The sequence below is a fragment of the Sesamum indicum genome, linkage group LG3, assembly GCF_026168435.1.
Source record: "Sesamum indicum cultivar Baizhima isolate 11 linkage group LG3, ASM2616843v1, whole genome shotgun sequence".
Classification (NCBI taxonomy): Eukaryota; Viridiplantae; Streptophyta; class Magnoliopsida; order Lamiales; family Pedaliaceae; genus Sesamum; species Sesamum indicum.
The window spans coordinates 1,464,798-1,734,816 of record NC_142659.1 but is presented as its reverse complement, the minus strand read 5'-3'; the positions used below and the strand labels follow the sequence as shown (position 1 = coordinate 1,734,816).

The following is a 270,019-nucleotide window of genomic DNA, read 5'->3' as shown; positions in this document are numbered from 1 at the left end:
AATATTATAAACAAAATAAAATCTTAGATAGGAAAACGAGAGAAAAATAAAATAAAAGAGTGAATTTTGTCTGTATTCTTTATATAGGGTTAATTTATATTAAATTTTTACTACAATAAATATTATTATATTATCAAATAAAGTACTAATAATATTATTTTTATTAAATATAAGCTAACTATATGTGTATTGTTCAATGATTTAAAAACCACTTTTCTCTTGTATTTTTTAGTAAGGTGCGTATATTTATTTAATTTATATGGTAAAAATAGTGGAAATATTTATTTATTGCGCCAAGCATTTTTATTTTTAAATTAAATGTCTTGATAACATAAGATTGTAAAAAAGAAAATAGTATACAAATTTTACTATTAGATCGCACGCGAGGTTAATATCATCATATCAGCAAAATGAATTTAATTAAGGTAAATAGCATAATTTTTATTATATTTGCTGCAGAAACTGCAAAAAAAATTCCAAAATTAATTGCTAATTTCTGCATAATAAATTTGCGGGAAAAGTATTATTTTAGTCCGTTAAATATGCCTAATTTTAATTTTAATCCGATAACTATGTCCATTTTTGTTTAGGTCTAGTAATTTACGAAATTGTTTACTTTTAGTCCTCTAGCAGATTTTCGGACAATTTTACCCCTATGTAACTTTTGAAAGGTAGTTTTAGTCCATATGCACTTATAGAGATAAAATTATCCGAAAAATTGCAAAAGGATTAAAAGTAAGCAATTTCTTAAGTTATTAGATCTAAACAAAAATGAACATAGTTATTAGACTAAAATTAAAATTAGGCAATGTTAGCGGACTAAAATAATATTTTTTCCTAAATCTCCTGCTGAATTATTATTATCATTATTATTATTATTATTATTATTATTATTTATTTTTTTGTGGTTTGGAAAAGAATCTTGCACGTGCATTGAGATGGTAGTAATGTACTTTCACCCTCCTCTTTATTTTATTTTATTTATTTGACATTTAATGAGTGAAGATCTACTTTGAAGTTAAGGTGGAGCAAACTCAATGTACCATAAATTTACAAAATTATAATATAAGGATAATTGGATTGTATTTTTGTGAAAATCAGTATAATTTCACATAAATTTCATGTAATTTAGAAATTATACATAATACACATGACCTTTATCTCCATCAAATAAGTAGATTTCTTCGTTAGTAAAAATTATTGAATTTAACAAAAGAATTGAATGAGAATCCATATTTATTCTCATTTGACTTATTGCATGTCCAACAAATTTTTTCTGATCGAAATAAAGGTAAAGATATACCTCACATGCATTAGCGTGTAAAGATGTATAAGGGTAATTTGATTAACTGAACAAGATTTGTGTAAGTTGCAATAAGTCAACAATAAATCAATTTGGGGTAAACATGAATTTCATTCATTCTCTTTTTAATATTAGTAAATTCTGATGAATTTTGACTAATCGGGAATTCTGTTTGTTTTAGATGAAAACAAAAATCGGAAGTACAAGATGTAATTATTCAGATACAGGAGGTTTACGTGTAATTACACCAGCTTCAGGAGCGGTGTAATTATTCCTATTATATATGATATTTGAAAAAAATATATTAAGCACAATATTTTTTTTTTAATCATGATAACATTATAAATGAATATAAATACAGAATATTAAAAACTAATATATCACAAAAAGATTAGGCTTTGGTAAATACTATATTCTAAATGAAATTACATTTATAGGGTATGAGATATATTTGAATAAAGAAAAATAAGTGTATTTTGTTATCTATATAATGCAGATCAAGGCTTATTTATTTTTTTATTACAAAAAAATTATAATAAAATATTATTTTGTAAAAATACATAATAATTTTATTACAATGTCTATGAGTTGAGGATTTTTTCTTTTTAAATACCCGAGTCGTGTACAACATCTACGACTTACTACAGATTAAGTTAGTTTTTTTCTAAGATCCTCCGACTTAATTAATAGTATCATATTAATAAAAGATTGATATAAAATATATATTTAAATTATAAAATCTAATTAAATTAAATTTGCACGTAATTCATGCTTGAATGTGACATAAGAATAAGGAATAATTACACCAATCTCTCCTAAATTTTGACGTAATTATACATATATATCTCATTTGGTTAGAAAAATGTATATCTAGTATCACGATGTTTGTTTCTTTCTAACAAATAAATCCATTCATCAGTTAAATTCACCAAATTACTTATATTAGTAAAAAATTAAAAATAAAAATCCAAGTGTCGGTTATACATTTATAGAATATACATTTATAGATAAATCCATATAATGGACTATATTTAATATACATTTATAGATATATAGTGTCGGTTATTTGCTTATTGAGTTATAAGCTCATTCATCTGTTAATATTTTGAGGTATATATCTTTACCCATCGAATGCCAGGTCCAAACTTTACATTTCAATTAGACCGGGCCAGTATGCAGTTCTTCCCTTATCCATTAATAAAAATAGAAGTCATATTTTGTGGATGAGATGATAAATTCGCTAGTGGTGATATGGGATTATGTATATATAGATATACTCTGAAGGGACTGAATTATATGAACAATTACATGTATAAATATGATTTATTTTAAGTATGATTTTTAGGCGAGTTATAAGGAGTGTTTGTGAAAACTTCTACTTTGAGAAAAGTTATTTTCGTAGAAAAAATTGAAAGTTGTAGCAAAATCAGAAGTTGATAATGTTTGTAAAAAGAGTAAAAAGCAAACAAAATCTAAATTGAATAGCGTTTTGAAAAAAATTACTTTTAAAATAGACTTAATTGATTAAAGACCACTGTCCCCATTTGTTAAAAAGATATTATTTTTTGTTTATATTTGCACACAATAATAACTAGTTTTTCATAAAAAATAATAAATTTTATTTCGATTAATATATTTTATATTTAATTTTTCTAAAATATTAATAGAAAAAATAAATGTTTAATTTAATAATGCTCCCACTACTTAAGTGATATAATTATTGAGTCTTTTTAGCAAATAAAGAATTGAGTCTTTTAAATTTTTTGATACCATAAATGCTCATTATTTACATTTGAAAATAACTCTTCAATACCATAAAAAATAAGTATTTTTAATAAAAGCTTATGTTCCACGACAAACCTAATTAAACAAATTATATAATTTATGGATTAATTTTTCTTAAAAATATTATCAACCTAATTACGGGCTGAATCTCGTGTTTGTATTTTTAATTAAAGATTAGGTTGGTAAGTAATGTGGATGCAGCAGATTAATAAGTATCATATGTCTAGTACAGTAAAACCTCTATAAATTAATAACCTTGGGACCATGAAATTTTATTAATTTAGAGAGATATTAATTTATCGATAAATAATTAAAAGAGAGACTTTTTAAATTCAGCAAATTTAGTACATATGTATTGAAAATAAATGAATTCATATATGTTTCATTGATTATATTCACGTATCAATCATTTCTTTGTAACTGATTAAATATATTCATATATAATATCAATTCATTGTATACAATTAACTATTATATTTATAGACACATGTTCAATTCATTAAAATTACTTAAATATACATGTTTACATTAATTCGTTGCACTTAAATAACTATTATAGTCAATTAAATATATTCATGCATGATGAATGAAACATATACTAGCTATATAAATCTTAATATGAAAATAAAATAAATTCATAACACGCAACCATGTCTTCTCATCTAAAAGGCATCGCAAAATCATCCATGAATGATCAAATGCGTAAAGCATTACAGATTTCATATTTTAGCAAATTACCATAATATTTATAATTGTAATATTCATGAATTATTAATTTGGAGTTTTAATGGGACCTAATATTTATAAAGGAATTTTTCGAAAAATTATTATCTTATTATCTTATCGAATTTGATGATGTTTTACAAAGGCCCAAGTCGGGACCACAAGATTTTATTATTTTAGAGAGTTTATTAATTTATAAAGATTTTACTGTACTTCTAAATCATGTGGGCAGGTAGTTAATTATTTAATGTCAAACAACCACATACTGATTGAGATAAAAGGAAGAAATCCGGACACATCCATCACCAAACCCACTGCACATCCACTCAACAAATTTGATCACAAATAAAGTTGAAAAAGAAAGACAACTTTTATTACCAAAGAGCTACTTAGCCTTTAATTGAACTTAGAATCCAGCTTGACGCCATCATTAACAGGTGATTTTTTTGAAACTGTAAATTTCTTTTATAGTTTGTTGAAGAAATTTTTTGAGCAAGTTTTGTTGATTTTCTTTTGGTTGTGCTTTGGCTTTGATCGGATTTTGTTATTGTTCTTGGGAGTATCTATGTTTTTTTACGTAGTCCTTTTGATTTAGAGATGATCTTTATGAGGGGAGTTTTCCTCTCTCATTATAGAAACAAATAGATCCTTCTGAGCCGCTTCCACTCTGTCTACATCTCTAGTTTAATTTATTGTGTATGCATGTAAAACTGCATCTTGTATTGTCTACCTGATTTTGCGTTTAGCTTTTCTAAATGTGTTTATCGATCAAGCTCAGATTTTTTTTGGCTGAGCTCAACTCGTTTGTACCCCTATTTTTAATGCATGTGGGCAAAGCGGTCATTGACCAATTAAATTTTTTATTCAAATACTACCTAGTTTACCTTTTATCTACTTTCGTCTTTTTTACAATTCCGCATTTAACTACATAAAAATTAAGTTAATTGACAGTTGTTTTATGGATTTAATAGAATTTACTCCAATGTGATATTGCAGAGGAATAAATGTGGAAAAATAGCAATTCACCTTCTTTTCAATATTCTCACCGTCCAATTCGGAGTGCTGATAAAAAAATTATATTCTCAAAGATGCGGGGGGGAAATTATAGCCTACACCTAGTTCAATCAAATCTAAATCAATCATTTGACATGTGCAATACACTTTTTATGTAATTGATGTACAGTTTAAGAAAAGTGACCAATCACGTAGCAAATATGATATATCTATTTTGTGATTGATTTGGTTCGACCAAACCTGATTCACACAAGAATTTTTCAAATGCAGATCGACATACCTAGAAACACGCCCGTCCCCATGGGAGCTTTGATGCTTTAAATTTCACGAGGACCTCAAAATAAAATAGGGAGTTCTTGAGAGAGTACAAGAAGAAAAGAGAGATCAAAGGCTGTTTTCTTACACAATTCATGGCTATTTTCAAAGTACTGATGTTCCCATGGCTAGCTCATGGACATGTCTACCCATATCTTGCACTAGCCCAAAGGCTCTCCAAAACAAACAAATTCCACATATACTTCTGCTCGACATCTGTCAATCTTGAATCAATCAGAAATAGTCTCAACCAACACTCGCCATCATCATGGGATCATCTCTCAATTGAACTGATTGAACTCCGCCTGCCACCCCACCCTCAACTCCCCCCACACTACCACACCACCAAGAACATACCCCTTACCCTCATCCCTACCCTCATACACGCCTTTCAGCTCTCCGCCCCCAATTTTTCCGACATAATTACTCGTCTCAACCCCGACCTGCTTATCTACGACATGTTTCAGCCCTGGTCGGCAAAGCTCGCGTCGTCCCAAGGCATCCCCGCTGTCCATTTCAATGTAGGGGGCTCGACTGCGCTTTCGTTTCTCCACCATCTGCACACGCACAAGAGTGCTGTTACTTTCCCTGTTCCGGCAATATACCTGCATGATTACGAGAGACAGAACCAGATGGCTGAGGAGGAGCTGGTAAAAGTTCAAGAAGACGATGAGGGGTTGTTTTTTGGTGTCTTCAAACTGTCTTGCGACATTGTCTTGATAAATAGCTGCTGCATGTGGATTGAGGGGATGTACATTGACTACCTCTCCACATTGAGCCAGAGGAGAATTGTGCCTGTTGGTCCACTTGTTCAGGAAAATGCAGCTGATGAAACTGATTCGTGGATCATGAATTGGCTGAGTAAGAAACGCGAATCTTCAACTCTTTACATCTCATTTGGCAGTGAAACCTACTTCTCCAGGGAGCAGATACAAGAGATAGCAAAAGGGTTGGAGCTGTGCAAAGTTAACTTCATATGGGTGGCTAGATCACCTGTTGGAAGTGATCATATTAATGTCGAAGAAGCATTGCCTGAAGGGTTCATCGATCTGGTGAAAGAGAGAGGTATATTGGTGCAAAAATGGGCACCACAAGCTGCAATCTTGGCAAGTCCAGCAGTGGGCGGATTCATGAGCCATTGCGGTTGGAACGCTATAAAGGAGAGCATATATTTTGGAGTTCCGGTGGTGGCGCTGCCATTGAAATTCGAGCAGCCGCTGAATTCTAGGCTGGTTGTGGAGGCTGCATTTGGGGTGGAGGTGGCGAGGGATGAGAAGGGGAAGTTTGACGGAGAAGCGGTGGGAAGAGCTATAGATGAGGTGATGTTAGGAGAGAGTGGAGAAAGGCTTAGGAGAAGAGTCAGAGAGATGAGTGAGAAGACCAAAGTGGAGGAAGAAGAAACGTTTTGTGGAGTAGTAGAGGAGTTGACAAAAATTTGTGTGAAGAAATCAGCTTCTTCTTGAGTACTCACAAGAAGCAAAAACTCTCTCTCTCTCTCTCTCTCTCAATAAAAGATGAAATCATTATCCTTATGATGATTTAAATGTAAGTCTGTTTTGGTTTTATTTTCTTTTATTTCAGATTTTTGTAATTTATATTATTAGAATAATTTTTTCTGTCCAACAATAATTTTTAAGAGTATTGTTCTCATTTTAATTGGGTGTTCCGCATGTTAGTGTTTGGTCTTTTTCGTCATTGGTGTACTAGATTTCATTTTATCAAAAAGTGGTATTTTCATTCTTTAGAATTCATTGTTCTGGACTAGTTTTTGCTTTTGTTTTGCATGCATGATTCATTCGCCGTTTTAAGAGAGCAATTGTTTTGAAATGGTTCTCTAGAAAGGATTTTAATGAATTGTAAATCAAAGGTTGGAATTTGGAACGATTTTTGAGATGGGATGATGCTCATCCTTTTTAGGAAAGTCCGAAAAAATTTGTACGGGTAAAAATATATTCTTTACAGATTTATCGTGGAGTTTCGATGGTTACATACGCATCACAAAAGTTGTTTGATTTACAAATATGAGTACAATTAAATTTGCACCAAAATTTGTATCAAAATTTGGGACAACTTTGAGTTATAATTTTGCACGGAACTTTATGACGAAACTTTCTAGAACTTTTGTGATGGAAACAACCAAAAGGTGGAACAAAATTTTAGACGTCTTTTCTAACAACATATTTTGGAACAAGTTTTGGATCAATTTTAGTGTCGCATTTTATGGCGGTTTTTTGTTTGATTTTTGAAAAAAGAAGGTGACAAATGAGGCAGAAATGATACAAGTGGACAATGAGGCAGAAATTATTTTACCCCCAATTACTGTAAGTATTACTTTATATCTTTTTGCAACTTTCTTTACAATTTATTGACATTTGTCCCTGTTCATGCAGAGCCTTGTCACCTCACAATCTGCAAAAAATGAGATTACTACACTCCAAGTGCCCAATCTAATTCCAGTTTCCAACTCTCCCCAGTACACTAAGGGACCTTCAATGTACACTCAACTGCATAGTGTTGGACAACTCAGGAGTGCAACATCAAGGGTAAATATTAGAGCCCCACCTCCTATGCTTGGTAGTGAATACAGTGTCACCCAACATTCTGTCCAAGAACATTTTTCAGTTATCATGCAAGGGGGAAAGAAATTGATCACACTGTCAAACTTGCAGAGATTAAGCTCAAAAGGGCTTCCAGGAAGCAGTAGCAACAACTCTGTAGAAAAATAGACATAATTTGTACTTTTGACTTGTTTGGCATTTTGGCTTATTTGTAAGGTAGACATGCAGTTTTTGCCATGGTTTCATACCTTTTGCTTTTGATTGGCAGGGTTTGATAGTTTTTGTGAGCCCTTTAGATTGCCAAAGTTTGGCAAACTTATTCAAACATCATATTTTGACGTGATCACGTTAATATAATCATCTATTACTACTTATTTTATATTTTTACTGTTGTTTTTAATATAATATATTACTTAATGTTTATAGCTTATTATATTCGCAAGTTATAACTTAAGACAATTTAAACATATAAACATAAAGGAACAAACAAATGCATTACTAGTCCATAAAAATAAAATTCATAATCCTTACTAATCTAAGTTTTACATAGCAAAACACCATCAATTACATAGCAAAACACCATCAACAGATAAATCCATTTCCTTACACAAATTACTCCATTTATGCACGACTTCCTAGCATCCAAATAAAAATAAAAAAAAACCATGAAAAGGCAAGCAACTTGAAGTAAAATTTCATCTTCTTTCATCTTTATCTTCTCCATTTCTAGCTAATTCATCTTCCTCACCAACCCAGGAATTACAGATCTTGCTCTTGAGCACATTGGATGATTTCCCACTGGAAGAATCTACATCCATTATTCTACATTTTTCACCAAAAAAAAATAAAAATTAGAGAGTACGAAAAATAGAAAAAAAGAAAGGAAAAACGAACTGCTCTCTACATACCTTGTAGTCGTAGCATGAATGGAATCGTCTACCTGGATTTTGGTCGGTCCAAGATGTGCGAACGTAAACTGGCTTACCACAATAACAATGTGTCCAACTGGGCATGGAAGACATCATGCAATCTTCGCATAGTCGGGCTCGGAGCAGGGGAAAATGGTGGAGGGTTGGGGTCGGTCGTCTTCTTCAGCTTCAGGAATGGGATGTGGAGTGTTGGGGGTTAGGGATTTTTGTCCGAGAGAAGAATGCTTTGGTCGATTTGAGAGGGAAGAGATTTCGTCTTCTTTTATTTTGGGTTTTACTTTTTGTTTTCATTTTTCTTTTGTGTTTTTTAGCTTAGTTGGCGATAATTCATTAACCCCCTTCACATCAGCAAAACCCCCAAATTGGAACCGTAATTTGTGTCCAGGTAAGCAGTTTCCAGCGCATTTGAAAACTCTGGTTGCAGAAGTCCTTCAATAGCCAAAAAAAATTTAATTATGGGATGCTATTTGCTACACCCTTAACTACGGTCCCCGATATGCTACCCCCCTAATATACGGGACAGTAAATGCAATTTAGCCAGTTACAATATCTATTACAAAATCCACTATTATTTTTTAAGAAAAAACTATCTTATTTTTATTATAAAAATTATTATAAATTTATTTAATTTAAATTAATTAATTTTTAAATTTTAATTTTGATATTTAAAGTTAACACTTCTTATTATAATAATTTATTAAAATGCTAATTTATAAATTAGTACTTTTACAGTTCTATAAACTGAAATATTAAATAAATTGAAATGCAATTAAATATTAAAAGAACAATTAATAACATAACATATATTAATCAAAAAGAGTATGAAAATACAAATGTTTAGAAAAAAAAAAAACAAAAAGCCTAATCTAAAAATTGACCTCCTCGTCGGGTCGGGTTATCTGCTGAAGGTTGGGAACCATCATGAAAGGGAGTGGATCAACCCAAGAACGCGGCGGAAGCACGATAAGGCAAAAAAAAGAATTAAATAGTGTTCCCTAGGTGTACACTTGAACATTCCCGGGCAATAGTGTATAAATGCAGAAATAATGCAATTAAAGTTCCATGTTATAGTCTATGGAGAAAATGAGAAGCAACATTTAAAATTACCCTTGTCGTTTTCTTTAATCGGCTATACTCATTAATTGCAATTTACAACGTATGTCCACGCAAGACTCCAGTACAGGAGCCCTCCAATATTGTCCACACCACACCGGGAATATGGAATTTGTCCTCATGCTAACTAGAAATAAAAATCTGGAAAGACGGTTTGAAAACTACACTATTGCTTAGTGTATTTTTCTAGTTTTCGATCTACCTAGTTATTGACTTGGTTCCAAACCAAGAAGAATATGAGAAATGGAGATGGATGATGGACAAATTTTGCTGCACTCTTGGGAGAGAAAAATGGCTAGGTTAAGAGTTTTTGAGTGTTGGAAGAGTTGGATTGAAGTTGGGAGCAAAAGGGGGAAGACCTAGTCAACTACATCACTTTCGTATTTCCATAAACTCTTGCTCTCACCTCAAACTCGAAAAGTAAACACTTAAATTAACCTAAGCAACTGATTTTTCTTCTCCATACAAGGCAGGTCGACTTAGACAAGGTCAACATGGTCTAGGCTTGGTGCATCTGGATCGGCTCAATTAATTTGTCCCAACAAATTAAATTGAATCCAATAACTAATTCTGTTGGGTTAGTTACTTAATCTAATTAAATAAAATATCCAACAAAGAAAGCCCAAATAAATATTTAATTCAATTAAATATTCCCAAGTCCAAAACGCACTTAATTAATTAAATGAATCGAATCCATTTAATTAATTAAGTCTGATCAAACATAATTAATGAATCCAATTCACTAATTAGACAAGTTCCTCTACTATTAATTAATGAATCTAATCTACTATTAATTAACCCAAGCCTCTTAAATTAATTCAATTAATTTAAAGGTCAAATTCAAAATTCAATTAATCTAATTAATTAAATTTTGGATCATCCATCTCAAGGATAACACCATATAAATGATCCAATCATTTATTTTCTCCAAAGATTTCAATTTCATCCAATTAAATTAATTCTCTTCTTTCGGAATTAATTCTAATTAATTACATCACTTTGCAGTGCTTTGTGTGTAGCTCTTTAAGTTCACCCTCAACTAGAACTTGGGCGTGTGTGACCAACACAATTAATTCTTTTATGATGAAACATTGTGGTATCCCACTTGAAATCTTTCAAATCCACAACATTCACCATTAAGATTAAAAAACGTACCTACATATTGAGGACTTACTCATTATTCACATGAACCCAAAACGTACCTACAATTGTCTACTGCCTCCTTGATGCATTCAGATATCCGTTATGTCATGCGCAAAGCATACACAACATTAGGTGTAATGCACCAAATAATATTTCCATACTACCTACGACAAAGATATAGGGAATCTCAAACATCTAAGCTTTCTCATTGCTCGACCTTGTTTGAATCTTAAACAACTTAACCCTTTTATTTAGGAATCCAATTCCTTTCATGGAGAACTGCGTGAATAATGCTCATGTCTAGTGTTGCCTAACATCCTAACCTCATTCTAAATGAGTAAGACGTCCTGAAGGTATATCTCTTATCTTTTTTCAATGCTTTTGGCCTATTGTTGGTAGTGATGTGGTTGCTTGTGTTTTAGAATTTTTGAATCATAATAAGGCACCAGCATCTTTTAATTCAACTCATATAGTTCTCATTCAAAAATGTGACAAACCGGAGACAGTAAGTCAATTCCCACCTATTATTGCATTTGAAATGTAATCCATAAGATAGCTTCCAAAGTCATCGCTAACCGCTTGAAACACCTTCTTCATGATCTTGTCTCTGAGTCCCAGTCGGCCTTTATCCCTGGTAGACTTATCATAGACAATGTCCTCCTCGCCTATGAGATTAACCATTTCCTAGCACATAAACGTTGGGGTAAGGAGGGATATATAACTTTGAAGCTAGGCATCAGTAAGACGTACGATTGGGTGGAGTGATTTTTTCTTGAGAGAGTTTTGAGTAGGTTAGGCTTCCACGAGAAATTTGTCTCTTTAATCTTGTCATGTGTCTCGACCGTCTTGTTCTCCTTTATGCTTAATGGTTCTAACTTTGAATTCCCTTATCTCTTTCTTTTTTGTGCAGAGGTGTTCAGTCATCCAGTTCAGGTTGAGGAGTCGATAGGTGTGTTGCAAGGGGTGGCGATTAGCAAGAACGACCCACGGGTTTCTCACTTACTGTTTGTTGATGATACATTAATATTCGCCCAAGCAACAGAGGATAAGATACTGTGCATTAAAGGTTTGCTCCAACGTTTTGAGGAGGTGTTTGGGTTGGCGATGAACTGGCAAAAGTCGGCAACGATTTTTAGCAAGAATGAGGACCATGTTGCTAGGAGGAGCTAGGCCGTGTTCTAGGAGTTACGGTGGTTGATAAACATTATAAATATTTAGGGCTTTCCACGGTGATTGGCGTTCTAAGAAAGCGGTCTTTGAGAATATCAAAGTGTGTGTATTGAATAAAATGCAACAATGGAGTGTTAAGTTTCTCTCCCAGGCTGGACGCTCGGTCCTGCTGAAAGCAATGATCCAAGCTATCCCTTCTTATGTAATGAGTGTTTTTTGTCTTCTCGATATGTTGATTCGTGAACTCGAGAGTTTGATGGCTGATTTTTTTTGGAACCATGGTGAGCCAAATAGATCCATGGGGTGGCATGGGAGCAAGTTTGTCATACTAAGAAGGAGGGGGTCTCGACTTTAAAAATCTTAAAGCATTCAATCGAACCACGCTAGCTAAAAAAGAAAAAAAAAATCAAATGATTACAAACCATATGTATTCAATTAGACCTGTCAATGGGGGGATTATTCAGACCCAGATCCATTATAATAGTCAATATCCCAGACTCCGACCCATTAGTTTTATAATAGACTTAAACCCGGATCCATACTTAATACTATCTAAATTGGTATAGGTCTAGATCCTAAAATACCCACGGGTATGGGGTATTGAATGGGTAAAATCTAATACTCTAAAAAAATTCATAACTATCTGGTTAACTTAAAATCATTGAATTTGTAAATTTGTTATAAATATCGACTAGATTTATTTGTCATCTAAAATTCTTAATTCTGCATTTAGTTTACTAAAGTTTTTTTTACGTATTGATATTCTGAGAAGAAAATGTCAGAGTTTTTTACATCTTTATTTTCATAGTAACAACTCCGAATTAAATTTTTGATAAAATTAATTTAAACGAAAAATGATAAGTCAAGCTCCACTGAAACTAAAAAATTTGAGTGGAATTTGAATTGTAAAAACTCAGGAAATGAAAGTTGAATGCAATTTCAAATCAAATAAAAATCATTCTAAAGTTGAAATTTGAATTTCATATTTTTTCCCTATAGGTTCTTTATTTTTCATTCCTATCATGATTTAGGTCGATTGTTTAATTGATTAGTAATGATCCACTATTTGAATAAAGTCAATATTATTAATTTGAATAAAGTCAAAGTAATTTATTTGCACTTGTTAAAAATTTAAATAGCTTTAAATTTATCTATCCCAAGTTTATAAAATATTTTTAAAATAATTTAGTAATGTATTTTGGTGATATCATTATAAAGAAACATGTATAATTATTTCATTTATTTTAATATGTGAAGACCCATATCAAACCTAATCATTTTGGGTATAGAATGCAAAGACCCAACAGATATTCTACGACTGGGGTTCGAATAAAACATATAGGCAATAACTATGGGTATTTAACGGGTTCCAATTTGGATAGAATAATACACACTCATTGATAGGTCTAATTATTCAATTATATTTTGTGAAAATTTTTATATAATAAAAATTAATATTCGTACAAATTATTAAATGTCTCGGGTGGGCCTAACAGACATGGGCCAAGTCGTACAAGGCTTTGGCGAACGGCCCAAGTGATGTTCTTTTCTCTGTCATGAGAAAAGCACATTAGATCTAGAAGGTGTTCAGCTAAGTTTATAAGCTCCTCAAAACATTTTATAAGATGTTACAGAACTTATAGACTCTAATAAAGTGTTTGACGATTCTTTTAAAAAGCTTATAAAATTTCAAAATAAGATATTTTGGATCTTATAAGTTTTTTAAAAAAAAGTTTACTTTCTTAACTTTTTATAAGATCTTGTATATACAAAATTAATGTATCAATAGGACATAAATATCCTCATTTATACAATTAAGCACACACCCACACTCGTTCTTCTCACCCCCCCTCTCTCTCTCTCTCACACACACACACTCTTTCTCTCCGTAGGATTTAAAAAATATTTTTTACTATTTAATTTTTTTAATATTTGAAAAAGAAAAAATACTTTATTATTTAAAAATAAATTATTGTAGTTAATATTATATTTATTGAAAAATATAAATCCAAGATATTATAAATAATACGACTAGAAATAATCATTGCATTAACAAAGAAACTATCAATTATGTATTTATATTAATATTCGACTAACAAGAATGTGTATATATATATTATTTTTGTTAAACGTTTAGGTAATAATTCATCATATTTTTTACTATTAAATTTTTATTTAAAATTAAACTAATGTGTGCTATTTATAAAAGCGCTTTAAAATTTTTTAAAACAAAACATATCAAGAAATAACAACCTATTTGATTGTAATGGTATCATGTCCATTTTAGTTATTTTATCAATAAAAGACCTTATTATGTCAAACACCCTAACATCTGTAAGATGTTTTCACATCTTATAAGCTTTAACATCCTATCTTATCTAAACATTTTAGGATCGTATTTTAGAATAAGATTCAGTATCTTATAAGCTGTTAAAACATCTTATAAGATGTAGGAGTTTATAAAATATTTTAAAAAATTTAGCCAAACACCAGCTAGATGTGTTTGAATGAGATGGGACATTATTTTGAGTATGCGATTGATTGTGAAATAAATTTTAAAATATTTTTAGCCCGTTTTTAGCCTGTTTTAAAATATCTAATGAAATGAGCTCGTTTTTAGCCCGACATTAAAATTAAAATGTATTTTTAACTTTTAAAATATTTAAAAAATATTTATAATTATATCAAATTTTAAAAAAATAGCTTTAATTTGTCCTTTTTATTAAATTTTGAAGTCTCCAAAAAGGAAAACAAAAAGCTGAAGAAGCGGAGAAGTCAAACTATCATGACTAAGAGTAAATGCATCATGTTGACATTTAAGTGAAGACGTACTCGAAAGCCATGCAGAAGAAGGATGGTGATTGGTGAGGGGCCTGCCTATTTTTCATTTTTTTATTTATAAAAATTATAGAAAATCAAGAAAAAAAATGAATTTTCTCTCTTTTTTTTTAATATATTTTTATAAATTTATATGCAATGGATTTTTGAACTATAAGGATGACAACGAGTCGGACCTGATATAAAATCAATTATTAATTCCTAATAATTTATTTCTCGTCGAGACAAATTCATTTCTTGAGAGATCAATTTTATTTTTTTTGGAAATAAATTACAATAATTCTTGAACTTTTCTTGCTTGGAGAAGTTTGTGACAAAGTCTTTCATGTACGATAATTTTATCAATAAATTTTTCATTTATATTTTTTGAAATTTATAAGAATTACAAATATGTGCGCAATTGAAACATTATAAATTATATTTAATGGTATAAAAATTCGAGGAAGTATTTTCGACGAATGAGAAAAATACGGGTAGTTTTTACAATAATTTTTAACGATTAATCAACCGAGATTTCAGATTATATATAGGATAAGTTATATTTAATGGTATATACAAATATACACTTACATTTACACACTCATAATACATAAAAAGCATTTAATTAATAGCTCATATTTTTTTCATCTAATGATTTTTTTTAATTAAAGGATAAATTATAATCACTTTTCGTGAGGTCTGAAATAATTACAAATTCCTTATTATTATTTGAAAAAAATTATAAATATTTTTTAATTTTTATGTTGAATTTCCGAAAATACCTTTTTATTATGAATATATTTGTATATACATTTTTTTATAATTTTAAAAATATATTTTATGAACTAATATTTTATGAATTATTTATGTTACGCACTCTTAGATTCTATTTATATTTTTAAAAAATATGTAAAAAAAATTAATAAAAGTAAAGTAATAATTTCCATCTTATTGTCTATAACTACATAATTTTTTTTTTAATTTAAGTAGTATTTATAATTCTTTAAATAATAAAAAAATACTTATAATTATGTAAAATATAAAAAAAATAATTATTTAATAATAATAAGAACAAACTTCAAGATGCCCCCAACCAACACAGTCTACTTGCATTAAACAATACATTCATGAAGAGCAATTAATATATCTCTGACTCAATTAAAGTAATGCAGGTTATAAATAATAGCTAGGCCTTGCATGAACCTATCTCTATACCACTCAACCTGTCCAAAAAAGTTCAAAAAAAAAAAAAAAAAAAAAAAAACCCTATCTACAACTCTAATAAGATAGAAAAGATTTGTGATCCCTTGTTCTAGTCGTTAAAGTTAAGATTTTATGAATAAATTTAAAATTACAAATTTGAGTTCGATCAGATATACTAGAAGAAAATTTACTATTAATTATAATTTTATTAGTTATGAATTAAAATCGTAGTAAATAATTATTATTAATTATGATTAATAAAAATTAATGTAAAAATTTAGATTTTTATTAGGTATGAGTCATTACGAATGCTTTTGCTATGACTTTTAGTCGTAACAAATATTTTAGCTATACCAACAACCGTTGTATGACTGTGATCAATAACTATTTACTATGGGGCAATTAACCATGATTAAATATTAATTTCATCTAGTGACGTGTTTTATGTAAGCTTATTATAATTTATTTTATTATTTTTGATGTATTAATTAAATTAATATCTAATTAATTTTAATAAAATATTGATGTAATTATGTATTTACTATTTAAATAAAAAGAAAAGAAAAGATTTAACATTCATTTACCATTATTACCACAAACCGGTTCCCCAATTCAACCACGTTGCTACTTTCTTGCATTTGGGGTCTATTTTTTTCAAACTCAGATGATTTTTTCTAACCTTGTGTTTGGTCCTTATCCATTTACTACACTCAACTAAGAACATTCATTTGCATGTAAAAGTTAAGACAATGATCATTGTATCCATACTTATCCAAATCCGATGATCTTTTACACAATTCTCTTTCCAAAAAAAAAAAGAATAAAAGAAAAAATTAGTGGCTCTCATGACTAATTGATTCTGGATAATTCACACCCATGATTTACATCATGTATGGTGTGTGGAGTTTACTATAAATTTTGAATTATAAATCAGTTCTGTTTGTCATATTGTTGTCATTATATTATAACAAATCTCTGTTTTCTGATAACTAATGTTGTTTTTGAGACATAGAATCGTTGTTTCAAGAAGGGCTTGCTTTAGAAACGGATTGGGATTGTGTTCATTCTAATTTTAAACCTATTATCTTGTAATAACCTACACGTTAGAAAAACTCTCAATGATGTTCAATGTCAGCTGATTGTAGATGATTCACATCATATATGGTACGTGGGTTCACAACGAATCCTGCACTAAAAACAGTGTAGATCACCCGATCATGTCCATCCTATTGTAATTGTTATGTTATCAAGAATCTTCATTTTCTAATAACTAAAATCATGTTTGGAATATAGATTATTGTTTTTTTTTTTAAAAAAAAATAAAAGCATGTTTTTTAAACCTAAACTGTATATTTTTATCAGAAAAATTTTAGTGACACTCGAGATTGATCAATTTCGAACGATCCACATAATAAACGTGGAGTTCACGGTGAACTAAATCATAAATAACATGGACCACCTGAGCCTGTCCGTTCTACTCTAGCCCTTATAAGATTCATTGTTTTTTAATAACTATAATCGTATTTGGAACATAGAAAAAACGTTTTTTAAAAGGGACTTGTGTTATATTCAAAAATGGGATTTCCCATTATTCGACTAAAAACATGATACGAGATAAGCAATATTGGAAATCTCCTCCTTTTAACTATTTATTCTACATTGCACAATCTTTGTTGAGTCCAAACTCTAATGTGTTTGTGTGTGTGTGTGTGTGTGTGAGAGAGAGAGAGAGAAATGGACATTTCACCATTATTGTCACTGCAAACACACCTAATTAATAAGGGTCATGACAGGTTCTCCATGATCAATGTTTTATTAGCTGTCTGGAGTAGATAAGACTTCTCCAAATCTTAATGCAAATGATATCTGCAGCTTTTCCATCACCACGAAATGACAAGAATGCCCCCGGACATTCCGATAAGGGGGCGTTGAGATGTCCCGAAAGGGTATTTTGATCCATTCACACCGGAATTCAGGTTGGGAAATGCAACTCTCTCACATGGGAAGTAATTAGTTTCATGTGATCACATGCTTAGGAGTTCTCGCATGTTATTATGATCTCTGTTTAGATGAAGAGGGTCAGAAGACTAACACCTCTCTCTCTCTTCTTTCTCTGTCTGTCTGACTAATCCTTGTCTAATAATTCATTTGCCAGTAAGCAAGAACCATTAATTACTCCTTAATTAAGTGTTTTTTTCAAGACAATTATAACAGTTGAAATAACTTAAACTAAATTCCACTGAGACACTGCTCAGAAATTGCATCGTTGTTCGAGTTTGTCCGAACGCCAAGTCATTTCCAGAGTTGCTGATTTATAGTTGTTACTCTTTACTTCTACATGGGGTGAATAGCAATTTATCCTCCTATGATGTTGAAAATGAGCACATTACCCTTCTATGAAAAAAATATAGTAATTTATCCCCTTATACTTTTTAAAATGAAGCAATTTACCTCCTTATATAGGGAGGTAAATTACTTCATTTTAAAAATCATAGTGGGGTAAATTATTGTATTTTAAAAAATATAGGAAGGTAAATTGCTATTTATTTTTTCATAAGGGGGTAATTTGCTCATTTGCAATATCACAATGGAGTTGCTTGTATTTTTTCCCTTCTACATGTCTTTTTTTTTTTTTTTGAATAATTGCATTGCTCTCTTATACGGGTAGTTTATATTGTTTGAAAAATTATATATTTCAATCAATTTGTCTTTATTTAATAGATGGATTTTTTTGTTTATCAATATTTTATCGAATTTATTAATATTAGCCAAAATAAGAATCAAAATTTATATTTAACACTGACTGAATATTTACCATATTTATCAAATTCACAAAACTTGCTAACATGAGTGGATTGACTAAATTCGATAAATTCTGATTAATAGATAAATCTATTTGTTAGACAAAACAAACAATAGGGATATTAAATATAATTTTCGAACACAGGGAATTTATGCGTGACTATTTATGGCTGAATTTTTTACAACAAATTCATACTCAAGAACACAAAAGCTCGTTTCACAATAAAGGGCTATTTGCAATAACTTTTGTGGTGTGCATAAATTGTAGCGAAAGTAGTTAGTTAAACGATACGTAGTAAAAGTTGGGAGTGTTTGGAAAAAAATAAAAAAAAAGTCGTAGATGAACTTTGTAATTTCACCGATAAACTACAGAAATTGGTAGGCTGTTGCTTATAACTTTTAATTTAAATCAACTTAATCTAAGCAATTCAAAAGCAAAAATCGTAACACCAAATCATTAATTTGAACTTATTTTCGGCAATAAACTGATAAATACTTATTTTTTCAACATTTGTAAACACTTCTTCGATACTAATAAAAACAAGTATTTTTAATGAAAGCTTATGTTTACAGACTGATGCAATCAAACGAAATATATAATTTTAAGAATTAATTTTTTCTTAAAAATTGTCGGCTTAATTAACGGCTAATTCGCAAGTTTAGAATATTAATTAAAATTTTAAGTTGGTAATTAATGTGGATGCTCATGCAATCTTACACATAATTGGTTCATATACACTGCTGCAGCTGAAGTACATTAATAATTACTTCTAAATCAATGTGGGCACCTAATTAATTAATTAATTTGACTTGATAAAACTGTAGGGCTTTAATCGCTTTATTGTCATGCACGCTTTTTCTTAATTCAATTACACACGCTTTTCAAAATATCCTGTATATCTTCCAAAACAAAAAAGTAATGCAAGAAATCAACTTTGGGCAGAAAGTCTATCTCATGGTCCTCTATTCTACTCATTAATCATTAAATCAACTTGAATAGACCTAGCTATGTTGCCTTGTCTCTACCATATATATATAAATTAATATTTTTATATATGTGTATATTAAATTATATTAACACCAAATGAGATAAAATTTAAATACACAAATATTGTATATTTTTTATAAAATTATAATTACTTCGTTCGATGATGTAATTGTAATTATAAGTACGTAGCGTCAGTAGTAAAACCTTACAGACACCCTATGAAGACTTTACATTAACACATTTTTAAGGGAGTACTGTAATTTTACAAAAGACGGAGAGTATTTAGATTTTTAAATCTAACCTTAAGGGGTATCGATGTAATTTAACAACCTCATCGACCTTTTCACTTCAAAAGTGCCTGCTTATAAACTGCTAAGTGTCGTGGGTTCGAACCCCACCAATGTGTTGGATATTTTTACTTTAATAGTAGGTATAGTTCTACTTTGATAGTAGGTGATGATTAACTATAATTATCTTATATTTATGAATAGTATATGGTTGTTATTGGTAATTGTTAGATATTGGTATTTAATATTTATGGTTCTAATAATAGTTATCGCTTTCATTTCAAAAGAATAAACTGCTAAATGCACACAAGTTTTAACTTATTTTATTTGTTTGGTACAAAAAAATATTTAGGTGGTTTTGATTTATATAATCACGACAGGTAAAATATGACTCACGATCGTAAATCGTTTACATGAATATTTTTAGATTACTTACCGACGGACCGCACATCGACAAAGAAATTGAATTCATAATCATCAATCTGACTATAAATAATCTTATTTTACCAATTGAATCAACAAGCGTCGTAAGTTATAACTTAATAAGGGGGTATTTGCAAGAACTTAAAATAAGTATTTATCAGCTTATTATAGTTAAAAAAACTTAACATAGTGTTTTTTGTTTTATAATTTTTGCTTTGAAATTGCATAAGTTAAGTTGATTTAAATAAAAAGCTATAGATAGTCCCCTACCAATTTTCGTATCTTACTAGTAAACTTATAAATACTAAGCTGTTTTTCCAAACACTCAAATTTCAAAAACAAATTTTCACTTTTAGCTTTCGTTTTCAAACACTCCTAATATTTGATACTGCTTAATTTACAATTTATTTTCACCATAAAAACAGAAATTATTACAAAACGTGAAAAATTATTACCCAAACCAAGTGTGGCCAAACCAAACCAATCACAGAGCAAATGAGGTATACTTATCATAGAATTTATCACTTTTTCTGAATTATATACCAATCGCACCACAAATATATTACAGTTACCATATAATTAATTCAGATCTAATCACACCTGATCTAAATTAAAATTTCCCAACAAAACACCCCTTAAAACTCATTCAAAATCACTCTCATTTTTCATAGTAAAAAGAATAGGAAGTGAAACTACTACTCCATGGCCCAATGGAACTCCACAAGGCCACAAAATTAGAGTACGTTGAGAGCTTTTTGTCATTTAGCTCCCAAGGTGTCCATGTGCTGTCCCCAAGCTCCATAAACAACCTTAGCTCATTTGTTCCTGCTTCTCCAGACCACTCCCTTTTAATATTCTCACCGTCCAAACATTTACTACACCACACCCTATTGCTCAAACATAAACTAACTTAGGCTGCCCAAAACCTCACATCAACAACCATCATCATATCCCACAAACTTTTGTCCTAACCACATTTTACTGTCCTCGAGACAGCAATTAGTGTAATACACTTATCGTATAATTAATGATCGATTCCAAACGTTCAAGAGTTAAAAAAATCATCTCCTCTTTATAAGTCCATGCACACATCCCCTCTAAACACAAAACAGAAAGAGAAACACCATGGTCTCCCTAGAACCCATCCAATCTACATCAAAATGCGTCGTCGACCCCATCTCTAGCCCCCGTATATCTTTCTCCGCCGAGTTTCTCGACGAGAACAACTTCATCTCCATATGCCCGAACCGTCATCAGGAGAACGAGCAAGAGACCGGTAGCGAACGTGCTGCAAGAAATGCGGCGGAGTTCGAGTTTCTTTCCGGAAACTTGACCAACATGATAACCGCAGACGAACTGTTCTGTGAAGGGAAGCTGCTGCCCTTTTGGCAAATGCACTATGCGGAGAAACTCAACAAGATTAGCCTCAAAACGGAGGATCACGGCGGAGAGGGTCGGGAGAAAACCGAGCAGAAGAATAAGGAGGAAAGCAGAATAAGCTGGTTTCTTGATGATGATCCGTCCCCTAGACCACCTAAGTGCACTGTTTTATGGAAAGAATTGTTGAGGTTGAAGAAACAACGTGCTTCGACGTTGTCTCCATCTTCTTCTTCGTCATCATCGTCCTCGTCTGGAAGATCGATAGCCGAAATCCCGGCAGGAGATCATGAGAGGAAAGAAGGGGTGCAGGGAAGTCGAGAGAAAGCTGTGAAGAGAGTGAAGAAGGGATTGGAGAGAACAAGATCAGCTACTATAAGGATAAGGCCTATGATCAATGTGCCTATTTGCACGCAGGGGAGAAACAGTGCTCTCCCACCACTGTTTTCGTTGAGGAAAGGAAGATTAGAGAGCTGATCAGATTGATGAAGAACAGTGAGAGAGGTGATGATGATTATAATAATGTAGAAATTGATGTTTGGTTTTTGTTTGTACTGATTTTCATGCTTTTGTTTGGCGTTTTGGTTTAGATTATATGTTACATGATAGATCTGCTGATGAGTTTCTATGTAGATTCTGACTTCATTGTTTCTGTTCAATGCTATCAAACTTGTCTCCTGTACTTTCACTGCTTAGAAGAAATTGTCTCTGTAGTTTCACTGCTTAGAATAAATATGATTTTTCTTTTTTGAAAAAAATAAAATTTTAGTTTTGTAATTTAGGAGGGCGACTTTTTTTGTCATACACGAATTGATTTTGTAATTTAGTTTTGTAATTTCAAAATTTTGGCAATTTTACACTATTAAATTACAATTTTAGTCCTGAAACTTAGAAAAATAATTTTTTGTCCTGCACGAATTGATTTACAGGATTAAAATTGTAAATTAATTGGATCATGTGCAAGTCACATTCAATTTAACTAAGAATACTAAAATTTTAAAGTTGTAGGAGTAAATTGTAAAATGTAATTTGTGTCCGACAAAAAATGTCACCCCATCCCCACCCCCCACCTAATTACGACTGAACAACGGCGCTATTAATCATTGTTTCTGGAGACGAGAGCAAAATATTAGTTGTATTAAAAGATTGATTCAAATATTTTTGTCACATCTAAAATCATTGCAAACGTTAGACCTACTATAGTCAAAATTTAAATTTTCACATTAATTTTGGTCAACATAATAAATAGTATTAATTTATTATAATTTTTAAATTATAATTATTTATAATATAGAAAAAAATATTTTTCTTTTAAAAATTCTATATGATGATTCTTGTTATGTGGTTAAGCTTTTCAGGCAGAGATTAGGAAACATGATCCACATAATATGGAACCAATCGTCAATTTGTTTTTGGTGCCTAACACACCCACATCCTTGCTCTAATCATTGTTTTATTTAACTTTATATATATATATATATATATATAAATGATAATTATCAATTCAAATATTTTAAATTTTATTTAACTATAATACTTGATGCAATGTCAATTTAGATTCGAAAATTTAGAGTTTGAGGTTTACACATATTACAAAAGAACTCATCGATCAATTATAAAAATTTTCGTAGCACGTTCTAAATTTATATTTTATATTACATAATCGAGGACGAATTTGAAATGTAAAACATAACTTCAGGGATAATAATATAATTTTTTCAAACTTTATGTGTGTGTGTGTGCGCGCACGCACGTGTTACATGTCTTTACGAGGGCCAATAGTTACAGGTTTAATAAATAAGAACGGGTTATTTCTAGTTATACAGTTGTGAGTTTGATTTTCTCTGTTAAAATAAGAATTGTGTTGGCGAGTAATTTATAAACACGGTTATAATTGATTTGTATACGATTCTTGGGGGTATGTTTTGACCGATGGTGCTGATCGGAGCCGAAACCATCCAAATTTAAAAAAAAAAAAAAAAAGGGTTGCCTTTAGGAGGACTTGGGAACAAAAGCTGTACTCTATTTATGGTGCTACTACCTCTCCAAAAGCGTACTTTAATGCAACATGAGGAGAACATAAATGAGGCTTACTCAAAATGCATGAACAACACTTCCATACACATCTAAATTTAATGTTAGTTGGTATTGATTTCATTTCATGTCACTCTAAATTAAGTTTCCACAATTTCTTGTTGAAATCTTTAGAGGACCCTCATAACTTGTGAAAGATAAATTCAAGATTTTGATATTTTCACCGATGGCTGCAGCCGAGGAAATTCTTACCCAAATTAGATCTGATTGAGCTAAATAAATCATATAGCAAGTGTGATACGTTTATCATGTAATTGATTATTTTCTTGAACTGTACTACCAATACCCATGACAAGTTTATTGTACTTAACATATAATTGATTTAAATCTGACCAAACCCAATTTGAATTAAAAAATTTCTGCTCGACATGATATTTTAATCGGATGTTTTTAAAAATCGAACTTTATTACTAAAGCGTCCTGGCTATATGTAGTTGATGGATTATTGGGCATTAGAAGTTGGGTGTTTTTCTGTGTCTGATTTTTACACAAATTTGTCAATGACAACTAAGTGACAATTTTTAATTTTTATTCAATATCCGTTTTTAGCAAAAAAATATAATCGTGTAGCTGTTATTTATGAGTAACAATATTTAATATTTTAGATAATCATATCGGTTAATTGAATGGAAAAAAAATAACCACTCTTGCACGTTAAGCCAATCGGGTCGGGCAAATTATGTGACGGGGCAAGTCCTGGGTTTTGTAAAGAGAAAACGAGGTGGGTCTCGAGTCCAGCAAAACCCACCCGAACCCGTTTCATTGATATCCCTACACAAATTTGACAATCCGTTTTACTATTTATTAACACAATTTTTCCTTTCTTAAATATCCATACGACGCCTTTCCTTCAAAGGGCATGCAAATGTTGGATTCAAACATCGACAGGCTGTTAAGGAATCGACAGTTCGACACACATAACATTTCCAGCTGGTCTAGTGCATGTTGTTTGTCTACCTTGCAACTTCAAGAGTAACTGTATGGAAACAACGGAACGATAGAAAGACAAATATAGATGATCACAGAAGAACAGAACAAGAACTGAGAAAAAACGGTGTAAGAACCATTACCAAGAGATACAAGGAGAGTTATTCAGTAATCAGACGGGAAGTTTACAGGCTAACTGTGCAAAAATAATACAGAAAAAGAATGTTATAAAAATGCTGCGAACTGTCGAAAGAACAAACAGCCCTTTGGTACAAAAAAACAATGATGTACACTTGAACTAAGGATCAATCATGTTCATTTTCTGACTGGCAGTGATTTAGAATGAATCGAATACCGGTTCTCATGAAAATAGTGGAAAAGTGGTTAAGTGGGCGAACCGTAAACCTGAATTCCTATACCTCAGACAACTATAACTGAACAACTTGATCAACCCTTCTGCTCGATCTTGCAAGAACTTTTAGCAGACCAAAGAATGGTGGATCGGACAACCTTATGGCTGTTAAGGATGCAAGAATGGATTGCCAGGAGTATACCTAAGAAGAGAAAGATTTCAAGTCAATTAATCGTGAAAACTCGGCAGAAAGGAAAAAGTGTATTTATTCAACAGAATGTCACCTGAGTGTCAATCCAGGTTTTTGAGCAAGGTTGCTTGGTACTTGACCAGTTAGATTGTTGTTCTGAAGAAAGCTGAGGGGGGAATAAAAAGCAGTATATATTTATCAGTCATAAAATAAACATGCAGTTGTCTGGAAATAAATCCGCTCCATATTTTTAAGTGAGGTAAGTGAGCATCGAATTTATTGGATGTTTCATGCTTCATTGATTCAACTTCGTGCTAATATTTGAACTCAAATTGGATGTTCTAACGTGTTATTGCACTGCATCGAAGGATGACCACTCGAGAATGTATTCAAATGTTATGAAGAAAGATCAAGCCCAAAAACGAGCAAGTTGGATAGAAGAATATGGATTTGAGGGAAGGATTCATGGAAGGAATTCAAAGAATTCAAAAAGATTTGTTATTAGGGACTTGAAATCCATACGTTCACATCCGTCAAGCCAAATACAATATAAGAAAATTCTCAAAGGGACTTAAGCATAATGTGAGCTCTTTGATAAAGCGATAAAAATGGCTTGAGTCGTAACTTACAGTTCTCGTAAGTTCCTTAAGTTTCCCAATGATGGATGAATCGTTCCACCAAGCTGATTGTTTTCCAAATGCCTGGAATGGAAAATTTAGTGCATTAAGAAAAGCGTATCATTATTGGACGGAAACTTAGTCAATTAGTTCCATGTAAGCATTGACCGAAAAACATCGATCTTATATTAGTCGATATATAGACATAACCCGAGATCCTTATCACATAGATAGTCACTGTAAACAGTAAATTACTATAACGTAAATCACAAAGATATAATGAATAATAACAGCATTAATTCTGTCACTCACAAAATTTCCAATCCCTTCAATGAACTGAGGTCTGGAATAGTTCCCATCAAGCTATTATTTCCGAGCAAGCTGTGAATAACGAAAAGCCATCAATGGAAAGGCTGCATATATGAAATTACAAGACTTGCAGATTTTACATTCTCTCACATGCTATTTAGTGCCGTCATCCTGGAAATACTTGGTGAAATTGATCCTGAAAGGCCGATGCTCGTCAGGTTTCTGAGGATAACAGGGAAAAAATCGAGTAAGCTTGTCAAATCAGTTCACTTGGAATGATGAAATGGCTTTTTGAATAGTGGCGTAGGTCTCGAGCAGAAAAATAGAGTAGCATATTGAAAGATCCTACTCACAATGTGATTATTCGAATCCGGGGTCCTTCGGAACAAGTAACCCCAGTCCATGAATATCCACTGGGTAAACATGGATCACCATGCCAATCAGCTGGAGGATTCTGAAAGCTTTTGCGCAAATTTATCATTGCAATTACTGCAGGAAAAAGAACGTAAAAATCAACACTCAAGACAATCTGTGGTTAAGTTCTACGCCTCAAGGACGGAAAAAAAGATCAATCAATTTTTGTTGAGTGCGTCTCATATTGATCATTGATCAGAGAATGGCTCTTGTTACTAAATGGTTCAACAAACGGTGGCAATTTAATTGTGATATTTGGTTGAAATTCATTAGTAACCAATTATATACAACATTAGGAGCAGATCATACCATCACGTGGGAGAGTTTTCCCTCCAGTGGGAAGCATATGGAAAACCTCTCCAGCATTGATCAGAGGACCGACAGTTGATCCAGGAGAAGGAGCCAAGGTTAAGTTCGTAATGCCAGAAAGAGGCCATGGATTTGCAAACACAACAACACCAGCTGGAATCACACTCAAGTTATTGTAATATGCAACACCATTTATGGTTATGTCAATTGTTCTAGAGCTCCCTGAAGCAGTTTGATCGTCCGCAAAGTATAGAGCAATAGAATAATTGTCACTTGCAACAGGACCCGGTGGCCAAAATAATGTTAGAGGCTCAGGCTGACTTTTTGCTAACCGTGTTTGGAACACTTTTGGAGGGGGCAGGTTCCAGATACCGGAAACAGCAAGATTTGGTAAACTTGATTGGGGAAATGCATCTTCTCCAAATGGTGACCAGTAGCGATAGAACTGATCATCGGGATATCTGGTGATTTCATATGCTTTTAGTTAGCTAAAAAACATAAAACCAAAGAGTTGCCTAGTGCCGAATCTTGCATCAGTGAAAAACCATCCTTGTAAGAAGAGGCGACAGCAGAGATATCATGCAACAAATAATCAGAACAAGTATCATAGAACAAATAATCACTACATTAGGGAATAATCAGAAACAAAATGGCTGCCTGGCATAAACTTTTGCTTGGACATTGCAGTTGATGCTTCAATTATGATTCTTAATCAATTGAAAAAAACGAAAAGACAAATTGGACAAAAAGAACACAGAATTCGATGAACATTTAGTTAAACAATGGTTTAAAACAAAGCTATACTCTTTCTAAAAATTACTTTAGCTTTTGTACTTTGAAGTCATCAGATAACAATTTATCTAAATTAGACAATCCAGAGCAACAAGATTAAAGAGACTCACGCTATCACTGGTCCATCATACCCAAAGCTGTGCCTTGCCACCAAACTCAAAGAATAAGCTTTAAAATCTGTGGAATTGTACAACTGATCCCACAAAAGCACAACCTCAAGAGCTGAAATAAAAGGGTCAGAATCGGTATAAGTATTCGCAGCCAAACACACACTCAAATTCTTCCCTGTGGGCATAAACACCCCTTCGTAATAACTCGAATCCCCTCTTAAATAATCATCAGTTGTATTCACCACACTCCACAGTGTCCCATCAACTATCTGATCAAAAACAGGGGGATTAACGTTCCCATTAACTCCCCCATAGTAATATGTTGCCCTGATTAGGTATTTCCTCGTCCGATCAACCGGAATTTCATAGCAGAACTTCTTGAAAGCATTGTTCTGTAGAGGAAAAGTACGCACAGTGGCCAGAGTTGGGACCAGAACTGGTGCTGTAATATTCTTGGAAGTTCCTGCGGATATGTAATCGTTGTCTGGGAGCCATTCCAAGTCGTTGAAGGTGGACTTAACATTAGCTCCACAATCAATAAATACATCTACAAAATTACCAGAGGAAAAAGACCATAGATTTAAACTTTTATCACTACTAAAGGGCCCCAATCAGCAAAAATACCTGAAAAAACCCTAGGAAAGCACTAAAGATTGGAATTTTAACAGTTAAAAGCGCAAGCCCAGATTAAATTTCGGCAAAATTTCACAAGGGTTGTCTCTAAAATGAATCAAAAAGCCAAAAAACAGATGACTGAATCAACTTTTTCTCTTTTCCCTCTTTTCTTAACTTACCTCTGAAGAGCTGAGATAAGGCAACTGGGAGCAGGAGAAATGACAAGAAGAGGAAGGGGGTGATCATCATGGTGGATAATCGCAAGCGAGATAGACATGAGAGAGAAAGAGAGCGAGAGAGAGAGAGAGAGAAGAAGGGAGTTTGATGGAGTTGAAGATAGGGAGTTGAAAGGGTCAGCTGTTGGATGAATTCTGCAAGAAAGAGATGAAGTTGTTGAAGAGGAAAGAATAAAGAATCAATCAACAGATATTTGATTAACGCGGGAAGAATTAGAAAAAAAGAAAAGAAAAGCTTGGAAATGGTGAAGTGGTCAGAGCAGCAGATTGTCTGCTACTTGTTATGTGCGTGTCATTTCATGGATTTGGTGATTGAACTTTCAACGTGCCTGCATTTACGCTTTCTTTGTGTCGTGGAAGGTAACACTAACAACTGCAATGACAAAATTCTCCACAAATGTAGAAATTTAGATGCTTTTACTTAAAAGAATATTTTTTTATATTTCAAAATTTTATAACAATATTATAATTTTTTTGAAAAATAGGAAGTGTTTCTTCAGATTATGATGATTTATAATTTAATAAATGAAAGTTTTAGAGATAATATTTCTTAAATATTTTTACAAATAAGTTATAGTTGTTAAGACAATAACAATTTTTTTAATTAAATATAGATTTTCACTGTGGTTAATTAATATAGTTTATGCATACCAAATTTTTTGCCACACCACAAGGTCGATGAATTTTTAAAATAAATTCTAAAATCAATGAGGACTAACCCTGCAAAACAAATATTAGCTTAAGCAGTAACATTTTTACTGAAAATGAATGAAGAGAACTTGAATTAAAGTAAAAATAATGGTGTAGAATAATAATAAAGTGTATATATTCGGGTGTAGTGTAAAATATAGACTTAGAACAGCCTAAAAATCAAGAGAGATGAGAGAATAAATGAGGGTTGAGAGTTAAGAATGATATTACCAAATAATTGCACAGAGCAGGATAATACAAGGTTAGCACTCCAATGTTTGAGTCAGTAATATTTTTACTGAAAAAAAATTGAGAGAACTTGAATTAAAGTAAGAATAATGGTGTAGAATAATAATAAATTGTATATATTCGTGTGGAGTGAAAATATAGGCTCAGAACAACCTAAAAATCAAGAGAGAAATGAGAGTTTGCGAGTGAAGAATGAGGTTACCATATAACTACACAGAGCAGGATAATGGAGTTGTTGTAGAGATTCTTATGCCATTTGAAAACCCTTTGAGTTGTCTATTATCCAGAAAAATCGTTTATGATTTGGACTTAATTTGACTGAGATACATTAGGTGCACTGAATTTTGCCATGTCTGTCTGAAAATCTGGGAATTGGTTGCCGTGGATTCCCAACTCATTTGTCATCGATTTATATGGAACCACCTGGGGATATTTTGTGTTGATCTGTCTTAATATATTGGCAAGCTATATGATGTACCATCCAGTTGTATGATGACAGGTCCGACTGAATTATGTTAATTTTTTGAATCTGTCAGTTCAGTACAGTAGGAGGCAAGCTTGTAGACATCTCTTCCTTGCTAATGGGCTAGCTGGGCTTACCTGTTTCTATTTGTGGGGTGGATTTAATAATTTTAGGGCGCATCAAGGATTAAAAATAAAAATTATGGCAAATACTGGCAGCCTAGCTTGTATCCCCCTTCGTGCCTCTCACTCGAGGACTCTCTTTGGGGTTTTGCTCTTTGGTTGGGAGAGAAGCACCTTCCCCTAAACTATGTCAGCCCCCCTTACGCCTTTTCGGCTTTCTGAAAGCTAACTAGGACACGACTAAGGCACTTCCCTTTTTTTTGATAGACGCCTTGCTGATTGTTTGTTTCATTCCTCTTGTAATCTAAGCAGTGCAATTATCGTTGCTTTTGCAAAAAAATTAAAATATTTGCTACAATTAAAAACTATACGTGGAAAATATTTTGTCCATAGATAAAAATCATAGCAAATATTGATTAATCGTAGTCAAAACTTAAATTTTCACATCAATTTTATTTAATTGTAGTAGGTAATATTAATTTACTACAGTTTTTAAGTGTAGTGATTTATAGTGTAGGAAATAATTTTTCTTTTTCTTGTAGTGAACTAAATAGAAAGTTCAAAAATTTTATAAGTTTATAAAATTTTGTTGAATTTTTTTATGCATAAATGATCTAGTTAAAAGAAAAAGAATTCTAAAATTGAATATCAATTTAAATAAAATAGCTTTTAACGTAAGAAGTTTGTTTTTTTTGTTTTTTTTTTTTTTCTAAAGGAGGATCAAAGCTAATTACTCAAATCTCTCCTTGTTTTGTAAAAAGTTTAAAATTCGTCCAAAAGTAGGGTAAATTAAATGGTTGTTTTTTCTTTTCTTTTTGGAAATAAAAAGTAATGCATTTTTTGTTTTTTTTTTTGGAAAAGCTATTTCCTAGATTTTAGAATTTTGAAATATGAGGTTCTTTTTTTTGGGGGGGGGGGGGTTTGTAATTTTCTCGAACATGATTACTTATATAATATTATAAACTCAGATACTTTTTTATTATAATGTACTGCTTAAGAAAGGTTTATTTATGTATTTTTCATTACTATTAATTGTTACAAAATAAATGCTTTATTTCAGATCAACTTTAAAGTAAAAACAGCTGAGAAAATTGAGTTATACTTTATTATTCTTATCTCGATTGAATGAGGTAAAAATTGAGTTGCTAGCTTATGAAATAATAAATTGTGGTCAAGTTAAATAAATCAAACTCAAACAAACTTTTATCAATTCATCTTAGCCGAATACCAATATAGCTTAATTTATTTTTCAACGCTGTTTACGAAACCAAAGGAGGGAGAGTTAGTTGGCCATGCTTCACATGACCTATTTTTCACGAGGATCGGATTTTTTATTACAATTTCTGTTTCATCTTTTACTCCATTCAACATACACATGCCACGTGTATAAAACCGACATTATATGTTTTAAATAGGAATTTTTTTATATGTATGACGTGTGTGTTGTAGATAGAATAAAAGATATAACGGGATCTGTAATAGAAAAATTCATTTAGCTTTCTCATGGCCCATGTTCTCTCGGAACAGGAATAGGTTCTCGCCTAGGCCTGTCAATGGGTAGGGTCTTACCATATCCAGATCCAAATCCAAAAGAATCCAAACAAATTAACTCAGACCCGAATCATACCCAATCCCTTTTACCCCACTCAAGACCCTAGCAGACCTAGTGTTTGCGTTCAGTAAGACCCATATTCAATTTTTTTCTTTATTTTTTTCCCACCCATTTTTTCTACAAATCATACAAATTAAATTAATATTTTTATTTTTTATTTTTACCTATAATTTAAGGAGTGTTAAATTCAATTAACCGAACCGGATCAAATTGAATTTTTGATTAATTGAAAGTTCGGTAAAATCGCTTTCTTAAGGCTTAAAACTACTAGTCATTAAGACTACTATGAAAGAGAAGTAAGGAAGTCCTTTTCTTGACTTGGCCTGTGTGCACCTACCCCCTTTTTAAAGAACTTTATTTCAATCTCAACAAAGAAATGAAAGCATAACTCTTTGCTTCTTGTCCTTTTACTCTTTTAGCCTACCTTGTGGAGGTCCTCTCGGGTGTCTACGACAGATTCTAATTAGTCTCGTGATGAAGAAAATTTTCGATCGTCCACTAAGAAAGGTATCGTCATGACAACTCAATATGCCGATAAACTACTCGGGGCTCCCCATGGTTTAGTAAAAGGGACGGGAGATTTTCTCTTCATCCGGGGGTTCATTTCATTTATTATGAACTCAAAAGTGTATAGCTTATTAGTGAGGTCTTAAAAACGTCATACAATGAATCATCGGCCATTCCATTTTTGCTTTCAGCAAGTAGGCGATGCGAATCTATGCTTTCTATGTTTCAATTGCAATTGCTTGGATGCGTTTAAACTCGAGATGACTTGCAGAAAAAATGCTTTCTAGGGTTGCCTTGTGTCTCCGAAGAAATGGTCCACGCCATCTGAAAACTAATCAGTTCAGTTCAATTATGACTGAATATTTTTTCTGTCGGTATAAGAAAAAAAATCTATCAATTAATTAATTTAATAGTTTTTAATTTTTATATTTTAGGTTTAAAATAAGTAGAAATTAAATTATATTATTATAATATAATATATATTTATAAATTATAAGTGTAATTCTTAGACATATTAATATATTTTATAAAACTATAATATATTATATAAATATATTTTTTAATTTTAGTTATTCAGTCGGTATGGCTAACCGACCTAACCAAACTGTACAGACCGATTGCACTGATTGTTTTAAAAAATTGTTACCAAAAACCAAATCGAACTTTTTGTTCGATTTTTGGTACGAACCAAAATTCGGTTTGGCCGGTTAACCGAATTTTTAACACCCTTAATGATTTATCAATAAATTCAGAATTATTGAGCTTAATTTACAAATAATTCTTTTTTTATAGAATTTTTTAAATAATATATCGTTTATTATACCGTTTACAAAATAATTATATGAAAATATTACACGATAAATAATGTTATAATGTCTTAAACTATTTGTTCAATTAAATAGCAAAGAAAATAAATATATTTCTTAGGTTTAAATTGGGTACATAGACAGATGGGTATTGATGGATAGAGATTCAACCCAAATCCAATATATATGTTTTTAATGGGTTTTGATAGTCTTACCCTATCAATTGACACTCCTATTCTGGCCAACTTGTCTTGAAGTTGATGATTGCTTTTCAAGTAAAAAATTAGTTATTCAAGTTGGTTATCATTATTTTTCTTTTTTCTTTTTTTGTGTGTTATAAAATACACAAATAGAAGTGACGTTATACAAATTTATTAGAGAGGATTACGTCTGTATCACGTGTATTAATCAAAATTTTTATAATTGATCTACTCTCATAAAATACTAAGTTCTAACCACATAGGAATTAACAAACAGATCAGAACAAATGTCTAACCTGATTACAGATCTTGATAATAATTTGAACAATGTTCCATTGTGACCACTAATCCACAACAATTGGTATATGTGAGGTTTTTTAGGGTTTTTATTTTGATGAGTTGGGCTTTAGCCTTTGTTCTTCATCTCCTTGGGCCTCCTAACTATTTCCTTCATTTGGGATTTAGGCCCAAGTGATCACCAGGCTTTCCAGCCCATTCTACATGCTGGACTTAACCACTAACTTTGGGCCCACACTAGAAATATTATTCTTTATAATAATTAATTATTGTAGGTAAAAAAAAATAAAAAATTATTAACTAACTATCGCCGTGCAATAGCTATTAGCCGTTATTGCTGCAAGTGAGTTCAAAATATTAACCATATAAATATTTTGACTATTGCTAAAATCATGCAGATATTTATGGTCAAAACTTAATTTTTCTTGTATCAATTTTATTTAACTATAATGGATAGTATTAATTTATTTCATCATCTACCTAAAATGCCATATAATTTTAGTTGGACTTAATCAATATTAACTGGGTGATGAATTGGGAATACTTATTGATATTGAAATTTGGGTAAATTTTAGAATTTTCTCCTAAAATTTGACATAATTATGAATATTTTTTATTTAAAAAATTATAAATATTTTCCTAAAATGAAAAATAATTATGTAAATATTACTAGTTTACCCTTGCTCTTTTTCTTTTTTTCCAAAAAATAAAATATTTGAAAAGCTTTAGAAAAATCTAATGGTGAATAAGGTAAATAATCCATAAAACATATTGGTCTATAAAAATATTCTAAAAAAATCTAAAAAACATATAAAGTTACAATTCGTTCACCATAAAAATTGGTTATAAATTTAAGAGAGGCTAACGAAATGGACTCGTTAAATAAAAAACTAAAATTAGGAGAATATATATAATTTTTTAAATAATAAAAAAAATTATAATTATACTAAACCTCATGTGAGAGGTGACAACAATTTACCCTTGACGAGCTATCTATACAAATGAGAGGGTTTATATAAACCTCTATTTGAATTGGTCGTAGGCGCAGAAGATAGATGTTTTTGCCCATCCATGCTCTTGGTTGCGGTGTCAATCTTGACGGGTTTTTCACTGAAATTTTCCATGCAGCTTTGTTAGTTGTAGTTTTGCAATTTAGTCTTATTTGAGGTGAGAGCGAAAAAGTTAAAACCCTGTCAATACGTGAGACTATATTTGTGTTTTTATTTTTAGTTTTCGATTTTCAGTTTTTGACGAAAAATATGCGATTTTAATTTTGTATAAGTTTTTCATGTGAATTGAGAATGTGTTTGAATTAGCTTGTATTGTATGTTGAAATGTGGTGTCAAGAATTTATGATTTTTCCATTCACCTCGTCTGATTCTTTTAGAATTTTTTGTTTAATTTCTTTTAAACAAAAGAAAAAAAATACTACTAGAAAAATTCATTTTATTCGGACGATAAATGTTAGTCGGAAAAACTGTAATATTCGGATGAATCTGTAATAAAAAATTCATTTTTGCCATTTATGTTGGGAAAAAAGGATCGTTCGAAGGACCATTCAAACTAGAACCTAAAAACTAGGGAAAAGTATTATTTTTAGTTTCTAAGTATGCCTAGTTTTAATTTTAGTCCGATAATTATGTCCATTTTTGTTTAAGTCCAGTAATTTACGAAATTGCTTACTTTTAGTCATCTGGCAGATTTTCGGACAATTTTACCCCTATGAGTGCATATTGACTAAAATATGCCTTTCAAAAGTTGCATAGGGGTAAAATTGTCCGAAAATCTACCAGAGGACTAAAAGTAAGCAATTTGGTAAGTTACTGGACCTAAACAAAAATGGACATAGTTATCGGATTAAAATTAAAAATTAAAATTACTTGGCGGATTAAAATAATAATTTTTCCTAAAAACTATCCATTCCAAACCATTTGGAATTTAGTCCAAATAATTTTGTGGTGATTGATTTTCAGATGGAACCACTTCGGTCAAAAACTTCGAAGGTCTTTTGGACGACATAATTTCTATTTCGATTCGTGTTATGAGGATCCAAATTTCTAATGGTTGTGTCCGAAAGACAAACCCAAGATTTCAATTGGTAATTTATGACGACTTAAAGTTGTCATCTTGAAATCCATATGAAAACATTTTTCAAACTAAACCCTTTTTAAATTTAAGCATCTACTGAAAAATATATTGACACATTTGGGATAGATTTTGGGACGAATTAACTTGTCAAAAAATTCATCCCAAACACGAGAACTGAAAAACATAGTGGGAATTTAATTTCAAATTAAAATCAAAGATATCATTCCAAATTATGTTTTGAAATCCTTCTGATAATTTTTTTTTTAAAAACTAAATAGTTTTCAAATTGATATTTTTAACCATCCGCCAAAAGATATATGGGTTAAATTCATTTTGACCCCCTGTGATATAACAAAATATTAAAAACCTCCTTATGAAATTTTTAATATCAAAAGTCATCCCTATGTTACCAATAAATAATCACACCGCCCCCTGGTCAATTTGAATCTATTTTTTTAGAAACAATGACTAAAATATCCTTCTAGTCAAACCGGTCAACTAGGCTTATTAATATATAATTATTTTAATTTATAATTTTTAACATATATTTATAATACATATAATTATAATTTATAAAAAAAATAAAAAATAATAATTATACCCCATCCCCCCACCCCTCAACCCCCAACCCCCAACCCCCACCGGGCCCACCCCCACCTCCATCTTCTTCCCCACCCATCTTCTTCCTCCCTCCCCCACCCCTTCCACCTCCAAACCCCCCCTCCCCCCCCCTCCCCCCTCCCCTGTCCTCCCGCCACACCTCCCCCCTCCCCCGCCGCACATTTGGGCGACACCGGCGCCCAGAAATGGAGGGCGACGCCGTCGCCCTTGCTGCGTTGGGCGACGGCCGTCGCCCATGGTGAGGAGGGCGTCGGCCGTCGCCCATGGTGAGGAGGGCGCCAACCCTCCTCTTTGTCGCCGCCGCTGCTTTTTTTTTTTAAATTATATATAAAATTAATTTTAATTTAATTATAATAATATTTTATTTTATAAATAATTAAGTAATTATTATATAAAAGAATATTTTATTATTAATAGAAATATATCATATTTTAATTAAATAATTATTATATAAAAGAATATTTAATTCTTAAATATATATATATATATATATATAATATTATATGTTAAATGTGAGAGAAGGGCAAAAATATAAAAAAAAAAGGTATTTTTATAGAAAAATCGCAGTCAAAGCGCGTGTGGCCCAAGTTTTGTACGGAGGGGATTTTTGAACTTTATTTTATATCATAGGGGGGTATTTGATACTTTAATTTTCATAAGGGGGTTTTTGAACATTCCTATTATCACAGGGGGGGTCTCTGGATTTTTCCCAAAGATATATTCACAATTTTGTGTTGGATTTTGAAACAAATTTGTAAAACATCCGTAAAAAGCTTTTTAGATTGGCGTTAGATTAAAAAAATTAGCGCAAAATTTAAATTTAAATTAAAATCAAAGATATCGTTTGGCTCAGTTTGGTTCGGGTTAACTATATAAAAAATTAAAATTGAATTGGATAATAGAAATCTAAAAGAAAATAACCAACATCGAACCACATCTTCGATTTAGTAGGTTTCAATCTGTTAATCGAAAATTGCACACCTTAGTAGATTGAATGCTAAATAATAATCTAAAGCATTTGAAAAAAATAGACATATTTGTTTGGTTCAAATTGGGTACATAGACCTATAGGTATTGATAGGTAGATATCCAACCCAAATTCATCTATATGTTATTAATGAGTCTAGGTTTGGGCATGGGTCTAAAAATATTTATTGGGTCTAAGTATGAGTCTCTAAATTATGTTATTGGTCTGAGTAGGGTTTTATCCTATTCATTAACACCTCTAGACCAGTGGTGTAGTACATGCACCCCTCGCATTTGGGCATGATTTTAATAATAATAATAATATATATACATTATTTCTAAATATATTACTTAAAAAAAAATATATATTTACATACTTCATCTTCTTCACCACTTTCATGAGACTGCCGCCACCCACTTCTCCTTCACCTCATAACAGGGGGGCTCAAAGTGAAGAATATGCCAAAAAATATATGAAGGTGCGAATGTGTGTCCCTCTGATCTGATTGTGTCCTTATGATGATGTGAATAAATGTTAATGTGTGTATGTATGAACAAATGAATGTCTTTCTCCCATTGGGGAGAGCTTTATTTATAGGCGACTACAAAATTGTTGGAAAAAATCAAAAATTTGGGGGAGCATGTTGAATCTCCCTTAGATCTGGTGTAAAGTCCCCAACGGTTGGCTGATCCCCTTCGGGTTTGAGTGTATTTGGAGGATCCCTTAGATCTGGGGGACTGTTGGAGTATGTTGTGTATTTGCTGGGGATAAGAATGTTGCCTTCTCGAATTTTCAAGGAGGTGTTTGAGGAGCCCTCTCCTAGTTGGACTCCATATCTATTAGGGTTCATAGTGCTAGAGCTGCTGGTCCTTATCAGATATGTGAGAGGGACCTCCAGAGGTCCTGCTTGGTTGCCACCTAGGTCCCCCATGAGCACCATGGAGGACCTTTGAGTTTGCCCGGGGGATTTCAAGATCTTAAAGCTCCATCTGGGCTTGAGTGGCCTTCTTAGATTAGGGCCCTCTCGGATTTGGGCTGGTTGAACTTTTATTTTTTGGGGGACATCTGTCTATCCCTTTGGGCCTCTTGGACCTTTTCCCAAACTAGGCCCCTTGGGAGGCACCATGGGCCTTACAATTTTTTTTTTTCTTTAGGCTGCTTGGACCTTTTTGGGCTAGCCTATTTTTATGAACATCATTATCCCCCTACTCTAATAAGTGGAGATTTCAGCACTTATTAGATTAGACGTCTTTAGAGGTGAGGCTTGAAGAGGGAGCCATTTTCTTTTTTTTTTTTCCCGAAATCCAACATAGAATGTTAGTGGGAAGAGGCTTGCATCGTGCCTGCACGGAGCAGGGCTTTTAGCTAGGTGCCTCCACATAGAAGGGCTTTTGTACCTCCATGGATGATAGCTTATTCGACGGTGCCTACTTGGAACATGACTTAAGGACTTTGCTGAAGGAAGAATAAGGTGTCCGTTGGAGCAAGTTTTAGATGTATCTGCAGAGGAGGGTTTAGATGCCTGCACAGAACAGAGCTTACAAGTCCTCCAGAGGAGGGCTGGGGTGCCTCCACAAGGAAGGGCTTCTGAGCCTGTGTAGAAGACATGTCTTCTTATGAGAGAATGAGGCAAGCTTTACTATGAGAAGTTTGAGAAAGATGCTTGCCTAAGGGCAGGGCTTATTCTAAGAAGGCTGAGAAGGTGCCTGCCTAGGGGCAGGACTTATTCTATGAATGCTGAGAAGGTGCCTGCTTAGGGGCAGGGGCTTGTTCTGAGGAGGCTGAGAAGGTACCTGCCTGGGGCTATGGCTTTATTATGAGAAAGCGTCCAGGTGGAGTAGGGCCTCGTCTTCCTGTTCCATTTATTTTCACCAAGGATTTTATTGTTTTACTCCCTAGCCTCCTTCAAGATAATGTATTGTTCAACTCGTGCTAGGAGATTGTAAAAATTAGAAAGGGGTTTCTTAGTTAAGGACTCGAAGAAATCCCTATCTAATAATTTCTGCGTAAAATCACAAATTAGTGTATTAAATGTAGCAGTTGGGACCTTTAGGGCCACTAAGTTAAACGTTTAAGATACTCCCTCAGTGATTCTTCTCCTCTCTACTGTAGGGAAAAAAGACGCATGATTGTCTTTTAATGTCGTTTATTAGCAAATTGACAGAGAAAGAGAGAGCGAAATTCTCTGAACCATCGGATTAACCTTGAAGGCAATTGGTTGAATCACTGTTGGGTCAACCATGTGAAGGTGGTTACAAACACATATAATAGGAGGGTCTACACTTTTGATCCCCAAATTGGATTTTTTCAATACATTTAGTCTCAAGAGCCACTTTTTTTTTCCTAAAAAAAAACAGATATCTCTAGGGCACGAGATTTTGCGGTCAACTTTTTTTTTTTTTTGTTTTTTGTTTTTTTATGAAAGTTGGTTTGTGGGACCAAATGTGTCGAAAATTCCAATTATGTGCCAATTTAAATTTGTGTAAATCGAAAGATGAAAATATTGATCTCTTTATCATGTGAGACTAAAAATACAATTTTGTTGATATACGTAGACACCAACTACCAGCAGTAAGGTTGGAAATCTGAAGTATGTCTCTCCAAAAAGTCCTCACAAGCCAGTCATGTGCTCATTTCCGTCAAATCTAACAGCCTAACTGATCGTAGTATCAATTATATATATAACAATCTTAAAAAAAATTATACTTGTAGTCTCGTATGATTATTGTGTCAATACTTTTAGTTCTCAATTTTGGAAAATTTTTAAAATGATCCCAAAATTAGAAAAACTTGACACATTTAGTCCTATTTTTATGGGACTTTTTAAAATAGCCTCAGAATTGAAAAAACTCGACATATTTAGTCCCATAAATTTTGTAAAGTAGAGGACTAAATATGTCGATTTTTTTTAATTTTGGAACCATTTTGAAAATCCCTTAAAGAAGAGGAATCGAATTTTTCTAATTTTTGGATTGTTTTAAAAAAAATTCCATAAAGTAAAGAATTAAAAGTGTTGAATTTTGAATCTTATAGGATTAAAAGTATAATTTTTCCTAAAAATTAGGGACCAAATTCGAGGATAAAAAAGTTCAGGCACTCAAATCAAATAAGTGGAGAATTTTAGGAATGGAAGATATAATTTTCCCCTATTGTTACCTTTTCTGAACATAAAAAACCCTTCCTTTAACCACTTCCAAACGCATAGATTACAGAGAGCAACACGGGTTTTATTCTAAGCAGACGTGTTAGAAATGTTAAATATAAATTTTATTTTATTTTGATGGCTAAAACTTTAAACTTTGATGACCACTGAAAGATTTTCAGTGGATATGATTAGATTAAACAAATCATTCACCCAATTAAACGTGTTAATCACATCCCAGGAAAGAATAAAAAACTCAAGAAAGGGAAAAAAAAGATACCAACCTAATATAATACTAATCATATTTAAAGAACAAGTTGGAAATTAGGTGATTGAAATGGAATTTTAAGATATTGGGTTAGTTTTGAAAAGGGTGAATAGCAATTTATCCTCCTGCGATATTGAAAATAAATAAATTATTCTTTATGAAAAATAATAGCAATTTATTTCCTTGTGTTTTAAAAAATGAAGCAATTTACCTCCATAATTGCTTCATTTTTTAAAACAGGGGGTAAATTGCTATATTTTAAAAAATACAGGGGAATAAAATTGCTATATTTTTTTTCTTTATTTTCACATGTTTTGTCTGAAGGAATATTTTTGAAAAGTCGATATGTATATAATTTTTTTTTTAAAAAAATAACTCAATAGTTATGAAAAAAAAAACAACATGTAACTAATTAGTAAGTAAAATTCTCGTTGTCAATTTACATTATTTAATGAAGTTAAATGTAATTTATATATATAGAGAGAGGGGGGCTGGACGGAGGGGGAGGGGGAGAGGGGCAGCGGGGGCTAATGAGGTGAGCGCCACTGCAAAAAAAATGAGAAATTTGTAATGGCTGGACGGAGGGGAGTGTTTTCTTTTTTCCCTTTTTTTTTTAACTTTATATGATTTAATATTTTTTAATAAAAATATATTTATTGTTATAAAAAATAAATATTATTTGTATAAATGTATAATATTATATATATTCATATACATAATGATACTTTATTCTTAAAAATCATAAAGAATCGCAAGAATGACATGTGAATTACACCATCATTTATAATAGAGTATTTTACTTCATTTTGAAAAGGTAGTTTGCTATTTTTTCTCACAGGGGTAGTATGCATACATCGCATATCACAGTGGGGCATTTTGCATTTTTTTTTCGTATTTAATACAAGAATTTACTTGCTAACGAATTTAGTAATGAAAATTTATTTACTAACAAGTTTAGTAACTAATTCTTTAAAAAATATATTAAATATTGTTGATTAGGAATAAAATATTTACCTGCTAATTAGCTCGACGCTGATTTCAGCATTAAATTTTCTATAGCTATTGAACCATTTTTTTATAGTTGTGGCTCAAATGAATTTTTCGTCCTATATCATCTGCATTTTTGATGTTTTAATCCTTTATCTTTTTAGAGTAGAAATAGGTCCTGCAACTTTATAAAGTTTTGCGATGTTGATCCTTTAGTCGTCAAAGTTTGCAAATATTGTTGAAAAAAAGGACATGCCTCACACCGTGCTTTTTATAATGTAGGGCTTTTGTTCACATTGGTCAATTTCCACCAGCATATAACCAAATCTTTTGTCGTATTTTTTGCATTTCGACGTTTTAGTCATTTATCTTTTTAGGATAGAATATACGTGCGAAGCACATGACTTTTTCTTGTAACATTTGCAGACTCCAGCAATTAAAGGAGCAAAATCACAAAAAAATTAAAAGTTATATGACCTTTTTGCTATCTCAGGAAAATAAATGATAAAAAAGTTAAGATGCAAAAGATACACGAAGAAAAATACATTTATTTGTAGATTGCTTCAAAATTTATGTTGAAAATATTTAGAGGGTGTTCGGCTAAGTTTATAAGCTGTTTAAAACATTTTATAAGATATTTGAGAGTTTATAATATACTACAATGTATTTGGTAAATATTTTAAGAAAAAGTCTTATACGGCCTAAAGCCAAATATTATAAGCTTAATTATAAGCTCTTTAAGAAAATATAAAATTTAATATTTTATAAGTTTTAAAATTTTATTTTATCCAAACGTTTAATAAATTTATTTTTAAAATAAAATTTTATAAGATATATGAGCTTATAAAATTATTTAAATAAGCTTTCCAAACACCTTCTTAATATAATCTGAATAATTAAAAATCTGATTTATTTTAATTATTAAATTTAGTATGCAATGAATTCATTGCGTGTAATATTTTTCATCTTCATACCCTTTAATCTATTCAAATTTATTTTATTAACATGCAATGGATTTTACATCTTTCTCTAGATAAGCATGGATCTGTCAGATGTTACCACTAATCCATAAAGATGGGGCCTACAACTAGGTCTTTTAACAACTATTTTCAGTTCATCCTCATTTCATTGTGATGATTTCCATTTCGATGATTATCAATACTTACAAATTATTCATTTTTATATAAAAAAAGTTACTATTAACTATAATATTAATCGTTATGACTAATTTAAAATTATCATAACTAATTATTATTAATCACGATTAAATAAAATTGATATAAAAACTCTATCATTAAAAAGTTATTTGCCACAATTAAAAGTCATGGTAAAGACATTTGCCATGAATTTTAGCCATGGCGATTTTAGCTACCTTGAGAAAAGCTGCAGTTAACAACCATTGTATGATTTTGATCAATAACTATTTGTTACAACTTTATTATTAGGGTAAAATACAATGACAAATTACAACTACACCTCCTAAAATTATAGTTGTAATTACAACTACACTCCCTACTCAAATGCAAAACTTATAAAAATACCCTTTGAAAAATATTACACTAGTACTTCTCAGGGGGTGTAGCTGTATATTTGTAAAACGCAAGGATATTTGTGTATCTTGACCTAATATGAGGAGATGTCAATATAATTTATCCTTATTATTAATCATGATAATTAACAATAGTTAAATATTATAATCCTTGTTGTGATTAACATAACTTTTACATTAACAAAAGAAAAAGAAGAGACTAATAGGGACCCGTTCCTCGGGCTTTTTCCCAGCAGACGTACTCAGGAGGTACCCATTTTGGATGAGCCTTCCTATCTCATTTTTTCAAGTGCCGACATTCTTTAGTAGTATGACTGTAATCGTTATGGAATCAGCAAAACTTGTCGAACTTGGGATGCTGAGGTTGCTCTCTCCACGATCGGGGGCGAGTGAGCAAGCCTTTTCCTTCAACCACCATGAGGGCCTGAGTAATAAGCACTGTGACAGGAGTATAAACAGTGTGGATCTTGTGGAAGGGTGCCTTCTTGTCCCGAAATTCGGTCTGCTGTTTCTTGAAGGGGGCTTCCTCCTTGCCTCTTTCCTCTTTTCTCCTCGACTTTCCTTCTTGGCAGCTTGGGCGTCTTCCATGTTAATGTACTTGGCTGTGCGAGCTAAGAGAGCATCGAAATTTGAAATGGGGTTCTTGGTCTGGAACTTGAAGAAGTCCCCATCCAGGAGGCCCTGCGAGAAGGCACTGCCTTCACTTATTATGTGGCGGAGGGTACCTCCAAGGCTGCAGTGTTGAACATTTGCAGGTACTTTCTCAATGGCTTGTTATCCCTTTGTTGAACGGGGAAGAGGCTGAGCTCTATTTTTCAAAGTTTTCAGCTACTAGCGAACTGGTGCAGTAACGAAGATCTAAATTCTTGAAGTACCCTATCGCTCCAGGGGGCAGTTGGTTAAGCCATTGCTGTGCGGCCCTAGCGAAGGTAGTCACGAAAACCCGACCCTTGTTCCCATCCGTATACCAACGCAGCAAAGTTGCGTTCTCAAAGCATGAAAGGTGCTCTTTGGGATCAGTCAACCCATCGTACTCAACAATAGCAGGGGTACAAAAATTTGCAGGGAGCTCGTCCACTATTACAACACCCTGTTGTTCTTTTCCTGGAATTCCTGCTATCTGGTGCTATATGTCTTGGTGGCCTTTTTGAACGCACTCTAGTCGAGCCAACCACTATTGGGGAACCTCTAGGGGAGTTGCTGGAGGGAGCCCTTGTCAAAACGACTCCTTTTGGAGGGCTTCGTTCTAATCCTACCTGTAGGGTACCTGCTTCTAGCTAGGGGCTGAGCGAGTAGGTACCAGTATTGCTATCTGTTCCCGAATGGCCGCTGCAACCACTTGTTGGATTGCACCAGTAAGGCCGAGGAAAGTTCGCCTAACGTAGTATCCGAGGAGGTGCTTCGCCTTGGAGGATCAGCCAATGGTGCTATCACTCTTGGCGACAACATTGGAGTTAGGAAGGCTGGGGTAGACCCTCCTACTAGTGCTAGGGAGGCCCCTGCAACAACCTGCAGAGGCTGATTGCTGTTGGTGCCTCCATGGTCTTCTGCTCGTTAGCAGGATTGTTGGGGGTCTCCATGGTGTCTCACGCCTTTAACTCAAATTTTTCATAAACGACGCCAATTGATGCGTGCTGTTTTAGCACAAGTCCAGCGAACTCCGACTTAGGCGTTGGGCCTAGATTGCTTAAAGCAGAATTCAGAAGAAAGAGACATGCAAAATAAAATGTTACCACTCCGACGCCCAAGTTAGTCCTAGATTTGAAGAATAATAATTCGAAATAATGAAAGCTGTTAAAAAAATGAGATGTAATGATAGAGAAATAGAAATGAATAGGCTATGTTAATGCGGTTGAAGCGTGGCAGAGTAGCTACCAAATTTCCGTAGGAAGAAGATATTCCTCCGCCTGGGGATGAATCCATTATTTATAGAAGAGTGTTCTCCTTTGCCACGGAATTAGTAGTGTTCCGTATTCCTGTGGGAAATGGATAGAATTAGTTAGGATAAAGCTTGATCAAATCCCATTTGTTTGAGATCGTGTTGTTAAGGTTATTATTTGAGTGATAATGTTGTTAAAACCCTGCACAGGGGGTGGAGTATTGGGCTCTTTAACTTGTTCTTGGGCCGTAATTCATTGGGCCACACCCATCCTTACTATTAAAGTAGAATTTTAATTACTATTAAAATAAAAATATCCCCCACATTAGTGAGGTTCAAACCCACAATTTTAAAATTCAGCATCCAACATGAAACATGTGGTTGGTCTTAAAATACCGATTTGCTTGTTGAGACCTAATTCTATCTTCATAGATTTCTCAACATATTTTCTTACAAAGTTTTGTTCTAGCATCTATAACTGCTTTCTGTTTAGGGGGACAACTTGGCAAATAGACATCCACAGGAATTAGTTTATTGACTCCCCTAATAGTACTATAAGAATCAGTACTGAACATTCCTCCTGTAATTGTACAGGCTCCCATAGTAATAACATATTTTGGTTCGGGCATTTGTTCATATAATCTCACTAAGGATGGGGTCATTTTCATTGCAACTGTTCCAGCTGTTAAAATTAAATTTGCTTATCTAGGACTCGATCTTGGTACTAGTCCATAACGATCAAAGTCAAATCGTGATCCTATTATTGCAGCAAATTCAATAAAACAACTGGTATCATAGAGAAGCGGCCATAAACTAAAGATTCTTGACCAATTTGAAAGATCATTTAATGTAGTTGAGATAACAAAATTTTTGGTTGTTTGATCAGGTAAAAAACTGAATGAAAATCATAACTTTTTCAATCTTTTTTCCCCGTTTCTTTTTATTGTTTGAAATGTAGGAGCTAAGACCATTCCAATGCTCCCTTCCGCCATGCATAAACTAAACCAACAATTGAGATAAGTACGAAATTAAAGCTTCTATAACTACAGAATCATCCAATACATCGAAACTCATTGCCCATGGATAAAGAAAAACCTTTTCAATATCAAAAACAACAAAAACTAGAGCAAATATTTAATAATGGATTCTAAATTGTAACCAAGCATGCCCATTGGTTCTATACCCGATTCATAACTAGAAAGTTTCCCGGCCCTTTCCTAATCCGAGCTAAAATCCCGGAAATAAAAAAATATCAAAATAGGAATAAGACTTGATAATATTAGAAATTCCCAAAAAATATCATATTTGTAAAGTAAAAACATAGACGCACTCCTATGAACGTGGAAAATCTACCAATTTGGTCTATTCGAATTGAAGTTGTAAAATCATCCATAACTGTTTAGTCAAAACAAGAATTCATTTTGACTAAACCATCTAGTTTCCATTGATTATTATGGGGCACATATCATTTCAAGATTTATCAACTGACCTGACTCGGATATTAATTCCACTCTAGTTAATTTTTGAATTTTGATTTTGTGTAATTTCTTTAGTTAGTATAACTCTATATGTTACGGTAGATTAATTTTCTTGTTTTCACTTAGGTTCTTGCTAAAGAAAGCAACTTGGAAATAAAATAGAATTCTTATTTTGTGTTTAAGAATTTTGAATTCTTTGGATTGTTTGATTTTTTTTTTAATAAAAAGAAATGGATACTTGAAGGTTTCGCCAATTGAATTAGGTCCCATCGATACTAATGAGTTCGAAAAACACACGAGCCCAGTGGATATGGACTATGTTCAAAGTTTGGGACGAAACAAATACAAATCCTGAAAGGGGGACCTGCAGAAAAAACGTTAGCACTCCAACGCCCAAGTTAGTATTAAATTTGAGATGTAATAAAGTCAAAAAGTAAATAAATATAATTAAAATCGAGATATGATGGATTAAGTCGATAAAAAATGCAAGAACATATGACAATGTGTTTGTAGAGTGCTTAGAGAATGTTTAAAAAGTGAGAAAGATGATTTATAGAGTAAAAGAAGTGCGAGGGACGAAACAGGATGTTCAGAGTGAGAAATATATCAAGAAGGTCTTAGAAAGTGCCCTCGGTATGGAAGAGTAAACCTATATTTATAGGGGATGCCCTCTTTCGATAGGGCTTTGCACGTTCCTCCTTTTTTGGGAAATGTGGATGAAAGCCTTTTGGATAAGCCATAATTTGTTCTTATCTTCTGTTAATATTGTGGTTGAATGCTTATCTCCAAATTGGGAGGACTCTTCATCAGCAAGGATTCCTAACCGCTAGGGAGTCCAAGCTACCAAAGAGTCTAGGGCTTCAGGGGCACCTTCCTCGTCTGCAAGAAGTCCTAGCCGTTAGGGAGTCCTAATTGTTAGGGAATCTTTTGTTACTTTGTCTTGGCAGACCCCTCACCTATGACGGGTCTCAGGCGTCAGGGGGATCTTCTTAGGGTTGATGTGGTCCAATGTGGCTGTTGATGAGATACCAGCTGCCACATGTGTAGGCTTTTTTGGTCGAATATTTGTCGGGCTTTGATCATGATCCGAGTAGGGAAATACCTTCAACCTCCTTCATTTTCCAGTATATTTTCTGGAGGACGCTCCTATGACAGTCTATCAAGTGTTCTTTTGAGCCTTTTAAGATGATACGACCTTTCATTTCTTTCTTCTTTTTGGATAACTTGAGCCTCTTTGGGCCAGCTTATTTTTTTGCACATTAGATACAATATCGGGTCGCCATCACAGGTCCAATGTCACACTTTAGCCATGATAAAATATTTATCCATCCTCACTAAAATCATAGCCAACAACCATTATATGGTTTTGATCAATGACTATTTATTATAATATTCTTATTTATTATGATAAATTATAATTAAATATTGTAATTCTTGTAATGATTACCTTAACTCTTACATTAACAAGAGAAAAAGAAAAGGCTGAATTCACAACTATTTGACCGAAAAAAAGTCATCCTTGCTAATTGAGAAGACAAACTATAATCTTTTCTTTCTTTCTTTCTTTCTTTTAATGAATAAATTATAATTATATCATAATTTTAATTATTAATAATTAATATACGTCAACTATTAATATCAATATGCATATATAACTCATTAATAATTATTATTCAAGTAGATCAATAACTACTATTAAAATAGATGAATCCTCATGAATTCTTAATCATGAAATTTTAAACTAGACCTCGGCCTTAACATAGGCAATATGGACATCTTTTTTTTCTTTAGAAAAAAAATCAATGAACTATTATTATAATTATCAATATCAAATATTAATATATAACAACTACCAATAACAATAACAACCATATATCATTCATCAATATTAAATAAATATATCTAATCAACACCAACTATTCAACTAGAATTATACCTACTACTAAAATAGAAATATCCTACACATTAATCCAGTTCAGACCCACAATCTTAAAATTACAAGGTCTTAAATTTTCGCCAATTAAATTAGGTCCCATCTACATAGTATGGGACCGGTATCACGGGTCCAATGTTACCATTGATGGGGACTTCTTCAAATTCTTGGCCAAAAAGCCTATTTATAAATTTGATGCTCTCTTAGCTATTGTAGCAAAATATATCAACATGGAGGATGTCCAAGCTACCAAAAAGAGAAGTCATGGGGAAAAAAGGAAAAAAGTGCGAGAGGAGGTCTCCTCCAAGAAACCTCGAACTAATTTTGTAGACAAGAAACTAACTTTCTCGAGGATTAATGCTGTGTAGACCCCTCTAACAATGCCCATAACTCAAACACTTATGGCAGTAGAAGGAAAAGGTCTACTAACTCGTCCTAAATCATGCAGAGAAAGCCCTAAATGCCCAAAGTAGGACAAATTCTGTCGCTTCATAATGACTATGGTCATAGCATTGAATAATGCCGACATTTAAAGAATGAGACCGAAAGGCTTATCTAGAACGGATATCTAGAGGAGTATGTTTGCTGTAAAAAAGGCCGAGGGATGGGGCCATATAGAAAGCAAAAAACTGATAAACGAAAACAAGTAAAAATTTCTAGCCGTGAAGCTCGGTCAAGGGAAGAGCATAAAAGTCCATTTGGAGGCAAGACTGATGTCAGCGACCCTTCTCGTAAAGGGGTCGTTCGAATGATTACAGGGGGCCCAAATAGAGGTGATTCTCATCATGCCAGGAAAGCTCAAGTTAGAGAAACACATAGTCTGACCATAATAGAGATATGGGATGTTGGTTTGATGGAGGAAGCCCCCTCATTTAGTTCTGGTGAGCAGAAAGATCGGATCCTAAAAGCCTTCACAATGATGCCCTAGTCATTACAATGTTATTAGCCAATTATGAAGTAGGACACATCTTCATAGATTTGGGGATCTCTACAGACATATTGTTTGGAGAAGCTTATGATCAAATGCAACTAGGGGACACCCATTTAGAGAAAGTGAACACCTCTCTATACGGATTTGCGGGGGAGGTAGTCCATTTTGAGAAACTATCGACTAAAGCTCAATCCTGAAAAATGCGTCTTTGGGGTAAAAAGGGGGACGCTTCCTACAGTTTATGGTCACTCAAAGAGGAACAGAGACCAACCCCCTAATGATCAAGGCCATTTTGGACATAAAGGTGCCCTCTGACATTAATGAAGTACAAAGACTAATGGGAAGAGTAGTAGCACTCAGCCGTTTTATCTCCAAGTTAGAAGCTTAGCTTTTTTCAAGGTTCTGCAGAAATAAAAAAACTTTGAATAGGATGATACCTGTCAGCAAGCCTTCGAAGAACTCAAGCAATATCTTGCAGGATTCTCTATACGTGTACCTATAAGCTACCTCCCAAGCTATCAGCACGGTCTTCATCCGCAAAGATAACAGGAAGCAAATGCCAATATATTACGTCAGCAAAGTACTCAATGGAGCAGAGGGGCGGTATACCCCTATAGAAAAAGTAGCTTTTGCTCTGGTCATAACCGTAAAAAGGCCACGTTCATACTTCCTCTGACATCTCATCGGAGTAAACACTAATCTTCTGCTGAAGCAAACATTAGGTAAGCCAGATACGTCCAGACGCTTGATAAAATGGGCAATAGAATTCAGTGAGTATGAGATCTCCTATCTGCCTCGAACTACCATAAAAGCTCAGGCTCTAGCCGATTTCGTCTCTGAGACAGCAGGGACCTCTCATGAAGACGCCCCTCAAGCTGAGAGATGGCTACTACATGTAGATAGGTTGTTTACGATTCAGGGTAGTGGTGTAGGTATAGTTCCTCACCCCAAGGGGAAGATTTGGAGTTCGCCATAAAATTCGGGTTTAGGGCTTCCAACAACGAGGTCGAATACGAAGCACTTTTAACAGGCCTTAGGATGGCGCATGAAGTAGGAGCTAGACATTTAATAGCTTATTCAGACTTGCAACTAATAGTGAAACAAGTGGAGGACCTATACAAAGCTTAGGAAGATAGCATGATAGACTACCTGCAGTAAATAGCAGAACTAAGAACAGCGTTTGAAAGCTTCCAAATCATAGTAGGATCCCACCTTCCAACCAAAGAAGACGAGGACCCATACTTTAATAAGGAGTTGGGATCTCCCTCCTCCTTAGAGTGGGGGGGACTAGATGATGGGTGCGGCCTGAAGAGTTATAGCCCAAGAACGAGCAAGAAGGCCCAAGACCTCCTTCCATAAATACGGCTGCTCAGGTGGAGGAGGCCCGCTTAACATAGCCCAATATTATGGCCCAAATACTAACAACCAGCCTAGCCTCCGTGTACGCGTCCCTCTTTGAAGCTTGTGTGGCATGCACTTGGAGCCTCTAGGTATGCTCTTCCGCCAGCACGGAGTACACGTGTTGTGGGAGGTTCCCTCAAGAACCTGGACTCTTGAGTCAATCAGACTCCCTACGGATGGAAAGTCCTCCTCAGATGTAGATTCTCTTCCTTACCTAAATAATGACTTTAACAGCAAATTCACTAAAAGATAAGTTCTAATCATGTCTTATCTTAACTAATTTTATGCGTTTACCTAGGAACAGGAAGCACAATCGATTTCCTAACGAAGGAGGCCTCTCCTCTATGAATAGAGATCCTATCCCTAGGGGGAACAGGTTGAAATCTGCCTATCATTCTGCTACACATATATTGCACTGTTAAACATGATTTTGCTCTATTTTTCATTATCACGCCTTATTCTCTTAAATACGTTTAATTATTATTCTTTAAATCCAGCACGAACTTGGGCGTCGGAATAATGACGCTTTGTTTGCAAATCCTTTTCCTTTGAACTCTTTTTAGTCAGTCCAGGCCACTGCTCAAGTTTCATATTGATTGTTGGATTACATATATATTTACATGAATATAAAATATAGATTATTTATATACTTGATTGTAGAAAAACTTAAATTTTTACCACGATCAATCAATATTTTTCATGTTTTTAGCCAGCCAAAATATCTGCCATAATTTTAGCCTGGCTAATCTTTTGGCCACACTTGCAGAAACAATGACTAATGATTGTTGCAAAGCCGTAGTTGATTTGTATTTACTATAATTTTTTCTTTAGCTATAGTAATTAACCGTAGCGGAAAATTATATTTTTTTCTAGTGATAGCTATGACTCAAGCTAATTAACAAGTAAAATTTTCATTGCTATATACATTATTTAGTACAAAAAATTTACTTACTAATGAAATTAGCAATAAAAATTAACTTGCTAACAAGTTTAACTATGAATAGTTTAGAATATATATTATATCAAGAATAACAACAAAAGTTACTTGTTAATTAAATTGCCATTGATTTTAATATCAAATTTTTTATAATTATTGAGTCATTTTCGTGGAGTGAAAGGATTCAATTAGAGCCTATCGATCCGGTGAGTATACATTATTGCCGAGTCATTTTCGTGGAGTCATTTTCGTTGGATACCACCAAGTTTGTCTGAGATTTAAACGGTAAGGAGAGGCAGAAAGGCAAAGGCATGTTTCATGATACACGTTTTTCATATTCGACACATGGGGTTCCAAATTCATTAACTTTAGAAATATTTCCAGAAAATATTGTTTGGAAAAAGAAAAAAAAAGATCCAAAGACGTATTTATAAATTTTGATAAATTGATTAAATATATTAGTTTGATATATATATATATATATATATATATATATTGCTGAACGAAACTAAATTTTTGACCTTACGGCTAGAAACGTGAAATCGTAAAAAAATTCAAATATCGAGATGGTAAATTCCCTCCATCATATTTTTAGTTTTATATAATTTCAGTACATCGGAAATTCTCAATTTAGGTGGAACATGTTCACAGGCTGATGATGTGACTAAAGTTGAGGACTGTTCAATTTCAGAGAGGAAAAATTTACATGTTTTCGGTACCTCTTAATTTTGTAGGATTTAAAACCAATCTTTACCAAACAACGTAAATTCTAGATTTGTTAATTTTGGTCCTATAAATTTGCGACGACAATCCAATGCAAATCACGTAGTCTCCCTAGATCGGTGGTATTGGGTTCTGAGGATAAAACAATCAACGTCAAACTTGTCGGGTTCGTCCCCAACTAATATCTTCCTATGCTCAAGTCAGTTTGGTCGAAATAGAAATATGCGATCGAAGGCAAGTAAGGTCGAAAATAACAAAGCATTGATTACCTCAGATGATGTGGATCGGAGTATTTATAGGGTCCAAATGTACACTGTTGCTTGGGCCGTGTGTCATAATCGGATGCATCTGTAGTCATGATTGAACGGCTTAGCTTCATGCGGTGACTGGGTTCTGTTCCCGGGTTATAAAGCTGGGTCGGTTGTCCCACAAACCGACCCAGTTTCAAATGCGCGGATCCTAATCCATTTTACTGAATTGCCCTTCATTAAGGACAATTTTGTCTTTTTACCAAGTTTTAGGGCATTCCCATCAAAATTAAAAGGTGGTGGTAATATTAGTCCTCTAAATTTGATGATAGCAATTTCAATTATCATGTGCAGATAGGAAAAATTAATCACAGTATTAGTTGGTTCAATAATTTTTAGTTATTTATTTTACAAAATTTTCAAAATAGTAAAAATTCAATATATTTAGTCATCAGCTTTATGAAAATTTATAGATAGTCTTAAAAATTGAGGTAAGCTTTTGATTGTTAGCTAAGTAATCACACAATTGATGGACAAGCATATATATGTGTTTTTGCTGTCTATTTTTTGATTGAAACTTGAATATATGATTAAATGTGTCCGACTTTTTTAAACTTTAGGACAATTTTAAGTTTTGAAACTATTTTTAAAATTCATAAAGTAAAGAACTAAAAGTGTAGAGCTCTTAGTCAATAGGATAAAGAGTATCATTTCACCGGTGCAAATACACGCAAAACTTTCCTCCAAAAAAAATTTGGAGAGAAATACTCCTTAATCTGATTTTCCATCTCATTGTAGACACATAACAAATGTGAGTTAAATCACTAGTTGCATTAGTTTTATGTATATTTTATAAGACGCAACATGGAGTTGGACTATAAAAAGGGGATGAGTGTTAAGGCATGCACATAAACATCAAGAATCTCGTTCTAAGTACTCTATTAATTGCTCGAAAACATCCCAACACTTTCCCCCGCCAACATCAAACTCCAGCATCGAGAGTAGCTCAAGGCCATGGAAATTAACAAAACAATACTCTACATCAACTTTCTAGCATTGCTAGCATTGAGTTTTGCCACCATGATCCTGAACAAACGGCTACGCCTCACTAAAACAACCATACCTTCCCTTCCACCTGGCCTGATGGGATACCCTATCGTCGGCTGCTTTCCTGAAATGATGAAGAACAAGCCAGCATTCCGTTGGATACACCGATTCATGCAAGAAATCAACACAGAGATAGCATGTTTTCGTCTTGGTAATGCCTATGTTATCCCTGTTACTTCTCCTGAACTTGCTCGAGAGTTCTTGAAGAAACACGATGTCATTTTTGCCTCAAGGCCCGATGCCTTGTCAGCTAAATTGACAAGCAACGGGTACTTGACAGCTATCTTTTCACCAAACGGTGATCAATGGAAGAAAATGAGGAGGGTTCTTACCTCAGAAGTGCTTTCACCGGCAATGCACCGATGGCTCTATGGAAAAAGATGTGAAGAAGCTGATCATATGATAAGATATGTGTACAAGCAATGTCAAAGTCAATTCACGGATGGGCTTGTGAATGTGAGAGTTGTTGCACAACATTACTGTGGGAATCTGGCTAGAAAATTAATTTTCAGTAAGAGGTTTTTTGGGACAGGAATGGAGGATGGAGGCCCTGGAGTGGAAGAGAAAGAGCATTTGCATGGAATATTCACAATCTTGAAGTATGTTTATGGGTTGGGAATTGCTGATTATCTTCCTTGGTTGGAGGTGTTGGATCTGGATGGGCATAAAACGATTCTCAAAAATGCTATAAAGAGTGTCAGAAAATACCAAGATTCAGAAATCGATAAGAGGGTTGATATGTGGCAACAAGGGATAAGGAAGACAGAAGAGGATGTTCTTGACGTTCTAATTAACCTCAAGGATGCAAACAACATTCCTCTGTTGTCAATTGAAGAGATAAAAGCAGAAATTATTGTAAGTTAATTGAAAAAGTTAATTTTTGTTTTTTTTTTTTTTTTATCTTTAGATTGAAAAATTGGTGATATTGGTAATAAGAGAAGATATTATGCGAATTATATTGTTCTTTCCAGAATTTTCATTTTTTATTTTATGTATATCCACAGGAAATAATGCTAGCTGCAATTGATAATCCATCAAACGCAGTTGAATGGGCTCTTGCAGAGATGATCAATCAACCGGATATTCTTCATCGGGCTTGTCAAGAACTGGACCAAGTTGTAGGCAGGGATAGACTGGTAGATGAATCTGATTTGTCTAAGCTAAACTATATGAAAGCTTGTGCAAAAGAGGCATTTAGGTTGCATCCTATGGTACCTTTTAATGTCCCACATGTATCATCTAAAGATACCATCGCCGGCGGCTATTTCATCCCTAAAGGCAGTCAAGTGCTGTTGAGTCGTCTCGGGCTAGGGCGAAATCCTAGAATTTGGGAAGACCCTCTCGTGTATAAGCCCGAACGCCACATTGTCAATAAAAACTCAGAAGTCGTGCTTGTGGATCATGAGTTGCACATGTTATCATTTAGTACAGGAAGGAGAGGATGTCCGGGTATCGTGCTTGGTTCTACCATGACTACTATCCTTTTGGCTAGGCTAATTCAGGGATTCAATTGGAGTGCACCACCCAATGGACAAAGTAATATCGATTTGACTGAGTCGGAAGGAGATATGGTAAAAGCCACGCCGTTGATTGCTCATGCAGCGCCGCGGTTGGAACCACATGTGTATCTAAAACTATTGTCGTAGTAGTATCATGCATGCTGTTAATGCGCATTAATTATGAAATAAAATTAGCATTTCTATTTGTATTTGGTATGCGGGTTGTCTTTGTTCATCTTGGTTCTAATTATATATATTATCATCATGATTATAATTATACTTATACTATTGTCTCATAATAAATATTACACTAGAGGGTGTAGCTGTAAGTTTGTAAATCACAAAGAATATTTGTGCATCTTGACATAATTAATCTCATGAGATATGATTTTAAACTTTCGTCAATTAAATTAGACCCATCTACACAGTATGGGATCGGTATCACATGTATCACGGGCCCAATGTTACCATTGAGGTCGATGTTCTAAAATCTAGGACGACTCCAACTTGGAAGCCTCTATCTATCATTACATCATGCACCCCACCTAAACGAGACAAAGCCTTTACTATTGAATCCATTAACGCACGGAAAACCTTAAATATTTAATTATTTTCCTGTAAAAGAAAAGGAATAAATTACAGCTACTTTTTTAAAATTTAATATAATTATAAAGATATTTTTATTATTTGAAAAATTACAAATACTCTTATTATTGTAACAACTATTATGTAAATCTAAATTTCAAAATTGACTTTATTCATAAAGTTAATGAAGGAACGAATTAAAAAAACTATCTAATTGAAATAATGGATAATTATTTAAAAAAATTAATTACGTGAAATTAAAAACGACAAGTTTTACCTGTTATTAATTGCGTGAAATAGAAAATTACAAATTTCGCGGGGTTAGGATATCACATGCACTCAAGAGATTGCAAATTCGAGTCCTATAAATATAGGTATTTAGCCTATTTTTAATAGGAGTATGTTATCTCATTATTTGCTTTGAATTTATTGATTGATAGAAATATTTATATATTGCTTAACTAAATATTGTAATAATATATATTTTTTTGATTCATTTAAAAATATCGATGTATTTTAAAAAAACACATAATTTTGATATAATTTCTTCCCAAAACTGATTATTGCACTTGAAAAACATATTTGATATATTTGTGGTTTTAAAATCAGACGAAGCATAAAAACAAAAAAACCAAAGTACGTTGGCCAACCGGTCCAAGGACTAGTCCCTTTCAATCAGATAGTTGTGGTTTTAAATTTTTTTGGCCACCGATTTGATGATTGTGCTGGCAGATGTTCTATGTGTTACGATGATCATTAGGGTCATCACTTAAGTTGTGATCACGACTAGAGTCGAGATCATTTAAATTTGGTTTTAGTCTAAACCCCAAAAAAAAGAAAAATCATTTCAAAAAAATAGTTCCAATACACTATAAAAAAGTAAATTATCATACCGACTAATGTAGCACTCCTGACAAACTATGTTTAAACGCTGTTGATTATTATTCACTCTTCTAAGTATAACCATCTGTTAAGAAATTTCATTTAAAACGATTAAGAAAAATTCTATTTTATCAATAAGATGTGTCTTAAGCAATGGTAGAGAATGTTAAATAACTTGAATTGCAAATTCAGTGAAAGACTAATACCCTGACGCTTTGTTTTGCAGGTTCTTTTCTTTTGAACTCTTTTTAGTTAGTCAGGACCCACTGCTCAAGTTCAAATCTATTGGATTCCTGCTCAAATCGCACGCATTAAGTGGGCCCGCTTTGTGAAAATTTGAGTTAAAAGATGTGAATTATCATGAAAACCCCTAGCAATACTGCCAACACTACAAGAAAACAGGGCATCAGAGACGGAAATTTCCGTCTCTGAAAGTAGGATTTTCGTCTCTAAAACAAATTAGAGACGGAAAAATCCGTCGCCGAACTCCGTCGTAGAAGGCCGCGCTGAGACCGAAAATTCGGTCGCGAATTCTGTCGCCAAAAGAGAAGAAAATTTAACTGTAATCCGTCTCTGATTTCCGTAGGTAATCCGTCTCTGATTTCCGTAGGTAATCCGTCTCTAATTCCGTCGACAAAGGTAAAATAATTTCCGTCTCTAATTCCGTCTCTGAAATGAAGAAAATATTCCGTCTCTACAATCTAACAAATTTCCGTCTCTAATCCGTCGCTGATTCTGTCTCTAAATTTTCAAAATGTTCCGTCTCTAATCCGTCTCTGATTCGGTATCTAAGTTTTCAAAATTTTCCGTCTCTAATCCGTCTCTAATTTTTTTTGGTTTTTTTTGGGCAGATTTTTAATTTTTGTACCCAAATTAATATCCTGCTCATTATACCATCAAATATACATTCCATCAATACCAAAATCTGAATTTTCCAAACAAGAACAACAAAAATTAACAAAAAAGATACTCAAAATACAACAACACTAATATAATTGATGTCATCATCCAAATACTACCAAATAATATCAATGTCTACTCCCAAGTCAACAAACATATGTCAAAGTACAACCCAAATCAACATACACTAAGTGATAAACAACCAGCAGAAAAAATAAACTAATTATCTTTCCTGGAATGTTGTTGCTCCTGTTGTCCCGACCCACCAGCAAATTGATGATTTGTGTATCCCACATCTTGAAGTAATTTTCGAACAAGTTCTTGTAGGTCTGCCTCCCTCTTCCGAGCCTCTTCGTCCCAGTTTTAAAATAGATGCTTGTCTCATCTCGTCTCATTTCATCCTAGTGTGAAAAAATGAGATGGGATAAGTGCAGATGAGATTGGAATTATTTTGCATGTGGGTTGGGACATGAGATAGAAAGTGTACTGATAATAGTTTGCCTGATATGTAAAAGTTATTGGGTATGATACCGTAGTTGATGAGATGTAGTTTTTTCTTAAAGCAGTGAAATGTGTTTGAGATTTGTTTTGAAAAATTTCTTATAAAGAAACACATATCACAAGCAAGTGATTTATATCACAAGCAATCCTTCGTGATTATCTCTATTTGAAAGCATCATAATTCAATATTTGAAATTGTTGATATAAGATACATAAAACTTTAGTTTCTGAATTATAATACTGATACTATTTTTAGAAAGGATCTTTTGCACAGAGATAATAGTTGGAAGATAAATAAGTTTGAAAAATATATGTCAATTAACAATAATAAGGTACAAACTGTACAATGTAGGCTTAATGACATAAGAAATGTTTCAAATCTTTCAGATATGCATGTCTAATGTGAAGAATGCACCCCATAAAAGTTAACGAGAGAAGAGAGCTTGAATTATATATAAAGGATACAATGCTCTCTATTCATGAGATGTTTGCTACAGATTTGCTACTTGCTGCTTAGACAAAAAAATATTCATTTGAATAAACTGTAGTTTTGAGACAGAAATTGTAGTTGAAAAAACTTTTGTTTCCTGGGGGCAGTTGAAACTCAGGATCTTTGTGTTATCAATATGTTGCTTCTCCATTGTGTTTATTTGTCCTTCTCATTGTGTAGTAATCCCGTTTACATGCCAACGAATTCTGTGGTTTGGTGTTCAAATGAAATATAGGCTACTACTTGCTTCTAGTTTCTTAAAATGCAGAATGGCAGTCAGTTCAAGAAACTAGGTTGTATTTTCAAGTATATCAAGAGAACATAATGTTGTTCTCTGCAGTAAAGTTGTGAAGTGTGAACAGATACTCAGCTGTGATGCTTTATATAATTGACAGATTGCTCCAATGGTCTAATGTGCAAATCCCACATGTGCATATCTACATCTATTTTATATTTTCACAAAACTCTGTAGCCTTTCATATTTATAAAATAATTACTTGCAAAGTATAAGAGACATGCAGGCATTTACCTATTGAGCAAAAGAACAACAATTACACAAGAACAACAATTGCAGAAATTGCAGAAATTGAAGAAATTGCAGAAATTGCAGAAATTGAAGAAATGGCAGAAATTGCAGAAATTGAAGAAATTGCAGAAATTGACTAGAATTTCCCAGAAATTGCAGAAATTTTCCAGAAATTCCAGAAATTACAACATTACATACAACATTAGATGCTCAATTTTTCAGAAATTTTGCTAAAAATAAGATGCTAAAAACACACCCAAACCCAAAAAAAAAAAAAGAAGAATAAGTAAAATGCAACAAAGAAATAAGAATTACCTGGAGAAGCCGTACTCGTCGCCTTCCTCGTTGCCGATTTACCGTCCTTGTTGCCGTAAGAGTTCCGTCTCTAAATCCGTCTCTGATAAAGACGGATTTTGTTCCGTCTCTAAATTTTGGTCTCTGATACCCTGTTTTCTTGTAGTGCAATAAACAAAAGTTGTGGAAACCTCTGGCAACAACCAGCCTCTGCAAGTTGTCGCCAGATCTTCCCTCACTCTAATTAATGGAGAATCAACCCCAGTCCTTCTCGCGCTCAGACCGCCTCCTAGGATTACGGGTCCCATGGTTGATCCCCCAAGGCGGAGTACATCCTCTGACACTACCTCAGGAGAAATCTCCCCAGCTCTATTAGGTGCTATCCAACAAGTGGTTGCAGCTGCAATTCGGGAACAGATGGCAGTGCTTATGCCCGCTCTTTCAAGCCCCTATGAGGAATATCGTCATACCTGAAGGAGGAATGGAAGAAGGCCTAAGAGAGGAGATGCCCCTTCCTCAGGACTTAGCTAATCGGAGAATAAGAACCTCCTCCAACAGTTTCTCAAGAAGTCCCTCAACAATGGCTAGCACGTTTGGAATGCCTCCCAAAGGGTCTCTTAGTTGTTCAACATCAGATTGCGGGAGCCTTGATAATGATCATAAGGGTATCCCCTTCACCGAAGCAGTGATAGCAGACGAACTTCTAGCAAACTGTCGTACTCCAGCTATCACTGAATATGACGGATGACTGATCCTCAAGACCATCTCTCACATTTCGAGAATGCTGCTCTCTTACATAGGTACACATATGGAATTAAATGTTGCGTCTTTGTTACCACCTTCGCCAGGGCCACATAGTAGTAGTTCAATCAAATGCCGGTAGGAAAGATAAGAAGTTTCGAAGAATTTCGATCCCTTTTCTTGCACCAGTTCGCCAGCAGTCGTAAACTCCAAAAGATGGAACTCAATCTTTTTGCCGTACGTAAAAAAGACAACTAACCATTGAAGGAGTACTTACAGAAGTTCAATGCTGCCGTATTAGAGGTGCCCTCTGCCACACAAGAAAAGAAGGCCAATGTTTTTTCTCAAAGGCTCTTGGATGGGGACTTCTTCAAATTCCTGGCCAAAAAGCCTATTTCTGAATTTGATGCTCTCTTAGCTCGTGTAGCAAAATACACTAACATGGAGGATGCCCAAGCTACCAAAAAGAAAAGTCGTGGAGAAAAAAGGAAGGAAGTGCCAGAGGAGGTCTCCCCAAAGAAACCTCGAACTAATTTTATAGATAAGAAACTACCTTTCCAGAGGATTAATGTTGTGTACATCCCTCTAATATTCCCCATAACTTAGGCCCTTATGGCAGTAGAAGGAAAATGTTTGTACTCGTCCTAAGTCATGGAGAGAAAGCCCTCAATGCCCAATGTATGACAAATAATGTCGCTTCCATAATGACTACGGTCATAGCATTGAAGAATGTCGACATTTAAAGAACGAGATCGAAAGACTTATCCAGAACGAATGTCTAGAGGAGTATGTTTGCAGTAAAAAAACTCGAGGGATGGGGCCATATAGAAAGTAAGAAACTGATAAATGGAAAGAAATAAAAATTTCTAGTCCTGAAGCTCCCTCAAGGGAAGAGCATAAAAGTCCATTTGCAGGCAAGACAATGTCAGCGGCCCTTCTCGCAAAAGGGTCGTCCGATTATTGCAAGGGGCCCAAATAGAGGCGATTCTCATCATGCCAGGAAAGCTCAAGTTAGAGAAGCACATAGTATGACCATAATAGAGATACGGGATGTTGGTGCGATGGAGGACACCCCTTCATTTAGTATTGGAGAGTAGAAAGATTGGGTCCTAAAAGCCTTCACAATGATGCCCTAGTCATTACATTGTTATTAGCCAATTAGGAAATAGGACGCATCTTCATAGATTCGGGGATCTCTACAGACATATTATTTGGAGAAGCTTATGATCAAATGCAACTAGGGGACGCCCCTTTAGACAAAGTGAACACCACCCTGTACGGATTTACGGGGGAGGTAGTCCATCCTAAGGGTACGATTTCACTCCCTCTAACCCTAGGTATTGGTACCACTTGAAGGACTTGCCTGTTGAAATTCTTGGTAGTCGACACTCCCTCAGCATACATCATTTTGGGGAGGCCCACCCTCAACAAGCTTCCAAGCCATGATCTCCACTTATCATATGAAGATTAAGTTTCCTACGCCCGAAGGGGTAGGAGAAGTACAAGGAGACCCCCTCCAATCTCGTAAATGTTACGTGGAGGCCGTACGCAAAGGCTAAACAAGAGACAAAGATGAATTACCTAAAGAGACGCCTCCCAGCAAACGAGAGAAGGGAACCTCGAAGATAAAGAAAATAAGGGAGCATCTCCCAAGGTCCAGTCGACTGAGGTACTAATGAATATTGAACTTGTACCTGGGCAGCCAGAGAAATTTACTCATATTGAATCCCAAATGGAGGATGCAACACGTGAATAAATAATCCAATACTTACGTCGCAATGCACACATTTTTGCATTGACCCCCTAAGATTTAGAAGGGATTGATCCTAATAGCATAACTCACCGCCATAATATAGATCCCAGCAAAAGCCGATAATACAAAAGAAGAGACATTTTGGGCCGCAAAAGGACAAAATAATACAAACTGAAGTTGACAAATTATTATCAACGGGTTATATTGAAGAATACAATTCCCTGAGTGGTTATCCAACTTAGTATTAGTACTCAAATCGGGAGGAAAATGAAGAATGTTCATTGACTTTAAGGACCTCAACAAAACGTGCCCTAAGAATTTTTAACCTTTACCTCGAATTGATCAACTGGTGGACTCCTCATCTGGATGTGGATTGTTAAGCATGACAGACGCATCTTAAAGGTATCATCAAATAATGTTGGCTTTAGTTTCTTCACGTTTACTTGGACATTCTATTACGTGGTTATGCCATTTGGCCTGAAAAATGCCGGAACCACCTATCAACATTTGGTATATAAAATATTTCGTCCACAAATTGGAAGAAATGTTGAGGTATATTTAGACGATATGCTGGTCAAAAGCAAGGAGATCGAGGACCATGTTGTAGACTTAGAAGAAACATTTTCCGTTCTGAGAAACTATCTACTAGAGCTCAATCTTGGAAAATGCGTCTTTGAGGTAAAAGGGGGATGCTTCCTACAATTTATGGTCACTCAAAGAGGAACAGAGGCAAACCCCCTAATGATCAAGGCCATTCTGGACATGAAGGCGCCCTATAACATTAATGAAATAAAAAGGCTAATGGAAGAGTAGCAGCACTCAGCCGTTTTATCTCCAAGTTAGAAGAAAAAAGCTTACCTTTTTTGAAGGTTATGCATATATTGAAAAACTTTGAACAGGATGATACCTGTCAGCAAGCGTTCGAAGAACTTAAGCAATATCTAGCAGGATCTCTATACGTGTACCTATAAGCTACCTCCCAAGCTATTAGGTCTGTACTCATCCGCAAAGATAACAGGAAGCAAATGCCAATATATTGCATCAGCGAAGTACTCAATGAAGCAGAGGGGCGGTATACCCCTATAGAAAAAATGGTTTTTGCTCTGGTCATAACCGTCAGAAGGCTAAGTTCATACTTCCTCTCACATTCCATCGGAGTAAACACTAATCTTCCGCTGAAGCAAACATTAGGTAAGCCAGATATGTCCAGATGCTCGATAAAATGGGCAATAGAATTCAACGAGTATGACATCTCCTATCTGCCTTGAACTACCATTAAAGATCAGGCTCTAGCCGATTTCGTCTGAGACAGCAGGGACCTCTCATGAAGACGCCCCTCAAGCTGAGAGATGGCTACTACATGTAGATAGCTCTACGATTCAGGGTACTGGTGTAGGTATAGTTCCTCACCCCACGGGGAAGATTTAGACTTTGCCGTCAAATTCAATTTTAGAGCTTTAAACAATGAGGTCGAATATAAAACACTTGTAATAGGCCTCAGAATGGTGCATGAAGTAGGAACGAGACATTTAATAGCTTATTCAGATTCGCAACTAATAGTGAAACAAGTGGAGAGCCTATAGAAAGCTAACAAAGACAGCATGATACACTACCTGCAGTAAATAGCAAAACTAAGAACAGCGTTTGAAAGCTTCCAAATCATAGTAGGACCCCCCCTTCCAATCAAAGAAGACAAGGACCCATACTCTAATAAGGAGTTGGGGTTCCCCTCCTCTTTAGAGTGAGAGTGACTAGATGATGGGTGTGGCCTAAAGAGTTATAGCCCAAGACCTCCTACCATAAATACGACCGCTCGGGTGGAGGAGGTCCGCTTAACATAGCCCAATATTATGGCCCAAATACTAACAACCAGCCTAGCCTCCGTGTACACGTCCCTCTTTGAAGCCTGTGTCGGATGCACTTGGAGCCTCCAGGTATACCCTTCCGCCAGCATGGAGTACACGTGTTGTGCGAGGTTCCGTCAAGAACCTGACTCTTGAGTCAATCAGACTCCCTGCGGACGGAGAGTCCTCCTTATATATGGATTCTCTTCCTCACCTAAATAATGACTCTAACGGCAAAATCACTAAAAGATAAGTTCTAATCATGTCTTATCTTAATAAATTTTATCCGTTTACCCCATGAATAGGAAGCACGATCGATTTCCTGATGAAGGAGGCCACTCCTATGAATAGAGATCCTATTCCTGACGAAGGAGGCCACTCTTTTATGAATAGAGATCCTATCCCTAGGGGGAAACAATTTGAAATCTGGCTATCATTCTCCTACACATATATTGCACTGTTAAACATGATTTTGCTCTATTTTTCATTATCACGCCTTATTCTCTTAAATACATTTCATTATTTTGAATTATTATTCCTTAAATCCGGTACGAACTTTGGCGTTGGAGTGCTGACGATTTGTTTTGTAGGTCCTTTTCCTTTGAACTCCTTTTAATTAGTCCAAGCCCACCGCTCAAGTTTCATATTGATTGTTGGATTTACATATATATATATATATATATATTTACATGGATATAAAATATTGATTATTTATATATTTGATCGTAGAAAAATTTAAATTTTTACCACGATTAATCAATACTTTTCATGTATTTTAGCCAGCCGAAATATTTGCCATAATTTTAGCTTGGCTAATCTTTTGGTCACACTTGCAGAAACAACGGCTAGTGACAGTTGCTAAGCCGTAGTTGATTTGTATTTGCTATAAATTTTTCTTTTAGCTATAGTAATTAACCGTAACGAAAAGTCATATTTTTTCTAGTGATAGCTATGACTCAAGCTAATTAACAAGTAAAATCTTCATTGCTAATATACATTATTTAGTACAAGAAATTTACTTACTAATAAATTTAGCAATAAAAATTAACTTGCTAATGAATTTAACTTTAAATTGTTTAAAATATATATTATATCAAGAATAAGAACGAAAATTTACTTGTCAATTAATTTGACGTTGATTTTAATACCGAAATTTTTATAATTATTAGTGAAGGATACAATTAGAGCCTATCTGGTGAGTTTAAATTGCTGCCGAGTCATTTTCGTTGGATATCACCAAGTTTGTCTGAGATTTAAGCGGTAAGGAGAGGCAGAAAGGCAAAGGCATGTTTCATGATACACGTGTTTTTCATATTCGACACATGGGGTTCCAAATTCATTAACTTTAGAAATATTTCTAGAAAATATTGTTTGAAAAAAAAAAAGAATAGATCCAAAGACGTATTTATAAATTTTGATAAATTGATTAAATATATTAATTTGATATATATATATATATATATATATATATATAGCTGAACAGAACTAAATTTTTTATCTTAGGGCTAGAAAACTTGCGATGCCCGTACTTGTGAGCTTTTGGAGAGAAATACTCCTTAATCTGATTTCCATCTCATTGTAGACACATATCAAATGTGAGTTAAATCACTAGTTGCATTAATTTTATGTATATTTTATAAGACGCAACATGGAGTTGGACTATAAAAAGGGGATGAGTGTTAAGGCATGCACATAAACATCAAGAATCTCGTTCTTAGTACTCTATTAATTGCTCGCAAGCATCCCAACCCTTTTCCCCCGCCAACCTCAAACTCCAGCATCGAGAGTAGCTCAAGGCCATGGAAATTAACAAAGCAATACTCTACATCAACTTTCTAGCATTGCTAGCATTGAGTTTTGCCACCATGATCCTCATGAACAAACGGCTACGCCTCACTAAAAGAACCATACCTTCCCTTCCACCCGGCCTGATGGGATACCCTATCGTCGGCTGCTTTCCTGAAATGATGAAGAACAAGCCAGCATTCCGATGGATACACCGATTCATGCAAGAAATCAACACAGAAATAGCATGTTTTCGTCTTGGTAATGCCTATATTATCCCTGTTACTTCTCCTGAACTTGCTCGAGAGTTCCTGAAGGAACACGATGTAATTTTTGCCTCAAGGCCTGATGCCTTGTCAGCTAAATTGACAAGCAATGGGTACTTGACAGCTATCTTTTCACCAAACGGTGATCAATGGAAGAAAATGAGGAGGGTTCTTACCTCAGAAGTGCTTTCACCGGCAATGCACCGATGGCTCTATGGAAAAAGATGTGAAGAAGCTGATCATATGATGAGATATGTGTACAAGCAATGTCAAAGTCCTATGACGGATGGGCTTGTGAATGTGAGAGTTGTTGCACAACATTACTGTGGGAATCTGGCTAGAAAATTAATTTTCAGTAAGAGGTTTTTTGGGACAGGAATGGAGGATGGAGGCCCTGGAGTGGAAGAGAAAGAGCATTTGCATGGAATATTCACAATCTTGAAGTATCTTTATGGGTTGGGAATTGCTGATTATCTTCCTTGGTTGGAGGTGTTGGATCTGGATGGGCATAAAACGATTCTCAAAAATGCTATAAAGAGTGTCAGAAAATACCAAGATTCAGAAATCGATAAGAGGTTTGATGTGTGGCAACAAGGGATATGGAAGACAGAAGAGGATGTTCTTGACGTTCTAATTAACCTCAAGGATGCAAACAACATTCCTCTGTTGTCAATTGAAGAGATAAAAGCAGAAATTATTGTAAGTTAATTGATAAAAGTTAACTTTTTTTTTTATTGATTGACAAATTGGTGACATTGGTAATCAGAAAATATATTATGTAAATTATATTGCTCTTTCCAGAATTTTGATCTTTGATTTTATGTATGTCAACAGGAAATAATGCTAGCTGCAGTTGATAATCCATCAAACGCAGTTGAATGGGCTCTTGCAGAGATGATCAATCAACCGGATATTCTTTATCGGGCTTGTCAAGAACTGGACCAAGTTGTCGGCAGGGATAGACTGGTAGATGAATCTGATTTGTCTAAACTAAACTATGTGAAAGCTTGTGCAAAAGAGGCATTTAGGTTGCATCCTATGGTACCTTTTAATCTCCCACATGTATCATCTAAAGATACCATCGTGGGTGGCTATTTGATCCCCAAAGGCAGTCAAGTGTTGCTGAGTCGTCCCGGGCTAGGGCGAAATCCTAGAATTTGGGAAGACCCTCTCATGTATAAGCCCGAACGCCACATTGTCAATAAAGACTCAGAAGTCGTGCTTGTGGATCATGAGTTGCGCATGTTATCGTTTAGTACAGGAAGGAGAGGATGTCCGGGTATCGTGCTTGGTTCTACCATGACTACTATCCTTTTGGCTAGGCTTATTCAGGGATTCAATTGGAGTACACCACCCAATGGACAAAGCAATATCGACTTGGCTGAGTCGGAAGGAGATATGGTAAAGGCCACGCCGTTGATTGCTCATGCAGTGCCGCGGTTGGAACTACATGTGTATCGAAAACTAGTGTCCTAGTATGTAGGATCATGGATGTTGTGAATGCTCGTTAATTATGAAATAAAATTAGCATTTCTATTTGTATTTGGTATGCGGGTTCTCTTTGTTCATGTTGCTCTAATTATATATATTATCATCATGTTTGTAATTAGCTTTTGTTATGATTGTAATATAGCTTTGTCAATTTTTAAATGATGAACAAATTAATTGTACGAAATGATAAACAAACCTCATAAATTAATGGGGAAAAGTTGCATATTATGTCCCATTGTTTTGACTTATCATTGTTTTCCATAACTTTAAAAAATATTACAAATTTAGTTCCAAGTTTAATTTTGTTAAATCTTTTATGGATAGAACATGTGTACGTCACAAGCTCCATTAAGTTTTGGGAGAAATTAAGGCGGTATCCCTCACATTAAGACTCTAGACTAAAATTATAATTTTTTTTGAGTTATGGAATAGAATGTATTAATTCAAAAATTATAAAACCAAAAATTGCAAAAATACTAACTTGTATAGGAGGTAAAAATAAAATTTCCTCAAAGGTAAGGAAAATTTTTGTTCGGACCTGATTCAGCGAACCAATTTATTTGTCATTTTTTCTAAACTGTATACTAATCACATGACAAATGTATTTCACTTATCATATAATTAGTTTAAATTTGATCGAGTTAGGTGCGAACAAGAATTTCCAGTAAAGATAATGACAAAATTGAGCTGGCTCACCCAATAGTTTTGAAGCGTAAGGCTAGAAAATTTGAAAGTAAGTAACTTGTTAAAAATATATATGTTGAAGTTTTGTGATAGTACATATATAAAATAGCTTTTAACTTATAATTTTATTTCTTTGCTGACAAAAATTACACGTGATCTATTACAATAATGCGAGTTGATAACCATGATGGCACTAGCTACGACATGAATATGTAGGGTTTTCTTTCTTTTTTTCTTTTTTTAAAGGAAAAAATGCTTTTATTTAATGAAGCAAGGCATCATTGAAATGTGCCAATCGTGTGAGAAGTCTTATTTGCTGTCCTAATTCCCACAAAATTAAAAGTAACATGATTAGCATGATGCACGAGTCTTTGGACGTCGTCCCCAATAACTGGTCCGATCCTTCACCATCTCCAGTTTCTGCACAACCTGAAGACAATTACCCTGATCAATTGCGAAACGATCACCAGCCATGTTGACAGCAGATCGTTCCGCTTGCTGCCAAACGAGCAGCCAGTGCTTCCTCATGCTCCGCATCTTTCACACGAGCGAAGAACTCCATGAACCATGCTGCGTAATGACCCCCTGAGGTAAAAAAACAAGCAGATACATATAGGTAGATTGTGAGAATTTAAGGGGTGGAAACAAAGTACATCCATGGCAGTAAATTAGAGAATGAAAAGAAAAAAAAAACTATGTTTTATTCATCTAAAACCAAGTACTTAAGCTACATAGATATAAAACTATATATGAAGACTAGAGTTTTAGCTAAAGAAGAAAAATAACCCACTTGGGACTCTAGCTGTGATAACTCTACAATTATCATGATTTTATAGCGATTTAATCTTTCTTTTTAAGCCAAAATATTTCTAATTATGTGATTTTATTGCATATTCAGCAAAAAAGGAAGATTACAAGAAAATTTCTGCAGAATTGACAAAGCGTGCCCACGCTTAGTGGAGTAGTCAACTCGGGATAAGGATAAACACGAGCGATTTCCGCAAGAGATAAATGAATCAAGTGTTTAGATTTAGAAATGATTCTTTAAAGCTTATCTCTTGTAATTTATTTACCTTTTTAGAGTTTATCACGTATCTATCCTTCCACTACGTCTAGATTCGTAGGAGACTTTTATTATAAATAGGGGGGATCTCTCCATTTGAAGGGATTCGGTCATTATTTAGAACTCTATAGAATTCTCTGTTCATCCTTTCTCTTTTATTTTATTTTACTACCGGAATTAATGGAATTCCACTTTCTAGTGTGTTCTTCCATTAATATGTCCGGCTAAATTCCTTATTTTCTGGTTAAGGTATGGTGATTGCTTGATTCCCATTATGTTGTGAGATCTAATCTGCATTATACACTTATCAAACAAATATTCATGTTATTCTCTGGGCTTTAATTACAAACGTCTTATTTATGAATGATTCGGCCGGTTGTTCATTATCAAGAAGGTTTGCTTAGCTAATTGGACTTTATAAATCCGTGTAATTGTTTATTTAGTTCAATACTTAGTGGTAACGTAGCATGATTAGTTATGTCACAGTATTTAATTATGTTATGGGAATGCATAATCTAGTTTAAACGAATTGTCCTCGTAGGAGTTTGTTGATTAGAATCAGGCCTTTCTAATTCTTAATGCTGTTAAGAGATTAAATCTTGTGGACGTTCCCAAGATTGTCTGTTAATTAGAGATCTAGACAATGATCGTACGTTGGCTAACGAAAAGGTAAGGAAAGATGAGGTTGTTAGGTCGTACCAATGACCATAACTGGTTTATTTGTCCATACATGTGTTATTCTTGCATCAATGATCAACTCACAAGAATCAAGCATAATCCTAGCCTTAACCGGAAAATCTCTCTCTCTCATATCTCTATCAGGTATTTTTAATTATTTAGTTTTTTATCACATCTTTTTATCAACAACCATCCACATTATTTTCCATTTTTCTAAAAGAAATTAACTTAAAACCAATCCTTGTGGATCGACCCTACTCCCACTTTCACAAGTGTAGTAGGAATTATTTTTGGTGACTTCGACACTCATCAAATTTTGGCGCCGTTGCCGGGGATTGGCGTTTTTAAGTATATTTCTTTATTTTTTTTATTACTTGATTTTATCACCATTGATGCCAAGGTCTTCTCGTACAGATAAATTGGTATACGACCCAAAAATCGAAAAGACCGCACGAAGACTTCATCGGGAAACTAAGCAACAATCGGAAGAAACATCCGCCCCATACGAAGACGAAGAAGACATAACTTTGGAGTTTGAGGAATCCCTAAGCGAATCCGAAGAAGAGATAATGGCTTTGATTCTTGAAAGATCGATCAATAACATGACGTCACCCGATCTAAACCAGCAACCACTATGCATTGAGTACCCTGATTTAGAGGTAGACTTTGAACTGAAATCTGGATTAATTCATTTACTTCCCACTTTCCGTGGCCTCGCAGGTGAAGATCCACATAAGCATCTAAAGGAATTCCATGTGGTATGCTCCGGAATGCGCCAACAAGGCATAAGCGAGGAACAAGTCAAATTGAGAGCGTTCCCCTTCTCTCTTGCCGACCAAGCGAAGGATTGGCTGTACTTTCTACCTTCAGGATCCATTACAAGATGGAATGATCTCAAGAGACAGTTTCTTGAGAAATATTTCCCTGCCTCAAGAGCCACAACGATCCGGAAGGAGATCAGCGGGATTCGACAATTCGCGGGAGATAGTCTTTTCGAATATTGGGAAAGATTCAATCGACTAGTGGAAAGTTTCCCCCATCATCAAATCCCGAACCACTTGTTGATCCAGTATTTCTATGAAGGCCTATCAAATATGGATAGGAAACTAATAGATGCGGCAAGTGGCGGAGCATTGTTCGACAAAACCCCCACCGAGGCGCGTAAACTAATCTCGATTATGGCGTCCAACACGCAACAATTTGGGGTTAGTCACGATGATCCACCTAGAAAAAGCAACGAGGTAAGTAATCTTGAAGAACGTTTAAATCAACTCACAACTGTTGTTGAAAAAATTGTTGCAGATACTTATCAACAAGTCAAAGCGTGTGGTATCTGCACCTTAACGGGACACGCTACCGACATGTGCCCAACTCTTCAAGAATCAACTACCGAACATGCCGACACCGTAGGAGGATTCACCGGACAACAACAGAGAAGATATGATCCTTTCTCCAACACATACAACCCCGGATTGAGGGACCCCCCGAATCTGAATTACGGCAACCAACACTTTCAAAAACCCCAATACCGACCACCTCCACAACCTAACCCCACGCCTAACACATCCCTTGATGACACGATGAAAGCACTAGTGACCAACACACAACAATTCCAGCAACAGACCCAGGCGAGCTTCCAACAATTCCAACAACAGACTCAGCAGTTCCAGCAACAGACCCAGACGAGCATTCAAAATCTAGAGTCTCAAATCAGTCAACTGGCGTCATCTGTTGGTAAGCTCGAGTCCCAAGGTAAGCTACCTTCTCAATCTGCTATTAACCCTAGACAAAATGTTAGTGCTATTACGCTTCGTAGTGGAAAAGAATTGCAGGAACATGTGAACGAAGATGACACCAAACGTGGGCACGGTGTGAAAAGAAAGCCGGAAAAAGAAATTGAGGTCCAACAAGAACAAGCCAAACACGAAGTGGACCATCCGCAGCCTTTGGTAACTAGACCACCCTTCCCAGAGAGATTCACCAAAGCGAAGAAGGAAGAGGAGGAAAAAGAAATCCTTGAAACGTTCCACAAAGTGGAGGTAAACATCCCGCTGCTCGATGCCATCAAGTAAATACCCCGATACGCGAAATTTCTCAAAGAATTGTGCACTAGCAAGGGTAAACTCAAGGGAAACGAATGGGTAAGTATGGGGGAGAACGTCTCCGCAATTCTCCAACGAAAATTACCCCCAAAATGCAATGATCCAGGTACGTTTTCTATCCCTTGCAAAATTGGAAAAATTGGAATAGAAAAAGCAATGTGTGATTTAGGTGCTTCTATCAATATTATGCCTCTTACTATATATGAATCTTTGAACGTCAGCCCATTGAAAGAAACGGGGGTAATTCTTCAACTTGCCGATCGTTCTGTAGTTTACCCCGAAGGAGTTCTTGAGAATGTACTTGTGCAAGTTAATGAATTGGTTTTTTCTGCTGATTTTTATGTGCTTGATATGAGGGGGGATATCTCTCCCAATTCTACATCCATCTTGCTAGGAAGACCATTTCTTAAAACCTCAAAAACCAAAATTGATGTTGATGCTGGAATTCTCTCTATGGAATTTGATAATGAGGTTATGAGTTTTAAAATTGATGGCGCCATGAAATATTGTAATGATGTGCATTCTATTTTTCTCATTGATTCTATTGATCCTTTATTGCAAAAAAATGCTATGTTCAATGGTAGAGGAGCACTCAAGACAACAATTGCCAAAAGATCGAGTCGAAGAACTTATAAGAAAAAAGTCTTTCATGACAAAATAAGTTCAAGGAAGAAGTCATCCATGGACTGCCAAGTTCCCCTAAATCCACACCATCACCGGATGCATTACATAGAAGAAGTGGATTTATAGTGTCCAACTTATTCAAGTTGAGGCACAGCAATGTCTAGCCAAAGACATTAAAGAAAAGCGCTGCATGGGAGGCAACCCATGAATTTCTATCCCTTCTCTTTTTGGTTTCATTTTATTTTAGTTTTAGTGTTTTTATTCAAGCTTTGCGATGCGTGCCACGCTTAATGAAACATCCAAATCTGTTTGGACGCTCAAATTGGACAGATTTGAAATTTTTAGTAAGCGTGCCCACGCTTAGTCGATCTTTCAAAACTGTTTAACTCACTTCACCAAAACAGATTTGGAGCTTCCACTAAGCGTGCCCACGCTTAGTCGATCTTTCAAAACTGTTTTAACTCACTTCACCAAAACAGATTTGGAGTTTCCACTAAGCGTGCCCACGCTTAGTCGCACTTCATAGGCTGTTAGTTCACTTCATTTACCTTCATTTATTTTTTTTATTATTTTTATTTTTATTTTTATTTATATTTATAAAAAATCAAAAATTCAAAAAAATCAAAATGAAGAAGGAAATCAGTCAAAATCTTTCCACTCTATTCATATATTTTACCAAGATTTTCTCTAACTTCATCTTTATCTTCATTAACTCTCTCTCTCACTTTCTCTCGCAGCAATTTCACCTATCACCAAGATCTCTCTCCCTCTCAATTCATATGAAGTTGCCGCCACCATCTGCCACCAGCCCAACCACGCCATGATTCTTCGCGGCATGCACTCAGGGACACTTCCTTAAACTCTCTCTCATTTTAATTTTTAATCCTTGAGTTGCATGTCAATGTCCACATTGAGGACAATGTGAATTTTAAGTGTGGGGGTGTGGTTCTTGAGCTTATACATGATAATTTTTGTTGATATGATTGGCGGTAGATGAATTTTCTTTGTGCCTAGCGAAAATTTTTGCTTTTTCTTTTTCAAGTTGACTTGAAAAGAGAAACTTTTTGGCAAATTTTGGTGGAAAAACTTTGGCATGATAAAACCCTTTCAATTTAGACTAATCTTGGCTTGATGATGTTATGTGTAAAACGAATGCATGTTTTATGTTTGAGGATAATTCACTAGTTGAAAGCTTGTTTTTACCAAAATGACTTGAGTTAAAATCTTCTGATGTAGGATTAGTGGACTAAAACATACCTCGTGAGATATTGAGCTTGATATGTCCATAAAAAAATCTTCATTCTTTCTTGAGAGAATAACACTTCTATGGCTTTGTCTTCCTAGAACTTGCCTTGAACCACATCGAGGCCACACAAATATGCATTTATCTGGATATGATAAAGGCATTAGAAACCACTTTTAGCCTTCTTTAACCACCCAATACATTTTAACTTTAGAGAACCCCTTTGAACCTTTCGACCTATTTTGTTGAATAACCCGTCATATACGAACCTATCCCGTCGTTTGTTTAAAACCTTGATTTTGATCCCTCTAAGAACTATTAGAGCATCAAGGGAAATGGGTTTATGTTCAAAAGAACAAGTTCTCAAAATGGGAGATTTTCAAAACCTTTGTGATTTATGTGCTTAAAAGATGCATCTCGAAATGAGTATGGGGGTTCCAAAATTATGTTCTTCTTTACTTCGTGGGAACCGACATCAATTTTCTTGGTCTATGCCTATCACAAAAAAAATGGAGAGGAGAAAGAGAAAACAAAAAAAAAAGAGAAAAAAAAAGAAAAATAAAAAAATGTATGAACTCTCTAAAAGGAATAAGAAAGGCATAGTCCAAGGAATTGTCAAAAGATTTTGAAGGGAGATGAGTAAACTTTGAGAGCTTCGAATTATTGTTTACTCAATTTTTTTGGTGCTCTAATTAGTTTCTTGGAATTTAACCTCATTATCTTTTTATCCTACCCCAAACCAAAGCCTCATTACAACCAAAATTAAAGACTTTTTGATTAATATATGTGAATATTTCAAAAGTGGTGGAAATATGGTGTATAGGCAAGCCTATGGTCAAGCATTGTCGTAGTAAGTGTCGAGAGATACACTTGAACCATATATACACTTGAGAGAATGGAAAGTGGAGAGAAAATAGTCCACTAGTTTTATGCGATTGATTTTGATAATGGTCATCACGTGAAAACTTGTTTGATACATGATGAATTATCTCCTTCATAAAGAATGTCATTTACTTTGCATATGATTACAAATTTCCTTGAGTAGTTCAAGATTTGGAGGGAATTTTTGAATGCATCTTGATTTTGCTTGAGGACAAGAAAATGGCTAAGTGTGGGGGCATTGATAACTCTGCAATTATCATGATTTTATAGCGATTTAATCTTTCTTTTTAAGCCAAAATATTTCTAATTATGTGATTTTATTGCATATTCAGCAAAAAAAGGAAGATTACAAGGAAATTTCTGTAGAATTGACAAAGCGTGCCCACGCTTAGTGGAGTAGTCAACTCGGGATAAGGATAAGCACGAGCGATCTCCGCAAGAGATAAAGGAATCAAGTATTTAGATTTAGAAAGGATTCTTTAAAGCTTATCTCTTGTAATTTATTTACCTTTTTAGAGTTTGTCACGTATCTATCCTCCCACTACGTCTAGATTCGTAGAAGACTTTTATTATAAATAGGGGGGATCTCTTCATTTGAAGGGATTCGGTCATTATTTAGAACTCTATAAAATTCTCTGTTCATCCTTTCTCTTTTATTTTATTTTACTACCGGAATTAATGAAATTCCACTTTCTAGTGTGTTCTTCCATTAATATGTCCGGCTAAATTCCTTATTTTTTGGTTAAGGTATGGTGATTGCTTGATTCCCATTATGTTGTGAGATCTAATCTGCGTTCTACACTTGTCAAACAAATATTCATGTTATTCTCTGGGCTTTAATTACAAACGTCTGATTTATGAATGATTCGGCCGGTTGTTCATGATCAAGAAGGTTTGCTTAGCTAATTGGACTTTATAAATCCGTGTAATTGTTTATTTAGTTCAATAGTTAGTGGCAACGTAGCATGGTTAGTTATGTCACAGTATTTAATTATGTTATGGGGAATGCATGATCTAGTTTAAACGAATTGTCCTCGTAGGAGTTTGTTGATTAGAATCAGGCCTTTCTAATTCTTAATACTGTTAATAGATTAAATCTTGTGGACGTTCCCAAGGTTGTCTGTTAATTAGAGATCTAGCCAACGGTCGTACCTTGGCTAACGAAAAGGTAAGGAAAGGTGAGGTTGTTAGGTCGTACCAATGACCATAACTGGTTTATTTGTCCATACATGCGTTATTCTTGCATCAATGATCAACTCACAAGAATCAAGCATAATCCTAACCTTAATCGAAAAATCTCTCTCTCATATCTTTATCAGGTATTTTTAATTATTTAGTTTTTTATCACATCTTTTTATCAACAACCTTCCCCATTATTTTCCATTTTTCTAAAAGAAATTAACTTAAAACCAATCCCTGTGGATCGACCCTACTCCCACTTTCACAAGTGTAGTAGGAATTATTTTTGGTGACTTCGACACTCATCAAGCTGTAAACATACTCAATAAAAAATTAAATGCTAGAATACTAATAAAAAACAAACACTGAGAACAAAAGATAAGTACAAGCAGAACTTGATAAATACAAACAGAACTTACTATAGCTTCCCCTCAAGATGGAGTTGAGGAAGAGAGGCCCAGTTTGAATAAGAATCGAGCAAAATCAGCAGCAGGAAGAGACTTGGTAATGAGATTGACAGTTTGATCAGACCCATATACTGTTAAAAATAGGGAACAAGGGGACATAGAACAGAATGAAGGCTCAGGAATCTAAAGACCCAAGGGCTACTAAGACCAAAGGCCACAACCACTTCACAGTTGCACAAATCACTCAAAGCCACAAAGGCTCCACCAATATCCACAAAGGAAATATCCACAACCACTTCATGGCAGCACAAATCACTCAAAGCCACAAAGGTTTATAGAACAACAAAGGCTCCACCAATATCCACAAATGAAATATGCCACAAAGGTTTTAACAGTGAACCACAAAGGTTTTTCAGGCTTTCAGATGAATTTCAGAGAAGGACGAAGGAGATCATCTACGTTCGGTGTTGTTGAAGTTCCGTTGATGAAATAAAGTTCCATATTCGCACGCAGTGCTCGTGTAACTCCAAAAATCCAATTCAAGTAATTGTTCCCAGTAAGAGGTGCATTTACCAGCGTCATCCCTGGGTGATCCGACCCATGAAGTTGCAATCTCTCAGGTAGCGTTGGAAAGGTAGACATCCCCGTCATTGGTAATCAATCTGGTAAAGATACACTATGTTGAAAAATAGTTAACATGGGTGATATCCAGAGACCTTCATGGCTCTGATACCATGTGAGAATTTGACGGGTGGAAACAGAGTACATCCATGACAGTAAATTAGAGAATGAAAAGAAGGAAAAACTATGCTTTATTCATCTAAAATTCAAGTACTCAAGTTACAGAGATGTGAAGCTATATATAAAGAATAGAGTTTTAGCTAAAAAAGAAAACTAACCCACTTGGACTCTAGCTGTCAACAGATTCAATAAAAAAATACTAATAAGAAACAAGCACTGAGAACAAAAAGATAAGTAAGCAGAACTTGATAAATAGAAACAGAACTTGCTACATAGCTTTACTGTAGGTTCGAGTACAGTGCCTAAAAGGCTAGTTTGATGGTGGATTTTCAAAGCGTCATAACTTTTAATACGAGAGATTTTAGACCCGATATTGTCATTATCTCAATGATAACATCACAAAATATTTGGTATTATTTAATTTTCTAGATCGGCAAGGACCGATCCGGATGTGTATTGGCTCATATCATCGGATATTGGCCAATGTTTCGAACCATGGTTACGGGTGATTTACCTACTATTTCAATTGTTTTCTAAAGCAAAATTCAATCCCTCACCATTCTTATTATGATTTAGGTTACTTTTTAGCAGAATTTGATGGGTGGATCTAGAAGTTTTCAACAAAATATGTCATCAAATTGTGAAATTTATAAAAATAATAGATTAAATCACAAATTTTATTTTTTACGGATCAAAATTAATGCAATAGAACCTATAGTAAACCATTTTTACCTTTTGTTTGCTAAATCTTTTCTTTTCAGTATTTATTTGGAATGATGGTCATTGGTTGTACATAGATTAGTATATACTTAAAGGTATTGACCTAGATTAGTACAAAAAAATGTGAAATTTGGGACGGGTTTTGGAATATTTTTTTTTTTATTTTAATTTGGAACGGTTACAATAATACAAAACTTATTTGGAGCGGACTTTGGAATGGAAGCTATCAAGAGATTGGTCCAGTTTTTGTGGAAAAACATGTAATACATAATTTGGAGCTACTGAAATCGTGGAAATTAAAGAAATATGGAAATAAAATGCTATTCTAAAAAATTAAAGGATGAAAACGTTAAATAATTTGAATTACGAGGACAAAAATAATATAACAAAAAATTACCTAGATTGGCCTGATCCACACCCTATGCACTCCTAACAACAAATCAGGTCAACATACATGTAACAAATAAAATTGAAATGTTGTAAAATCCGATGCTGTTAGTACTAACCACGAAGTGCTACAACGACAATGGATATATGTCCATTTTGGCATCAAATTTTCAAGGCTCTGACTCCGAATTATAGGACAGCTTGTGATGTTCTACCTGAAGTTCAGAAGCGATTGTGCTACCAATTTAATTAGAGCAAATTTCGAATCTTCGTATCAAAATTTGAAGAAAATAATTAGGAAAATAGCTTTCATTTTCAAAAATTCAGAGAGACCGCAACACTTTTATTTTATATTTATAAAATTAATTTTTCATTATTTAATTTTATAATCATTTTCTTCTGAATTCAAAATTTGCCTACCAAGAAAAAGTATGTCATTTACGTGATGTACTCTCGAAAAATAACACATATTATCATGAATTTAAACATATAAATATACTATCTTCTATCTATATATACTATTATTAAAAGAAAAAAAAAGATGTTATACTATTAGAAAACAAGGTATTAAAAACTAAAAATTAGAGACAGATATAGAGATTGAAAGTAATATTTTTTTTTAGATCATTAATAAATTATAAATCAGAGATGGATTTATGTACGGATATTATTCTTCATATAAATAATATTAGATGAAAACATTCATCTTTGTTTCTGTCTCTGAAATAATAAGAATTTGGTATTAGCCACGAAAATGGAGACGGATTTTCATAAAATTATTTTATTTATTATTTTCGTCTCTGTTTCATTCTTTAATTAGATTTAAATTTTAGAGACAGTAATTTCCGTCTCTAAAGTTAAAATCTCTATTGAAAAATTTTTGAATTTCAACTTGTCTTTTGTGTTAAATAGATCTTTTATTTTTCTTTGAAAAAAATTAGAATTATATGTAATTATTACTAATTAACTTGCTTGTCACTCCTATTTTTTTTTATATATATATAACTAAAATTATAAAGATACATTGAAAACTAACTTTACAAAAATAAAATTTGAATAATTATAAAATTTTAAAAATACAAAAATATGTAAATTATTGTATACTTATTCAATTATTAATTAAATAGAAAAAATTCATTAATGATATTAAAATTATATCTTTATATAAATATTGCATTTTAATTATTTTAAATTCCAGTTAATTAGAACCACTAAAAAATCCAAAGAAATTGATGTTTTATTAAAAATATTTTTATTATAGTAAAAATAATTTAAAATAAAAAAATATCCTCTTTCTTCCCACCCCTTCCTAAGCGGGTCTTAGCATCTTCCCTTCTCTCTAGCATGCCTGTTTTCTCCGGTTCTCTTTCGGCACCATCATCGTCTCCGATATTGCTGTAGCCGCTGAAATTGCCGTCGTCTCAACTTTCCTGTCACCTTCGATGAGTAATTTCGCACAAAAAGCCATCATCGTCGTTGCCTTACCTATATTGAAGATTACATCTGATTTGAGCATGTTGAGATTTTGTCGATTGAATGGCTTAATCATGTTATTGATTGAATAACTTGCATTAGCTAGTATGGTTTTTGAAACGATTCTTTGAAATTATTGGAACAACTTCAGGATTTGATCCAGATTTTTATGATAGTGACATTTATTTCTAAAACCATTGCAGAAGCCGTTACAATATTTTTATGCAATTTATTTATATTTAAATTATTATAATATTCATTTTTACTATGTTTTGTTGAATTTTTTTAGTTATCAACTTTTGATGAATTTGTTAAATGTGATATACTATATAATTTATCGAAAATAGTAATAATATAATTAACAAAATTAAAGTAGTATTTCAAAAATTGTATTCATAATATACATATAAATTTAAATTTAAAACAAAATAAAAAAGATGAACCACCTTAATCTAGATCATGCTCCCCGTTGACACGGTCTTCTTCCTCGTCGTCAGGCGTTGGGGGATCAGCTGGAGGCTGGGACTGCTGGGGCAGCGAAGGGCCGGGCTAGGTAGTTGGGACCTAAAAAAATAATAATTATAAAATGTATTATACTATGTATAAAATTATATTTTTACTAATATATTAAGAAACATTATCATAAATTAACACAAACTATATAAAACTACGCAAATTATACATATTCATAAACTAATACAAATTACGCATATTTTCAAAAATTATATAAAATTAAATCCCAACTTTTTTTCAACTAAAGCTGTTTTTCGTTCCAAAGTCGCTACAAAGGCCGTTTCAATTTGGTCGTTTCAAAAAATATTTACAAATCACGCATTTTTTTGTCGTGTTCTTTTTACATATAATCTATTGATTTATATATTTATTTTTATTTATTATGTATTTTAAAATATAAAAAATTATTTACTACATGCACAGAAAGATGTGCCGTGGTTGGATAATGACAAAATTGAGCTCGCTCACCCAATAGTTTTGAAGCATAAGGCTAGAAAATTTGATGGTGAGATTGAGGATGCCAACGCGGGTGATGGCGGTAATAGGGATGATCACGGCGACGGAGTTAGGAAATCCATGAATACGATGGGGCCTAGGAGGCGAGTTTAAGTTTATGGAATTTATGGCTCTTGCCAATCGTGTGATTACGATGGTGATGAGATTTCTATGGCTGCCTTCCATGATCTTCAAAATCCTAGATTTGTAAATTTTGGTCCTATAAATTATGTGGTGGTGGTAATATAATCCTATGAGCAGTTTGAATTATCACGTGCAAATACATGCAAAATTTCCCTCCAAAACACTATTGTTTAATCTGATTTTCCATCGCATAATAAGCTCACATAACAAATGTGCGTTAAATCCCTTGTTGCATTAATTCTATGTATATTGTATAAGATGTAAACATAGAATTCGACTATAAAAAGGGGATGAGAGTTAGATATAAGGCGCGCAAACATCGCAACCCTTTTCCCCCACCAACCTCAAACTCCAGCACCGAGAGCAGCTCAAGGCCATGGAAACTAACAATGCAATCCTCTATATCAACTTTCTAGCAGTGCTAGCATTGAGTTTTGCCACCATGATCCTTAAAAAACGGCTACGCCTCACCAAAAGAACCATACCTTCTCTTCCACCCGGCCTGATGGGATACCCTATCATCGGCTGCTTTCCTGAACTGATGAAGAACAAGCCTGCATTCGGATGGATACACCGACTCATGCAAGAAATCAACACAGAAATAGCATGTTTTCGTCTTGGTAATGCCTATGTTATCCCTGTTACTTCTCCTGAACTTGCTCGAGAGTTCTTGAAGAAACACGATGTCATTTTTGCCTCAAGGCCCGATGCCCTGTCAGCTAAATTGACAAGCAACGGGTACTTGACAGCTATCTTTTCACCAAACGATGATCAATGGAGGAAAATGAGGAGGGTTCTTGCCTCAGAAGTACTTTCACCGGCAATGCACCAATGGCTCTATGGAAAAAGATGTGAAGAAGCTGATCATGTGACCAGATATGTGTACAAGCAATGTCAAAGTCCAATCACGGATGGGCTTGTGAATGTGAGAGTTGTTGCACAACATTACTGTGGGAACCTGACTAGAAAATTAATTTTCAGTAAGAGGTTTTTTGGGACAGGAATGGAGGATGGAGGCCCTGGAGTGGAAGAAAAAGAGCATTTGCATGGAATATTCACAATCTTGAAGTATGTTTATGCGTTGGGAATTGCCGATTATCTTCCTTGGTTGGAGGTGTTTGATCTGGATGGGCATAAAACGATTCTCAAAAATGCTATAAGGAGTGTCAGAAAATACCAAGATTCAGAAATCGATAAGAGGGTTGATATGTGGCAACAAGGGATAAGGAAGACAGAAGAGGATGTTCTTGACGTTCTAATTAACCTCAAGGATGCAAACAACACTCCTTTGCTGTCAATTGAAGAGATAAAAGCAGAAATTATTTTAAGTTAATTGAAAAAGTTAATTTTTATTTTCTCTTTAGATTGAAAAATTGGTGACATTGGTAATCAGAGAAGATATTATGCAAATTATATTGCTCTTTCCAGAATTTTCATCTTTGATTTTATGTATGTCAACAGGAAATAATGCTAGCTACAGTTGATAATCCATCAAACGCAGTCGAATGGGCTCTTGCAGAGATGATCAATCAACCGGATATTCTTCATCGGGCTTGTCAAGAACTGGACCAAGTTGTAGGCAGGGATAAACTGGTAGATGAATCTGATTTGTCTAAGCTAAACTATGTGAAAGCTTGTGCAAAAGAGGCATTTAGGTTGCATCCTATGGTACCTTTTAATGTCCCACATGTATCATCTAAAGATACCATCGTCGGCGGCTATTTCATCCCTAAAGGCAGTCAAGTGTTGCTGAGTCGTCTCGGGCTAGGGCGAAACCCTAGGATTTGGGAAGACCCTCTCGTGTATAAGCCTGAACGCCACATTGTCAATAAAGACTCAGAAGTTATGCTTGTTGATCATGAGTTGCGTATGTTATCATTTAGTACAGGAAGGAGAGGATGTCCAGGCATCATGCTGGGTTCTACCATGACTAGTATCCTTTTGGCTAGGCTTATTCAGGGATTCAATTGGAATGCACCACCCAATGAACAAATCAATATCGACTTGGCTGAGTCGGAAGGAAATATGGTAAAGGCCACGCCGTTGATTGCTCATGCAGTGCCGCGGTTGGAACCACATGTGTATCTAAAACCAGTGTCGTAGTAGTATCATCCATGCTGTTAATGCGCGTTAATTATGACATAAAAGAGTAAATTATATTTTTGGTCCTGTAAGTGGACCTTTTTCTAATTTTTGTCACACGCTCAGATCAATTCGCATTGAGTCCCATATGTGGATTTTTTTTTCAATTTGAGTACCATTAAGGGATTTTCGTCAATTTGATAACGACACTTGCTCTCTTCGTTAGTCAATTCAATCAAAATAAGGATAAATTACATTTTTAGTCCCATATTTGGACCTGTTTTCAGTTTTGGTCCCACACTCAGGCCAATTCACACATTACGTGTGGGATCAAAATCGAAAACAGGTCCACTTATGTGAACAAAAATGTAATTTACCCTTATTTTGATTGTATTGACTAACAGAGAGAGCAGCTGTCGTTATCAATTGGATGGAAATCCCTCAATGGTCCTCAAATTGAAAAAAAAAAAAAAAAACCACTATGGGACTCAATGTGCGAATTAGTCTGAATGTTGGATTAAAATTAAAAATAGATCCACTTATGAAACAAAAATATAATTTACCCGAAATAAAATTAGCATTTCTATTTGTATCTAGCATGCGGGTTCTCTTTGTTCATCTTGCTTCTATATATATATATATATATATATATATATATTATCATCATGATTATAGTTACGTTATATATATTGTTATCTCTTTGTTCATCTTGCTCCTAATTATATATATATTATCATCATGATTATAATTACCTTATATATATTGTTATCTCTTTGTTCAGCTTGCTTCTAATTATATACTATCATCATGATTATAATTACCTTATATGTATTGTTATCTCTTTGTTCATCTTGCTTCTAATTATATATATTATTATCATGATTATAATTACCTTGTATATATTGTTGTTTTTCTCTTCCAATCTTGTACTATTGTCTCATAATAAATATTACACTAGTACTTCTAGGGGGGTAGCCGTAAGTTTGTAAAATACAAAGAGTGTTTGTGTATTTTGACTTAATTAATCTCAGGAGATATCAATATAATTTTTTTTTTCTTTAGAAGTGAAAGTAATGAACTATTATTATAATTATCAATATCAAATATCAATATCTAACAAATACCAATAACAATAGCAACCATATATTATTCATCAACATCAGATAAATATATTTAATCAACATCAATTATTCTGATAGAATTATATCTACTATTAAAATTGAAATATTCCACACATTAATCCAGTTCAAATCCACAATCTTAAAATTACAAAACCTTAAATTTTCACCAATTAAATTAGGGCACATCTACACAATATGGGATCGGTATCACATGTATCACGGGTCCAATGTTACCATTGATGTCGATGTTCTAAAATTTAGGACGACTCCAACTTGGAAGCCTCTATCATATCAGTACATCATGCACCCCACCTAAACGACACAAAAAGTCTTTATAATTGAATCTATTAAATGCACGAGTTTAATGCAATCTAATCTCTTTTCTGTAAAAGAAAAGGAATAAATTACAATTATTTTTTTTAAAATTTAATATAATTATATATATATTTTTATTATTTAAAAAATTACAAATACTTTTGTCATTTTAACATCCATTATGTAAATAATTATGTAAATCTAAATTTCAAAATTGGCCTTATTCTTAAAGTTAATGAAAGAACGAAATAGAAAAACTATCTAATTGAAATAATTACGTGAAATTAAAAACTACAAATTTATGTTATTAATTGCGTGAAATAGAAAACTACAAATTTCTTAGGGTTAAGGTCTCACATGCACTCAAGAGGTTGTAAATTCGAGTCCTATTTTTAATAGTAGTATGTTGTTTTCTTGTTTACTTTGAATTTACTGATTGATAGAAATTTTTATATATTGCTTAACTAAATATTGTAATAATATTATATATATGTATATTATTGATTTATAAATATGGATATATTTTAAGAAGATGCGTAGTTTGATAGAATTTTATCTCAAAACTGATTATTGGAAAGGGGCCAACCTATATTTGCACTCGAGAAAGATATCTGATATGCTCAATCGCAAGATCCGAGGGGCACTAAATCAACGAAATTACGAATTAATGAAAGAACTCGTATACTAGTTTGAACAAAAACCTTGCACGGATATATATATATATAAGAAATATAATGTTCTACTATAGTTAATCATGACCAATTGCGGCGGTATAGTCGTTGACCACAGTCGCACAACGATCACTGGGTGTGATTGTTGCTAGTTTGACTAAAATATATGTCATAGCCAAAACCCATGGCAAAAATATTTTTTATAATTCATAACCATGATTAAAATATTTTTCATGGTAGAGAAACTTTACATCAATTTTATCTAATCATGATAAATAATAATTATATACTATGATTTTTAATTATAAGACTAAAATTATAATTTTTTTGGAGTTATGGAATGAAGTATGATGAATTAAATTAAATTATGGAGTCATAATCGCAAAAACGCTAATTGTAGGAGGAAAAAAAAAAAAAAATTCCCCACGATCGGCTGGCTCACCCAATAGTTTTGTAGAATAAGGTAAGAAATTTGAAAGTAAATAACTTCGTAAAAAATTGTTGCAGGTTTGTGATAGTACATACATATAATACCTTTTAACTTATAATTTTATTTCCTGTTAGAATAAATGATAAAAAAAAAGCCAATTAGATTTATCTTGATGTATTTTATTCTGATAATTAATCAATATTATGTAATATTATTTTAAGTGAATAAAATAAGTGTTCGATTATTTTGGGATCTACTTTGTTGTGCTCATTTTGTATATTTGCATTTATTTGAACATCACAACAAAACTCATAAACCAATTGACAACCGTGCAGTTGGGCCGCGCATTTGATGACGGTCATGAAACCAACTGCCAAAAGGTTGGATCTGAAACGTTCCAAGTCGAGGATCTCGAGAATGGGGATCGAGAGTCCTATCGAGACTTGCACTAAGAGTCGCATTCAATTGGTGAGTACCGTGTTTCATCGGTGACAGACGTAGGGTGTCTATGCGATCTTGGTGGGTTGATTAACTAGGTGTCGAATCGACTGAACCGACTCGCGGGGATTGCAATATGGAAGACTTGGAGGCTTGGTCGGTATAACTCCAATCCCCGATTTCGATAGTATGGGAGTAGTTCTCAAACTTGAGGAATCATGGCATTCACGTGCATACGATGACTGTATCTTGGATCTGCGTGTGAGATGATCGTGCCGCAAACATGATCATCATAACTCTTGTCCAGTGTAGTTGGAGTATGTAGCAAGGACAGTGAGTTCCAAAAAGAGGATTCGTCCCCTGTCAATATGTGACAGAGGATATCTCCTATGCACTTGGAGATGTGTTCACGCTCTATGAATCTGTAGCCACAGTCGTCGATCGAATAGGAAAAAGAGGTTCCTATGTCAATAAACTTGGTATAACGCAATCTCAAATATTAAGTATAGGCACCTAGTCTACGATGGGAACCGACACCTAATTCCATACCCTAGACTAAGGTCGGGAGACGGTAGACGGAAGGACCGTACCCGTGTGGATTCGAGAGCCTAAATGTTCTCACGAAAATTCACCTAGTCTCTAATGCCATGGTCCGTTGCTAGACGGCAACCCATGGTGACGGGCTTTCTTGATTAAGGGTTAACCAAGAATTATTAATTAAATTAGATTTAATTAATAATAGTGTTAGACAGTAGCTCAAGTCTAGCTGAAAGGTGAACCTAAAGAGAATAAGTTGGATCTTATTAATTAATAAAAATAATCTGGGCTAATGTATTTAAGTAGATTAAATACAAGTTGGGCTCAATTAAATGGATTTTTATTAAAATTGAATTTAAATAAAAATTAATTGGGCTTGTACTTTTATTCTATAAAAATTGGCCAAGCCCCCTAATTTTGAGCCCATGAAAATTCATAGAAGCAAATTGCAATTCTGGAAAGTGCAATTCTAGCCAATATTGGGGATCTCTTTATTTCGAATAAAGAGAAATATACCTTGTAGATAAAAGAATGTATCTAAAAGTATTCTTAATTATCAATACAAGATATATATATATGTCATACATAATTATTTGGGAAATCATTATCATCATTATTACACAACCAAAAAAAAAAAAAAACCCCTTTCAAAGAAGCCATTTCGACCGCCCTTCTCTTTGCCCACTTGGTGTGTTTTATTTCTCTTGTTCTCTTCTAGCAAAGAGGACATAGAGATCCAGTCTGGTGTGGTGTGGACAAATTAGAGGGTCCCTGCATTGGAGCCTCCAGTGAAGAACATTTCAAAACGTTAGAAAATGGAGTTATTATCTTTCACCCCTCTTATTTTCGTTTTTTGTGATTCCACATCAGCCCCGTTTATATTTTATTTTATTATGCATCGAACGTCCAGGAACTCCAAGGGTACACCCCTTGGATTTGTTATGTTCTGTGCTTTAAGTTTTGTTATTATGCATTTCTATTCGCCACTTCCACTAGCGCGTTCTCGGGCCATACCAGCTATCCTTTAAGTGGTATTGGAGCCCGGTTAGATGTAGGGGTTGATAGTTATATGATATATGCATGTTAACGTCCTTTTACTGCTTTTGAAGCATGCTCAATCGCTTTTCGTTTAGTAATTGTATGATGAAACTAGCTTGTTTGATTTTTGCAATTAATTGAATGATTCAAGCATGTGTGAAAATTTGAAATTTTCTGTATTTATGCTTGTTTTTGCTGTTTTATATTGAACACAAAAAAAAAAGAGAAAGAAAAATCGGGTCAGCGCGTGCGGCTTGCCTTCCGCGCGAGCGCATGCTGGTAGAGGGCCAGCGCACGTGCGTGGGCAGCGACAGTAGCACGCGCTGCAGGGCTAACGGCCGACGGCTTGGCCATTTTTCTCCATTTCTCAAAAAATTGATGTTCTGAAATTTTTCTTATTACTAATTATGTTGTTTTAATTTTTGGGATAAATTCGAATTTTTTTTATAAAATTAAAATTACATAATTAATTGGATTCAATGCACACATTTTCGATCATCCTTTTGATTGTAAATTTTGGGCTTGTGTTTTCTTCATATAATAAATTTTTGTGGTATTAGATATTATAGATTATAATATTACATGGGATGTATATTATGTGATGGATGGATGGATGATCATGAAGCCCACGACCTCTTGTATGTTTATGTTTGTGGTTGGGCTTATATGCCTTTGTAATGCTTTCTTCTCTCTCCCTCTTGCTTCCAGTTTGGAATAATAAGGCTTGCTATCTCCCTCCTTATGTACTCCCACCGACTTCTGATTGAGATTTTTTATTTTAAAGCAAGCCCATGGAGAAGAAGATACAAGGAGAAGGAGGCCCACGAAGAAGTTACAAGGCCCATCTACATCTTGATGGGTAAATTATTTTTTAACAGCATAGGACCACCTTAGACTGCCCAGAGACTTACTGCGGGCTTAGTAAGTCGCATAGGTTGGGCTCATGGTCACCCCATAGGGATATGCTTAATTATGTTGCATGCAGTGATTTATTTATTGCTTTAGCATTTTATGTTTTGCATGCAATATAATTATGTGATGGGGTCTCGACAGATCGGGTTGTGTAAAACCAAGATACAACAATTGGCCCACAAGCCGTCAATAAGATCCCGAATTAGCCAAGAGATGGGTAGAGCGAGCTGAGAGCTTGAGTCCCAAAGGAAGTGGTGTTGCTGCTACCTTGGCTGAGGACTGACTAGTATCCGAGATGATATCGCGAATGTACTTGTGTTGAGAAACATAAGTGCCCGTAGGGGAACGTGCGATCTCCAAATCCAAAAAGTACTTCACAACCCCGAGATCCTTGATGGTGAAAGCATCATCCAAGAACTTCTTAACCTCCAAGATGGCGACCTCAAAAGATCTAGTAAGAAGGACATCATCAACATAAACGAGCAGGATCAGTGGACTTGCAGTAGAATGTTTAAAAAATAAACAAAGAACAAAGACCATAACAAAGAAGAGTTGCAGTGAGCTCGAGATTCCACTGTCGAGAAGCCTGCTTCAGCCCATATAGCGACCTCTTCAAACGACAAACTTTTCCTTGCGCAACAGGGTAACCATCCGGTGCCTTCATCTAAATAGTCTCATCCAGGAAGCCGTGAAGGAAGGCGTTGTTGATATCGACCTGGTGAAGGGGCCAGGAGCGACCAGCAGCAATGGCCAACAAGAGGCGGACAGTGACAGCCTTGGCCATGGGCAAGAACCGATCAATGTAATCCACCCCCTCGACCTGATTATACCCCTTCGCCACAAGACGAGCCTTATAGCAATCCTACAGGTAGTCTGTTTATTATGTGAGTTGCAGTAAGGATGGAATCTGACCAAAACGACATAGGCAATCCTGATTCGAACATGAGGGCCCTAGCTACCTGAAGGAAATGCCTATGTTTGCGTTCTATTGTTCCATTTTGTTGGGGAGAATAGACACAATTCTTTTGGTGAATGAATTACCGTGGAGCAAGTTTTGACAATTAAGGCTAGCGAACTCTGATCCATTATCAGTTCGCATGACTTTGAGTTTAGTAGAAAATTGAGTTTGTGTTTTGGCGAAGAAGGATGCGAGCAGGCTGAGTGTTTAAGATTTATATTGCATTAGAAAAGCCTAGGTCATTTTAGAGTAATCGTCCACAATTGTTAATTTATAGTGACAACCTAAAAGAGAGGCTTGTTTATATAGACCCCAAATGTCAACATGTATTAATTCAAAAATGTGAGTCGAACAGGAAAGACTTAAAGGAAATGTGCTCCTTGTTTGTTTTGTTAAAGGACAAATGGAACAAACATGTTCTTTTATAGCATCTCCTAATTTTATTATAAGAATATGTTTAAGTACTAGAGAGCTGGAGTGACCTAACCTTCTATGCCACAGGGTATACAAATTTTGACTAGTGGAAAGGCATGCCACAGAGGTAGGGTGTTTCTGTAATGAAGGCTTGTTAACAAACGAGCTCGCATCAAACACATATAACTTCCCTAATTGTGATTCTAGAGCCAAAATACTTTTAGTCTTTAGGTCCTGCAAAAGGGATAAAGAAGTGAGGAAAACAAAGTTGATCGAGTGAGACTTGCAGAGGTGGGAAACAAATAGGAAGTTGTATTTAAATTTAGGTAAGAAAAGGACGTGGGATAAGATAAGTCCTTGAGGTAGAGGAATATCATCAGCCTTAGTGGCCGATGTGCTGCTGCCATCAGGAAGAAGGATGTTTATAGGTCGCTTTAATGGGTATATGGTTTTGAACATTCCCTCGTTCCCACACATATGATTCGAGGCTCCCGTGTCTACAATCCAATAATCCAAACTCGAATTATGAAAGTCTAAATTTTGACTCATACCTGCAACCTCATCCGTTTGAGCAAAATGAACCTTCACTGGGTCCCAGGTCGCTTTATCCTGGATCAAGCAGAGCCTCCATCAAGTCCACAACGGAAACATTTCTTCATCCATCAGGTCGCTGGGAACCCAGGTCGCGCCCAGCATAAGCTTTACCTCCAACTGTATTCTTTCTCCTTTGCTCCCCGTTAGGTCTCTGTACCAGTCTGGAGTGCCATGGAGTCTAAAGCAAGAGTCCCTATTATGCCCTGTTTTATGGCAGTGATTGCAGAAACTTTATCGCTTTTCTCCCGAACTTCTGCGTCGCGAGTAGTTCTTTGGTCCAGACACATCTCGTTGCTCAACATTTCCCCCCATCATGGCTGAATCCCCAGAATCCACAAAACCCAGATTTACCTGACGTTGCCTCTCAATCCGAAGAACCATCGAATACTCCTTGTTCACATGCGGCAATTGGATCAAGTACCAAAATCTGGTTGCGGATATTGTCATAAGTTTCATTCAAACCCATGAGGAACTGTATCAGCTGGCTCGCTTCACTTTGATCAATTTTTGTTCTGTTGCACACACAAGTGCAATTTTCACAAGTACACATTGCAGGTGGCATCAGGCATATCAACTCATCCCATAGCTGCTTTAGTTTAGTGTAATAGTATAATACGCTGTGATACTGAGGTTTCCCTGAGTGATGGTACTGATTCCCTGTTGAATTTTGTACAGAAGTGGACCATCACATTCTCCATATCTAGCTTTGAGTTCCAGCCACAACGCCCTCACTAAGTTGGCGTAGAGGTAGGCATTCACAATATCCTTTGATATTGCATTGAGGATCCAGGTCCTCACCATTGAGTCTGATATCCTCCATTGTCAGTATTCTGCAGTCCCTTCAGCAGGTTTATCGCACGATCCATCTATATACCCAATCTTGTCTCGCCCTTCCAGTGCAACACGCACAGATCTGCTCCAAGATAACCAGTTGCTTCCATTTAGTGGCACTGAAATTAGCACCATTCCAGTGTGTTCAAGGACTGTTCCTCGCACACCCATACCTTCATTGCCAACACTGGCACTAGCTCCTGTAAAATCATGGTTGTAGGTATTTGCCATTGATAGGGAGTATATTTATGTATAGCTGCAGGCGTATGCAGAGACCATCATTGTGATGGCTCTGATACCATAAAGCATTCAATGGACTTCATTATAGAACTTAATATCAAAGCTGTCAAGTTTAATGTGAGTGAAAATAGCTCATTTCTATTACTGCTGAAGGAATACAACACGAACAAAAGTCATGAAAATGGTTGTAAAGCCCAACTTAAATACATACTATACATGTAAGGAGAGAGAAAAGATAAAAACAAACTAGCAAACTACAAAATTAGAAAAATCGAAAAAGCAGAATGAAAAACTGATAATGCGACCCGAGGGGAGTGACCTCCGTAACAGTGTTACCTCAATGATGATGCGATGTGCCCGTAATATGTTAACAATTTTTTACCCTTAAAGGCATTAACAAGCTGCGCTACATCCCTTTCAATTGGTCTAGAGTGACATTGTAGAGAATCCCAATGTCTATTTGATCTTGCCCGAAATCAGTGACCTGGAATGAGCGATCTCACTGCAGTTGACCAACTCCACCAAGATCAAGTGTTTGGGAGCCTGAGAATAAGACAAGTAGAATGAGCTTGTCGGGCACGTCCCGACAACGACCCTCTGACGCTCAAGTTAGGTTGATTGAGGAAAACGTATGCGATTAGGGGCGTAGATCGAACTAGTCATGTATTAATTACCTCAAAATGTGGCGTCTTGGGGTATTTATAGGGCTTAGCTGGATACTATTGAATGGGCCACGTGACCTTATCCTGCTAGCTTACGTCTCAGATCGGACGGTCATCGTTGTCTGGGTCTTCAAGTGGGCGGCCAGATCCGGGTTGGGTCTGCTTCGACCCTCCCAGTACTAAAGGCGTGAATCCAGGGCAAAAAGACTAAAATACCCTTAGTGAAGGGTATTTTGGATATTTCAAACATATACTCATCACTATTAAAACACAATGTACTTTATTACTACAAGAAAATTCAGCATCAACTCATGGCTAAAAGTAATTCGCAATAGCAAAAAATACTAGTTATTGACAGCTGCTCAAAGTTATTTTAGGATTAAAGTTAATAAAGTTGGTTATTTGTTTATTGAAATTTCCAATAGATACATGGTCATAGGACATCATCGGCAGAATAGAAAACTTCAAGGTTAATGATATTTTAATTTAATGGTTAAAATTAAAATTTTACTAGTTTAAAGTTATAGATTTGAGTTTCACTAAATGTATAGGTATTTGTCTCACTTAATATAAGTATTTTAATAAATATTTATCTCACTTAATATGAGTTTACTATAATATCGATTTATTATAATTTGAGTTTATTGATAGAATGATGTACTTTTTCAATTTATTGATATCGATGTAATTATGTAATCATCATTTCTATAAAAAAAAAAAAAGAAAGAAAGAAAAAGAATCCTCAACAATGACATAATTCGACAATGAACTAATTAAAACCTCCTCGAGGATGAAAAGATATTTATCCGTTCCTAATAAATGGAAAAGGACAATGATATATGTAACCAGCATATATATGGGTAAATTAAAAAATACTCTTTCATGACTTAGGAAATTACAAGTACCTCTCTCAAATAAAAGAAACAAATAATAATTATGTAGTCCGTAAACGATAATCAGATGAAAGTTATTATTTTACCCTTGTTGATTTTTACTTTTTTAAATAATCATCTAAAAAACATAAAAAAAATTATGTGGGTGGTAAAATAAATAATCCATAGGGGTATATTAGTTCATAAAAATATTTTTAAAAAAATATAAAAATATAAAAAAATTATAATTTGTAATTAAAAATTACTTTTTTGTTAATTTACCATTAGAATTGTATGAAGACGACCTAAAGAGGCTAACAAAATGAGTTTGTCGTTATAATTTCTTAAATCTTGAAAAAGATTACCATAATTTACCCTATATATATATATATATTGGTCGACATTGCAAATAAAGAGTTGAGTAGCTATGAATCGTACAATTTTTTATGATATATAAATAACTTTTTGCCATGAGTTTGAACCAGATCGATGCTGAATTTTCTTATTCTGAGTTAAGTACAATGAGAAATATATATTTTAGTACTTGAAAATAATATATGTGCTCAATTATTGTTAGGGTTTCTTTTCTTCTTTCCTTATATAATAATTGATTTTGGCATATGTTACATCGCAATTCTCTGATGTACGTAGTGTGAACATAATTTAATAATTACAAAAATAGCTAGAGTAGAAAATGACTTCAAGTCTTGTATTTTTTTAATTTATCGAAATGTTGATAACTTCAAGTCTTCTCTGATGTACGTAGTGATCCATGTTATTAATTGAATAATCTTTTATAGGTTTAAATATATTTCTGGTCTCATAATTATGATAAATTTTAATATTTTGATCATCCAATTTATTAGGATGGCAATTTAGTCCTGTACATTTTCAATTACGACAAAATTAGCCAAAATTTTCTCAAAATTGGGAGATATGATATCCCTTTTCGATCACCTTTGAAAATTATGATTAATTTTGTTCTGAAATTATAAAATAAGAAACATATAGAACTAAAGTAGTAGCTTAGTAAGTTATATGAACAAAACGTCAAAATGTTGTAAGACTGAAATCACAATTAAACCCCTTTGATATATAGTTTATAATAAGACATGGTTTTAAATTCATGCCTAGGACAATAACTGCACATGAAGCCATAAACCTAATTCCTAAACTTTAATTTTTGTCTCAATTTGATCTCTCTGATCATTTTTTTGATAAAAATATGGTCGGATTTTGACTTTTTAGAGTGTAAAATGATTGATTTAAGTTTGGTTTTATAACTTTAGTCCCTTAAATTTGTAAAAATAATCAAATCAGTCATTGTTTAAAAGGGAAACTATTTTTTTTATATTTTTATGGTATGATGTTATTATCTTGTATGAAAAATAAAAATTTTGAACACTTCTGAACATAATATTAACATATTGCTTTAAAATAAAATAATTCTTTTTTTCATTTAAAAGTGACAAAAAGAATATCAAATATTATAAATGAATTTATTAAACTTATCTAATCTAAAAATATTTTTAAAAAATCTAAGTTGGTTCTTTAATATTAAGAGTTAAATTATTAAATATTAACAGCTACAATTTTGAAGAAAAAGCGGGTTGAATGTAATTTTAATTAGATTATTTTATAAAATTTATTCATAATTTTCATTTTGTTTATCTATTAAAAACAGAGACTGTTTATTTTAAGTTAATCAATATATTATTATTATGTTCACAAGAGCTCAAAGTTTTCATTATTCATATAAGATAATTACAACATATCAGCATAAAAATATAAAAGAGTTCTTTTTTTCATGTAAAAAATGATTAATAAACTAAAGTAATAAAATCAAACTTATTAACCATTTTATCCTCCAAAGATCAAAATCTATCAACATTTTCGGCAAAAAATGGTAAAAGAGACCAAACTAAGACAAGAATTAAAGTTTAAGGATGTTAAAGTGATTTTAAATGAAAACTTAGTAAATAAATAAATAAAAATTTGATCACTTCATAAAAAATGTTAGATTTTTTTTTTTAAAAATAAGTAAAATTACAATTCATAATCCAACATACAAGGGTATTTGGTCATGTCATCCAAAAAATAGATAAAAAAACCTAATTGAGACTAACAAATTGTGTTGCTTATTTGACGATTATTAAAATAAGAGGTATCGTAATTGTCCATATCACAAGAAAGTATATATAAATAATTATACGAAATTTCAACATAGCACGTTGCAATTTATCCTAATTTTTATTTTGACGTAACAACACAGAATTCGTCTGGATCCACACTCCCACTTGCCAAAGCCTAGTTTTCTTGAAAATTGGCAAATAGTTTATTTCATAAGGTTGTGTAAGAAATATTTCTGTAAGAACAGTTGGTTTTATAAGCTCGTTTCACACTCCTGAATCTCATCCCATCAATTTTCTTGATTATTTTAGAGGAAGTTTACATGTGAAAGCTTTTGGTACCAACCGCAAAACAATGATTTCTAATTGAGATATAAAATATCAGAGTCAATAATTTTAATAATTCAAACTTAAAAAGATAACGTGATAGTAACCATAACGCATATATAATTCTACGTATTAGGATATTGTTTTAATATCATAATAATTATTAATTGATTATAAATTATACACTATTGTCAACACTAATTAATTAACTAACCCTTAGTTTATTGTTCAACGTGACTAATAAAAGTAAATTTTTATCGATATGTATCAACTTAATTACCAAAGATTGGTATATATTTGTAATATATGAATATATAACTTACAAAAATTAGAATTTTTCGTTTCTCATTAACTTTTTCATTTATAGTTTTAATATTGTGGGCGCAAGTGGCCGTTAAGTAATTTTTGTTGGAGGAAAAATTGACCCTTCTTCCCGCAGTCTAATTTGGCCTACTTAATTTACTTGTAAAATACTTGATTCTTTATGATGTTTCCAATCGGCTTCTATTTATAAGAATATGGGAAGGATGCGATTTAATTTTTCTGACAGAAGAGGGAAATCCACTTTTTCTAGCCATAATTTCCTTCGAAATTTATTTTTTTCTCTTCAAATGTAGTTATATTTTCGTAAAAGTGGTCCCAAGATAGAAAAATCGATTTTCTTCTAGTAAAAAATACTTAACGGCCACATACTGTGCACATGGCCGACGCTGTTAAATTATAGATGGAAAAATAAACAAGGATCAAAAGTGTGAATTTATGTAAGTCGCAAGACTAAAAAAATTAATTCTATAATAAATTGGACCAAAAATAAAGAGGGTCTAATTAATGGGATAAAAAATACTATTTCCCCGACACGAAATGGAGAATTTTTTTCAATTTAAACTATGTTATTAAATGCAGTTGCATTTATATTTTCTGATTTATTCTCTGAGTAATAAACTATCAAGATTCTTTTGGGGAAAAAAACAAAAAATATTTAGTTAGGCTTCAATCTTATCTGAACAATTTGTTTAATTCAATTTGATATGACATATAACTAGACTTGGAAAATTTTCCTATTATGTTCTGCATGTTACTATCATAGATGTCATTTCTGGAGTCATTTGCTTATTATTAAATAAAAAGCATGTCTCTTGCTTCGAATGTGTTTGGCTAAAATAAAACGTTAAAGCTTATAAAATATGAAAACATCTTATAAGAGTTAGGGTGTTTGACATAATAAGGTCTTTTATCGGTAAAATGACTAAAATGAACATGGTAACATTAGAATCAAATAAGTTGTTATTTCTTGACATATTTTACTTTAAAAAATTTTAAACGTTTTTATAAATAGTATACGTTAGTTTAATTCGAAATAAAATTTTAATAGCTAATCTTTTTACCATAACAAAAAATATGACGAAATATTACCTAAATTTTTTATAAAAATTATATATATATACAATCATGCTAGTCGAATATTAATATGGATATATAATTGATATTTTCTTTGTTAATCAATGATTATTTCTAGTCGTATGATTTATAATGTCTTGGATTTATATTTTCAGGAAATATAATATCAATAACAATCTTATTTTTATTTAACTATAACATTTTATTATTAAATAATTAAGTATTTTTTTTCTTTTTCAAACATCTTATTTCGAGATCTTATAAGCTTTTTTAAAAAAAAATTGTCAAATACTTTATTAGAGCTTATAAACTCTCTAACATCCTACAAGATATTTTGAGAAACTTATAAGCTTAGCCAAACGCCTTCGAATTTTTTGTACTATCCCTCCCACAACAGGCGACACTGATCAAGGCTACCAGCCGGCTTACGAGGAGCAGGAGGAGGACATCAATTTAGATTAGGATGAATTTTTTTCTTTGTAATTTTCAGTTTTAAAACAAAATTATACTGAACGTTTATTACATTCTTTTATTGATACAATATTTTTATTAATATATTGTTTTAATTTATTCATTCTGACTTTAGTTTAATTGCATTCCATTTCAACGGTTTTATTCAATTTAAAAAATTCAATAAGTAATAATAAATTTTTATTTTGTTTTATTTTTTTTTGAAAAAATTAATCTTTTATCCAAATTGTTACAGTTTTGGGACGGGCCTGCGAAAAGATATTTTATTGCAACCCCATCCAAATATTTGTGACAATCGATACAAAAATCGTTTCAAATGACATAATATTTTCGTTCAATTTGTGACACAAACCCGTCAGAAACTTTGTCCCAATGACTGGCATATGTTGGGATGCTTTTCCGTTTCAAAATCTGCTCCAAATGTTTTTATACGCTATAAAAATAATTATTGCAAATTCATCAGAAAGCTTGTCTCAACAACAGTGAGAACATATTCTCTTCATTTAGCATACCTTGCGACGAAAAACATAAAAGCTATCCATTGCTGTCGTAAGACTGCGATGGGATGTCTTCTTCGGTCGAAAATTTTTTCTGACTCCACCTAGGCCGACAGTTTTGTTCTCATCGCAAATGTAAAATAGACAACATTTCATGGTAATTTTAGTCGCTAAAAGGGCCACTCTTTGTAGGGTCGAATAGCAATTTACTTTATATGATATTGAAAATGAGTACATTATCCCCTATGAAAAGAAAATATAGTCATTTACCCTTTTATACTTTTTAAAATGAAACAATTTACCTCCTTATACAGGGAGTAATGTGCTTCATTTTAATAATCATAAAGAGGTAAAATTATTGTATTTTAAAAAATACAGGAAGGTAAATCGATATTTACTTTTTTTTCTTAAAGATGTAATTTGCTTATTTACAATATCAAAGGGTTGCTTGCATTTTTTCTTTTTTTTGCAGTGTGTCATTTTTCGAGTCACTTACTTATTATTAAACAAAAAGCATGTCTTTTAATATAAGCGAATAAAGCACGACACTTGTAACAATAAACATTTATGAGCACATTGTAAACTACTAGGATATCAAGTGGCTTATATTGGTTAATATGTGCCGTATTGGTTTAAACGCATTTTTTGTTCCTTAATTTTGATTTTTAGCATTTTGGTCCTATAATTTACTAGGGTAATAATTTAGTCTCCTACGTACATTTTTATTTTTTTTGCAATTTCAGAATAGAATTGGGGATCAATTTAAAACTTTGAATCAAATTTATCCTGAAATTGCAAAAAATTAGAAACGTACAGACTAAATTATTATCTTACTAAGTTGCAGGACCAGAATTCTAAATAATTATAGTTACAGGACTAAGAATACAATCACACTATGCTGTACAAGTTAATGCGGGAAACAATATGCAATTAGCCGTGTAATTATAGGCTGTGGTGGCAATTTTGTTCCTAGTGAAATCAAATTTCATAATTGGTCTTGTAATTTTAAAAAAACTACAATTTAAAGACAACTCCTGTTAATTTTATCGAAAAATCGCATATGACTTGCACATAATCAAATTAAATTGAGATTTTGGAATTGGCCAAAGATGTCCTAAAATTGTAAAATATTTTCAGAAGACATTACTCATCTAAATTAGTGATAAATATTATTTTCATTCTTAAATGCTCTTATAAAACTATCACTGTTTATGAGGGTTAATTTTATTTTCATTCATGTGTTAATAGATCAATTACAAGATCATTTAAATTTTTCATTTGTTTTAATTTTATCCTTAATTCCAATCCCATTCCAGCCACTTTTTCCACCAACTTTAGGGCATTTATATACTTTCACTCTTATTACTAATAATCTATTTAAATACTTGGGGAGTGGTTACAAAATATTCTAGTTTTCGAAAGTGATTTTTATAAAAAAAGTTAGAAGTTGTACCAGAATCAAAAGTAGATAGTGTAAGAAAAATAAAAAGCAGATAAAAGCTAAAATGGGGATAGTGTTTGGAGAAAAATCATTTCGAAAATAAACTCAATTGGTTAAGACTGTTTTGTTCCCATGTGTTAAAAAAATACTATTTTTTGCTTATTATTTTACTTGTTGTTTGTCAGTAATAATTATTTTTGAAGCGCTCGCAAACGCTCTGTTGCTAAGCAGATTACACCCTTTTGAACAGTGGAAAATTCAAATTTTTTTTCTAGGTTATTTAGAAGTTAGCAAAGAGAAGAAAAGTTGACAAGTCTTGGAGGAAATCTTCATCTCTTTCTGTCTTATGAGTCGCACTTAAGTGTTGAAGTAGGTAGAACTCTCTATTTTATTTTTTAATAGTAGGTCTATATATATATATATATATATATATATATATATATGTGCGGATCGGATTTTTCGTTATAATTTATGTTGCAACTTCTGCTTGAACTAATAAACCAGGTTTGTTAAGAATCTGGTTCTTTAGAGCCAGGATGACGCAGGCTAGATGTATTCGCCAGCAAAAAATTGAATATGAATATATATGAGAGCGGCGCAATTAATTATTAGCAAGCACCTAACAACGTTGATCATGCACAGCTATAAATAACGCTATTCTGCCTTGCATTCTTTCAAACACACATACAGATACACACAGTGTGTGTACATATATATATATATATATATAAGAGAGAGAGAGAGAGAGAGAGAGAGAGAGAGAATCAATATCATTCATGGAAGTAGGGAGAGTGCTTCACATGAATGGAGGGGTAGGAGAAGCCAGTTATGCTAATAACTCATTAGTTCAGGTATCTACTTGCTGGTATCTATACATACACATACGTACGTTGCTCGTGTTTTTGTTATATGTATATATATATTAGCGTATATAGTTCAAAAAAAAGTGATTAATTGTGTATCTGATTTGGGTAAGTAGGTAATAATCAAGGGGATGTGAATGAGTTTTGGCAGGAAAAGGTGATATCTATGACAAAGCCGATAACAGAAGCGGCAATAACTGAACTGATGATGTGCAGCAGCATGGCCTGGCGGCCGGGCAAGATCTTGTGTATGGCAGAGTTGGGGTGTTCCTCTGGCCCAAACACTTTGATTGTGGCGATGGAGTTTGTGAAAATCGTCAGCCAATTATGCCGAAAACACGGGCATGATCAGTTGCCGGAATTCCAGATACAGTTGAATGACCTTCCAGGAAACGATTTCAACTCCATTTTCAAATCCTTTGCCCCCAGTTTCCATGCACAACTGTTACAGGAATTGGGATCATCTGCACCATATTGTTTCTTATCCGGGGTTCCTGGCTCCTTCTATGGCAGGCTTTTTGCTGCAAAATCTCTGCATTTTGTTCATTCTTCTTACAGCCTCATGTGGCTCTCCAAGGTAATTAATAAAATTACTAACTAGTATATATATATTACCCCCTCTAATTAAATAATTAATGGGATATTTCCACCACCCTCCCACGAGGTTAGATATAATCACGTAGACTATCTGTGATAATTACATCTAGTATTTCTTAAATTTATTTCCGGTTAACAAATAGATTCATATGTTAGTCCAAATTAATAGATTTTGTTCATATCAGCAAAAAAATTAAATGAGAATTCATGTTTACACCGGATTAACTTATTACTAACTTATTATATGATCAAACAAATATTTGTTGACGAAATTATCTTTAACCATCTTCACACATGTGAAGGTATGTCAGAAAAATATCCTTATAAAAGTAGTTTGGTCATAAAAGATTTGCAATAAACTTGTAAGCAGATAAAAAAATAAATTTTGATTCAACTTTTTCTCTAATGTCATCAATTTTTGTGAAATGTTGCTAAGAGATGGATCTATTTGATAGATGATAATAAATGTCTAAAGTATTAAATTTAATTTTTCAAATTTTCAAAGAGACTGGTGTAATTATTCCTGAATTAATTGTCTTGAGTATGTATGATACTATACGATACGGCTATTGATTGATCAAATACTATATGGTGTATGTGTATATATTTATATAATGTGTAGGTCCCTGAAGGGGTGGAAATGAACAAAGAAAATATATACATAGCAAGCACAAGCCCAGCAAGTGTGATTAATGCATATTATGAGCAATTTCAAAGAGATTTCTCCACTTTTCTGAGATGTCGTTCGGAGGAAGTAATGGGCGGTGGGAAAATGGTGTTAACTCTTTTGGGGAGGAAAAGTGAGAGTGCTTGTAGCAAGGAGTGCTGCTATATTTGGGAGCTCTTGGCCCTCTCACTCAAGCACCTGCTATCCCAGGTACCTATCTATATCTGTATAATTTATAGGGTGAATTAGATTAGACACTCATTCAACAAGTTGTCATAATACACAGTGAAAATAGTATTTTTTGTCCTTTAATTTAAGGTCTTTCTACTATTACTTTTATTAATTATAAAATTCTCACTAATATAGTTCCGTTATATATTTTAATGAAAAATAGCAGGAAAAATAGCATTTTTAGTCCCATATATTGGGTTTGTGTCACTTTTGGTCTCATTTCTTATGGGATTAGCACTTTCTGTTCCATAATTTACAAAAATTATCATTTTTGGTACTCATGCACTTTTCTGTCTATAATTTAATCATGTAGATCACGTGTCAAGCACGCTGCAGTTAAGTAGTTTTGCTTGAAGGAAAAATTGGACCTTTTTTCCATAGTAGCATATGAGTGTTTCATTTGACCTACTTGATTCACTTGTGGAAGACATGATTCTTTGTATTGTTTCAAGTTGGCTTCAACTTATAGAAATATAAAAAGGATATGATTCAATTTTTGTGAGAGAAGAGAGAAATCGCTATGTTTTTTGCCCTAATTTCCTTCAAGATTAATTTAGTTTTTTCCCTAAAATGGAGTTATATTTTTCACAAAAAATTGATCCCAATCTTGAATATAAACCAATTTTCTCTCCAGTTAAAAACACTTAATAATCACATACTAGGCATGTGCCCTACACTGTTAAATTATAGACAAAATAGTGGATGAGGGCCAAAAGTATTATTTTTATAAGTTACGGGGCTAAACGTGCTAATCCCGTAATGAATGGGATATAGACAAAAAATGTTTATATAAACACCCCTATAAAGTACATATCTATAATTTCTCAAGGGATATCGATGTTAATTTTTCTGAAGTCTATATAAAACCTCCCACTACAAGAAAATTGGTCGATAAATGGAAAAAAAATTAATTTCGAACTAATTAATAAGTAAAATTATCGTTCTTAATCTAAATTATATAATACAAGAAATTTACTTACTAATCTATTTAGCAACGAAAATGTACTTGCTAGAAAATTTAACAAATTGTTTAAAATGTAAATTAAATAATGTAGATTAGCAAGAAAAATTTTAATTGCTGATTAGATCAATGATGATTTTAGTAGATTAATATTCGTTGCTATTAAGTCATTTTCTTATCGTGTCTTCGCCGTGCCTAATATAATCGAATTTGAAAGATCATAATAAGAAGAAAAAATTATTTGTTTAAACCTTTAAGTTTGCTTGCTATTAATTTTAGTCTTTTAAATTTACCTATTTTAGTTTTAGTCCTATAACTTTCAAAATTTCTTATTTTAGTCCTTTGACCCAATTTTGAACAATTCTTTTCCTACAGAACTTTTCAAGGGCAATTTTAATCTATAGATAATCATTAATTTTGCATTTCGTAGCTAATGCTCGCCTAGAGTGGTATAAGAGTCTATGTTTATTAAAAAATATTTATTTATATTACACTTAAAAGCATTAGGATGGGCTATTAGCCTTCATCATCAAAAGGGTAAAAGAGTCATAAATTAGACTAACTAAAGGACCAAATCTATGCAAAATTGATAAATAAAGGACCAAATCTAATATTGTAAAAAATATAGGAGCAAAATGAATTCAAATCAAAGTTGTAAAACAAAAATTTCCTTCTTCCCTAATAAGTATTAATTAATAATAATGTGCAATAGAAATTAGACGTTGTTGCAGCTATAGAACTCGATTGATAGTTAGTCTATATGGACAATATAATATATTGTTTCATTCTAGAGAAAGAAAATAAAAAATAAAAACTAGGGGAAATGTAGACATATAGATTCGGACAAATTAACAATTATTGGTGAAAATATTTTTTTAGTTCCATAAAATAAGGATAAAATTTTTTTGGTACCACAACTATGACAAATGACGATTTTAGTTTTATAAAACTCAAAAATATGTCTTTTTAGTCCTAAAAAATGACATTTTGGGCATTTTAGTCCCAAAATTATAATGCAGTTTTAGTACCAAACAATGCCTTTTTAATCCCAAAACCACAATGCACGTAAATTTTTGGGACTAAAAATACGTGATTATGAGTTTTATGGGACTAAAAGCAAAATCTACCATAGTTGTGGTACCAAAATAAATTCTACACTTATTTTATGGGGCTAAAATAGCATTTTGGTCCTAAAAATACGTCTCAACTCTTTCACCATTCCTTATTGTTAGTATTAATCACACCACATAAAGGCCATTGAAACAGTTACATGATTACATCAATACTTTTATAAATTGACCAATACATTAATATCAGTTGATACATTCATATAACTAAGAATAAAGAAACATAATACACTAAATTCACATAAAGTGAGACGAATACCACTAAACTAAGACATAATGAGTTTTACCGATCTTATTTACCAAAATATTACTTGATCACATCAATTAATTAATCACAATGAACTCAATTAGTTTCGTTCAATATTATTAATTGGAAAAAATGCAAGCAACCCTCTTGTGATATTGCAAAATAAATAACGATTCATCTCCTTATATTTTTTAAAATACAATAATTTACCCTCCTATGATTTTTAATATGAAGCAATTTACCTCCTTGTAGAAGGAGGTAAATTGCTTCATTTTAAAAAGTACAGGGGGTAAATTGCTATATTTTTTTCATAAGGGGTTAATGTGCTCATTTTCAATACCAAAAGAGAGATAAATTGCTATTCACCCTTAATTTATTATAGTACAAACATATATGTGCAGGGACTGATAGAAGAAGAGAAGTTAGGTTCATTCAACATCCCTCAGTACACACCATCGCTTTCAGAAGTGAAGACAGAAGTCGAAAAGGAAGGATCCTTCACTATCAACCAGCTCGAGGTCTCAGAAATTGAATGGGCTGCATGCGGCAGCAGTGGCTTCTGCTCCCAGGAATATTCCAAAAACGGCATCGACGATGGGTACAATGTGGCGAAATGCATGAGATCTGTGGCGGAACCCTTGTTAGTGGAGCAGTTTGGTGAATTGGTAATTGATCAACTGTTTGAGAATTACAGGAACATCCTTTCTGATCGCATGTCCAGAGAGGACACCAAATTTATTAATGTCACTGTTTCCATGACGAGGAAAGAATGAAGGCTGACTGAACGTTTTATTACAATTCATGTTTCATCTTCCATTCCATTTGATACGTATACATTATGTGTATGAAATCTATCCTTGCATAAAATTAATGAAATAATTTTTTTACGCGCGACGTTTATATTTGAAATGCAATATAAAATGCAACAAGAATTTTAATATAGAGAATTCAATTCGCATGGAGGAGGGTGTAGTACTAGTGGTGGCAACATATGGATTGAAACCCAAAGTTCCAATTCAAATTTTCTAGTTTAGGGTTGGGTTTAAAATGTTTTGTTAGCATAAGTGACAAAAAAGTCAACTAGATTGGGCTTTTATAATCCATTTCTAACAATTTCGATGTAATGTAATAATATTTATGATTTGAATAAAAGCAATATTAAAATCTATGACATGATTCTATGTTATGTTTACTTATTTATGTTAATGCTTTCTTTACTGCATGCACAACAAACCCCACAGACCAAACGATTAAGTCGAAGAAGTTGGGTTGTGCATTGGTTGGCAGCTATAGAACCAACTCTTGTAGATGGTCTGAAATGTTCCAAGTCCAGAATCTCGAGATTGAGTATCGAGTATCCTTTAGAGACTTGCATTACTTGTTGCAGCCATGTTTGGTTAGCAGGAGACGTAAATCGTCTGTGCAATACTAAGTGGGTTGGTTGGCAAGGTAGTCGACTAACTGAACTGACTCGAAGAAATCATTATATGTAAACCTCTTAAGGCTTGGTCGATATGATTGGGATTCCCGATTTTGATAGTACGAGATTAATCCTTGGACTTGAGGAACCATGGCAGTCAAATGCATATGATGGCTATAGTTTGGATGTGACGAGCAATGTCTGTGTCATGAGATATGGTCATTAGAAACCTTATCTAGTGCAATCAGAATGTGCAGTGAGGATGGTACGTTCCAAGAAACAATCCGTCCCCTGTCAGTATCATGATAGAGCATCTCCTATACGCTCTGAGACACATTTTTCTTAGAATCTGTAGCCATAATGACTGAGTAAGTGGGATAAGTTACCCAATGACAAATCAATAGGGTAAACGGAAAGTCTCGAGTTATTAAGTATAAATGTCTAGTCCAGAATGGGAATCGATACTTAATTCTAAGCCCTAAACTAAGATCGAGAGACGATCAATGGAAGGACCTTACTCCGTGTGAATTTGGTGGCTTAAATGTTCATCATTATTCACATAGTCTCTAGTTTAGTGAACTGTTGTTAGAAAGCCACCCACGAGCTATTTTTGATTATGGGATAATCGAAAATAATTAATTAAGTTAAATTAAATTAATTGTATTGGAAATACGTGCAAGTTTAGTTGAAGGTAAGTCTAAAGAGTTACACACTTACCACTAGAATGGGATGGAATTAATTTGGAGTTAAATCCAGAAGAATCAAATTAATTTAATTTGATTAAATTAATTTCTGGAGGGCATATATGAATGATTAATTATTTATTCAGTCAAATTCATTGGATGGATGACTTGAAATTTAATTAATTGGACTAATTAAAATTTTAAGTTAGTTCTTAAATTAATTGAATTAATTTATTTTGACTTGGTCTAATTTATAAATTGAATAAGAGAAAGGGCTCAAATCTTTTAATAGGATCAAAAGATATGGAGCTTTATGTTGGGATTATGATTGAATTTGATTTAATTAAAAGTCCATTAGTCATAAGCTTGGTTTAATTTCAATTATATTGAGCTCGATCCATAAAACACAAGCCCAAGACCTTAGATTGGCCTAGTGTAGGTAAAGGAGGAGTCTCCTCCTCATGAAGTGCTAAGGCCGAGTAGAGGACTCCAAGCCCTCTTTTGATTGGGGTTTGTTGGTTGTTGGAGATTAACTAGGTTAATTCTATTTATGTATAACTAGGTCATATATATCCTAAAACCTCAAGGGGCCGCCCACTTTAGTTCTCTCCAAGTTTCGGTTTTTCCTCTCTTCTCTTCTTTTCTCTCCATATTTTTCTTAGTCTTGGAGATCAAAGAAAAATCTGAAGATCAAAGTCGTTAATTCAATAACGTTAGTTTAATCTTTGTTCTTCCGTGATCGTTCTTGCTTGCACGAGAATCATATCCTTCTAGTGGGAGTGTGGACACCTTTGAAGGATCTCAACATAGGGATCTTAGTTGAATGTCCATTGAAGGAAAGGGAATCAAGGATTGTATCCTGTTCAAGAAAATGATGAAGGTAAAGCTTACTTTTTCCTTTTTGTCCTTCTCGGTTTTCTTATGTTATTCTTGGGTTATGATTATATTATGCACTTGAACGCCCAGATCAAGGGTACACCCTTTGATCGGGAATTCACATGCTTGTTTACGATTTAGTTTCGATTTTGTGCACTTCCGCCTCGCTTTCCTGGCCGATCCACTTCCTTTAAATGGTATCAGAGCCCATTTCGATGTCTAGGCTTAGAATCAGACATGTTTCATGTGAATTTGTATGTTTAATTTTGCTTTTCATTAGGACACGAGGAATTTTTTGAGAATTGTGTATTTTATGAAATTCAATTATTCTTATTATTTCAGATTTTACAAAAAAAACAAAAGGGATTTCAAAAAAACGTTGAAAACATAGCAGGCATTTCTATTGCCTCCCAGCACTAGCTGGCAGGCGTGCAACCTAACCAATGCGCCTACTGCTGTGCGCACTAACAGCGGCAGCGTGCATCTGCACGTAGGCGCGCACTATGCGCAACTTCTAGCTAGGGGGGGGCACAGCAGGCAAGGGTGTCTGCCTGCACACGCGCCTGGCAGCGGAACGGTCGGTTCGACCATGTTTCTCATTTTTTTTAGAAATTTATTTTTCTAATATTTTATGTATATTTTTATAAATAATTAATTTTGGTTGAGATTTGGTACTTAAAATTAAAATATTATTTTAATGAGTTTTCAAACAAGAATTAATTTTTCATAGGTTGCACTTGTGTCCATATTTTGTTGCATATAATTTTTAGGTTTGGATGCATGATTTTTTATATGATATTAGATGTCATATATGTTATGTGGTGCACAATTACTTGGAGTATTTTCGTGCTATGATTGTTAATTGGATTAGCAATAGGATGATCACAAAGATTATTGACCGTATGGATGGTTTTCGATTGTGTCCTGCGTGCCTCTTAATTTTCTCATCTCTATTACTTTTAGCCCGATTATTTAAAGGATTGATTCTTTTTATTTATGTATTCCCCCCAACTTCTGATTATAATGAGAATAGATAGGTTGGAGAGGTTTATTTTATGTTGTGTATAAACTATAAGGAGTGAACCTAGATGATGGAGGCCCATGGAGGAGGTCATGGTTTGACCCACGGAGATCCATGGGGAAGAGGCCCGAAAGACGGTGCCCACGATGGAGATGAAGAAGACAAAGGTGTTACAAGGATCATTATATGTGAATGGGTTTTAATGTTGTAATACCGTAGGCCCACCTTTAGATTGATAATAGGTCCGCAGCGGGCTTAGTGGGTTCCATAGGTTTTAAGCTTGTGACCATCCAATATGGGTGAGCTAGGCTTTTATTTTGCGTGCTATGCATTTTAATTAATGCTTTAACTACTTTCAACATTGAGCATGCAAAATATTGATTATGTGATGAGGTGTCGGTCAAAAACTATTGAATAACTCTCACTTGGTTGAACTAAGTTAAATAGATCCTAAAATAGAAATTAAACAAACAATTCTTTTTCTGTACTTTCCATCCGTAGTAATGCAGTGAGGAAGCTGGTTTCACCAATACATGGTCTCATCAATCGTGGCATGTTTGGACTAAAACAAAGCTGCACTATTACTGTGAACAAAGTGAATACACTTCTGTTTTCCTGTCTCACGATCAAAAAATGGCAGGGAAACCACCGCAAAATCTGAAGCGTCATACTGACTTCTGTGCCTAACGATATACAAAAGCAATATGGCAAGCTAGATGATCTCGCCTCAATTCTCCAATGCATGAAAGAGGTTTATGCGATAACCAAATAAGGATACTAGGTATATCGCCAGTAAAGAGTTCTTTAGAACCAGGATGATTGAAGGGTCCTATGTGCAAGAGCATGGGGTCAAGATGTTATCCGTAATGGAGAAGATCGAGGATCTAAAAGCTAGGCTTGACAATAACATGTACATTGACGTGATCTTTCTATCACTTCCTCCTTGCTACTATCCATTTATTATCAACTTCATATGAACAGGTTTGAGAAGTACATCAATGAGTTGATTAATATGTTGGTTCAATATGAGTCAACAACCAAAAAGTCTGTGTCATCGCTGTTAGTAAGGGAGGCTTCAACCTCTAAGACGACAGGCAAGAGAGCCGGATGCTAGAAAAGGAAGAAAGGTAAGGCAAAGTGAAGGTTTTTGTCGCAACAAGAGACGCTAAAAGCGCTCCCTTTGCTCCAAAGGTGATGGCGCAAGGGAAAACGGAAGGCTGGTCCTCAGCAGCAATCTAGGATAAATGATATTCGTGCCCATTGTTGTGAGAAAGGGCATTGAAAGAGGAATTGTTCCAAACTCCCTCCTAAGCAAGATATGTTAGTTGTTGAGGTTAATATGATCACTTATTTTGCTTCTTGGGTATTGAATATCGGTTGTGGTGCTCACATCTACAATAATTTGTAGGTGCTGGAAAGAAATTGAAAGCTAAGTAAAGACGAAGTGGTCCTAAGGCTTGACAATGGCAAAGCTATTACAACTGAATCTGTAGGAACCATTAACTTAGTAGTTAGTAATCATCCCGATTTTGAGTGTTTTATTAATAATAGTTATTTTTATTTGATGAAAGATGGATTTTCTCATCTGCTGAGTAAATTGAATAATGGTCTGATTAGATTATGATCGCTCAAAACAAACATAAATTAGACAATTTTGACAACACAGATCTGGCATGCAACACTAGGTCATATCTCTCAAGAAAGGATAAGGAGGTTGGTTGATTTAATGAGTCTAAAAATAGACAATTTAAACAACCTAGCAACCTGTGAGTCTTATCTTAAAGGAAAAATGACGAAAAAGCCATTTATTGGACAAAGCACAGTTGCCAGTAGTCTATTGGATTTAATCCTTTCAGAAATCTGTGGGCCACTGAATACTCAAGCCAGAGGGGGTTCTCTTACTTCATAACCTATGGTCACTTACGGTATGGTTATATTTACCTAGGGCTGGCAACGAGTCGAGCTCGTGCTCGTGCTCGTGCTCGTGCTCGTGCTCGTGCTCGAACTCGAGCTCGAGCTCAATCTGATTTTTCAATTTTTTTTAATTTTTTTGTTTATTATTATTTTATTAAATTATAGGAATCACCAATTTTTTACATAAATTTATAAGTAATAAAATAGATTGTAGAATCCATACTATATTATTATTATTATTATTATTATTATTATTATTATATTAAATAATGGGAATCACCAATTTTTTACATAAATTTATAAGTAATAAAATAGATTGTATAATGTATACTATATTATAAATATACCAAAATATAGTTTGAAATTCTAATTTATTGTTATAAATATAAACTACTTATTAGTTTAATAGTAATATAAATAGTAAAATGTAAAAAAAAATTCATTCTGAATAGTTTAAAGTTATAGAAAAGTATCAGTTATCTGAAATAATTCAATTGAAATACACAAAAATATTTTATAGTTGAGATTAATACATGTTCACAATCTGCAGTAAATTTATGTATTACATTGATGTAACTATCATCTTACATTGTTGAACAACATGGGTTAATCAGACTATCAAAATTCTAATCAGACATTAGATGTGATCATACTTACAGAAAAATACACTTGGTAAAATTTTAGACTTATTAGATATACGGATGTCAAGATATCGTACTCGGAGCATAAGAATAATCATTCAAGTCGGTGTATCGTAGAATCAGGCCATGTGATTTTAAATCAAACCGTTCGATATGATTTAATGAACACGGTCTTATATATATTTAAATTTGGTGTGAATCGGATGCCTAAATTTTAAGATATAGTAATTATTCTTTAATTTTTTTGATCTCATTATATATATGATAAAATAATAATTAAAATTGTTCAACCATCACTATTATTATCATTATCATTATTTTTAGATTAATTCATAGGAATCACTAAATTTTGACATAAATTTATAAATAATAAAATAGATTGCATAATGCATAGTATGTATCCTGCTATAAATATAAAATTCAAAAATAGATAAAAAACCATACGAGAATTACTTGTCAATTTTAAAAAAGTATAAAGCAAAACAAATATATATTAAAATATAACATAAAGTTTATATATGTCATATTAAATAATAATTTTAATTACAAAAAATATTATAATTTACTAAGTTGTTGATTAAATTACTTTTGTATAAAAATAAAATGTATAAATAAAAGTACCATAATTTATTATTATTCAAAATAAAATGTATGGTAATGATTAATAATTATAATATATGGTCAATTTTGATTATAAATTGATCAAATATTAAATATAAAATTAAATATATAAAAAAATAAAAATAAATAGAAAAAGCTCGCGAGCTGGTGAACAGATATAATTGAGCTCGAGCTCGAGCTCAAAATCGAGCCGGCTCACGAGGGTTCGACTCATCTGTCACCCTTATATTTACCTGATAAGGTACAAGTATGAGGCCTTTGTGAGGTTTAAGGAATTTAGACTTGAAGTTGAGAACCAAACTAGTCGCAAAATTAAAGCCCTTCGATCAGACCGACGTGGCGAGTATCTAAGTGGTGAGTTTTTAGATTATCAAAAGGAAAATGGTATAGTCACTCAGTGGATACCTCTCGGGACGCCTTAATTGAATGACGTGTCTAAAAAGGGGAATAGGCCTTGTTGAACATGGTCCGATCTATGATAAGTTTTATCAAACTGCCCTTGTCCTTTTGGGGTTATGTGCTTGAGACAGCGGCTAGGTTATTAAACATAGCACCATCTAAGACAATGGTCCAGACACTATATTACATATGGCATGACAAGCCTGCTTTCGACAAGTACTTGAGAATGTGGATAGCCTTGCATATGTCAAAAGACTAGTGGGAGACAGATTGGATTCAACAGACTAGCCCTTAAATTAATTGAATTAATTTATTTGAATTTGGCCCAATTTGTAAATTGAAAGAGAGAAAGGGTTTGGATCTTTTAATTGAATTAAAAGATATGAAATTTTATGTTGTGCTTTTGATTGAATTTGATTTAATTAAAAATCCATTAAACATAAAATTGATTTAATATCAATTAGATTGAACTCAGTCCATAAAATATAAGCCCAAAACCTTTAATTGACCTAGACTAGATCAAGAAGAAATCATATATATATCCTAAAACCTCAAGGGGCCGCCCAGTTTACCCCTATGATATGTGAAATGAGCAAATACTCATGTGAAAAAAGAATTAGCACATTTTCCTCTTGTATTTTAAAAAATTAAGCAAATTACCCCCATCAATGGTTTAGATAAGGTAATAATTTTCTTAATTTTTTTCAAAACACAGGAAGTAATTTGCTATTTTATATTTTATAGAGGGTAATAGTTCTTGACAGAAGTACATCCCACAATAGTTCCCCTTCCCTCATACTTGATTTTCAGAAAATTGAATACATGAAGTTTCATTTATATTTTACGTGGATTAAATCATCTCAAAATAATTACAATTTTACCAATTAAAATCCGTCACTGATCAGAATTTGATAAAAATCAACTTCCAAAACAATTTTACTACATATATAATGCAAGCAACACGAATAAAGACGCCACGCATACTAAACACAAATGTAATTGTTAATTTGCTCACGTAACATTGCATTAAGAGCATGAACATGATATTATTACTACATGAGTTTCCGATAAACTTGTGGTTCCAATCGGGGCACTGCCTGAGCAATCAAGGGCTTGGCCATTAGCAAACCTCCGTCTGATTCAACCAAGTCAATATTGCTTAGACCATTATGTGGTGTAGTCCAAACAAACCCTTGAATAAGCCTAGCCAAAAGAATGGTTGTCATGATAGAACCAAGCACGACGCCTGGACATCCTCTTCTTCCCGTGCTAAATGATAGCATGCACAACTCGTGATCCACAAGCATGACTTCCGAGTCTTTGCTAACAATGTGGCGTTCGGGCTTGTATACCAAAGGGTCTTCCCAAACCCTAGGATTTCGCCCTAGTCCTCGACGACTTAGCAAAACATGACTACCTTTAGGAATAAAGTATCCACCCACAGTAGCATCTTTTACCGATACGTGTGGGACGTTGAAAGGTACTATAGGATGCAATCTAAAAGCCTCTTTTGCACAAGCCTTGACATAATTTAGCATAGGCAAATCGGATTCATCGACTAGTCTATCTTTGCCTACAACTTGGTCTAATTCTTTGCATGCTCTATTAAGAATATCTGGCTGATTGATCATCTCTGCAAGAGACCATTCAACTGCATTTGATGGATTATCAATTGTGGCCAGCATTAATTCCTGTGGACATACGTAAAACTCAAAAATGAAAATTCCTAAACAACATATATATATAGGAAAAAATGCAAGTAACCCCCTTGTGATATCGCAAGTAACCCTCACATGAAAGGAGTCCTTCCCTGCATTTTTTAAAATACAACAATTTACCCCCCTATGATTTTTAAAATGAAGTAATTTACCTCCCTGTATAAGGAGGTAAATTGCTCATTTTAAAAAGCACACGGGGTAAATTGCTATATTTTTTTCATATGGGATAATGTGTTCATTTTCAATATCACAAGGGGGTCAATTGCTATTCACCATCTATATATATATATAATTTCTGTAAAACAATTACTCCAATTATGACAAGAATGCACAATTCTTTGGGTTTCTTTTTTTTGCTAATATGTTAGCTAAAACAATGATTCATATATGCTGATCTTAAGGGTTTGAGTAATTAATCTATCTACAGGTGCAAATGCAAATATTCATATACTCTTAATGGGTTGGTTGGAATGGGAGTAGAATGCGTCACTCTGAAATAAGGTCTAATCCCTCTTCACTCTGCAATAGCTGTTTATGATTAAAAAAATATTTTTTCTATCTAAATAAAATGTCTTGAAAATTTGTATATAAAATACCTACCAATACATGATACATATTTAAGCATAATCATACACTTCTACAAAATAGAGTTTAATTTAATAGATATTCATATACACTTAATCTATATGTGTATAAAGGGAAAAATTGCGATTGTCGTCCTGTAATTTAGAAACGACAATTTTGGGGATGTATGTATTGATTTTTATAATTTGACACTATAATTTTAAAAATTCGACAAGTTTAGTCCTTTTTGGCTGGAAAAATGCAAGTGAGGAGCACATGACGTTTATAATTGGTTCCGGCCAGATGGGACCAACATTGTCAAAGTTTTAAAGTTATAGGACTAAATCTCAAAATTTGATTCATGCAGGAGTAAAATTACCAACTCCCTAAGTTACAAGAAGAAAATTGCAATATTTCCTAAATAATTAGTATTTTTTGTTGAAAATTCCACTATCTTTTACTCCTTATAGAGAAAATATATTAATAATATATAATTGAAAACTTAGAGCCCTAAAAATATATTCAAGCTCCACAGATCGACATGCCCCCGGCATGGGATTTATCGAGGTTTTTAGAAAATAGAGGATATACTTACAGTAATTTCTGCTTTAATCTCTTGAATTGACAACAAAGAATTGTTGTTTGAATCCTTGAGGTTAATGAGAACATCAAGGATATCCTCTTCTATTGTTTTCATTCCTCGTTGCCACATCTCAACCCTCTTCTCAATTTCTGGATCTTGGTATTTTCTCACTCTCTTTAGAGCATCTTTGAGAATTCTTTTATGCCCATCCAAATCGAAAACCTCCAACCATGGAAGATAATCAGCAATTCCGAACCCATACACGTATTTCAAGATTGTGAAGACTCCTTGCAAATGCTCTTTCTCTTCCATTCCAGGGCCTCCATCCTCCATTCCTGACCCAAAAAACCTCTTATTGAAAATCAATTTTCTAGCCATATTCCCACAGTAATGCTGTGCGGCAACTCTCACATTTACAAATCCATTTGTGAGTGGACTTTGGCTTTGCTTGAACACATATCTGACAAGATGATCACTTTCTTCAACTCTTTTCCCATGGAGCCATCGGTGCGCTGTTGGTGAAAGCACTTTTGTGGCAATAACTCTTCTCATTTTCTTCCACTGATCACAGTTGGGCGAAAAGATTGCTGTCAGGTACCCATTGCTTGTCAGCTTGGCAGATAAAACGTCAGCCCTAGAGGCGAAAATCACATCTTGTTTCCTCAAGAACTCTCGAGCGAGTTCAGGAGAAGTGACAAAGATAACATGGGTGTTTCCAAGGCGGATACATGCTATTTCTGTGTTCATTTCTTGCATGAGTTGGTGCACCCATCGGGACGTTGGCTTATTTTTCATCATTTCAGGGAAGCAGCCGATGATGGGGTAACCCATTATCCCTGGTGGAAGCGGAGGTGTTCTTCTTTTCTTGAGGCATAGCCATTTGTTAAAGATTTTGGTGGCAAAGTATAACGCTAGCAACAAAGAAAGATTGATGAAAAAACTTGATTTGCTAATTTCCATGGCAGCCAACCAATGAAAGGGTAAGGAAATTTGCTGTGGCATTATCACCTGCCATAAATAAATAGTGTGATAATTTTCGCCATATTTTAGTAGGTTAATTCGATGCAGGTTCCATCTAAAGGGCAGGTGAAAGCTACGTTAATGCGGCATTTAATTACATTAAAACAAACAAAAGTTCGCAACACAATACATGTCTGTATATTGTGCACATAACATGAGTTAGGTTGAGAAGAAAATTCTGGAAACTTTTATGGTATTGCAAAGCTTTCGCCCTCTTTTTTACGGTATTGTTTTCTGTAATCAACTTTCTATCCTCAAACTTTTATCTATACTTAATGTTATTTCACAACCACCATTATTTAATTGTTAGAGACATGCTTCGTTTTGTTATTGAAACTTAATATTTAGATGGAAATTAGTTATTTTATTTGAGTATCATTTTAATTATTTTTTTTATGTATGTGATTTTAGCACCAAGAATACAAAAAAAATTATTTATTGGAACGGCTTTTGTAATGAAAAGGCCTATTGCAGCCAAACGAGGAGCTCTAAAATATTTGCAACGGCTTTACTGAAAGTCATTACAATTTGTAACGGTTATTGAAACGGCCTCTAGTGGCCATTACAATCTGGTGACATGGAAAAAAATAAATTTGAAACTGTTTTTGTAATGACCCTGTTGAATTTGATTTAATTGTTATTGTAACGGCTTTTGCTATTGCTTTTGTAACCGCCTTTTTCACAGCTTTGTAACGGTTTTTTGACGGCATTTTGCGAAACTTATAATTGGTTTTTGCACGGTCTTGTAATGGCCTGACGATTTTATATGTTCTTGATGTATTACAAAAGCCGTTACAAATGCAGTTACAAAAATTATTATTTATTTAATATATTTTAATATTTATTTTATAAAATTAACTAAATGAATTTATATAAAAAACACATATTATAATAAAAAAAATATTAATTTAATTAAAAAATAAAAATATTATTACGAAATTTGTATTTTTACAAAATAGAAAAAAATTATCCTAATCTAAATTATTATCCCCAGCGGCCGCGTGTTTGTCGTCGTCGTCGGGTGCATGGGGATCAGCTGTAGGTTGGGGCGCTAGATGATAGGGCCAGTTCGAATGGATGCTTCTAAGGTACCGCTTGATCATCTGCACCCAATCACAGATGACGTCACAGTCCCACGTGCAACATCTGCAAAATGGACAAATAAAAAAAAATATAATTATTTTATAAAAAAATATAATTTTAATTAAAATTAAATAATATTATACTTACCTTCAACTTTTGGAACCAGAATAGCTGGTGCTCCTGTGGGATCTGCGAGATGGTGGCGGAGCACCAATAGTCGTTATCTATAATTTAAAAAAAAGTTAACGTTAAAAACATATAATGTTAATTATTGATAAAATGATATTTTTTTTATAAATTTCAAAAAATTCCCATTTCCTAAAATTACATTAAGGTCCTCTAATTTTCTAAAAATTTCATTTAGGTACATAATTTTTTTAAAAGTTCCATTGTAGTCCATAATTTTTTAATAACTTTATTAAAATTTCTATTTTCCTAATACATTAAGGTCCTGTAATTTTCTAAAAATTTTATTTAGGTGCATAATTTCAATAAAAATTGCATTGTAGTCCATAATTTCTTAATACTTCTAGAGAAATTCCGATTTCCTAAATTTTAATTACATTAAAGTCCTCTGATTTTTTTAAAAATTTTATGTAGATGCATAATTTTCCTAAAAATTGCATTGCAGTCCATAATTTTCTAATAATTTGATTTTAAAATTCCTGTTAAGGCCTTTTTTTTCAAACCTATTATTATGCTATATTTTCAAAAAAAAATTAAATTCAAAAAAATACATACATATTTAATAAAATTACAGAAAATGTAGAAAAATGCAGAAAATTGCAGAATATTATAGAAATTTACAGAAAATAAAAGCAATTCAGAAATAACGGAAAATTTCTGAATTTTTTTTAAAAATAAAGAAATTATGAAAAAATTCTCAATTTTTTTCTTAAATTACAGAAAATAAAAGAAATTTCAGAAATTATGAAAAATTTCTGAGTTTTTTTTAAATTATAGAAATTCCTAAAAAAGTTTCAGAAATTTCCAAGCATCATCACCATAATTTTCAAGCATCATCATCATCATAAATTCCAGAATTTTAAAAAGTAGCAAATTTTTTTTAAATTTTCAGAAATTCAAAAGTTTTTAAATAATGCAGATTTTTTAAAATTACAACATCATTTTCATAAATTAAAATAAATAACATATATTTCAGAAATTAAAGTTACAGACATTTTAGAAAAATTCACATAAAAACAGAAAAATTACACCTAAAAATTTTATAAAATTACAGATAAAAATAGAAAATAATAATAAAAAAAAAAACCTATGGTAGGCTATGGTTGAGGACGGTCGTGGGCCAGTGGACCTATGGTAGGCGTGGTTGAGGACCGTCATGGGCCAGTGGCAGGCGATGGGAGGGGAGACGGGGGTTGGGGTGGGCCGGTAGAATGAAAAAGGCGAAAAAATAGAGAGAGAGAGAGAGAGAGAGAGAGAGAGAGGAAGGGTGGTGGTGGGTCAGCGGTGGGGGGAAGGGAGAAAGATGGAATTAGACAAAAAGAGGAGAAAGAAAGAAAAAATCTGTAAGTGTTGTATATATACTTGGCCGTTCCAAAAATCGTGTCAAAAAGAGTTACTAAATTGAAAAAGCCATTACAAAATTCGTTACAATATATGTTGCTTAATCTAACAGTTTAAAAATCAGTTACAAAGGCTGTTACAAAGTACGGATACGACGTCGTTTTTTTGATAAATTCCATTACAAAAGCCATTCCAAAGCCGTTACAATTAATTAATTAATTTTATTAAAATTTTTTTCTAAAAGAAGATGTCATTTCGACGATTTAATGCTATGCAAACGTATTACTGTACTAGAACAATATAATCAAAATATTAAAGAAATAAATATTTTTGTTTGACATTCATACATGTATGCAGTTTGCAATAAATTTCTATATTCATAAATATTAGTATTAAATCAATGTAACTGTCATCTTATAGTGTTGACTGCATGGGTTAATCGAATCGTCAAAATTATGATCCAACCGTCAGATATGATCACACTTATGAAAGAATCCATTCGGCCAAGTTGTGGCCTTACTGGGTATACGAATTTTGACATATCGTTCCTATAACGTAATAGTAATCATTCAAATTAGTGTATTTTTAAATCAGGCAATGTGATTTAACATCACACCATCTAATATGACTTAATGGACACATTCTTGCATATATTTAAAGTTTGTATGAATCGGGTGCCCGGATGTAAAGATATCGTATTTTCCAATCTGAATTTTTGAAATGGCTCATGTTTTGTTACTGCTTTTGTAACGGCCAGTGTAATTTACCTTTGTAACAACATTTGTAACGGTCAATCGAATTTAGAGTTCTCACCATTTTTTTAATTTTGATTTCAAAAATATTAATTTTTAACGGCTATATATAATTTGGCCATTACAAATACCATTTCCCACCATTTTTTTCGCCTTCATTTGGAATGACCATTTTAACGGTTTCTTATTAGTTTGGCTGTTCCAAAGATTAAATTATTTTGTATCGAATTTTGTAGCGACTTTTGGAACTCTTCATGTTATGTTATGTTGCAGTGACTTTTGTAATGACCTCTAATAAAAAGTTCGTTCTAATTGTCATAGTTTTTGTAATACCGTCTGTTTGTATAATTTCTAGTGTTTTTTCTTACTGTCATTATAACGGCTCCTTATTTTACCTAAAATTAGATAAAGCCGATATAGAAAGAGAGATTAAGGAATACAGTGGATTCTCGGATCCTCCCTCGAGGACTGAGCTTACCGAAAGGAAGGAAGAGTCATAGGATGTCTAGTAGTACCATAAGAAAACAGGCCCTCGCTATGGTGAGCGTAGTGAACACAGTCTCGCAGCTTACCCAATCTCTCAACCTTGCAAATTTGTTACAAAAAAATTGAGCCATTAGAAAAACGGTAGCAAAATTAGTAACGAACAATAAATTGTAATGGTTTTACACACACCACATATTTGTAATGACTTTAGTAAAGGTTATGACCATTACAAAATAGATATATATCTATCACCCCTCAATGACGACAACACTTCCAATCTGTTACAAAACCGTTACAAATTCCGCCTTTTTTTGTAGTGGGGTTCCAACGAGCTTGGATTTCAATGAAGGATTTTGGCCGATCAAGCGCAAGTACTTGAAAAATAAAACCTACAAAATATCACGTTAGCACTCTGATGTTCAAGTTAGTTATGGATTTAGGAATAAACAATCATAAAAATAAATTGTTATGAGAATTTGAGATATAAGTAAGAAATTTATAGAAAAAATTATGGTCAGAATGCAAGTTGATAGCCAAAGTAAGAGTAGAAAGCAATTTTTCAGCTTTTGAAAGGTGTGCTCATTAAGGGACTGAACCTGCATATGTAGAGGGGGCATCCCCCTCTACCGGGACTTTGCTTAGCGCCTTTATCTTCGGAAGGGAAGGGTTAAAATACATACGGATAAGGATTGACTTGGTCTTATCTTTAACTGATCAGTTCACAACAGCACGTCTTTGCTTGGAGAATGACTCTTTTCATGTGAGGACTCTTACTCTGCAGGAGTCCTTCTAGATTTAGAAATCCTGTGTCTAGGGGGCTCCTCCCTTCTCTTAGGTTGCCATAGTTGGGCATTGGATGTGGACCTGTGGCTTGAACAGCTTCTTTCTAAGCCTCCTTCTTAGGTTAGATCTGTGGTCCTTTTTTATGGGCCACTTTCGTCTTGAGTTGATGAGCTTAGCTTGGATTACCTAACCTCTTCTTAGGCCAAGTTTTCTTGGGCCGCACACATCATTCAATGTACTCCACCCTAAGGAAGAAATGTACCCCTAACTATTTAGATTAAGAGCCTTTGTAGCTCCAAAAAGGAGGATCCCACTTTGACATTTTTGCCGCCTATTCACTTTTGCCGTTTTCTTCAACTTAGGGAAGCGTATATTGTGCACATACAATACATGTGTGTATATTGTGCACATAACATGAGTAGGTTGATAATAAAAGCTTTGGCCCTCGTTTTTACGGTATTGTTTTCTGTCCTCAAGTTTCTATCCTCAAATTTTTATCTATAATTAATGTTATTTCACAATAACCATTATTTAATTGTTCAAGACATGTTTATGTTGACTTAGTGTAATCAATTAATTAATCACAGTTGGTTTTGTTCTTGAAACTTAATATTTAGATGGAAATTAGTTATTTATTTGAATATCATTTTAATTAATTTTAGCACAAACACTACAAAAAAATTATTTTAAATTGGAATGATTTTTTATTTTTTTGTAACGACTCTTGTAATGAATTATTTCTAAGAAGAATTTTATAGGCTGGTTTCACATTCTTTGACTCTCACTCCATTGATTTTCTTGATTATTTTAGGGCAAGTTCATCTGAATTTATTGATTTTTCAATTAATTATTTACATGTGAAACCTTTTAGTACTAATTTTTATTCGAAGATGATGAGGGTAGATGAAGAGATACGACCCGAATTCACCAAGAAATTACGAGCTAATGTAAAAATAGCCACACGAGGTCTAGAAGTTCATCATGAAAGTACAATTATTTTACTTAAGATTGGCACGAGGTCTAAAGATTCATAAAAACTGAAATTGTTAAAAAGAATATATACAACCTCAGTCCCCTAATAGCTCGTGTAAGAGAGCCGAATAAACATGAAGAAAACCCTTATAACATCTCGATGGGATTCTCCAAATACCACCATACGAAAGAGATTTCTTGAAGATTTGATACACAACACTTTCGACATGGCTGTTTCAAGAAAGATTTCGTGAATATTCGTTACGAAGGCACAATGTTAATCCTCTATAAAAACCGCCATCTACAAAAGAAGAGGCAGACGACAACAAATGGAGAAAAAGTCCTCTTAGAAATAAACACATCTATGTAGGAATTTACTCTAAACCATATGTTCCCTAAGTTTCATTCATTTCGCATCAAATTGGCGTCGTCTGTATAAATTTAACCGACAAAATGGTAAGGAGACAAGTCTTACTAGGATAGAGGGAAAACCCTAATGAGGAACTAGGAGAAACACCCACACCCCAAGAAAAAACTGATGCAGAGGTGAGAAGGAGATGTACGTGATCATATTGATCAATTTATTGCTGTGATGGAACTCGAAAACCCAAGTGATGCTTTTTATGCAAAATTTTTGGACCTAGTTCTCACAGCTCGCGCCGGGATGAATCTCGAGCTTCAGTAATTGGCCAGAGGGTGTATACACATTTCACTAGAAATAAACGCTATCCCAAAGAACCTGGTCACCTAGTGTAAGTGGAAGGGGAACCTTTGAGAAGTTACATGTAGTGGGTTCACAAGCGAACTGCTTGACGTCCCAATGTGACTTCAAAATTCTTTTCTGGAATTATCTCTCAAGGACTACGGAACAGAGGGCTGGCGAACTCCCTTATTGGATAACCGACAATAAATTGGGGTAATCTTCTAATACGGGATGAAAAATTCATTCTCATAGAGTCGAGGAAATTTACGGTCACAAAGGTCGTCGCTATGACCGAATCTATATTTAGTACATTGTGATCGTGTTCAGACTAATGTCCGACGGGTAACAGCTACTATATTTACTTTCTTTGGGGATGGGCTGTTGCCATGTGACAGACCATCGTCGCATATTTTGCGATGTAGTTTTGAATAGTCATTTTTGCTATACCGACTGTCACAAAGTTTGCAGTTTTGTTTATGACAGTCATTTTTGTGACACTGACCGTTGCAAATTTTGTGTATAACAGTTATTTGTGCAACGCCACTATTGCAAATTTGGGATGGTTGTTTCTGCGGAGATCATTTTTGCAATGCCATTGTCAAACTCTGTAAAAGGGCAAGGATTAAGAAGATGCAAAGTGGCAGAAGCCATAAACTTTTATTTCTCTGGAAGCAATTGTTCAAGAAGAGAAAAATCTCAGTTACAGAGCAGTTCTTCCGTTGTGTATATGTACAGCCTTTTACCAGACTTAACTGAAGAAGAAGGCTAACTACCAACTACCAATCTTTCCTCTGTGTAGAAAAGCGCGAACACACTTTAGACAGCGCAAAACTAATTACATAAGTAAAAACACATTTCCACTTAAACGTACAAAGAAAACGTACACGTCTCTGAGCAAATAAAACGAGCTAAGCTACTGTTCTTCTTCTTCAACCTTGAAATAACTTCAGCTCAGCATATACAGCAGTTGTGGTTCTTCACTCTGCATTTTTACATCCCCTCCTCAAGTTGGACGTGTCAAAACCTTGATAAGTCCTAACTTGGAAACAATGGACATGAAACTCGGCCCTGGAAGTGTTTTAGTGAAGATACCAACTAACTGGCCCTTAGATGAAACATGTGCAGGGGCTATGAAACCTTGTTTATACTTATCCCGCACTAGATGGCAATCAATCTCTAGGTGTTTAGTTATTTCATAAAATACAGGATTTGCTGTTATATGGAGTGCAGCTTGATTGTCACATAAAAAGGGAATTGGAGTAAGGACCTTAAGTTCAAATTCCCCAAGAAGGTTGTATATCCAAGTTAATCCACATGCTACAGAGCCCATGCTTCTATATTCAGCCTCAGTTGTGGAACGTGAGACTGTTGTCTGCTTCTTCATATTCCAGGAAATCAAACTCCCTCCAAGGAATATGCAATAGCAGTTAGGGACCTCCTTGTATCCTTGCAAGTGGCCCAATCAGCATCACAATAGGATAATAGTTCAAAATTAGCTACTGCAGGGAAAAATAAACCTTTGCAACTGTTCCCTTCAAATATTTCACAAGATGAATAGCTGCATCTATGTGTTCCTTGCATGGATATTGCATAAACTGGCTCAATTGTTGTGAGGCATGGCAAATGTCAGGCCTGCTGAATCCTAAGTAAGGAGCCTCCCCAACAATCTTCTATATGTTTCTGGAAGATCTAATTGCTCCTCTGCATAAGCTGTTAACTTGACGCCTGATGGTAATGGTGTGGTTGTAGCCTTGGCTTGAGCTAATCCTGTATCTTCAATAATGTCCTTTATGTATTTTGTTTGTGTGATGGTGAGACCCTCCTTTAATCTAGTAATTTCCAGCCCCAGAAAATATCTTGTTGTCCCAAGGTCTTTAATAATGAATAATCTGTTTAAGTATAGTTTTATTTCTTTAATTTCATGTTCTGTGGGCCTTGTAATCAGAACATCATCCACATATACAAGCAAACAAAAAAGTCCAGCTGGAGTGGTTTTAGTGAAAAGACGATAATCATATTTAGATTAAAATGAAACCATAAGCTTCCAACTTAGCTGTAAATTCTTGGTTCCATTGTCTTGAGGCTTGTTTAAGCTATATATGGACTTTTTCAACCTTCACACATTCTCTTCAGGGATTGAATAGCCTTTAGGTGCCTGCATATATAATTCATCATCTATAAAACCATGTAAGAATGCATTGTTAATATCCAATTGGTGCACAAACCAGTGCAGTTTTGCAGCAACTGCTAACGAGGTTCTTACTGTCATTGCTTTAACTATAGGTGAGAAACTGGCTATGGAGTCTATCCTTTTATTTGATTGTATCCCTTAGCCACTAATCTAGTCTTATATCTTTCAATGGATCCATCAGAGTTAAGTTTCAGCTTATATATCCACTTACAGTCTATTGCTTTCTTGTTTTGTGGCAATAATGCAATCTCCTAGGTTTTATTTTTCTCTAAAGCCTTTAATTCGGAGTTCATAGCCTCTCTTCGTTCCTTTCTTTGAATGGCCTGAGTGTAGGTTCTAGGTTCCCTTTCATGTGATGATGTTGTAATGAAACATTAGTGCATACCGATAGAGTGTACAACAATTGGTATATTAGTTTCTTCCGATACTTGTGAGCAAATAAAGTCCTGAAATTTTGTTGGTCTTATAGTGGTCCTAGTAGATCTTCTTACTTCTGTAGTGTGTCTAGGTTGTAACTCAATGCTTTCTTCCTGGTGTGAGTTTTCTAAGCTCTCTGAAGTATCAGGCTGCATTTCGATTTGAATCTTCGCATTTTTTGAGGTAAGATAAAACATACTCAATGTTTATTTTTGTATTTTTCTATTTTTCAACTTTTCATATAATATATATATATACATAATATAAAACAGACACAATTTGACAATAAACAGTAATTTTTGTTTCCCAAAAATACAATATTAAACATAAAAGATTTATATATATACATATTTATATATATAAATATATATGATTTGAAAATGAACAGTGATTTTTATCTCCCAAATCCCAACATCAAACATACACCACTTATTTTAAAATATTTTAAATTACCCCAAAACACAAATTCAAACATATCATCTATTTTCAACACACACTCACTTATCTCTATTTTTCTCTCTCTATTTTCAAAACACAAAACAAAACAACTAAAACACAAATTTAAACACAATGTCAGTGTTTTGTTCTTCTTCAATTCTATCATGTTCTATAATTTCATTTTCTGTTTCAGCTTTAATGGTTGGAATGGAACATGTTATTGAATCTGTTTGTTGTTCTACGTATGGAAAGATGTGTTCTTGAAATGTAACATCTCTTGAAATTATTATAGTTCCTTTGGTTATATCATACAGCTTATATCCTCTTTAATTATGAGCATATCCTACTAAAATACATTTTGAGGCTCTAGGATCAAATTTTGATTTGTTAGGTAGTGTGTTTGTGACATAACATAAACAACGAAAAGTTCTATAATGGCTATAGTTAATAGGTTTCTCATATAGTGCTTCATATGGTGTTTTCCACTTCAAAAGAGGTGTAGGTAACCTGTTAATATATTTCAAAAATTATGTTCATTTTCTTTTATTAAAATAAAAAATTTTACTGAAAAAAATAATTATTTATAATTTTAAATATTTTGGCACACACAATGTGCAGTATACCGCTAGTCTTGAACAATACACTAGTAACTTATTTTTTCTTTTTATAGATTGCGATTTTTACATTATTAAATACATTTAAATTGTAAAACGACAATAATAACTTATCTTTTTTTTTAATAGAATGCGATTTGTACAACACGACAAATATCTCGGTCTGCCAGTCGCTATGGGCCAGTCAAAGAGGTCGGTCTTCCAGTACATTAAGGATCGAATTTGGCTAAGCTTCAAAGCTGGCGTTGTCGGAATTTATCACAAGCAGGGCGCATGGTGCTTCTTCAAACAGTTATCGCTTCTATGCTTACATATGCCATGAGCTAGTTTCTACTTCCGCTTTCTACTTGTTGGGAGATAGAGGAAATGATGGCAGATTTCCTGTGGCACAATAAGAAATTTGCAACTAATGGCAGGATCCACACGTGAAGATGCGGGCGACCCGCCTGATCTCTTGGGACCCATCTGTCTTGGTAGCCGTCGGATTACCTTACGTCGGAACACCCAGATGATGCCACGTGGCACCCAACCATGCGGTATCGTACAACTATAAATACTAGCATTTATAAATATTTCGGCAAGTGCATTTATTACATTTTCTTGATCCCACACATTCTCCTCTGATCACTGTCGTCCCCATTTTTCTAACTTAAGCATCGAAGGACTTTAATTGGGGGCTATCCGGCAAGACTCACGTTTGTTCTGTTATCATGATCTACTTGTAGGGAGCCCGAGGAGGGATTCAGCGACCCGACCTCAGGGTACCAGGTCCGACGACCTGATCTCAAAATTGTGCGACCTGCATCATAGACGCATTCGCTTGATATCATGGGACAAATTGCACTCTAGGAAGAAGGAAGGAGGACTCGGATTTCGTAGACTGTATATCTATAACTATACACTAGTGCTGGCTCGTGTTCTTAAACAAAACTACTCCCCTGATTCAGAAGTTCTCAACGCTTCAGTTGGCCCATCTGCTTCTTTCATCTGGCGTTGCATAATGGGTACGCAATATCTCATACAGGCGGGTTCTTGTTGGAAGATTAGGAACGGACGAAAAGTTAACATCCTGTGCCACTGGATTCTAAGGCCTCTATTGTTTCGAGTTGTAGCGGCACCACTTTCCCTTGATCCTAAGGTGACGGCTAATGGCCTACTAACAGCAGATGGCACCTAGAATGAGGGATTAATTAAGGAAGTCTTTCTTACAGAGGATGTTGAAGCTATCCTTAACATGGTCGTTTTACGGTGAAAAAAGCTTTCCAGTTAGCCTGCCGCGAGGACCGACGCGAATCTAATGAGGCAGGGGAAACCTCATCGGTTGGACTTGTGAATTGGAAGTTTATTTGGTTAGCACATGTGCCGCCTAAGGTTGGATTGTTTGAGTGGCGGGTGTTCCGGAATAGACTTCCTATGGTGCTGAATCTAACGAAGGGGAGTAAAGACTTAGGGGACTTGTCCTTGGTGTGGAAGTGAGCAAGAGGACATAATACACTCCTTGCTTCGATCTTCATTGCCCCGCCAGGTTTGGGCCATGTCTCTCCTTCGTTGGAGAATCATTTCGCAAGGACATGACAACCCAGAAGATTAGATGAGGAGCTTGCACAGGATGTTGGATAAGGAGGATTTTTGTAGGGCTCTCCTCACCTGCTGGTTTCTGTGGGGAGCTAGAAATAGACTCATCTTTGAAAATACCCAAGTTTCGGCAGGAGAGGTGATGGAGAAGATTAGATGTTATGAAGATGCTCTCAAAAATACTATAGGAGAAAATGAAACTCTAATCCTTAATTGAATCAAATTGTATAATTAATTAATTGCTTTTAATGTATAATACGTACGCTCACATGAAATAATCCATGAAACCAATAATTGATTAAGCAACTACTTTATCAGTACACTACCAGTCTGCCACTAAATGCAAGACATATCAATCGCCAACATCCTTTGTAATGAAAGAACTGGGATCAAGTGGTTTAGATTGGGTAAGTAAAGGATTTAGACCCCATTTATTTTGATTTATTAGTTTGAATTAAAAATAAATAAATAGTATAGCTTTATCAATTAGTAATTGGTCTGTCCAATGAATTTACTTAGGAAAAAAATAGGAGGAGAAGAGGAGTTAGTATCATTTAATAGGTCTAATTTTTTATAAGTTTTAATAATGTTTTAATTTAATAATTAAGGTTGAAGTCTCCTAAATACGTTCAAAGTTATGAGTTTGAGTTCCAGCCGAGGTATGGGCATTTGTCTTACTTAATGTAAATTTATACTATAAAAGTATGTAAAATTTAGTGATAAAATAAATTAAGTGATGATTTTAATATTGTCATTAATTACATATATATAATTTAGTGACAAGAATGTTTCATTTATCACAATAATGAATTTCATGATTTTAATAAATTACTATTATTTTACGAACATTGTTACTAGCAAAAATTAGTGACAAAAATATATACACAAAGTTGTCACTAAATACAATGAGCGACACATGTATAATGAGGATATTATTGTCACTAAGTTGCCATTAAAGTTGTGTCACAAATTGTATATTTAGTGACAATTGTCACTAATATTTATATAATGATAAGATAAAAATTATTATCACTTATATTATATTTTTTTGTAGTGTTATTGATTGAAAGCAACGTATATATCACTTCACTGATATTCATATAAATATGTTATCAAAATTTCTGTAAAAATAAACTAATTACCAAACATGAGGGAAAATATTTGGGGGAATCGGAAGTTTACAACAGATAATGAAAATTAAATTACTATTTTAAGATAATTATAATCATACATACTTATAAAATACTTTAAAATATATACATATTAACTATATTACATGATGCTGGTCACACAATTTGGGTCGAATTGCTGAATCTGGTATCCTGAGATCGGGTCGCTAATCCCTCTTTGAGCTTCCTACGAGTGGATCCTGATAACAGAACACGCGTTAGGCTTGCTGGGTAGCCCCAACTAAGGTCCTTCTATGCTTAAATTAGAAAAGTGAGGTCGAAAGCAATCAACGGAGAGCTAGTAAGATCAGAAAACGTAATAAATTCACTTGTCATAAATGTTCATAAATACTGGTAGTTAAAACATACAGTACCTCTTGAATGCTTGCCACGTGGCATCATCTGGGTGATTGGGTGTCAGATGATCCGACGGCCAGAAAAGCGTGCAGGTGGGATGAACCAAGTCAGACGGGTCGGGTCGGATGCGCCATCATGCTCGAATTTTTGCCTTTTATGGTAGATTTCTTCAAAATGGAAGGACAATTTGATCATTTTGTAATTACCCTCGTCATTACGTAATGATCAATAGTGTTTGTCGGGTAGAATGATTCCAAATATTATTGAATGACCACCTAACTCAAATATATAAATCTCATATTATAAAACTACACTATCACTATTTTCAAGAAGTCTAAACCCGACAAAATTTTGAGCGGATTAGTGCAGTTTCATTGAATCGATATGAAGAGATTTACGAGCAATCCCCATTTATAAATCTCCTCGTTTCCAAGAAATTACTAATTTAAGTTGTATTATTTTAAATTATGGATTTAAATTTTGAAAAAGGAATTTGACGAAAAGATTTCGAATAAGTTTATATTAAAAGAAACTTTAAAATTATCAATATTTAATAAAATATAGTTCGAATTTAAAAATAGAGGACTTGAAAGTTAACAACAATTTTAAACAATTTCTTGACTAAAAATTTGAAATTCATAATCCAAATATAGCCTTGTGTTAAAAGACATTTGCAACGAGCGCTACAAAAAATACAATATTTAATATGATTATTTATTGCCATGATTAAAAATAAAATAGTTTTAGCAAACGGTCATTGAGACTACATACGGCCATGCAATGGTTGTTAAGTGTGGTATATATTTACGAGGATAGCTAAAATATTTGTTATAGTTAAAAGCAACTACGACTCTTAGTCATGGCAAATAACTTTTTGTTGAAAAAAAAATCTATATTTTCACAGCAATATTATTTAACTCTGGCCAATAAAAATAATTTACCACGATTTTAGTCCACAACTATTAAAATTATAGTTATTTGTTTCTAATGTAGTATTTTTTGTTTTATAATTTCTGCTTGTAAACTACTTAAGTTAAATTAATTTAAATAAAAATTATAAACAATTTTCTACGAACTTCTGTAGTTTATTAGGTAAAATTGTAGATATTAAATTCTTTTTCCAAGCATTACCTACTCAAACTTCAACTTTGCCCTTTAAACTTTTATTTTTAAATATTTGTAATTTTTACTATCACTTAACTCACAATTTTTTCGATGTACTCCCATCACAAGAATAAAAACTATTAGAAATACTATTTTATATAAGATTATTTTTCTCTTGATTATTATTAGTCGTGTTTTTATTTTTAGATGTCTGGACATTTAATAATAACATGAGCCATGGATCACGTCAATATAATATAAATACGACAGGTAATATTATTATTATTATTGTAATACGGATCATATATCTTAATTAACATAGTATAATTTTTAGGGGAAAAATATTATTTTAATCCGCTAAATATGCCTAATTTTAATTTTAGTCCGATAACTATGTCCATTTTTTTTTAAGTTCAGTAACTTATGAAATTGCTTACTTCTAGTGCTCTGGCAGATTTTCGGACAATTTTACCCCTATACAACTTTTGAAAGGCGGTTTTAGTCCATATGCACTCATAGGGGTAAAATTGTCCGAAAATCTGTCAGATGACTAAAAGTAAACAATTTCGTTAGTTACTGGACCTAAACAAAAATGGACATAGTTATCGTATTAAAATTAAAATTAAACATATTTAGCAAATGAAATAATACTTTTCCCAATTTTTAGATATAATTTTGAATTCATCTTTTAATATTCTGGCGCTTTATATATGCATTAAAGAACCTTAACCAACATTCTATTTTAAGGGGGCGAAAAAAGGAACCCATAAATTCTAAATTGAAAAATGCCAAGTCATATTGATATGATCCAACATAAATTAATTATATGACAAATATAATACATTTATTATATAAAATTTATTAAAATAATCAATCACATAATAAATATATTATATTTATTTAATAATTAATTTCATTTAATTCAAATTTCAGTGTGAAATGAAAGAAGCCAAGCGCTTGATGAGATTCTTGGCCTTCTCAGTTTGCGGATCAAATAAATGAAAGCAGTGATCCTCTCCGTCAATCTCCACCACCTGCACTTCGCCTTTCCACCCACTCTTCTTCACTTTCTCTGCGTAAACTAAACCCCTCGCCGTTAACAGATCCTTCTCTGACAAACAAACTATAATCTTGGAGCATCCCAGCCCGGCCAAGCTCGGCGCTCCATCGGCCAGCGGATTGATCAATGGGCTATCAATGCCACCGGGAGCAGACGGGTATACGAATAACCACAGCCTGTAAACTGTATGTTGCTCTATATCTTCTTTCGGTTCGTTTCCGATGGGATTAGAGCCCCAGAAGTAGGGATGTGAGAGAATTGCACCCAAGATTTTCACGTTTCCGGGTAAAGACTCCGACCCAGCACGCATGGCAATGTTGTGGACGATGTTCCCACCGGCGCTATCGCCGCCGATGAAAACCCGGTTAAAATCGGCGTGGTTGGTGATCCACTGATCTTTCTCGAAATGGGTTTGGTCAAGAACGTGGGAGCAGACCCATTTGAGGGCGTCCCAGGAATCTTCGTAGGCCGCGGGGAGGGGGTGTTCGGGAGCGAGACGGTATTCGACGGAGACAACCAGAGCTACGGATTCGGCGGATAAGAGGTTCATGAAGCGGTGGTCGAAGAAAGAGAAGGCGGATTCGACGCAGAATCCTCCGCCGTGGTAGTAGACTAAGATGGGGAGCTTTTGAGTGGGGTGCGTGAGTTTCGGGAGGTAAAGTCTGGCGGATACGGTTGGGGAAATGATGGTGTCTTTGGAGGAGACGCCGGTGGTGGGGTCTTCCGGCGAGGGAGGAACGTGTGGCGAGCCGAAGAGGCGCTCGACGGTGCCGTCGGTGTAGACTTTGATGATCGGAGAGAGGTCGGTGAGGACCGCTTTGGTTGTGGAAGCCATGGCAGATAAAGGAGGCCGGGTGCTCCAATCTATGGCGGTGAAGAGTTAAGACATTTGATGTGAATGCACTGCGGTTGATTTATAGGATGCGTTTAATGACCTACTTGTTAAAATATAAATGCCTTAGTTGATTTCTTTAATGATTTTCACACTATAATGAATTATTGGGATAGCATAATTTTAATTTTTTATTTTATAATAGCCGTCGTGACGTGTTGTTTTTTTAATATATAATATATATTTTTTATTTATATAATTATTATAAATAAAAATAAAAAATGCATATATTAATAAATTACTTAAAATGCATTATTGGCAAAACAAAATGTCATATTATAATTTATTTTTTTTTTTACAATATTAGCATAGAAATGGGGCAATGGATGTTTTCAATTTATCACTCTAAAAAAAATGCATATTTCTAAGGGATTGATAATAACAAAGAAATCTGTCACAAATGAAAAGTTTCAATAGGATTCGGACGGCCATAAATCAGTCACAATAAATCCTACTAGAACAGGTTTTCCATAGATGGTTATAAATTGATTGGAAACTCCGTCGGAAAGTTTTGATTATTTCTTAAAATAAAATATTTTTATTGATTGTACAATATTTTAATAATTATTTTTTACTGTTAAATTTATAGATGTTAAACTTTTAAGATTAAAATTAAAAAAATGCAATTTGTAATTAATAAATTAAATAAAAATATATTTGTTATAGTTTTTTAATTCAAACAAAAAGTAAAAAAGAATTCTAATTTAATCTCGTGGCCTCTTGATTATCCTTGGGAGGCTATGGATCAATATTCTCAATCGGTTGTTATGTTGATTAATCGCTTGATACATCAAATCACATGAAAATTCTTTTGTCTCATAACGAAATATATTTTTCGTCCTGTGGTGCATCTCAACTTACACCCGATCTTTTACCAGTTTTCCACCATCTCAAGTCTTGATGACTACCCATCATGTATTTTCGGCATTTGAAGCTCGCATTGGATGATGTGTGCCTGTGCAGCACCTTGTGCTCATGCACTCATCTATCCACAATGTCAGTGTTTGACGAGGCTTTCGACTTGCACGGTCTTGCGTGTTTTTGTGCTCCAGTCTAACTAGCTACTTTTCCAAGCGTCTTGCTCACAATCTTAGATCCTTCTAACACATCCCTCGATTGCAAGGAGCATTTCGCTCTGCTTTGCATCGCAGGGCAATCACGCTCTCACAACGCTCATCTCAAACGCAACTCTCACTCGATGCATTAGTAGCACTTGAGTTCGCCCGTCTATCATGACTCGCTTAAGTAGGATCACTCCATAAGTTCGAGGCTCATTAGATATGCCAACATCTTGCATTGATCCCATATAATATGCCCAATGTACCTTATTATTGCATATTTGCATGAGTTCTCAATTTGTCCACAACGCGATTTCGCCCCACAACCATTTTTTTGTCGAGGAACCCAATATCACATGCCACGATTCAATTTAGAAGCAATTGGAGCTTGCCTCAATCACTAAATCAGCCTTGAGGTTTGGAAAACGCCATACCCATTAATTGATTAGGTAAAGATAACATAAATTATTGATATTTGTTTTCTTTTTGCTCTTTTTTAAGTGTGCAACCTTATCTCGCCTTTTGGACGGCGCCGAGGCACTTTTGGAGGTAGGTTTGGGAGAAAGTGGCTACAAGGCCCAAAACACCATCAATTAATCAAAAGTCCCCAACAAGAAATATTATTTAAAGATAATTATACCCTTCTTCTTTAAAATTCGATCTAATTATACGTAAACCTCTTGTAATTTGAAAAATTACATCTAATACTTCTGAAATTTGATTTTATCTAACAAATAAGTCCCTTCATTAGTTAAAATTTATTAAATTTATTGATAAATTAACAAAAAATACTTAATGAAAATTGATAGTTAACCTCGATTGACTTATTACTGATTATTGCAGGTCAAATAATTTTTTCATTGACTAAATTACCCTTATAACGATGAAGTTGTACCTCCTCAAATGCATTATTGCGTGAAGACGTATGTGGGTAATTTTGATTATAAACAGATTTGTTTGACCTATTATAAACTAGTGTTAAGTCAATTGATGGTACATATAATTTTTTTTTTTATTAAAATCAGTTTTTGTTGTGCACAGAATACTTAGATAAGTACCTACAAAAGTAATTTATGTGCTCATTCGTGATAGAAAATCTAATTCTTAAGTGAAGCAAAGCGAATTATTACTGAGTTATCAGTAAAAGAGAATGGCAATTTAAAGGGAAAAGTATTATTTTAGTCCGTTAAGTATGTCTAATTTTAATTTTAGTCCAATAACTATATTGATTTTTATTTAGGTCCAGTAACTTACGAAATTGCTTACTTTTAGTCCTCTGGCAGATTTTCGGACAATTTTATCCCTATGCAAATTTTGAACGGCAGTTTTAGTCCACATACACTCATAGGGGTAAAATTGTCCGAAAATCTGACAGAGGACTAAAAGTAAGCAATTTCGTAAGTTGCTGGATCTAAACAAAAATGGGCATAGTTATCAAACTAAAATTAAAATTAGACATACTTATCGGACTAAAATGATACTTTTCCCGCTATTTAAATTGAGAAACTATTAATATGATGAAGGTGTTTTTTCTTTTCTTACATATATATGCTAGTGATGATGATAATAACGACATAAATTTATGTGCTTGGTTGCTTAGAAAATAGTCCCCTCGTATTAAATTGGATTCTGCATTGTTGTATTTTAATGTGCATGGGCTTCTAGGAGGATATTGAACGCATTGATAGAATGATAGCTGTAAGCGAAACAATCTACAATAAGTGGTGGCAGCCTGATCCTTATATTGGTAAGTGTTCAGATGCCATCACGGGTTTTTATACCAATGTATTCAAATATCTGTAACATAAAAGAAATACGTGTATTTCTAGTACTATTTCTAAGGGTTTTTTGGCTTTTTGGTTGGCTAAATGGGGGTTCTGGGATTTCTAATGTTGATAGGAATTTTTTAGTTGAAATATAGAGAGTCCAGTTGGTTTAAAGGGTGATTTTATTTGACATGAAAATTTAATGTGTATTTCATTACTTCCTAAGGTAAATGTAAATTGTGAATTCGCTACTTATTTTCAAATTTTAGTGATTTTTGGATCAAATGTAAATTGTGAATTTATTACATGTTAAGGTCAAGAATACTTAATTTTAATTTGATATGCTTGATAAATAATGTTATACAAGAGCAAAATGGTTGACACAACTTGTTTTTGTTTTCTTATTATGTATCTTGTTCAAATTTTCAAAGTTAATTTGCTTCTTGAAAGTTTTATTTAGAACTTATATAAGTGATAGTTTTCTGAACTTTTACGTCTATATTTCAAAACTTTCTAGCACACTAGAGAGTATATAAAGGGGGTTTTCTCTTGATTGAAGTTGCTTTTTATTCTATTTAATTGTTATGAATTCTTGTAACAATTAAGGTTTAATATGTAAGATTTTGATGCAATGAGGATATGTTGCTAAAGAATGGAATTATGTACTTGTTTCACAATACATGTACCGTGGTTAATACTAATGCATACCTTAAATCAAGGATAAACCCATTTTATACCGAGCATTAAGCTCTAGAACTGATTGTAATAGCAAAATGTCCTTTTTAGAAGATAGGATAATAGGCTACAACGGAAGGGAGAAAGAGTTGTAAAAATCTTTAACTCCTCAAGACATTAGGGTAGATAACTTAAAAATTAGATGCCCTGAAAGATGGAAAGAGATACAAATTATATTTGATATCACTAAAAAGGAAAACTCTTTCCCTTGTGATGACTTGAATCATTTGCAACAACCTGTTGTTGGCAGATATAAAGGCATGTTAGAAATAGCAAGCCATAAAATCCTTGTTGCAGGTGTTGTAGGACGAGAAAATGAAAGTATGACTTTGGGGTTAAGTTTCCCCAAAGATCATAAACCATGGGGAAGAAAAAGTAATCAAATGGAATATAGTCTTGATGGTGTTACCATAAGGATTAAATGACGAGCCCATTTTCTATATACATATCTGTTGGTATGTTATATGATCAAAATAAGACATAGCATTTTGCAGCTTATATTGACTCATGTCAGCAATTTGCACCGCAAAACCTAGAGTTTTTCCTAAAGAAGCAAGGAAAACCTTACCCGTTATTCAAGGAAGGGATTTAATTTATGCAGAAAATTCTAACACTCAATAAGGAAATACGAGAAGTCAAGATCATCATTAGAGGAGCATTTGAAACATTTTGGTTCAAAATAAAAACACCTATTTTCATGATACAGGTGTTGATATCTTGCTAGGTAACAAGTGCATTCAAACATTTGCAAGATATATGCAGGATAATCAGAGGAATATGTTAATCTTCACTACTAACTGTGGTAGTGAGATACAGGTTTTACGAAGAGCAAAGGCATTTAAAAAGATATGCCTATAAATTTTCATAGCAAATGTGGTGATTTTGATGCCAAATTAACTCATCCGAAAATACAGAATAAGAAAAAATTTGGTGAAGTTCTTTTGTCTTTCAGGCAATAGGGACTCATCGATAGCGATAACTTCTATGAGGAATCTAAGGAAGAGAGTAAGAACCTTATGGAAACATTGCAGGAGATAAAGTCACTTGATATTAGAGACGAAACCAAGCTCTCTCTTGAGAACGCCAAGAGACTTATCAAGAGGAACATCAGTAAAAACTCTCTGGAATTGTGGGATAGGAACAAGATTGAAACAACTCTAAAGATTAAGGAAGAATGCAAATATGAATATGTTCGATAGAAGCCTATCCAAATGAATATAGATGATAAGATGGATTAATAAAATATTTGAATTTTATGGTTATTATATTCCTAGTAGAGAGCACTTAATTGAAAACATTAAAGGTGCAAAAATATTTTCTAAATATGATTGGAAATCTGGTTTTAATTAGATTAAAATGGAGAATGAATCAAAAAAATTTATTGTATTCTTCACACCATAGAGACAATATATCTGAAATGTATTTCAATGGGTTTAGCTAATGCAGCCCAGATATTCAAAGAGAAATGAATAATCTTTCTAAATATTATTTTGAGTTCATGTTTGTCTACATTGACGACATATTGATTGTATCCAAAAATATGAAAGATCATACTAAACATCTTAAAATATTTTCTAATACATGCCATAAAGAAAGATCAGTGCTTTCTGAAAAGCAAACTACTATAGCTGTTGATAAAATTGAATTTTTGGGAAATCTTATCGAAGAAATAGGAATTAAGTTGCAAGATCATATTGTGAAGAAAATTCACAATTTTCCAGACGTACGCAAGGATAAGAAGAATTTACAGAGTTTCTTGGTGGTTGTTAATTTTGAAGGTATCTTTATTAGGGATCTTACGAAATGCAGAAAGGAGTTCCAACCACTTTTAAAGATAAAGGAAAGTTCAAAATGGAAGTGGGAAGAAATTCACACGCAAAGGGTTCGTGAGGTGAAACAAGTGTGCAGTAACTTGCCAAAGATTGCCATACCACAAAACAATGATGAATTGGTAATCTACAGTGACGCCAATGACTATTAGATGGGCAACAGTGCTCATGAAAAGACCGCTACAGGGGAAGAACCTTATAGATATAGAGGAGAGTTGTTCTCAGAGGAACAAGCCCAAGTCTAGCACATTAATGAGAATGAGTTCTTTGCAATCTGGAAAGCTTTTAAGAAATGACCCTTATTCTTACTTGCTAAAGAATTTACATTAAAAGTGGATAATATAAATGTTAAAGTTTTCTTAAAAAATAAATTAGAATAAAAAATTGAGAAAGCTCGTATTATCAAATGACAAGCTAAATGTCAATATTACTGTTATAATATTGTCATTATAAAATCGCACGAGAATGTTCTTGCAGATTTCTTGACAAGAGATGGAGGTATCTGAAGCAAATTCTATCATTCTGAGGCTCAAACATCTTAGGGAGAACCTTGAGGAGCTTGATACAAAATTCGGACAGCTATCGGTGAAAGCCCAAATAGTTGGCCAAGTCCAAAGAATCAATCTTGACGCTATCCAGATCACAATAAGAAGTACCATGGTGGCTTCAACCTCGCTATGGAACGATTTACAAGAATCAAATCGAAATGCATCACCCTCGATAATGACTCGCGAGTTGGGAAAACCTTTAGAGTACACCATAAACATGCCCTTAGAATATATGGATCTAGACCTGTAGCAGCAGATTCAAGTACCGCTTATACAAGGCCAAAGCCAAACTCTGGTGAAATGACAGTAATTGAATCACAAGAAGTGAAAACTCCTGCTGATCCAAGACAACCCAGCACCTCTGGGGTCAGAGAGGTAGAGATTAACCTTAGGTCGATGACAGGCACCTCTAAGACTAAATACTAATGAATTGATAACTTCTTCTGCTTGGCAGGTTTAATAGCAAATGTGGGAAAAAACTAATTTCTCGAGACGGCGTCAATCCAGGCAAGACCATCATCGAAACATCCAAAAAATATAACCGAGTTTGGATGTTAAAAAGGTCAAAACCAGCATATGTTTGAGAGTGGTATGATTTTGGGGCACTAGCTTCAGTTCATACTATGTCTCCAAGTTTTTTCGAAATCTCAATAACTTTCGGAGTGGATTAGTGGGGCAGTTCATGATTTTTGGCAAAATAACCCGCACTAGAAAAGAGAAGATATTCTGGAGCTAAAATTCATATCAGCAGCTCTAGAAACAATAGAAAGAGATCTCATCCAACATTCCATTTCATCAAGCTGCAGAGACCAGATATGATAGCTTTCAACAAAATTAAAGCTGCCTCAGGAGAACCTCCACTGGTGTCAGCCATAAGAGATGATGATATTTCCACTAGAAAAGCTTGGGGTCTATGCGTGTGTCTCACCGAGATAGACAAAGTCAAGTGTTCATTTAAATATTTTCACTTAAAGTAAATGGATCATTCCTGTTAAATTTCATGACAGAAAAAAGCACCGAGTTTGCAGAAAGTATGTGAGAGAAAAAGAGAATACTTATATGGGAGAACAGTTGCCTGCAACCGAGGCCTCAAGAATGAAGACATGCAACATGCTGCATGTTGGGCATGATATAACCATATATACCCTTGTTGGGTGAAACAAGAAAAACCCCTGTTTAGGACCAAAATTCTGGTTGCCTAGAAAAAACCCAAACCAAAATAAGATAAGGTAAAAGGAAGAATTTTTACAAGACAAAGTAAAAACATACAATTAAGACTATCGGTAGAAGAAGCCCAAGGCCAACTATCATAAAGGAGAAGAGCTAGCTAGCAATCATATAGCTAACAAGTTATCATGACCATCAGCTGGAAAGGACGAGGGGATGACGAAAGCAATAATGTCATTCGAAAAAGGTAAAGTGATGATGAACGTAGTGACGTCATCAAAAATAAGTTTGAAATCCGTATTTGATGTCCATGGATGTTTATAAATAAGGAATCACCGAAGCAAATGGGGATCATCAGAAATTTTCTCGAAATCTTCAAAAGCATAATATAGTTTAAAAATTCAAGTCTTTGTAGTTTTAATTCTTAGTTTTATGGAGATTTTCCCAATGAGTCAAGTCCTCTTTTGTACGAAAGGTTAAGCAGTTGTCTCTTCCAACAGAGGAAATAATATCTATGTAATATTATATATATATATATATACTTTTTCAATAAAAATTAGGCTTCTGTCTAAACTGTTGTCCATAATTCTATTAAGTCCCTATATTGGAGTGGTTTCTATGCGCTAAAGTAGGAAATGAATTAGGGTTGTGTTGTTTGTTGTTTAAGGAGCCAAGTGCCTACGAACCCATTTGCTTCGGTACTGTAGTTGGAAGAAGTTCGTGAAATCGAGTACTTGAATACCCGTGAACAAGACAGTCGAAAAGTAAAAATTTAAGAGGGCTTAATTTATTTTCCAAAGCTTGTAAGGCTAAACTAAGAACAAAATGGTTATAATTTGGTCAAAGGGTATAAATCACGCACAATTTGAAAGATACAGGGCAAAAAATGCCACTACCCCATAAATGCGGGGCAGTACTTGCATTTAAGCCTTATTATTATTACTAATATTAACGTAATATAAACTTAGATATAATTTTATTTCAACAAGCGATTTAGGGAGAAGAAAACCCATAATTTCATTGTGAAATGAAAGAAGCCATACGCTTGATAAGATTCTTGGCTTTTACAGTTTGAGGATCATATATATGAAAGCAGTGATCCTCTTCTTCAATCTCCACCACCTCCACTTCGCCTTTCCACCCACTCTTCTTCACTTCCTCTGCATAAGCTAAACCCCTCGCCGTTAACAGATCCTTCTCTGCCAAACAAACTATAATCTTGGAGCATCCCAGCCCGGATAAGCTCGGCGCTCCATCGGCCAGTGGATTGATCAATGGGTTATCTATACCGCCGGGAGCAGTCGGGTATACGAATAACCACAGCCTGTAAACTAGAGTTTGCTCTATATCTTCTTTTGGTTCGTTTCCGATGGGATTGGAGCCCCAGAAGTAGGGATGCGAGAGAATTGCGCCCAAGATTTTCACGTTTCCGGGTAAAGACTCCGACCCAGCACGCATGGCAATGTTGTGGACGATGTTCCCACCGGCGCTATCGCCGCCGATGAAAACCCGGTTAAAATCGGCGTGGTTGGTGATCCACTGATCTTTCTCGAAATGGGTTTGGTCAAGAACGTGGGAGCAGACCCAATTGAGGGCGTCCCAAGAATCCTCGTACGCCGCCGGGAGGAGGTTTTCGGGGGCGAGTCGGTACTCGATGGAGACAACCAGAGCTCCGGATTCGGCGGATAAGTGATTCATGTAGCGCTGGCCGAAGAAAGAGAAGGCGGATTCAATGCAGAATCCTCCGCCGTGGTAGTACACTAAGATGGGGAGCTTTTGTGTGGGGAGCGTGAGTTTCGGGAGGTAAAGTCTGGCAGATAAGGTTGGGGAGATGGTGGTGTCTTTGGAGGAGACGCCGGTGGTGGGGTCTTCCGGCGAGGGAGGAACCAGCGGCGAGCCGATGAGGCGCTCGACGGTGCCGTCGGTGTAGACTTTGATGATCGGAGAGAGGTCGGTGAGGACCTCTTTGGTTGTGGAAGCCATGGCAGATAAAGGAAGGTTCTCAAATCTCAGGTGGGCATTTGATGTGAATGTAGGTAATTTACAGGAGAATAAGTTGAAAATAGAGCACGCTTATGATGACCTACTTATCATAATTAAATAGCAACTTGCGTGCTTTAGTTGATTTGATTTAATGAGTTGTTGGGACGCCATAATTGTAACTTTTTATTTTATAATAGTCGTCCTCCGGCATTGTTTGGGCATATAGATAATATTTTTTATATTTTAAAATATATTATAAATAAAAATAAAAATATATAACAAAAATCAAATACAAAAATGAAATAAAAGAAAATTAACTAAAGGTTTGTTTGATTTGGCTGAAAAATAGGTATATAAGAAAATTGGAAGTAAAAGTTGATGTATAAGAAAAAAGTTTGTTGTTTGGCTAGAAAAAAAGTTGGAAGGAAAATAATATTTGATGTATATGAAATCCTTTCAGTGTCTAATTTCGTTTTCGTTCATAATTGGACGGAAAAGTGAATGTTTAAGGCCAAAAATAAAAATTATATATATTTTATTTTCGTTCAGTGTCCGAATTAGGGTTTTATTGCCAATTTTCCAACTAATTGGGACACTTCCACCAAAAAATGCAGACATGGTAAATCCCTAGTTCTAGAAATGGCCAGCAGACCATGTGTGTATTCACGTGGATATTTTAATTACTCAGCCAACTGCGTGGCAGTGATGTAGATTTGTTGGAGGGAATGTACAAGTCACACTTAGTGCTCGTGACTCTTCTCAGGCAAAAGAACAAGAAACGACAACGAAGCTCTATTTATCCCAAATTTTTCAGCCCTGATTTCAGCATTGCAAAAAATAATTGTTAAATTTCAACCTATGAGGGAGGTAAATATCTATATACATAGGTAAATAGCGGCTCAGGAGGGTGACGAGTTCGAAGAGGATGAAGTTGTGGGTGGTCTGAATGACTATAAGTCTTCTTCAGGGAGAGAAGAATTTGATGATAGTGACAATGAGTAGGAATACAAAACGAAAGAAGATTAGGATGAAAAGGAAGATGTGGCAGCTAAAAATGATGATTGGTTATACATTCGAGTGGGAGATTTAGTAGATAATGTGATCAAAGAGGCAGATGAGGGAAAAAAGAGTGAGGCCAGGGATGAGGATTCTGATGTAGAAGGGCTAAGGGTTGATGATACTAATTTTTTTGTAGTTGAGAACAATTATCTTGTTCATGTCGGTCATGTCTGTTCCTTACATAATTTTCAGATATCATTATGTACTAGGTAGGTTTAGAAGTGAAAGCTTGAAAAGGTTAAAAAATTATTAAAATATTTTTTTAATAATAGTTTTATTTATAAATTTTGATTGATTCTAATTTAACAAATCCACAAATTAAGATAATTATTGACATGTTTAATAAAAATAATTTAGTTATAATCTAATAATCAATATTAAATTTTTCAGTTATTCTACTCCATTTAAAGATTCAAACTCTTAAACTTTCTACCATTTTAGTTTAATTTATTTGCACTACTAATCTACTGTAACATGTTAAAATCCTTCAAACTTTAATATATATATATATATATATGTAAATTACAATGAATTTTTCTGAGATTTGGTATAACTATGGATACCTCTTATTGTTTGAAAAATTACAAATATCCCATAATGTTTGATGAAATTATGTAATCCTATGATGGATGTATGAAATTATCAATTTTGCCCCTACTATATTTTTTAATTTTTTGATAAGACAACCAGCTATTCAGGGGTGGAGTCACCGGTCATCAATATCTAGGTTGTCGATGATTCGCATTGTACAAGCAGCCGGAATACATGGAGCCCACTCAACTGCATTTCACGGGTTATCAATAAATTTTTTTTATTCAAATTAAGTTAAGTCGAATTAAATGAGCAAGCACAATAGTTTTGTCATGTAATTGATTAATTTTTTTTAACTATGTACTAATTACTGAACAAATGCATTGTACTTACTATATAACTTATTTAAGTTTGACCGAATTTGATTTGAATTAAAATATCTTGATTATCAACTCTTTTTAAAACACCATACAATTTAATTAAAAATTATATATATTTTAGGTATTTTAATATTTAGTTAATATATTTTATAAATAAATAAAATTTATTAAATATATCAAAACTAAATAATAAATAAAATTATCAATACTATATAATTTCTTAAAATATATTTAAACTAAAATAGTAATTTTCTCTTATATATCAAACAAAGGGGTAAAATAGACATTTGCAAATATAAAACAATGTCAAAAAGTGTTAAAAAAAAAAAAAGAAAGAAAGAAAGAAATCCACTCATTTTAGGCATGTGAAATGCACTCTCTTTAATTTCTAAAAAGGACAAAATGCATAAAACCCCCCTGTGTTTTAAAAAGTCTGCAAAAAGCACCTCCTTGTTTTCAGAATAGGCTAAAACCCCCCTCATGTTTTGTTTTAGTCAGCAAAAAACCCCCATTCTGTTAGCAACTAATGGGAAGTGGAGAAGACGCGCGTCTGCTGCATTTGGTAGTCTTTTTCTGCGATTTAGGTTGATATTTAATAATTTTTTGGACCAAAATACCCCTCTATGGGTCTACATAACAAAAAAAGGGATTTTTGCTTGTTTTGTGTATTCTTTTTGTCATTTTTCACCTTAAAAAATAAATTAAATTTTGGCATATTAATTTTAAATTGAAATATTAAATTAAATTATATTTAAATTCAAATAATTTTATAATCATTAATTATTAAATCTAACTATTATTTTTAATTAATTAAAATATATATTTAATTACAATAATTATTATTAATTAGCCAAAATATTTAATTATTATAATTATCTAAAATATTCTTAATTTACTAAAATATATTTTAACTAATATAATTAAAATTAATTAAAAAATTAAAAAAAAAGAAAGAAAATCTGGTATTTCGCCCACTTTCGCCGGAAACTTCGAAACAATTTTCCGACGCCGTCCGGACGAATTTCCGACGCCCAATGGTACCATTAGAATCCTCTCTTCAAGACGAACATTTTCATACCTTCAATTTGAGTTTTCGTCGATCATAGAGAGTGGGCTCAAGCAACGATCGCCGAACATATTTTCCATCGATTCGTCTCCGTCCGATCGAATCTCAGTCTCAAACTAGCACCATCAGACTCGTCTCTTCAAGACGATTCTAATGAGACCAGCCTTACTCAATTTGGTAAAGAATTTAAATCTGGTCGCCGGCGACGAGATGTGGTTGGGAGGGGGGAAGCCGGGGTAAAGGGGGTGGGGGGGCAGCGGGGGGGGAGGAGGAGGAAGGGGGTGGGTGGGGTAGTTAGTTATTTTTTTTAATATATAATAATAATATATTTTTAAAATTTTAAATTATTTATATATAATATAAATTAAATAATATGTTGAATTTAGATCTTTTATTTTTTCAAAATCTAACGGTTGAGATTAATTGATTAGATCTAACAATCAATATTTGATCAAAAAAATCCAACGGTCATTAGAATAAGAAATAATATATATTAAGTAAGGGTATAACGGTCATTTTCTAAAAAATTAACACCGTTTGTTGGATTTAACGGAGAGGGGCGATTGAGCTGAGTTTACAAAACACATGGGAGCTTTTAGCCTATTTTGAAAACAGGGAGGTGCTTTTTGCAGACTTTTTAAAACACAGGAGGGTTTTATGCATTTTGTCCTATTAAAAAAGAGGGGGTATTTTCTTGCCTTTTAAATAACACAGGGGGTTTTTTGCCTATAAACATAACATAGGGTGTTTCACGATATTTTCTTAAAATACAGGGGGTGTTATGCAATTTATTCTTTTATTATTTTTTATTTTTTATAAATAATATTTTATATTTTATAATTATAACTATAATATATATATATATATTAAAATTTATTAAATCTTAACCTTTAATAATTTAGATCTAACGGTTGAGATACATTGATTAAATTCTACGATTGTTATGCAATAAAAAAATTCACTGGTCATGAAAAAAGAAATAATATATAATTAATAAGGGCATAACCGTCTTTTGATGAAAAAATTAACACCTTTAGCTTCAATTAACGGTGAGGGGCGAGTGTGCTATATTTAAGAAAATAGAAAAAAAATTTTGCCTATTTCAAAACAAGAAGGTTTTTAGCTGACCTTTTTGAAAAAATAGGACTGTAATATGCAATTTGGCCAATTGGGACCCTACCATGTGTTTGGTCCAGGTCATGGCCATAAAACTAGGGCCTATCAATCCAATGTGGACCACCGATCAAAATAATTCCACCCGAAACCCAATCCAACCTATTTTGTTAATCTTCTTTTAAAAAAAATTAATAATATAACACCATAAATATTTCACTAACAAATAGTAAAATATACAAAGTGAGAAGTAAATAAATGCCAATGAAAATAGATAGGCAAGTGCTTCGGATAATTATTTAAAACTATCACATATTTATAGTATAAACAGCTTAAACTTGTTTTATGCTTTTTCAATGTGGAATAAATGAAAAAGTGCACAATCTTAAGTTAAACTTTTTCAATATGGTACAATAAGAAAGTACTTTTTACTACTTTTTTGCAGATTCTTTTGTCGTAGAGGACTTTTTGAACATTTCACTGATCACAGGAGGTAAATTGTATTTTACCCAAATAACCAAGGGCATTTTCATTAGGTGTTAACCCAGGAAGGTTGCTAGACCATTTCCTGTGCTCGATAATTATAAATTTTTTATCGTGAAAATGTAAGTTCTTTATCTAATTTCACACTAAATGATGGGAAAAAGTATTATTTTAGTCCGCTAAGTATGCCTAATTTTAATTTTAGTTCAATAACTATTTCCATTTTTGTTTAGGTCCAATAACTTACGAAATTGCTTACTTTTAGTCATCTGGCATATTTTCGAACAATTTTACCCCTATGAGTGCATATGGACTAAAACTGCCTTTCCAAAGTTGCATAGGGGTAAAATTGTCGGAAAATCTGCCAGAGGACTAAAAGTAAGCAATTTCGTAAGTTACTGGACCTAAACAAAAATGAACATAGTTATCGGATTAAAATTAAAATTAGGCATATTTAGCAAACTAAAATAATATTTTTTCCCTAAATGATGTAAAAGAAAATATGTAATTGAATAGACAAATATCTTTTTGAAATTCATTGCCTTCTTCTAATTTGAGAAGTAAACAACTCATATACTTAGATGCTTCTGTTAGAAAAGGAAGAGAGACAAGGAGAAGGTACAAGACAAACTTAGATGAATTTTTATAGAATTTCTTTTTATTTTGCAAAATCTCAATTACGAATAGGTATTTATAGATGCACGAACTTAGACTTTCAAATTAGCTTAATAATTATCTCATAAGTTTATGTCAATATTAAGTTTGGCCTGATATAATTACCAAAATATATTAACTATGAATGCTGACCATACCTATTAGAAATACCAAATTACACTAACAACAAGCCCCCTCAATTTGAAATTTCCTGTTTTACACCAAGACATGCTCTCAATCTTTGGAAATCTTCAACCTTTAACGGCTTCGTGAAAATATTTGCAATTTGATCTCGGGTCTTCAAATATTTGAGCTCCACCACATTATTGCCAATGCATTCTCTAATATAATGTGATCGGGCCAAATTTCGATGGTATGCTGATGATGGTACTCCATTTGCCTGAGCCCGATTTGAATGAACCTGAGGATCAGAAAACATGTCAAGCTAGTCGGGATGTTACCCAACGAAGACACTCCAACACTCAAGTTAGTGTTCTGGTCGAAATATAATGGCAAACACAAAGACTATGGAAGATCAAAAATTACCTCCTTTGGTCAGAATATTCGTTTATATATGTAATTGGGGCCGGCTATGATAGGCAGCCACGTGTCATGATCGCATTGATGTGGCCTTTTTACAAGGCAGTTAAATTAGGAAAAACGCGCGGATGATGCCCCTAATCAAGTCCGCGATCCAATCCACAAACTGAGCCTAAAATCTCTTTGTTGCCTTTTGTGCCAGTAGGATATCTACCAATGGGGTCGAAATTATGTTTCTACCCTTAGTGAGGGGCATATTGGTCTTTTAATATTTTATCCCTCATCATTATGATATCTTGTATCTATGTGCTTGCTTCGGTCATGGACCATCGGATTCTTAGCAAGTGCTTGTGCCGATTTTTTTGTCAATGCAAATCTCTGTCGTCTTTTCTTGAGATAAGTGAAGCTCTTTCAATAATTTTCTAAAACCAAACAACATGGCAAGTTCAAAAAGTTGCAGCCACATACTCAAACTCACAAGTTGACAGAGTCATTGTGGGTTGCTTTTTTAAACACCATGAGATAGCACAATCACCCATGAAAAATACAAGACCAGTTGGCAATGTTTAGATTCATATTTTTGTATTTTTCGAGATAAGATAAAACACACTTAATATTTATTTTTGTATTTTTACATCTTATTTTTGTATTTTTTTTCTTTTCAACTTTCTATATATAATATCTATACATTTATATATAATATAAATCAAATATGATTTTACAATAAACAGTGATTTTTGTCTCCAAAAAATACAACATTAAACATATTATATTTATATATATACATATTTATATATATAAATATATATAAAAGAGATATAATTTGACAATGAACAGTGATTTTTGTCTCTCAAATCCCAACATCAAACCTACACCACTTATTTTAAAATATTTTAAATTACCTTAAAACACAAATCCAAACATATCATCTATCTTCAACACACACTTACTTATCTCTATTTTTCTCTCTCTATCTTTAATACACAAAACAAAACACTCAAAACACAAATCCAAACATATGGGTTGTATTTTTTCTACCATCAATATTTGCCGCAAAATCAATATCGCTTAGATGTAGGAGCTTCATAAAATGACTTATCACCCCAACTATGAAAAGGATATCTAGTCTTGTTTTTGACAAATTATCCTTTTTCATTTGAGATAACGCTGATTTATCTTGAAATTTATCCTAGTCATTCTCTACAATCTCCCACACATCTTGAGAACCAAGTACCGCTTCCATTTATATGCACCACGTTTCATAATTTTCTTTTGTGACGAGTAAAGAACCTACTCCATTATTCATCATATTTTAAGTGGCTCTGATCATACCACTTTGTTAGAAAGGAAGAGAGATGAGAAGTAGTAGAAGACAAACTTAGATAATTATTTATAAAATTTCTTTTTGTCTTACAAAATCTCAACTATAAATAAGTATTTGTAGATGCACAAACGTAGACTTTCAAACCAGCTTAATAATTATCTCATAAATTTGTACTAATATTAAATTTGATCTAATACAATTACCAACATATAATAACTATGAAATTTACCAAACCTATTGAAAATTCCCTCGAGCCGAGCTCGTGGTGCACCATCTGGTGCACCTCGCTCCACCTCAAGCACCCTTGCACCTTGGGCTCGAGGTGCAGCACCACTAGGCCCTCAGCTCGTGGTGGCTCGAGTAGCACCACCAGGCGCAGCTCGAGCCAGGCACCAAACATTGTTGGCCAAGCGTATTCACATACCCCTAATGAATTGAAAATAATAAATGACTCCCCACCCACCCACTCCCATGTGTTAACTCAATTCAGAAAAGTGTTTATTCTTGGACAAAATATTACACCGACTACTGCATATTCCATCCGAGAGTGGGGGGCTGGTCGAGGGTTTTACAAAGAGATCAAATTGAAAATTTATCCGCGACACAATAACTCACCAGGTGAAAATACAATTTTCGATGGAGTTTTTTAGTAAGAGTGGTCACTATCAATGAATAGTAGTTAGGTTTAAAAAATAATATTTATAGTAGTGTCGGGAGTTATATTGTGTGGTGGGTTGCATTTGTTTAACATGTGCCTCATATATATTAAATTACTTTTTAACCCTTGTAGGTTAATATTTTTTACAAATATACATCAATACATAAATTTTTTGTAGTTTGAAAAATTACATCTAATATTCTTGAAATTTCCTTTCGCCTAACAAATAAATCCCTTCGTTAGTCACAATTCACTGTATTTGTCGATATTAATAAAATAAATCAAAAGAAATTTATATTTATTCTCGATTGACTTACTACTGATTTATAGCAAGTCAAACAAATCTTTTTATGACCAAATTACCCTCATACGTCTTCACGTGTTAATGCATGTGAGGAGGTCTATCTTCATAATTATAAGGGTAGTTTAGTTCGAAAAAATTATTTGACCTGCAATAAGTCAGTTTAAATCAATCAAATGCAATTATTAATTTTCGTTCAATTGTATTGTTAATATCAGCAAATTTAGTGAATTTGACTAACAGGAGACTTATTTGTTAGATGGAAGCAAACTTTAGAGGTGATAGATGTAATTTTTAAACTACAGGAGGTCTACGTGTAATTACACTAAACCTCGTGAGAGGAGGTGTAATTATCCATAAATAATATCCTAGCGTATTTTCATTTTCAATGTTGGTGAGGAAAATAGTAATAAAAATGTTATTTGCAGCCTATATAATTTTAATAGTCATGTTATTATTTTTATTTGTTTTTTTGTTTGAAAATCATGTGAAAATACAATTATTTGTCTAGAATGAAAATATATATGGTGTTAGATATTAAAATATTATTGAAGTAGATATTAGTAATTATGAATAAAACTCTTTATAATAAATTTTTTGTTATTAAAAATATAGCTCAATCCAATTAAGTAAGTAACAACTATAAAATTAATTACAAAATTATTTATTTATAATGTATAATTATATAAAAAGGATATAATTGGCATCACTAAAAAAATATATATATGTATATTGTAAATCATTCACACTTTTATAATATACATTGAATAGACACTGCAACTCCACCATGTTGAAAGGTTTTATTCTTTTACTAATTATCGTGGCACGTCATTCCTACATGAATATAATAAATAATATTTTTACTTTAGAATATATTATAAATAAAAATAAATTATATAAATCAATATATTACCTTACCTAAAAAAAACTAAAGAAAGAAAAAAGAAATTAGCTTATCAATTAATATAAAATTTAAAAAGTTGATAAGTTAGTCATCTATTAGTTGAAGGGCACTTTTTACTTCACGTCTGTTTGGTGTGGTGGTGTCATTAATGATGTTTATGAGTATCACGGACTTTTATTTTATATATATATATATATATATATTGCCAAACTAGCCAGTTTTGTATTTTATAATACTCACTAGCTGAATGTATGACTATTTATCGATCACAATCGGGAAAAATAATGAATTATAGAGAAAAGTATTGAGAAAGGGTATTTGGAGACAATATCCAAAGGGGATCTGTGTTGTGTTCAACTTGTGTTTTTATTTACTTTTTATTTGATTACAATCATGTATCTTATTTATAGCATAAATCACGTATCACATTAATATAATATAAATCTGACATATAATAAATATAATATATGAATTATATGATAAGAAATTCTAGTTCAAATCTGAAACAGTTAAATAACAAGTGCAATATATTTATTGTCTGATTGACATACAGTTCAAAAAAATTGACCAATCACATATTAAATGTGATTACTTTATTTCGACCAAATTAGATTCGAACAAGAATTTTTCTTTATATGATATAAACCCGAGTAATACTCAACCAACAAGCGATTTAAGGGCAAAAACAAGGCATAAATTTCAGTGTGAGATGAAAGAAGCAAGACGGCTGATGAGATATTTGGCCTTTTCCGTTTGAGGATCAAATAACTGAAAGCAGTGATCCTCTCCTTCAATCTCCACCACCTCCACTTGGCCTTTCCACCCACTCTTCTTCACTTCCTCTGCGTAAACTAAACCCCTCGCCGTTAACACATCCTTCTCTGACAAACAAACTATAATCTTGGAGCATCCCAGCCCGGACAAGCTCGGCGCTCCATCAGCCAGCGGATTGATCAATGGGCTATCAATGCCTCCGGGAGCAGACGGGTATGCCAAGAACCACAGCCTATAAGCGGCACTCTGCTCTATATCTTCTCTTGGTTCGTTCCCGATGGGATGAGAGCCCCAGAAGAAGGGATTTGAGATAATTGCACCCAAGACTTTCAGGTTTCCGGGTAAAGACTCCGACCCCGCACGCATAGCAATGTTATGGGTGATGTTACCTCCGGCACTGTCTCCACCGATGAAAAGCCGGTTAAAATCCGCGTGGCTGGTGATCCACTCATCTTTCTCCAAATGGGTTTGGTCAAGCACGTGGGAGCAGACCCATTTGAGGGCTTCCCAGGAATCCTCGTACGCCGCCGGAAGGGGGTGTTCAGGAGCGAGACGGTACTGGACGGAGACAACCAGAGCTCCGGATTCTGCGGACAAGAAGTTCATGTAACGGTGGGTGAGCAAAGAGAAGGCGGAGTCGACGCAGAAGCCTCCGCCGTGGTAGTAGACTAAGATGGGGAGCTTTTGAGTGGGGTCGGTGAGCTTCGGGAGGTAAAGTCTGGCGGATAAGGTTGGGGAGATGGTGGTGTCTTTGGAGGAGACGCCAGTGGTGGGGTCTTCCGGCGAGGGAGGTACGTCTGGAAAGCTGAAGATGCGCTCGACGGTGCCGTCGGTGTAGACTTTGATGAACGGAGTTAGGTCAGTGAGGACATCTTTGGTTGGGGAAGCCATGGCAGTGTAAAGAAGGGTTCTCACTCCTCAGTGGTCAGAAGTTGACACTTGATGCAAATCAGCTGTAGTGGGTAATTTATAGGAGAAATTGAGGTGGAAAATGGAGCATGCATTTGCCTGCTTTCGTTGATTTTTTTAAATAATTTTCATACCATAATGAATTATTGATTGAGACACCCATAATTTTTAACTTTTTATTTTATATTTGTCAACATCATAGGTCCATTTAATATAATTTAAAATTTTACATGAGAATTTAAAAAATTAAAGTCATGATTATTTTAAATTACAAAACAAAAATATTTGTTTTCAAGGGAATAAAGAAGAAATTCGCGGCAAAGTAAAAAGGATAAATCTAAATTGCCCCTGAAATAATGAAAAACGACAAAATATCTCCCTAACAAGAAAAGGTAAGGAGCTTTCTCAATTTTTTAGTAAAGAAGCATATTACCTCCTCTAGTCGGCAGTGTAGTTTACTCATAAATTTTGGGATTGATTTAGCTATTCTGATCTGTAACTAATTGATTATTTTTACTCTTAATTACTAAATAAACAGCACATATTTCCGTAGAAATTACATCGAATTCATAGAAAAACGCAAAAAAAAAAAATAAAAGCGTGTTGCAATATAAAGAAATAGAAAGTGATAATATTTTTCAGCTTTTATATTTAGTAATTAGGGATAAAAATGACTATTTACAAATTAAAATAACTAAATCAATCGCAAAAATGGACGAGTGAACTGCACCACCCAACGAAGAGGGTAATATAGTTCTTCATTAAAAGGTTAGGGAGACTATTTACCATTTCTTTTAGGATTTTTTTTTTAACTTTTTTCAATATTTTAGGGGTAATTTGGATTTATCCTATGAGGTTTTCGACGGTCACAGACAAATCCTAATGTCCCATCAAAAAATATTTGTGACGGATGGAATAAATTCGTTGGAAATATTAATTTCATATGAAAAATTATACCATCAAAATGTCGTTCCCATAAATAATGACATAGAAGTTTTCTGTTGAGAATTCTACCTCTCAGTCTTGTGACCTTGAGGTTGAAAACTAGGTCGCATTCGTTGAGGTCATGGTCCATGACAGTTATAGTGCGATAGCACTTAAACCTACGAATCAGAACACAGTTCCCATTGCAGCACTTCATGCGGTTGCTATTTCTGAGGTCGCACATGCCACGTCTGCAGATTTGTTAGATACGAGATAGATGCTCTTTTTTTTTTGTCTTTTATATAACAAATTTGGTTAGTTAGTTGGGGTGATTACGCCCAATAATATATTTAATCTCCTGTATACCTTCATTTTTGGATGATGAAATCATTACAGAAAAACTAGAGAAGATTTTCTCTACAATGACTGCCTCTTGCATTCCTTTTTTCTTTGAATATATGAAGTTCAACATTTTCCGACACCTGTTGTAACGGTGGGTATGATTTATTTTGTAATGAAGTTTTAATTGGAACGGCCGTTGCTGTACAATTTTTTCAATGGAAAGTTTCTGAATGTTTTTTTTTTAAATATATTTTTATTAATTGTATTAATATTTTGCAATAAATTATTCCATATAGTTAAATTTAAAAAAATAAACAAAATGATTAATTAAATTGTATCATAATAAAGATTAGTCCAGTTGGTGGTTGGAGTTGATTGGAAACGAGTATAGTTAGATTTTTTTTGGTAGCAATTCACAAGTTAGCCCCATGTCTTGTCAATTCTCAAATAAAGTCACTACTCCTCTGTCAAAATTTCCCTTTCACTAGATATATTATATAGTAAATTACAACTATCCATGTTCGAATTTGATATAATTATAAATATTTTTTTATAATTTGAAAAATTATAAATACCCTTGTGATATTTGTTGAAATTATATAATCTTTGAATGGAGGTATGAAAATTATCATCTTTGCCCTTATAGTATTTTTTTTTTATTTTTTAAAAAATTAAAAGCTTATAAAAAATCAAACAAGATGGATGATAAAGTTTTTAAAATTATAAAAAAAATTTATCAAGTTAGTCCATAAAAAAATTAAAAAATTAAAAAATAATTCAAAATTATAATTTTTAATCCACAAGGGTATTTTGGTCAATTCACCATAAAACAATGGATGAAAACTTAACAGAATTTGGCTAATTGTTAGACTATTGTTAAGATCAGGGGGATATTGGTAATTTTTCAAACAATAAGAGCGTATTTGTAGTTATACCAAATTTCAAGAGAAGTAGTTATAATTTACCCTATATTATTTATATCATATATAATATTTATATATATATATCATTTTTTATACTAAGAAAATATATTCATCTATATTTTATATTTTTAAATAATAAATAATGATAAAAATATGTATAAACAAAATGTGTGTATTACTCATAGAATGAAGTATAAGATATATTATAATTTAAAAACTCAAAGGGCAATATGGACATTTCATGGCTTTGATAAAACAAAGTAAAGTAGTTAACAACATACAATTAATCCAAAGCTATCCCATTTTAAATTTAATCTCAAGTTATTCTATCACTCATTTATTCCCTCTGACAATGTTAATGGGACCTAAATGTCTATAAAGTTAGAATAAAAGGGTAATTTTGTCATTATAAATTGTACTGAATAGAGATATTTTTTATTTTAAATTTTCATCTTTATTAGTTTGTTTTTAAGTTTATTTTATTATATGAAATATCATAACGAAAAAGAGTGAAATGCAAAAAAATATAGATTTTTAAGAAGATTAATATTATTTATTATTTAAAATTAGCTTTAATATATTAATAATTATTTATGACATAAATATGACATTACTAATCCGACCATAAGATCCAAATATTGAACTGATAACCCGTGATCCATTTAATTTTTTGATTCGATGAATAATTTGGATTTCAATTTATTGATCAAAAATCATAAAAATATGATTTTAAGAAATTTGTCCTTAGAAGTTTCTTTATTTCACTTCCTTCCCCACTCATTGATTTGGAATAATTAGATCGTCCTCCCCTGAGGTTGTTGGAAAGATGAGGAAGATATGTGGGAGATGTGTATTATGAAATTGAGGTAAGTGTTAGACTCTTTAGTTTTAAGACATTTATTGACCCGCTGATGGTAACGAAAACGACAATTCGTCTATCAAGATATGAATTTATAATCTCAAGGTGGTAGCATTACAAATTTTGAGAACAATAAACTAAATAATATTTTGCGACTCTCTTAATAAAAGGCAAAATGCTTTTATTGTTAACACGTTGAAATGCACTAAAATGCTTTTCAAATTGATTGAATGGAAGAAATGGGAGGATTTATTTATAAAAGTTGAAAATTATCATTAAATGGACATGTCCAATCAGAAAATATAGTTTTGAAAGGTTATGACTTTTCATCCAAATGAAAACTTCATTTTACCCAAAGAACATACAATTTTCACCCAATGGACACATCATTTCATCCAAAGGGTTTCACCCGTTAGACACATTATTTCTACCAAAGGACACATCTATTCGATTTATTAGACACGGTTGGATGATGATTGGGCTCAATCAACCATCATCCATGTGTCACGACTTTTTATGCATAGTACATCATAACCAATCACTTATTTTAATCTGATCAAAATCAAATTTATTAAATAAACTTGTTCTTTAATTTAAATTAACAATTTTTCAACAGAGGTTTGGTGCAATTATACGTAAACTTTCTATAATTTGAAAAATTATATCTAATACGCTTAGTATTTATTTTCATTCAACAAATGGATCCATTCCTTAATAAAAAGAATCATGAAACTTGCTTGTTTTAGCAAAAAGAATTGAATGAGCATTCATATTTAATCTCGATTGACTTATTACTAATATTGCAGGTCAAATTATATTTTATGAAACTACCCTTATACATCTTTATACGCGCTAATGAATGTGAAGAGTACATCTCTATCCTTATAAGGATAGTTTGATCAAATGTTGTTTGTTTTAACCTCTAATAAGTTATTACTAAGTCAATTAGGTATAAATATAGATCCCATTTATTATTTTTACTAATATTAGCAAATTTCGTAAGTTTTAACTAATAGAAAAATTTATTTGTCAGACGAGTTTTTTTTTAAAAAAAAATCTAGATGTAGTTTCCCAAACTATAAGAAAAAAAAATAATTACACCCCCTCCCCTGAGGTTTGCCTAATTACACATAGACCTTTTTGTAGTTTGAAAAATTATATCTAGTACCCATGAGACTTGTTTCTGTCTAACAAATAAGTCTATCCATTAGTCAAGTTCATCGAATTTGTTGATAATAACTAAAAAATTGAAACAAATCAATATTTACCCTCGATTGATTTATTACTTACTTATTGCAAGTCGAATAAATCTTTTTATAACCAAATTACTCTCATATGTTTTCATGTACTAACATATGTGAGGAGATATATCTTTAACGTTATAAGTGTAGTTTAGTCTGAAAAAATATTATTTGACTTGCAACAAGTCAATAAAAAATTAATTGAGTTAAATATCAATATTCATTCAATTTTTTTATCTACAAATTCAGTGAATTTTAACTAAATAGGGATTTATTTATTAGACGGAAGCAAAGATCAAGGATGATAAATATAATTTCTCAAATCACAAGAAGTTACGTACATATATGACATCAAATCTAAAAAGGTGTAATTATCCAAAAAAAAAGGGATAATTATGCTCCTATCCCCTGACCTTTAGTGTAATTTCATGTAGACCTCCTATGATTTGGGGAATTATATCTAGCACTCTTGAGGTTTGTTTCAGTCTAACAAATAAGTCCCTCCGTTTGTCAAAATCTACTGAATTTGCTGATATTAACAAAAAAAATTAAAAATAATCTATTATTTACCTCCAATTGACTTATTACTGATTTATTACAGGTTAAATAAATATTTTTATAATCAAATTACCTTCATACGTTTTCACGCGTTAATGCATGCATCTTCACCGTTATAAAGATAATTTAGTTGAAAAAAAATTATTTGACCTGTAATAAATCAATAGTAAGTCAATCGAGGGTAAATATCAATTTTCATTCAATTTTTTTTAATACAACAGATTTGATAAATTTTTACTAAGGAAGAAAATAATTTGTTAGACGACATTAAATTTGAGAAGTATTATATGTAATTTTTTAAATTATAAATTGTTTTTATATAACTAACCCAAATTTTAAAAGGAGAAGTGTAAAAAGAAAAAAAAAAGAATTTAGATACAATTACACCAAAATTTAAAGGAATGTTGTAATTATTATGGCTTTTGATTTTAGAATTCAGTTTCCCTCCTCTCTCTCTCTCTCTCTCTCTGTCTCTACATACTCTCCCCACATACACAGATATCCACACTGCCACATAATTACATCACTCAAAGTTCTGCAACTCAAATCAGACAGCCCATAAACTCTGCAGCTAAAGGTACCTCCTTTTCTTGGTATTCTATCCCTTGTCCTTTTTTTACAAAAAATTCTTTTACCCCAAAATGCTTTTCTCCATTTTAGGGTTTTATGGTTTCTGCTTCATTGTTCATATTCTGTATGTAAAACCCACAGAGACACGCTGTCTCTCGCCAATATATTAGTTCTGAATTGTATGAGGAGTTGGGTGCTATTCTTTTAGCATTTTGTGGAATTTGAATTTTCGGCGGTTACAACTTTCAGGTGAAGGTTTGGTATTCTTGTGGATCTGTTGCTTAAGGTTTTGTTTGGATGAAGGAAAGTGTAAAGGGGAAGTGAAATCGATAAAAGTTGGTTTCTTTGCAATTTCCTTGAAGAGAAAATCCATAATTTTGAGAACATTCTGACTGTGGTCCAGTATAGTGAGAAATTAAAATCTATGCTGTAATTGCATTTGTAGTAGCAGTAATCTTTGTGTTTTTACTCTGAAACCAAATTGAACAAAGGGTTGTGCTTATTTTTCAATTGTATGAACTCCAATGTTCAAACATGGTGTAAGAGATTGACATGTTGCGTTTGCATGATGTTAATGCTGGGCTGTTTCTCTGGATTGCTTCTATTTGTAATATCTGCTTTGTGCTTCCATCTTCATGAGGTTTTGTTGTAGTAGCCTTCTTTGAACTTGTTGGCCATATCTGCTGAGGCACAGGTACTGTGTTTCTGCTCATGTGTATAGATGTTAGCAGTGTGTCTTATGTAACCCACATAGGCATGCACTCACGCACACACACAGACGCACTTTTCGATGATGAGATAATATTGTTATTTTGTGCGTTCTTTGTTGCTAAAGACTGGTGTTTTGATAATTGAACTCGTCGTGCCAATAGCATTTGATTTTTGAAGGAATAAATCACTTAGAGATGATAAACGGTTTGTGTTTTATTCATTATATTCCATGAGCCTTTTTACCCCTGCTGAACTGTTCTACCTTAGACTTGGGATAATAGTTCCTTACTTTTGAAATGGTGTTATTTTGTACCTCCTGGGTTCAATGATGAATAGAAAGATACTGCATGTAGGCTTTCATATTAGTAATATATGTTTTGCCAAATAATTTTGGTGCTCCATATATGGGGACGTGAACTTTGTGAAACTGCAATCAAGTTCGTGAAACCAGACTTCTGACCTGGGACTTTACGTCACGTCTTGAGGCATATGTTTATTTCTTTTATCATATCTTTGACTATTTTTCGTGTACATCATCCCAATACAAGTACCTTCTCTGGATTTTGAAACTTTGCAGTTTGTTGTTGAACTACAATTATACTAAAATATATTTGAGTGTGTAGGTAGCTTAGTCAATAAGGTTTGCCCCCTCCCCACCTCAACTAATGTTGTATTGTATGGTACCGATTTTCTTTTGCTGCTACTGCTAATTTAACTTAGCATGCTATTTGACTAAAACTTGGAGTTTCTGCATTTTAGGCAGATTGCGATGGATGCCAAAGCACCAAATGGAGAACGCCAGCATGTTACCATTAAACTCTGGCCACCTAGCCAAAACACTCGGCAAATGCTAGTGGAGCGAATGAAGAATAATCTCTCAACTCCAACAATTTTCACCACCAAGTATGGCAGCCTCAGTGATGTTGAGGCTTCAAAACATGCCAAACAAATTGAAGAATCGGCATTTACTAGTGCAAATCAACATTATGGACAAGAACCCGATGGTGATGGCAGTTCTGCTGTGCAGATGTATGCTAGTGAATGCAGTAAGCTCATTCTGGAAGTTCTTAAGAACGGCCCCAGAATACAGGAAAAAGAGTCTCTGAAACCCAAGGTTGATTCAGCTGAATCTTTTTTCGATATCTCCAAAGGTCAGCGAGCATTTATAGAAGAGGATGAGGCACAAACACTTTTGAGTCCCTTAAAAGAGCCTGGAAATTCTTACACTAAGATATGTTTCAGCAATCGAAGCTTTGGTCTAGGTGCAGCCCGTGTTGCAGGGCCGATCTTAACATCCATTAAAAGCCAACTGAAGGAAGTGGATGTGTCAGATTTTGTTGCAGGAAGACCAGAGGCGGAAGCTCTTGATGTCATGAGTATCTTCTCCGAAGCTCTGGAAGGTTCTCATTTGAGGTATCTAAACATCTCCGACAACGCCTTAGGTGAGAAGGGAGTCAGAGCATTCGGGAAGCTCTTGCAGTCTCAAACTAGCTTGGAGGAATTATATCTGATGAATGACGGCATATCAAAGGAAGCTGCACAGGCTGTTTGTGAGTTGGTTCCTTCCACAGAGAAGCTGAGGGTTCTTCATTTTCATAACAATATGACCGGAGACGAAGGGGCTATTGCTATTTCTGAGATTCTGAGGCGTTGTCCTTCACTGGAAGATTTTCGATGCTCGTCTACCCGAGTTGGCTCTGAAGGCGGAGTTGCCTTGAGTGCAGCACTTGCAAAATGCAAGAATCTGAAGAAACTGGATCTTCGGGACAACATGTTTGGTATAGAAGCTGGCGTAAAGTTGAGTGAGTCCCTCTACAAAAATGAGTATCTCACAGAGATCTATTTAAGCTACCTGAATCTGGAAGATGATGGAGCAATTGCCATAGCCAATGCTCTAAAAGAGGCAGCACCATCACTCACAGTGTTGGAGATGGCCGGAAACGACATAACAGCTGCGGCTGCTCCGAGCATGGCCGCTTGCATTTCCAGAAAGACGGCTCTCACAAAGTTGAACCTGTCAGAGAATGATCTGAAGGATGACGGTGCAATTCAGATAAGCAAAGCATTTGGAGAAGGCCATGACCAGTTGAAGGAGGTCGATCTGAGCCTGAACTCTATAAGAATGGTTGCGGCTAGAACATTAGCTCAGGCTTTGGTGCGTCTGCCTGGGTTCAAATTCTTGAACGTTAATGGGAACTTCATTTCTGAGGAAGGTATTGATGAGTTGAAGGACATCTTTAAAGAATGCGCCGAGAAACTTGGACCCTTGGATGAGAATGACCCTGATGGAGAAGATTTCGCCGATAAGGAGTCTGGGGATGAAGATGAAGAAAGTCAGGATGAATTGGAAGAAAAATTAAAAAATCTTGATGTCAATCGAGAAGATTAACCACTGCCCTTTTGCAGTACTTATTAAGAGCAGCAATCAGTAGTTTTGATTTATAGCTTGTGTGGATCTGATAAGAGTTTTAGCAGCCTGGTGCAGTTTAAGTTTAGTAGCCATCAGTAGTATTGCTTTCCACGCTACCTTTAATCTCAACTTATTTTGTTGGGAGGTAAACAATCGAGTCGAGTCGATACATTATTATTCAAGCTTGTTTGAATTATTATCTAGTTTAAAAAATATATTTAGACAATTAGACTATATTTCGATTAAGGAATTTAGATTTGAAGTAAGAATTTCAAATATGTTTGATATTATAATAATTTGAAATGCATGGATGGTGAATCAAAATATAGTTCAAATTTATTGTTGAATGAATTAAAATTCTTTAATATTAGACTATTGAAACGAATTCAAAAATTTATTACTGGGGAATCGAAATTCATGACCTCAAATCCATCGAATTATATATATAAATATACATGTTCTTATTATATTATATTTACTTTGTAGGTTGGTGGAAAATAGGAAGGCACGTCTTAGCCATTTCACCCTCATCAAAGTCTTTGTTTCTAAATTTAGATAATTTAATCCTATAATATATTTATGATTGCTGACATTTGGTGTTGCATTTTTCACATAAAATCTTGTGTTAGTGCCTCATGCCACATTCTACAACGACTATATATGTATAAATAGCACAGCACCCAATTTTTGCTTGAAATGAGTTCTAAAGCCATCAGCATTTTATCTTTTTACACAATATATATTATAGTTTCATCAAACTTCTTTTTATCGTTTAATTTTTTATTATTATTATTTTGTATTCACATGATGTTTACAAGATGGAATGCACCACCAGATTTTAATTTACATATAATTTATTTTCAGGACTATTTAAATTTAATTTAACTAAATCTAAGATCATTTTGTTCTTTTATGGCTCCTGCTAATGTTGCTATATTTATGATTTAATTTTATTTTTATTTGTACTCATTTTATTTTCTCATCTCATGATAATGTACTCTTTATCTTTTCTTATTCAAATTGTTAAACCATATTGAGATTTTAAAATTCTTTTTCTAAGGTCCATCTTTCTTTGTTTTTCGATTGTCTTTCTTATAACTTATTAACAGTAAGTTTTTATTCTTACTTTCTATTCTATTTTATTCGTTAAAAAATAAAATTATTTTAGATTTATGTACTTTAATATAGATTCTGATGAAGGATGAATTATAAAAATGATATATTTAACTCATTTCTTATTTTTAATTTTCTTCTATAAAATTGGATATTTGTTAAAAAATAAAAAGGTGATCTATATATTTGATAAAATGTAATAATTCTATAAACTTATAAAATACGAGTTTTGATTGGTAGAATATACTGTACGTTTAGAAATTATCAAAATACTCCTCTTTTTTTTTTTATCAAATACTCCTCTTTTTATTTTAAATTTTTGTTACTTCTCACCATCTATTGCAACAAAAATTCACATTTTATTTCAAATTTTAACTTTTTTAAAAGAAATTATCAAAATTTCAAAAGCCAAGAGTTTTTTTAGTTCATTTTTTGCAGATAATTGGTATTTAAATAATTACTCCAATTTCTAAAATTTCAAAACTTTGAGAAAATATCATCCAGTAATTAGTTACTCAATACATATTTTTTAAACTCTTCTGTGCCAATTAAAAATTAATCACGTCAAAATTTAAACCTTAGGCAATAGGTGGTTGGTTCACTAATGCTTTGTAAGTTCATACAAGACTAAGTTACAGAACAAAAAATGCAATTTCATCTCCTTCACATAAAACTAAGCGCACGTACCAACAAATGAAAGAGAACCCTGTCGATTGATATTTCTAAGCAACAATAACAGTGCACTGTTTAAACATTCTATAACTGTTATAAAACACAGCAGTAATTTAGAATGCATAGACAAATGCCGATGACAAGTTAATGTAACAAAATGAACGAGAATACCTATTCTAGGATGTTCTTCTTGCAACCTCTGCCAAGTTCAAACTATCGATTTGAATATTCATATTTCTGTGAAACACGACTGATTGGCTCTTGAAAATACTGGAGCGATATAAACATTGCTTCCTGTTTTCAGAGAAGAGGTTTTAGACGAAAGGGGGACTTCGTTCAAAGGTATAGGGAAATCAATAGACATACATACCTCTGTGCGAATAGTTCTGCTTCCTTGATGAGGACAAGTGTTCAGGTACGAGTCAAATATGTCGCGCACATTTTTGCCCTGCAATTAGGACATCAGTTTTAGTGTGCCTGAATGGGGTCCTGATAGACAAAAATTAAGAGGTTTCTAAATGAAACACCTTCAAGTTTTCGTCCTCTTCAACACATTCCTCCAACCCCGCAAGTCCACCGAAAGCAATTAAAAGGTGCCTAAAGAGTATATTTAAATGAAAGTCTGGATATATCAGAGGTTCAAGAACCATACATAATGTTGAAGTATAACATATTCCTACACGATTATGCATCACTAGCAAAGAAACGAACATGCAGCATCTTCTAAAGTAAATTAATTGGATAATGAATGCATGTGGTCGTATGAACTATAAGTGAAATGATAATCAGACGGGAATCTAATAGAATAGATCACAAGCAACAAGCAAGAAATTATTTGTTGATGAGGAAAAAGAGAATGAATGATCAGAAAAGGAATGTCACATTTGTTGTGAAACCAATCAGACAGAGTCCTGTGGGGGAAGTACATTAGTTGGTTAATAAAAAATTTAAAAAGAAAAATAAAACAAAATGATTTTTGGTTTTGGGGGAAAAATGAACATAATGAGAATTACAGAGAAATTTAAACTGAATAATAATTAGCATTTAAAACTAGTAGTTGGAGCTAAATATATTTTACTAAATACTCCAATAATTGGAGAAAGGATTAATTAAGGGAGAGAAACAAAGACCTCCACCAATAACCAAGAATGATCATCACTAAAGCAAAGCTACTAAGTTATGAATAAATTAAATACGGGTTGAGGGCTAAGGTGATGTAGATACCTGAACGACGGTAGAGTAAGCTCTGAAGAATTAAAAACTGACCCATGTTCAGAGGTACCAATACGATGATCATAGCCTCCCTGTCAACGGCTAATAGAAGTTTGGTGAGCAAAGCCCGTACAATGATTAACATAACTTGGAGCAGTTTCAAGCTGAGGCAGAAAATAAGCACCAAAATACAATAAAGACCTGATAGGGGCAGTTCTTGAACACAGAACTAATGTTCGAAGCATATCTCACTTTATAACCCCAGTACATTCCCTCTTCTCTCGGCCTCGAAGAAGGGACGACTTTCCTTGGTGGACCTGCAAATTTTGTATTGTTATGGAACTCATTGTTCTTGCATGCTCTCGCCCTCATAAAAAAGGCTTACTGACCTGCATCTAGATTACGGTTTGTTCCCATCTCTACTGTAACTCTGATTCCAGGTTCAAGAACTTCATCAATCATGACATTCTGCATAATAAGACCTTTAAATTGCAAGCAATCTGAATCAAGTTAGCTAACAAATGAAGCTTTACAGAAGCATGAAGTTCAAACATATAATCTTTCATCACCCCACTTCATGGGCAGGATATATTCATTTACAAGGACCACGAGCATGTACTGTCACTAGGGTATGACCAGACTTAAGAATATCCTTTGTGATATTTGATATGAACGCAGATCCAGCATCATTCTAAAAAACTTCAGGTGCTAGGGATGGTATAGTTGACACTTATTTCAGCATGTAGAACAATGCATCATAATAATGGGAGGTAACAGCTGGAGGAAAAGGATCAATGACAACGTAGCGCATAGAAAATAGCAAGGCAACAACAAAAGAGCCTAGCTACTTCAACACTTGAAAGATGAATGATAAAGGAAGTGCACATAGGTTGAAGGAAAGGTGCAACTATCAACTCCTATCATCCGCAAGAATCATGATGACATAAAGAAGTAATAAATGATACCTTGCTAAGCCCGACATCAACAAGTGTACCACCAGAACCTCGGTCTAGTTTTTCCCGGGTGATACCTAGAACAAAGGAAGATATCATAGTACCACCAATTAAAACAGATGCATTCGCAAACTGGATGAGCAAGATGATAAAACATACAGAAAGAATGATGATAATATTGCTAAGCATCATATCTAGCACAGGAGGCTCAAGAGGAGCAACCATAAATTACAAGCAAATAAAATCATAATGTCACCAATTTTTGGCCATTTCTAAATTCACCAGTTACTTCAGTTAAATCTATAAATGATGGAAAACAAATTGTGATGATTATCTAATCCTAATCTGGCAATTTAACAGTCTACCATACAAGTACATAAACAAAATTACAATATTTTAGTGCAGAAGAACTGATTGCTTTGAATAAGTGTAATGCACATGTTTTACAAGGATCTTGCGCTCAGCCACCCCATTGAGTGCTTGAATCTCATATTTAAAATCAAGCACCACCCAATCTAGCAAGATCTTCACGTCCACCACCCCCAAGTTTATCTCACACCCATATGACAATCTCAGTCAATGCAAGGTGGCAACAGACTAGGAGCATCCTAGCACCAGCACTTTTATGGCACCAGCATGACTAACCAATTGGCTAACCGGAAAACTTATGGAAAGATGATGACCAAGCTTGTGCTGGAAGACTATGCAAAACTCAGAACACTAAAAGAAGAGAATTCTATGAAAACAACGTAAATGAAAAAATATATCTATGAACTTTCTCTTGCTAAAATGAAAGCTTAGTGAATTGCATAATATGTGCCAAAAAAGTCAGGGGCATCAGCAAAAATAATTCATCGACATGAAACTTACCTGAAGTTCAGCGATCAAGTGTAAGCCATCATATGCCCCGACTTTACCAAATAGACATTCTAAGATATAAAAGTAGCTTACTAAATACTTGTACACAGCTGAAAAATCAGTGTGTGTATGGCTGTTTGTCCATGTGCAAACAAGTGAAAGACTAACATGACAAGGTCCTAGAAACATCAAGTGCGCATATCCAAATCCGAAACCACTTAAATAGGTGCAAAGTAGTGGGCATCAGCAGTTAAAAGTTTTCAACAGTAACTTACCAGAAGTTCTGCGATCAAGTGTAAGCCATCATATGCACAAACTTTGCACCAAACATATGAGCTATTTTCATCTACATAGATGATTTCCTCCATAATGACTAAAGGAGCTTGGACAAGGGACTAAAACCTAGTATGGTCCTATCATAGTAGTTAATGGCGCACCATGGCTAGAGGTGCGAGCCTCTCTCCATTCTTGGCTTGTGGCGCCGGCCTTCGCCCAGACGCTGCCATGGAGCCCACCTTTTAGGCCTGGGCCCATCAAAATTTAAAAAAAAAAACTAATTAAAATATAAAATAGGAAAGGAGGCGACTTAAAACCCCTCGTCGTTGTGACTGTTGGACTACTGACTGCCGCCGCGCCACCGCCACCAAGTTTTCTTTCTTTTTTGTTCAGTTGCTAAGCCTGATACTTTATCTTCTTCTTCTTATTCCCTGTTTCTCTTTGTTATTCTTTTCTATTTATTCTTTTTCTTACTCTGTTTCTTTCTTTCTTTACTTCATAATCATAGACTAATCTGTTTCTGGTTTTTCTTTTCTTATGGCGACGTCATGGTGTGCCATTCTGTGCCATAATCCACGGCGCAGAGGTGCGCCATTCTGCTCCATAATCCACGGCACAGAGGTTAGCCGTGGCGCGCCATAGTGAAGTTGCAGCCCTTTTGGGCTGGTGCTTAAAAAAACTGGGCAAATAAAGGCTGGGCCTTTTAGCCCAACATTTATTTCAGCTGATTTATTAAAAATAAATTAAAAAAATCAAAATATCTTGCAAAACGAGTGAAATTACAAACGTAGGATTTGTTTAATCATCTTGCACATTTTGAACTCTCTTGTTTTTCCTAAGACTTATTATTTTGCAAGTTTCATTTATGGTATGATGATTAAAATTATTTCTAGTGTTTATATTTACTTATTTGTGCATTATTGATGTGACAATATTGATGTATGAAATATATAATTTATTTCTGTACATATGCGCCGTACTACAAAAATTAACAACTATGATATATATATGTAATTATATGTAATGTATACATATGTAGTTATACATATAATTGTGTATATATATAAAAAAAATTCCCCTAATATGATGTGGCAATTAATGCCACGTCACATTGTATTTTTTTTAATTAAATCCATGTAATTGCCATATCATGTATAATTAACCAATAAATTTAATTTCCCTAATTTAAAATGCCACATCAGATCCAGGTGGTATTTTCCGACAACTTCAGAGAAATTCCGACGAAAGGAGGACCAAAATTGAGCAATTAAAAAAGCTAGAGGACCATTTTGAAACCCTAGAAAATTAAAGGACTAAAATGGGAAATGGGTAAAATTAGAGGACCAAAATTGCCTTTAATCCTATTGTTTAATAGTCTTATTTAACTTCTTCTACATTGTTCTAATTGAGAAATACTAATTATATAAATGTTTAAATTATTTTTCACATTTGCGCTGTCCATCAAAAAGGTGTGCGCCGCGCCATGCTTCATGGCTCCAAAAGCCCTTGGCGCCATTAACTACTATGGGTCCTATGTGTTATACACACACAACATATTATTCACCTCAATCCGTGCATAGAACCCAACAAAAGAAATAAGAATCTAAAATCCGAACGCTAACTTTTAAGGACAAAATGCAGAACAGATAGAAGATGAGATAGAAGATTAAGTGTGCAAAAAAAAAAATTAAAAACAACTAGACTAACTATACAAACTTAATCATACCAAATACGTGAAAATGACAAGATAATTCTTTTTTGGTAATCATTAGAAAACGTATGTGTGGTTCTACCGCTTAAGCAGAAAAAGAAACTCAAGAAGAGGTTGTTAAATCCTCGTCTTAGATAACGTATAGCAAAACAGAATAATTAGAATTTGCATGCACCCAAACAAACATCAAATTTGAATAACATGATGATAGCAAAATAGTTTTACAATTATCATCATAACACAATCAAGTATGAACGCACATTAACTACTCCAGCAACTAAAGCAATGCACAAGAAATAACTATAATAGAGATGTAGGATGCTACCTTCCCTATATGAGGCCCATTCATGCTTGCGCAAATGATGTGGAGCGTCTAGTGGGGGCAACAGACCCTGGACATGCACATAAAAAAGACTGGATAAGAATGAAAAGAAATATCCTGCCCTATCCAAAATATAATGTTACCATCAGATGCTTACCACAAATCTTAAACTGTTGTGTTTCGGGAAAAGACTCTTCCTGAGATATTGTGGTGTCTCAAGATACTTCAAGATTCTGATAAGAAAAGGAGCACCACTCTCATTCTCACCTGAATCATTTTCCATTATTTCAGTTGAAGTATCCTCTGATGCACTCTTGTTATCAAATACAACTATCTGTTTGACAAAAGCAATAACATTTGCTGTCATTTTCTCTTTATATTCAAAACATATATCAATACCTGCATCTTTATTTCTGCATTGTGGCGATCTGCATTTATCTAATGATGCACAAAAATCCACAATGCTTAACTGAGAAATTCCAGAGAGCAGATACTTAAAATGCATTTGTTTCAACTCAACAACCATCTGTCCCCTTGTTTGAACGTAAAGAAACTGATCATTACAGACAAACTTACAGGATATGGGAAAGCATTGCATAATCTTAGATAAGGTGATACAAAAAACATTTATTACTTTTATGGTTTAATTGGTCATTGTAATAAGAAAAAGTTTCAAGAATCTTCCTTACCTTATATAAGACACCCAGTTAAAGCAAACAAGTTTTAAATGGAGGTTTGTCATAATTGAGCATAGAATGTATTCTTGCTTCTTGACCTTTGCTCTCCATAAGTTGATTTATGACAAACAGAACTGCAATATTCCATTTCCATATCACATGGCATTTTTCTATTAGTTCTCCTAAGACATCCATCGTGGCATCATGCAAAGATACTTTCAAAAGCATATATTAAACAATCTGCTAGTTCCAAGTGGAAGACGTCTGGATAACTAGTACATAAGTTCGATCCACAAAATTGCAGGAAGATGAAGGCAATTGCTTAGCTCCTGAACTAAGACTCCATCCCCACGGTTATTGATAATTTGATATCATAAAATCACAAGCATCAGATAGCGTCCTCTAGACAAAGAGTCGTACATCTGAAATAAACAAAACCAACTTGCCTCATCAATTCGAAAAATTGTCGCAGCACGAGCAAGCTGACCAGCCAACTGTAAGGAAATTAAAAATGAAACCAAGAAACACATCAAGAGATAAATACACAAAAGAAAAAGACTAAATACCAAAAAATAAATAAAAATGCACATGTGCTCTATCATACCATTGCATCAAAAAGTTAACAAACTAAACACACACTACTTACTCCAGGAAACCCACAAAAACGCGTTTTAATGAATCAAGAACTTCATCATTTTTTTCCCATTTAGCCAAAATTATCGAACAGTTAAGAGACGATTATAACCTCCATCAGCAACAAATTCAAACTAAAAATGTAACCTTCACAATAAAAATGATAGACGAAAACATTACGCGGGTTGCGAGTTCAAGGGACTGGGCATTATCAATAATGGACCCAGGAACAGCAATGGTGACAGTGGGTATATCAGTCGCTAATACGGCTTCGTTCTGCGGTTCTTCCACTTTCTCTCTGTTTTTCCTCTTCTTTTTCCGATGCTTTTCCTGATATTCAGAACCGCCGTTTGCGGCGGACACGTCGTTCTGCTCCATTTTTCTCTTCTCCTTCTTCCCCATTTCCCACTCCTTGCTGTCAATTCTTGTGTTGGGGTTTTTTCGTTAAAATTAGGGTTTTTCAACCCCGGAGGGTTTTTAAGAGAAGTTTTAATCCTGGGCTTGTACAACGTGCCTCTCTGCTTGTACTTTAGGGGTTCACTGGAAATTATATCTAACACAGCTGCTTGTCCAATTTGCACTCGTGGATTATTCGTCTAGTCGCATTTATTCCTTAAAATATAAAAAATAATTAAAACATTCTTAATAAAATAATTTAGTATTAATAGGATAAAAATTCTTTCTACTTAGTGATCTAAAATTTTACAAATTTTATTTTGAAAATATTATTTAATTAAAAATTATAAATTATGTAACATAAAAAATATTTACAAACTCAATATATACAAATATGTCACGGCCCAATACTTTAGGCTCTATTCTTGAGACACGACCTAATCGAAATCTTGAAAACAATTTCTACTCACCAAAATCTTAATCACCTTAATCTTTTTCTTAGGTCAGCCAAATCCTAACTTGATCAATTTATCACTTATATTTGGAGGAAAGAATTTAAACTACGTCAGCAAAAACTCAATGAGGCCATCAGTGGGTGCACAGGGAAGAAAACAATCAATAATAGAAAATTCAATCAAAATACTTAAAATACGTCATATCAACTTCTATAATAACAATTAAGCCTGTGAAAATTATATCAGCCAAATGAGCGAATCACATGACCACGATTACCACCTTGTGTCTCCCGGAAGACTATTAACTACGTTATGCCTCCACGCAGAGAGCAATCCCACCACTGCATAGAATTGGTCATATCTAGGTACATGGCATTGCCAATCACACACAGACAGTCTCCAGCCTGTCCGTGAAAGAACACCCAAATAAAAAATGAATAACAAAACCTCAACTGGCAGCTCAATGCTACCCTAGCGTGCCCTGCCAACCATCCAGCCCCGGGCGTATTGGCCGCTTAGTAAGAACCGCATTGTCGAGTCCACAAAGACAGATGAACAATTATATAGAAAATAGACAATCTCAAGACCACATGCATATTCAATATTACGATGAATTGAACAATATCAAGATAAATGAGGCATTTTGATATTCATATGGACTCTAGAGGTGGTTTCCTACGAAAATTCATAATGAATACCAAAATACCATACGACGATAATAATAATTACGTTGCAGCACTTAGCTTCATGAAGTTCCGAAAGCCCATCCAATTCCAACTAGATAGCCCAATATCATATTCATTTTTATTTGTCAATGGACGATTTCAAGAAACATTTTATTCAAGTTCTTCGCAAGAAAGACCACTTTGATACATATATAATCATATACAATAATATATAACATTCTTCCAATTCTGCAAATAGCAATATAATTTTATGGCACTCACCAATCCAAACAAATGCCAGATTTATAGACCTTGGGCGAGGTTGTCATTTTCTCGGTTGTATATATAAAATATATTTTACAAAGTACATTATTTATGTTAAAAAATATATGTACATGTGTATAAATACATAATGCATATAATTTTATTAAATAGTATATTGTATTTTTGTAATTACATGTACGCGCATAATTAAAATTTTTATCATATCATTGCTCAAAAAATTAGAGCATATTCATATTTGCATATTTTACAATGTATATATATGTCTAATGTAATATTTTGAAATGTATTGATTAAAAAGTTCAATATATATTACAACACAATAAAAAAATTATGTAAATTTCTGAACAATTATATAAAAAATATAAAGATTGTATTTATAGAGCTTATACAGATTTTTTACTAATAATAAAAATTATAAATTTTTGATGTAGTTATTTTAAATCAAATTTTTATAATAATTTAAATTATGCTTTCGAGTAATTATTGTAATAAACATATTTTAGAAATATAAATAATAAAGGTATTTTCATCATCAATATTATGATGAGCCGTTTTGTTATAATTTTATAATTTAGACGGGTAAACGTACTTCATACATAATTTTAGAGTGCAAAATATATTTAAATCATACAAAAATGTGACAAGTCAATAAAATTATATTTGAAAGCACACTCGATAAATGTGTATAATTGTAACTAATGAATAGAAAAGAAGAAGAATTAAACAATTGATTAAAACTAATAAAACGAATTGATTTTAATTATTTATGAGTGAGTAACTATTAATAAAATAAATAAAACAATATATTTAACGTCACCAATTTCAAAGTTTGATAAGCTCTCTTCAAATTCAACACGTTGTAAATCCCTAATTAAAATCATTGTTGGAAATAGATATTGCCACTCCATTTTGACTATGAGCACTTTGCCTTTTGCTCAAATATCATAATAAGGACTTAGGAGCATTGGTGATGGTAGCAAAGACTGGAAGCTCGAAGATCGTAGTAAAATGGCAAGATTTCTTCTGTACATACATGATTCAATCCATCCACATGTACTGAGCTTAAGATGAGGGCGAAAACAAAATAATAGAATTTTGTATAAATGAATCCTGTCGAAAATCGCTCTAGGAATCAAGTTTACAATAATGGATTCTGCTGCTGGCAAAATCTAAGAAAATTATAGAGGTATTATCTTTCGTACGCAGGGTTCTTGCTTCACTCAACAAAATATTAGCTATCTTCTCAGCCGAATTCTCTTTGTCCGCTGCGTTCCGCTCCATTGTCTGTTGGAGGGAGATACGTCGTGGATTCAGAACCCAGGCACCAAGTTTTCGATAATAATTTACTGGGAAAATAGAAGACGGTGTTCTTACCTGATGCACAAGCTGAACAGCCTTCTTGATGTTGATAACGTCCCAGAAACCATCACTACATAGAAAACGAAAAATTGCATGAGTTAAAAGAACAGAATATAATGCAGACCAGCCTGAACCAGCATTTCAATAAACAGTAAAAACTATTCCATAATCCTACTGTAAAGTTACATAGACAAACTTCCAGAGAATTGGCCAGATTTAGGTCCTTCAAAAGTGTCTGTACACTAGATTATAGGCCGATTATAAGTGACAAGGGATTTCTGGAAATTCGCCAGAAATGTTTCAAGAAAAGTATTAGCACTCAAACTGGAATCATTTACATAACATTAACAAAAGAATGAATTGAATATTAACAAAATAAAGAGTGACTAAGCCCAGCTCACCTAGCTAATAGAGCAAAGCCCTTGCTTGATTGTTCTATACATACAACTTCACTTATAAAAGGTTCTGAACTGAAGCGAGCATCTTGCTCCTTCAGAAATTTGTCTCCAAGCATCCTGGCGAGGTTTATACCTGAATGGAAACAACCAGCGAAACACGTAAATCGCTATTCAATGCAAGTTCTTTAACAACAAAACTCTATATCTTGTCACCGCATATTCGAGATTCGCCATCTCTCAAAGGTGTTCCTAATGCCTGAATACGGAGCCTTTCAGAATGACTGGTTATCCTGTGGTCTTCTGTCATCTTTATCTGCTTTCCCTCAATACTGCCAGAATAGAGGTGAGATCAGGTAAGAGCAGAGAAATTACTGATCTCAAGAATAAGTTAAATCCATTACCTAGAACTTGTTTAGAGTCCAGCACATTAACTACGGCCTTAATACAAACTGCCAAAGGATCCTTTTCCCAGGGGCAGCATTAGCACTAACTGTTCTGACCCTAACTATTTTATGGTTCTGGAGAAGCAATTTACAATTGAGTGCTTAAGAAGTTCACCTCCAATTCAATCCTACCACTAAATGGCATTAACTGCTTAAAGTTCACACATGATCCCTCCTATCAACAGGTTTATTACAACATCCTAAAACTTGAAAAATTTATAGCTTAAACTACCCAGAAGAATGGAAACCTTGGTTCATTTCAAAGTATTAAAAAGCAATAGTTGTAAGTGAAAAAGAAAAGGATACCATCCCAATGTGCAAAATTAATGATTCACTCGGTGCACTAAAGACCAGATATCAAACAACATATACAATACACTAAAATAGCCCAGAATCAACAAAAAGAAATTAAGCATTCTGAAAATGAAGCTAAAAAAGGTGACAACCAGTTAATGTATACTATTTAAATTTAACAGCAAGCGAAATTCATGGCAAGAGGTGCAAAAATATGAAGCAATTAGCTTCTAAGTTGACAAAATAGTGAAAGAACTGGCCACCCCCTATGGGAGTTGGTGAGAGGCTCATGAAAGTAATTTTGTATGGCACAGCAAAAATGAGAAAAAGTGAAGCATCCATTTAATAAGCATACACAGACGAGTTTCCAGTATGTGTAAAGCACCATTTTGGATCACAAAAACTTTCAAATAAGAGATACTGGATCTTCCGCAATCCGGTGGGAACAATTGGGAAAAGAAATTTGACTCTTGTGTAGCACTAGGTTAGAAGACCAATTAAGGCCCAGGGATATTTTATTAGATAATTGGAATTTTTTTAGAAACATTCAGATCCTGAAGTTGGTTGATTGCAATATAGGTAGAAGATGGTTTGTCTCTACAATTGATCAGGTGGTGCCGCGCTGTGACCTAAAATAAGGAAATAATTCCAAGATAGATAACTTAGTCACAGGTCTTTTACATCCCAATTGACATGTTGTGGATAAGCTTTCACACTACAATGCAGAACTAATCGTATGTACCAACTATGCACATGGCATATTACTGTGGTTTGTAATGAACATCAAACGATAAAATTACCATTGTTTGGCAGTTCGTTGTCAAAAAGGAAAAACGAGGATGAAAGTCTGCTACAGTTATGTCTTAATATGAATAAAACCAATTAAAATAAAGAGTCTGGAAATCTTAATATGATATTCTACAAACTTCCAATAAATGTAAACATGACAAAGATGAGCACCTACTTCATAACACAAGCTGAGTCTCCAACATTTGCACATTGGGCATAGAAATTTTCGTGACCATCAGCCCAAACCAGAAGCACAGTTGCAGTACAACCCTGAAAGATTTTTGATATTACAACACAATGTACATCCTAAATATCAAAACAGATATATCAGCAAACTAATAAACCTAAATGCATTTCCACTTTGCTGTTGCATCAAACTGAAAAAAATCTTACTAGGTTAGCACACCATCCCAATGATCATCAATATATTTAACATGGCAATGAATAGTTCTATTCAACAAATTTTCCAACTTCTTCGAGGTTTGATGCAAGGCATGTCTCCATATACTACTTGTAAATTCCAACTCATGGTAACTCTGCTAATCACACATTGCCAATAACATCCCTCTGTCTTGCACCTTATCCCAATGTTTATGCTTCATTATAAGAGTCGAGAGTTACAGCTAATACAGTAGCTACCCATGCAAGTAGCTACAGCATGAAAGAAAAGGGACCAGGAAAAATAAACTGAACATTTTTCAGTTTACACAGCTTTTCTATTCCTGCCGTCAAATATCTGAGGCTGAAACACAAATTCCACAATGACACAGAGTGCAGTAACTTACACAGGAAGCACATGAGAAAACAATCCAATCGTGAACTCAGGTGGAGTAAAATGAAGCAAATATAATATGATATCCAAATTAAGGTTCCTGCAGGCAGGCCAGGACCAAACTGGACGTGTATCAAGAACAAGTAAAGAAATGTTGAGTAGAAACCTCATAGTAGTTATTGATTCGTGCTTCTGTTTGATAAAATGCTTCTCTAAGGACATCAGAAGCGTCACCCCGAGATAAAACTCTCTCTCTTCTGAATGAAACCGACAAGATGCCAGCGATTACTTCAGGCATTATTCTGAGGTAGAAGAGAAGTGCGAATAAGTCATTACATAACAATGGTGAACCCTCCCAGAAATGATTCATGGAACATAAGAAGATTTATAGTGAATGTGCTGTAATCTGATTTGGTATAAAGGGAACAAATTATACTTTCCAGTTTTCACACAGCTATTCTAGGTCAAAGTATGAAGAATTTAGTTGCAACAATTAGATTGCACTTGTAAATGCTTCATATTCAGCATATTAAGAAAAGTAGATAGTGTGAAAACTTCGCTGATGGTAATTGTTTCTCTTATTCACCAAGATCTTAAAACCTTGATCCCTTGTTCCATTTTCATAATACCTAAGCTATTATTAAAGCAGCTGAACAGAAATTTCAGATAAGTTTGTGCAGAATGAAACTCTTGAAGAGAATCCAAATGTTATCTTCCTGAAAATAAAATATGAAAATTGTTTATGCTGATGGTTGACTGAACAAGTCAAAAGAAGGCCTCTAATTGCAGGAACTTTATGTAAATAAAAAGAAAATTTCAAATTTAAAAAGGATATGAATCACTAACTTGCTAACAGATGTGGCTGCATCGGCTCCTCCATGTCCATCGCATATGCCAAATAGTCCAAACTGCAATAGAGAAATTCAGAAACCTAACAGTCATTTCTGATATGCACATAGATCACTATGATGAGATTTAACTCCAAAAACCTGATCCATTCCAGGAAGAGGCCACTGGTAATAGCAGACATCTTCCATAGGCAGCTTTTTTCCTCCTCGACGCAAAGCCATTGGATCTGATGCTATACCAACCCCAAAAGGGATCTTGCACTCTGCTTGAGCTGTAATCTGGACCTGAGCCGCCAAATGAATGTAAGACAAGATTAACGTTTACATAATGACTGCATAAGTACAAGCACAGACACTGATCATGAGCAAAAAGAGACACTCGATGTGTTAAAGTTCCAAAACAATGTGTCTATTTACCTGAATTTTTGAGGTCGTGCCTAAAGTTATTATGTCTCCATTTGAGAGCTCAACTGGATTACTCCAATGTCTGCTTCCAGATTGAGGAAGGTGGACTGCCTGGGAGTTCAAGAATGTACCATTCAAGCTACCCATGTCAACCAGCTCCCATTTTAATTTCTACAACGATAAGAAGTTAATCATAGCAAAGTCAATCATAGCACAAAGCATAATATAAGTTTATCTAACATCACATATACAAAATGCTAAGCTTACATTTTCATTCCAATTTATCATTGCATGCTTGCCAGAGACCTCAGAGTCCTTTAGTATCACATCACCAGGTGACACTCTTCCAATAGTCACCGGAAGCTTGGATGTGTTGGTTGACTGCGTAGAATGATGAAGCCCACGAGAAGCACCAGAGATTACCTCCAACATGAGAATGCTTCCTGCACTTCTAAGAGAACAACATGATCACATGTTTTACATATTCTGCCAACAGTAGATGCCAACAACATTTTTAATTTCCGTATTTGACGAGAACAAAATTACCCCGGTTTGCAGTATAAGTGGGAATAAAGTCTCTGAAACTGTCTTTATCTGCACCATGTTTTGGGCTAGAAGTGATATCTTCTCTTTTTTCAGATATCCACTTTTCACCAAACTGATTTGCTGCATGCGGACGCTTAAGAGTCTGACCCACCAAAGAATCATCTGAAGTATTTGGGATATCAAGAACAAAACTGTCGCCTGGAGTAAGCAATGAGTAAGATTTCTTTTCCTAGACTCACATAAAAATACAATCAAAGGAGAAGGTTGGCATCTATTACTGTGTTTCAATTGGGGGGATGTTGACAGGAGCCTATGTTTAGGTGCTACTGAAATAGGTGCTGAAATAAAACCTCCTTCAGTTTGACGACCAGTCTGCTCAGCAAAGTTATTTAATGTGGAAGCATTGTTCTGGCTTTCAACAACACCCAGATCTCCCAAAATAAGAGGCCTCTCAATGTCATCAACCTGTACAGAACGTTACAGAGTTTGGAAACATGAAGAATACAGCAGATAGGTAATATAAAGAACATAAACAGCAAATCCTTTCACAATAGAAGTATAATAAAGAACACAAACAGCAAATCTTTGACAACTGAATAGTACAAGATTAACATTTCCAGGCACTTGCAGATCTATCTCCCACTCACACACGTATTGTAAGGAGATTCTTATGTAACACAATGATGTCAGTTCTTTGAATTATAAAGTGCCAAACAGCATGTAAAGGGGAAGAGTATCCACATCATATGAACACCTTTGCATGCACTTGGAGATAGAAATTAAAACAAGGCGTCATATCCAGGCACTAGATGAGAAACCTCCATATTATATGTTCAGCAGAGAACAAACACAGTCAATAGTTTTCCATTAGGGCCAAAAAGGTTCATGTATCTGATGCTGCATTGGATACCATATGGATATTTCCACTTTCAACTTTCAGAACAAGTTGTAATATATTCAACAATTGCTTAAAATCTACAATGCTCAACTTTTTTCTTATATGTTGTGTTTTGCAGTTGCTTAAAGTCCAATATTGAAGCCAAATCATGCAGATAACCATGAAAGAAGAAAAGATAAATGAAACCCAAAGTTCATAGCATATAACATATTTCGTTCTGCTCTCAATTCTCACACATTCATTTGACATGTTTCCAATACCCTAGCACATGTTATGCAACAAAAGACTATCTTTAAAGAAATCCTCCATTATTCTCTCCTTGCAAACCACCAAAAACAGCCTAAAGCTAATATCTTACTGATCTAAAAAGCTTACTAAAACTCAAATTAATCAGGAAAGCAAAACCTTTACTAAAGTAAGTCAAATGGCTAAAAATGTTGCAGTTAAGGTAAAAATCCCAATCATCAACATGCATTTGACTAGTAAGAAAAAAATCGCAATCATGAATCAGCCAATTCGAGCGCAACTCAGGCAATCAAGAAGGCCGGCATTCGACAAAAATCAACTCAAAACAAAAAGGGGCACTCATAGGTCACCGCCTAATACCCAAAAATTAATTCAATCTCCAACCATGAAGAAAAAAGAGACAATCCATAAATCCCCATTAATAAGCATTAAAAAACCTAAGGACAAAAACATAACCAGAAATCAAATCCCACAACACACATCAAATCAAAACACAAAAACAGACCTTGATCGGGGCGGAAGAGCGGCGGCGAGCGGCGGCTGGGAAGGGTGAGAGGAAGCGGCGCCATGGTCTGAACTTGCAAGCGATGAGGATGAGGATTATGATGAGCAGCAGCATAAGAATCAGTATGACAATACCCAAGACAGATGATGGTACCCAAATGCTGCCGCTGCCAACGCGCATCGCCTTCTCCATCGGATTGTTACCGCTACGATTTTCTCTCACTAGACAACGATGAGAGAGAAAATTACCCCATTTTTATTTTAATTAATTTTTTTTTCTTTTTTTTGTGGGAAATTGGGATTGCAACCAACCATACCAACCAACAATACTGCGTGACTGTGTTTTTAGGCTCCGCGAGAAGGCCGCTTTGAAATGGTCTCATTTTTCATTTATTTCATTCCCCCCCCCCCCCCCCCCATTATTTATAAATTTCATTTATATACTAGAAAAGGAAAATTAATATTATACTACTCTCGAGCTTTATTATTATTATTAAATTTTAGGAAAAAAATATTGTATGTTATTTAATTTATATTAATTATTGTGACACACCGTTCATGCATGTATACAATAAATAATTTATAATGATTTAAAATATAAGGATAATTATATTTCCCTACACTGATATTTGGTTTGGTTATATGTAGATCCCATGTGGTTTGATATATTTAGTCACCCTAATGTTTGTTTCTATCTAACAAATAGATCCTTTTGTTAGTCAAAATTTACTAAATTTGTCAATATTAGAAAAAAAAGATGAAAAAAGAATCATAATTATCCCGATTGATTTATTACAGGTCAAACAAAATTTTTCTGACCAAAATACCTTTTGTTGCATGTCAGAAATTTGGCCACACCACAATGGTTGAAAGATCTTCAAGAAAATCCTAAAATTATCAAAGGACTAGCCCTGCAAAACAAAGGTTGTCACTCCGATATTTAAGTTAGTAATGATTTAAGACAAAATAAAAAGGAAAATTTGAAATAGAGTAAGAAAATAGTGGAATATGATTAAGAATAATGAATATTCGTGTGGAGTGCAATTTATAAACTTGAAATAACTTAAAAGACGAGAGACAATAATGCTAGCAAGGGAGAGTTTGAGAATGAGAGTGATATTGATGTTGTGCCTCTAAAACCTGTACGAGACCTCTCTTTATAGGCTTGCATAGAGTTGAATACAAGGCCAATTGTTGAATGCCATACGACATTGAAAAGCTTTCTGAGTGGCTATCACAAGTAACAAACCATTAGTGATTTTGATAAGAATTGACTAAGATACTTGAGCTAGACCAAAACCTGCCTATTTTTTCGGGAATCAGTTATTCACAATCTTTCTAACTCATTTACGCTCAACATACCTGGAACCACCTAGAGATATTTTAAGGTGACGTGTACAAATGTGTTGGCAAGCTTATATGACATGTCTTCCCAGTTGTATAATGATGCCTCCAGCTGAAATAGGTTTATTTTTTGGGCTTGCCAGTTCAATAAAGCAACAGGTAGGCTTGTGGGTCCTCCTTCCTTACTGATGGGCTTTATCCGTCCTACTGATGGGCTTTATTTGTTCTACTAGCAAACCAATTGGGTTTTTAACCGGTGGGGCTAGTGTGCCTAATTTGTGGACTTGACCCAATAATTTTAGGGGGCATTACCTTTATAAGGGTGAAGATATATCTCATCACATACATTATCGTGTGAAGATGTATACAGGTAATTTGGTTCAAAAATATTTGTTTGACTTGCAACAAGCCATTAATAAATTAATTACGGATAAATATAAATTTTCATTCAATATGTTTGCTAATATCAATAATTTTGGTAATTTTTAACTAACGGATGGATCTATTTGTTAGATCGAAACAAGCATCAACGGTACTATTTGTAATATTTCAAACCGCATGGGATTTATATATAATTACACAAAATCCAACCCATCACATTTTACAAAAAATATATAAACCAACTCATCACATTTTATAAAAAATATATATATAAATAAGGAAAAAAAAACTAACTTATGGATTTTATCGATATAATAGAAAATATTAATATCACGGCTTTATAAATGATGTTTTGTAAATATATATATATATATATATACATACATTGCATGTTTGTTATACTTAAAATTTTTAAAAGTCGAAAGAGTCACACACAATTCGTTGAGTTCAAACATTTTTCCTCCAGTTAATTATAATAAAATATAGATTTATTTTATATTTTTTCACTTTTATTACCAAATCTTACAACAGTGGGTTAATATATATAAATTTGTGGAAAAACTATTTTTTTCCAAAAAAAAAAAATAAGAAAGAAAAATAAAGTGAAAATTGTAATAAACTTTTTCGTAATCCTAAAATGTTTTGGAATCTGACTAAAGTCCAAATCATTTTTTAATTGGGCCTCAATTTTCAGCCCTCCACATTGATCCAATTGAGAACTGGGCCAAGGCCCATTAAAAGTTGGACTCATGAACATATAGATTTCATTCATACTTACATGTAATATTATATATGTTTTATGAACTAAAATAATGATATAAAAAATTACTACTAATGCATATAAAAGAAAATTACAATTTTGAAAATTTAAGACATGAACATATAAGTTTATTAAAGGAATTTTTTTCCCCTAATATCACCACTCATATTTAAAAAGTTGTAGTATTGCTTCAAAAAATATATATATATATATATAATTTTTAATGTTTTAAAAATTCTAAATAAGTCAGCGGGTTTAACCAATCCAACCTCTAGGATCTTTGGCTCCCGCATGTCGGGTCTCAATTTCGACAATTTTTGGTAAGTCGAATATCGATTTTTAGTGAACTTATTTAAAATTTGATTCATATAAATAGATAGATTGATAGATTTCTCATCGTTATACACCTTTCAACGTTAATGCATATGAGAAGGTTTCATCTTAACTCTTATAATGCAATTTAAAATTGTAAAAAAGTATCCATTATCTGGAATAATGCAATTAAAATACATAAAAAAAATTACAGTTGAGATTAATATGTGTTCACAATGTGCAATATATTTATATATTTATAAATGTTAGTATTATATTGATATAACTATCATCTTATATTGTTAAATAACATAGGTTCATTGGGCCATCAAAATTCAGATCAAAAGTTAGATACGATCAAACTTACAGAAAAAAATATTTGATAAAGTTTTAGACTTATTGAATATATGGGGTTCTTTTTCCCGAATTTTACTCTTAGCACCAGATTAACCCCTTTAAATTAGCTGATCTTACAAAATAAATCCGGCGGGCTATCGAGATATCATATTCGTAACATAAAAGCAATCATGAATCGGATGTCGAATTTTAAGATATCGTAATTGTTTATTGAACTTTTGATCTCATTATATATATATAATAGAATAATAATAAAAATATTTAAAAATATTCAACCATCATCATTATTATTATTATTATTATAATTATTTTTAGATTAATTCATAGAAAACACTAAATTTTGACATAAATTTATAAGTAATAAAATAGATTGCATATTGTATAGTATGTATATTGATGTAAATATAAAACTCAAAAATAGATAAAAAAATTCATAAGTGAATTACTTATCAATTTTAAAAAAAGTACGTAATAAAATATAACATAAAGTTATATGTATCATATTAACAATTATTTTATAAAAAATATTATAATTTACTAAATTATTGATTAAATTTATTTTTGTATAAAGATTAAATATATAAATAAAAGTACCATAATTTATTATTATCCAAAATAAAATATATGATATTGATTAATAATTATAATATATGGTCAATTTTGAGTATAAAACTGATAAAGTATTGAATATGAAATTAAATATATATAAATTTTAAAAATAAAAATATATATAAAAAAATAAAAAATGCTCACCGGCGGCTCGCGAGCTGATGAATAGAGGGAATTGAGCTCGAGCCGGCTCGCGAAGCTCTGGCTCGACTCGTCTGCCACCCCTAATTTTGCGGATATCAACAAATTTTGTAAATTTTGATTAATTAGTGAATCTATTTATTAAACGAAATAGATATTGAATATTAAATATAATTTTTTAAATTATATAAAATTTACGTATAATTATACCAAATAGATAGGGGGTGTGGATATCCCATTAAAATAAGTGTTGGTAATGGAGGGGAATGAGTTTATATTTAATTCGATAAAAACATCTATTAATATATGTAAAAATAAATAATAACCAACAATTTGGTATAGCCCAGAGTTATTTATTTTTTTATTAATAAAAAATAAATAAATTATATTAATATAATTAATTTAAATATATTAATATTAATATGTCGAGTCGTGATTTTAAATCACGACTCGACATTAAAAATTATTTTTTCAGCACAAATGCTTGGTGTCGTGATTTAAAATCACGACACCAAGTCGTGTGTCGTGATATTGAATCACGACAGCCACCAATTCTTTTTTTTAATGGGTGTCGTGATTTTCACGACACCCACCTCTTTTATTTTTTTTTAATTTCGTTTTTATTAATTTTGTTTAATTAATTTTTTTTATAAGTTAATTATATAAAATTAATTTTTTTAACAACCTATTAAAAATTTAAAAAATTATGATATTAAAATTGTATTAATTTTAAAAATTATAATTAAGTAGACAAATATAATAGTGTATATTTTTTTTGTACAATTGAAAAAAATATGAAGTATACAATTTCAAATGTAAAAAATATCCACCCGTTCCACAATTGCGTCTGTTGTATACTTCATTGTATGTTTTTCAATTGTATAAAAAAATATACACTATTATATTTGTTTACTCAATTGTAATTTTTAAAATCAATACAATTGTAATATTATGATTTTTTAATTTTAATAGGTTGTTAAAAAATTAATTTTATATAATTAACTTATAAAAAAATTAATTAAAACTTGAATATAAATAAAATTAAGAAAAAAAAAAGAAAAAACCTGAGAGTATATTTTACTCCCTGGAGAGATTATTAATTAATTTATTACTAAACATGATTTAATTATTGCTTGGAGCTTATAATAATGAGAAGTTCATCATCAACAGATATGATTCTTCAGCATTATTTAATTTTTATTAAGAAATATAAAATGAAAATAATAGGAATTTATAATTATGGATTGTATAATTAACGGAATCTAGCACGATTATTAATGTCCAAGATTCGTCTTAATGGTAGTAAAATTAACATTTTTTTATACACTAACAAAAAATTGATTTTTTGTTACACTATAAATAACTACAATTTAAAAACTATGGATATCAATACTATTAATCATGGTTAAATAAAATCAAAGTAAAAATCTAAAATTTTACCACGATTAATCAATATTCGTTATGGTTTTAAGCCACAGACAAAACATGAGTTATTTATTTTTCTTTTATTAATAAATTGTGGAACGGGTAGATATTTTTTACATTTGAAATTGTATACTTCATTATATTTTTTTCAATTGTACAAAAAAATATATACTATTATATTTGTCTACTTAATTGTAATTTTTAAAATTATAATTTTAATATTATAATTTTTTGAATTTTAATAGGTTGTTAAAAAATTAATTTTATATGATTAACTTATAAAAAACTTAATTAAACAAAATAAAGAAAAAAGAGGTGGCTGTCGTGATTCAAACTTACGACACCCATTAAAAAAAAAAACAAAATTACAAAACAAAAAGGTGGGTGTCGTGATATTGATTCACGACTTGGTGTCGTAATTTTAAATCACGACACCAAGTATTTACGCTGAAAAAAATAATTTTTAATGTCGAGTCGTGATTTTAAATCACGACTCGACATATTAATATTAATATATTTAAATTAATTATATTAATATAATTTATTTATTTTTTATTAATAAAAAAATAAATAACTTGTATAGCCCACATTATTTATAGTGGAAATTAATTGTATGCTCGAGTCGAGCTCGATCATTTTTGACGAGCTTAATGAGATCTTATGGTTTGAGCTCGAGTTCAATTTTCATCAACTCAATTTTCGAATTATATATAAATGAGCTCGAGCTCGAGTTTTCAACAAATTTAATAATTTTTTTTGTTATAAATAAATAATATTAAATATTATTATATAATTATAAAAATATTAAACATATAGCATAATATTTTAATTTATTGTTATAAATATAAAGTACTAATTAGATTATAGCAATATAACTAGTAAAAGTATAGAAAATATATATACATCAAATTGTCAAAATATTTGCACATAGTATTGTATAGTTATTATCATCATCATGAAACGTACCTCAAAAGATGGGTTTGGCCAATCGGAAGAAATTACTTATTTAGCCTTACTCTTTAAGCTTATTCCCAATTTTCATTTTGTGGGTGTTTTTTAAGCGGATGAAATTAATTAAAAAAACAGAGGTGATTAAATAAATAATCACATTACATATATAATTTATTGTAAGAAAATATAATTTCTTGGCTTTTTTTTATTTTTATTTTTTTCATATCCATCATTGAGGTTCCTATATATGCTGGTGGTCAAAATTTATGTGCAGAAATATTAATAGCATATGGTTAAATTTATTTTAACCTCTTGTGATATATAAAAATATAAAAAAATTCCATATGAAATTTTTAATATAAAAATTACTCTTATGTTATGAATAAATAATCGCATCGCCCCCTGATCAACTTGAGCCTATTTTTTAGAAACAATGACTAAAATATCCCTCCTAGTCAACAAGTCAAGCTAAACCTATTAATATATAATTATTTTAATTTATAATATATATAATTTATAACTATTAAAATACACTTGATATATATAATTATAATTTATAAAAAAAATTTAAAATAATAATTATAATCCACCCCCCACCCCACCTGCTTCGCCCCTCCCCCGATCCCCGCCCAAATAAAAAAGGAGGGCGACGGACGTTGCCCAGGGGTGAGGAGGGCGCGGTTCTTTAGTACGCCGCCACTGTGTTTTTTTTTTCCTAATATATAAATTAATTTAATTAAATAATATTTTTGTTGCTTGTATGAAGGCCCCATCAGATAATAATGCACATCCCATAATTATATAATCTTGATTACGTTGTCGGAACATTAAAATATATGCCGATGATATCAATTATGTGGCGATATTCAATGACGAATTCTTGGTGTTAATTACGATGGACCAAAACATATTATCAGTATTTCAAGCTCAACTTGTATGGATTTAATTGGTAAATTAAACTATAATCAACCGCTCGATTTTGCACTATTTTTAATCAATCAAGTTGCCACATTATCTTCCTATCATATCTGCAATCCATTTACCTAATTCACCAATTTTATATTTGTTAGGTATATATATACTACATCATCTTGCTTTTAATCACGGTGAAAAATAAATAATAAATGAATAAGTTCAAATATTCAACTTTGAGCCCGCGTTGAATTTATTTATCTCTAATTGTCTTAATTTTATATCCTTGACAAGTACTTATATATATAATGAAATTTTAAGGGCTCTTGGATCTCATTAAGGTTATATTTTGATAAAAGTATTTAAATTTGAAAAAAAAAAAATTCTAATAACTCCATATTATATATATAATCAATTAGTATTTTAAAAATTATAATTTAAATTTATTAATCTAAACACAATAGTTATTCGATGATGTCCAAATAAATGATTTAAAGGAAGTCGCGCAGTCAACTCGTTATATATCCAAATTATATTATGGATTAGGCTGAAATATTCAAATGCTTAGATATGCATTGAAAAGTTCCAAGCTGTGCAGCTGAATTAGATAACCAACTACTTCAATCAATATATCCAAATTTTGAGGGACATCATCATCATCACAGACTATTTATCATTACAATATTGGCAGGAAATGAAGACTTATCATTACAAAATTTGTAAGAGAAGAAGACTATGATTATGATTATAATATGTGAATAATTAAAACCTTAAGCTGGCCTTTGCCTTTCATTATAAATGTGGGCTTTTGTTTCTCACAATTTTCAGACCACATAGCTTTAGTTTGGTACCTGTGTTTCTTGATTTTCCAATTCAGATATGGGTGTGCTGAATTATGAGGATGAACTGATCTCCTCAGTCCCACCAGCCAGGTTGTTTAAGTCCCTCGTTCTGGACGGAGACAACCTCATTCCTAAGCTTCTGCCACATGCCTTTAAGAGCTTTCAAATCCTAGAGGGCCATGGAGGACCTGGAACCATCAAATTGGTCACTTTTGCTGATGGTACGTAAATATTTGAGGAATTTACTAATAATTTTATTTTTATGCACGTTCACTAATTATATATAAATATAAATTAAAATTTTCGTATAGGGAGTCCATACAAGACAGCAAAGCATCGTATTGATGAAGTTGACGAGGAAAATTACATATACAAGTACAGCGTGATAGGAGGTTGATCCGGGTCGAATTGTTCGATCTCCTGAGACGATCTCACCGCTGATCGACTAACTCTTCCGAAATAGGTTTTGGATCCCCTGAGAATAAAACACGGACTGTGAGCTCGTCGGGTATATCCCCGACAATGACCCTCCGACGCTCAAGTTAGGTTGATCGAGAGAAATATGCTCTATCTCAAAGTTCGATCTCAATTAATGTGTAGCAGTTACCTTATTTACGGCGTATCGGGGTCTATTTATAGTGCACAGTTGTACGGCAAGTACTGGGCCACGTGGCCTCATCTGGTTGATTCTCATTCTAATCGAATGGCCGTCATTGTCCGGGTCTTCTGTCGGTTCCTGCGACCTGGGTCGGGTCCTCTGCGACCCGCCCGCTGCGAGGTACGCGGATCCGGTCGCGGAAATGACCATCCTACCCTTAATGAAGGGCTTTTTAGTCTTATTGTAGGGGGGTTATACATATACCCATCATTACTCCCCCACTTTTTCAAAGTGCAAGTTCGTTGCCTTTGAGGAAGTCGAACCGTCGCGTCCGTTGATTGCGTACACGTGGCAAGATCCCCTCGGTTCGCCCGGGCGCGTTGTTCCAGAGCGGATCTCCTATAAATACCCCCTCATTTGACTTCTAGGCCCACCTCACGCAAAGACTTCCAGCGACCAAGACTCTCAACCACGAGTTCGTATTCGATCTGCGGCTTCCAGAGTCATCCTGCTTTAAGGTACGATGCCTTCCAGCTCTAGCTCGAATTCTGAGTCGCGATCTGGCTCTAAGCCACGATCTAGTTCGGGGTCATCTTCGTCTCGTTCTGAATCTGCTTCTGGGTCCTCTCCCGAGTCTGGTTCTGGTTCGTCCTTAGGGTCCGGGTCTAGGTCTGTCTCTAGATCTTCGCATGGGTCGTATTCTACCTCTCCCAAGAGGAATAAGAAGTTTCCGGTCACCAAACTTAAGGATGAACAGGCTGGGCCTTTGGTCCTTGCCAAGTTCCAGGATCGGCTCGCCAAAAACCCTTGGGAGGCTGTGGTCAGTAAAGTTAGGGTTCCTGTAAATAAGATTAGGGAAAAGTACCACATCCCCTCCGATTTCGACGTTCTCATCCCTGCCGCCTTCGACCGTACGCATCGTCCTCCCGAGGGGTTTACTGCTTTTTCTATCAAACACCTCGATGCTGGGTTGAGATTTCCTCTGGCTCCCCCGGTGGCCGCGATTTTGAATAAGTTGGGGTTATGCCCTATGCAGCTTTCCCCGAATTCCATTACCCATATAATCCTTTTCGTCGTAATGATGCGATATTTAGGTTTAGACCCCAGTTTTGATAATTTTTGGAGTTTATATTCCTTCACCACCTCGAAGCGATCTGGTAGTCGAGGTTTTTTCTATCTTTCGGCCAAACCAGATTGCGGGTATCTGAGCGCCCTGAAGTCGAATGTAGGAGCTTGGTTAGATCGCTACATTTTCATTCGATCTCCTAGTGGTGTCTGGCCTTTCAAGAACGAGTGGACTAAGTATAAACCCCTTCCAAAAATCTGTGGTGGGGGGCTGGAGGGTGACCAAATAAGGAGTCTGACATTTTATAAGTATGATCCCAAGAAGCTTCTCAATGAGAAAGTTTTGCAATTGTCTGGGCTCTCTCCAGCGTCCCTTCACATCGAAGAGTCCTTAGGTGATTTTCTTCTTTCGGTCTCACTTGCTTTCATCGCTGTAGTGTTCGCATATGCTAACCTTTCCCTGCTCGCAGATAGTATCATCATGAGCACGCGCACGGCTATGCGGAGGATCGCGGCCCAGAACAAATCGAGGAAGGGGGGTGAGATCGCAAGTTCCTCGGATCCGAAAGGGAAGGGCAAGGCAGTTGCTAGTGCTCAAGATTTATCTTTGATCCCACCTCCCTCGGTTCCCTCCAAAACACTCGCAATTGCCACTCCTGATGGGCAACAGCCCATTGCAGTTGATAGCGAGGGTACGCCTTCCGCCCATAATGATCATCTCGGCTACAACTCCTCGGAGTTAGAACTGGGTCTGGACGAGGCTAGCGGGGGCCATGGGGTCGACCAGGGGAGCCCAGGTCCGCCTGAGGAGCGATCTAAGAAAAGGAGGCGATCTCCCCCGAAGAAAGGACAAGGGCCCAAGTCCAAGTTAGGGCCTAGCGATAAGGGCAAGGGGAAGGAGCCCGCTGAGGCCTCTCACCCTCCTTCAAAATCGCATAGCCCGAGCGTGCTGAGCAGGATGGCTAAGGAAGCCGCGGATAAGACTAGTGTTGATGAAGATCGGGACAAATTTTTGAGGGTGGCGCAGCTCGCCACATGTTGGGAGGACAGCCGGGCATCTCTTCGAGGCAATGTGCCGCCTCCCGAATGGCAAGATATGTCGAGCTCGTCGCTGTATGGCGAGGCTGGAGGGGACACTTTTGCAATCTACAACTCATTCGTCTCCGTTCGCGACCAGGGAGCACTTGTACCGAATAACCCTATTCGGCTCGAGGAGTTCGCTGCCCACTCCCTAGTCCAGGTATTTCATCGGCTGGTTTCCTTCGTCCTCCCCTCTTTTGTGCCATTCATTGCATTTGATTTTGCAGGCCATGACCTTTCTTCGAAGCCTAAGCCTCAAATGTACCCATTATCAAGAGTTATATTCAAACTGATCAGAAGGTGCAAGATCTTAGGTCTCAACTGGCCGAACGAGACGAGACCGAACGCAAGCAAGAGGATAACCTGCTGGCCTTGGGGGATGAAGTGCAAAAGTTGCGAGCCGAGCTCGATGTTGCCAAGAAGGAGAGGGAGATTCTTCGTTCTGAGCAAGAGGTGGCTCTGGCGGAGGCCAAGAAAGAGGCGTTCGATGCTGGACGTGAGGTCGGCCTCGTGGAGGGCCATAAGCGTGGGGTGGAAGAAGGCCAAGCCGGTCGCATTCTAATCGAAGAGCATCAGCGAGCCTTGGCCAACTCCCGGATGTCTGCGGTTCGTGATTTTTTGAAGACCGACACCTTCACGACCGCTCTTGAGATCAAGTCTGCGGACTCATTCACCAAGGGCTATGAGATCTGCCTGTCTCAGGTCGAAAAGCTCGGTGGCTTTCATGAGTCTTTTGACCGCAGCAAACTTGACATCTCGCTTGATGGCGATCTTCAACCTCTTCCTCCAGATCCTGAGCTGAAAGACGATGAATTTATGGTCCTGAGGGACGAACTGGAGGCGGAAGCTGACGCCTGATCAGTCCCGATTCTTCTATTTTTGTGGTAGGATTTTGAGCTGATTGATCCAAATGTAAATCCTAGAGATTGTTAGGACATCATTTTTTGTAAACAGGAGGGCGGGGTGGAATTTTTGTTAACCCCTGTATATGACATTTTGTTGAATGAAAATGAACTCTTGTCAGCTCGCTCATTTTGCTACATTTGCGCATTGCGTTCTTTTAGTTGCATTTTGCTCGGGTGCGTCTTTTTCAGTTCGCATATTGGACGCGTCTTTTTCAGTTCGCGTATTGGACGCGTCTTTTTCAGTTCGCGTTTTGCTTGAGTGCGTCTTTTTCAGATCGCATATTGGACGCGTCTTTTTCAGTTCGCGTATTGGACGCGTCTTTTTCAGCTCGCGTTTTGCTTGAGTGCGTCTTTTTCAGATCGCACATTGGACGCGTCTTTTTCAGTTCGCGTATTGCTTGAGTGCGTCTTTTTCAGATCGCACATTGGACGCGTCTTTTTCAGTTCGCGTATTGCTTGAGTGCGTCTTTTTCAAATCGCACATTGGACGCGTCTTTTTCAGTTCGCGTTTTGCTTGGAAAGCGAGTAATGACAGTAATATACGCACGAATGTAAGCATAAAACAAAGAAATTTTGATAAATCTCGTTGTGTAAATTACAAGAGTTGTAAATACTCAATAATACAATGTTTAACATGGATACGATCTTCCTAACCTTGAGAATATACAATTAGTAATCTGTTAGAACTCTCCCCGTGTAGTTTTTTGTTCGGTCTTCCTGTTGATGGCCTTTCACAGGCTCCTTGTTCGACCCTTCGGTTGATGGCCTTTCACAGGCTCCTTGTTCGATCCTTCAGTTGATGGCCTTTCACAGGCTCCTTGTTCGATCAGACTGTTGATGGCCTTTCACAGGCTCCTTGTTCGATCAATCTGTTGATGGCCTTTCACAGGCTCCTTGTTCGATCAGTCTGTTGATAGCCTTTCACAGGCTCCTTGTTCGATCAGACTGTTGATGGCCTTTCACAGGCTCCTTGTTCGATCAATCTGTTGATGGCCTTTCACAGGCTCCTTGCTTCAGGCATAAAATTTCTTCAGGTTTTGTATGTTCCAAGGGCGTGGTAGATCGCGACCCTGCATATCTTGTAGCCTGTATGTCCCTTTCTTTCTGATTTCGATCACCTTGTAAGGGCCCTCCCAAGGTGGCTCCAGCTTTCCCACGTGTTTTGACGCCTCCACCTTCTTCAGCACGAGGTCTCCCACCTGCAGCTGGTGGGGTCGAATTCTGCGATTGTGGCTCTTCATCATTAGGCCCTTGTGATGTAAGATTCTAGCATATGCAGACTCCCTTTTTTCTTCGATGACGGTGAGGTCGAAGCTTCGTTCGGCTTGGTTCGCCTCGGGCTCATACTGCATAACTCTTTGCGATTCCTCCCCTATTTCAGCAGGAATGATGGCTTCGGTTCCATACACCAGGCAGAAAGGGGTTTCACCCGTAGCGGTTTGTGGTGTTGTTCGGTAAGCCCACAAGACCCCGGGTAGTTCGTCGACCCACGACCCCTTGCTCTCGAGGCGAGTCTTCAAATGTTGCAAGATCGTTCGATTCGTCACTTCGGTCTGCCCGTTCGCTTGAGGGTTTGCAACTGCTGTGAAGTGTTGTGCGATCTTCAGCTCCTTGCACCATTCCGTAATTTTCCTACCCTAGAACTGCGTGCCGTTATCAGATATTAATATCCGGGGTATACCAAATCTGCATATAATATTCTTCCAAATGAAGTTGATGACTTCCCTCTCCGAGATTTTGGCTACTGCTTCTGCTTCGACCCACTTGGAGAAATATTCGACCGCTACGATGATGAATTTCTTTTGGGCTTGTGCGGGCGGAAACGGTCCCACGATGTCAATTCCCCATTGGTCGAACGGGCATGCTATCTTGATCGGTTCCATCGGTGTTGCCGGCTGATGTATCAAAGAAGCGTACTTCTGGCAACTCTCGCATTTCCTCACCAAGTCCTTGGAATCTTCGACCAAGGTGGGCCAGAAATACCCTTGCCGCATCACCTTCTGAGCTAGCGATCTCGCTCCCGAATGATTACCGCAGCTTCCTTCGTGTATTTCCCGCATCACGTACAAGGCTCTCTCTCCATCCAAGCATTTCAGGAGTGGGCCATCCGCTGTTCGTTTGTAGAGCTGACCATCTAACAACGTGAATCGGGTGGCGCGAAATTTGACTCTTTTTGCTGCTTGTGGGTCGTTGGGCAGGATGCCCTCTCCAAGGTACCGTATGATCTCGCTCATCCACAATTCGGCCTCCGAAACGACCTGGATTTCTGTTCCGCTCGCGAGCACCGACTGGTCGCGCACTAAGGCAGTGATTTTGCGATCTCGAATTCCATCCATTGCCGCCCCAAATTTTGACAGAGCATCCGCTTTGTCATTTTCTGCTCGGGGAACTTGTGAAACGGAACATCCGTTAAACTTTCCCATCAATTGCTGCACCATCTCCTTATACCGTGTCATGGTTCTCTCTCTCGTCTCGTATGCCCCCTCAATCTGCATAGCGATTAGCTGTGAATCGGTAAAAACCTCCAGGTCACGAGCTCCTGCCTCGTATGCTAGCTCCAATCCCAATACCAGCGCCTCGTATTCCGCTTCATTATTTGTCACTGGGAATGATAGGCGAGCTGCGACCTCTATCTCGACTCCTTTGGGTCCTTGGATCAGCACGCCTGCTCCTCCGTTGTTCGCATTGGAAGACCCATCTACATGCAGCATCCATTTCGAACAGGTATGGTCGGGGGCATCGGGTTCTCTCGGATCGCTGGACAACTCTGTGATGAAGTCTGCGAGCACCTGTGCCTTCTGGGCCGTCCTGGGCTGGTACTCGATATCATGTTGCCCCAATTCGACCGCCCATTTGATTAATCTTCCGGAGGCCTCCGGTCGCGACATCACATGCTTAAGGGGGTGGTTCGTCAGCACCACCACTTTATGCGACTAAAAATATGGCCGTAGTTTCCGGGCAGTTACGACCAATGCGAGGGCGAGTTTCTCCATCTCTGAGTACCGCAATTCAGCCCCTTGGAGCATTTTACTGACATAGTAGACTGGGTTCTGATGGTTCGCCTCCTCTCTCACCAGCACGGAGCTGACCGCGTTCTCGGACACTCCAAGGTACAAGAACAGCGTCTCCCCATCTTTGGGATTTGCGAGCAACGGGGGTTTGGTGAGATACTCCTTCGGTTCTTGCAAAGCCTGTTCGCATTCTTGAGTCCACGCAAAACTCTTGGGTTTCCTCAAGGCTTTGAAAAATGGTAGGCTTCTATCTGCCGAACGCGATATAAACCTGCCCAAAGACGCGATCTTTCCGGTAAGCTTCTGCATTTCCTTGATCGAACTTGGCGATCTCAGGCCCATAATGGCTTGTATCTTTTCTGGGTTCGCTTCTATCCCTCGTTCACTGATCATATATCCCAGAAACTTTCCCCCGGTCACACCAAAAGTACATTTGTCTGGGTTGAGTTTCATCCCATGCGACCTCATTATGCTGAACGCCTGAGAGAGGTCTTTGATGTGGTCCTGCGATCTCTTACTCTTGACCAGCATGTCATCAACATATACTTCCATGGTTCTTCCGAGCAGATCGCCGAACATCTTATTAACCAATCGTTGGTAGGTTGCGCCCGCATTTTTCAACCCGAATGGCATCATGTTGTAGCAATAAATCCCTTTATCTGTAACGAAGGAGGTTTTATCTCTATCCTCTTCTGCCAGTTGGATCTGGTGATATCCTTGGTATGCATCCATCATTGAAAAGAGTTCGAACCCTGCGGTCGAATCCACCATGGTATCGATCCGCGGCAGTGGGTATGGGTCTTTAGGGCACGCCTTATTTAGATCCGTGAAGTCCACACACATCCGCCATTTTCCTGAGGATTTTGGGACGAGCACTACATTGGAGAGCCAGTTCGTGTACTGGATTTCCGATATATATCCAGCTTTCAGCAGCTTCTCGACCTCTTGCCTGATAGCATCGTTCTTTTCATTGCTGAAATTTCTCTTCCTCTGTTGCACAGGTCGAGCAGTGGGGTCTACATTCAACCGATGTACAATGACCTCCGGGTCAATCCCGGTGAAATCCGACGGACTCCACGCAAACATATCCGCGTTCTTCCTTAGAAAGTCGATCATGGCCATTTCCCCCTCGTTTAGGCTAGAACCTATCCTGGTCGTCTTGCTGGGGTCCTCTGCGGCGAGCTGAATGGCCTTGTATTCCTCACTGGGTTTCAAATGTTCAGCTTCATATGGTCGGGGCTCCGCGTCCTCCCTGACCTTCTGTTTCTTCGACCTCGGCTCTCCCTTTATTGACAAATTGTAGCATTTGCGGGCCTCCTTTTGGTCGCACGATACCTCCCCGATCCCATATTCAGTGGGGAACTTCATCTTCATATGGTACGTGGAGATGACCGCTCGGAACGAGTTCAACCCGGGCCGTCCCACTATGACATTGTACGTGAACGGGGTATCGACCACCAAGAATTTAACCATCAGGGTTTTCCTCTTCGGCTCATCACCCATGGACACCGGCAGCTCAATCGTCCCCAATGAGGCCACTTCGCTTCCTCCAAAGCCGACCAGCGGGGTCTTTACTGGTTCGAGCCTCGCATTTTCCAGCCCCATCCGGTCCACGACATTTTTGAAAATTATGTCCGCTGAGCTCCCGCTGTCAATCAACACTTTGTGGACGGTGAAGTTCGCGATATCGAGCTTAACGACCATGGGGTCGTTTTCTCCACCGTCCTCCAATCTGTCCGAGCTATTAAATGAGATGGCCTCTTCGCCCTCCACCTTCAGCACGAATTCCTTCTGTCTCACCGATCCGGCTGTTCGGGCGCATCTCTTCCGTGTTCGACTCGAATCTCCCGCAGTCGATCCTCCCGCAATGGTGTATATGATGCCTTTAGTGGGTGCGTTGTTCCCACCCATCGGGGGTTTGTCGGTCCTTGATGGGCCCGGGTTTCTGTCTCGGTCCGGGCTTCTCGATCTACTCCTCCTTCCTCCCCCTCCGATCTTACAATTTGGGGGCACGCGATCTCGGAAGTGCCCCTGTCGAACGAGCCTTTCGATCTCGTCTTTCAACTGGTAGCACTCCTCTGTACTGTGTCCTCTCTCCCGATGGAAACGGCAGTACTTGTTAGACGTTTTCTTGGTGGGGGTGTATCTCGTATGCCTAGGCCATTTCAGCACGTCGGCATTCTCTACCATCATCAGAGCCTTCTCCCGAGACATGGCCAAAGGAGTGTAATTGTGGTATTTCGGCACATACTTGGGCTCCCTCCGTTTCTCCGCTTTCGGTTTGTCGTTTCCTCCTCTTTCCTCATGAGGTCGTCTGGGAATGTACTCCCGCTCCCTTCGCTCTGAGTCTTTCATCGCGTTCATCTCCTCTTCGTCAATGTATTTCTGTGCTATCGCCATCAGTTGCTCGACATCGAAGGGAGGATCTCGCGCGAGGGCGGAGGCGAAAGAGCCCTTCCTGAGTCCGTGAATGAGAATACTCACGAGCATGTCAATCCTCAACTCTTGCACCTCCAAGGTCTCATTGTTGAATCGGCCCATGAAATTTTTCAACGTCTCATCCTCTCTCTGTCGGATGTTGAACAGATGGGTAGCCGACCTCTTTTGTTTCTTCTTGCTCGCAAAATGGAAATTGAACTTTTGCACGAGCTGCTCGTAGGACTCAATGCTTCCTCGGGGTAGGTTCGTGAACCACTCTTGAGCTTTTCCCGTAAGTGTGGTCGCAAACAATTTAGCCATTATCGGGGCTGATTGTCCGTAAAGATTCATCACCATTTCGAACGCGGCTACATGCTCCTGGGGGTCTCTCATCCCATCGTACCTCCTCAGATCGGGTACCCTGAACCCCGGCTCGACAGTCTGAACGAGGATTTCATTACAGAAAGGGGAGTTCTTGTTCTGCGCTACGATCTCCCCCCGTTTCTTCAACTCGTCGATCTGCTTGTTTAGGCTGTGTATCTGTTTGCCCACGCTTTCCACTTCGGCCGTGGATATAACCGGCTCTCTTCTTTTCGCGCGTCCATGGCTGCTGGAGCCTGCATCGGATGATGCCGGTCGCTTACTGCGATGATCATGTTCCCCTTGAACTCTTGACTCTCTTATTGGCTCCACGTTTTCGAATAACTGTCTTCTAGCAGTTTCTTTGACCAGGGGGGTCGCTGTTCTCCTTTCATATTCTACTATGGCCTTTCGGCTTGCCTCCTCTATCATTCTTTGCAACTCATCCGGAGTGATTTGGATGGTTGCACCTGCTCCTCTCCTGGGTGTTTCTTCCTCGGCAGCATTTCTCCTCGATGAACCTTCCATAATGACAAAATTCTCAGAAGTTCCCACAGACGGCGCCAACTGATCCGGGTCGAATTGTTCGATCTCCTGAGACGATCTCACCGCTGATCGACTAACTCTTCCGAAACAGGTTTTGGATCCCCTGAGAATAAAACACGGACTGTGAGCTCGTCGGGTATGTCCCCGACAATGACCCTCCGATGCTCAAGTTAGGTTGATCGAGAGAAATATGCTCTATCTCAAAGTTCGATCTCAATTAATGTGTAGCAGTTACCTTATTTACGGCGTATCGGGGTCTATTTATAGTGCACAGTTGTACGGCAAGTACTGGGCCACGTGGCCTCATCTGGTTGATTCTCATTCTAATCGAATGGCCGTCATTGTCCGGGTCTTCTGTCGGTTCCTACGACCCGGGTCGGGTCCTCTGCGACCCGCCCGCTGCGAGGTACGCGGATCCGGTCGCGGAAATGACCATCCTACCCTTAATGAAGGGCTTTTTAGTCTTATTGCAGGGGGTTATACATATACCCATCAGAGGTGATGCTCTTGGGGAAGATTTTGATTGCTTGACGCAAGGTTTCAAGATCGAAGGCGGGGCGGATGGAGGATCTATCTGCAAAACCACCAGCACATTCCACACCAAAGTGGAACATCATGTTATACAAGAAAAGATCAAGTCTGGCAGAGAGAGGGCAAAGGCAATTTTCAAGGCTGTTGAGACTCACCTCCATGCGCACCCTCATGAATACAACTAATTATTAATTAAAATATATAAAAATGAAATAAAATGAAGTGTGCCGGTGTGAGAGTGTGTGATATTTTTTAATTATCAAATAATTGAATTATATACTTGGTCCGAATTAGAATTTCTTTGTAGGTGTATCCTTCTCCATGCAACCATGAGCCTGGAGCTAGGGCTAATGAGGACTCGTTTCCATTACCTGCTCCTAGCTTCATAGCTCTAGTCGACAGACATAAATTTAGGGATGATTACACTTACACCGTTAAATTTGTAATTTATTTATTTAAATTATTTTTATCTTTAAAAAAATTACACATACACTTATCAACATTATTTATATAAATCACTCATATTTTTTTAAAAAAAATACGCATACACCCAAAACAACATCAAAATCATCATATAAATCACTCATATTGTCATTGATGATATTTGTAAATACACAAAATATGAAAAATTTATATAAATAAACTGTAAATCAAGGAGTATAAATATAATTATCCGTAAATTCTAAGACAGATCAAGTACGATAATTAGTAATTCAAGATCCACCAAGAAACTTTGAATGATAAAAAAAAAAAATACGGTGTAATGGTAAATTGGAAGCAACATAATCCATTTCCTAACATCTTCTTGTTCAAATTAAGGTGTCTCTAACTACTCTTCAAAACCTCGAATATTTAAATAATTATTACCAAATAGGTTGTCCTTATGGTGAAAAGGTTTTAAAACTCCATCTCATTTTTCACCATATGAACTCCAAAGGGCTGATTGGATTAGCATAAAAGTTTTCTAAAGTATTTTATAAAATGTTTTAAAGTGTTGGATAAAATTTTTAGAAATAAACTCATAAAATAAAAAGATAAAATATTAGGAAATTATAATTCCTTTAGATAAACATGAGGAGTTTCCCTACTCGTTCTTAAAATTTGAACAAACCCCTTCTAATCATATTAATTACAAAATTGTTGCTACTAATATTTTATAATATTATTACATCATAAAACATTAAAAGCTTATTTTTAAAATAAAATCTTAAAAACATCTTATGAAACATACCAACTTATAAAATGGTTAAGCCAAACACCCTCTTAAGTTTCTTTCAGTGTCTGAAAAATCTCACACACAATGACCATTTCAACTATTACATTGTCCACCACTCATTCACATGCCTCGTTTTGATTTTCAGAAAAGCACTTGCTTTTCCATTATGCTCCATATGCAAAGGAGATATGAGCTCTACCAAACATACTTCGTTCACTTTCACCAACCAACTACATAAATCTGTTCCAAGAGCCATGATGATTCATAGAAAATTTAGTCATCTATGGTATTATGATGTACATCTGTTCTGAAACATGACGGCTGATTACGCTAATCAAGCTAAGGTTCACACAAAATTTCCCTCGTCAGATCATAAATCATGCTTCTTTGAATTCAAACAAAAAATGCACCCATAGCATAGCTGCTGGTCTTTCAAGGGTGATGTTTCTCACATGAAAACATGTCGTACAAACACTTCCGTTAATCACTAAACAGATTTTCTGTTATTACTTCAGGTTATGAACGATAGGCCTGAGCAAGCAGAAGCTGAAAATACTTAAAAGAACCTAGTATATGAAGATGAAGTCATACTGGGAAGATTGTCAGTGATTTTCAGTAAAATTTTAAGTAGAAAGAGGACACTTGCTAGTCTAAATTTACCAATCCTAACCATATTTAGGTATATTTCAGGTTAGCATTCAAATATATGGTGCGGAGGGACAAATTAGAAATCAAGACAAGAGGTTCAGTAACCACCCACATTTATTTCCTCAAACCAAACACAGATCATATACTGCACAGGGAAAAATGTATACAATACATTGTTCTTTCAGAATAGACATAAATTTTACACGTGCTAACGAAACCTAGCTTGTGTACTTCTTTTTGAACATCAATCCAAAACTTTAAGCTTGAGAGAGGAGTTGACCGCATGACTTCACACATGACGTTGTGGCCAGCACATTCGTTATATCACAAAATGAAACTTGCCAACCAGGAGAGGTATGCACAACTCTAGTGAGAAAACGGGATATAATTATACCAGGAGCAGAGCAAAAAAAGTCGATTTACTCACAGGCATAGGAATCCATTCAGTAAATTCTCACTCGAGTTAACGGAGTCCAGTTTCTTGATCTGCACAAGGCATTGTCTTCCCAACTACATATGTTATTCACGTGCTTGAGAAAGGAGATAAGTATTACACAATCTGCAACTCAAACATTTTTATGAAACCACTCGAGACTTACATTTATTTCCCAGGAGATGCAAACCTTAATCGATCTCTGTGGCGATTCAACATCCGATCCTTTGGAGATGATGTTTTAGCTGCACTTGCACCTGCTAGACGCATGAGTTCTGCAATACAGAAATTTTATCTCATGTTCCATTCAACAATCAAGAAGACGGGAACAGAAGCCGCAACAGTTAAAACACCATTAAACAGACATGCAGTGCTGAGAACAGAAACTTCCCAAAACTGCACCTGTTAATGATTATTGTGAAGTGACATATTGACTAAGAGAAGATTTAGCGTGCCAGAAGTTGCATTTTCAACACAATTTTATGCTGTAAATGAACGAAAAATATCTAAGCACCGTAAGCCCAAGGAAATGCTATATGAAACTTTCATATCAACTCCAACGGCTGCATGTACACAAGCTAAAGCCATGTATATGTACATATCATGATAGCTGAACTCGTACACCATTCTTGCCAAGCTTTGATTGGGGGAGAAAAAGGGATTTGCAGATGGAATAAAGTTCTATACAGAAATACTTCAAAAATTGGGAAGCAGTATACTACCCGATAAATAAAGTAAAAAGGGCATCTCCGCCCCAAGAAGAAGTGTAGAAGAAGATACAAAAGAGAAAACAGAGTACTCTTTCAGAGACTAAGGAGGTAGCAACTAAGTACCCAATGACAGAGACTTGTGTATAAAATTAAGGAAAATACAAGGTGCTCCTGGGAATGCATTTGTCATTTGGAGTTCATTGCTTCAGAAAAGTAGGAGAGCTTTCATTACGCCCCAGTAAACACAGAAGGTGCAAGCAAAATAATAAAACTTGCCTCTGGTCCTTTCAAGCTCTTCATCAAGTTCTTCTTTCCATTTTTTCTGTATTTCGCTGAACCGAGAGCTACAGGCCCAAAATGTTTCACAACTCTCAAGTTAGAGGAGAAACAACACTGTTAGTTAGAACATGTGCTAAGGCCAAAAATTCCATGTACCTTGGAGTAAGTGGCTCCCGCTGAGAATCAAGAAGCAGCTCTTTAACATCCTGAGAAGCTTGATGGTTTACATTGCCAATATTTGATACACGTCTTGAACAACTCTGGGGACTTGAGCTGTACTCAACATCAATCGCAGCAGAAAATCTTCTGTTACCCACCCTAGTGGGCGACCTACTTTTAGGGGGTAAGTTGCAATTATTTGAAGCATTTTCCTTGTTCCCAGTCCCAACAGGACTTGGGGGCCCAGCAACATTCAAAGAATTGTAGAATTCATATAGAGGTGTTTGCAGCTTCTTCAGTTCGAAAGCCTACAAGAAAGTAACATAGCAAGCACACATAAAGACAGTGTTTGTTGCCAAGAAAATGGGAGGAAGGTTAGAGACTAGAGACCTCAAAATAGAATTCCTAGTTTATTTGAATGAAACTTCAAAAAACGATGCAGAAGTTTTTATCAGAATAGGTAAATCTTGGAAACCTTTGGCCGAGTCTTGTAAATCTCTGCGACTGTAAGTTATTTCTAAACATAGAATAAAAAGGAAACACTTTCTTGAAAAATACCTTTTCATCAAGAAATGCTCTAATCTTTGATTCAGTTACTTCATCATCATCCTCTGATCCTGACTGCCCTCTTGGAAACGTGAATCCACAATCAACCTCAGCAGAAGCAAAAGACCTATCTCCAGAATCAATAGTTTGGTTCAGAAGCGACACTGTTCCACTTTTATTTAACTCTGGACTTTCATCAAACTTGCATGGCCAATGATCATTAGGTTCACACATAGGATTAAAACTCTGTATCAAGAAGGCAATGCAGAAATTTAATTAGCATTGCAGTCATCTATGGCTGAAAAAATCACTGTAATTGAGGAAAGTATTAAGATTCATGGAAACTAAGCTGTGTGCTTCTTTACCTGATTACAATCACTAGAAACAGCAGTTGGCATGAATTTCATAGATGCACCAAGCACAAGATCATCATCATCAATTCGACATATGTCATCATCAAAATTGACAGGTTGCCAAAGCGATCCTCTTTCTGAGAGTCGCTCAGGATGAATAGTCGAGCATCTGGGACCACCAAAATCAACAACATCCTTCAGACCATTGCACGACCGCTTCGCCTCTAGGTTCATTCTACAGCATAAATAAACCCTTTAAGCCAATAGGTTCAAGTTACACAAAGATACCCGAATTCGTTTACCATAAAAGACTTACGACTTCTTGATATCAACCCCAATATCTGCCATCCGCTTTCCAGAACCGTCCCTCTGATCCAGATATTTAGGTAATCAGTAAAGATGGCCATACATAGTTAAGAAACATAAATCAAGAAATAAGCATCTGCTGACCACAAGCGAAGAGCGAAGCATGACATAGGATTGCCGACATTCTCCAGTAACAAATGGATGCTGAAAATAAACCATGAAGAAAATGTCAAGAGCCCGACATAATTGTTCAAGTGTACGACACCGAAAATAAGTTTTCATCACATTAGGGTGCTGTCATGTACCGGGCATGACTAATGCAGTGCCAGTGCAGTGTTAGCAACAAACTAAAATAGACTTGGGACTACCTTTAACAACTCAGATGCTGTGGGCCTCAGGTCAGGCTCCCTGCAATAATTTATGAAGTTGACCATGAAGACTCAAGTAAGACACCAAACAAATACAAGAATACATTATACCTTCACATTATTTTTCAAAGGATAATTATTCAATTTATTACAGAAAAGAGGAATTTAAGCATTCAAAGGGATAAACAGGAAAAACCCAAATGCCAGTATAAACAAACATACTTCTGTAGACATTTCAACAAAAAGTCCTTTGCTTCAGCAGAAAGATGCTCTGGTATCGGTGGATGAGATTTAGTTGTCCCAACATAAAAGAGAGCAGCAACCTAAAATGGCACCAATGGTTAGGACCCGAATCAATTGATAACATGGAAAAAAATAACATTAAAACTAGCATATTAGCACACTATAACGTGTATACCTCCTGATATTGCTGACTCCAAGGAGCCTTTCCAGTAGCCATTTCAATAACAGTGCATCCAACACTCCATATATCCGCAGAGCTGCAGACATTTAATTAGAAAATTCAGATTCAGAAATACAGATTGAGTTCAGGTGGTAGCCAAGAGATGAAAAATAATAATCCGAACACAAAAGTGCTTCCGGAAAGGCAGTATCTAAAGGAAAGGAAATAAAATAGGAGGACACAATTAAACAGGTACAAGATTGAATTATTGCATTGCCTATGTCAAACTTCAATTTATTGTAAGCAAAACCTGTAGTTGCTTGTTACCCATGCAACTTTTAATGTGTTGTCTACTTAGGAGAAATTGGGAAAATGTACAGAACAAGAATCCCCAGTCCTCACACCTTTTGGTGCCATTAACTTATGAATATTATCTGGAATAACCAAAAAGATCATGCTGTAAAGGAGACAAATACAATATAAGGTTGCACTCCTTATTGCAGTAAGTAAACTAATTTGACAAAAGGATACAGATATACACAAGTGATCGTTCTGTACGCACTACTTAAATGAATGCACGGAAAGTAAACAAATGCTAACTTCACGAGCTACTAAGGTGTGTGTTTCTACTCACTAGCTATGTCCACTCTGAACAATAACTTCAGGAGCCATCCAATATGGAGTACCCTTCATTGACTTAGCACCAGTAACAGTAGCCTGCAGCAGCATTAGATAAACAATTATAATGCAATATTTGCTGAGGTATAGAAATGGTGGGAAAAAGGAAGAAAAACATACCAATGCCTCAACTTTTTTGGATGCTCCAAAATCAGCAAGTTTAATGCATGCCTTATTGTCGACAAGAATATTTGCTCCCTAATAACATTCCAAATTATCACCTCAGGGAGATATTCAGCATGTAATGTCTCTCAATGATACAAAACCATGAAAACAAATAATACCTTGATGTCCCTGTGCATAATTTTGTTCTTGTGCAGGTATTCCAGCCCAATCAACAATTGTTTTGTGTACATTCTAATTACCTGAAATACATATCCAAAGATAATTTTTAAAAGCTGTGGAAACTAGTATGATGTTTCAAAACAATGATTAAAGTTCCATAACAAGCCAATTTGATGTACATTTTGTTGCAATCCACTTGCTAAACAGAATGGCTGATGAAATTTTTGCACATTACAGTGTTAAATTATCAATTAAACTTCCAGAAGCGAATTCCATCTCCTAACTGAAGCAGTTTTGAGGACCCAGGATGCTAGAGACAGGGAGAATTTCAGCTTTGAGATTTTGTAATGAATAACATTGATGCAAATATCTTGAAAATACTATCGGTTATTTGACACAAATTGCTAAGATATGCCATGAAACGAAAACAAATCACTTACAGATTCTGGAAAAGACCCAAATTTTCCCAAGAGAGATGAGATGGATCCTCCTGGGACAAATTCCAGCAATATATTCAATGAATCCTCTTCTCTTGCAGTTCCCAAGTATCTCTGAGCAACAAGAGAAAATACACTCAGATCAGAAGTTGAAGAGCACTAACTATAAAACTATAAATATTTATCTTGACTCACCACAATATTTGGATGAGAGAGATTTTTCAATAGATTCACTTCTTTCTCAAGCTCCCTGATATACTCCTGAAAAATTCAATACCCAATTAATCTATCAAATTTATGTGACCAAAATTTTAAGCTAGCAAAAGATATGAAAGCAAACAAATGCTAGCAAACTCAAAATAAACTGCATCTCAGTAAGCAAGCAAACAAGTAAGAAAATGCAGACTTGTCTACATGATATACCATATATTAATATTATATAATTAGAAAAACTAGGAAATTCCAGATTATTCAAACTGCAGAAATATTTAACCGTGTCGAAATAAAAGTTAATGTTTGAACACGGTGACTCTACACGAGTAGAAATTAAACCGTGTTTTACACAAATCAGCTCAGCTATATGGCATTACTTGTGTTTTCTTCGAAGCACTGTTGGCAGAAATTGCAACCTGTACACAACAAAGAGAGAACAGAAGAGAAACTGATCAACAAATTAGATACAAATTGAAAAAGAAGATCAAATTAAGGTTCTGTCCACTTATGATAGCTAACCCATGTATGGTTGTTCTTATATCTTTTTATATTTAGAAGCTTTTAATTTGACACTAACACTAACTTTGCATGAAAAATCGAGTACACTTTCCCTTTCATCAGCTAAATACTCACAAAAAGAATTTAAAACGAGAAGAACTATATCGACATTATCAACCTCTTTGACAGCCAGCAATTCACCCGAATCAAGATTCATCCCCATGTAAACCCTCCCAAAGGCGCCGCACCCAATCAACTCCCCCTTCCTCCACCGGATTGGCGGCGGCAGTGAAACCTCCTTCTTCTTCTTGGATTCTTCTTCTCTCCCTGCTTTTGACGCCGGCATTAAGTCATTCCTATCTGCAACCACACCCGCCTCCTCTCCCACGTCGGCTTCTTCCATTGGAGGCAGCGGCTCCTCCTCCTCCATCATCCGCGCCGCCTTCACCGGATTTCTTTGCGGCGTCACAATTGGAGGCAGTGCGTGAACCGGCGGCTTCGCAAAGAGTCCGATTCGCGATTTACGGATGCTCGACCCGATTTTCTCCACGAATCCACCAAACCCGGCAGGTTCTTCTCCCGAGGGCTTGAAAACCAGGGATCGCCTGACGGACCCTATGAAGTCTTGCATCGGCGGAGTTAGTGTAATGTAATTCAGTACAAGTTTGGGGGATAACACTGCTGCGAGAGAGAAATCTTAGGGCTTCTTTCTGGGTTTGTTCATCAGAGTGAAGAGAGTGGAGAGAGAAGAGGGAAAGGAGCGTTTGAAAATAAAATAATGGAGAAGAAATTGTTAAAATTTCGACTTTCACCCGCTAATATTTACACTTTGACCCCAATTCCTTTCTGTTTTTGTAATACGACCCCAATAAATTTGAAAGTTTTGAGAAATGAGCCGTTGTGTATTAGCATTTCACAACGCGAAAATTTCGGATAGTCACTAAAAAATAAAAGAAAATACAAAATGGTCTTTTGTGGGCTTAGGCCCAAAAGAGGGGAAAATAGAAAAACACTTGCTGCATATAAAATTTACTAGTCATAGAAATACAATCGTGTATGCATAATTTATATTTATTTAATTATATAAAATTAGTGTGTTTCTGAGTAATATTTTATATAATTAAAGAAATTTAAAAATATTCTAAATAATTTTAAAAAAATTTATAGATGGTTCATAGCTTGTTGAGTAAGCTATTAATTACGACCACAAATGTATGATCAATAACCTTCCACAAAGTAGTATAAATAGGCCTTCGTGAAAGATGAAATGTGTAGAGAAAATCTATGTAACAAACTACTATCTATCCTTCTCCAAGCTCTCCAACTTTTCTTGTTCTTCTTTTGTTGATCTAGCCAATACCTTTTAATCTGGTCTTGTCTGCATATTTCAAACTAATCAACCTAATATTCTTTCAATTACCAATCCCCTTTTATAAAATAAAGGCTTATCCCCCTATATTTTGAAAATTCAGCTAAAAATCTCCTTGTCTTTTAAAAATAAACTAAACCTCCCTCTGTTTTATTAAATGTAGCTTAATCGTCCCTCTTCATTCAATATAACTAACGATGTTAATTTTTTTTATTAAATGACCATTATACCCTTACTTATTTTATATCTTTTTTATTTTAGTGAATGTTGAATCTTTATTGGCTACATGAAAACCGTCAGATCTAATCAATTCATCTTAAACATTGAATCTTAAATTTATAAAAAAATCAAGAATTTAGATCTAACTAATTTTAAATATATATTATAAAAAATAAAATTATTATTTCAAAAAATAAATGAAATAAAATTAACCCCCAACCACCCCCACCCCCACCTCCCAAACCTCCCGCCGTTGCTCTCCCCACCCCTAGCCACTTGACCCTCGCCCCCATTCCCATCTGTCGCCCCCCAACAAAAGGGGGCAACAATGTTGCGCTCGCCCCCGATTTAGGCGACTCACCATTGCCCAGACCTACGCTATTCTGGGTGACGGTGATCGCCCAGATTGGGGGCGATGTCAGAACACAGGGGCGGTCTCCCGCATCTTTTTTAAGTTTCTAAATTTTGAATTTAAAAAGATTAAAAATTTAAATTAGTCAAATTTATAATAATTTATTTAAATTATTTTAAATTTAGAATAATTAAAAAGGTTTTTAAGTTTCAGTTTTGACTACTTATTTTCTAAATACATAAAATGTGCCATAATATTATTTAAATACATAGATAATTTATTTAAATATTTTTAAAGGTTAAATACATAGGTAATTTATTTAAATATTTTTAGCTAAATAATAATTTAAACTAGTTAAAATATATAATTTTTGTAATTATTAATATATATTTGTTAAGATACTTTAAAATTAAATTTAAATTAAATTATCAAAAAATTTATATACCTTTTTTTGTATTTTTTAAGTAAAAATATTTTAAAAAATATTTAATTTTTAAGATAGATGAAAATATAAAAAAAAAACACTCAAAACAAGTGAAAGATATCCAAGTTAAATATATAGAGACTATCAGGGTATTGTAGTCCAAAACGCCCAAAATTGAGGTCCAAAGCAGGTGAAAATCACCTTAAAATGCATAGGGAGCGCGACTGATGCACTTTTCGTTAATTATTAACAGAATGGTGTTTTTTGCTAAGTTTTACAAACACAATGGAGGTTTTAGCCTATTTCCAAATACAGAGGAGTTTTGAGTTATTTCAACAAAACACAGGGCGCGGTTGGGGGTTAAAATAGCTTTTAGTTTAAAATAAAATACTAATAGTGGTATCAGAGCCACGTCTGATCATATAGTGGGTGTGTAATCTTATCTTAAACACTTTCTCATCACACTAATTTTATTGTCCAACCACCATGTCCTCATTATCCAAACAAATTTGAGTCCCCATTTTCTGCAGCCAAAATTATAATTCAATGGCCATTAAAATAAAAACATATTCAGTCTCAAAAACTATGAAATATAGTAGAAGAAGGGTTACTCTGCAGGATGATAGTTCCACTTTGTCATCTCCCAAGAAAGGTAAATTGGAGAATAAAAGGCAAATGATTCAAAGGCTTTATACTACATCCAAATAGTAGTGGCAAATCATGTTTTTCCAAAAATAAGTGTTGCTATATCTGCAAAAGAAGCATGGAGCATTTTGCAAAAAGAATATCAACGCAATGCCAAGGTGCATATTGTTAAACTTCAAAACCTTATAAGAGATTTTGAAAATATAATAATGAAGGATTTTGAGGCATATGAACAAAGGGGAAGTAGGGGAGAAGAGGGTTATCTTGAAAATGTTTAGTGTAAATTAAATATGAGGTCTCAGAATTCTAATAGAAAAGAAAAAATATTTAAAAGTATAAAGGGGAACAAAAAGAAGCAAGATAAATGAAAATAGATTACATGTCGTATTTGCAGAAGAACAAATCATCTTAAGAAGGATTGTTACTTTTATGGGAAACCACAATATCGAAATTGGAAAAAGTTTGGACATGTGGAAAAAGATTGTGAGCTTAAAGAAAATCATCAAGCTAACTACATAAAAGAAAATCTAAGCAGTGATCAATTATTCTACACGTATAACTCAATAGCGAAAACAGGGGATGTTGCCTTGATAGTGACGCTAGCAACCATATGAGATACAACAAAGAAACTTTTACAGAAATTCGATGAGTCATTCAAGACAAACATCAACACAAGAAAAGGTATGCTCGTCATTAAAGATGTTATGTACATCCCTAACCTTAGAACGAATTTGTTCAATGTTGGCTAGATGATGGAGAAAGGATACACTCTATACTTTGGAGGCGATTCATGCACTGTTTATGACAACAAAGATAAAGCTCTTATAGTTGTGAAATTAAGAATGTAGGGGCATACATACTTTCCAATACAACTCCAATATCTCGTCGACATAGCTATGAAAACACAAAAGGACCACCATGGTTATAGTATAGGAGACTCGGCCACTTCAACTTTCAAATCTTAAAAATTACAATATCAAAAGAAAATGATAACAGACTTACCACAAAGACAAGTTCTCGAGGGAGCTTGTGAAGCTTTGTCTACAAGGGAAATAACACAAGAAGTTGTTTCCTTTAGGAACCTCCTGGCGAGCTAAAGCAGCCTTAGAACTTATTCATACTGATGTTTGCAGACCAATGAGAACTCCATCACATGAGTAAAACAGATATTTCATCTTATTCATTGATGACTACTCCAAAATGACTTGGGTATACTTCATGCAAGAAAAATCCGAAGTCTTTAAGATTTGCAAGAAGTTCAACATTCTTGTGGAGAATTAAAGTGCCAAAGCATAAAAGTCATCAGAAGCAATCGGGGAAAAGAATATAACAACTCAAAATTCGACAACTTCTATGAAGAAAAGGGTATCAAACATCAAACAACAGTCAGTTATAATCCCTAACAAAATGGAGTCTCAAAAAGAGAAACAGAACAATTATGGAGATGGCAAGATCAATGTTGCAAGATTATGAAGCTTCTCGAGTATGTTGACCAATCTACAACATCCAGAAAACAGAATTGTTCACTGAAAATGTGTGTGAGATATTCAATCGTGAGTTAGAGAAGATATATGAATTTGTTGATTTCAAACTTATTTTCTATACATTCAAGAATTATTGACTACCATTTGACCTGCAGACCTCATGCTCCAAGTCCCAAATATTGTCACGCATTTTACTCAGTCAAACTTAATAGACATCTCCGAAGTTCACAAAATTCAAACTACGTTTCTCTTTTTGTTTGCCAATCTAAAAGGAGCTCCGGTTCACAACACTACTACAACGTGTGAAAAGCCAATACTTCTTATTACACTGCCAACGCCCATTCCTCGCACGTTCCCCAACACGATTACTCCCACCCAAATCTTGGCGGCTTATAAATGACATGCCTCCTTCCCAAATTCTCCACCTCCGCTGGCCGGTGCCCCCACCTTAATTTCTTGATTACTCTCGCACCCGAATTCAGTTCCAGCAATCGTAATTTGCGTCCAAAAGTTGAATAGATTCTGATATGGAATCTTTAGTGGAGGCGACTTCCGGTGCGGTGGGTTCACTGGTGAGCACCACCATTCTGTATCCACTTGATACTTGCAAGACTAAGTATCAAGCTGAGAATCGAGCCCATCATCATAAAAAATACAGGTTCCTTCTGTTTAACTATTTTTTTCAATTTTTTGGGTGTCATCCTGTTTTCTTGTTGAATTTCAGTGAATTTTTTTGAAACCGTGTGATGGGCCTGCAGTGATGGTGGAAACTTATCAAGAATTCTGCTTTCTTGATAATTTGGTTGTTTTTTTGCCCCTGTTTTGGGTTGTCTTTTTTGGTGATTTGTGGTCTGTTCTTTGGTGATTCGTCTTTATCAGGAATGTCCATTTTCCTACCTGTTCTTGTTGATGCCAATGTTTCCCCTTCATGTGACTTGACTGATATATTGGTCTTTCTCATATTCAAGAAACTTGTGATTGTCTTGTCAAACCAGGTTCATGTTGTTTCTTTGGTTGCTCAATTGCTTAGCTATCTCGAATTTTGGACAAAAACACTTGGCAATTGTTGAACCTCAAAGAACTTGAATTGACTCTGTGAAACATTGTTCAAGTCTAAAACATCAGTGGTCTGAACCACTACTTCAATTTACTGACTCGTCTATTTGTCGAGTCTTATAATGCAGATACGTATGAGTTTTCGGAAGGTAATCTGAATTGGTTGTTTCTCATTTGGGCAGGAACATTTCAGATGTCCTGTGGGAAGCAATATCCACACGTCAAGTGTTGTCTTTGTACCAGGGACTGGGAACAAAGAACTTCCAGTCTTTCATTTCACAATTTATCTATTTCTACGGATACAGCTTTCTGAAGAGACTTTACTTGAGGGAAAGCGGAGCTAAATCTATAGGAACAAGAGCCAACTTGATCATAGCAGCTGCTGCTGGTGCATGCACAGTCATAGTTACACAGGCAAGGCAGTGTTCCAATGGATCCTCTGATTTCAAACTGTGGATTCTTGTACAGTTCATCTTGAATGAGGATTGATGTCTGGGTGATCTAATTAATAACTATGTCTTGTTAATGAAATCATGATTTCATGTTAGGTTTATTACCATTTGAAAGAAGCAGATATCACCAATCATCTTAAATACCACACTAGAATTGCAAGGAAGACTTTGATAAGTTGCTGTAATAAAACTCATACTATACATAGTCCGTATAATCCATGTAATAATCCTATTGAGGACTTCCATTACATTGTCCAGCATGTTGCTTCTTTTTGGTCATGATATTTTGCCGGTTGTATTAGTCTTGATTCTTTTCACATAGCTGAATTATTTAATATTTACTGTAAGTGACAATTTGATTTGTTAATTCAGCCGCTGGATACAGCATCTTCAAAGATGCAAACAAGTGACTTTGGGAAATCCAAGGGGCTCCAGAAATCTCTCTCAGAGAGCACCTGGAGCGAGTTATTTGATGGTCTCGGCATCTCTCTTCTTCTAACGGCAAATCCTTCCATTCAGGTTGGTGCTTCTCTTACATTTCTAAGATTTGGTGCCGGAGTAGATTGACTTTAAGTTCTATTAAAAAGGAGAAAGATATTCTGATTCTGGTCATAGTTGTGTACAGTATACCGCTTTTGATCAGTTAAAGCAGAGAATGCTGAAGAAGAAGAATAGGGAAAACAGTGGTGATGTAACAGCTCCGGAAGCCCTCTCTGCATTTTCTGCTTTTGTGTTGGGGGCCGTCTCAAAATGCATTGCTACCTGTGTAACATATCCAGCTATAAGGTAAAAATATCTACTCACTCATGTTTGTTATAAACTGAATGATTAATTACAACAGTAAGCATTGGCAGTGTATTACAAATACCCCTCTCCTCTGAAGTTACGATGTTACAGGCCACCCCTTTTCGTTTGAACTGGCAGTAATATCATAAACTTGATGGCATGTTAATATTCTGTTTCCAAAAACATAAGGGGTGTAATTATTCTGTGTCTAATTTTATAAGGGATGTAATTAGAATGTTCTCCTTAACGGAGGACTTTAAATGGAAGTCTCTATAGTTTCAAAGGGGGGAAGGGTTAGTCGGTGTTTACACTTGCTTGTCGCTGTAATCTACTTCAACTAAATCTGTCGGCTCTTCAACTCAAAACAACAATTCGCAGAGGGACTCCATTCCGAAACTAATTATATTTCTTATGATCTGATTGCTAAGTTAGCATCACTAAACCAAGGATCTGGATTCTGGACAGGTGTAAAGTGGTGATTCAGTCAGCTGAGTCTGATGAAAATAACAACGACAATGCTCGATTAAGATCCCGTAAAACAGTGTCCGGGGCACTCTATGCAATTTGGGAAAAAGAAGGTTTACTAGGTTTCTTCAAAGGTCTACAGGCCCAAATCCTCAAGACTGTCCTAAGTTCAGCATTGCTTTTAATGATAAAGGAGAAGATCACAAAGTCTACATGGATCCTAATGCTTGCACTAAGAAGGTTTATGTTTGTAACCAGAACCCGGTTAAAGAGCTCTTGAAGAAGTCTCGGGTTAAGTCCTATAGGTGTTAACGTACTGTCCATCGTTTAACAGAGTGATTTGGTAAATGCAATAAAGGTGAAGATGCTCCATGGCTGAATTTCTCAGTACCAAGAAGGATTCTGCTTCATTGTAATTCACTTGTTAGTATACAATTTAAGCAAGATTAGGAACAGAACCTATGTTGTCGTCCTAATTCATTGGAGAGCAAGGATGTATCAAGATTCACTAGAGTGGCCTATAGAATGAAACTGCTGTTGTAAAATTTTTGCCTCTTCCTCAGACCAAGTGGTCGGGGCAGTGACAGTCAGTTGTGAGTGTATTGTCATAGTAAAGTTTTGAGGAAATACTATTGGTGCTTTGCTTCTTGCACAAACAAGTATTTGGCTTTTCACCGTCTACTGTTGTATCTGCATATGCCTTTTGCTCTGTTTCTATGTATGCGGTGCATTATACTATTTCCAGAAGCTCCATAACCACACCTTGTAATGACGTGATCATGCAACTCAAGACATTGTAACTCAAGATTGATTCCATACTAGGTGAATTACATGTAGTTTAAACTAGATCCCTGTCCTCGTGTCAAAATATTTGCCCAGGAGATTTCAGTAACGAGGCTTTCCGACGAAATGATAGAAAATCTAAAGGATGTCAGAGTAACAGGATTATTTTGCAACTAGAACCTTAATTTTGATCCAATCACAAGTTACAGGTTTTGAAGCCTATGAAGAATGTTCCACTCAAGAAAAAGAACTCATGCCAACAAATATATATGTATATATGTTCACAAATCCCTTCATAATAACAGCAAAAAACTGATGAATAAAAACACGATATGGCTGATGGTGGTAAGGCTGGCTGCCCCATTGTCTGAGTTAGTGCCGGGCGAGTAATTTCCTTCAGGTGTGCTTGTAGTCAAGACAACAACTATCCAGTTATCTTCAGATCCAATCCCAATGCCAGTGTACTGGGTGCCGTTTAGGTAGCCTGAGTACTGTGACTTTGTGAAATTGGAAAGAACAAGACCTGAATCCAGGTTGGGAACACAAGCGGGCATTATTTGCCCGTCTCTCGTGGTGGTAACATTCAAATGGCATTTTGCTAGAAGTTTGGGATAGTCGGAGTACTGGGGTTCAGTGCCTGGTACGGTGTTGGAACCTGTTGTGTTGGTACAAGGTTGGTTCTTGAACTGCTCTGCTATTTCATCAGCAAGGCATTCTGCTCTGTCATTCTTGGTTAGGGCTGTCAAGTTCAAGGATGATCTGTACTGGTTAATTCCCTGAAGAAGGTTGTCTTCGTCATCTGCGTTCAAAGTGAGGTAAGATTATTAGTTCGTAATGCAGATCTCGAACTAAAGATCAAACACAGCAAACACAAGCCAAAAAGACAGTGCAGAATGAACTCTTGAAAGGAACAATCAAAGCAGAGAAAAACAAGGCTGAGAGATCTTAAAGTTGTGAGACAACTACATGAAATGATAGCCAATTCAGCTATAAAAGATGTAGTACACGAGCTATCTGATCACAAAGCACTTGAGGCTACTTGTTGAGAAAATCAAGCTTTGATATAGAAACACAACCACTGAGTAATTACAACTCATAAATGGCAAGTGTTAAGACAGACACTTTTGCGACGATTTCACATCCAAAGCATTGGAAATCTTACATCTATTACTTTGCTCGGCTACCGCAAATATAGAACCCACATTGCCAAGTTCACAGACCATTTGAATATGAACGATGCACATTTTGACTAATTCTGGTGATGGTTGCTTAAAATTCAAGGCGGAAGATATGGGCGTGCACACGCACACGCTCTTGAAAACAGAAGGTAACAAAACAAACCTTAACAACAATTATGGTGGTAATTTCAGAATTAGAATTGGGTCGGGAAGGAAGGGAAAAAGAGAGAAGATTCTCATTAGGAAGGATAGATCTAGCATCCAGGAAGAAGACGCGTTCACATTAAGCAACAACTTTAATTATAATTATACCAAACTTCAAAGGGAAGTCTGAAGAGAAAGTTATGTGTGATCTTAAGTTACCCATCAACGACAACATTCAAGAACAGCAAGAAAACACACGAGTCAAACACAAATAGATCTTAAATCCAAAACTACAATTAAAAAACAGTGAAATTTCCTATTTCTTCTACTTTGCTTTCCTTTTTTGGGTTCAAAACAGATAAACGACCAAAAGAGAAGACCAATCTGAGCTCAACATAACCAGAAACAGAGCATCAAAAGGAGCACAAACACAGTCGTCCCACAATGCAAATCCAAGAACCCAATACCTAAACAAGTCAAGTTCCGTACACATTAAAAAACAAAAAAATGATCGGGGGCAAGAATTCAGATCTTCAACCCAACTCTTCTGCACCCATCTTTGCAATTACTCAAATTTACACAAAGAGGGAAAAAAGAAGAACCCTTTTGGCTAAAACCACTCTATCATACAACATAGTATCAAGAACCATCCAAATCCAGGAATTTAAACCAAAGAAACTAAATCTTGTGAAAGATGAAGAAAACAATGAAATGCGCTTGTTGGAAATAGTTGGGGAAGTGTTTACCATCGCATTTGATGATGAGAAGGGAGTGGAAGAGTAGAGAGAGGAGAAGGAGTTTCTGGAGAGACGCCATTGCTCAACTGTCTTTGATGAATTGAGCTGAAGAACAACAGTTTCTGTGGAGAAGGTTCGCTCGGCGGAGTGAGAAAGACTAGAGAGTTTGTGCATATATAGAAAAATCTTCTTCTTGACGCGGCAGTACTACATGATGCTTGCTGCGGTGTCGTTTCGTTAACATTTCGTTTTCAATTTACTATTTGGTGAGACTTCATTATAAAGCATACAATTTTACCAGATATGATCTCTCTCTCTCTCTCTCTCTCTCTCTCTCTCTCTCTCTCTCTCTCTCTCTCTCAAATAAGTTATATAAAAACATTATATTGAAATTAGATTGCTTAAAAATAATTTAACATTTATAATTTTATAAATAAATTATAGAAAGTTGGTACACAGTAACAAATCACAAGAGTAGTAGATATACCCTCTGTATTTCTACAGAATAGTTAATAGCTTTTTCAATGTGTTTGGTTTCATTTTTAACTTTTTTAGGTATGTTCTGTGGAGATAAAGAGAGAAAAATAAAGCTAAATAAGTATGTGTTAGAGATAATGTGTATGATTCGATTTATTTTTTGAGATAATATAAAATAAGTATGGTATGTTTGATTTTTTCAGTGTCAGAGAAAAAAATATTATTTATTGTCAAATCATGTCTCTTTTATATATGTTTTATATACATTTGTATGAGTATATATATAATTTATTTGGTTGTGAATGGAATAAAATAAATAGTATTTTCTAATTATATATGTATGAAAAAGAACAAATATAATTTATATAAATACACTTTTATAAATAATTAAATGACTTCAGTAATGGATTAACAATATTTTTGTTAGACGTTCTAATCGAGGTGATAAGTTTAAATATATTATTCAAATAATGTAATATTTGAATTAACCGCGTAGAATTGATATATTATTTTATATTTTTTAAATATTCAAATTATTTCAATAATGTAGAACAATATTATGTACAAAATATTAAGTGGTTAAAATATATATTTGTATTTAAAAAACGGCAGCAGAACGCAGTGGCTTCGACGTGAACAAATGATGAAAGAAAATGACAACTACGGCTCTGAACCTATTCTGTGTATCTTGTCCTCATAACACTGTTTCAAAACATCTAAAAATTAGTGAAAAATGGGTAAAATAATTCCGGCCAAATATTTCAATGTTTTGAGATGGTCCAAAATCGAAATCAAACACTATGTTTGTATTTTAAAAATAGACTAAAAAATCTCAATTTTAAATATATTAATTTAAATATCAAAATACCAAAAAAAATTATTTTTTTTAAAATTTATATATTAAATTAAAATTAAAGTAAAAAATCACAATACATAAAATATATACTAAATTTTATTTTCTAAAAATTGAAAATATCTATACCAATATAAATGTTAATTAATAATAATAAAAATAATAATATTTTATTAACTAGTTTAACTTATTATTCAATTATAAATATATTTTAATAAATTATATTATTCATTGTAAATAACATTTGAAATTTACAATTTAAATTACTAGTATATGTATTAACAATGAAAATTTTGTTATTTTCTTTTAGTATTTTATTTCAAATAATTTTCTTATCTTTTAATTTTTTTCTTTAAAACTTCTCAAAAAATTGTTTTTTTTAAAATTTATTCTTAATTAAATTAATTAAAAATTTTATTTTTTCAAATTGAGGATGACAACATCGTCGCTACCCCCCTCGCAAAGAAGTACGGCGTCCGGTCCTCCCTCCGTGGGTGGTGGCGGCGGTGGGAAGGGGTGGTAAGGGCGAGGTTTGGTGGGGCAGTAGGATAGGAGATTAGTGATTAATTTTATTAAATTTATATTAAATAAACTAATAATTTATTTTTGTAGTTTATAATATGCAATAATATATATTTCTAAATTTATTTATATGGACTTTTATTTTTTTAAGATTCAACAAATTCTAGGATATTTGTAAATTAAAAAAAAAAAATCCAACAATCATTAAAAGTAAATAATATATAAATGAGGCGTAACGATCCCTTTGTACAAAAATTAACGTCTTTAGTCACATTCAATGGAGAGGTATTATTGAGCTACGTTAAAAATCGAACGGAAGGGTTTTTCGTTTATGTTTAAAATACAGAGGAATTTTTAACTAAATAGATGGAGGTTTTATGCTATTTAGCCTTTTAAAAATCTGGAGAAGTTTATGGGTAACTAAGAGGTTGTTTGGTTAAGCTTATAAGCTCCTCAAGACGGTGTTCGGCTAATTATTTTTAAAAGAGTTTATAAGATTTCAAAAAATAAGATGTTTTGGATCTTATAAGTTTTTTAAAATAAGTATTAACTTATAAGTTATTGAAGAGCTTATAAGCTCCTGATATATTATATTTTAATCTTATGAGATATTTTATAGGGTAAATTATATTGAAATTTCCTTAATTTAAATTATAGAGACCCCTCATATCTTTTACAAATTGCAACTACACCGTCTGGGAGGTGTTAGTGTCAAGTGGCTGAGCCCACCAGAAATCCCAGAAAACAATAGGATATTCTTCAATCTAAGGACATTTCAGTAAACGCCCATAGCCCTGCTAATTGAGTTTATGTCAAGTGGCTGAGCCCCCACCAATTCCATGCAACCATTCTTGGACCCTTCACTCCCTTGACTCCCACTGCCTTACAAAGCCTTCATTGTCTTTGAAACTTCACTTTCTTCCCTATCAAAAGAAAAGAAAACTCACTGGAGAAAATGGCAGCCATTGTCGACAGCCGCATTGTCCTGTCGGCCCTGGAGGTCTGCACCGTCATGCTCGTTTCTTTGGGACCAACGGGCAGCTTGCCAGGTTCTGTAATGGGGAGTTTGTGGAGTTTGATGCACGACTTGAGCAGAGAAGCAAAGGGAACATTAGCAGGGAGCCTGTTTGCATGTTGCTTACAGCCAATGTTGCAAATGAGAATGAGTGGTTTGTTAAATCAAGTGTTGGAGTGTGCTTCCAAATGCCCTAGAAAAATAAAATAGCTAATCTCCTCAGTTTCTTTAGTGGGATCATAGAACTCGATTAAAACTTCATGGGACTGTAATATCACAGGTCCAAACCATTCCATGATGTAGGAATTCAATATGATTCATTGAGCATCTCTAAAGCACAGGAGATGTGTGTCTTTGTATTCTTTATATGAACAGTACATACCTGATGTAAGAAATGATGTACACCTGAACAGCCACTGCTGAGGCCGAGGAGATGAGAAGTGGAACCCGAGGACTACAGTGGCAGTAACTCTAGGAATCGAGCCCATGAACTCACAATTGTAAACAATGGGAGCTCGTTGTTGGGCAAAAACCTAATCGGTCATTGTACACAAATTATCAACACATTTGCAGGAAATGTATGCATTTCCATGTATCCGCAGTTCAGTTCAGAAGTAGAAAAGAATCCCTCAAAAGGAGAGGGGTGACGGACATATACATCATATCGACACAAATGATCAACAAAGTTAATTCATCGTAAAGGCAGTACAAGAAGAGATTCTGAGGATTGAATTCAGATTAATCCAAGTTCAGGTGAACCATATTGCTTTATTAGCTGTCAAGCCTAAAAGGAGTAACCAGGCAGCAGCAAAATCTCAGTGACTAAAGGAACAAACTATATCTACACTCAAATTTGTCCGAGAATGACATCTCCTCCAGAAACCTGAAACTCAGATGGTGCTTTTTCCACATTAAGGACTTTAATCTTGCCGTCAACCACATAAGCTGACCACCTGTCCAAGAAGAACAAGGCAAACCTTTAGTTTCTCAAGATGGATCGACAGATTTTACTCAATATAAGTAAATAAGAGCAAGTACCTATGAGACCGAGGTCCAAGTAAAGCAGCAGATAAATCTATCATCAAGTCCAATTTCTTATGGAAGCTCCCATCAAAATCTCCATAAAATTCAATCTGACAGCAGCATGATTAAGAATGCGATTCAGAAATCAAAGATTCATAAAGACTAGAAATGACAGTACAATCTGCAAGATAAAAGAGTGAACAATAACCATTGAAGTTACTTATACCAAGCTTCACAGCAAAGACAACATATAGACAACAATGTTTACAAAGAATCATAGTTGGTTGTCATTGTAAGGTATTAGTTCCACTAGAAAACAAACACACAATGTTGAAGGCAGTATCAACTAAGTATTCGCAGAATAGCTTATCTAATATTTAACAATCTTAGAGCCACTATTCAAATGCTAAGTCAGAATCTTTGATCCTCCACTTGAAAAGTCTGCAAATTGATGCCTGAAATCAAATTTCATCCATCCTAGAGTTCTGTCATCTATGACAGCCGAACACGTAGCTCAAAGACTCACTAAACCTTAGTAAAATCACAACAGTAGGAAATGCTTATTTTCTCCAGAAATCAAGAAGGATAAGATAAATGAGTAGCTTACAGCTTCCTTGGCCTGAAGCTTTTCTGCCCATCCATTCAGTACATAGGGATCATTGACGGCTACACATATCACTGAATCAACTCCCTTCGCCTTGAATTTATCAATATTGTCTTTGTAGCTAGGGACATGCTGTGCCGAACAAACTCCAGTGTATGCACCCTTAGGAATGTAAAACCAAACCCATATAAGCATGAAGAAAATGCATTTACAAAAACATTGGACGGATATTTTTGCTAATGATATGTTGATTTCGTTTCTTAAAGATAAATGCTTAACTATTTTTAAAATAATCTTACAAACCGGTTCCTGTTTCGACTGAACATGAAATATGAAGATAACCAAAATCAACAATTTCCTCTAAGAAAACCTAGATCGAAAAGGAACAGTGAGAAAAGAAAAGAGCAATATTTTCCTTCATGTGGTTCCAAATTGAAATTGTTAAGGAAATGACATACAAATAGGATCTTCAGAAGCATGTAGTAATTTGTAAACTAATTTCCTCTTTGTTTATAAAACTTAACTAAAGTTCATTAGACGGATATTATGTCGAACATGAAAATCTGATGACATTATGGCAAAAACCACCAGTGCTAAAACCTCTTTAAATCAATTGAACGGCTGTAAAAAAAAATTGAAACAAGGGTTCGTTTGATACAATAAACTAAATCAATCAACAAGGGAAAATTAAAAAGACATAAATCCACAATTCACATATCAACAAAACCATCATTACTTCTTCACACACACACACACACATAGTGATGAACCAATGTGGCAAAGACATGAAAAACAAAGGAGAAAAAAATGGAAAGAACTCAAACAACTTACAGGGAGCCCAAAGATGACAACTTTCTTGTCCTGAAAACATAACAACAACAACAAGAACGACACATATCAACAACACAAAACCAAAAACCCTAACAGAATCCTAAAATTTCAATTCCTTTTCGGTTTAAAAAAATTTGTGGGACCTTGAAAATGTCCTTCAAAGGAGTAGTGGAGAATTTGGACGAAACGCCCTCGTCCCACGAGCGAGCTCTCTGGAGGGAGACATCCGGTGCGGCCGATACCAAGTCCGACCCCACCGCAACCGATGCATACGCCCTTGAAGCTCTGAATCCATTGACCACTGACTTCACAAACCCCGTCCGCTTCAGCAACGCATAGGAAGCCATAGCCGTGTTCCTAATTATCTCTTCAAATTCTCCTCTATTCTCTTCTTTACAGTCAGAGTTGTCTACACAAATCTGTTTCACGCTATTAGGTCTGCATGTGGGGACGCCAAAATCGCTAGATTTGGAAGCACGAGTTTAAAGCAGATGGGAGGTTCGACTTGGATTATATCTCTGCTCTATTTGTGAGTTGTTGGGCCATTAAATCTTCACAAGGAGTAGGTCCATCACAACAATAATAACCTTTGTTACTCATAATTCATACATCAGCCACTAAGAATACCGAACAAAATGCATAAAACTCCCTTGTGTTTTAAAAAGTCTGCAAAATAAATTCTCTTATTATGAGAATAGGCTCCTCTGTGTTTTGTAAAACTTAACTCAATCGCCCATCTCTGTTAAATCCAACTAACGGTGTTAATTTTTAAAAATTCGATCATTATACCCTTACTTATTATATATTATTTTTTATATTAATGACTATTGGATCTTTTTTGATCAAATATTGATCGTTAGATCTAATCAATTAATTTCAATCGTTAGATTTAAAAAAAATAAAAGGTCTAGATTCAATAAATTATTTAACTTATATTATATAAAAATAATTTAAAATTCTAAAAATATATTATTATTATATATTTAAAAAAAAAGTAACTACCCACACCTACCCCATAGCCCCTCAACACCCCCCCCCCCCATTAAAATTCTAAAAATTCTAAAATTCTTTTTTTTTTTTACGTAAACATGAGACATCATTAAAAAAAATTATTATTAGCTACAATTTTAATGACTATAATTAAAAATTATGATAAATAATTATTATTAACCATAGTTAGATGCAATTGATGCAAAAATTAGCTTTTTCATTATGAAAAAAATTATTTGCTATAGCTAAGAGCTATGACAAAAATATTTGTCATGGCTTTTAGTCATTATAAATATTTTAGCCACCCTCGCAAAAACTATAGCCAACAACCGTTGCATGGCTGTGATCAATAACTATTTGCTACGACTATTTATATCATGGTTAAACGTTATATATTTTGTAGTGTATAATGAAAATATATTTGGATTAAATATTTTGTGATAGTTTGTTATCCAATTTTATAAATTATTAATAAACATACTGATTATTAAAATATCTGTAGTTAATTATAATAATATTTATTATAAATAAATAACTAATATTAAAATAGACCAACGCCGACATATGAATTAAAATTTAATAAACCCATGATTTTATGATGGTGGTGTCTCAATTTTATCAATTAAATTATACCCATTAACAACGCAACGTTATATATGTGTGCGTGCGAGATTCATATGAATTTTTTAGAAAATTGATTCTACAAGAATATAATTGTTAGTTAATTATATTTTATAAAAATTAATTTTGAAGAAAGATAGTTGGTTGGATTTTTGTTTAATATTTCACCTTTAACTTTTGTATTTAAAAAATTCAAATAATCTAAGTCGAGTTTGAATAATTTGACCTGAAAATTTATCAAACAAAAGATTGTATCAAACCTTAATTTATTATTTTCCATGAGTTAACTCAAACAATTTTTTATAAATTTCTCAAGAAACAAATTTAAGACAAAAAAAGAATAATACTAAGATATATTCTCTTTTTGTCATATATATGAAATCATACTTATATGACACGTAAGTATAATATAAGTCTCATCGTTCACATATTGATCGATGATTTCATATCCGATTCATATAAGCAAAATTCGCTTATGTAACATCGTTAACTAATTAACATCTTCTAAGATTAGACGAATCATGGTATGAGGAACAAATGTTGTCGCTATGGGTTATCCGAGGAAACCCTCTTGAGCTACGGTCGAAAAGCCTCCGAGACTTGTTGCCGGAGGCGATAGATCTCCCTTGCTTCGTGCTTTTTCTTCTGGGATGGGACGAACGAGGGATGAAAACTCCGGTGCCTTTGCTCTCTATTTTGCAAAATTTTTGCTGATCATAACTGGGAAATGAGGCCTGTACTTCTGGATGGACTGCTTGAGTGAGAGCCTGGAACAAAATATCACAAGGATTCAGTAATTACATTTTACACCTCCTAACTATGATAAATTACAGAAACTACTCTTATTATTTGAGAAATTATGGAAACAAACCCTATTTGCAATGAGTAAGTCCTCATCATCATCATCATCCATGATGAGAAGAGAGATTTGCTTGCTTAGGTGTGCAAAGAAGACATCATCGTCAAACTCCAAACCTCCTTCCATAGGGGTGTGTGTGTGTGTGTTGAGTCACTCAGACAAGAATCTTGGATGAGAAAGAGCAAATATCTATGAGAACTTTACTTCATCTTTTCCATTTTGATATTTCTCTTCCCTTTTCTCTAAAATCTCTACAACCCCTTTCTCTTTCCCCAGTTGAATGTGAGGCCCAAGTGATTTAAATAGAGGAGGAATAAGGCTCAGTGAGGGGGGAGATAAAGGCCTATGTGAGCTGGTTCGGGGCTGGTGCGGTCATCGAATTCAAACAATTTAGAATTCGAATGAGATTCACCGTATACAGATAGCTGTGATTTTTTTCAAAATTTGAATTTTAAAGATGCATTGACACAATTACAATCATTTATGTATGGGATTTAAGTGGAGGGCCGCCGATAGATGGATGATGAAGTCATCATGTGTTACTCCAGTAATTCACAGCTCGATACAAATTTATATGAGCGGCGTTATTAGTCCGTTATAAATGGTTATAATTTTCCCACGAGTTAAAATTATGATATTTAATCATTTGCGTGTATAAAATCTAAATGGGATTTACTTATACTTATGATTGTGATTGTCCCCGTCCGACGATTTTAAGTTATGAACCTTTAAAAGTTAGGCTGCAATGTAGTCCCACAAAGATATCAACAAGTGTGTGTTTTTTTAAGGATGTTATCCATATGTGGGGAAAGGGATGAGGAAGAGTTGCTGGTAAAGCAAAAGACCCCAAAAATCTAACATATCTCATCCAAACATAGATTAAGAATCAAGAGAGAGTGTGCGCTTGGTTGTGGATGTATTTGCTCTATTCCTCTCATCCACTAGTTTTGGTTCACACTTCACTCTATACTCCAAACACTCCATAGTACTTTTTGTCTTGTTTTTAATTATTTTTATTTGAAAGATTTTATATACTTTATACTTTTTAGGAATGATTAAACTGTCCATTTCTTAAAATTTAGTGTAATTATACGTACATCCCTTGTGGTTTGAGAATTTATATCTAGTACTCTTGACGTTTGTTTCTGTCTAATAAATAGACACATGATAATTAAGATGCATCGAATTTGTTGATATTAACAAAAAAATTGCATGAGAATCTATAGTTAATCTCGATTGACTTATTTACTGACCCGTTGTAGGTCAAATGAATATTTTCCAATCAAATTATTATTATATATTTAACACGAAAATGCATGTGAGTAGGTATATCTTCACACCTTTTAAGGGTATTTTGGTTAGAAAGATTTGTTTCACCTGTAATAAGAGAGCCATAAGTCAATCGAGGGTAAATTTGAATTTGTATTAAATTTTTTTACTAATATCAGCAAATTCGTTAAATTTTCACTAATTGATGGATTTATTTGTTAGATAAACACAAACATCAGTCGTCAGGAATACTAAATATAAATTTTCAAACTACGGAGGACTTATCTGTTATTATACCAAACCTCAAAGGAGGGTAGCGTATGTTTCCCTATTTTTATAATAAATTTTGAATCTTATAAAATGTTTTATTTTTAATTTGAAAATAAATTCTTTAACATTTGGATGAAATAAAATTCTGGGGATGATAAGATTCTATAAATGGTAGTTTTACAGTTCATATAGTTAAAATTAAACGAACTTATTAAAATTTAAAAATAATTATAAAAAAAAAAAACCAAGAGTCACATGATACATTGCAAATTTCTAGGGCTGAATTGGTGGTCACAAGGTGTTGAAGGTGCTACATCCATGTTGGATGATTAACACATAATTCACTTTTTAAAAATAAAAATATATATAAGAGTAAATTACAGTTATTCTTTTTAGATTTAATATAATTATAATACCTCATTATTATTTAAAAAATTATAAATATCTTATTGATTTTAATGTCTGTGTACCAACGAGCTCATTCTATTATATTTTATTCAAATTTTTATAGTGAACTGTCCAGATGTCCTTTCGGATTATAAATTATAATTTTATATATATTTTTAGAATTTCATAAAGTATTTTTATGATCTAATATTTTAAATAGATTATTTTCTTTATCCACCCTCAGATTGTTTTTATATTATTTTAAATATTTTTATTTTAAAAAAAACAACAAGGGTAAAGTAGTTTTTTTTTTTTTATCTTACCATTTAAGGACTATTAATTATTTTTAATTTGAGAGAGATATTTGTAATTTTTCAAATAACAAAGAGTATTCATAATTATGACAAATTTTAAAAAAAGTAAAGTAATTTACCCTGTACATAACCAGTAAAGTACTCATAGCACAAAACACCAAGTGTAAACTAACCTGGAGTTACGGGGCTCACTGTGCGAATTCGATTTTTTGGAAATTATTTTTAAATTAAATTGTAATTGGCGATTTTATAAAATAATTTTTTAAATTAACACTTTTAAAACCAAAACCAAATATGTGATTTCGGGTGGTTTGGCGGTTTTAATATTTATAACAAAAATAAGATGTTGAAACTAACAAAAATCAAGAAATGAAACAAGTGCTTGTATGTAGCAAGCAAGAAAGTCGATATTATGCACTATAAACCACCAACACTCTCCACAACTTTTAAGTAGATTAAATTATAAAAACATATATAATATCGCAACAAGGAAACAACACTTAATGCAACAAAGGCTAAGGGTTGTGATGGGTGTACATATGATCCCCCTGCAAAAAGACTGAAACGCCCTTCATTAAGGGCATTATGGTCATTTCCGTGACCGGATCCGCGTGTTTCGTAACGGGCGGGTCGCAGAGGACCCGACCCAGGTCACATGAACCAACGGAAGACCCGGACAATGACGACCGTTCGATCAGAATGTGAATCAGCAGGATGAGGCCACGTGGCCCAGTACTTGCCGTACAACTGTGTACTATAAATAGACCCCGATACGCCATAAATGAGGTAACTGTTATGCATTAATTGAGATCGAACTCTGAGATCGCATACATTTCACTCGATCAACCTAACTTGAGCGTCGGAGGGTCATTGTCGGGGACGTGCCCGACGAGCTCACGGTTCGTGTTTTATTCTCAGGGGATCCAAAATCTGATTCGGAGGAGTTAGTCAATCTTTGGTGAGACCGTCTCAGGAGATCGAATAATTCGACCCGGATCAGTTGGCGCCGTCTGTGGGAACATCTGAGAATTCTTTACCATTATGGAAGGTTCATCGAGGAGAAATGCTGCGGAAGAGGAGACACCCAGGAAAGGAACAGGTGCAACCATTCAAATCACTCAAGACGAGTTGCAAAGAATGATAGAGGAGGCAAGTCGAAAAGCAATCGTGGAATACGAAAGGAGAACAGCGACCCCCTTGGTCAAGGAAACTGCTAGAAGGCAGTTATTTGAGAATGTGGAACCAATAAGAGAATCAAGGGTGCAAGGGGAACAGGAACATCGGAGCAAGCGACCGGCGTCATCCGATGCAGGTTCTAGCAGCCACGGACGCATGAAGAGAAGGGAGCCCGTGATGTCCCGGGCCGAAGTAGAAAGCGTGGGCAAACAAGTACACAGCTTGAATAAGCAGATCGATGAGCTGAAGAAGCGAGGGGAGATTGTCTCGCAGAACAAGAACTCCCCTTTCTGTAACGACATCCTCGTTCAAACTGTCGAGCCGGGGTTCAGGGTACCCGATCTGAGGCGATATGATGGGATGAGAGACCCCCAGGAGCACGTGCCCGCCTTCGAAATGGTGATGAATCTTTACGGACAATCAGCCCTGATAATAGCAAAATTGTTCGCGACCACACTCACGGGGAAAGCTCAAGAGTGGTTCACAAACCTGCCCCGAGGAAGCATCGAATCCTACGAACAGCTCGTGCAAAAATTCAACTTCCATTTTGCGAGCAAGAAGAAAGAAAAGAGGTCCGCTACACATCTATTCAACATCCGGCAGAGAGAAGATGAAACGATGAAAAACTTTATGGGTCGGTTTAACAATGAGACTCTGGAGGTGCAAGAGTTAAGGATTGATATGCTTGTGAGCCTTCTCATTCACGGACTGAGGAATGGCTCTTTTGCTTCCGCCCTCGCACGAGATCCGCCCTTCGATGTCGAGCAATTGATGGCGCTAGCACAGAAATATATCGACGAAGAGGAGATGAACGCGATGAAAGACTCGGAACGAAGGGAGCGAGAGTACATCCCTAGGCGACCTCAAGAGGGCAGGGGAGGAGCAAGCGACAAGCCTAAAACAGAGAAACGGAAGGAGCCCAAGTACGTGCCGAAGTATCACAATTACACGCCTTTAGCTATGTCTCGAGAGAAAGCCCTGATGATGGTAGAGAACGCCGATGTGCTAAAGTGGCCAAGACACACGAGATACACTCCCTCGAAGAAAACTTCTAACAAATACCGCCGTTTCCACCGGGAGAGGGGGCACAATACAGAGGAGTGCTATCAGCTGAAGGATGAGATCGAAAGGCTTGTTAGACAGGGGCATTTTCGAGATCGCGTACCCCCGAATTGTAAAATCGGTGGGGAAGGAAGGAGGAGCAGGTCGAGAAGCCGTGATCGCGACAGGAACCCGGGCCCATCAAGGACCGACCGAGCCCCGACGGGCGGGAACAATGCACCCACCAAGGGCGTTATATATACGATTGCGGGAGGATCGACCGCGGGAGATTCGAGCCGAACACGGAAGAGATGCGCTCGAATGGCCGGATCAGTTCGAGAAAAGGAATTTGTACTGAAAGTGGAGGACGAAGAGGCCATCTCATTCAACAGTTCGGACAGATTGGAGGATGGTGGAGAACAGAACGACCCCATGACTGTCAAGCTAGATATTGCGAACTTCACCGTCCACAAAGTGTTGATTGACAGCGGGAGCTCAGCGGACATAATCTTCAAAAATGTGGTAGATCGGATGGGGCTGGAGAACGCGAGGCTCGAACCCGTAAAGACCCCGCTAGTCGGTTTCGGAGGAAGCGAAGTGGCCTCGCTAGGGACGATTGAGCTGCCAGTGTCCATGGGTGAGGAGCCGAAAAGAAAAACTCTGATGGTCAAATTCTTGGTGGTCGATACCCCGTTCACGTACAATGTCATACTGGGTCGGCCGGGACTGAACTCATTCCGGGCGGTCATCTCTACGTACCATATGAAGATGAAGTTTCCCACCGAATACGGAATCGATGAAGTGTCATGCGACCAAAAGGAGGCTCGGAAATGTTACAACTTGTCGATAAAAGGAGAGCCAAGGTCGAAGAAGCAAAAAATTAGGGAGGATGCGGAATCCCGACCGTACGAAGCCGAGCACTTGAAGCCCAGTGAGGAATACAAGGCTATTCAGCTCGCAACAGAGGATCCCAGCAAAACGACCCGGATAGGATCCAGCATGAACGAGGGAGAGATGGCCATGATTGATTTCCTGCGGAAGAACGCGGACATGTTCGCATGGAGTCCATCGGATTTCACCGGAATTGACCCGGGGGTATTGTACACCGATTGAATGTGGACCCGATGGCTCGACCTGTGCAGCATAGGAAGAGGACTTTTAGTAGCGACAAGAACGAAGCTATCAGGCAAGAGGTTGAAAAGCTGCTGAAAGCCGGATATATATCGGAAGTCCAGTACATGAATTGGCTTTCCAATGTAGTACTTGTCCCGAAGTCTTCAGGAAAATGGCGAATGTGTGTGGATTTCACGGATCTGAATAAGGCTTGCCCCAAAGACCCGTACCCGCTACCTCGGATCGATACCATGGTGGATTCGACCGCGGGATTCGAACTCTTTTCGATGATGGATGCATACCAAGGATATCACCAGATCCAACTGGCAGAGGAGGATAGAGACAAAACTTCCTTCGTCATAGATAAGGGGATTTATTGCTATAACATGATACCGTTCGGACTGAAGAACGCGGGTGCAACCTACCAACGATTGGTTAATAAGATGTTCGGTGATCTGCTCGGAAAAACCATGGAGGTATATGTCGATGACATGCTGGTCAAGAGTAAGAGATCGCAGGACCACATCAAAGATCTCTCCCACGCGTTCAGCATAATGAGGTCGCACGGAATGAAGCTCAACCCGGACAAGTGTACTTTTGGTGTGACTGAGGGAAAGTTTCTGGGGTATATGATCAGTGAACGAGGAATAGAGGCGAACCCAGAAAAGATTCAAGCTATAATGGGTCTGAGATCGCCCAATTCGATCAAGGAGGTGCAGAAGCTCACGGGAAAGATCGCATCCTTAAGCAGATTTATATCTCGATCGGCTGACAGAAGCTTACCATTCTTCAAAGCCTTGAGGAAACCCAAGAGTTTCGCGTGGACTCCAGAATGCGAGCAGGCTTTGCAAGAACTAAAAGAGTATCTCACCAAACCTCCGTTGCTTGCAAATTCTAAAAATGGAGAGACGTTATTCTTGTACCTTGGAGTGTCCGAGAACACGGTCAGCTCCGTGCTGGTGAGAGAGGAGGCTAACAGTCAGAATCCAGTCTACTATGTCAGTAAAATGCTCCAAGGGGCAGAATTGCGGTATTCAGAGATGGAAAAACTCGCCCTCGCATTAGTAGTAACTGCCCGAAAACTACGACCATATTTTTAGTCGCATAAAATGGTGGTGCTGACGAACCACCCCCTTAAGCATGTGATGTCGCGACCGGAAGCCTCCGGAAGATTAATCAAATGGGCGGTCGAATTGGGGCAACACGATATTGAGTACCAGCCCAGGACAGCCCAGAAGGCACAGGTGCTCGCAGACTTCATCACAGAGTTGTCCAGCGACCCGAAGGAACCCGACGCCTCCGATCACACCTGTTCGAAATGGATGTTGCATGTTGATGGGTCTTCTAATGCTAACAACGGAGGAGCAGGCGTGTTGATCCAAGGACCCAAGGGAGTCGAGATAGAAGTTGCAGCTCGCCTATCATTCCCGATGACAAATAATGAAGCGGAATACGAGGCATTGGTACTAGGACTGGAGCTAGCATATGAGGCAGGTGCTCGTGATCTGGAGGTTTTTACCGATTCACAGCTGATCGCTATGCAGATTGAAGGAGCATATGAGACGAGAGAGAGAACCATGACACAGTATAAAGAGATCGTGCAGCGATTGATGGGAAAGTTTAGTGGATGTTCCGTTTCACAAGTTCCCCGAGCAGAAAACGACAAAGCGGATGCTCTATCAAAATTTGGTGCGGCAATGGATGGAATTCGAGATCGCAAAATCACAGCCTTAGTGCGCGAACAGTCGGCCCTCGTGAGTGGAACAGAAATCCAGGTCGTCTCAGAGGCAGAATCGTGGATGAGCGAGATCATACGGTATCTTGAAGAGGGTACCTTGCCTAACGATCCACTGGCAGCAAAAAGAGTCAAATTTCGAGCCGCCCGATTCACGTTGCTAGAGGGTCAGCTCTACAAAGGAACAGCGGACGACCCTCTCTTGAAATGCTTGGATGGAGAAAGAGCCTTGTACGTGATGCGAGAAATACACGAAGGAATCTGCGGCAATCATTCAGGAGCGAGATTGCTAGCTCAGAAGGTGATGCGACAAGGGTATTTCTGGCCCACCCTAGTCGAAGATTCCAAGAACTTGGTGAGAAAATGCGAGAGTTGCCAGAAATACGCTTCTTTGATACATCAGCCCGCGACCCCGATGGAACCAATCAAGATAGCATGTCCGTTCGACCAATGGGGAATTGACATCGTATGACCTTTTCCGCCTGCACAAGCCCAAAAGAAATTCATCATTGTAGCGGTTGAATATTTCTCCAAGTGGGTCGAAGCGGAAGCAGTAGCCAAAATATCGGAGAGGGAAGTCATCAACTTCATATGGAAGAACATCATATGCAGATTTGGTATACCCCGGATACTAATATCTGATAACGGCACGCAGTTCCAGGGCAGGAAGATTACGGAATGGTGCAAGGAGCTGAAGATCGCACAACACTTCACAGCAGTTGCGAACCCTCAAGCGAACGGACAGACCGAAGTGATGAACCGAACGATCTTGCAACATTTGAAGACTCGCCTCGAGAGCAAGGGATCGTGGGTTGACGAACTGCCCGGGGTCTTGTGGGCTTACCGCACAACACCACGAACCGCTACGGGCGAAACCCCTTTCTGCCTAGTTTACGGAACCGAAGCCATCATTCCAGCTGAAATTGGGGAGGAATCGCAAAGAGTCATGCAGTATGAGCCCGAGGCGAACCAAGCCGAACGAAGCTTCGACCTCACCGTCATCGAAGAAAAGAGGGAGGCCGCATATGCCAGAATTTTACATCACAAGGGCCTAATGATGAAGAGCCACAATCGCAGAATTCGACCCCGCCAATTACAGGTGGGAGACCTCGTGCTGAAAAAAGTGGAGGCGTCAAAACACGTGGGAAAGCTGGAGCCGCCCTGGGAGGGCCCGTACAAGGTGGTTGAGATCAGAAAGAAGGGCACATACCGGTTGCAGGATATGCAGGGTCGCGATTTATCACGCCCTTGGAACATACAGAATTTGAAGAAGTTCTATGCTTGAAGCGAAGAGCCTGTGAAAGGCGAACGACCGAGGGATCGAACCAAGAGCCTGTGAAAGGCCATCCACCGAGGGATCGAACCAGGAGCCTGTGAAAGGCCATCAACCGAGAGATTGAACCAGGAGCCTGTGAAAGGCCATCAACCGAGGGATCGAACTAGGAGCCTGTGAAAGGCCATCAACCGAGAGATCGAACAGGGAACCTGCGAAAGGCCATTTAAAGAACGGGTTGCGCATAGACTTCTAGCAGACCACCAATTGTATATTTCCAAGGTTAGGAAGGTTGTGTCCATGTTAATCACTGCGTTATTGAGCATTTGTAACCATTATAATTTACCCAATGAGATATATCAAAGTTCCTTTGTTTATTATTATTCGTACGACTTCCAACATCTTTATTATTATTCGCTACATAACGCGTCCAATGTGCGATCTGAAAAAGACGCACTCAAGAAAAACGCGAACTGAAAAAGACGCGTCCAATGTGCGATCTGAAAAAGACGCACTCAAGAAAAACGCGAACTGAAAAAGACGCGTCCAATGTGCGATCTGAAAAAGACGCACTCAAGAAAAACGCGAACTGAAAAAGACGCGTCCAATGTGCGATCTGAAAAAGATGCACTCAAGAAAAACGCGAATTGAAAAAGACGCGTCCTAGACATGTTCTAAGAAAGATGCAATGCGCAAGGCTAGCAAAATACGCGAGCTGACGAAAGTTCTTTTTCATTTAACAAAATGTCATATACAGGGGTCATCAAAAATTCCACCCCGCCCTCCTGTTTACAAAAAATGATGTCCTAAGAATCTCTAGAATTTACAGTTTGATCAATCAACTCAAAATCCTACCACAAAAATAGAAGAATCGGGATTGTTCAGGCGTCAGCTTCCACCTCTAGCTCGTCCCTCAAGACCATAAACTCGTCATCTTTCAGCTCAGGATCCGGAGGAAGAGGTTGGAGGTCGCCATCAAGCGAGATGTCAAGTTTGCTGCGGTCAAAAGACTCATGAAAGCCACCGAGCTTTTCGACTTGAGATAGGCAAGTCTCATAGCCCTTGGTGAATGAGTCCGCAGACTTGATCTCAAGAGCGGTCGTGAAGGTGTCAGTCTTAAAAAAATCACGAACCGCGGACATCCTAGAACTGGCCAAGGCTCGCTGATGTTCTTCAACCGGAATGCGACCGGCTTGGCCTTCCTCCACCCCACGCTTGTGGCCCTCCACGAGGCCGACCTCACGCCCGGCATCGAACGCCTCTTTCTTAACCTCCGCCAGGGCCACCTCTTGTTCAGAACGAAGAATCTCCCTCTCCTTCTTGGCAACATCGAGCTCGGCTTGCAGCTTTTGCACCTCATCTCCCAAGGCCAGCAGATTATCCTCCTGCTTGCGTTCCGTCTCGTCTCGTTCGGCCAGTTGAGCCCTAAGATCTTGCACCTTCTGATCAGTCTGAATATAACTCCTCCGATAGTGGGTGCATTTGAGGCTCAAGCTTCGGAGAAAGGTCATGGCCTGCAAAATCGAATGCAATGAATGATAGAAAAGAAGGGAGATCGAAGGAAGCCAGCCGATGGAATACCTGGACCATGGAGTGGGCTGCGAACTCCTCAAGCCGAATAGGGCTATTCGTTACAAGTGCCCCTTGATCGCGAACGGAGACGAATGAGTTGTAGACTGCGAAAGTATCGCCTCCAGCTTCGCCATACAGCGACGAGCTCGACATGTCCTACCATTCGGGAGGCGGCACGTTGCCTCGAAGAGCTTCCCAACATGTGGCGAGCTGTGCCACCCTCAAGAATTTGTCCCGATCTTCCTCAACACTAGTCTTGTCTGCGGCTTCCTTAGCCATCCTGCTCAGCACGCTCGGGCTATGCGATTTGGAAGGAGGAGGGTGGGAGGCCTCAACGAGCTCCTTCCCCTTACCCTTATCGCTAGGCCCTAACTTGGACTTGGGCCCATGACCCTTCTTCGGGGAGGATCGCTTCTTTTTCTTAGATCGCTCCTCAGGTGGAGGACCTTGGCTTCCTTGATCGGCCCCATGGTCACCACTGGCCTCATCTAGACCCAGTTCTAACTCCGAAGAGTTGTAGCCGAGATGATCACCATGGGCGAAAGGCGTATCCTCACTATCAACTGCAATGGGCTGTTGTCCGTCGGGAGTCGCGATCGCGAACGCTTTTGAAGGAACCGAGGGAGGTGGGATCGAAGATAAATCTGGAGCACCAGCATCTGCCTTGCCCTTCCCTTTCGGATCTGAGGAACTCGCGATCTCACCCCCCTTCCTCGATTTGTTCTGGGCCGCGATCCTCCGCATAGCAGTGCGCGTGCTCATGATTATACTATTTGCAAGCAGTGAGAAGTTAGCATATGCAAACACTACAGGGATGAAAGCAAGCGAGACCAAAAGAAGAAAATCACCTAAGGACTCTTCGATGTGAAGGGACGCTGGAGAGAGCCCAGATAATTGCAAAACTTTCTCAGTGAGAAGCTTCTTGGGATCATACTTATAAGATGTTAGACTCCTTATTTGGTCACCCTCCAACCCCCCACCACTGATTTTTGGAAGGGGTTTATACTTAGTCCACTCGTTCTTAAAAGGCCAGACACCACTAGGAGATCGAATGAAAATGTAGCAATCTAACCAAGCTCCTATATTCGACTTCAGGGCGCTCAAATACCCGCAATCGGGCTTGGCCGAAAGATAGAAAAAACCTCGACTACCAGACCGCTTCGAGGTGGTGAAGGAATACAAACTCCAAAAATTGTCAAAACTGGGATCCAAACCTACGAATCGCATCATTACAACGAAAAGGACAATATGGGTAATGGAATTTGGGGAGAGCTGCATAGGGCATAACCCCAATTTATTCAAAATCGCGGCCACTGGAGGAGCTAGAGGAAATCGCAGCCCGGCATCGAGGTGTTTGATAGAAAAAGCAGTAAATCCCTCGGGAGGACGATGCATGCGATCGAAGGTAGCAGGGATGAGAACATCAAAATCGGAGGGGATGTGGTATTTTTCCCTAATCTTATTGACAGGAACCCTAACTTTACTAACCACAGCCTCCCAAGGGTTTTTGGTGAGTCGATCCTGAAACTTGGCAAGGACCGAAGGCCCAGTCTGTTCATCCTTAAGTTTAGTGATAGGAAACTTCTTGTTCCTCTTGGGAGAGGTAGAATACGACCCATGCGAAGACCTAGAGACATACCTAGACCCAGACCCTGAGGACGAACCAGAACCGGACTTAGGAGAGGACCCAGAAGCATATTCAGAATGAGATGAAGAGGACCCTGAACCAGATCGTGGCTTAGAGCCAGATCGCGACTTAGAATTCGAGCTAGAGCTGGAAGGCATCGTACCTTAAAGCAGGATGACTCTGGAAGCCGCAGATCGAATACGAACTTGTAGTTGTGAGCCTTGGTCGCTAGAAGTCTTTGCGTGAGGTGGGCCGAGAGTTCAAATGATGGGGTATTTATAGGAGGTCCACTTTGGAACAACGCGCCGAAGGTCAACCGACAGGATCACGCCACGCGTCCACAGGGATTGCCGATCGACGGACGCGACGATTCGACTTCCTCAAAGGCAACGAACTTGCACTTTGAAAAAGTGGGGGAGTAATGATGGGTATACATATGATCCCCCTGCAAAAAGACTGAAACGCCCTTCATTAAGGGCATTATGGTCATTTCTGCGATCGGATCCGCGTGTTTCGTAACGGGCGGGTCGCAGAGGACCCGACCCGGGTCGCATGAACCAACGGAAGACCCGGACAATGACGATCGTTCGATCAGAATGTGAATCAGCAGGATGAGGCCACGTGGCCTAGTACTTGCCGTACAACTGTGTACTATAAATAGACCCCGATACGCCATAAATGAGGTAACTGTTATGCATTAATTGAGATCAAACTCTGAGATCGCATACATTTCACTCGATCAACCTAACTTGAGCGTCGGAGGGTCATTGTCGGGGACGTGCCCGACGAGCTCACGGTTCGTGTTTTATTCTCAGGGGATCCAAAATCTGATTCGGAGGAGTTAGTCAATCTTTGGTGAGACCGTCTCAGGAGATCGAATAATTCGACCCGGATCAGGTTGATTTAAGAGAATAGAGATAAAAAAACAGAAAGATAGAATAAAAAAGGGTGGTAGAGAGAAAAGAGAGAAGAGGAAAAAGGAGGGAGAAAAAACGAATGAAAAATTGGGCCAATCATTCAGTGGGCTTAGAGAATTAAATATTTTTTTTTTTTATATAAAGTCCAAATATAAATTTTACAAAAATGGACTTTGTAATGTGGATTTTTGATTATATATGTATTTTTAGTATTATATAATTCGAATATGAAATTTTTTTAAAAAAATTAATTATTCTATCAAATTATTATATATATGTTTAAAAAATTAATTATATAGTTAATGGTACGGTTTGATTTTGGACGATTTTTTTAAGTTTTAAATTAAAATCATATCAATAGTGCGGTATAATTTTACTCTAAATTGATAGTTGCGGTCTAAAAGAATAAATTATAAAAAACGATTCAATTCGATTTGATTCAGATAATTTTGAGCAGTTTTAATTTATTTCAGGACCATCACCAATTCACACAGTATAATACGAAACTATGACTAATTAATTACATAAATACCCTTTTATTTCTAAATATATTACAAAAGAAATTTAATGAGAAACAATTATACTACCAGTTCTAAATTTACATCTTATTAAAGATTTTTCGCAAAAAATTTAGAGACTCCGTGATAATAGAAATGTCAGATCATCCCCTGTGAAAATTAAAGTATCAATTATCTCCAGTGATATAAAATAAAGTTCCAAAAAATCCATTCGTACAAAAATTGGGCCACACGCGTTTTAACTGTGAATTGACTATAAAAATACTTTTTTTTTATATATTTTTTCCTTCTCTCACATCTAATAAAGTATTTATTATTTAATAAAGTATATATAAAATACTATTAATATTAAATTTGTAAAAAAATTATGCAAAAAAAAAAGATGCATAAAAAAAAAGTGACTATGAGAAGATAGTGGGGGAATGAGAAGTTAGAACAATGGGTGGATGAAAAGTTAATAAATAAATTAGATTAAATATTAAAATTGACATATTAGAATAATTGAGACACCGATTTACCCCTCTTTAATTATATATAGTGTAGATATATTTATGTTAGTGTAGATAATAATTTTAATGTTTCAATAAAAAAGTATTACTCCCAACATTAGTCAATTCTATAAAAAGCAAACTAAAATAATAGGGATAATTACATTCATCTCTCCTGAGGTTTGATGTAATTACATGTAAATCCCCTATGATTTAGGAAATCACATTTAATATTTTTGAAATTTGCTTCTGTCTAACAATTAAGTCCCTCCATTAGTAAAAATTCACTAAATTTGCTGATATTAATAAAAAAAATTTATATTTACCCCCCATTGATTTATTACCGATTTACTGTAGGTTAAATAAATCATTTTATGATCAAATTACCCTCATATGTCTTCACGTGTTAATGAATGTGAGGAGATATATCTTTACTGTTATGGGGGTTGTTTAGTTGAAAAAAATTATTTGACTTGCAATAAGTTATCAATAAGTCAATCGAGGATAATATCAATTTTCATTCAATTTTTTGTTAATATTAGTAAATTTAGTGAATTTTTATTAACAAATGAATTTATTTCTTAGACGGAAGTAAAGTTCGGGCTAATAGATGTAACCTCCCAAATCACAAAGAGTTTATGTGTAATTATACCAAACATATGGAAGGAAAATGTAATTATCCCAAAAAAAATATTAAAGAATTGGTCAAAAACTAAAACTAAATCTAAAGTTTGGATGATGGAATCTTAGAGGGAATAGAAACTAAAATTCCAATTCAAATCAACACACGCTCTTTGTGAGAATTTAACCTTGTCAAAGAAGAAAGAATCACATACAAAACAGTAGTCCATTCGTCGCCCGAGAGATTTGAACTCTCGCGGGGAAACCCCATGTACTTAGCAGGCACACGCCTTAACCACTCGGCCAAAGCGACGAGGATATGTGATCCTCACCAACTTCAAAAGTTCTTTGCATTTTATACCACTCTATTGGGAGGTGAGAGAAGCATACGGTTCATTGATATTTGATATCTACGCCCTTGGGTTTGCCATATTCTTACTGATGAGGAGGCTCAGGAGATGGTGCACCCTATCACAGCAGCTGAGGTAAAATTGGCCCTCTTAGACATTGCCGAGGATAAAGCCCCTGGTCCTGATGGTTACACCTCAGACTTCTACAAAGTAGCTTGGCCTATTGTGGGTGTTCAAGTCCCACATGCTATCATAGACTTCTACACTACTGGGAGACTATTGAAGTAGGTAAATGCTACATACTTAGCACTTATACCTAAAGTCCATAATCCTACTCGCGTGGCCGATTTTTGTCCTATTGCATGTTGTAATGTTGTTTATAAAGTCATTACCAAGATCATAGTGCAGTGTATGGGTTTGGTGTTGGAAAAGATTATCAGCCCATCCCAAACGCCTTTTGTTTCAGGTCGCTCTATTAGCGACAATATTCTTCTGGCTCAGGAACTATTTTCAGGCTATAATCAGCAGCGCTACCACCTCGTTGTGCTCTCAAGGTGGATATCCGTAAGGCATATTATACAGTTGATTGATATTTCCTTCTGGCTACACTTCAGTTGTTTGGATTTTCGAATAAGTTCATAAACTGGATTGAAAAGTGTGTTACTACACCTTCGTTCTCTATTGGGAATAATGGAACTCCTCATGGATTCTTTGTTGGAGCCAGGGGCCTCCGACAGGGAGATCCAAAGTCACCATATTTATTTATCCTGATTATGGAAGTTTTGAACCTCATCTTGCAGCAACTGATAGATCAGGACATGAACTTTGCATTTCACTGGAAGTATGCCCCACTTTGCCAAGTTCAGCTTGGATTTGCGGATGACTTATTATTATTCTCATGAGCTGAGGCAGATTCGGTTCACTTACTCAAACGAGGACTTGATTATTTTGGAGACATGTCTGGCCTCAGGGTCAGTCCTTAAAAGAGTCACCTGATCCTTTCACGCGCAGGCCATGGAATCAGGGATCAACTATTAGAGGTACTTCACTTTCCCGAGGGCTTTTTACCGCTTAAATACTGGGGATTACCACTTATTTCATCTCGCCTTACTATTGCTGATTGTAAGCCGCTCCTTACAAAGTTGGATCAACATATTAAGGGTTGGAAGAGCATCTCCTTATCCTACGCTAGGCGTCTTCAGATCATTACATCCATATTCACAGCACTCTGTGTATATTAGGCTTCTAATTTTATATTATCAAAAGGAGTTGTAAGAGAAGTGGAGAGGAGACTACGAGCATTCTTATGGCATGGTACATTTGACTGTAGATATGCTAAGGTAGCTTGGGAGCATGTTCGTTGACCCATTGATGAAGGATGTCAGGGGCTTCGGGATATTCTTGCACTTAACAGTGCACTCATGGGTCTTAAACTTTGAAAAGTTATATGTGGTGATTGATCATCTAATGTACCCATGTCCCCCATTTTTTTCAAGTTTCAAGAGAAAAAAAAATAGAATCAATTTAAACCACAAATTTTCTATATAATCTTAACAAAATATTATCAATAATCTATTTTGTATATAATGCAATGCCTAAAAATAAATTAGAAAGAAAGATAAAATAAATAAAGAAAAATTAAAGTTAAGATTATATAAAAGATTTGTTGATTAAATTCATTTTTTTGTTTGTTCTCCTCCGAAGCTTGAAGAGAGAGAAATGGTTGCAGTGCGCCCAAACTCGAAAAATACCACAAAATGGACCTTTATTATGAAATTTTTGTTAACATTAAAAGTTTTATTAATGAAAGGTATAAAAACGCCAAAAAGTAATTGTTAGTATTATATGGCCCAAGGACGCAATTACTTGGTAGGCCCATTGCTCGGTCCACTTAAACTTCTGACCCACTTGGACGCCCTCACCCGACCCGATATTTGACCCACTTTACCCGACTTAGGTATTTTTATATTTATATATATTTCTACCCTAAACCTAATTCATTCTCTGCCCTCTTCTTTACCTATGCGCCGCTACTTGTGTATCTCTCTCCCTCTCCAAAACTGCCTTCCATGGTAGATCTTGTTTTCCTTCTCTACCACCGTTAATGGTGGTGGCTTTCCTTAGCCAAGTCAATGTCTTAAGAAAAGCCACCCCAATATTGCTTCTCCAACGGTTCTTTTTTCTCCTATAAATAGGAGCTTTGCTCCTTGTCCAAAACACCTTGAAACCGAACCAATAACGTGAGATCTCTCTATATTTTTCTTGAGAAGTTCTGAGTGAACTAAGGTGACTGTGTGTGACGGGTTTTTGGGTTCAATCTCTATGATCTTGTCTCTCTAAATGAGAAACAACTGTGGGTACGGTGCCAAGTGACCGATTACCCTCTTGACTGAATTGCTTGTTCCTGAGCCTCTTTCAAATATTATGTTTATTCGTTTATCTCTTATATTTCTTGTTATTCATTCAATTTTGTAATACTGGTTTGTAGGAGTTTCGTACTAAGCATTCTTTTTACAAGGATTGTACCCTACAAACTTGGGTTTTGTACCCTACAATAATAGTTTGATAATTAAAATTACAATTTTAAATTGTTTGAGGATCAAAACTACATAAAGTAGTTTTGTTTGAGGACAAAAATCGCAATTATTACGACATCTAATAAGTAACACCTCGTGACAGTTCATTGAATTGTTTGATGACCATTAATTACAAAAAAGTTACAATTTTTCAAATAATAAGAAAGAATCTGTAATTATGAAAAATTTTAAAAGAGTCCTTTTAATTTATACGGAACTAAAATAGCAATTTAAGTTGGGGATTTCAACAAAACAAAAAAAAAGAAAGAAAGATACTGACTTGTTTATTTTTATTTAGAACACATCATACACAATCAAATTCGAGACATGAATTTAACATTATCAAGAAGATGTTATCAAGGAATAAAAAAGACATTAATTTTCCAGGCACAACATCAAGGCGCTAGCGAATTACTTGTTCACAACTTCCAATCTCAATGAGGAAATGTCCTGATGTGCTACCACTATTTATGGTATGAGTGTGGGCAACAGATCCTCCAATAGATCTTCCAATCTTGACTCAATGGATGGTTGCTCCCATCTATCTTCCAATCTCGACTCATCCGCTGGTTCGATGCCACTGATTTCCTCCAACATTCTCACCACTTGAGCCATTCTTGGTCTGCTCTCCGGGTTAGTGACAGCACAGTCCAATCCTATTTGCAGGACTTGTACCATTGCTTCCTCCTCACCTGGATACCTCAGAAGTTCTACATCCATCACTTTAGAGGTCGTCCACCATTCTTCGAGAACAACAGTCCGAACCCAGTTAACTAGTGAGATGGCACCATCACCATCCATGGTTGTTTGAGAAGATGCCCGTCCTGTGAGAAGTTCAAGCAGCACAACTCCAAAGCTGTAGACATCAGAAGCTTGAGACACCTTGCTGGTCTCTATAACTTCTGGGGCATAGGAGCCTTGAGACCACATAACCAACCAGCCGATTGGATTCATTAGTTTTGTCAATCCAACATCAGAGACAATCCCATATCTTTGTCCATCGAGGAAAATGTTTGAGGATTTTATATTTCCATGTACAAGCTTCTCACCACCTTGTCCATGGATGTGAGCAATACCCCTTGCTGCGCCCACTGCAATTTTCAGGCGGGTCTCCCAATCTAAAGGTGTCCAACCCAAAGTTGTTTTCTCTGCAAAGTTAAAGAGAATGCGTGTTTATCAGATCACTAGTTGGTCAGATATACAATGTGCTTGGATAGCATAATAAATTCGACTAATCATAATGTAGAAACTACAGAAATGGAATTGAGTTCCAATTTTTGAAACACAACCTGCAGCAATGAATTATTGGAATCTAGCATCTGCCAGCAAAAAAGCCATTTCCCAAATTGCTTTCAACAAAATTTGCCAATGGCCTAGTGTAGGTAACTGCGGCAAAAAATGCAAGTCAACTGCAATAGTGACGACATTAGGTTGAAACAAGTGCCTGTGCTCCATGGTGAAATATAAAAACTGAAGGAGCTTTTGAAATTTCGTCAATACGGATCAGAGAATGATGGTTATATATTAACTAATTTCAAGTATCAAGTTTATGTCAGCAAAGAAAAGAGGAAAACGTCACATAAGCAATCACAAGGCCATAGACAAAGAAAATTTACGGGAACCTTTGGTTGGTGAAATTACCCTTCACATGACAAATGAAGTAAACCAGATGCTCCATATTTTAGTTCTACTTACTGTGTAGCAAATCAGATAAGCTCTGTTTATCATAGCAATCATACACCAAGAGCTTCTCATCTCTTGAATAGTAGTATGCCCTTGGTTTGTCGACGTTCTCATGCCTTATTTTCCCAATGACATTCATATGCTTCTGAAAATCCTCAAATGATACACTTACATCCTTCAATCGCTTCACCATGACTGTGTTTCCATTTTCTAATCTTGCCTTGTAAGAAGTCCCGAATGTTCCTTTCCCAAGCACCTCAGCAGAAGCCCTTAACAAATCCTCAAGCTCAAATTTAGGATTAGCATCCTCAAAGAATTCAAGTTTTCTTTTTAAGGAAACATGATTTTGTGGATTCACTGTACTTCCACGGTTCACTATATTAATATCCTCTAACATCCTCACTACTTGAAGCATTTTTGGTCTCTTCTTTTTTGATTTTTCTACACATGTTATTCCTATTTGCAACATTATCACTGCTTGTTCCCTTATCATAGGATACGTCAATAGTTCTGCATCAAATACCTTAGCAGCCCTCTCCTTGCTTTTCACAGAAGTAACCAACTTCACTAGGTCAACAGACTTAGGACCACCAGGGATGTGTGCGGGGGACTTTCTAGTGAGAAGTTCAAGTAGCAGAATCCCAAAGCTATAGACATCTGATGCTTGGGATATATCTCTAGCATTCTTGACTTCTGGAGCATAGTACCCTGCAGTTGGCATGAATACTGTCTCTACCATGGTCGCCAAGCCAAGATCTGATACACAACCATACTTTTGAGAATTAAGAAAAATATTTGATGCTTTTATGTTTCCGTGGACAAGCTTCCCACCATTTTGTGCGTGTATTGCAGCAATACCCCTTGCAGCACCAATCGCAATTCTCTGCCTGGTTTCCCAGTCTACATGAGACTTATTTTGACCAGTTTGTCCTGTAAACACGAGAAGAAGCATAAAGTTATTCACATTTCGTATTTAATCTGTGGCCATTGTGTAGATTGAAGTGAGATAAAAATAAAATGCATCCCACAGAGAAATTACAGGTGATAAGAAATGAATTTTTCTTAGCATGAATAAAGAACAGGGAAAATATCAAGTCAAGATGCAGATCTCAACATACCATGTAACAATGCATGGACGCTCCCATCACTGTAATAATCACACAGCATGAGCCTTTCGTCTTCCGAAGAATAATAAGCTCTTAGGGCAGCCACATTCTCATGTCTAACATTTCCAACAACCTCCATCTGACTTTTGAACTCTTGTTCTGAAATATTCCTAGACTTCAATCTCTTCAACACAATTTTTACCCCATTTTCCATTGCAACCGTGTAAGTAGTCCCAAAAGTTCCCCTCCCAAGTAAGACGGCTGAAGCCAGGAATACATCTTCAACATCAAAACCAGAACTAAAACCTGAAACAAGAGCCAGCCTTCGGGTCGCTTTACGTGACCTAGGAAAACTTCCAAGCCCTGAAAAGTCCAAGGCGAGATCGTGAAGGGGAGAACTTGAATTGAAGCTAGAACTGAAGTCCGATGCTTCGGAGCGGATGCTAGGGCTCCTGGAGTGATCATGAAAAAGTTCCCACAGCTGCTGTTTTCGCAAAACAGCAGCAACCAGCCTCTCCCAGCTGCTGTTACAATATTCTACGTCGTTGTATTAAAATAACAAGTTGACATTGACTTTTCAGAAAATAAGAAAAAGAAGATGAAGAAAAGAAAATCACAGAGTTAATTCAGAAATCATTGTTTCATAACACTTAATTTATTGTTTAACTTAAACAATCTCTTTTATTTTTTGTAAATTCATACAAAGATATCAAATGTAATAACAACAAAAAATTTAAAGCAAGCTCATGAAGAAAACCCAACACAAATAAGTGAACCAAGAATGAATTTACAAAAAGAGAGAATGTGTATTCTCCAAATTGTTTCAACTCTATAATTGGATCATACCAAAATCGTGATAGCATGGCTTTTCAAAGAAATCAGAGCAACAAATTTGGGATTGTACGATTTTAGTCGTTCTTGATTTCAAAATATGGGTAAAAAATAAGCATAGAAGAATCGATAGGGTCATTAGTTACTTTTTAGTTAGAAACTTGAAGAAAGGAAAGATGAAAATATATTAAAAAGCATAGTTTTATGAGCCAACAAGTGTTCCAAATTGAGCATTTAAATCCTAATTAACCCTTGCAATTCCCACACAATTCTTATCACTATAAGGTGACTAGCCCTCAATCTTCTAATAAACAAGGCTGAATAAGCTATACTCATTACTCATAGAAATGACTCACTATTAGAATCAAATAAGTACACTAAAAAAAAATGCATGTTACGCCTATTCAGGAGAATGATGCATCAAGATAGGTGACACCCCTTTTGTTAATTGAACGCTACATGTGTAAGAGCTAAGGAAAACCAGATGTCTTCACAGTTAGTTCAATATGGACCAATTTTATTTTGAATGCTGTTAAAAATTCCAGTTTATAGACTGTTGAAATTTCACCTATAAATACTCATCTTACTTAATCGATTGGTTCTGCGACACAAAACTCACAAGACAACTTCACAATTTTAATGGCACTAGCAAGAGATATACACTGACCAACTGAAATAAATATGGGTTTCAGGAATCAGCGTATCGATTGTATAGCTACATATATTAATTAACAAGTGCAGCCAACACTTTTCAGAATCAAAGTCCTACATGAACCAAGAATCGTTGGAGCAATTTACACGGAAAGAAAATCATTGCCAATGCATTCACACAGGTAAAATATAGAATTAGCAAAGAGCTTTTCTGAAACAGAACATGCATGCATTTATATTATTGCTAGACTCACATTGTTTCTTATCCCAATGGTAGGACGATCAGCCAATACACCAGGATGGCTCCCCCAGCAGATTTGAGAAAATCTGTACCAGCCACCAAAATGGTATCCCCTATGAAAGCAACTGAAAGTGATTAAATATATTCTAAGATGGAAAAAGACGACCAAACTGGACCCAGAGGAAAGACTAGATAAGCATATCGCCAAAGCAAAAGAAGGGAAGCATAACTAGAAATATACATAGAATTCAAAAGACACAGAAAATGAAAGTGGAATAAATAAAGCTACATCTACCTCAAGAAACAAGCCTTGAAAGACAACACCACCAATAACAAATAAAATGAGCAGTTTGTGAGTGCGGACAATATGTATTAATATCCCTCAATACCTCCAATTCCAGGAGCCATCTTGGCAATTCTCTTGACAAGATCTGAACTAGCATAAACATCTACACCGGCATCTTTATATGTAAAGTCCTGTACCCTCATCCTCGGCAGTAGTAAGACAACAAGCGAACCCACGCGATCATCGAAATTCAAGAACCTTCAAATAATTAACCGAGAAATCCAAATAGAAAAAAGAAAACAAAAGATCAAGACAGTGTAATCAAGAATTCAGTAATCTTAAAAAAGATTTATGGAAAGACAGATTCATTTAAAAACAAAGATACTCTTAAGTTCAAAATGCAAGAAGAATTGCTTTGAGTTGATAACTCTCAAGAAGTACCTTAGCGAAGAAGACACGGTGGCTGAGGGCTGAGGGCTGTCGGCGGAGGAGAGCGGCCGCAGGATACGATGAGGACATTCGCCGCTCTTAGAGTAGAAGGGCATGTGGGCGCCCCTTCGCTTTTCCTCTGCACTAATTTATTTTTCTACATCTGTTCGTATATATTTCTATTTGATGGGGTGTTCCTTTTTATAGTGTTTCAGTGCGGAGGATTTCCAACGGTAACAAAATTGATCTCAAATTGGCGCCGAGGATTTCCAACGGTAACAATTTCCAACGGTAACAAAATTGATCTCAAATTGGCGCCGAGGATTTCCAACGGTAACAATTTGCAACGGTAACAAAATTGATCTCAAATTGGCGCCGAGGATTTCCTAACGGTAACAAAATTGACCTCATATTGGCGCGGAGGATTTCCAACGGTAACAAAATTGACCTCATATTGGCGCGGAGGATTCCCAACGGTAACAAAATTGACCTTTAAAACGTTCAAATACAGCCGTATTCAACTTCCGATTGGGCCACTTTCTTCAGAATCAAGGCCCAATAATATGATCATTTGGACCTCAAATTCGGGCAGAGAAATCCAGAAAGAATTTTCAAATAAGTAGAATTTTGTTTTTCCTTTCTTTTCTTTAATTATTTTATTTTTCATCTATATTTATACATATAAAAAAGAAAGGCCCCCACGTTTATAAACGACCTAATGACACCGCCATATTAATTTTTATAAAGTCAGAAATACCTTAAATTGATAAAATAACTAACTTATTTAACTTTTAAAATTTTAAATTAACTGATAAATTAGTTTCTTTTTTTTAAGGTAATGTAATGTATTATTTTATATATTTATTCTTACATTATATATTTAAAGTATGAAAGATTACTTATTATATGCACATAAAAACGACTTGCTACAATAGCTAGTATATATAAAAAGGAAAAACCCTCTATACTCACAATAATCTACTACAATGCATGGACACATATACAATGACACGAAAATTCCAAAAACTTAGGATATAATATGGTAATAGCACGGCTATTTATAATATATTATTTTACTATATATATTTTTAATTTTCATAAAATTTAATATACAATATAAAAATAATCAAGATAAAATATAAAATAAGTATGTTTTGCATCTAAATTCTTAATCAAAATACATGGCTTAAAAAATATACATAATCAGTTTGTTATTCAAAGTACCCAACAAAAATTTTTAATCATCCAAAAGAGTTAAATCATCATGATCATCTTTTGAATCTTCAGTAATTTCATCCCAAAATTTTTAGTTTGCAAGGAGTGAATGGGTTCTTTTTCTTTTTTATCCAATCTCTCTTTTTTTTTTTTTTTCAAAAGACACACAAAACCTTTTAAAATTATATATAAAAAAAATCTAAACATGTCGGACATATCAACAAGCATGTTCAACACGTGTTCAAGGTATACCCAAGTTATATCTTGATTCGACACTGCACTCAGTGATTTCCACATGGCCATTCCAGCAATTTCCACATGGCCATTAACTCACGGGTATGCAATTGACAGATACAATTGCTGTTGTAATTGAGGATGGGCAATGGCAATGGCCCCATATTACGGATATTCATTGTCCATAGATCCTCCATACTCTCCCACATATCCATGGGAGCATTGACCGTATTTCTTGGCGATCACAGATTGGGCCTTTGACATCGGCTACGCTACTCCAGGTTTACAAAACTGCAGGTACCAAGGTAGGCTGGTCTTCACTACTCTTGGGCTCTTTCAAGATTTCTCGCCATACGTTTATCCTCTGGCTCACCATTCTTGGAAAGCTTTCTACAGTTGATAAGCCTTGGCTATCTCACTTGGGTATCACTTGTGTCTTGTGTAACGAAGGGGCTAATGAAACACACAATCACCTCTTCTTTCATTGCCCCTATTCAAGACACTGCTTCAGGGTAATCTGCCGCACCCTGCGTTTTGACTAACCTCACCGTGATTGGACTATCGACGTTCTGTGGGCAGCAAAAAGGTGGCGAGGAAAACATTATATCTCGACTTCTTATCATGCACTATTGGGTTCTCTTGTATATGGCGCGAGCGCACTTCGACGATTTGATGGAGCAATATGCGAGGCACCTTCCGTAGAAAAACTTATTATTGAATATGTCCGACAATGGATACTTAGTGTTGATTTACCTCCTTTTATTAGTACTTGTGCACTTTTTCGTTTACGGCGGATCCCTTGACTTGTCGAGGTGATTGTCTAGCCTTTCATGTTGTATTGTACTAATGTACTACAATTTATTTAATGAAATTTACATTATCGAAAAAAAATTAACCTTGTCAAAGATATTAATTCATATGTTCTTTAGTGATTGCGATATCTTTGTCTTCATTTATTAAATATTAGCCATTGTGGCACGTTGTATTTACATTCATATAATAAATAATCTTTCATACTTTAAAATATATTATAAATAAGAGTAAAACATATAGACCAATACATTACATTAACAAAAAAGAAAGAAAGAAAACAATAATAATTTATTAATTAATATAAATTTTAAAAAGTTGAATATGTTAATTATTTTATCATGAAGGGTATTTTTGACTTCACAAAAAACGAGTGAAGAATACGATAAGGCAGAAGGACCAGTTGCTTTTTTTACTTTTTTTTTTTTTTAAATTTTCTAAACAATTAAGAATATTTTACATATATATTTTTTTCATCAGACACCACAGTTATATTTTTTAAACAATTATATGCCACGAAAATACAATTTTGCTCTAACATTTTTCGTTCAATAGGATACAGGGATTACATTTTTGGTACTAAGAGCCACTTTCCGTTCAACAGGATAGAGGGACTATATTTTTTGGACCAAAATCATATGTTAATTTTTTCGACGGTTTTAGTTCCGAGAGCCACTTTTCATCGAAAAATATTGATCATGTGTTGAAAAAATTCCAACTTTTATTTTTATGGAAAAGTGAAGATTTTCGGGACAGAAAAATGCATTTTTTTTTCCGCTTTCTTTATAATTAGATAATTGAGACAATTATACTCACCCTTTCCTGAGATTTAATGTAATTACACGTAAACCTTCTATTATTAAAAATTATATTTATGTATAATTACACTAAACCTCATAAGAAGAGAGTGTAATTATCTCCTAGATAATTAAAACAAATTAAACTATTTACATGGATCGAGTGTGCATCAATATTAGTGTCCGAGGAGGGGAGGCATAAATGTTAATGAGGGATGTTGCAAGAATCCCATCCCACAACCCTCAGACAACAGAGGTAGCTGCACATAGTAAAAGTTCACATCAAGTATGCATGCTTTCTCCTCTTGCATTACATTTGTAGAGTTCTTCAAATTAGTACAGCAGAATGTACTGGTTTATACAAATTATCTGCAACTTCTCTAGCACTGCTCAAAGGAAGCAAAAGGAAAAGGAATGTATAATATGTATTTGTTTTTGATGTGTCTTCTTGAATGAACTTGTTGCTAATGCACCTCTAAACTCAAGACTCTGTCTGAAATCAATCGAAAAATGCAGCCATCTGCAGTTCTACTATATACCCGAAGGTCAAAATCCTCGACAAAAACTCAAAAGAACTGGGAAATGATCTTGGCCTTGCTCAATGAACTCAAACTTCATGCATCAATTCAAAAATGGTGTCTTCTTGCACTGTGTGGGTTATATATGTACAACGTCGAGCAAACCATCATACCTTTTCATGAAAGACCGATGAATTTGAGGTTCTAGTTGCTTCATTCTTGAGAAAGAGGGCGTAGAGCAACTCATTCCACGTATCGGGCACTCCAGGCAAACACCAGTGGCTGCAGTCCTGCCTGTGGATAGGTGCAGGGCCTGTCTTTGGGCCCAAGTAGTACAAAGAAGAGTGCCCGTCTTTTCTTCTTGATGACATGTGAGTTATATTTAGTACATGTAGAGCACTGAAATTGGATGTGTTGGTGTGAGCTGAAACTACTTGGGCAAATATGGTGTACTTTGTCAATGTGTGGGATGGTTCCGAAGACGAATTTGGCTCAGGATAGGTCTCCGAGTGACATGTTCCCCCTGATCTCCAATCTCCACCGCTGAGAAAAACGTTTACGATTTTCACTCAAAATGAATAGGAAACATGCTTTTGACAGATAAACAAACAGGCAATCAAGATAGTAAGATGATGGAAGTTAAGAGGCTTATTCTGACCACAAGGCCAGATTAGTAACTATTTGCTGTTGGAATGAATGTCGAAGTACTGATGGATATATAACCGTACGATATGCATAACATTACTAGATTTCAGGCAAAAAAAAGAGCTTGAACGAGACCTGAAGTGCACAGGAGCAAATGTCCGAAAGAAGACCTGTGTCTTGGTAGTATTCACTTCGCGATGTACCCAACTTATAACCGTTTCAAGGGACTTCCGGTATGCAGTGTCAACTCTCATGTCCATCTTCACCTCTGAACCTTCTTGGAAGTAACAGCCTCTGATAATCAACCAACGTTCATCAGCAAATTCAGAAGGAAAACAATCGCACACAACATACTCCAAGAAGAAAGAGAAGAAGAAAACATTCTTGGTTTAGAGATTTTCATAATGAATACTAACAGTGTATGCATCATCAAGGATACGACCCGAAATGAAAATTAAGCCGGAATTCAACATATCCCAGGTAAAAAGGTATATATAAAGAGATCACAGTTAAAAGAGATTACCCCCTTATTGTCTTCTCATAATTCCACCAATGTCCGGTATTGAATATAAGCACATCAGCATCTCTCCATTGTGATGAACTCCAATCTATTCTATCTAGTTTTAACGTAGTTTGAACCTTTAATGGAACTCCAGCAGGAGGCCGGCCTTGCACCACGAGAAACGGAACACGGTAGTACTCCACGGTGCAATTATAATCTATAAACTTAAAGACCAAGAAACCTTTGTGCTTGGTGATGGGGTTGCCATTCACCTCATATATTGAGTCCTTGTCGGCAATTGCAGAAGACAGCATGCAGAGAAGCGATTCCCACTGGTTTCTTCCAATTGAGTCTCCCACAAACACTACACGTCTGTTACGCAGTTTATCTAACATAAACTTGGCATCGAATCTGTGTTACAATCAACCGATAACCATAATCAATAGACACACAGAGCAATACAGCAAACAGCCAACAGAACTTTTGTTGCGAATGGATCAAATAAGAACATGATCAAGAGAATACAGTTCCCAGAAGAAGTTTACTACATAAACCAAGTCTTGATATCAGAAAAACCACTGACAGAACAGAGTATCCAGAGTGATATGGAGAGAAACGTCGAACGATTTAGACTACAATGTCCTCAAACTACAAACAAATTACTGGTACAAGAACAAGTAGCTGACACAATACCTCAAACTACACATATTCATAACCAAGAATCAAGAATCAAAAAGGCCAATCAAATCCATACAAGATTAGCTCAATCGTACCTTGCCACTCTCTGAACTACAGTTTTTAATCAAAGTATGAATACTATAAAAAGGCTGAGGAAAACAAGACAACCTGGGCAAGTTGCAATCTCTGGGTTGCCACCTCCACTTAGTGTAGTGAATATCTGGTCTCCCATTCTCAGAACACCTGAACCCATCATCCAAGAACCTGCAATCCCTCGATTGGTACAGAGGATATGTATCATCCCACACCCAATCACCATCAAACACGTCACACCCACCACTCCAAAAATCAATCTTTTTCCTGCTATCAAACCCGCCCCCGCCATCATCAGTTTTCATCCCCGGAAACCTCTCATGCTGTGAACACAAAAGGGAGCCAAAAATCACACAAACCATCAATCCAAAAATCCCCAGCGAGGGCTTAAACAGCCTGAAACGCGTCCCTTTATTGCAAAAATCTGCCAAGAACTTAGCCTCGGGGTTCCCCACAAACGGGATACTGCACATTTCTCAATCTTGTTCAGTCAAGATTCAGTCTTTTTATTATCTCTTTCCTGAAGTACATGAAAGAGGAGAGAGAGAGAGAGAGGAGGAAAGACTAAAGAGCCGTAGTTGCAAGCAAGACAGCAACTGAAACTGTCATACCCACTGTGTGCAGTGCGTGTTCTTGATTCCTGTTTCGGTTCTTTTGGTTTTGGCTCCTTTACTTCTTGAAGGAGTAATGCCTGCTTATTGTAGCATTGTTTCTTGCACGTCTGATCAGTTATAAACAAGAGAGAGAGAGAGAGAGAGAGAGAGAGAGAGAGAGGTAACAGTTATGGCAGAAATGGAGAGAGATGGTTTGAGAGTGGGCAAACGTAGTTATGGATTGTGGGGGTGATGGTGCTACAGAAGATTTTCTTTTACCTGCAATATATGAAAAATAAATTAATTTGAGATAAATATGATTTTTTATTAAATTTTTTTATTATTATTAGCAAATTTAATAATTTTAACTACAGAGAATTTATTTATAAAATATAAATAAAAGTTAGGGGTATAAAATATAATTTTTCAAAATATATAAAATTTATATATAATTATACTAAATTTTAGGGGAGTACACTAATAAAGTCGAACATAATTACAACTTCTCATTTTTATTTTTTATTATATTTTAAAACTTTATCTTATATTTTATTGTGTTATAAAGACAATAAAATCCATGTCATCTGTATATTTGAAAGAGTAAATTATATTTTGACATTCATGCTCATTTTTATACTTTGTCGTCGAAATTATTTTTTGTATCAATTTATAATCTCAACTTTGCAAAATTTGTACTATAATATATGACTTTTTTTTATGATTTTTTTTGCCCAAAAAATATCACATGCTATGCATATATGAAAAATATCACATCACACGCTAAGCATATTTTGAAAATTATCAAATCACGTAACCCTTAAGTATCACATGTGCACTGCATTTAATGTTTTTCTGACAAAAACTTGATTGAAAAACAGTTATAAATGTCAAAGTACAAAATTTCATAAAATTGAGATGGTATCTTGACACAAAAAAAAATTAGATGGCAAAGTATAAAAATAATCATAGTTCAAAAGGCAAAACGTAATTAACCCTATTTCAAAAGACATTTAAAAATTCTTCTAAAAATACTAACTTTGAGTCGAAAAATATTAAGGGAGACCGATTTTGCATTTCGAACTTCGATACTATAAAAATAAAGGATAAATTAAAATAAATTTTTATAAAATTTATCATAATTACGAATATATCCTGAAATTAATGGTCATTTAATAAATACTTTTTCATGACAACCTGTTATAGATATATGTTAGACAGTGGCAATTTTTTAGAGTATTTATAATTTATCAAATAATGAGTAGGTATTTGTAATTATGACAAATTTCAAGAAAGCCTTTTATAATTTATCTAAAAATAAATAAATATATATCTCATGTATAATGTGATGAAAATAAAATAAAACATATATATGCTTAAAATTTGGTAAGAATAATAAAATTATTAAAATTATATATTTGTATTATCATTATTTATCGTAGTGAAAATAATTCTCAAAGCGTGAACGAAAAAACTGAAAAATAAAATTGTATTTTGTTAATCTATTTTCAAATACTAATATTTAGAATTAAATATTATGAAATTTATTTGGATTTCAATTCCACCTATAAAATACCAAAAAAAAAAACAAAAATTAAATTAAAATAATTTGATTTTATCACTGCGTTCAATAAATTAAATATGGATATGTGCAATAAGATATGTCTCGGGATGGAATATTGGGCTGAGCAACATTGCGTGTGGGTAGTTTCTTGTGTCTGCATTCACATCTCTACTTTATAAATTAAAATAAAAAAAATCGATTCAATTAATAAATTCATATTATAATAAATTAATAAACTAAAAATATAATAAATTCAGGTACCGAGACTTTGAAATTTTAGATTTATATATGAATATAGATATCTACACTAATGTATATTTTAAAAAATTATCGTATCAAATTTTAAATATTTAAATATATTTATTTTTATGTGCTGATGGGGCTGCGTGCAATGTTAATTAGTAATTAAAAAAATGGTAAATTAATTATCAAAACAAGTCTTGTCGTTACTAGTCTGCAACAAAAGACACATCCGAGACATTTATGAGTTCTTCTTACGATAATCTTTTGATGTTCAGGTCAGCTATGGTCTAAAGAATTTCAGTTCCTAAACTAATAATTGATGTTTCTTTGTAATAAGAAAGTTGATAGGTATTTTTAATATTCTTTTTTATACTTTATTGCAATTATGGTCTTATAATTATTGGTATTTGATTTGATTTTTAACAAATGAAATTTATAAATGTATGTTACATTTTGTTATTCAAATTATATATATTTTACACTTTGTTAGCTTTTTTTTTTTTTTGGTCAACTTACCTATCTCAACTTTACAAAATTTGTAAGCCACCATATATGATCGTTTTCCAATCAAATTTTCTACTGAAAAAATTATTTTACGTTTTTTTTTGTAATTCGTATTGAATAAAGTTCTTTAAGGTCATACATTCCGAGCACTTTAAACCGATTATATATTTACGTTTATATTTGCATATTTAGGTATTATTACAACTTGTCGATGACCGATAAAATTCATATTAAGTGAAATAAATATTATTACATATACGACGGTGTTCGTATAATTTGATTATGTATATACTTGCAAAAATACACACCGCCCACCTTATTATATGAGAAAAACACAGACATAAAAATCACCAACAACGTTAGATGGAAGCAATTTAATTAAAAATGTACCATCACAACCTAAAATATTGCTTACAAACTACAGTCCCCCACTCTTATATAGGAGGGGGACTATGTTGTAGCTGCAAACCCTAATTTTAATTATTTTAAATAGGCTACCCATAATATTACAATTAAGGGATAATTATACTGCCCACTCCTAAATTTTGATGTAATTATATATGATTTTTTAAAGGTTTAAGAAATTATATTTATTGTTTCTGATATTTATTTTCAACTATCAAATAGATCCATTCGTTAGTCAGATTTATTGATTTCGCTGATATCAACAAAAATTGTTGAATCACAATTTATATTTACCCTCAGTTGACTTATTATTGACCTATTGCAGGTTAAGCAAATCTTATTCTGACCAAACTACCCTTATCTTCATCCTTAATTATAAGGGTATTTTGGTTAGAAGTTTTTTTGACATGCAATAAGTAGGTAATAAGTCAATCGATGACAAATATGAAATTTTATTCATTTTTTTTGCTAATAGCAGCAAATTTGGTGAATTTTGAGATACAAGGAATCCATTTGTGAGGCAGAAAAAAAGCATGTAGGGCACTAGATTAAATATCAGGGTTCTGCGTGTAATTACACCAAACATCAGAGGAAGGAGGTATAATTATTCCTAAAAATTACTTTATATTTTCAAATAATCACTAATATTACTTAAGAGAAAGTAGCATTTTTCATCTCATATCTTATTAACGGTCTAACAATTTACGAAGGAGTACTCACTTGTAACCATTTCATCATATTACGTTCGTATTTTGACGAAAAAAAGTCATCTGCTAAGCAAGTGATCATTGTTCAGATCTAGACTGAATAGTTAACGGCTGCATACTATTTTTCGTCAAAACACTAATAAAATATGATGAAAAGATTAAAAGTGAAAATTTCTATAAATTATGGGCCATTAATGTGAATTAATGGGACAATAGTGTATTCATCCTAAAATACGTGACGAAAAATTCAATTTCTCCTATTAATTAATTAAATTAACTTAGATCGAATTAATGAGAGATGAGTACTTTGAAAAAGATAGGTTTAAGTTTTAGTAATTGTAAGAATTAGGGAGATCATGTCCTTTTACAGGTGTTGGTGTACCTCGTGGGGCTTATTAGTCCTATGTAGAGCAGTGGCAAACTTGAGCACGCATATTTTTGTAAATAATTCCAGGAGTCGAATATATTATTATTTAAATTTATTTAAATTATTATCGAATTTAAAAAATTACTTTTGAATTGGTTTGGTTACTAATTTAATCGAGATCAAATAAATTTTAATTGGATCAAATATAAATCGAGTTTGAGTAATTCAATATTTTTTTATTTTTCATTTTGTACTAATCGAATCAAGCTTGAAAGCTTATCAAATAATTTTTTTGTTCAGTTTAGGTTTGTTAAGTTTAATAATTCGAATTTAAATGAACTCTTATTAATCGATTTCAATTAAGTATCGAGTAGTTTGATTTATTTTTCACCCTCAAACACGTATATCAACAAATCTCTCTACACCATCGTCATGCAATAAACAACAACTATAGCTTGAATTGGAAATTTTGTTAGGAACTATTTTCAACAGATTGTGAACGTGCGTAAAAAGTACGAGAAAAAAGTAAAAGCAAGACACAAGATTTACGTGGCTTGAAGATTCTCCTTCTTCCCCGATCAATTTATTACTAGAATTTTTTCCTGTTAATTATAATAAAAAGTTATTTGGATAGTGGCGCAAGAATTTCATCCTTCACCTCCTCCCTGGGTACAACATCGACCAAGATCATCATATATGTCGTTGGTCCTTGTAAATATTGCAGTAGAACGACGTCGTCTTTTTTGGAGCTAGCGTTCTCCTTTCATTCTCATCATTGTGATTCCACAATCTTAGTGTCAAAACTCAAGGAGGGAATAATGCAATTTTAGTTCTGTAAATATGGGGACGACAATTTTGTCCCAATCCTGTAAGATTATTCTCGAATTATAGGAAAAAATTATCATTCCATGTGTAATAATTCAATTATTTACATCTTTTTGAATTAATTCCCTGTCCTTCCACATTGATTTGTGTGTGACTCTTTAAGTTCACATTTTAGCTAGACTTGGGCTAGTGTCTAATATTACCGATTAATTAAATCTAATCTAATTAATCGTTCTTGATCAACGATTGATCGAAAGAGCCCGTTACCATGGGTGACTGTCTAGCAACAGCCCATGGCAACATTTAGGCTCTCGACTTCCATATGGGTATGGTCATTCAGTTTACCGTCTTCCGACCTTAGTCTAGGGTATGGAATTTGGTGTCGGTTCCCATCTTGAATTAGGCATTTATGCTTCAATACTTGCGCGCTTTTGCTTAGTTGCTGGACATAGAAAAACACTATTGCTATAGATTTTTTTATGCATAAATGCGTCCCCAAGTGCATAGGAGATACTGCTGTCACATATTGACAAGGGATGGATCCTTTTCTTGGAATCCACCATCCTCGTTACACATTCTGACTGCACTGGACAATGATTATAATGGTCATAGTTGTGACACAATTACCTCTCGTATAAATCCAAGATACAACCATCGTGTGCACGTGACTACCATGGTTCCTCAATATACTATCGAAGCTGGGGATTCAAGTCATACCGACCAAGCCTCCAAGGTTTCCACATGACGATTTCCATGAGTCAGTTCAGTCAACTGACTACCTTATCAACTAACCCACTGAAATTGCATGGATGTTCAACGTCCGTCGCTGATGAAACACGACACTCATCCAATGAATGCAATACTCAGTGCAAGTCTCAGTAGGACTCTCGATGCCCAGTCTTGAGGTCCTGGACTTGAAACGTTTCAGACTAACCCTAAAAAATTGGTCCCATAGCCGCTATCCAATGGGCAACCCAACTACATGGGTTATCTGAAAGGTCTGTGGGCAATCGTTGTAACGTTGAAGCGATGCTCAACATAATTGGTAAGCACAACAAACACATATACCAAAGATGAACACTTACCATATTCATCAGACAATATTATTTGAATAAAATTGATGAATAGCTGCCAAAATTGCTAATTCAATTGGCTTTTTGATTACCTATTTTAACAATATCTCAATTGATTTTAAAACTAATTATCCATGTTTTCAGACTAACCTAATAATGAGCAATCTGTGATACAGGCAAGGTCTTATGGGTCTACTGTAATTTTTATTGATGTTTTGCGGTCCAATCGCTTGTTACATCTTCCTACCATCGTTCCAAGTAGATCGTGGTGTTTAAGAATTTTTCTTGAATCTGTGATGAGATCCCGGGCCTTGTTAGCTTGTGTCATAGCCTAGTTGTCATCCTCTAAGGTGACCATTGACTCGGCTATGCTAGGTACCACACCTAACAATTTGGTGTAGCTTTTCAATCCAAATCGTTTTTCAAAAACTTTTAAAGTTGCCATACATTCAACTTTCATGATGAAACTCCTTATGGTATTCCACTTGGAACCTTTCGAAGTTACCACATCATCATAAAACCTTTACGTACATTCATTTTGGGACTAAAAATTATTCATATGATGCTGGAAACTATTATGGCTCTAGCCTTCCAGAATCAACCCTCTGTTGACGTGCGTTAAGAATATTTTTTCAATCCTTATTCAGGTATTGAAGGTAGTTCCTTAACATCTGTCTACTACCTCGTCAGTGACACCTGATATCCGTTGCTATGTTTAAAGTTTATACAACATCATGCTTAACACACCAAACAACATTCCCATACTACCTATAGCAGAGACATAGGGGATGACAAACATCTAAGCTCCTCATCAGTCTACCATGACTGAGTCTTGGATAGCTTATTCCTAAACAGGATCCATTCCTTCATTGAATATTTTCATGAACAATATTCATATTTTAGTGTTCCATAACATCTTTCTATCGTTCCAAATGATAAAGATGTTTTAACACCTAAAACACTAGAAACACAATTAAGTTCCCACTGACTTTCCACCTTGTTTTTGACCAAGTCATGTACCTCACGAACTTATCAAAATAAATATTTCAGATACCGGACGCTCAAACCTAGTTTGAACTCCATAGTAGATCTTATGGCTCCAAGCTATTTATCCAAATCGATGTCCTACATTGCTTCTCCTTGTTTGGTCAGACTCAGAAACTCGTACCTTTTAGGTGACTGAGGTTTTCTGATTGTTCCTTTCCCAGAATTGGAATATAGTCAGTGAAAATTTTAATTATAAATGATGTTTTCGGGGTTGTCCTCAACATCGAGGAACATGTACTAAGGTATATGTGCGACTCGTTTAGATCATGAGCTGACACAAAAAAGCAAGAAAACTGCTTTTCAATATGAATGATCAGCACCAATGAATAGGATAGAATGGAAGAAGGAACTCCATTCGCTATCTATAAATAAGCAAATTGATCCCTCTATTGTGTATAAAGTTTATGGTTTCGGTTGGTGCAAACCCAATCACCTGAATTTAAGATGAGAAGCAATTCTCCATTGGTAGCAAATGGTTATACATTAAGGGAAAGAAATCTTATTGAAATTATAAAAAAAAAAAAAAAAACATCTTCAGGTTAGCGAAGGAAAGACATACTCTATTAGATAACCTTTCTCAGTGTCGAGCGATAATGGACCTGCACAAATCAAACTCTGAGTCAAGTTTGCCTCCCACTAGTCCTTTGATATGCAAGATCATCTCTCATACTCAAGAACTTCTATAGAATACAAGCTTGTCAATCCATATCAAATATGGTCTCTGGATCACAACTTCAAATGCCATGTTTTTCAACTCGACAATTTTTGAAAATCTATATCAAGATGGGCTAAGTAATTCTGTGAAACACCGACCGAACCATATTCAACCAAGGTTCGATTTCTTCCTTACTAGGGACAGTTCAACATCATCTCTTCCAGGAAGAATTTGACTGAATGAGAATTCTCATTAAGATACTTCAAGAACTCCTACTAAATACACACCACTTTCCAATCGAAGGCTTTTGACTCTGCGACTAGTTTGGTTCTCCACTTTAAGTCTATTTCCCCGAATCTTTAAAAAGTCTTTAGACTTGTGAATCATCCACTGGTCTTGGGTATTTAGCGATCTACAGATGTTTATTTGGATCTAATCCAATAGATCACTCGGCAAGCATACTTTGTCCTACAAAGTGCTTTCACTAGGAGTGTTCACGTTGCGGTTTTGATTTTTTTAAACTTATTTTCAAATCGAATCGTCGTTGATGGGCGTCGAGACCACAAAAAATACTTCCCACGGACACTTTTGTAGAAGTGGGAGTAGGTTCGATTTCTCGTGGAAATATGGATGGGAGAACAATAAAGACAAAGTAATATATGAGGCTCCTATATATATATACATGCAAGCTTGTGAAGAATATATCCATCATATAGAATACAAGCATAAATGTCACTTAGGTCAGAAAACATTCTTGTAAAATGAGTGAAGGACAAATAAGTGGTATAAAGATTCTCTATCACAAGATTTGTCAAGCAACAATCAAACTTGGACAAATACCGTTTCGACACTAGAAAAAGATATGATTCTTCACTATGGTTCATAGCTTTAGTCAAAAAAAGAAAATCGTGATAAATATAAATCAACTATGGCTCCATACCGGCTATTAGCTGTTGTTTCTGCAAGTGTCGGCAAGCATTAGTCATAGCTCAAACCATGGGAAATGTTTTAGCTATGGCTAAAAATCATGGCGAATATTATTTAATCGTGATAAAAATTAATTTTGCTTTAATTTTGTTTAATCGTAGTTTATAGTATCAATTTACTATGATGTTTCAGTCGAGATCATTTATAGTTTAGCGAGAACTCAATTTTTTTTTATAGTTGAACCACTATTTAGGCCATTCATTAATCCCTGCGTACATGGCGTGTAAATGTGAAACGGAATTGAATATACAATATAAATTGCAATAGACTTCAAATAGAACCAAGATGGATCATAAAATTTGAAAAAAATTGTAAAAAAAATATCCACTTAGACAGTAATTTTTTTTAAAAAAAATAAGTAAATATTGTAATTTACCATACAGAACGATATTTTGATCAGTTCATCACATTCATCGTATAGAATGACATTATAGTAAACACCTGGCAAATCTTTTACTCTACCTCCTCTTGGTTCTCTTTGGGATGATAAATGACCTACTTAACTCAGTGGTTAGAGTATTGCTTTCATATGGCGGGAGTCATTGGTTCAAATCCAATAGTAGGTAGAACTTATTAGATACCATTGACTCCGGTATCTAATAAGTTTTTTTGCCCCTTTTTATTGATTTTTCTATTTTTATTTATTTCTATTTCATTTTTGAATTGCGTTGTATCAAAATTTGATTCTGCTTGATTGGATTCACTCGACAGAATCCAATCTAAATAGGGTTTAGAAACAGAACTTCTTTGAATTATTCGAACACACCAACTAGTTATGAAATAGCATTGACAGCCTCTACTCTTGTCCTAGCTCGTCGGAGAGCTAGATTTGCCTCAATAAAGCTAGTTGTTAAATAATCGTTAAAATCAGAACTATTGATATCTCCAAAATTAAAAAGTATTTATAATTATGTAAAATTCCATAAAACTTGATCGTAATTTACCCAAAAGATAAATCGAACAACCATATACGGATTCATTATGAAAAAAAGAAGGCCTAAAAAGAAAAGCATATGAAGCAAAGAAGTACTAATTTACAACTTGACGCGAAGTCTTGATTCTATTTGAGAACAAACAAGTGAATCTCCTCCATTTATTTACATGGCTCTCACTTATCCCACAGAGTTCCCCACCACTTCGTCCCCCCCTCTTCTTTCACTATTGCAACAAACGTGACATATTATGGAGCAATACTTGGATTTTCATAGGTGCTCTATTTTGTGGCTGCAAGAACGCTTGGCCCTTCCACCTGACACATCACCCACACACACACAATAAATCAGCAAGAGAGAGAGAGTACTTTATATAGTTGGACACCATCCAAATTTCAACTTAAAATCAGAAACAGAAATATTCGGACAGATCCTCATAATTTCTTGAATTGTCTTCTTATGGCTATGGCCCCGAGTTCTAACATGATTTTCTTCAATGCTTCTCCGTCTAAATGTTGTCAGTAGTCTTCGATCCTCAAAAAGTTTCTTAATGGTATCTAAGCTGTAGTGATGTATTCGACTTTGAGAGTGCAAAGAGCAACAGAGCTTAAACATTTGGGATAAATCAGAGAACGAGTGGTTCTCAGCTTGTTTTAGTGCAACTTCTGTACTTTATGTTTAAATTTAGGTTACATCCCACAAAAGTTATAAACGACCTTGCTTGAGTTGCGGCAATCTAGAATGTAATTAATATACAATATTATTTTCACGATACTTGGAGCGAGCATCGCTTTCAGAATGCGTAAGCTGAAGATGTGTCTGGGGCGGTGAATGAAAAAAGGTCCAAAGATATAGGTTTCAGGGCTGAATGTGACCCATGAATATGCCACTGGGATCGATTTTAGCGCATATATTATATGGAATATACCAAAAGATTTGTCCGAAACAATTGGAATGGAGAATCATCTTACCATGAATTTAGCTCCCCATATTTCTTCCTCTTTAGCAGGAACAGCAGTGATTTTATTCTTGGGGTTCTCGTAGCTTCTAAGTTCACCAAATGCTGTGGAAAAGAAGCATCCTGCGAAACCAACCAACACAATTATGGTTAAATAGGAAGATCACGTAATCGTAACTGAAAGATGACAACAAATTAGCTTATCACGATGGAAAAGAAAATTAACAATTTTGCGCTGCAAACCTTGTGGGAAAGAAGCAAGGGACTTTCCACAGGCACCCTTGAGCAACTCAGCATCATCGGCAAACGCCACGTATCCGTCAGCAGTGATTCCCCAATAGAGAGGAACCTTAGCATATTGGTCCTATCACATGAACTTAATTTTGTTAGTTAAGGCAACTTAAACTGATGAGAGTTTCGATTAGGCAATTGGGGTGTAATTACTCACAGTGGCTACAAATATGGTAGAAGTGGATCTGTCGAAAACTATGAATGCGAAATTCCCTCGGAGGTGGCCAACGACATGGTCCGGAGGATAAGGGGCTCGGTCACGAAGTGCCTTGTATGCTTCAATCACCAAAAGCACCTCATTTGCAGACTTTGCAAGACCATACTGTTGCTTCATACTGCCTAAGTTGTCAAGGGCCCCTTCAAACAAGCAGAATATCCCATCCTTAACCGCAAACGATCTGCAATTTCATCAGATCAAAATATGTTAACGAAACTTGAAGCACCATAAAGAGCAAATAAAGTTCAAGAATGTTGGTGTTTGTTGCCTGACATTCATGAGTTACAAGAAAGAGACTTTTTTCATAGGAATAAAGCTAGATTAGACATACCCAGGAATCAATTTCGAATTGATCCGAAACAATTTTACAGAGAGAAGTGAACAGTTATCCTACCTACATAAAATCATAACATACGTTGTAAATAATTCTATGAACTCAACAACTAAACAAGAACTTTTGGCCCAGATAACAATACATGGAATTCATGCAAGAAAATAGGATTCAGGACCCATAAATTCCACATCTTGGTTCAATATATTCTCAACTACCTTGTCCAGAATTGGTAGATAAATAGTAGAAAAGAGGAAGAATAAATCATAAAATTTTAAAAACTCCACAAAAGCCAAAAAAAAAAATAGAAGAAGAAGAAGAAGAAAAGAAAAAGAATTAAATTATTTCTAACTTCGATCTAGTCATGGCGTAGAGTGGTAAAGTTCAAAAATCAACATAAAAAGATACAAGAGTAATAGACGAGTTACATTTACAATTTCATTGTTCATGAAAATTTCTAATTCTTGAATCAAAGTTTAAACTTCTAACTACTAACTCTTAGAAAATAACATCAAAATTATACAGTAAAATGTATCTTTATCTTCGCAGAGTAGCTATGTTATTTTTATTACAAATTATAGATAAAAAATTTCAGTTACTGAGTATTGCTGATAATATATTCATCTTCATAAATTTCTTCTAACACAAAATTTGGTAAATTGGTAGATCAAGCCAAAAAATTTTGCAGCTGTTTGCTGATAAAAGGCTCCCCTGCATAATCCACACCAGGCCATCACATGATCACGAAACAGTTAAACGCCTTCCTCCGCTCTCCGATCACCGCACACCATCACCAAGATCATCCAAAGACCACAGTTTTCTCCGTCAAAATAGCAATATCAGTAAATTTTAGCCAGTTTTAACTTTTTTCCTGCAGTACGGTAAGTACCTTGGCCGTAAAGCGGACTGATTGTAATGAGTGTAGGCTAGCTGGACATCCTCGCCTATTTTCACGGAAACCGCCGAAGAATTCGCTTCCACGAAACGCGCCACCAAATTCTCCGCCGTCACCTTTGGCGACGGCTTCCTGCTCCCCGCCGCCACCAGCTCATCCGGCGGCGACACTATCGAACTGCTAAACACTCCCAACATTCTCTCTCTCTCTCTCTCTCTATATATATATTCACAAATACGTGTGTATAGGATTCTCTATACGTTGTTTTGATCTGAAAATGAGAAACAATGCAGGGGAATGGTCGAGTGGCGTTTCCGATTTATAGAAAGAACGGGGAGGGTATTTTCGTCATTTTGGAACTTTCTGATTTTACCTTGCTGTTTCTTGAAATTAGGTTAAAGTGCAATCAACCCCCTTAAATTAACACATTTTGCAATTTTACCCCTCAAAATGAAGAAAATTCACTTGAACCCCTTAACAAATTTCACAAATCTCACCTACCTCAACCAAGAAGTCATTTCAACTTAATGAAAAATTACATGAAAAAGATTGTTTTTTTCTAATTCTTCCACATAACTTACTTTCTCTTTTCTTAGGAGACACCCCAATAGCAGGGGCTTAACATTTCATTGTGAAGTTGTTGGGTTCAAAATTCATTAAAAATATGTGCGAGTGGGGGTGTGTGAATTAAAATATATATATAAAAAAAACATAACTTACTTTCTCATAATATTTTTAAAAAAGATTATAAGTCTGTAAGTCGTTCTCATTTTGCAATATTATAACTATATATTCGATTATTATCGATATAAAAATACTCTAAGTTCTAAAACTTATTTTAAAAAGTTAGAAATATATCGAAATTAATTAAGGTCCCTATATTCACGTTATAGTTATTTTATATTTTTATAGGATAATAACACTTTCTCTCCTAAGATTTAGTGTAATTATACATAATTTTTTATAGTTTAAAAAATTATATCTAGCATCTTTGAGGTTTGCTTCTATCTAATAAATAGATCCCTTCATTAGTAAAAAATTCACTGAATTTGTTGATATTAATTTTTAAAAGAAATATATAAAAAGTTATATTTACTCTCGATTGACTTATTACTTACTTTTCGGACTAAATCACCCATATAGCGGTAAACATACCTCCTCATGTACAATAACGTGTAAAGATGTATAAGAGTAATTTGATCATGAAAAACTTTATTTGACCTGCAATAAATCAGTAATAAGTCAATCAGAGGTAAATATAATATTTTTATTCGATCTTTTTTTGTTAATATCAACATATTCGATAAATTTTGAATAACAAATGAACTTAGATTAAACGGATACAAACCTCAAGAGTACTTTAAAAATTTAAAAAAATACTCTCAGTATTTAACCTCTGGAAAAAAAGAAAAACTTAATTTATTTCATGGGAATACTTCATAATTCAAAAAAAGATTTGTTCACTCAATTATTATTTGTTGATTACTTGTTGAAAAGCACTTTATCCTTAGTTCATCCTAATTAGTAGGTAAAAGTGCTTTTTAGAGAAAGCAACTTCAAGAAATAAAAGTGTCTTTTTTCTTAATTTTGAAGTTGAAGTGAAAGAAGTTGAAACTCAAGGGGGTAAAGTGTAAATAACACTTGAGTTGTCTTGGGAAATATCTGCGTGGAGCTGTGGTCCGCGGTGTAGCCGATGATTCCCTCGCGTCCGGATTCTTTCGCTAAGGACGGGTGATGCGATCTAGTGCAGCATGCTGTATGCTAGATGTGCCACGTAGCCATCCATATTGTGCCACGTGTCTAAATGAGTTTTGCCTAATTAATATTCCCACAAGAGGTATTAATTCTTTAAACCCTATGTTTGGATTGTCGATTTGAATTTAAAGTTTTTAAATTTATAATCATAAATTAATAAAATTTGTTCGGATAATTAATGCCACAAAAATTCAACTTTTATTTTTGAATTAAATTTTTTGATATAAAACCATTCGAAATTTTTATTTTAAATTTTCGCTTCAAATTCAAATTTTTTAATACTGCATTTAAACTGATGAGAGGATTTGAATAAAAGATTTCAAATTACTTCATATTAAAAGATTTTAAAATCTACCGAGATTTCAAACAAACATAATTTAAAACGAGAATTGTAAATTTCGGAATCTTTTATAATACAGAAGAATCCAAACAGATAGAAAGAATTCATTATTAGTGATCCGAAATTTTTAATTTGAAACTTAATAGGAATTTGAAAGTTTATAAAATATAGAAAAGTGTTTGATAACTTTTTGAAGAAAGAAGGTTATATACATTTTTTTATTTTTTAAATTAAATAAATCTTTTTTTAATGAAGGAATCAATTTCGTAAAATATTTTTTTTATCATTTTTAAGATAAAATATAGTAGTTTTGAATTTTTAATCTATCTTGATTATTGTTGAAAATTATATTTTTCTAAACATACAATATATTCTACTAACCAAATTTCATATTTTATAAGGATTACTTTTATAAAATTATTACATTCTATTAAATATGTCGATCATTTTTTTATTTTTTTTTATAAATATTCAACTCTATAGAAAAATATAAAAAATAAAAAATTAGTTAAAAATGTGAATACAAAATAATAATAATAATAATAATAAATAAATTAAAAAAGAATAACAAAATTAAACTATAAAAAGAAGTTTGATGAAATTACGGTTATATATTAAAAAAGACAGGTGTGTAAAAAGATAAAAAAAAACAAATGGTAAATATTTAAATAAAAATAAAAACTAAATGTCATATTAAGTAGAATTATACAAATGAGTATTAAATGAAATATGTACCTATTAGCATTAAATGAATATTTAAGTAGAAATATATGCATTTTCATGTATGTGTAATTGGAGTTACTTTTTGAAAAAATATTATTCGTGAAAATTTTATTTTACGTCGATGAAAGTCGCGTTTGTCTTTATAATAATCAAAATAGATTAAAAATTCAAAATTAATATATTTTACTTATTAAAATATTTTATTTTACAAAAAAAGATTTTTTTTATTAAGCAATATATTGTAAAAGATTTTATTTAATATTTTAAAAATATATATATAATTGTGCATAGCACGAATTTTACGCTAGTGTATATATATATATAAATAGAAATCTAATATTTTATAAGTTTTGATTAAATATTTAAATATATAAGTTTGTAAGATATTTTAAATAAATCCAATCAGATAATCCTCTTAGTCAATAACTTAGGTAGACGTACAAGAAAAAGTGTTGAGATTTGTGAGAGTTGTTGAATAATAGAATAAAACTGTCCCATTCCGTCCAAGAACACTGAATCATGAAAAAAAAAAATATATCCTAATAATTTTCAATGACTTAGTTAATTATTGGAATAATTACATTCCCTTCACTAAAATTTGATATAATTATACGTGAATTTTTTGTAGTCTAAAAATTATATTTGATACCCTTGAAATTTGCATCCCTCTAACAAATAAATTCCTACGTTAATCAAAATTCGTTGGATTTGTTGATATTAACAAAAAGAATTGAATGAAAATTGATATTTACACTCGATTGACTTATTGCTAACTTATTGCAGGTCAAGTAACTAAAACTGTTCTTATAATAGTGAAAATATACCTCATCACATACATTAACATGTAAATATGTATAAGGGTAATTTGATTATAAAAAAATTATTTGATAAATAATAAATTAATAATAAGTCAATCACGGATAAATATGGATTTTTATCCGAATTTTTTATTCGTATCAACAAATTTAGTGAATTTTTACTAGCGTAGTAACTTATTTGTTAGGAAAAAATGCAAGCAACCCCCTTGTAATATTACAAATGAGTAAATTACCCCCTTATAAAAAACAAATAGTAATTTACCTTCCTGTATTTTTTAAAATACAAACAATTTATCCCCCCTATAATTTCTAAAATGAAACAAATTTACCTACTTGTATAAGGAAAATAATTGAATCAACTCCATTGTTTATTAACTCTTAGCAATTAAAATGACACTAAACAATTAATTAACTCTTAATTAAGAATTAGTTAAGTTTCATAAAACAAAACTAAGTGTGTTTAATTAATTATAATTAGTTAATATAGTTACATCCTGACCGTTGAAAGGAGAAAAAGGAAGGAAATGTTTGGATTGTTTCAATTTGAAAATGAGATTAAGCCTATTATACAGCCTGAATAACAATTTACCCCCTTGTAATATTGAAAATGAGCATATTACCCTCTTATAAAAACATATAGTAATTTACCTCCTTATACTTTTTAAAATGAAGTAATTTATGGGGATAAACTGTTGTATTTTAAAAAATACAGGGAGATAAATAGCTATTTTTTTATGAGGGAGTAATTTGTTCATTTATGATATCACAATGCGATTGGGTGAATAGCAACTTATCCCCTGTGATACTGAAAATGAGCACATTACCCCATTATGAACAAAATATAGCAATTTATCCCCCTGTATTTTTTAAAATGAAGCAATTTACCTCCTTATACAGGGAGATAAATTGCTTTATTTTAAAAATCATAGGAGGGTAAATTGTTCTATTTTAAAAATATATAAGGAGGTAAATCGCTATTTATTTTTTCATATAGGGATAATTTACTCATTTGTGATATCACAAGGGGTTATTTGCATTTTTCCGCATTGGGATTGGTTGCATTTTTTACCTATTATATATTGTTTGTATAGAAGTGTCATGACACAATATTTGAAATGGCAACACATGTGATGTTGGCCTCACACCACCACATCAGCCTCTCAATTTTCTCTTTCTCTTTTTCTTTCTTTGATAATTCTATTAAAATCAAAAGTTGGCCCTTAATTTCTAGTCTTATATAATTTGACTCTAATAACTTTATAAAATTTCAATTTAGTCCCTTAAAATTTTAATATATTTAATCATATCCAATATTTTATTTTCTAATCGATTTGGGATTTTCTAACTTTTATAATTTAAGTAGACAAGTTTCATATAATTTCTTCTTCATCCCAAATTAACTCAAATAATTTTTTCGTAAGTAAACTTTAAACAAAAGTAGGCAAAAAAAATATTAAATCTCATAGTATTATAAATTAATTTATTAAAATTAATACATAATATTTAATATAATTAAATGGGGTTGGGGGGGTGGGGGGGGGGGGGGAGGGGCAGAGATAAGTAGGACAAGTCTAGAATTCACCCTAATTAGTAGGTAAAGTGCTTTTCAGAAAAAAACAACTTCAAGAAATAAAAGTGCGTTTTTCTTTATTTTGAAGTGAAAGGAGTTGAAACTCAAGGGGGTAAAGCGTAAATAACACTTGAGTTATCTTGGAAAATATCCGTGTGGAGCTGTGGTCAGCGGTGTAGCGGATGATCCCTCGCGTCTGGATTCTTTAGCTATGAAGTGAAGGACGAGTGACGCGATCTAGTGCAGCATGCTGTATGCTAAATTTGACACGTGGCCATCCATATTGTGCCACGTGTCTACACGAGTTTTGCACAATTAGTATTCCCTTTACAAATACTTTATCGTTATTTTTGAATTGTCATATTTGGATTTAGAATTTTTATATTTAGACAAACAAATTTGTTTGGATTAATTAAACCTACAAAAATTTAAATTTTTATTTTTGAATTGAATTTTGTGATATTCTAATAATTTTAAATTTATTTAATACAGAACCATTTGAAATTCTACTTATTAGTGGCGGTCAGTGGGAAGAAGACTAGCTATGGCTTTCAAGCGTGAACTAGGTCTTGGATTCGGCATTGGTTGTGCATGGCATTAGATTAGGAAGGGGCCTAAGCGCCAACAACTGATTCAATTGCAAAAGGCACCAGCTCTTTGTCTTCCTTGCTTGCTTTACCAATTGAAGCAATCTGAAATTGCCTCGGGTTATTTGGTCTGTATAGCTGCATTGAGTTGGCTCTGAGTACTAGGTTTTATAGCAGCATTGGTTTGACTTTACTCATCGCGAGTAGTTTTTTTTCCAGCTTCTGTTTTCTTACTACCATATATCTTGAAATTCTCTTTATCTTCGAGGTTTCGAACGTTCTAAAACAGAGTCTTTCAGAACGTGACTTGGATCATAGTCAAAAGTCTCCGAAGAGGGGGTTTCCGCATTTTCTTTTTTCGGTTGCTACTTTTGCAAATTTGTCACTTCGGATTCAAAGCTTTCAATTCAGATGCGACCAAGGCTATATCTGAACTAATGAGAGGATTTGAATAAAAAATTTTAAATTATTCCATATTAAAAAGAATTAAAATTTATTGATATTTCAAACAAACATAATTCAAAACGAGAATTGCGAATTTTGAAATCTTTTATAATACAGAAGAATCCAGACAGATAGAAATGATTTATTATTAGTGATTTGAAATTCCTAATTTTAAATTTATTACGGATGTGAAAGTTTATAAAATGTTGAAAAGTGTTTGATAAACTTAAAAAAAAAAGGTTATAAGTTCAAAAAAATAAGTATGAAATGAATTGCTAACTTATTTTTAAATTCTTAAAAAAATTATTCAAATTAATTATAAATTTATCATTACTAATATCTTAATATTATATAAGTTATGTGATTTTATCTTATCTTAATACTTGAAATTTTTATATTTAAAATAAAATTTAAAATCTTATAAATTTTAATTAAATATTTAAATATATGAATTTATAAGATATTTTAAATAAATCCAGCCAGATATACATCCTCTTAGTCAATAATTTAGGTTGAGGTACAAGGAAAAATGTTGAGATTTGTGGAAATTCTTGAATAATGGAATGAAATTGTCCCATTCCGTCCAAGAACATTGAATCATGATGAAAAAAAAAAACCCTTAATTTTCAATGACTTAGTTAATTATATGGATAAATATATATATATATATATATATTTAAAATTTAGTATAATTACACATAAATTCTTTATAATTTAAAATTATATTTAATACCCTGAATTTTACATCCCGTAATAAATAGATTCCTATATTAAACTAGATTCCCATAAACAACCCTTGTCAAAGTTATTGGAAAAGTCATCTCCCACAAAGCTCTCAACATAAATACTATGTTTGGTTTCATGCTTGGATATTTTTCGAGACAAGATAAAATACAACTAATATTTGTTTTTATGTCTTTGACACTTTAGTTCTGTATTTTTTTATTTTTCAATTTTTTATTAATATATATACACACTTATATATATAATATAAAAGAGACATAATTTGACAATAAGCAGTTATTTTTGTCTCCCAAAAATACAATATTTATATATGTGCATACTTATATATAAAAATATATATAAAAGAGATATGATTTAACAATAAGCAGTGATTTTTGTCTATCTCAAATTCCAATATCAAATCTACACCACTTATTTTAAAATATTTTAAATTACCTCAAAATACAAATCCAAACATACCATCAATCTCCAACACACATTTATTTATCTCTATTTTTCTCACTCTATCTCAAAAGCACCAAAATAGAATACTCAAAATACAAATCCAAACACTATGAAATGCTATTAAATTAACCCTTCTCCAAAAATGTTCCTCCTTGTCTTTGTTTGTTCAAGATTTGTGTTTGTACTTGAAAAGCAGTTTTATTTTAATAAAAAATAGTTTACTTGATTGATTTCTATCCTTCTTATAACCTATAGTTTTAAATTTATTATTCACTTGGTTCTATTCCTAATATAAGAATGAGATTAGTTTTAGAATTTATCTATAATTTGTATTTCCTTAACTCATTCTGTA

The 270,019-nt window shown here is 34.7% G+C and overlaps 25 protein-coding genes, 3 non-coding genes and 2 pseudogenes across 46 annotated transcripts; 11 read left to right on the top strand and 19 right to left on the bottom strand.

Moving 5' to 3' along the window:
* Positions 1–5,206: 5,206 nt before the first annotated feature.
* LOC105157081 (mogroside IIIx synthase pseudogene) lies at positions 5,207–6,887 on the top strand (annotated as a pseudogene).
* A 14,622-nt stretch (positions 6,888–21,509) lies between these two features.
* LOC105156981 (uncharacterized) lies at positions 21,510–22,632 on the top strand. Its single transcript, XM_011073263.3, has one exon. It carries the CDS (start codon positions 21,699–21,701, stop codon positions 22,425–22,427), a length of 729 nt encoding a protein of 242 aa, XP_011071565.1. The 5' UTR covers positions 21,510–21,698; the 3' UTR covers positions 22,428–22,632.
* A 2,454-nt stretch (positions 22,633–25,086) lies between these two features.
* On the bottom strand, positions 25,087–29,230 carry LOC105156980 (Leucine-rich repeat (LRR) family protein). Its single transcript, XM_011073262.3, has 9 exons — positions 28,859–29,230; positions 28,065–28,611; positions 27,163–27,623; positions 26,793–26,928; positions 26,590–26,661; positions 26,443–26,511; positions 26,143–26,214; positions 25,608–25,679; positions 25,087–25,525 (listed from the first exon to the last, which is right to left on the bottom strand). The coding sequence occupies exons 1-9, from the start codon at positions 28,926–28,928 to the stop codon at positions 25,492–25,494; spliced, it is 1,533 nt and encodes a 510-aa protein (XP_011071564.1). The 5' UTR covers positions 28,929–29,230; the 3' UTR covers positions 25,087–25,491.
* A 24,720-nt stretch (positions 29,231–53,950) lies between these two features.
* LOC105156979 (isoleucine N-monooxygenase 1-like) lies at positions 53,951–55,810 on the top strand. Its single transcript, XM_011073261.3, has 2 exons — positions 53,951–54,975; positions 55,125–55,810. The coding sequence occupies exons 1-2, from the start codon at positions 54,028–54,030 to the stop codon at positions 55,764–55,766; spliced, it is 1,590 nt and encodes a 529-aa protein (XP_011071563.1). The 5' UTR covers positions 53,951–54,027; the 3' UTR covers positions 55,767–55,810.
* A 10,057-nt stretch (positions 55,811–65,867) lies between these two features.
* On the top strand, positions 65,868–67,662 carry LOC105157080 (isoleucine N-monooxygenase 1-like). Its single transcript, XM_011073374.3, has 2 exons — positions 65,868–66,885; positions 67,021–67,662. The coding sequence occupies exons 1-2, from the start codon at positions 65,935–65,937 to the stop codon at positions 67,660–67,662; spliced, it is 1,593 nt and encodes a 530-aa protein (XP_011071676.1). The 5' UTR covers positions 65,868–65,934.
* Positions 67,663–70,494: 2,832 nt separating this feature from the next.
* Positions 70,495–72,174, top strand: LOC148788567 (uncharacterized). Its single transcript, XM_088878813.1, has one exon. The coding sequence runs from the start codon at positions 70,495–70,497 to the stop codon at positions 72,172–72,174; it is 1,680 nt and encodes a 559-aa protein (XP_088734939.1).
* Positions 72,175–81,354: 9,180 nt separating this feature from the next.
* On the top strand, positions 81,355–83,224 carry LOC105157078 (isoleucine N-monooxygenase 1-like). Its single transcript, XM_088878991.1, has 2 exons — positions 81,355–82,335; positions 82,473–83,224. Exons 1-2 carry the CDS (start codon positions 81,389–81,391, stop codon positions 83,113–83,115), a joined length of 1,590 nt encoding a protein of 529 aa, XP_088735117.1. The 5' UTR covers positions 81,355–81,388; the 3' UTR covers positions 83,116–83,224.
* A 16,861-nt stretch (positions 83,225–100,085) lies between these two features.
* Positions 100,086–104,992, top strand: LOC105156978 (S-adenosyl-L-methionine:benzoic acid/salicylic acid carboxyl methyltransferase 2-like). Of its 2 annotated transcripts, none has more exons than XM_011073260.3 (4): positions 100,086–100,241; positions 100,405–100,830; positions 101,473–101,727; positions 104,485–104,992. In XM_011073260.3, the coding sequence occupies exons 1-4, from the start codon at positions 100,167–100,169 to the stop codon at positions 104,854–104,856; spliced, it is 1,128 nt and encodes a 375-aa protein (XP_011071562.1). In that variant the 5' UTR covers positions 100,086–100,166; the 3' UTR covers positions 104,857–104,992. The 2 variants fall into 2 exon arrangements, with proteins under 2 accessions (XP_011071562.1, XP_088734873.1); XM_088878747.1 differs by having other exon boundaries at positions 100,124–100,241; positions 100,370–100,830.
* Positions 104,993–112,654: 7,662 nt separating this feature from the next.
* Positions 112,655–115,764, bottom strand: LOC105157077 (phenylalanine N-monooxygenase CYP79D16). The gene is made up of 2 exons (XM_011073371.3): positions 114,536–115,764; positions 112,655–113,349 (listed from the first exon to the last, which is right to left on the bottom strand). The coding sequence occupies exons 1-2, from the start codon at positions 115,523–115,525 to the stop codon at positions 112,711–112,713; spliced, it is 1,629 nt and encodes a 542-aa protein (XP_011071673.2). The 5' UTR covers positions 115,526–115,764; the 3' UTR covers positions 112,655–112,710.
* Positions 115,765–130,485: 14,721 nt separating this feature from the next.
* LOC105157076 (2-hydroxyisoflavanone dehydratase-like) lies at positions 130,486–131,696 on the bottom strand. Its single transcript, XM_020692717.2, has one exon. It carries the CDS (start codon positions 131,607–131,609, stop codon positions 130,644–130,646), a length of 966 nt encoding a protein of 321 aa, XP_020548376.2. The 5' UTR covers positions 131,610–131,696; the 3' UTR covers positions 130,486–130,643.
* Positions 131,697–139,584: 7,888 nt separating this feature from the next.
* Positions 139,585–140,859, bottom strand: LOC110011728 (2-hydroxyisoflavanone dehydratase pseudogene; annotated as a pseudogene).
* A 9,415-nt stretch (positions 140,860–150,274) lies between these two features.
* On the bottom strand, positions 150,275–151,491 carry LOC105156977 (2-hydroxyisoflavanone dehydratase). Its single transcript, XM_011073259.3, has one exon. It carries the CDS (start codon positions 151,428–151,430, stop codon positions 150,465–150,467), a length of 966 nt encoding a protein of 321 aa, XP_011071561.1. The 5' UTR covers positions 151,431–151,491; the 3' UTR covers positions 150,275–150,464.
* Positions 151,492–156,726: 5,235 nt separating this feature from the next.
* RANGAP2 (RAN GTPase activating protein 2) lies at positions 156,727–160,220 on the top strand. 3 transcript variants are annotated; one of them, XM_011073258.3, is made up of 2 exons: positions 156,727–156,872; positions 158,336–160,220. In XM_011073258.3, the coding sequence occupies exon 2, from the start codon at positions 158,346–158,348 to the stop codon at positions 159,963–159,965; it is 1,620 nt and encodes a 539-aa protein (XP_011071560.1). In that variant the 5' UTR covers positions 156,727–156,872; positions 158,336–158,345; the 3' UTR covers positions 159,966–160,220. The 3 variants fall into 3 exon arrangements, with proteins under 3 accessions (XP_011071560.1, XP_088735346.1, XP_011071559.1); XM_088879220.1 differs by lacking the exon at positions 156,727–156,872 and adding an exon at positions 156,884–157,114 and having other exon boundaries at positions 158,340–160,220; XM_011073257.3 differs by lacking the exon at positions 156,727–156,872 and adding an exon at positions 156,884–157,114.
* Positions 160,221–161,793: 1,573 nt separating this feature from the next.
* LOC105156975 (methyltransferase C9orf114 protein) lies at positions 161,794–168,920 on the bottom strand. Of its 4 annotated transcripts, XM_088879145.1 has the most exons (13): positions 168,594–168,920; positions 168,223–168,274; positions 167,261–167,433; positions 167,107–167,173; positions 166,783–166,785; positions 165,066–165,140; positions 163,949–164,013; positions 163,373–163,451; positions 163,185–163,300; positions 162,996–163,075; positions 162,299–162,368; positions 162,142–162,219; positions 161,794–162,065 (listed from the first exon to the last, which is right to left on the bottom strand). In XM_088879145.1, exons 1-13 carry the CDS (start codon positions 168,813–168,815, stop codon positions 161,985–161,987), a joined length of 1,161 nt encoding a protein of 386 aa, XP_088735271.1. In that variant the 5' UTR covers positions 168,816–168,920; the 3' UTR covers positions 161,794–161,984. The 4 variants fall into 4 exon arrangements, with proteins under 4 accessions (XP_088735271.1, XP_088735270.1, XP_011071557.1 ...); XM_088879144.1 differs by lacking the exons at positions 165,066–165,140; positions 166,783–166,785 and adding an exon at positions 167,503–167,629 and having other exon boundaries at positions 167,261–167,370; positions 168,227–168,274; positions 168,594–168,918; XM_011073255.3 differs by lacking the exons at positions 165,066–165,140; positions 166,783–166,785 and adding an exon at positions 167,503–167,572 and having other exon boundaries at positions 167,261–167,370; positions 168,227–168,274; positions 168,594–168,917.
* LOC148788566 (small nucleolar RNA snoR101) lies at positions 164,770–164,833 on the bottom strand. Its single transcript, XR_016065034.1, has one exon. It is a non-coding gene; the product is annotated as a small nucleolar RNA snoR101 (small nucleolar RNA).
* On the bottom strand, positions 165,034–165,096 carry LOC148788565 (small nucleolar RNA snoR101). The gene has a single exon (XR_016065035.1). It is a non-coding gene; the product is annotated as a small nucleolar RNA snoR101 (small nucleolar RNA).
* Positions 168,921–171,198: 2,278 nt separating the features above from the next.
* KAPP (kinase associated protein phosphatase) lies at positions 171,199–178,088 on the bottom strand. The gene is made up of 13 exons (XM_088879163.1): positions 177,718–178,088; positions 176,347–176,533; positions 176,069–176,266; positions 175,790–175,965; positions 175,535–175,693; positions 175,259–175,402; positions 175,116–175,177; positions 174,436–174,571; positions 173,673–173,767; positions 172,185–172,300; positions 171,975–172,104; positions 171,589–171,643; positions 171,199–171,498 (listed from the first exon to the last, which is right to left on the bottom strand). The coding sequence occupies exons 1-13, from the start codon at positions 177,907–177,909 to the stop codon at positions 171,340–171,342; spliced, it is 1,809 nt and encodes a 602-aa protein (XP_088735289.1). The 5' UTR covers positions 177,910–178,088; the 3' UTR covers positions 171,199–171,339.
* Positions 178,089–185,723: 7,635 nt separating this feature from the next.
* On the top strand, positions 185,724–186,771 carry LOC148788564 (major pollen allergen Bet v 1-M/N-like). The gene is made up of 2 exons (XM_088879151.1): positions 185,724–185,971; positions 186,062–186,771. Exons 1-2 carry the CDS (start codon positions 185,788–185,790, stop codon positions 186,145–186,147), a joined length of 270 nt encoding a protein of 89 aa, XP_088735277.1. The 5' UTR covers positions 185,724–185,787; the 3' UTR covers positions 186,148–186,771.
* Positions 186,772–186,862: 91 nt separating this feature from the next.
* LOC110011773 (uncharacterized) lies at positions 186,863–189,525 on the top strand. Of its 2 annotated transcripts, none has more exons than XM_088879149.1 (2): positions 186,863–187,808; positions 187,884–189,525. In XM_088879149.1, exons 1-2 carry the CDS (start codon positions 186,872–186,874, stop codon positions 189,053–189,055), a joined length of 2,109 nt encoding a protein of 702 aa, XP_088735275.1. In that variant the 5' UTR covers positions 186,863–186,871; the 3' UTR covers positions 189,056–189,525. The 2 variants fall into 2 exon arrangements, with proteins under 2 accessions (XP_088735275.1, XP_088735276.1); XM_088879150.1 differs by having other exon boundaries at positions 186,863–188,653; positions 188,721–188,918.
* Positions 189,526–192,331: 2,806 nt separating this feature from the next.
* Positions 192,332–196,425, bottom strand: LOC148788563 (uncharacterized). Its single transcript, XM_088878807.1, has 2 exons — positions 196,223–196,425; positions 192,332–195,836 (listed from the first exon to the last, which is right to left on the bottom strand). Exons 1-2 carry the CDS (start codon positions 196,423–196,425, stop codon positions 192,332–192,334), a joined length of 3,708 nt encoding a protein of 1,235 aa, XP_088734933.1.
* Positions 196,426–198,224: 1,799 nt separating this feature from the next.
* On the bottom strand, positions 198,225–204,571 carry NP3 (NPK1-related protein kinase 3). Of its 6 annotated transcripts, none has more exons than XR_847402.3 (19): positions 203,975–204,571; positions 203,676–203,714; positions 203,281–203,346; positions 203,089–203,199; positions 202,648–202,728; positions 202,484–202,561; positions 202,320–202,402; positions 201,701–201,782; positions 201,505–201,605; positions 201,283–201,322; positions 201,059–201,118; positions 200,925–200,977; positions 200,621–200,843; positions 200,268–200,501; positions 199,707–200,017; positions 199,548–199,615; positions 198,728–198,836; positions 198,587–198,638; positions 198,225–198,494 (listed from the first exon to the last, which is right to left on the bottom strand). XR_847402.3 is itself a non-coding variant. In XM_088878080.1 (19 exons), exons 1-17 carry the CDS (start codon positions 204,425–204,427, stop codon positions 198,730–198,732), a joined length of 2,190 nt encoding a protein of 729 aa, XP_088734206.1. In that variant the 5' UTR covers positions 204,428–204,571; the 3' UTR covers positions 198,225–198,494; positions 198,587–198,614; positions 198,728–198,729. The 6 variants fall into 6 exon arrangements, 5 of the variants coding, with proteins under 5 accessions (XP_088734206.1, XP_011071554.1, XP_011071555.1 ...); XM_088878080.1 differs by having other exon boundaries at positions 198,587–198,614; XM_011073252.3 differs by having other exon boundaries at positions 198,225–198,638.
* A 4,025-nt stretch (positions 204,572–208,596) lies between these two features.
* LOC105156972 (peroxisomal adenine nucleotide carrier 1) lies at positions 208,597–211,707 on the top strand. Its single transcript, XM_011073250.3, has 5 exons — positions 208,597–208,947; positions 209,528–209,759; positions 210,170–210,316; positions 210,423–210,583; positions 211,049–211,707. Exons 1-5 carry the CDS (start codon positions 208,817–208,819, stop codon positions 211,326–211,328), a joined length of 951 nt encoding a protein of 316 aa, XP_011071552.1. The 5' UTR covers positions 208,597–208,816; the 3' UTR covers positions 211,329–211,707.
* A 272-nt stretch (positions 211,708–211,979) lies between these two features.
* On the bottom strand, positions 211,980–214,066 carry LOC105156973 (putative GPI-anchored protein At5g19250). The gene is made up of 2 exons (XM_011073251.3): positions 213,900–214,066; positions 211,980–212,630 (listed from the first exon to the last, which is right to left on the bottom strand). Exons 1-2 carry the CDS (start codon positions 213,967–213,969, stop codon positions 212,125–212,127), a joined length of 576 nt encoding a protein of 191 aa, XP_011071553.1. The 5' UTR covers positions 213,970–214,066; the 3' UTR covers positions 211,980–212,124.
* Positions 214,067–217,372: 3,306 nt separating this feature from the next.
* PRXIIF (peroxiredoxin IIF) lies at positions 217,373–219,655 on the bottom strand. Its single transcript, XM_011073249.3, has 5 exons — positions 219,359–219,655; positions 219,216–219,245; positions 218,388–218,546; positions 217,796–217,890; positions 217,373–217,710 (listed from the first exon to the last, which is right to left on the bottom strand). The coding sequence occupies exons 1-5, from the start codon at positions 219,560–219,562 to the stop codon at positions 217,605–217,607; spliced, it is 594 nt and encodes a 197-aa protein (XP_011071551.1). The 5' UTR covers positions 219,563–219,655; the 3' UTR covers positions 217,373–217,604.
* A 1,420-nt stretch (positions 219,656–221,075) lies between these two features.
* Positions 221,076–222,054, bottom strand: LOC105156970 (uncharacterized). The gene is made up of 2 exons (XM_011073248.3): positions 221,698–222,054; positions 221,076–221,593 (listed from the first exon to the last, which is right to left on the bottom strand). Exons 1-2 carry the CDS (start codon positions 221,809–221,811, stop codon positions 221,321–221,323), a joined length of 387 nt encoding a protein of 128 aa, XP_011071550.1. The 5' UTR covers positions 221,812–222,054; the 3' UTR covers positions 221,076–221,320.
* A 14,183-nt stretch (positions 222,055–236,237) lies between these two features.
* On the bottom strand, positions 236,238–236,319 carry TRNAS-GCU (transfer RNA serine (anticodon GCU)). Its single transcript has one exon. It is a non-coding gene; the product is annotated as a tRNA-Ser (tRNA).
* Positions 236,320–239,195: 2,876 nt separating this feature from the next.
* Positions 239,196–242,888, bottom strand: LOC148788562 (putative leucine-rich repeat receptor-like protein kinase At1g68400). Its single transcript, XM_088878793.1, has 4 exons — positions 242,885–242,888; positions 241,734–242,258; positions 240,628–241,545; positions 239,196–240,080 (listed from the first exon to the last, which is right to left on the bottom strand). The coding sequence occupies exons 1-4, from the start codon at positions 242,886–242,888 to the stop codon at positions 239,401–239,403; spliced, it is 2,127 nt and encodes a 708-aa protein (XP_088734919.1). The 3' UTR covers positions 239,196–239,400.
* LOC105156969 (uncharacterized) lies at positions 240,222–244,343 on the bottom strand. 7 transcript variants are annotated; one of them, XM_088878942.1, is made up of 4 exons: positions 244,172–244,343; positions 243,834–243,988; positions 243,458–243,557; positions 240,222–240,341 (listed from the first exon to the last, which is right to left on the bottom strand). In XM_088878942.1, the coding sequence occupies exons 1-3, from the start codon at positions 244,273–244,275 to the stop codon at positions 243,466–243,468; spliced, it is 351 nt and encodes a 116-aa protein (XP_088735068.1). In that variant the 5' UTR covers positions 244,276–244,343; the 3' UTR covers positions 240,222–240,341; positions 243,458–243,465. The 7 variants fall into 7 exon arrangements, with proteins under 7 accessions (XP_088735068.1, XP_088735066.1, XP_020548444.2 ...); XM_088878940.1 differs by having other exon boundaries at positions 240,222–240,318; XM_020692785.2 differs by lacking the exon at positions 240,222–240,341 and adding an exon at positions 241,945–242,084.
* Positions 244,344–247,485: 3,142 nt separating this feature from the next.
* On the bottom strand, positions 247,486–250,476 carry LOC105157069 (protein trichome birefringence-like 10). Its single transcript, XM_011073363.3, has 4 exons — positions 249,727–250,476; positions 248,902–249,291; positions 248,514–248,672; positions 247,486–248,276 (listed from the first exon to the last, which is right to left on the bottom strand). The coding sequence occupies exons 1-4, from the start codon at positions 250,122–250,124 to the stop codon at positions 247,901–247,903; spliced, it is 1,323 nt and encodes a 440-aa protein (XP_011071665.1). The 5' UTR covers positions 250,125–250,476; the 3' UTR covers positions 247,486–247,900.
* Positions 250,477–259,570: 9,094 nt separating this feature from the next.
* LOC105156968 (stem-specific protein TSJT1) lies at positions 259,571–262,541 on the bottom strand. The gene is made up of 5 exons (XM_011073243.3): positions 262,237–262,541; positions 260,957–261,197; positions 260,752–260,872; positions 260,522–260,631; positions 259,571–259,867 (listed from the first exon to the last, which is right to left on the bottom strand). The coding sequence occupies exons 1-5, from the start codon at positions 262,437–262,439 to the stop codon at positions 259,832–259,834; spliced, it is 711 nt and encodes a 236-aa protein (XP_011071545.1). The 5' UTR covers positions 262,440–262,541; the 3' UTR covers positions 259,571–259,831.
* Between the last annotated feature and the right edge of the window lie 7,478 nt (positions 262,542–270,019).

Coding starts and splice junctions, on each gene's coding strand:
- LOC105156981 (XM_011073263.3), top strand. CDS start 21,699: ATGGTCTCCCTAGAACCCATCCAATCTACATCAAAATGCGTCGTCGAC.
- LOC105156980 (XM_011073262.3), bottom strand. CDS start 28,928: ATGATGATCACCCCCTTCCTCTTCTTGTCATTTCTCCTGCTCCCAGTT. Junction 28,612..28,858: donor CTTATCTCAGCTCTTCAGAG/GTAAGTTAAGAA, acceptor GTAATTTTGTAG/ATGTATTTATTGATTGTGGA. Junction 27,624..28,064: donor TATGATGGACCAGTGATAGC/GTGAGTCTCTTT, acceptor TGAAATCACCAG/ATATCCCGATGATCAGTTCT.
- LOC105156979 (XM_011073261.3), top strand. CDS start 54,028: ATGGAAATTAACAAAACAATACTCTACATCAACTTTCTAGCATTGCTA. Junction 54,976..55,124: donor AGATAAAAGCAGAAATTATT/GTAAGTTAATTG, acceptor GTATATCCACAG/GAAATAATGCTAGCTGCAAT.
- LOC105157080 (XM_011073374.3), top strand. CDS start 65,935: ATGGAAATTAACAAAGCAATACTCTACATCAACTTTCTAGCATTGCTA. Junction 66,886..67,020: donor AGATAAAAGCAGAAATTATT/GTAAGTTAATTG, acceptor GTATGTCAACAG/GAAATAATGCTAGCTGCAGT.
- LOC148788567 (XM_088878813.1), top strand. CDS start 70,495: ATGCCAAGGTCTTCTCGTACAGATAAATTGGTATACGACCCAAAAATC.
- LOC105157078 (XM_088878991.1), top strand. CDS start 81,389: ATGGAAACTAACAATGCAATCCTCTATATCAACTTTCTAGCAGTGCTA. Junction 82,336..82,472: donor GAGATAAAAGCAGAAATTAT/TTTAAGTTAATT, acceptor TGTATGTCAACA/GGAAATAATGCTAGCTACAG.
- LOC105156978 (XM_011073260.3), top strand. CDS start 100,167: ATGGAAGTAGGGAGAGTGCTTCACATGAATGGAGGGGTAGGAGAAGCC. Junction 100,242..100,404: donor CTAATAACTCATTAGTTCAG/GTATCTACTTGC, acceptor GAGTTTTGGCAG/GAAAAGGTGATATCTATGAC. Junction 100,831..101,472: donor GCCTCATGTGGCTCTCCAAG/GTAATTAATAAA, acceptor TATAATGTGTAG/GTCCCTGAAGGGGTGGAAAT.
- LOC105157077 (XM_011073371.3), bottom strand. CDS start 115,525: ATGCCACAGCAAATTTCCTTACCCTTTCATTGGTTGGCTGCCATGGAA. Junction 113,350..114,535: donor AGATTAAAGCAGAAATTACT/GTAAGTATATCC, acceptor GTATGTCCACAG/GAATTAATGCTGGCCACAAT.
- LOC105157076 (XM_020692717.2), bottom strand. CDS start 131,609: ATGGCTTCCACAACCAAAGCGGTCCTCACCGACCTCTCTCCGATCATC.
- LOC105156977 (XM_011073259.3), bottom strand. CDS start 151,430: ATGGCTTCCCCAACCAAAGATGTCCTCACTGACCTAACTCCGTTCATC.
- RANGAP2 (XM_011073258.3), top strand. CDS start 158,346: ATGGATGCCAAAGCACCAAATGGAGAACGCCAGCATGTTACCATTAAA.
- LOC105156975 (XM_088879145.1), bottom strand. CDS start 168,815: ATGGGGAAGAAGGAGAAGAGAAAAATGGAGCAGAACGACGTGTCCGCC. Junction 162,369..162,995: donor CTTACTCTACCGTCGTTCAG/GTATCTACATCA, acceptor TATACTCTTTAG/GCACCTTTTAATTGCTTTCG. Junction 162,220..162,298: donor AAGAGGACGAAAACTTGAAG/GTGTTTCATTTA, acceptor TCCTAATTGCAG/GGCAAAAATGTGCGCGACAT.
- KAPP (XM_088879163.1), bottom strand. CDS start 177,909: ATGGAGAAGGCGATGCGCGTTGGCAGCGGCAGCATTTGGGTACCATCA. Junction 172,105..172,184: donor TGGCGAATCTCGAATATGCG/GTGACAAGATAT, acceptor GTTTCCATTCAG/GTATAAACCTCGCCAGGATG. Junction 171,499..171,588: donor CTGTTCAGCTTGTGCATCAG/GTAAGAACACCG, acceptor TCCCTCCAACAG/ACAATGGAGCGGAACGCAGC.
- LOC148788564 (XM_088879151.1), top strand. CDS start 185,788: ATGGGTGTGCTGAATTATGAGGATGAACTGATCTCCTCAGTCCCACCA. Junction 185,972..186,061: donor ATTGGTCACTTTTGCTGATG/GTACGTAAATAT, acceptor ATTTTCGTATAG/GGAGTCCATACAAGACAGCA.
- LOC110011773 (XM_088879149.1), top strand. CDS start 186,872: ATGCCTTCCAGCTCTAGCTCGAATTCTGAGTCGCGATCTGGCTCTAAG. Junction 187,809..187,883: donor TCACATCGAAGAGTCCTTAG/GTGATTTTCTTC, acceptor CCCTGCTCGCAG/ATAGTATCATCATGAGCACG.
- LOC148788563 (XM_088878807.1), bottom strand. CDS start 196,425: ATGGAGGTGAGTCTCAACAGCCTTGAAAATTGCCTTTGCCCTCTCTCT. Junction 195,837..196,222: donor AAGAGCATCACCTCTGATGG/GTATATGTATAA, acceptor TTTTATTCTCAG/GGGATCCAAAACCTGTTTCG.
- NP3 (XM_088878079.1), bottom strand. CDS start 204,427: ATGCAAGACTTCATAGGGTCCGTCAGGCGATCCCTGGTTTTCAAGCCC. Junction 201,606..201,700: donor GGAGTCAGCAATATCAGGAG/GTATACACGTTA, acceptor GTGCCATTTTAG/GTTGCTGCTCTCTTTTATGT. Junction 200,844..200,924: donor GGGGTTGATATCAAGAAGTC/GTAAGTCTTTTA, acceptor TTTATGCTGTAG/AATGAACCTAGAGGCGAAGC.
- LOC105156972 (XM_011073250.3), top strand. CDS start 208,817: ATGGAATCTTTAGTGGAGGCGACTTCCGGTGCGGTGGGTTCACTGGTG. Junction 208,948..209,527: donor CATCATCATAAAAAATACAG/GTTCCTTCTGTT, acceptor TCATTTGGGCAG/GAACATTTCAGATGTCCTGT. Junction 210,584..211,048: donor GTAACATATCCAGCTATAAG/GTAAAAATATCT, acceptor GATTCTGGACAG/GTGTAAAGTGGTGATTCAGT.
- LOC105156973 (XM_011073251.3), bottom strand. CDS start 213,969: ATGGCGTCTCTCCAGAAACTCCTTCTCCTCTCTCTACTCTTCCACTCC. Junction 212,631..213,899: donor TCTCATCATCAAATGCGATG/GTAAACACTTCC, acceptor CTTTGAACGCAG/ATGACGAAGACAACCTTCTT.
- PRXIIF (XM_011073249.3), bottom strand. CDS start 219,562: ATGGCTTCCTATGCGTTGCTGAAGCGGACGGGGTTTGTGAAGTCAGTG. Junction 219,246..219,358: donor CTTTGAAGGACATTTTCAAG/GTCCCACAAATT, acceptor TTATGTTTTCAG/GACAAGAAAGTTGTCATCTT. Junction 217,711..217,795: donor CTTGGACCTCGGTCTCATAG/GTACTTGCTCTT, acceptor CTTCTTGGACAG/GTGGTCAGCTTATGTGGTTG.
- LOC105156970 (XM_011073248.3), bottom strand. CDS start 221,811: ATGGAAGGAGGTTTGGAGTTTGACGATGATGTCTTCTTTGCACACCTA. Junction 221,594..221,697: donor ACTTACTCATTGCAAATAGG/GTTTGTTTCCAT, acceptor ATTTTGTTCCAG/GCTCTCACTCAAGCAGTCCA.
- LOC148788562 (XM_088878793.1), bottom strand. Junction 241,546..241,733: donor CGTCCATGCATTGTTACATG/GTATGTTGAGAT, acceptor TCGTGTTTACAG/GACAAACTGGTCAAAATAAG. Junction 240,081..240,627: donor CTTATCTGATTTGCTACACA/GTAAGTAGAACT, acceptor TTAACTTTGCAG/AGAAAACAACTTTGGGTTGG.
- LOC105156969 (XM_088878942.1), bottom strand. CDS start 244,275: ATGCCCTTCTACTCTAAGAGCGGCGAATGTCCTCATCGTATCCTGCGG. Junction 243,989..244,171: donor ACCGTGTCTTCTTCGCTAAG/GTACTTCTTGAG, acceptor AATTATTTGAAG/GTTCTTGAATTTCGATGATC. Junction 243,558..243,833: donor GATGGCTCCTGGAATTGGAG/GTATTGAGGGAT, acceptor TTGCTTTCATAG/GGGATACCATTTTGGTGGCT.
- LOC105157069 (XM_011073363.3), bottom strand. CDS start 250,124: ATGTGCAGTATCCCGTTTGTGGGGAACCCCGAGGCTAAGTTCTTGGCA. Junction 249,292..249,726: donor AGAGATTGCAACTTGCCCAG/GTTGTCTTGTTT, acceptor ATTGTAACACAG/ATTCGATGCCAAGTTTATGT. Junction 248,277..248,513: donor TTTGCTCCTGTGCACTTCAG/GTCTCGTTCAAG, acceptor CGTTTTTCTCAG/CGGTGGAGATTGGAGATCAG.
- LOC105156968 (XM_011073243.3), bottom strand. CDS start 262,439: ATGTTGGGAGTGTTTAGCAGTTCGATAGTGTCGCCGCCGGATGAGCTG. Junction 261,198..262,236: donor CAGTCCGCTTTACGGCCAAG/GTACTTACCGTA, acceptor ATGAAATTGCAG/ATCGTTTGCGGTTAAGGATG. Junction 259,868..260,521: donor TATGGGGAGCTAAATTCATG/GTAAGATGATTC, acceptor GTGATGTGTCAG/GTGGAAGGGCCAAGCGTTCT.